This window comes from Tympanuchus pallidicinctus, unplaced genomic scaffold (genome assembly GCF_026119805.1).
Source record: "Tympanuchus pallidicinctus isolate F22 unplaced genomic scaffold, pur_lepc_1.0 scaffold30, whole genome shotgun sequence".
Taxonomy (NCBI): domain Eukaryota; kingdom Metazoa; phylum Chordata; class Aves; order Galliformes; family Phasianidae; genus Tympanuchus; species Tympanuchus pallidicinctus.
Window position 1 is genome coordinate 3,267,003 of NW_026294748.1, and position 286,910 is coordinate 3,553,912.

General features: G+C 44.9%; 4 protein-coding genes and 2 long non-coding RNA genes across 17 annotated transcripts; 3 read left to right on the forward strand and 3 right to left on the reverse strand.

Moving 5' to 3' along the window:
• The first annotated feature begins 20,478 nt into the window (after window positions 1–20,478).
• Window positions 20,479–130,685, forward strand: GRAMD1B (GRAM domain containing 1B). 12 transcript variants are annotated; one of them, XM_052697028.1, is made up of 20 exons: window positions 20,479–20,493; window positions 54,619–54,696; window positions 95,354–95,564; window positions 102,448–102,468; window positions 110,769–110,853; window positions 111,746–111,849; window positions 112,005–112,100; window positions 112,595–112,675; window positions 114,515–114,630; window positions 115,050–115,263; window positions 115,925–116,114; window positions 116,446–116,589; window positions 117,466–117,584; window positions 118,837–118,979; window positions 119,615–119,718; window positions 120,121–120,324; window positions 120,561–120,651; window positions 122,000–122,107; window positions 124,037–124,154; window positions 124,885–130,685. In XM_052697028.1, exons 3-20 carry the CDS (start codon window positions 95,451–95,453, stop codon window positions 124,972–124,974), a joined length of 2,142 nt encoding a protein of 713 aa, XP_052552988.1. In that variant the 5' UTR covers window positions 20,479–20,493; window positions 54,619–54,696; window positions 95,354–95,450; the 3' UTR covers window positions 124,975–130,685. The 12 variants fall into 12 exon arrangements, with proteins under 12 accessions (XP_052552988.1, XP_052552995.1, XP_052552994.1 ...); XM_052697023.1 differs by lacking the exon at window positions 20,479–20,493 and adding an exon at window positions 48,725–49,188; XM_052697025.1 differs by lacking the exon at window positions 20,479–20,493 and adding an exon at window positions 48,728–49,188 and having other exon boundaries at window positions 115,107–115,263.
• Window positions 130,686–130,690: 5 nt separating this feature from the next.
• SCN3B (sodium voltage-gated channel beta subunit 3) lies at window positions 130,691–191,164 on the reverse strand. Its single transcript, XM_052697036.1, has 14 exons — window positions 191,030–191,164; window positions 190,508–190,585; window positions 190,156–190,241; window positions 181,445–181,524; window positions 150,425–150,616; window positions 147,289–147,471; window positions 146,541–146,597; window positions 145,070–145,229; window positions 138,526–140,446; window positions 136,906–137,069; window positions 135,167–135,392; window positions 134,196–134,334; window positions 133,484–133,580; window positions 130,691–133,031 (listed from the first exon to the last, which is right to left on the reverse strand). Exons 9-13 carry the CDS (start codon window positions 138,602–138,604, stop codon window positions 133,517–133,519), a joined length of 672 nt encoding a protein of 223 aa, XP_052552996.1. The 5' UTR covers window positions 138,605–140,446; window positions 145,070–145,229; window positions 146,541–146,597; window positions 147,289–147,471; window positions 150,425–150,616; window positions 181,445–181,524; window positions 190,156–190,241; window positions 190,508–190,585; window positions 191,030–191,164; the 3' UTR covers window positions 130,691–133,031; window positions 133,484–133,516.
• Window positions 160,676–177,879, forward strand: ATP12A (ATPase H+/K+ transporting non-gastric alpha2 subunit). Its single transcript, XM_052697022.1, has 23 exons — window positions 160,676–160,917; window positions 162,669–162,809; window positions 164,123–164,182; window positions 164,705–164,908; window positions 165,433–165,546; window positions 165,714–165,848; window positions 166,382–166,499; window positions 167,112–167,380; window positions 168,157–168,355; window positions 168,827–168,936; window positions 169,213–169,347; window positions 169,626–169,818; window positions 170,214–170,389; window positions 170,734–170,870; window positions 171,555–171,705; window positions 173,451–173,619; window positions 174,336–174,490; window positions 174,582–174,705; window positions 174,978–175,123; window positions 175,378–175,511; window positions 176,386–176,487; window positions 177,151–177,242; window positions 177,376–177,879. The coding sequence occupies exons 1-23, from the start codon at window positions 160,909–160,911 to the stop codon at window positions 177,402–177,404; spliced, it is 3,102 nt and encodes a 1,033-aa protein (XP_052552982.1). The 5' UTR covers window positions 160,676–160,908; the 3' UTR covers window positions 177,405–177,879.
• A 4,957-nt stretch (window positions 191,165–196,121) lies between the features above and the next one.
• Window positions 196,122–246,180, reverse strand: LOC128087498 (zonadhesin-like). The gene is made up of 76 exons (XM_052697045.1): window positions 246,067–246,180; window positions 245,259–245,346; window positions 244,618–244,806; window positions 244,142–244,250; window positions 242,344–242,451; window positions 238,526–238,718; window positions 238,071–238,207; window positions 237,289–237,513; window positions 236,990–237,131; window positions 236,574–236,697; window positions 235,300–235,491; window positions 235,013–235,150; window positions 234,523–234,705; window positions 234,225–234,419; window positions 233,620–233,768; window positions 232,336–232,504; window positions 231,619–231,753; window positions 231,377–231,520; window positions 231,085–231,286; window positions 230,858–230,998; window positions 230,186–230,368; window positions 229,735–229,806; window positions 229,303–229,429; window positions 228,907–229,046; window positions 228,081–228,284; window positions 227,571–227,720; window positions 227,058–227,237; window positions 226,398–226,514; window positions 225,841–225,990; window positions 225,004–225,219; window positions 224,443–224,547; window positions 224,209–224,353; window positions 223,881–224,095; window positions 223,697–223,796; window positions 222,926–223,092; window positions 221,719–221,952; window positions 221,181–221,278; window positions 220,414–220,591; window positions 219,715–219,942; window positions 219,430–219,525; window positions 219,100–219,273; window positions 218,251–218,406; window positions 217,325–217,445; window positions 216,726–216,940; window positions 215,935–216,186; window positions 215,651–215,842; window positions 213,820–213,969; window positions 213,576–213,679; window positions 212,820–213,037; window positions 211,300–211,520; window positions 210,962–211,108; window positions 210,366–210,530; window positions 209,978–210,129; window positions 209,608–209,776; window positions 209,257–209,365; window positions 208,612–208,757; window positions 208,116–208,241; window positions 207,594–207,773; window positions 207,204–207,428; window positions 206,560–206,686; window positions 206,081–206,280; window positions 205,140–205,352; window positions 204,102–204,247; window positions 203,438–203,565; window positions 202,507–202,636; window positions 202,057–202,189; window positions 201,432–201,584; window positions 200,899–201,025; window positions 200,485–200,696; window positions 199,596–199,758; window positions 199,122–199,204; window positions 198,184–198,344; window positions 197,821–197,974; window positions 197,282–197,454; window positions 197,102–197,180; window positions 196,122–196,883 (listed from the first exon to the last, which is right to left on the reverse strand). The coding sequence occupies exons 5-76, from the start codon at window positions 242,372–242,374 to the stop codon at window positions 196,477–196,479; spliced, it is 11,616 nt and encodes a 3,871-aa protein (XP_052553005.1). The 5' UTR covers window positions 242,375–242,451; window positions 244,142–244,250; window positions 244,618–244,806; window positions 245,259–245,346; window positions 246,067–246,180; the 3' UTR covers window positions 196,122–196,476.
• Window positions 246,181–252,543: 6,363 nt separating this feature from the next.
• Window positions 252,544–280,145, reverse strand: LOC128087609 (uncharacterized). The gene is made up of 4 exons (XR_008209904.1): window positions 279,920–280,145; window positions 279,549–279,605; window positions 277,393–277,526; window positions 252,544–253,163 (listed from the first exon to the last, which is right to left on the reverse strand). It is a non-coding gene; the product is annotated as an uncharacterized LOC128087609 (long non-coding RNA).
• Window positions 280,146–280,230: 85 nt separating this feature from the next.
• On the forward strand, window positions 280,231–285,754 carry LOC128087610 (uncharacterized). Its single transcript, XR_008209905.1, has 2 exons — window positions 280,231–280,473; window positions 282,835–285,754. It is a non-coding gene; the product is annotated as an uncharacterized LOC128087610 (long non-coding RNA).
• Window positions 285,755–286,910: the final 1,156 nt, after the last annotated feature.

Below are 286,910 nucleotides of genomic sequence, written 5' to 3' on the forward strand. Positions count from 1 at the left end.
AATTAAAAACCAAATAACTAATGCTGGGTATGATTCCATTTTCCCAGAAAGCTCTGTGCAATGCAATGAAATGCACAGCAAAGACAGCAGAGCAGCAAAGTTTGAGGCTGCAGCAAGTGAATATCTAAGTAGTAAGATACTCATTTTTAATTAGGATTTGTAAAGGGCTTTTTTAAATTATTATTATGTTTTTAGAGTAAATAAATTTCTTCTGGAGCAGGGATGTGGTTTGGGCATGTGAAGTTAGTGTCAAATAAATACAGTGTAAGAAAAAAAAGACATTAGAGGAGGACTGAGGTCGAACCCCCCAAAAGCAGTTAGCAGTGGGGTAAGGTTTTTGGGCTCCAAAAGGAAACAGGAAGATTTGTTCCAAACCAGAGAAGGCGAGGAAATGTCTTATTTGTAGAAATCTCTCTCTCATTTATTAATCTCATTACTTGTAACCATGACATGTGTAAAACCGATCTGCTGGCTGCTGCTGATCACCTAACTCAATTTACAAGTGGACAAAGATTTGTGATGTGCAGCAGCTGTTTGCAGGACTGCAGGAAACAAATCTGAAAACGTCACCCAACTGCTTAATAGGTGTCCTAATCCCCATGCTGTTACAGTGACCTGTCACAGCAAGGGCAACAAGTTTGGAATTAAAATCATCAGTGGAGATTTGTGGGTTTGCTGTCTAAAAACATTTGTTTTCTTCTAGGTCAGGGTTAAAACGTCCTGCGAAGTGAAGATGAGAGGGGGGTGATGTGGTTTTGAATGGCAGCCAGTTTGCTGCAAGCGAGGGGCCAGGCAGAAGCCCTCTGTCCCTGGGGCTTTTGGTTTAGTTCTTGCTAATACAGAGTTTGCTTGCAATATGTGGAATGTTAAAAGCCTATTTATTCAAGAATAACCAACGGGAAGCAATAAACTGGAGTTGTGTTCTATTGGTATTAAGTGGCTGGATTTGAACACCCACAGTATCAGAATCTGCTCTTTTCTCTGAGAGTCAACAAGCTGCTACTTTGCTAACCATCCGAAAATGGTCTTTCTGAGATGCTTAGAAATGATTTCATACCATAAGATGAAGGCTGTTGTTTGTAGGTTGTGTGTGTTTTGGTTTGGCATGATGTGTTTCTTCCTTCTCATGTTTGCAATTGTTGCACTTGAGTTGTGTTTTCCTTTTCAGCAGTCAAATCTTCCAAATGTGATGTTTAGAATGACAGAATAATTTCATTAGGTATCCAGTGTTGCAGGAAACATTTGCAAAGCCATAAGGATAAATCCATTTATTACCAATTCCAAATGGAACATACAGTTATACAGAGTCAAGATTAGGAGATCCCAAGAATAATATGAATGCTGAAGCATGCATGCTTCTATTGAAATTGCTCAGTATTTAGTTCTAATGACTGTGTGCTGTGGTCTTGATGTCTTACTGGGTTGAGCAGCGTTTTTGCCTCTCGGAACAGCTTGAATGCATTGCTGAAATATTCTCTTTGTTGTTATTCTGCTCTTGTATCAATATAGTGCAGTGTACAACTGTTCTGACAGGCTCAAATGTGTGGAGTCAGTTATAAGGAAACAAAAAATCTAGGATGGTTTCAGGGCAGTCTGCATGCCTTATGGTCACTGTAGTTGGCATCAAATTGCTGTGCTGTGCCTATGGTGAGAGTACCACCAGGTATTTTTCTTCTGATTACATGTATGCATTGTAGCCACTGATAAATTGAACTTTAGTCTGTTGAAAAATGACTGTTTCAGTTTAAAAGTGCTGGCTTAGTGCATTCTTAATGGGTTTGGGTTGCTGCCCTGTGTCCATATGCTCTGAAAATGCTGAAGCCTGTGAAGCTGCCCAAGCACACTTACATGTGCAAACTTGTTGTACGCTCATGCATATGTGAGGTGCATAATTGCTCAGCTTTTCTCTTGCAGTTTGCTCGAGGCAAATGTCCTGTGAGGTTATGTTTAAATAATGCCATCTAAGATAATCATTTAATGTATATTACTAATTTAATGTGAGCTGTAAGGAGCGAAGGTTCCAAGACCTGTTCTTTCAGCTCCTATTAAGATGCTAGTGTGGTCATTGATGTTCTGATGCTGCCTCTGCAATGGCTAAAAGACACTTGGAAAGGCTTACTGCTCAACTGGAAACCTTTTCTGACAGTCCCAGTGGCACAAATCAAACTCGAGACCTAGATCTTGGCAATTAGAGTGAGTCACTGCATCACCTAAGACCTCATGGGCAATATTCAGATGGGAGACTTCCAATAAATTGGCATGACATAAAAGGACACAGCTTTACCTGATGTACTGATCAAATTATAGCCATGCCTGGGAACACAGTGAATGCAGGGGTCAGCAATGAGAGGGAAGGGCAACAGCTGTATTACTGAATTCAGACAGCAGCTCTTTACCTGTGGACTAAATGAATGGTGTTCCTTGGTGTCCTTGGGGTTGGTGCTTTGAAATTCATGTTGGTGATCTGGATGATAGGACAAAATGTACCATCAGTAAGCTGGCAGATTGAAATGTATGGTTGCTGTTAAGAGAACAGTGATGGGCTGAAGCAATGGAGACTCCAAAGCATAGACAGAGGCCAATTTTGTGTGTTCTTTCTTCCTTGATTTTGACCACATTTCTGCCAGTAATGATGCTGCTATTTCTTTCCTTTGCTATTTGTTTCTTTATGATGACTTCTGTTCTGTAAACTATTGTGTCGCAGCCCTTGTTTCCTTTTAGTTTTAGTGAAAGGAAAGCAGGTGGACAAGACAGGTTTGCTCAAGCTTCTTGGGAGCTGCATTACAATAGCCCAGCATCTCTAAGGAAAAAAACTTCAGGTCCCTGTAGTAAGGACAGGCGCATAACAATTTCCTTCCTGTGCACACAGAAATATTCATGAAGTTGTTGAGATTGCTAGGCTGGAGCGAGAGCACAACATCAATAAGTAAAGAGCATCAGTATCTTACGACATTAGTGAGGAAAGAATGACATCTTTACTTCCATTTCCTTCTATTTTAGAACATTCAGGTTATAATATTCAGCTCAAAATGACACTTGAAGCAAGTTTCTGAAGATGTGACTAAAAAATCTACTTTGTGTTCTACTGAAGGAATCCATTAAGCTCAGTGGGGAATGTACAGATGTGCAAGACTTCCCCAAGCATCTCCACTGGGCATTTAGGTGTCTGAGATAGCTGGATGATGAATTTGAGTGCTTGACTTCGGGCTGGAGATGGCCTGGAGGAATGTCAGGTTCCCCAGTAAGTGTATATAGGCAAGCAAGGGAGCTGCTGGATCTCAGTATTCTGTCAGGGCTGGTAACTGTAGGCAACCTACAGGCTATTACTTGAGTCTTAGTCTGAACGTATCACCTCCAAGGCAGATCCTTTTTATTTGGAGCTATCTGCATACCTTATATGCTGTCCAACAGTAGGTGATTGCCTCTCTAATACAGTATTATGTAGTTCCCATTGAAATAGGTGTAAAGGTTTGCCAGTTCTTCCATGCTGTACCCCCTACTAGGATGGAGACCTTGATCTTGGAGAATGTGGGGAGAAAAATCCGAGTGTTTCGACGTTCCATTTCTTACAGAAATACTTTCAAATCTAAGGCTCACCAACATCCATGCTAATGCTGAATACACGCAACAGACTCTGGCAAACTCTTGTAACTTCTTAATGATTGTTTCATTCCTAATTGCAGCAGAGTTGTGGAAGTGCTGATAGATTGCATAGGAGGAGGATGTTTGCTAGGTTAAGACACAGCTCAGGCTGGGAAAAGCTACAATGCATAATCCCATAACCTCTGGAACAAAACTGCACAGCTGAGATTCTCCCCTTTCCTACACATGTGGGGGCTGTTACATTTCTGAGAAGCTGAAGGTTCCCCAACTGCTGACTTGTGGCATCTCTTCTGTCCCTTGAGGTGATCAGATCTCTATCATTTTTATCATGCTTGCTCCATTCCTGCGGAGGAAAAATCTCATTCAGGTATCATTAGCTCTAGCTTCAGACAGACAATCTGAGAGGCAGCAATCCTCAGTTACAGACAGCATGCACCTCCTCTATTAAACATTGCCACTGAAAAGCAATGCTCAGCCCAAGTACATGTTGCTGTTCTGGTGCATCAGCGGGGTGGTGAAAGAGGAGGGGCTTGGCAGACACAAACTCCTGTTCTGAATGACTTTACCTGGAGGTAATCTCTTCCGCCAGGCTGAGTCTGACATTAAAAATGGAAGAAGCCAGGGACATTTTCCACCCAAAGCTCAATGGAAAGTGGCAGGTGTCAGATTTTTGCAAATTTCTCTCTAACTCACAGGCTTCTGCTGACAGGGACTTGAAGGCTCCAACCTGGAAAAGCTCCAAACTGTATTTCTGCAACAAACTTAAAATACAAAATATTTTTAAAAGATGGAGGTGAGGGAGTGGGAAGGACAACAAGGTTAAAGGTAGAAAAGGAAATTAGAAGCGATGTGGGGGAAAATCTCATTGGTGTGCTGTTAGCTGAGGATGCTCACTTGCATGCTGGTTCAGTCATTTAGAACACTGTGCCTTTGCCAGGAACACTGAACACGGAACAGGATTTTCCTTTTCTTGTCATTCAAGATGTGCAGGAAACTGTTCACTGGTTCATTCCTTTTACTGTCCCTTCTTAGGTTAGCACCTGCACCTTCTTCTGTGTTACATTCAGATGCCCTCTGTATCCTGTATGCAGGTTAACTCTCAGCACCTTGCATCACTAGTGGTTGACCATCAAGTCAGGAATAGATGCTACAGGAAAGTAATCTCAACTTTTGGTGAGTCATTTCCTGGATCTGACAGATACAGGATAAATCTGTCCTGAGTGGCACTTGTATGTTTTGTCATGGCAAGTCATTTCATGGAATTAACCAACCCTGCAGCCTGACTTGGATAGGACACGGCCTTCACTGAAGCAAGCAATGAAGATACCACCCTTCAACCACTTACTGTGTGTCAGCTGCATAGCGGTCTTTGTTCCTCCTCTTAGGCTGCTGAAGTGATGCAACTAGGTTTAGATTGTAATTGGAGACACTGGGGAAAAGCTTGGGAACCTCTGCTTTCGGAGAGCTTTGAAGTACTGTGGAAATTGGCACCTAGGAAGAGGTGCTGTTCCCTCCCCTCCTCCCACTACAGCTTTCTTAGACAAAGGAAAGCAAACCATTGAATCTCTGAGCTTGAGGCATGCAAATGGAATCCTTGCTTCCTGGGTAGGAAGAGGATTGAGTATTCATTGCTTGGAGGAAACCACTTTGCATAATAACCTGCTCAGTTTGCAAACAGAGGAATGAATCCGTGTACAATACCTTAGGAAGCTTTTGCTTGTTTGTATCTGGACAGGAACTAGATAGAGACAACTTTCAGATGTTTGAGCTTTGGATTTCTGCAACAGAAGAAGGTTTGAAGTGAGTTATTCTGGTTCAATTAGGCTGTGTGACCTGCTAAACCTTTTTGCTTTCAGTTTGTATTGGCTGAATACCAAAGCTTGAAATACCTCATGAAATACCTTTTCTGCTTCAGCTTCTAATTTTGACTACTTATGCAGGTGGAGTTTCTTAGTGTGATATATTCTTAGCAGAGGACTAGAGTTTCAGTTCAATGACCAACAGCCATGTTAGAAGCACAAGCAAGCTGCTAAAAGCCTGTGCAAAGTTGAATTTGAGGTTATTTTTTCTCTTACAGTAATATTCATAGAAACATAGAAAGGCTTGGGTTGGAAGGGACCTCAAGGACCATCAACTTCAGCCCCCCTGTTCACTGATGTCCCTTTGTCATTTTACTCATTCTAGGTATTCTGAGAGTTTAAAGTAAAAAAAATCTTTTTAAAAAAATATGGAATAAACAAGGGAAATACTTTGACTTCTGGAATAAAGACTTGTGATGTATTTCTATCCCTATATCCCTCACATCTTGTTGATGGACAGGAATTCAGTAACTGATGCTTAAGGATCCAATGAAACATTCAGGCTTCAGTAATATTGCCTCCTTTTGAAGGAAGACTGAGCAGATCTTTTGAAGGCATCTATATCATCACCTTCCTTTTCTAGCTGGAAACTGAATGTGGGGGTGTTCAGTTACTGGAATTACTAGGCAACACTGCTGTTCTGAAAACACAGGAGGGTTGAGGTTTAGGTTATTGCATCTCCTGTGTTGCGGTGCTTGGATTTTTAACTTATAATTACTTCCTCTGTCTTTGGAAACCTGAGGACAGGAAGTTTGTTAGAGGAGAGGCAGGAATGAGTTCTTTCTGTTGGAGCAATAGTTTTGGTTGCTTTCGTTGCAAATGTTTTAGTGAACTTCTAAGCAAGCTGTCACGATGTGTTACTGTGAGAATTAAGGAGAATCTCCATAAACAGGTTGTAAAGGGACAGCAATGTGAACCACGCTGTTGCTTTGACTGTGTTACAAACAAATGGTTTTAATAGCCTCCTCCAAAGAGGACAGCTGCTGAGAGCTGAAGGCAGCCAAAGCTTCAGGTGAAGAGCTACTCAGGAATCTTGTCCTGGTTGTGAAACACAAGAATATTCTCCCTGCCTTGTGGAAGATAAAATCTGAAGACAGAACAACTGAGTTTGGTCAGGGTAGAAGCCCAGCAAATGGATTTTTCAGTGTGATGCTGATTGGTAGTGAGGTGTAATGGTAGAGCACAGGAACCAGGCAAGCACGGTTGGATCTTCTCCTTTACACCACCCTAGCTTTTTTGCAAGGAGTAACTTAAAGACTCCTTGAGCCACAGGCTGTAGCTGAGAAATGACAAATTGTAAACAGCCTGAGGCTTTAATGTGGAGCTATGCTCCCAACTACACGTTGAGATAAGGTGACCTATCAGCATCCTGTATGAAGTAGGTCTGTGCATGGTGGTGACTGAAGTCCTTGAAACACCTCCTGGTTTTGTGCTTATGCCTGTGCTTAGACTCACACAATGTATGTAACAATGCACAGATTACCACGTCTGGGATTTTTCTGTTGATGGTAAGTTGTCCTTTAACCCTGGTGTATGTAAAAGGTTGAGCATTATATGTTCCTTCAGCATGGAGCTCTGAATTATTTATGACTGACCTTCAAAAGTAAAGGAAAAAAGGAAAAAAACAACAAAAAACAAAAACCAACACAACTGGGTAATGGCAATGCTCTCAAATGTAAATATTGTTTTGTAAGTACACTGTGTGTCTGTTTGGAACTGAAGACAAAATATGTCTGGAAGATAACACAAAAAGCTCTTTGGAGCCTACACTGTGGAAGCTGTGCCTGCTGTCTGAGCTGGGAGATGCTGGGTGGTCTGGCTGTTACTGGCTGGGGAAGCAAGTTCCAGCCCTTGCAGAGCAGGCAGATGGAGCTTTTCTCTTATGCTGCATCCCATCATTCATACTGAGGCAAAAGAACAATGAGATCACTTACTGAGAAGTTCATCTCTGGGCAAACCAGATGCTCCATTGCTGATGTTGCTGGGGTTATGTAAAAGGGGATATTTCTGGTTTAACAGATGCACAGAACAAGCCATCTCCTAAACTAGCTGCTTTACTGAGTAACTGTGCAGTTATCAATCTTTAGCTTTGTTCTTGTGGACATTGAGAAGGAAAGAAGTGTTGCATCAACTGTTAACGTGGGTGAGTTCCATGTTATGCAGCTGTGGGACAGAGTAGGTGGACAAAAGCTGCAGAAAAGCTGGCATATTTGCTAGCACCTGATCTAAAGTGGCGTGGCAGCATTGGGATGCGTGCTGAAGGTAGGATTTGTACCTCAACAATTGGTTTCCATGATGCTTGCTCAGCTCTTTGGGCTGCCATGCTCCTCACAAGGCTGTGTGGGCCTTTTGTGAGCTGTCTCCTGACACCTGAGTGCAGAAGGTCTGCATTTGCTATCAACCATGTCCAGGAGCCTGTTAATGTATTTCAAGCAGACGTATCAGTTGTTACAGATAAAGAGCCAGATGTTTCCAGCATGTTGTGGATTTTTTGGAGTTGAACTGCAAGAAGGAAAAAAAAGAAGAGTTGTTTCATAAATAATTCACAGCCCTTGCTCTGTTAAGATTAGTGCTTGTAACTGGGCAGATGCCCATCGACATTGCTGTATTTCCTGGAGCTTCACTGTGTTGAAACCTTTGTGGCTGTGGTGTGGTGTTAATTTCTCTCCAGCAGCACAGCATTGTCCTACAAGCAAATGGAGGAGCAAATTGCAAGAACAATGAGGATGCATTCTGTTACCAAACATCTGTTTTCTAAGCAAGCTGGATTTCTAGAGTGAGAGACATAAGAGTTGAAGCAGCTTCCTCTTCTAGAACTTATTTGCTGAACAGATCATGAATTTGAGGATTGCAGTTGCAGATGTTTGTCTCAGTAATAGCTTGCTTTTGCCATGAGTGTATAAGTGGGTGCCCCATAAGGAAGGATAATGAAATCCATAACAATTCTCAGGATTACACCCAGGAAAGAAAGGAATCTTAAAGATGCTACAAGCTTCCTGTAAATTTTCTTTCCTTCATTCATCAAGATGCTTGTGATTGCTGGTAGTTAGCAATGCAGCCTGTTCCTATTCTGTGTTTTGTACAGTGAAGTAGAAAATGTCTCCTTATTTCAGATTCTCCTCTGTCACATTGATTACAGTGATCTTAGAGAAGGATGGGATGATCTTTAGCAGCAGAAACCCACGATTTCTTGCAGATTTTGTGCTCTGCAGGAAATGCTAAAAATTGGTCATCCTGATGGTGAATTTCCAACAGAGCTGGACCTTGAGCTGAATTACATCCAGCTACAGCTCCTTAAATTTCTTAATTTCAAGAGGTGTTAGAAGCTGATATTAGGAATAGATAAAGCACTGATGGTTAGTAAATAGCATGTGCTAAGCTAGATTGTTCTTGACAAGGATCTTTCCTTCTGTTCTCAGTGCGCTGGTTTATCACTGCTATATCCAGCACTCAACCATTCCAGTCAAATTTCTTTACCTAAGGAAAGATTAAAGCTCTGCATGATTGCATGCTTAAGACAATTTCTTGCTCTGACTGATGTGGAAGCAAACCAGGGTTGGTGTTGAGGAATGCCCTTTTTTGTGCCTTCTGTGTCTTGGTGAAATCATCTACAAAGCAGGTGCTGCTTGCACCCCATTCTCAGGCAAGTGAGGTAAAATCAAGCACTGATTTGTATTTATTTTTAGCATTTTTTATTTCAGCTGTGTGTTACCTAAGAGTTTTGAAGGTGTCAGTTGATTTTAAGGTGATTCTAGACCGAATTCTGGGGCTGCTGAAAGAGTGTAACATGGGACGTCTCCATCTATTTGACTTCATTTCTACAGGAGAAGATTAATGGGTCTTGCAGCATAACTTGATGTGCTGCTTCATTCTGTGGCCTACATAGAGAATGAAGGTATCAGAGTTTGATCCCCAGCTAGAGAACTTGTAGTGGATGCAATTTTTGCCTTCTAAATATGCCTATAGTACGCAGTTTGTAGGTATAGCCATTTTTAGGAGTGTTTATTAACCTGGTAGTGTGAGAAAGGGGGAGAAAATGGCATAGCTTTTTGCTGAGGACAAGCACAGCTGTATCAATGAATTAAACAGAAACACAACATTTCTCAGCAATTGCTGGGCACAGCATTTTCAAGGGATGTCAGCAGTGCATATGGTAAGCAAGTATGTTCATCAGTCTGAGGTGAAATAGGAAAATTCAGAGTACCTTGAAATGAAAATGGAACAAGGGACCTATAAATGGAAAACAGTCTATTCTAGTCATTAAATATTGAGGCATATGTCAAAACAGATGAAACTGATGAGAGAATGCTTCTGTTGATGCTATTGTTATGAAAATTAGGAGTGGAGTGAAGATGCACAGCAAGATGAAAGCTTGGGGGTATGTCAGACATAGGTTTATTGCAATTACTGTCCAGAGCCGTTCAGATTAAAATTACCCTGACGCAGGACTGCACGTCTCTCTATCCTGTCCCTTAGATACACAGGGGGCAGTTGAATATCATGTGTTACAGCAGCATTGGAAGGCTTCGTTCAGAACTGTGCACACTGACATGAGATCCTCTACAAACACAGAACGCTGTCCCTGGCTGTCATTTCTTCCTCTCTGTTGGGCTAAAGGAAAACTTGGCAATGCTTTTCTGGAAAATGTGTTAGCAAACCACGCAGTCAAATCTCAGTCAAATCTTCCTTGGGCTATCAGTTATGAGACAGAGCCTGGAAATTCATCATTTCCTTTATTTGTTTAGTAACGATGCCACCGTGTGGGATCGCTGAGTAGCAAGGAGGGTGGCTGTGCAATGGTGGCTTGCATTGCATTCCAATTCCCAATGGTGGTGGGAGGCCTTCAGAAGAAAGACTTTCCTGTGCTATCCTCATATCCCTAACAAAGAAAAGAAGTAAACCCCAGAAAGTCATTTGGTGTGAAGAGGAATCGCTGTGCTTTTCTTTCCCTTAGTGAAGATGTGTGTTCCCAAAGGACGGGGAGTGGCTGGGGGAATACTTTGGCCTGCAGCATCAGCACTGTAATTGTGATGTGCTGTGATAGCTGGTGACAGTGATGGGCAGAAGAAAGCAAATCTGTTAATAGGGCAGAGGGAAGCTGTGTGGATTTCTTAAGTTCTCAGTTGAATATCACATCTTCCTTCCTGCTAGGATGAGGTGTTCCTCAGATTTTTCTAAGAATGAAATATTAGAAAAATGCTCTAATTTCATAAAATGACTATCTGTAAGTTTTATTTTATTGAATCCACATTTGCTTGCTGGCAGAATGCTTTACTGTTTGATTTCAAGCCCCTGGTCTCAGTGTTTCTATGCGTAATGGCTTTAAATTTGGGGGATCACAGCCATGAAAAGAACCATGTATAGTATTGTGGTTATTTTCAAAGGGATGGATTGGAAAAGGGGTTTTAGCCAACAGACTTGGGTCAACAAAGGGCCACTTGGGAACATGAGTGTGCATGACTTGTTTGGTCACTCATACTCAGCTCCTAAACTGGAGCAGATGGATGTCTTCAGCCACTAGGCTGCTGTACAGCAGCTGACACACATCAAATTGTTGCTCTTCAGCCACTGGGTGACACATCCTCAACTCTCCAAAGCCTCCTTGGTACAGAGAAGCATCAGTACTGTGAGTCCAGTAACAGACACTTCACATCTCTACCTGTATTCCTTATCTATCTTTGGTTTGTTAGGACGAGCCTCTTGTGTGCTGGGAACGTGGTATATGTGCAGAACGTTTGTAAGCTTAATCTATATGGTCCTCCTGCAGAAAGTCAGTAGCAATCTGTCATTTCTATGTGTGCTGTGTTCTTATTGCAAAAGACACTAACCAAAAGAGTTCATGGCACAAGAAGTTTTAATCTAGACACAATGCCATTTATTTTCTTGGTAACTGTATTTTTCTCACTGTTTGACTGTAGAACAGCCTGGTTCTAAATAGGAAAATACACCCTGAAATGTTGCTGTATTTTTGTTAGCTAAATTCTTACAGAATCTTGCAAAGCATCCCTTTAAATTATAGGGTTGGGAGGGAACAAATGTCTGCTCGTTATTTCATGCTGCCACTGAAATACCAGATTTCTGTCACAAGAAACAAGTGTGTGTAAAATGAGCTTGTGGGTTGCCTGCAAACCAGAAGCATCCCTTCTGTTTTCATTTCACAATAAGTATTCCTGGGGGAGACTGCCAGCAGTTCTTACATGTTAACAGTGATTATCTTGATATGTAGAACAAGCACTGCGTGACTGGGATTTGGGTCCATCAGAAAACAGACTTAGCATACAAACTACAAATGCTATGGGGATGGGTAAGTATGAAGTGGAATAGAATGAAGAAGGAAGCTGGCTGGGAGGTGGTTTATTGTGATTTGAAGCTGGAGCTCTGCTCAAACCTGGTTCATAGCTATGATTGGAAGCCACGCTTGCCTGTTTTACTTTCATTCTCGGCTCAATGCCCCAGGAAGCAAACACCATTTTGGTTTAGCAGATGGAAAGATGAAAGATGTTTCAGCAGAGCTCAGAGCCTGAACAAGTACAGAACATCCAGTCTGTCTTATCCAGCTGTCTTCAAGATTTGCAGCTGTATGAACTTGCTGAATACAAGCATCAGTGAATAAATATGGTGAGGCAGTGGCACAGGTTGCTCCATCCCCAGAGTTGGGCTGGATGGGGCTTTGAGCACCTGATGGAGCTGTGGGTGTCCCTGTTTGTTGCAAGGGCATTGGACCAGGTGGCATTTTAGGCTTGCTTTCGACCCAAACGATTCTACATAATTTTCAGAGGAGCCTGAACTGCCTGCCAGCTCCTAACCTGCTGTGTTGCAATCTCACCAGACCCCAAGGCCTGTCCTGTGTCCCAGCAGATGGAGCCCTTGCTATACAGGACAAATAGAGTTGAACAAGGGCGTTTGTTTATGAAGGTAGTCTAGACAGTGTCAGGTTAAACATTAACCAAATGCTTTGCACAGAAATGGATGTGTGCCTGCACAATGGTGTGAGCCCATACTTAAAGCATCGTGCTGTTGTGTCTTAATTGGTATGCTGCCCATTTCCCTTCTCTGTTCTGTTGCCTTTTGCATTTAGTCCTTAATTCTGACTTAATGCTTCCCAGTTAGTGGAGTCCTGCTGACATCCCTAGAGAGCAGATGCTTTACAGTAATCAGTGTTCTCAGCAGCAATCAGCCTGCCTTTCAAGGGGTTAGCAATTCAAAATTTACATTCAGAATGTTGACTGAACATATCAGACTGCAACATCTGAAATAAAGAAGCTGAAGGCTTGTTTTGAAATGAGGTGGCTTGTAGGGTTAGCATGAGAAAAACCTATCTCAGCAAGCCAGGATGTGCGAGGAAACTTACTTTCCAGGCTGGAAAATGATGGACACAAACAAGATGAAGTAGAATGCTTGTTTGGTCTGGAGTGAGGCTTGAGTGATCATCATTGCTTTGTAATCCTCCTTTTCTCAGCAAGCTTTTCTTGGTCAAGAGGAAGACACAGGGAATGAGGCCCAACATCACCAGATCTGAAAGCACAGGAGGTATTTGGAGATGTGCTGATAAGTTTGGACTATTCCATCACCTAAAAACAGCCCCAAAATTCTTGATAGAAGCACCTCAAACCTGTTGTGCACATTGGCAGCCACCTCTGAGTGCAGTGTGGCTCTGCCACCAGACAGCTGAGGATCAGCAAAGCCAGGGTAGGTGATACAGCCTACCTGTGTGGTAAGCCTGCATTGTGGTGGTGATCTCTACCTCAGTTTGCTTTTATATTAAGACCTTGGCATGCTAAGGAGAGCACCTCCCCCAAGAGCCTTTTGTTTGCAGTGCTCCTCCTGATTTGAAAAGTTCAGTGTCGTGGCACTGTGTAGCAAAACTCATGCTTTTTCCTAGTCTGTCAGCAAGCTTAAATATTGGGCATGGATTTACTGAAGGGAGCTCGAAGGGCTGAAGCCTCTGACAGAAAACTATCAGGGTAATGTATACTCTACTTCATAGCAGTTCTTCCTCCCCTGTTCTCAGCTTTCGGGCTGTCTGCTACTGCCTGCTATCAAATGAGAAATGTAGCCCCTGGGAGCACACTGCATGTGGTCGCATAATAAAGCCAAGCAAGCAAAGGCTGTGGCAGGAACATAAGTCAAGGGAAAAGATAATGATTCTTCCACAATTTGATATGAAGCCTGCAGCTATAAATAGAACGGTCTGGAATAAAATCTTCATATGAAAGTCCATAATTTGCTGTAGTACTAAAAATAATTTTGGTTGTTCCTGTCTGGCAGTCCTGCTGCTGTCGAAACCCCTTGGCAGACAGACCGTGTGCCGCTGGCCTTGGCTGCAACATCTGATCCTTCAAGGCTCAAAATTTGCTGTTTTTCTTATACCTACTGGAGACTGGCTTGAAGACTTGTCTACTTTTCAGTTCTAGGAGACGCATTATGCATATTCCTATCGATTCTGAGCATAGTTAGCCAGAAGACTGCTCAGTATCCCACAGGAACAAATGCTGCAAGAAGAATGAAATACAAATACAAGAATTCTGAGTGACCAACTCAGTTCTGTACATCTCTATAGGCAGCTCACGCTTGGTCTTTTCATTGCACTTAACCTTAGAGAACAGACTTAAACCAACAACAAACACAAACAAGAAAACAACACAGTGAACGTGACCCAAATGTATAAAAATATTAATGGAGTTTCATAAATTAAGCAGAAGGTACCTAGTGAAGTAATTTTAATTAAGTAGAGAGTAAAAAAACCAAAAGTTGCTAGGATGTCTTCTGTGGCTTTTCTCTTCTGTTGTTGCTGAATGGATTTGTTGCACTGCAGTGGAATATTGGCAAATGACGCTGCATCTTTTTCCTCCCCTAGGATATTTGCTGATAGATCTTGCACAGAGAGATTGCTATGAATATTTTACTTTGCTGTTCAACAGGCTAAAATGTGCTACCTCAGGAAACTGTGAAATATTAATGCTTTCTATTCAGCAAACGATGAGCGAATAATCCAGGTCTTGGATCAGACATGTTTCAGATGATCTGGATCTAGATTCCTAATGCAGAGGGCTTTGTTTGGCTAATATGGGAATAATGAATTTGCATGCAATTTTCTCCTACGGTGAAGTTGAAAATTCAAACTGTGTTGTCCTGGAGCCTGATGGGAATGGGCTGCCAGATTCCTCCAGCTTACACAGCAGGCAGAAAGCTTCCTTCTCCCTTCTACCAGCCAATGCAGCTGGTGTTTTTAAGACAACTCAAAGTAGATTGGAGAATCAGGAAAGCTGATGGACCACTTCCATTTGCTTCCCCCAAAATGCTCCCTCTGTGCAGGCAGGAGGGCCTCCTGTAAGATGAGGGTGAAGGATGCTCAGGGCCTCCAGGCTGAACAGTGCAAATCTCCAGACTTGTGCCGAATTGACCTTCTGGTAACTGGGTATCTTTGGTATTTGGAGTTATGACTTGGGCAATAAAAATAGACACCAAAGTCAACAAACGCAGAAAGCCATCGCTCCTTAGATATTTTAAGGTGCAAACATTTTAAATCTGCAGGTATGTGTTTGGACAGTCGTGTTTAAATAAATCCACACGGCACGGGCCACAGGAGTTGACTGAAAATATTACAATGAGTTGATTCAGGGATCCCACTGAGAGATGGGAGCAGCTGTGACTTTGTTGCTGCATTCCTCCAATTTCATTGTGGAATTCTGGACTTCTTCACACGGTGCAGAGGTTGGCATGGTTTGTACAGATGTCAGAAACCCCAGGGTTGAAGGAGAGATGCTAAAGCTTCAGACACCTGATGGTTCTTGTCTAAATGTGTCTGAGAAGTTAAGGCACAAGGGGTTTTTTGAACATGGTGGGTTGGGCTTTGGCATCTCCAATTAAACCAGGGACAGTCAGTAGTGTTCAGTGTACCCAAGGTCAGGCTGGGCCACATTTATTCTAGTTACTTTTCTCCCTGAAAGACTAGGAAAGTTTCTGCTTCAAAGGCAGATGCTCTCCCCATATGCTCCATGCCATTTCTTTTCCAGCATCAGATTGGAAGTTTTCTTATTAGAGGATTTTGAAGAAGAGCTGTTTTACAGTTTGACAGGAATGATGCCCTTGCTACACTGGTGATTTTACACTGGCTTTGTTGTTCTCTTTGCTTGCTGCTTCAAAGATTGTGAAAAATGTTGTGTGTGTATATGGTAGAAGGAGAAAATTGAAGAACTGAATTCGAGCAGTGCTTCTTTATAGGGTTTTTTCTTGGTAGGGAATGAACAGTGTGAATATTCTAAATGACCAATAAAATGGGTTCAAAATCGCTTTTTCCTGAATTTCAGCCTGTGGGGCTGAGTGTTGTATTCCTTTTACATCCATTATTAAACACCCCGTCCTTGAAAGAAGCCTCGAGGCCACAGCTTTTCCTCATGAGCTTTACTCTCTGGTATGCATTATTGCTGTCTATTGCTTGTCTGTCTGTCTCTAATGTAATCTACGTGCACTTGTCTTGGCCTTGATGGCAATGGCCATTTGGATGGGGGGAGTGGAAGGAGCGTGCTGAAGGTGCAGTAAGACCTGTGCTTAGCTTCTAGCCTTTCAAATAGAAGTCTCCAATCATGGCTTCTGCTTCTCTAGCAAAGATTTGCTCCTTTTTGGTCCATACTCTTACACTCTACTCTTGGCTGAGGGTCAGTAAATCAGCCATTTTGTCATTTCAAAGAGGACTTGATTGTCATAATATCTTGTTCACTCCTGTTAGGCCAGCGCTGGAATGGTTGATTGAGCACCTGGGTGCAGCTGCCCAGGGGGCACAGGCAAATTGTTTGCACCTGTGCTCCCCAGGTGGCCAGAACGAGTGGACCCAGAATGCAGCCCTTCTGAGCTCATATAAGGGCCAGCCACTGAAGGGAGAGCAGTTCTTGGACTTTGGCTGCTTTCTGAGGAGTGCTGTGTTGCAGATAAACCCCTTCACCAGTTGGGTGAGTTCACCTCTTCTTTCCATATGTAACTGTTGGTCTACCTGTGAATTCTTTGCCTGGGATTGCTAATGATCTGTCAGAAGCAATTTTGCTTTCTGTGAGCAGAACAACTCTCCTTATCAAACTGTTATGGATAGCAGCAGGAAAAAATAGCTGTGAAGCCCTTTGTTCTGTGGTTCTGCTAGAACTCCACCAGATACAGCCTACAGAGTCTTTGTGCTGCATGCAAGACTTAGATAATGGGATTCTTTCCTCAGGAAAGAAATCTTGAAGCTGGCATATGCTTTGCTGCTCGGTCTGTTTTGCCTAGTTCTATTATTAGGGTTTTGGAGGCTATAGCTTTTTCTTTGTTTTGTTTCATGTTGCTCATCTGCGTGTTCTCATTCCTTTTGTAAGTGGGTATTCTGAGGGAAAAATGACTTAAGTGTGGTTCACAATGGTTCGTTGTAGAAATGTAGGTCCTATGGTTGAGCGCTTCTGCCAGGGAGTATTGAACTGGAAGCTGATGGAAGAGAAATAATTGTAGTGTACGTATTTAATCTAGTCTGACTTCTGTTGCTTAAGGAGTGGCAAGTTGTGGTGTAAGTGGCTTGTAGACCAAGAAATTCTAGAAATAGTTCTAGAGGTAATGGAAGCCTCGTGCTTCAAGTCTTCTGCTGTCCGTCTGTGCTTTCTCTTCTTCAGCAATCCCAGGTACTGAGATGCCTTTTAGCTTTGGAGTTTTCTGTTGCCTATGTTTGAAACGTTTGTTCATGTGGAGCAGGGGAGATGATGAGAAGAAACGAGATGAAAACCCAGGATCTGCTTCTGTATTGAGGCAGCGTATCTCAGAAAAATAACCTATTTCCTGTGCCATGGCATGGGAATGTGGTGCCTACGTGGGTTCTTCTAAGTGTTTTGTTTCTCCTTTGTGAAGCTGTGCTTCTTCTGTAACTTATCAATATCCCTGTAAGTCTGTGAGGTCAGTGTTCTCTGAAGCACTGGATTAGCTTTGTGCTGACTGTAACCTTGCAGAAGGGGCTATGGAGGTAAAATGGCAGAGCTGCCTATAGTGGTGCAAGTTCTTTCCCCTCTGAAGGAAACAGAATGTGACTTTATACCTGAAAACTGTGTAACTACTGTAAGTGTAGGGAGTGTGTTTTTAGTGCTGTTAACTTATTTACCTTCAGAAGTCACCATCAGTCCTGTGGAAAACCCTGTGTAACTTTGCCATCCTCAGTGTATTTTAAGCCATGCATTGACAGCTCTGTTTGCAAGGATGCTTTTCTGAGACATGGGGTGATGTGTGGAGTAGTAGTAGGCTTCTGGAAGGAGTGAGCATTGCTTTTTATAGATGAGCACTCAAAACAAGGGACTAAGATAGCCTCAACATAACAAAATTGCTTGAATAATGGCTGTATCTGAATAGCAGCTGTATTTTGGCTTCTGAGAACAGAATCCTTCAAATCCAGGTAGGCTAACCCCAAACAGTGATTATAATGTTAAGTTTGCAGAATGTCTGGATGCTTCCACTGCTGGCTTTGTGCTGTCAGCCTGCAGAACTGCCTGGTTGGAGGGAACTGGGGAACTGTGCCTTCCACAGGCTTGTTTTGTTGCTGAAGAGCATTGATTTTGGGTTCTGTGTTTGCTTGAGCACAGCTGATAGGGAGTTATAGACAAAGTTTCCTTGCTTTAATGGTCCAGGGATGGCTGTGTTTGGATCATTGATACTTCATAGAACCATACAATGTACAGAGTTGCAAGGGATCAGCTAGGATTGAGTCCAACTTCAGTAAATAATATCCCAGTATTACAGTGGTTACATGTAAAATATTCCCTGTGTAGGGAGTGACCCCACATGTGAACAGTAACCTAGGCTGCAATTTTCTAGAGTCTAAAATAGAATCAGAATGAGGGTAGAGCTTTACCACTGGAGTATGGTTCCATTTAATTAACATATTTAATGTAAAAGGTCAGGAAAATACCTCCCATTTGGACACTGTATGGGAATACAAGCAGATGGGGTAATGTAGCAGGCTGGATTTGAAGACCAAGGAGGTGTAGTCAAGCTGTTCTATGAGCAAAACTTTATTTTTGTTCTAGAAAAGTGGTTAAAGTTGTTGGGAGGTGGCTGTGTAACTTGGTAGCCAGCTGCTATCTTGTATATAAGTATTTGTGCAACCCAACAATCAGTAATCAGAAGTGATGTGCCATAGCATGTCATAATGCTGCTACTCTACATCAGATCAGATCATATAAGCTGTGCCCTCTAGATGAGAAGAGGGATCTTATACTGGGCATGGGGAAAAACTGTCCCTTCTGCTTGAAGGAACTAAGAGAACTGTTTTACACTTTTGCTGTATGTCTGCTGCTGTGTATATGAGCCAAGAAGTCTGGCTGTGCAGCGTGGGGTGTGCTGCTCTCTGCTTGGATTGTCTGCTATCCAAGATAACCTGGGTTATCTGTACTGCAGTGTAGGCAAACTTCTGGTCCCTGGCTGCAGCTTTGGCTGCTGCTCTACTTGTTTATCCCAGGTAAAATAGTTCCCAAGAACACTGCTTGCCATCTGGCTGCAGTCTGCCCACATCATGTGAAATGGGATTGCTGACAGCTGTGTGCTCTCAGGTGTTAACGAGCAAACACTGGGGTTTGCCAATGGTTGATTTAAAATGGTGGTAGGAAGCTGGGGGGTTGCTTTGAGAGCAAATGGTGTGGGAGCTCAGAGCTCTGAACTGGGTTATGAGTTGAGGAGTTCACTGGGTTGATGTTGTGGGTTTTGATAATCTGTGGTCTTTCATGTGCTGGAAGCTACACATCAATTCTCTGACCATGGTCTATTTGCATTATGGTTCGAAGGGAATATTTGCTACTCTTATCCTTTCTTTTTCCTCTTTGATTATGGTGGGCTATGTTGACCTACTAAAAACAGTTCACTGGCTTTCTTTGATGCAGATCAAACAAGTCAGTCTGTCCCTGGAGACTTGTCAGGATAGGACAGAGCATTTCTGATGGAACTGGAGCTCGTGTATTGGGTGCTGTAGTGGACTGTGGTGAAAAGATGCAGACATGTGAGAGTTTCAAGCTGCACCATAGATTTTGACTTGATTGCAGTTGATGAGAACTTTGGTGCCCAAATCCCTGGGGCATGTTTTTATGGAAGGGAAATTTGTCTGTAGTCATCGAATTAAAATGATGTGCAAAAGCAAGAAATGTGATTGGAAAAGAGAATTGTATATCCGTGCTATGAGTGTTATTTCTTGTGGTGGTTGAGTGATACCTCTAATCAGAGGTGATCCTATGCTAGAACAAACCTGATTACCCATTAACCTGGTCTAGATCAGTATCTGTGTCTTGTGTATGTCAGGTATGTAATCCTTGCACTCTAACCTTTCAGATTCTGGAAACAAATACTTACTCTCCCAAAGAACTGTAGGTGTGCTGCAGGTGACTGGGAAACATACATGAAATCTGAGCATCTCTAAATCCATCTGTGAGTGGAGGAAGTACAAACATTCAGGTCCCTTTGTAGTATGATTCAAACCAGGTAACAATGAGGGATTAAACTTGTTTAGACACCCTCATGGCGCAACAAACCTTTATTATGCTGATGCCAGGTTTTCTTTGTAGTTTCCCCATCTGCAGCTGTTTAGCTGTTGTTTGTGAGGGGGATGCTGCTGGCTTTGCAGCCTCTTTATCGTCGTGCCTTTAAATCTCTTTAAGATCGTGTTGCAAAATCCCACTTGATCTGGGAGAGGAGCAGCGCCGAGCATGGATCGGAAAGCAGAGGGGAAGGAAGATCCCTTCAGAGAGGCATTCCTGCTTCCTACCCTGCAGCCAGAGGAGGGTTAACGAGGCACACCGCTCCTGTGCGAGCAGCGTATACTTGGCAGCGAGAGATGGGCTACAGCACGAGGGGAGGCACGGAGCAGCTCCCGGCTCTGCCGGCTGCCTGTCACTGACCTCACACCTCCACAGCGAAGGGTCCCCTCCTCCCCAGCCCCCATCCTGCCCTTCCGTGGGGATCGTCTGCTCACACGGACGCGTCGGGCTCCAGCACAGCGAGGCTGCCGGCTGATGAATGGGCGCCCTCTGAGCAGAGCCAGGTAAGAGCCGTGCTCCTGTTGCCTTACTCTTGTCCCCGTGTGGCTCAGGTGATGCTGGGAGTCACTGGCAGTACTGGGTTGTGATGGTCTGTGGGAAGCAGGTTCATTGCTAATGGTTTAGCATGTGTGTGTGGGGGAAATAATAATAGAGGTTTGAGGATCTCTCTCCTCTGGAGGTGTCCAGGAGGGGATCTTGTGTCATTTTGTTTGGTGTGTTTCTTCCTTGGAGCAATGGAGCAATAGTAAAGCTATTAACATGGACTGTTGAAAAAGCTGTGATGGGGGAGATCAGCTCATGTTCGGAGGGATAAGAAATTTGCTTACTTTTCATTTAATTTTTTTATGAGATTTAACTGGCTGAGATGCATCTCTGGGAGTCCCAGTCTTAAAATACTGAACACCACATAAGAATGGAAGTGGTGTCCCATTGCACAGGAAGGATGATATTTTCACACAGTATATTTAGCAACACGGTATTTTTCTGGACCTCCTGGATATTGCAAAACACTCCTGCAGATAGTGCTTCAATTTTAAAACCAAGCTCTCCACTCTCTGTTCTGATGCTTCTTATTTCTGTAGATATTATTTCCCCTCTCATTTCCTCACTTAGTTTATTTATACCCTAAAAGCTTTTAAGCATGTATTCTTAGTCTGCACATTGAGGTGTTTGCCCGAGAAGCAGTGTGCTGAATGTGAGTTTGCAGCTTGCTGGATGCAGCAGGTTAGTCCAGCCCTCTCATTTTGAGAAAAGCTCTTCCAGGAAAGGATCAGCCTTCACTGATAGCTCTTAGAATGAACTGAAACAAAGTTGTGTTTATCCTGTGTAATTCATTTTTATACACATGTATGACAGCAGGTGTTATTTAGAGCAGTAAATGAGCAGATGCCCAAATCCTTGGCTGGGGGCATGAGTAGAACTAAGCAAAGATTTGGACCGTGCTGCTTATTGAGTGAATACACTCAGCTTGTAAGACTTATGCCTTTCTCAGAAGCAGATATTAGGCCTTAAATGGTGAAAATGTTCATCTCTGTTGGTAGCTGCTTGTGGCTATCTCAATATTAGACCAATCTTTTCAAGTGGAGGAGAAGCAGAGGACACTTCAGAAACGTCAGCCCTGTGTGGTTATGTGAATAGCACCAGCCCTGTGGGTTGGGTGAATGCAGAAGTTACAAACTTCATAACCCATCACAATTGATTGAAATGTCAAACTCAAAAGCAGGCTGAGGTTTGACTTAAGGTCTAGGAGGCATTCCCTTCTTTTCTAGGTGTTTTCCAGTGGAGAACAACCTTGAAGAAAAATCTCTTAAACCTTTGGGGGCTGAATATACAGACTTCAAACATCAAACCATGCCTTATAGTTGTTTGGTTTAGTCTTTGTTTTGCTTGAATTTAATGAAGAAGAAAGAATTCTACTAAAGAACTGTTGCAGGAATGTAGTTTGTGACCTAGATGATCAGTACCAGCTGTAATGCTCACCATGGGATGCTAACTAGCAAGTGACTTCTGCAGCTAACTGCTATTTATGGAAGGACTGTGCTTGCTGCCAAAGGGCAGAGAATGCATTATTCCAATTAATTTCCATCTTGAATTCTGAATCTTGGAGGTGACCACGTCATTCCCTGAAGGCAATCTTGGCTGCATGTGAAGTGCAACCCCTCATAGTCAATACTCCTAGTGTGCATTTGGCTGCACTTCCTGAAAGGCTTCACTTACAAAAGGCAAAGGATTCGTAGTGCTGACCGTTGTCTGAAGTACTGTGCTGTTACTAGATGGTAACATGGCTGAGTTGGAAGTGAGCATCAATGAATTCCACAACTTGTTCAACATTGCTCCTTAGTATTTTCAAAGTACCTGTTGCTCATCTTTTAAAATCTGTAAACATGTCTTAAACTGGAAACTACAGGAAGCTGTATTCCTATTCTGCTAGTTTATGTATTTTTATGAAAAGGCTTCTAAAGCCAAGCTTTTCCCTTGTCAAATCTGCCAAATCCAGCCAAATCTGATAGATACCATGTGATAGAGGTACTGGAATTCTGGATTCTTGCTTAAGGAAGAATCTTAATCTCATTTGGGATTGGGTTGTGAGGGAAAACAGCAGCAGGAAAAGGTTCTGTAGGAAAGCAGGAGAAACTAAACTTAATCCTAGCTGACCTGAGGAATGTAATCCTATGCATGAGTTTTCATGGCATGTTTTTTTTTCCTTTGGATTAAAGTACATTTGTTGACTGTTTGTAATGCTGTTCTTGACAACATGCATTTATCTGGCATGCTTGTGCATTATGTTTAACAACTGTTCTTCTGTGTTACAGAGCCAGAATGCCTCCTGTTTCATATACCTTCAGGTCATGCATGCTGCCTTCCCATGAACTTGTGGGCTGTCTTTATCATCCTCCCATCCCAATACATACAAAAGCTCATTACACCACTTCACATCTGTCTCAAACTGCTTCATGCACAACATAAACATGAGTTTACTGATAAATGACACTGGAAACAGAAATGTCTCAGGTTTCAGAGCAGTGTTGCACACTGCAGTGAGTTCCTACCAAAATGAAATGCAGTATTTGAACTCTTTCTGTACTCTGGTAAGTCTTGACTGGGGGAGCAGATGCAGGGTAAAGTTGAAGCTAAATCCTGAATTTCTTCTTTATATGATGGAAGTCAGTAAGCAGACCAACCTGGGTCCTGCATGCAGTCATAACTTGGTGTATATGCTGATTTCACAGTGTTTCTTATCTTAAAATTGAGTGAAATTGATGATGATCCTGATATAATAGTCCTGTAGTCTGCAGTCCAGCTCTTTGCATGACAGCTATGGCCCAGCCTGCTGTTCTCCTGGAAACAGTGGGATCTGCATTGTAAGCCTCATTGAAAGAGGAAACAATTGGCTGGTTTAAAGAGTTAGCATAGGATTCCTGGAGGTTTGAGCTCTGTCACTGCTTTATTGCTGACTTCTGGAGTGACTAAGCACGTCACTTGAGGTCAGCCATTGTAGTAGTATGCTGATATGAATGTCTAAATACTGTGGATTGTATTAGCCTTGCTGGTCCTCGACTTCCAGCAGGCAAAGCAAGTGTGATATATCCTAGAGGGTGTTGTAATGCTAAATACAGGATGGAGAAATTCTGTAGTTGTAACAAGAGCCAGTTGAACATCTTGGGTAGTTAATAAGCTAGCTTTAATCACTTCCTGGCTAGCATTAGAGTTCATCTCTCTGTTCCAGAGTGCAAGATATAATTCTCAGGTCACCACTTCTGCTTGTGATAGTGTGATCAGGGACTGCCTTGAAGATGTCCCATGTTGTGCACCTGAGCTTGGAATGTTTTCAGACAGCTTGCAGTGCCACTACTGCTTCTGGCTGGAAGGTTTGCCTTAAACTCAAAAGGAAGAGGTAGCCCTGCTTGTTGCTGAGGCTGGGTGGACTTTGCTATGCTATAAATGCACCTTTTCCATGTGAGACAAATGGATCGTGTAGGTCTCATTGTCTCCTGTCTGTACTGTGTTGGAATGAAGAGGGATTGAAAATGCTCTTCTGAGATCATTATGACTGTGTTCAGCCCTGGTGTGATCTGAAAGAAGTTAATGTAAAAGAACAAGCTGTCCTCTCCCCCTGTGGTGCCACGCTCATCATTGTGACACATGACACAGTGGAAAGGGCAAAGCCCTGCGAGCTGTGGAACCTTGCTGCCCTTCTGGCCCCTTCAGCAAAGAGGGAACACATCCCAAGAGGAACAGTTTACCTGATCTGACAGGCCTGGTTTTCAGGCTAACTGTATAAAATGTGGAACAGAGCATGCACAGAGAGGGAAGATGTCTTCCCACGTGCCTTGCTCGTCACAAATTGAACCAACCAGGTGGCTCAGAAAGAGAAACTGCTGTTTAGAGAGATCTTAGCTTGTGGTAAGACAGAGCACAGCTGGGTGGAGAAGTGAAACCAATTCTTGTGCTGGTGTAGGCTGCAGTGCTGATTCAGTGTGAGATTTCTGCAGCTTTCTTGCATACATTTCCATTTCTAACTAGGTCACTTACAGTAACTGTGCCTAGCTAGCAGGCCTGGTGACTGCAGTATAGCCACATGTCCCCTTTCTGTGAATATGAGCTTTCCTTTCAGCATCTCCCATGCAGAAAGTCTGCAGGGGTCTCAGGTAAGTAATAAATGTTACTTGTGTGCTCACATGTGTATTAGGTTATTGGATAATAAAATCTCACTCCTGGATCTCTGTTACTCTTTCCTTACACAGCTCACCAACTCTGTATCAGGGTAAGGGGGTGAAAATACACTTAGGTAACTGAAATGATTGATTGAGGAGTGGCTCTGTGCTGGAGATTTGAGAGGAAAACCACAGCAAGTCCAGCTAATGTCTTATTAGTTGGCTGAGTTGGGTCCTAGGAGAGGGCGCTGCTGGGTTAAGGTGGGTTTTTTTTTTTCCCTTACAAATATTCATGATCTTTTCACTTGGGAATACTTGCAGGGTATTTGTGGGTGCTACAAAGACAAGGAGTTTGAACTAGAACAGGAGCTGGAGGAAGGTGGATGGGAGAGACTTGTTCTGTCTTGAGTTCCTTGGAACAGTAATTTAAATGCCTATGGTTTTTTATATGCAAGAAACAGTGACTATGGGGCTTAAAAGGACAGCAGTGTGTTTGTGGTAGAGCTTTGACAGGGCAGATAAGCTTTGTTTGTTTGTTTTGAGCTGATAAGCACCTAAACTAGGCATCAGCTCCAGCTTGAGTTTATCTCCACCTGCTAAGCACTGTGGAGTCAGTGATGTGATGAGGTGGTGCACAGGGTGTCTATGATCTTAAAAATAGGATTCTATGCCAAGTAAATATTGCTGTGAGCAGGGGAGCAAACAGGCTTTAGCCCTCAGTTGCTTGGAAGTCTGAAATCTTCTGATGCAGTTCAAAAGAGATGTGAAATATTCGCATCCAGACATGCATCAAAGCAAGGAAAACTTCCTGCACGTTCCCTCCTCCTGTGCTGAGACTTGAGTAAATCAAGTGCTTACCAGTAAACAGGATGAGAAACCTAGCCAAAGGTGTGTTTTTTACTTGACCCCCATCTTTCCTTCCTTTGCTCAGTTTTAGAATTACAGCATTCGATACTCACAAAATGAAATCAACTGTTAGCAAACACTACGCATCCACCTCCAAATAATGTCTTAAGTGCCACATCCAAATGTCCCCAAAGTACCTCTAAGGATAGTGACACCATCTCCCTTGGCAGCCAATTCCAATACCTGACCTCTCTTTCTGGGATGAAATTCTTCTTGATATCCACCTTAAACCTCTTCTTCAGTATGTCTTGTTGGCACACCATTCCTCACACTTCCAGTCTTGGTGCTGAATTTGCCTGCTATGTTAAAAGACAATGCAGTGTTGTGAGTTTGCCCTGCAAACATGCATTCTAGGGGGAGAAATGAGAGCTCTGTTAGACTTGCTCTGTTGATTTTTAGTGTTGATGTTTTGTCCTGGTGCTTCTTTCTAGCCTGTGAGCCTCAGTGCTTTTACACTTTCTCTATGCTATGTGTGAGGAAACTAGCGTAGAGAGAGGAGGAATTAGTTGAAAGGTAAGATTATAGAAATTACTTGAATTCTCTTTTTGTCGATACTTCCAGGTATTGCTTCTACATCACTTGCAGCTCCTTTTAGCTTCCCATTAGGGTGTCCAGAGCTGGGTTCTTTCTCACAAGATTATGGATTCCCCTGGAATCATTCACTATCCCTATAGTGAACTATAGAAAAAACATGTAGTGAACTTCAATTAAAAATATTAGAAAATGGGATGCTTTCACAGTCATGCCTTGACATGTGCACAACTGTTTTGTAATTCTTATCTACCTTACTGTTAGCTCTGTCATTCTGGTGAAGTGGGAATAGAATTGGGGCTTGCTGTAACCTCATCCTGAGTTTTCAGAGCATAAATGCTGCTCTACTAAAGAGCAAGAATTTAGTGGATTAGTGGAGATTGTGCTTAATGGCTTGCTAGTAATTGTGTCAGCTTTTGTACTCAAAAAGAACCCACCAATCTACCTGGGCAGGATTACCAATGGACCTGTTGTGTGGGAAGAAATTTCAGGGCTTGGTGTTTTGACCATGCCAAGTAATTTAGGGTTTAGGAAGCCTTTTGGGAAAGTGGGAGGCAGGATGGAGAAAATCAGCAACTCTACTCCTGGTGTGTGATTGTTCAGGGTGATGTTTTCCATGGTTGTGTTCAGTGTTAATGAAAAGCATGGGGGAGGCTGCTGTTTCCAGTTAGCAGTTCCACCCTTTGTGCTGGGAAATGGTTGTAGAAGAATCTGTTTATGATCACCAGGGTGAAAACTGCAACCTGGATCTAGATACAGAGTTTACAAATGACCCTGATCCTTTCATTGTGCTACAACCCACACCCCTCTTCTACCTTTCCATCCTGAAGTTCAGCTGTGTGATATCTGAAGGAAACTTCTGCTTAATTCCCTTAGTTCATTTTTGTCCCATTATTCTGTCTTTCACACTCTGGAGTCCTCTTTAAGCAGCTTGAGTTGTGTGATGTTCTACTGTGGGTCTTTGCAGTCTCTCCATAGCTGTCATCCAGCCAAGATGTTGTACACATTCAAACTTATTAATCTAGTGGAGAAATTGATGAATTGGATGATTCTTTCAGAGCATTCTTTGTTTCTCCAGGTTTCCTCTTATCTTCAGATACTTAGACTTCCCTGGCTCTGAGGATACCCAATATTTCTACCAGTATTTAATGCTCAGCTTTGACTGGTTAGTGAGATAAAAATCAGTAGGCTAGAGAAACAAATTCCTCGGCTCAAGGGAATCTGTACTGCTGAGTTACATGGTTCTGTGACGCTTTCTACTTGGCTAAGTTGCCTTGTTTCTTCAGCAGTGTGTTTGCTTATGTTGCAAAATTAGTCATCAAATCTGTGCCACCTTCTTCATTGGCTTTCATTTTAATTTCTGTATTGTACAGCATAGGAAACCAGTATGTAATATTTGTCATGAACTTCTCTCAACTGAGCATCTGCTCGTCCTCGTCTTTGCCAAAGAAAGCATTAGGGATCCAGGCTGGATAGGAAAGAAATAAAAAAAATAAAAATAAAAATCCTGTTTTGTGTTAGAACTGTCTGTCAAAAGACTTCTTTGTAGCACAAAGGATTGAGAATGAAGTGTGACCAGCATGCATGGAGGCTCTGGGCTACCTTGGTAGTCCAATGAGAGAGAAGCTCTTTGCCTTATAATGAGACTTTGTGTGACAAAGGCAGTTCTGATCTCTAATTTAGAAAAGCCAGATGAGGGCAAAATGGGATGGCAGCCCTAAAGGTTTTCTCTTGGAACTTCTGGAAGGCAGCAGTGTGCATTGGTGAGTTTCTGCCCATGCTCTGCTGGGAGACGCTCCGTCTCCTGTGGGTTTTGGCAGCTTCTCAGAGCTGTCTGTGCAGCTCAAGTCAGGAGGAGCTCTGTATTCATGTGCTGCCCATGAGCTAAGGAGCCCACAGAGGTCTGGAATGTCTGCTCTATTTCAAAGTCCACGCAGTGTTACAGCTGGAAAGAGCAGATCGGGTCAGTGCGTCCTCTGACCAATAATAGAAGGAACTGAGGCTGAACAGAGTGAGCTGGGTGGTGTGAGTGCCCAGTTGGTGTGTGGGAGATAGGGGTCATCCAGAGAAGAAATAAGTGTTCTTGTTCTGTTTTTTAGTGGCTGGCATTGCCTTTGAAAGCAAATCTCTTTAACAGATCTAGTGTTGTTCTCCAGTTAGCAGTCTCCTTTGGCTTCACTGTCAAAATGACAATTAATACCAAAGAGAAAATCTTCTTGAACTTGGACATGAAAAAGGATTGGGTGAAGATTCTACTGAAACACTGAGTATAGAACTTCAGAAACACTGAGTATAGGACTTCAGAGCGTCTGTGCATCTCAGGCAACTAAAGAAACTTTTTTATTACTAAAAAGGGGAGGAAAAGTTAACAAAAAACCTTTCACAGAAGCTGATCCCTTGAGGTACTCTGGGTCAACATCCAGCCCCTTGAAAACACTTTCCAAGGGAATGTGGCAGTTATTCTCTGTTAATTCTGAAATGTAGCATAGCTTTCATGTGATGCTGCAGTGCCTCCTTCAATCCATTAGTTTTAAGAGGCAATTGAGTTTAGCAAGTGGGTTTTAGCTTTGTTTTTTTTAGCTTCCCTTTCCTCCATTCATGAGTCTTAAGTGTAGGAATCCAAGGAACTTGACAGTGCTGTCATGTCAGCCTGTCATTCTTCTGTGATGTTTATTGATGTATTTATTTCCTGTTACATTGTGAAAGCTTAAATGAAATTATTCTGGGCTGTAATTTGAATGTCAAGTGTAATTATTGCTGAGATGATCTGCTTTCTAGTGCCCTTGACTCTCTGGATCCTTCGTCCTGAAGAGTGAACAGAAATTGAGACGAGGTTGCTTAAGGCCAACACTTGTAGTAGTTTGTGTCCACAGGAGATCATTTTGCTTCCCCTATTTACTATGTGAACAAACTTCACATAAGGGTATTTAATTTAATATTAAAGGAACTGTTAGAAGCATATCAATAACAAATGTGTGTTTTGTGGCGTAACGCTGCTGTTAGCCTCAGGGTAACCTGGGGTTTATAGCAGCAGCCTGGGGGTCAGCATCTCCAGGGTTGGTTGTTATCTTCAGATGGGCAATAGTGATTGGCTCAGTGACTGCACACTTCTCTACCAGTTCCCTGTTTAAAACAAACAAAAAGCCCAAACAAACCCCATGAGCATCAACAAGAAATGCTGAATGGCTTTCACTTTGTAAGAACATTTCAGTATCCCATGTTTGCGTGGGTCCTGTGGCTTTCTGACCACTGTGTTAGTGCCAGGGAAAAGGATTCAGCTGCAGTAGTTGACAGCTGACTGGAAAACTGCCAAAGGGTGTTTAGATCTGCTTTAAAATGGGAACTGGGCATCTGTTGCATTGGTTTGTGAGAACAAGAATGGCAAAGATGCTCCTCTTCAGCCTCTGTAGTGGATACAGAACACATGTGGGTTTGGAGTTCATAAGAAAAAAAACATTGACAAATTGGCAAAGCATCTGAGGGCCACTTGAATTACTGCTTTTTGTGATCCAGGAGTAAGAAAAGGTTCTGAAGGTATCTGTTCCTTTAAGTGTGTGGGCTACTGTTCTTCCTTTGGCTGCTTCCAGGCTGACTCCAGACTGAAAATTGAGAGGAAAACTAATCACAGCAACATAGCAAATCCATGTTAATAGTTTTACTACAAGCATGCTCAAAGATGTGTGCTGCAGATGTGTTTAAATACGAAAATGAATGGGGTAGAGCTCTGTCATGGCAAGTAAGCTGCTCTGAGTAACAGCTTGGCGTATTCAAATCCAAATGTGCTGCTTCCAAAATGTCATGAAAATGTATGTGTAGTGTTTGACTGTCTGTGTGCCATCTGTGTGTGTTCTGGTAAAGCTCTTCAATAACTTGTTAATCGTTACTGTGTTGTTCCTTTCTTTAGCACCCTCTGGTCATTAGCAGGATTCCTCAGATAATCTTATTCATAGGGGTTTCATTCAGCTAGATGATTCTCCTTGGCTGGATATCACATCTGAGGAGGAAATTAAACTGTGAGCTCTGATGCTTACATGAGTGTTTTGGTTTGAGGAGTGATCCTATTTTTTATTTTCAAGCTTTTTTTTTTAAAGGGCATTTTAAAGGGTGAGAACACAGCTTCTATATACTGAAGAGAATATGAACAAGGGAATGCATCACGTTGGGCAGTAATGAAGTGATCTGAGGAGGGAAAGCAGAAGAGAATCTAAGCTGGCAGCTTGGGAAACTGATTAAGAACTAATTGTGCCCTGACTTTGCAGAGCTTCTTGGTGTGGCAAGAAGACAACACAGCTCTGACAGAAGATGAATTCAGAAGATACCCACAATTTGTCATATAAAAATGTAATTTAGCTTCCATTATCTTTGGGAAGGAGAGAAGCATAATTGCCCCACTGCTGAGAATGTTTTAACTTCAGACTGTCCAGGTGTCTTATACATATTTATACAATCTGTGTGATTGGCAGTCCAAAATGAGCAAGGCTTGTTTGTGCTTTTGAGATGTGAAAGTGGTTATTAGAGGAGTACAGGTGTCCATGGAAGCTGTATGCAGCATCATTTTACTTGAAAAGTGTTTACTTTTTAAAATTCATCTCTTTCACTCATGTATTTGTTCCTGTTCACTTCAGCAATTCTTTGCTGATGTTGTTTGTTTGAATGGAAACCAAAGGCTGCAAAAAAGTCAAGACTTCAAATTGTGAGCTGAGGCTGGGACTGGTTCACCCTACAATGGCAGCCCAGGTCTCAGCTTTGATTCTCTTTCAAAGCATCTACTGAAAACAACAGATTTTCAGCTCTGACCTCTGGGCTCTGTTCCAGCGAACTGACATTCACCTGAGGTTTTTGATCTGTGTTTTTCAGTGGGTTGGATTTAAATCCCTGCAATGGAGAATGTCTTCTCCAGAAGAGCAGTAAATGGGCAAGCTGCAAAGCATGGGGGAGAGGATTTAGAGAGTGGGATTTACTGCAACATAGATGAGGAATGCTCTTTCTGAGCTGTAATGAGGGAGTTTAACATGAAGAGTGTGAAGTTTTGGCAAGCCCTGTGAGGAATGTGAAATGGAGCAAGGCAGGAAGAGGTCAGAGAATTGCCCCGAAGAGATGCAGAAACAAAATAGGGTCTGGAAAGCTCAGTGTAGGGCAAGACCTGCTGTGTGCCTTGGAACTCTGATCTTATTAAAAAAGGCCTTGCTGCGTGTTAATGCAATAAAAAGGAGGAAGAGCTTTTGTGCGTGCTTTGTGTGTAGTCTGTCCTGCCCTGAGCTCTTGCTGGAGGATGCCTCACCATTGCACAAGCTCAGGGTACAGCTGTGTGGATTAAAGTGAGTCTCCAAGATTGTTTGAAATCAAAAGTCCTTCTGGTTAAACATAATCAAAGGGAGTGGAAAAGGGAAACGAAACACAGGGGGGAAAAAAAAAGGGGACTGTTTTCATGTTTCTTAAATTCAGTGCCTCTCATAACTGCACAAAATGTTTCTTTTCAAATTGGGGACAAAGCAGCCAGGTGTTGGGAAAACTCTGACTTTTCTGTGGAGAATTTGAGATTATTTAATGTTTCTACAATGCCTCCTGCACTACACTTACCCTCATGAATGCTCAAGAAAGGGTTTGGGTCTTGGCTGAGATTGTGTTTTGCAGTTAGGGAATGAAGGAGCAGATAGTCAGCTGCTTGGATAGTTTCAAATAGACAGCATTAAATAATATATCTGAGTTTAGTAGACTGACATGTGCTGATTAAGGATGTTTCAGTGTGTTTGCCTTGGCTTCCATCCTAATGCTTATTTCAGCATGAGGTGGTATATTTATGGTAGGAGTAACTGCATCAGATTCAGATGCTCTTTGCAGTTGTCTTACCTGTGGAGACTTGACTACAATCCAAAAACAACATGTATTGGTGTGATTTTTCTCTCAATTTGTGAAGAAAATGGGAATTTCTGGGAAGTTTCTCCTAAACTTAGCAGTGGCACGGTGTGCTTACTGTGCCTGTGGGCAGATGTCTGTGCTCCTCCAGGACGCGTGGCAACACCTGACCTCAGGCTGTCCTAGAGCTCTGTGCTGCCAGGTTTTGGTGCCAGCTGCAAGGCAGCAGCTGTTTGGATGATGCTAACCTGGTCTGCATGGCTCCTGTTTTGCACAGATGACAGTCAGCTCAGTTCCTTCCCCCACAACCGCCTCCTTCACCTCCTCTGACAGTCAGGGCTCGTTTCCATGGAGCTGTTCCAGCCATACCTTAGGAAACCTTTTTTTCTGTTCCCCTATAGACATCATTTGAGGTTTCCATGGAAACCTTCTGAAGGAAGGCCCATGGTATCTTTAAGCAAGTTAAGAACTTGATCAACTCCATGTGTGCTCCTAACACACATGATGGCAGTGTTCACTGCCTGATTTGTTATTCTGCCTTGTGTTAAGGACGTTGAAAAAGGCCTCAGGCACTGCCTGACTTAAGCTCAAACTCTGAAAGTTAGTTTTTATTTTAAAAAAAATATCCTAGGAATTTCTGGAAATTAATGGTGTCACGTTGTGTATTTTAGATATGAAATTATATATATATTTTTTAAACTAGTGTTGGTCTTCTATAAAGGTGGGAGTGCATCCTATAGATCCATAAGAATTCTTTTTTAAGCTTTCAATATTAATTTGAGTGGGAGAAATGAGGTAACTCATTCACTGTGAGTTGTTGGGAAGCTGTCAACAGGAGGAGCAGCAGCATCGTGCAATTTAGGAGAGCCAGCAGGTGGAGGTCACTGGTGGTACAGGATGCACAGAGATGAGAAAGTGTCTGCAATTTCAGTTCCTCAGTCTCTGATCCAAGGGGCTGCGTGTGATGGGGTTGATGCAAAAGGTCTGGATGATAGAACTGGTCAGAAACAGCTGAGGAGGGGAGATGTGTGGGAAATGACCCAAGGGAGGATGTAGAGTTGGATCTTATGTGGACTGAATCAACTGTGCTGCATTCATCCCCCTGCACTCCATACTGGTCCTATGTAACCTCAATTTAGTCTGAGAAGAATTGTATATTTTTAACAGAAACTATTGATCTTGTGTTTGTGCTGCTTAGGTCAAGAGTGAGCACATCCTTTGTATCTCTGCTGTTCAGTTCATTTGCTCTTAAGTTGATTAGGTTTTGTTGGTTGTGCTGATTTTTAGATCAAATGCTGTGACCTTAGTATAGAAAGATACTTTGAAGAGTTCTAGAGATGGTAAAGATGCAAGAAAAAACAAGTGTGTGTCACTTCAGTGACTGGGAAGTGCATTTCAGTGGTGCTCACCACGAGGAGGATGGGAGGGCTCTACTCATGACTCATAAATAGAGGGAAGGCAGTGGGAAGTTTGAGTTTGGCTGAAGTGCTGTGAGTGTCTGGAGGTGGATTCTCAATTATTGCATTACAGAAATGCCTGAAGAAGAAAAATGCCTTCAATCTTCTGTTACAAACAAACAAAAAACTCAGTCTTGAAGCACTTTGTATTTTTGTCGCTTGCCTTTTCTTGAATTGAAGGTGTCTAACATGGAGTATGTCCTGGTAAGCAATCAGATGAACATTCCTGTGCCTTTTTGCTGCTTGGATTACTAACAGCTGTTGTTGCACGCTGTGGGCTTCAATTCACTTTTTGTTCCCTTGTGTTGTCACTGCAGAAGCTTGAGAATCTCTTGATCAAGTTCCCTTTATTTTGTGTGCAGTCACTTGCTATCCTGGGCTTCTAAACTTAGACCCATGAATAATTTGTAATCTTTTAAATGATCTTTGCACAGTCCTGCATGTGCTGAGTGGTCCTATGGAAAAATGCCCTGGATTTTGAAGGGAGAATCTTGCAGTTCCTTTTTATAGCTGATTGAACAGTCCCTATTAACTGGAAGAGAACCTGTGTGCTGAGTATTGTATGAAGGCAGCATCAGAGAGGGAATGGTCTGTGCCTCCCATGTCATTTCATTTCTGGACTGGAGTTTGCTCAGGTCCTATGTCAAAGGCATAAATAGAAGACCTTGGCTTTGTTGGTATCCAGATCCCATGTACAAGAGAAGCACTGCCCTGGAAGGGAAATAGAGCATTGCCTCTTTAAGAACAGCAATATCCTTTCAGAGGATTCCAGTTCAAAAGCCACCACCAAAAGCTGGTGGGTTGACAGCACAAATAAATAGTTTCCTATGGGGAGGGATTCATGCAAGTGTTGATCTTTAGTTAGATAGCATTGCATGCTCTGTCATAGTGCATATGAAAGGTTGTGCCTGCATATGGAAAGTTGCTTGTGTATGTGCTTGCACATTAATGATCCAGCTGCAGAATAGAGAGGACAGCTATATTTGCAAGTCTGTATTTCACCTGTGTGCTTATTTTATAAGCAGCACCTGTGAGTGAAGACTTGCTTAGGAGCCCAAATCCTGCAGTCCAGTAGTTACTTTTTGAGGGAGAGCAGTCAGGAATGTAACTTCTTATACATCAGCTCATACTACTGATCCTGAAAACGATGCATGAAATCCCTAGTCCTCTACAAAAGGTTGTCTTCGTATAAAAGATATTTCTTCACGTCTCTTGCTAGTGCTGCCTTCTGCCATAGAAAGGGATCTCTGCAGAGAGGTTGCTTGCAGGAGGGAGCACTGTGTGAGAGGAGAACCTTACCCAGTGGATGCTGCAGGCCCTGGTCCTGCTTTGCAGCCACTTGCTTTCCTTCCAGCCCTGTGGCAGCTGTGTAGCAGCAGTTGGTGCTTGCAGTTGCTCTCTCTGTGCTTGCTGAAATGCCAGAACAGGCTGTTAACTCACTGCAGTCGCAGACAGATTAGGGCCAGTGTTATAAATGTGAACTTTATTAGACGTAGCCTTGTCATTTGTTTCCTCTGGCTTTGAAACTGCTTTTTGGATAGTAGTGAGGGGGGAGGAATGGAGAGGAACAGGAGATCCTGTCTGAAACTCATCCTCCATTCAGCAGGATTTCCTATGATCCTACAATCCTTCCTGCTCCGTTTTCCCCCACCTCCCTCTTTCCTGGCCACATGCAAGTCTGCACACAGTGTGCCTTAACTCCACCACTGCAGCTCTGGAAGGTGCTGACATGAACCCACTGCTGTGCTTTAGAGGTTTCCCTGATGAAGATGGCCACGGAAGACTGCCTATGTTTCCTGCTGTTCATTTAACCCTGTAAGTGCTGCACCACCATATGCATTTCATACTGGCTGTTTCAAATGTGTGCTGTATTGAGCACTTAGACAATTCTAGTCCAGAAAGGATCAGCTATTAAAAAGGAGAAAACCACAAGTAGAGGATACGCAACAGTGGGTGTTACCCAGGTTTGTTTGTTGTAGTTGGGTTTTTTGGATGCTGGTCTGCATGGAGCAATAATGGCTTTGTAATTGCAAAGGAAACTGTTGGATGAGGAGTTGTTTGCTAGTGAAATTAGTGTCAAAGTGGTTTGTAGGAAAAGCATTATGATGTCACATGCCAACTTTGGATGACAAGAGTTCTTAACAAAAGTGATACTTAGGTGAGTTTATTTAAATGCTTTGGTGTGTATTTGGGATTTCAATCAGAGTTGTATTTATATGACTGTTAGATGCTCTTCAACCCTTAAAAATAAGATGAGTGATTAGAACTTGCTTGGACAGATGGAAATATTCAGGAAAGTATGACAAAGGATCTCAAGGATCTTCATATGTTTGATTGCTGCTGGAATGTTCATATCTTCTAGAGGAACTGTGGTTTGAATGAAATGGATCTGTCTCACTTTTAATTACACCTGGCTTTGAGTTTTGTTTTGTCTGAGATCCCCCAAGATCTTTGCTGGAAGGTATCCTTGTCTTTGTATAGATGTATGGAAAAGATTTGATCAAGGGTATGGGCAATACAGGGCTAGGGGTGAGTTGTTTGCTTCCAGTGGTCATGTTGACCCAAAATTAGCAGATCACATTGATGCTAAGGGAAGTGTTATGCTATCAGACATCAGGTGTTGGTGGCAGTCTTTGAAGAGCTAGGATTTCAGTTGTCATTTTTTCCTATGTCAGCTGGTCAATCTCTTGTAAGAGTATATCACATAACCAGAGGAAACTGCTCTACATGAAGGGGAGTTGTTTGGTAGCAAATAACAATTCTACTTGAACCAGAGGCTGTGCTGCTTCCAGGCTTTGCATCACTGAGGTCCGCTGTCGTAATGGAAGGGGACGAACACTGACTCAGCTTGCATTAATGTTTGAACAGCTGTGCTGCTGTCACTGGGCAGACACTGCAACACTGAGCTCTAATTTTACATCTTCATTCATTTCTTTTCTCTTGATTCCTTTCCTAAAAGCGTCATTCTAAACAAGCCCTCTGAGGTGAGTTGTGGTTTTGTTGTTGTTTCTTCATGTAGGTTCATCTGAGAATGGAGTTGTTGTAAACAGCTGCTAGGAAGTGTTCATACTGTTCCCACTTCAGTAGATACCTCACTCCTGCCTCTGCCTTAAAATACACTGATGTGGGGGGAAAAAATGACATGTCACGTAGATTCCTGCTCCTGGGGGCTGACTTCTGTGTTCAAAAGCTTGGTGCAGCTCCTCTGGAGAAAGAGCAGAGTTTCTGACTTCCAGAATCTCAGTCCTGCATGTGAATTGGTTTGTGAGATGTGAGACTGTGGGATGATGCTTGTCTTTGCGTGACAGAAACCTTCTGCATTTCTTGAGCAGATGCTGTCACTGAATCTTTGTTTCTTGATGGGGAGAGGCCCAGCCTGCCTGTCCATCTGGCTGTGCCTCACTAAGTGCTCTGTTCTTTAAACAGGGCAGATTGTTGTGATCTGAGCTGTTAGAAGTGGTTTTGTATCACGGGCAGACATCTGCATGGCTGTTTGTATACTGGATTGGACTGTCCTTTTAAGGCTGGGGGGAAAAGGAACACTAACTTCTGCACAGCATTTGATTTCTACGGAGCCTGAACACCTTGGGAAAGGTGCTTTGGGAATTCTTATCATAAAAGCTACTTGATGCAGCAGAACAAATTCCATTGAAGATTGCTGGAAGTTCTGTATTATAAAAGGATTATCTGAACAGAGGCATCTTGAACTGTGACTGCAGAAATAACATATGACTACAGACATTCCTCCCCACAGCCCCATGCCATATTTATGTTATATGAATATTGATAGAAGTGTTAATTACTTGTGCTGTACTGTAGGATTCTGATGGTAATTCTGTGTAATTTAGATAAATGCTTGATGCTCATCAGTTGCTATCCAAAGTGGTTAAACCAAGGCGTAACTTAAAACCAAAGGGATGTGACACATTTGTGTAAAGGTGAAAGATGTAACAGATGCCATCTCTTAAGTAAGGAAAGAAATCTATGGCCCTTCTCTTTGGGAAGCAGTGACAGCTATCAGGTCTATGGTCCCCTCTTCCAAAAGACAAAGATTTACTTCTTAGTACACATTTAGGATTTAAACAAAATGCTTTACTCTGAGAACTATTCAGGAGTTGTTTGGCCATTGGCAGCCATGCTACTGCTATCAGTACTCTTTAAACTGTGCCTAATTATAAAGTCCATTCGTTATTTTAGACCCAAATCAAGCACTTACATAAGCTCTGTGCCTTGGATTTAATTACTGGATGTGATTCGCATCAGACACACTGATTCATCCAAAGAAGATAATTGCCAGATCCCAGTGTATTAAAGAAAGACATTTATCTCATGCCTCGCTTCCTCTTGCTGGGCTTTCTTCTTTGCCTTTTGACGTGGGCCTCTTTCTGACACCTTTAAAAAGGTACTGTTGTACAGGTTAGCCCTAGGCATGCTGATGAGAGGCCCTGAAATAGCTTTTTTTTCTTTTCTTATCTAATGAATGTCATTGTTCACTTAAAACTTTTACAGGTTTGCTGAGAAGTGGGAGTAAAACTGAGTGCAGGCAAGAGTGAATGGCAGGTGTATTTATAACTAATGAATAGATGCTGCGAGTATTCATTCCTGCAGAGACTATTGACTCAAATGCTGACACTGGGCTGAATAATTTTCCAACTAAGAGTCAACTTTGGAAATGAAATCCAATTCATGGTCCGGAGCTTTTTTGTCTATTCCTGCTTTCAGATTCTTTTCCAAATGTGATGGCATTGTTTGCTGGAATTGTTGCTTTTGGTTTTTTTTTCATCCTACCATAGGTAGAATTCAGCCCTGAGGAACAGAAGCTGTTCTGCTTGTAACTTGTCCTTTAAAAACTACTGAATGGCTTTCTGTAGAGAAACTAAGACAGTTCTAAGAAAGGTGAAGAGTCCCAATTAGAAATATCTGGAATGACGCTTTCCCTACGCACATTCACACGTCTTGCCTGCATCCCCATCCCTCCTACTTGAAACAGACTTCTAAAATCAGCAGTGCTTAATATTTTAAATCCTGGAACAGTTTGCTCCCAGAAGAAGCTCTGGGTTTGTATGTTCAATAGACTGGGCAGAATGGGAGATGCAGGTACTGATTCACCTTGCAAAGCAGCTCAGTCAGTGGCAGATGGCAAAGTACTGATTTGCTTTCCTTTCCTTTCTCTCAGTGATTGTTCTCACATTCCACCAAAATCTTGCCTTTTAGTTCTCCTTTGCTTAGCAGAAGTATAAAGGAAAGGCCAACCTGTCCTATATAATTCAATTTTCAGGTGACAGTTGGTTTCAGCTCTTCAGAAAGTGGTGAGGAAAGGGGATGAACTCCAGAACAGTCTTTCCTGGTGTGATTTGACTTTGCTTCTTTACAGCAGGAATTAGTTTGTTTCTCAGCAAATGCTACGCACCGAGTCTTGCACACGTGGCTAGCAAAACCTTTCAGCACACAACGAGATCCTTCAGCTTCCTCTACAAATGTCTGCCCAGGAGGAGGATTTTTTTATTCCTAAGGCTGCCTCAGAATAACTCTTTAAAAAAAAAAAAAAGGAAAAAAAAAAGGAAAAAATCCCAGTTCTAGTCATGTACATTTTGCTGTTTTTATCTCCTCCTCCTCTGACAATTCGGTCCATGATCTGTTAGCACCCGCTTCTAAGATTTGTCCTTTGGAAGCAAACCTGGCATAACTGAAGAACATCTTGTACTCAGCAGCAAGACCCACGGGAAAAGCCTTAGTGTCTGTATGAGCATGAGAACTGCTGATATCAAAGAATATAAGATGAGCAACTGGAATGTGCGAGGAAAAGCAAACCTCGTAAGGGCAAGAAAATTCTTTTGTCAGTTCCCAAAGACTGAACAGTGCTAACGACCCAGCTCTTGGAGAAAGGCTGACTTTGGCAGGCATGTCTGGCTGGCTTGAAGACCTCTCTGCATCCCCTGTGCAGACCCAGCCATGTCTGTGGAGCACTGGTTATCTGTCATGCAGTGGCCAAGTGTTCCCTTATTCCATGGGATGTGGTAGCTGTCTGTGGCTGTTGGCAGAAGGAGATGTCAGTGTGTGGCTTGTAGGGGCTGGAACTTTTGGCAGCCCATAACTCGATGCTCCAAGGAATCTGCTCTTGTCCAATGAGTTGATGGACAGATTTGTTAAGGGTTGAGAGGTCTTTTGTGGATGGGACTGTGGGCTCTGGGTAAGATGTCTTTGACTAGAGGTGACAGAGTCAGGTAATTGTAGCAGCTAAGGATGTTGAACACTTGTAACGTTGCATTAATAGTATCTTCTATGTCCACACAGGATGCTGGAGGCTAGGAACAATCTTAAAGCGGGTTCTATGCAGGCTGTATCTGAAGCTAATCAGTAACCTTGCCTGCAGCTTTGTAGCCACTAGAGAGCAGCAGGGCCCTGTTGGGAGAGGTTCCCCCAGAAGCTGCGTTGTGCTGCTGCCCTATTTGAGCTAAAGAGAATCTGCTGGACTGTGGACATGGGGAGGCAGGAGGAGGAACCCAGACTTAATGTGAAAATGCATATTATTTCAGGGGCTCATGACACATCAAGAAATCTCGGGGCAAGTGAGAGGTCTGCTGCAGGTGCCTCACTACTGAGATGGTCAGAAAAACAGACTCACTGTGAGCTTAAGAGGCTGCCTCTTTAAACTGAATTAGGTGGCACATAAAGCATTTATTAGGGGAAATGAAGGAAAAGGTAGAACAGCCCCATTAGCAAGTAGCTTGTAATTTGCTGCTGTTAGATATGGCAGCTTTACTGCTTAGTTTTTTTCTTCACATTGTCAGTGCTCCATGTAATGGTACCACATGCCATTTATTTTGGCTCCTGGTTTAGAAAGGGCTTTGAATATAGGTTCATGTCCTTCCGTTTTGTAACTTGTCCTTTACAGAAGATTATATTAAATGTGTGGCAGTGGTTATGAAACTCAGTAGGAGCTGTGAATAAAGCAGAGGGGTCATATGAAAACAACCAGAGTGATGCTTAATTTGAGAATATTTTCTTCTCATTCACAGCTTCTCAGAGTTCAGATGTGGTAGGAGAAAAATCAGCATACTGTGTAATGATAAAGCTGGAGATGCTGAGATATCAACTCATTAAACAGTGCAATCTTCAGTCTGAATTTCATAATGAATAAGAAGAGGTCAGCAGGGTTTGGGAAACTTATGGGTTCTTAATTTTCACCAAATCTGATGTCCTCTGAAAGAGCAGTGGGATTTCAATACTGACATCAAGAGAGAAAGGAACTGTATCTTCTGTATCCATCTTTCAGGTGGATCCTTGATTTGGACTGCAGTCACTCCTGTGGGTGACAGACTGTAGAACCTTCAGCTCTGTTAGGTCAGGTGGGCTCAGCTCTGCACACAGGCTACACTTTGATTGTCTCAAGGATGGCCATGTGATTTACATACTTCTCTAAATTAACCTTGCTCAGTTCCAATGCATCAGACAGCCATCTTAATCTCCATTAAGGGAGGGCAATGGAGATCCAAAGTGGAATGGCTCTTTCTGAAGGACAGATGAGAGCAACAGGATTGTATCCCTGGAACACAGATAGCCAATCTCAGCAGCAGTCCTGTCCAGCCCTAAGCCTCATCTCCCTGGCATTCAGTGAGTAGGGAAAAGCTTTTTAAGTAGCACTTGGTAAGCTGAACCATTAACACTGGTGGAATGCATGTAGGATCTGTGGAAGATCTGTTTGTAGGGTTTATGTGTGGTACAAACCTTTCTTTGGCCTCTAACGTGCTGTTAGAGCAACTGATGAGCATCAATGTGTTGGGTAAGATCTCAGTTTAGAAGCGTAGGAATTCCAGTGGTTCAGCATTACTTACAAACTCAGCTCAGTATCACCTTCCTGATCCTGCTGCTGCTTCTATATTGAAAGGCAAACAAAACAGTAAGCAGACTTTTAGCTGACTGTGTTTGTTGGTGTTTGAAGCCACGCAGACAAATGAAAAAGAGCACTTTGAGGGTATTGTTAGTGTGAGCTTTGCCCCAGAGCACTCGGATCTGATCTTGATCGAGTGCTTCTGCAGAGTCTGAGTGTAGCTGCATGGTACTGGGAAGGAAAACATGAGAAGCAGATTCCTGGCAAGTGGGACATAACCTGACAGCTATAAGCTGTTTCACTGAGGGATGACCATTGGACGCTGTTGTTTGGAACCAGGTCAGCAAGAGAGTCTGTGGTACCTGCATCTTTGTATGTATCATCATTCTGCATCTGTGTATATATAAAAATGAGCTTATTTCCAGCTTGGATCAGTAGGTGTGACTGACTGCCATGGTTTGGGTTGGGATGGACTTGATTTCAGACCTCAGCTGCCTGCTGGGTTAAACCACAGCAGTAACAACCACAATTGCAACCAAGGCATTGCTGATCTTAGCAAATGAACGTGTAATGGCAAAAACACTGCTGGGAAGGTGCTGCTGCAAAAGGGTGGGTGGCATCTATCACGTCTCCAGATGATCTGCAGTGACTGTTTCCAAGGTGTATGGTATCAGCTGCATTCCTGCCAGTGGATTGTGGAGGTGTTTATCAGAGATTTCACACCTGCGCATTCATTCTCTGGTGAAACTTGTGCCTGAGGGTCATATTCAAAGCATTCTGCTTGTATGTGATAAATGTGGCATCTCCACTGTGACATTCTTTGCAGTGATGGTGCTTTTGATCTGTGTAGAACCATCCCTGTTCCTTCACTGTAAGTATTTGCTACCTGCTGGTGGTGCATGTACCATCTTACAGATGTGCTTGCAGTTACGCAAGCAAGAAACATGAGTTAATTTTGTGGTTGTAAATATACCTTGCCTCAAACAACTTCATGGCATATAACCCAAGAGGAGAGAGAATTTCTGTCAGCATTACATGCTGCTGTGGTTTGTGCTGTGTGTGTCGGGGAATGGCCTTGCTTTGTCTCTACATCAGCAGTGAAGTGCAGGATTCAAAGTGTGAGTGGCAAAGTCAGCTGGAGGAGACGTTTTTCAGCATTGTATGAAGTAGTTCCCAAATAGCTCCGTTCTGACAACTGTGAAGAGGAATGACAGCTTTCCTCAGGCATTTGTCTAATTGAGGAAATGAGCTTCTAACAGCTTTGCTGCAGAAGTTGGGGATAATTGAGGTGATGGGCAGGAATGATATTTTTAAAGCAATCTCTCTACACTAGCTGTAAAATGAGTTGACTAGCTGCAGAAAACCTTTCCTGTCCTTCCGTCATTCAGTGGCTACTAGGATTTCAGGGCTAGTTTTGGAATTTCCATTTGATTTTGTACAGAATAAGACTGAGGAAAATACTTATTTCTTTTTCTCAATATTTTGTAGGGCAAAGCAATATTCTGCTTTTTGCTCTTCCAACAGGGACGGGGGGGGGGGGGAGGGAAGGACTTAGCTGTTACATGTTAGGATTGCTTTCAGTAGCCATCAATGTAAGACAGAACAGAAATACTTAAGAACATTTCACTTCTAACCATGCTGTTGGTACAGAGGAATGAGTTGCAAGTAGCATTTAGGATCAGTTCCAACACTTCAACTTGATTTTTGTCTAATTTTTGGTGTCTAAAACCCAAGAGGGGTAAGAGTTCATATTGAATTGATCATATTAAGGCTATTTCATGATGGTGTCACAATAAAACCATGCTTTTGTTCTGAGGGTGGGTGCTTACGATGCTTAATCAAGGTGAATGCATCTGTGTAAAATGGGGAGGAAATTCAGTGCAGTCTGATGCTCAGCTCTGTGCCTTTCTGTCCACCCCTGCTGTCAGTTCTGCTTCTGTAGGCTGTGTTTGTGAGGCTTGGTTGGGTTGCTCATGTACTGACAAACCCAACTACTGCTGTGCTGAGCCCTTGCTAGGGTGTGTGTCTTGGAAATCTCAGGATTGCAGCTGGCTTGACAGAGGGAAGCAAGGATTTATTGAAATCCAGTTGGTTTTCTTGGGGGAAAATAAAACTTAGCTATGCTTATTATTTTTAAAGAGGGCTTTGAGGATTTGTGTAGGCAGTTTTATGTCTCCCCAAATGCACACTGAGAAACTTCTCCCATGTTTCTTTTTGTGTGGGTCTGGGTTAAATACAGCAAGCTGGACTGACTCGAGCTAGTGAAGCAGATATTTTAGCTGAGTAGGAAAGAATGTACTGTTCAGAGACCTTTTGTACTTACAGGCTTGTTCTGTGATTAATGGTGTGTGCTGTGAGCTGTGACACATTAGGAAAGTGCTGAGCAGGTAGTGGAAATCCAAGGAATTTGGACAGAGTCACTTATTTGTGCACTGTGCATACAATGCAAAGCAAAAATGCCAGGCTCCCTCCCATGCAGATTCATTCAAGCCATCACCTGTGCTTTGTGTGGGACCACACTTAACCTGTGCTAGAGGAGGAAAGAGCCTTTGGTGATGCTCGTGTGATAATGCAGCAGTGTAAGTAGGCAGTGCAAAATTATAATCTGCTCCAGTTGTAAATAGAAAAGAAAACTGAGGAGAAGGCCCTTGATCCTTTGCTCCATTGCCATATTCTGACAAATCACTGCAAAGTCATGACAGCAATTTCACATGTTTTGCTTGCTGGCCTTTGGCTCAGCTATCCATTTCAGTTTGGATGGAAAGTGCTAGAAAAGAGTTGTCCCACTGCTGGAAGAAATAGGTGGTGTGCTGTGCTGTTTGTGGATGGTGGTTGCTGGCGTTGTGGATGATGACTGAAGAACCTGGGGTTTGCAGCTGTGCACAAGGCTGTGTTTGAATGCTTCCAGTTGTGTGATACTGTGTTAGCAACAATTAATAGCTAGGAGTCTTTGAGAGTTACTGTTGCTGTTAGAATTGCTTCTTTTGGGAGGTGAGAGAGAAAAGGGTACAAGGTAACTTTCAGCAGAAAGCACCATGGGGATCAGACTGCTTTCAACCCCCTGCAAGCAGTATATAAAGCAATAAAATACTCCCAGAAGTTCTATAGATGTGATTCTTTTAGGGAGAGGTGGCATACAGTGCAATTAAGCCTGTTGCAACCCACGTTATTGCTCATTTCTACTGCTGCTGGTAGAAGTGGGCTGCTTCTGGCAAAGGAGGCAGTGGTGGGCATGGAACTTCAGCATCAGGTGAACCATGGGTAGTGCACCTAGTGCACATATGGGCTGTGCTTTGCGTGGGGTAGGATGATGTATGTGCCACTGTTTAATTTCTAAGGCTGTCAGTTTGCTGACTTGCAGTCCAGGTGTTTCACTTCACATTGAGGTATGTGGTGTAATGAGACAAAGCCCTGGCACAAGGTAAAGGCTTAGGAAATGTGAAGTCCAGCAGCAAATAATCCAGGCTGCAGTCATAGTGCAATATTTCTTGTGGCAGAGCTTGTCATATCAAATTGGACATGATGCCTTCTATTGCTCTGTGGCCATTGTAACAGACATTGGTTTCCCTGCCTTGGTACTGCCTGCACAATTACTGACTGAGATGAGACATGCTGAAGTCTTTGGCCACTGAAGTTCATGTAATTTATCCAAAAGTCACTGTTTTATTTTTTGCCCAGTGGAAATATGGCTGGAAACTGTTCCGTTACCTTTGGTCAAACTGTAAGTAATTCTTATTTGGCTATGTGGAATGGAAGGTGAAAAATGCAGTCCTTTCCTTTCCCAGCGTGATTTTAGGAAATGAAGAGGTGCAGAGATCTTCAACCCAAGTAATTAGGATTGGTGATCATTATACAATGTGTAGAATTGCTTTCTCACTTGTGAAAGAGATGCCTGCATGTCCTGAATGGATGTTGTAGCAGGGGTGGGAGAACTGGGGAGTGACTGGGCTACAAGATTGCTTCCATCTTGCCTTGTGATACACTGAGGTCAGCCTGCTGCTGGCATTTCTCACCCTGCAGCCTGTGAAATTTGTGGCATCTGTCTTGTAATGCAGTGCCTGGGTTTCAGAGAACAACACATGCAAGTATCTGATGTCATGTATCCAAAATAAAATTGACTGCATGTGTTCAGATGGGAGCAACTGCTGGCTGGTGTGTTGTGACTTAAAGGGACAGATTTGTAGGGCACTGAAGTCAAGAATGGTCAGCTGGTAGGTGTTCCTTGCATGTATCCACAAGTTTGGCATTTGTTAAGATGTAAAATGTCTCATTTAAACACCAAGGCCAGAGGATGTCACAGTCAGCCCTGCTGTAGGGATATGCTGTACTGTCACTAGTATGATTATTCTTGCAGAAAGCTCTTGAAATAGAAAGGTAAATGCAGATATATATTTATCTTTTTCATAGCACTGACATGCTGTATTCATCTGCTGGGGATGATGTTTTGTTTAAGACATGTGGGAAGGAGGTATTCTTCTTGCCAAAGAATACAGGCTGGCATTAGTTCGTGTTCTCAACTCAGGAAAGAGACTTTTAGTTTTCCTGGGGATGTTTTTCTTTATTCATCTTATCAGTCCTCTTCTACAGACACTGGAAACGTGTTCAGAATGCTTGTGTAGGAAATGAGCAGTAATCCACAATCTCCTTGATCAAGCTGTAGGACTGACGGCCATTTGCTGCTGTGCTCGCTCTGGGCAGAGTCCTGCTCCAGCAGCAGAGGCTCTTGTGGAAGCAGTTAAATAGTGCTGCCATTGTGATTTGCACAGAAATAGCACTTGATCCTGGGTGTTAAGTCTCACTTTGTGGGTCAGGTGCTGGAGTGGTCTCTCCTATTACATAGCTCCTGTTTTTCTCTTAGAGAACTGGACAGGTGGCCGGCATCCTCTCTGCTCAATAAGAATGTCCTGAGAATGCTTGAGAACAAATAAGTGTTGCTTACTAATCAGTGAAGCACTTGGAATTAAAGGGTACGTGTACCCTGTGCTGACCAGGATCTCTTGGCACTGCCAGAGGGGATTATTTGTGTTTGTGTGTGAGCGGAGTGGGGATGGATCCCATTTGAGGAGGTTTCCAGTGGGGTTCAGTGAGGCAGAGGGTGCAGAAACTGCTGGAATTAACAAGCAGATCAGTGTGAGGGTTCAGCCTTGCCAAAGAAGCAGTTCCAAGCAATGGTCCAAATTAATACAGTGCGAGTCTGGTTGACTAATTTGTCATTTGTAGGGGTTTTGAGGGTCAGCAACATAAGCTGTGTGAATTATTACTAAAGCAAGAAAGCATGCAAAACTGCAAACATTTTGACCCTGTTAATTGCTGAAGTAGCTGTGAATAAGTATTAAAATCTTGCTTACTGGATTAAATATTCCACTGGAAATCAAGCTCAGTGTATGGGACAAAACTTCTTTGGGATGGCCTGCAAAGGGCTGCTCATCTGCTTGCTGCATTGGAGAGGAATGGAAGTACTTCTAGAGGATGGGATGTGGGTGAGATTTAAGGGTAAAACACTTTCTGTTCTTACCATCTTTTCTTTATCTGAGGAATAAAGCAGGAAAGATTTTTTCCCCCCCCAGTTGCAGTTATTTGCTCTTGGTTAAGATTTAGCAATGATTTTGTGCTTTTGGACACAGGTGTGTGGCCATGCACTGAAAGGGGGTTTTCTGTGAGTTAACAGCTGGTTGATAATGTTCTGTATGTACAGGTGGCAGCAGGTGGCTGGAGTACTTGATTGCAGGTTGCTCCCTATTTGAGTCTCAGATTTAACTCTTTTATTCCCTGCAGATTTTTAATTTAAACGGGATGTTTGTGGAAGATGTTCTGATCGTGCTTGGCATATTGGTACCCAAGTGGCCAAAATTCTGGATGTCGATTTCAAGCTTGGCTCAAGCTAGTAACTTAAAGGAGAAGCAGAGCACAAAAAAGGCAGTGCTACAAAGTAGGATTTAGGGATTCTTCCCCCTTTTGCTCCTGACATTCTAAATCTTCCCTTTTTTGACATGTTCAGTTAGGTCTGTCCCAGATTCCACAGTTTCTGATGTTCCAGGTTCATGTGAGGTTTATTTTCAAGCAAAACTTTGAGGCAGCTCATGCAAAGCAAAATGTTTTGGTTTGGGTCAACAGAAATATTTTTTTTAACCTGAAATCAGTGTGTTTTTTAAAGGTTCCAGCTGTTGAGTGAAAATTAAAGCTGTGCCAGATTAACTGGGGTATTTTTTTTCTGACAGCATGCTTAGAATTCATGCAGCTGAATTGTAGTTGCTCTCCTTAAGTTCTATCGCTCTCACCTAAAAATCCATCTTGATGCAGTTTCATCCAGGAGCTTTTGAATAATAGGTGATCCAGGGGATCTGAATGGTGAATCACTTGTGGTGTTTGTTCTTACTGATTTGGTTTCATTAGCAGAATTTTGCAAGGCTGGTCCCAATGCTGCTGTTCCTCCCAGTGCATGATCCCTGTTTTTGCCTCCTTAGCATACTCGAATCTTCCACATAGCATGTATGTTTATCCTGGTCTGAATCTGTCCTGCACATTGTCTTTGTGGTGTCTTTGTTCCTGAACCTTGAGACCATTCATCACCCACTGTGCCATTTTGGAAGCAGCATCGCCCTACAACGGCTCCCTTTTGTCAGCTTACACCCACATGGATCTGAATTAGAAAACCAGCCAGCCTCCCAGTTCTGGTGCCACTTGCTGCCACTGCCTCTGAAGCTTCTCCTCAGTCCCTCTCCTTCGCTGCCCTTTCTGTGAGCAATCAATGGGGACAACAAATCCTCGCCTTGCAAAAAGGCTGTGCAAGCCTGAGTGTGCTTGCTCCCTCCCTGCACAGGGTGGGCTGTCCAAGCAGGAAGGTGGGACGAGGGGAAAGCCTGTCCAATTGGCTTCTACAGAAAGTTATTATTCCTTCGTACCCTTGTCATTCAGTTGATTTGCAGCAGCAGCATATTTGGTAATATAAACCCTGTCCATTGGGATTATGAGTGCGGTGATGCTTGGAGCAGCTGCCTGCACATGTCTTATCTGCTACAGAAAAAGAACATGCTGCTGCTGCTCCTCCTCCTCCTGATATTATCTAGTATCATTTCTTCCCTCCTTCTTTGTCTCTCTCTCTGACCTCCTCACAGCTCCACGTCGCTCCATGCTTTCTTCGTCTCTTAAGAAGACCACAGCTGAGTTTTCCAGCACAGCACCAGGAGAGTTTATGAACCAACTTTAGGCAAAGAGGACAGAAAGCAAAAAAGGAGGGGAGAGGGGGGGAGGAAGGGAATCTGAAAGTGAGCCAAGCTTTTGCAAGCAAGTCCTGGTGCTAAACCTGCTGCTTTCAGAGACCAGGAGGGGAAGAACCTTGTTTGGTGGAGAGGGGAAGGACAAAAGAAACTTGAAACTGGCTTTCCTTGTGGCATGTCGGTCCTGAACAACCCCCCCTCCCCACCCCCTGCTCGTTAAATGAAAGCACCTGAGGAACACGAGATTGCCTGCGTGAGAGGGAGGGCTGGTGCTGGACTGGGTGAGGGAGCAGAAAGGCGACTTGTGGCTTTGTGGTGTGGCTTTCACTGAGATCAGAGCTAGCGTGCCTTGGGGGTGGGAGCAGAAGGAGAAAGGGCACCTGATGCCAGCTGCCAATATGACAGAAACCCTGCAGCTCCCTGCCCTGCAAGTCCCAGAGCAGCAGGTGGTGGAGGGCAGCCGTGCCTGGTCCAGCTCATCCACCCCCACCCTGCGCAGGAAGCGCTTCAAGATGAGGCGGATGAAGAATGTGCAGGAGCAGAGCCTGGAGGCCGGCAGTTATCAGGATTCTCCTTCCTCCAGCAAGGAATACCTGCAGCTCCCATCCATTGAGATCACTCCCTCCAGTGATGAGGACACTCCCTGGTCCAACTGTTCCACACCCAGTGCCTCCCCGCGCCGCAAGCGCTTCCTTCTGCGGAAGTGGCTGCGTGTCAGAGAGAAGAAGGAGTGCAGTGAGAGCAGGTAGGTTGGTGGCCATCTCCATTCCCTGCTCCCCAAACAGCCCCTGGCAGTGGGTAGGGCCTGCTGAGCTTTTGGTGTGGCTCTCCAGAGCACTTTGTCCTCACCCAGTGGTTGGAATGGGTAATACGATGGGTTGGGCTTGGTGATGGTGGATCAGATGGTACCGCTGTATGTGCAAACAGTGGGGATGTTGGAAATGACATTGCAGTCCTTTGTTGTGGCCTTCCCTGTATCTTTTCTAGACAGTGCAGGTCAAGTGAAAAGAACTCATCTGAGTGGGGGAAACTGTGCTTAAGGATTGGGTGGTGGGACTGACTGCTGCGGGGTGTCCTGCAGAGACCTTCAGGAGAAAGGACAGTGAATCTCAACCTGGACAGGGAGTGGTGATGCTGAACCCTTGCTGGTGTGGGTTTTCTTGTTGTTGGGTTGTTTCTGTGATGATGGGTCAAATCTTTCCCCTGAGATTGTTTCTGGAGCTCTTCATTCACTTGCTGGCATTGGGTCAGGGAGGGGAGGATGGACACCGTGGATGTGTGTCAAGATGTCTGAATTCAACTCCTGGCTTCTTTCCAGACCTGAAAGTTACTCTGTTCTTTGGCTCAAAAGCAGGGGACAGATCATTCCAAGACTCCCAAGGGCTTGTCAATGCAGCAGAGTGGATGCCCAGTGAGTTATTGCATAGACATGAAGGAAAAGCTTTACCTTATCGAACTGTGCAGGTGTGGTTGGTGCCTGCATCATGCAGTGTCGTTCACTCTGCTTTTAGTGTCTGAGGGGAACAATGTACCTGTCATGAAGGGCCTGAAAAATACAGCGTGCTTTCTCTGTAGGAAGTTAGCACTTCATTAATCTTCATGCTAGCTTAGTGTGGGCTAACTTGTCTTTCCCTTCAGACTATGGCTTTATGCCTGAATGTGGGGACTGTTTTCCCCTCCGAGCATGCAGTAACTCTTCTTGCAGAAATTCCCTTTGGCAAGCTCTGGCTTCCAGTCATTTCTTTTTTTAAATTTCAGGGAAGTGAACTCATGCCATAAAACCTCAATAATCCCTCTCAGAAAAGCAGCCTTGGAAAACATTTCTTGGCTGAGGAATATTACTGACTTCTTTCACCTACCTGTGGTGATGTAGGGAGTGATACAGGTGATGGTGTTGGGAAGATGGGAAGGGCAATGCATGGGGTGGAAACTGAAGTGTCAGATTCACAAAATTAAGTTCTGAATTTCACCTGAGAACAGCTTTTCAGTTCCGAATTTCACTTAAGGACTTGAACTGGGGCTTAGCAATAGTGAGTGATTGAGGCAGAGGTGTGATGGGGTTCTTTGTAGATGTGTTCAGGAAATAAAAAATAATAATTAAAAAAAAAAAACAGTAATAAAGCAGTAAATCTGTGTACATGTGGTATTTGCATGGCTGTGCTGAGCGACTTCTTACTCATCTTCACAAAGGCATCTGTGCCTTAACCTTGGTTATGTTTTTGAAGTGCTGAATGGAAAAAAGCCAGCAGTTGATGGATTAGTTGGCATTAGCATACCAATGCCAGCATGGCACCTCCTTCCTTCAAATGTGGCAGGCTTCAAATCTGCCCCTTTACAATGGAAAACACATGATGTTTTCAAATGGTATTTTTCCCTTTCCAGTCCAGAGGGGAAAAACCTGACATGGTTTTGGTCACTGTGCACTGAGCCACTGGATTCCTAATAACTCAGCTCTTTCTTGCTGCTGTTTCAGAGTGTGTGGCTCTTTGCAACAGGTACTGGTTGTCACTTCACTGTTTAAAAGCAGAAGGGAATACTGTGCAGCAATTAATTATTATAATCTTGGAATCCAGCAGCCTGTACCCCATCACATGGCCGGATTTCCACAGGGCTCTCCAGAGAGAGCTGCTAGCTGAGAGCAAGCTGTGCTCCAGCTGATGTGTTGCACTGATGCACGCACTGCTTACAGCCCTGAGCCACAGCAGCAGCTCTGACCGTGAGCATCTGAGTGAATAAACTCCATTCTATAAAATATTTTAGGACACCGGGTAGTTTTTAGTAGCCTGTATAATTTTTATGGTTGTTTACTGTCTGCAAACTGGTGGTTGATAGTGAGAGTCAACCAGCAGCTGTTTGTTAAACAGAAGGGAGTGTATGTAGGAGCCCAGCACTGCCTACACCACTGAAACAGTGGGAAGAAGCTGTTTTCTGACAGGGCTTTTCCTTTGGCTGATGACATGACCTGAAAACATGATGGTCCAGACAGCAGGATTACTCCGAGAGGCCTGTATGGGTAACTGAATGATTCCTTAGGTGATGCAGGAAGCTTCTCACCAGTGCTCCCTGTCTGTTGCTTGTCATCCTGGTAGAAAGAAAATCTTGCAAGTGGTTTAAAACTGTTTTTGGTCTCAAGATTTGAATGAAGTGGGTTCTGTTCCACCAGAGCATCTGTTTCAAAGATGGTGGAAAGAAAAGAATATTTTGGACTTAAGGAAATTGTCCAGGCAGCCAAGCTTGCTTTGTGGGAAGTAAAGGAATGGTGAGATGGAGGAGCAGTGGAAGTGGGCTCTGCAGATTTAACCATTAAGAGACATGGTTCATCTTATTGCTTGAGAAGGTACTGAAGAGTTTTAGATGATGTTTGGAGCCTCAGTGTTGGTGTGGGGTTTGAGAAACAACTTTATGAATTCTAGTTGTAACATTGCAGTGCCTCGGAATGAAATGAGAAGCTGTTTGCTGATTTCCTAAGACCTTTAACCACTTCTAGTATAAAATTGCAATGTCTGTGTATAAAGCTTTCCCCTTATATTACTTCTCAATGCTGTTCAGTCTCCTCATAATCATGTTTAATATCACAGCAGCAATTTGTTGTTCCACTGTCTCGGAGGAACACTCACCTTAAAAGCAGGTCAGTTTGCAATGGACTGAAATATAATAATAATAAAACAATAGCTCTGCATTTCAGCCACTCTGTACTTCTTAGGGAATTCTATAGCTGCACTTTATAATATTCAGAATGCTTAAATGACTTTCTCTTCATGTGAAGGGCTCCCAAACTTGAATGGAAAACTTCCATGCCAAACCCTGTTGCAATGAAGTAGGTAAGAGGGGAAGGAACTGATTTTTGTTTTTTTGTTCCTCTCCCACACTGAGTTTCTTGAATTTCTTGTCTTGAGCATTGACCAGTGACAAGAGGGCAAGGTGTCACAATACCTCTATTCCATTAAACTTTAAACCTTGATCGGAGGGACTTCTTGAGCTGTGTGAATGAGCATGGAAGGGTCAAAGGTACACCTTGTATGACTGTAGTAAACCTTCAGCAGGGACTGCCAGCATTGCAGGAGTGGTAGTTGGGCTGTGCTATATTGGACTTCTCTTTCTGGTAAGTACCACTGCCTGCTTAATAGAAATGGATGTGGCAAAGGTTTGTGATAAGATTTTCATTTATGATTAAGAAGCTATGGATGTGATCCCTGCCATGAATTTAATTTCAAAAGGGTGATGATACTTCCTTGGAGTTTAGAGTGGAATTCTGTCTTCTCTTGCACTCTTTCCAATGTATGTAGTTCAGTCAGCCATAGTTAAGGTCAGAAGTACAGGGAAGAGGTTTTCTTTCTGATTTAGGATATATTGTTGTCACCCAGCTGGATGCTAAAAGACGTAAACAATTTTGTTGTTACTCAAAGAAAATAGACCCCTGGGTGCTCCATTCACCATGCAGGTGAGAGCAGAGCTGTTGGTGTGAGACAGGAGACCCAAAGAGCAACCATAGATACAGAGGGCCTAAAGAGCTGTCTGTGTATCTCAACATCCTTGCAAGAATCTTTTGAGTGACAGATAAGGGTGCAGTGTTGGACTTAATGAGTACAGAATGGGGAATTCTGTGGGAATTGTATGGATATTTGTATGTGAAATGTATATAATGAGGGCCATTGAACTCTGAGGTGTGCTTTGTGGAGAGATCCCCATGCACCCAGTGCTGTAATAACCCAGTGTTGGCTTTCTAAAAAACTACCCCTTGGTTTAGACAACACTCTTGGTTATGGTTCTTGGTAAGAAGCTGCTTCATAGCTTGAAGCCAATAAAGAGTTCTTGTTCTTGAGTTGTCCTTTCTGCTATGAGATGCACGGGAAAAGAAGAATGGAGTATGTGGGTGTGGGAACAGCAAGTGCAGTCTCTCCCCTCTTGCTGTGTGCCATAATGTTTACCTGCCTTGGCTCTGATGGAAAAACCACATTGTGTGCATTGGGGAAACGAGGAAAGTGCTCTTTGTGGGATTAAGAGGTTGTGTATAGATCTGATGCTCCCCCCACCATACAGATGGAAATGCGTGCATTTGTGTGTATGTAAGCACCCAGTTTAAACCTCCAGCCAAACATCACGAATTTGGGTAACCTTTTTATCCCAAGTCCGATCTCAAAGACCAATTTCTGCTCAAGGATTTCACAAATGATTGGTTTTTCTTGTTGTTCTTTCTACCTTAAGAATAATGATTTTTTTCACTGTATGGAAGCGGACAGATTTGAGGGGTTTCGATTCCTAAAATCAGTAGGGGGGCTCGTTGAGCCACTTATTGTACAGAATTGCTGAAGAAATGATGTCTAGTACCAGAGCATGTAGTTATAGGTGGCAGATGATGCATTTTCTAGCTCCTGGTGTCAGGGAAAAGCACCAGGTCCTGGGTGGCACTGCGCAGTTTGTGGTAGGGCTGTGCTGCCCTGGCTCACAGGTGGGTTCCCAAGCTTGGCAGAGGAAATCTAGCCCAGGGATAACTGCTCTTTGTGCTGCAGCCTGTTGTCTGAAGGCAGAATCGGACCCTCTTCAGGGCTTGGAAGGGAAGCTTTGATAAGAAACAAGCTATAGAAATGAGCAGCAGGAGCTCTGAGGCCTTGGTGCTAATGGGGGCTGCTAGTAGAGAATCAGACCAACTCCATACAGTGCTGTTACAAAAACAAACTAATAACACACACACAAAAAAAAGCAAATCCACAAAACACTACAGAACCCCCCGACCCGTTTACAGGGGAAGAGTGACATCTTGTGGGCTCAACTTGCAGTTCTCCACCAAAACGCAGCGGTCGCTGCTGCCCCCTGAGCTGGGGCTCCCTTCCACGGCTGCCTTGCTGCCCAGACACGGGCACACAGCTCACAGGGGCTGTGAACACACAGCAGGCTGGTAGTTGAACGTTAGGCTGTATGAAACCATTTTCGGGTGGTGTGATGAAACGTGCAGTGTTACTTCTGTATCTCCAAAAGTACTTAGGGAAGCTTTACTAGATGAGATGAAGAGGCTTTAAACCACTCGTGCCTGGTGTACATCAGATAGGAACTTCCTTGGTTTCTCTTTGCAACCCCAGTGAGATGAAGGATGAACCTTGCGGTGTTTTTGATCTAGCTTTAAAACTTGAAGTGTCTAATGGGGAAATCTGTCTTAATTGCTTGTCTTCTATTGCAGCAGCCAGCAGAGCAGCCAGCAGAGCAGCCACGATGACGACTCGTCCCGATTCTTGAGCCCTCACACACGTGACGACAGGTAGGGCTGGCAGCAGCTGAACTGCAGGGGATTTCTGCAACCAATCCTGATGGGCCAGGCTGGTTGAGACCTCACTTAAGTTTGTTCTTGGAGTTATCTAGCAAAAAAAAAAAAAAATTCACTTGCATTTTTAAATGTGATTTAACAGGTCTTAGCGATGTCTGAAAAGATGCATTTTCATGTAGTTAATAGCAGAACATTTGAGACAAATGCATCGCAAGCAACTCTGATCCTTGAAAATGCACAAGTGAAATTTCATATGTAATTCTTCAGCATAACATGAACGTTGGCTGTTTTATTCTACTTGTTTTGTGTTGGGACAGTTCTTGGGTATTTTTTGCAATGAGGGTGGTGAGGCACTGGCACAGGTTGCCCAGAGAGGCAGGGATGTCCCATCCCTGCAACAGCGAAGGTCAGCTCTGAGCACTGGTGGCCTTTTTGAGGGTCCCTTCCAACTCAAACAGTTCTGTGATCTGAGCTCATTTGTAGCAGCTATGATGTTCAAGAAGAAAAGTTTCTTGTGCTTAGGGTTGATTTATGACTGCTTTAAGCTGCAGCACTGGCACGGAAGCTGTTGAAAAATGAATGCTTATTTTGGTGTGTGATTTATTATTGTTACTCTGCCCAGAGCCCTATGATTAAGGGTTTTGCTGTATCTTGTAGTTCATCTTGTGAGTCTGAAAGTGCTTTGTTTCCTTCTGTGCCTGAGCCTTTCTGTCCTGGGTTGGCTCCTGCAGGTTCTTTCCCTAATAACACCCTGGTCTAGGTTTTAGATTCTACTATTTTTTATGCTGTGACTGTGTTGCATTTTTCTTTAATGTTGCCATTGTGGATCACAGCAAAACTGACTGGAGTGCATATGCTGGGAGCTGGGGAGAGGCGCCTTTCTGCTGCTGCATAGTGCTTCATGAGAAGCATCTGAATGTGGCTTGTGCTCGATGTGTGCAGTCAGAAGAGCTGTGCTCCTGCTCTGTTACTCAGTTACCCACCCAAGCTATCCTTGAGGCCAAAGGCCCTTTTTTTCTGACTGTAGGAGGGCAAACTCTTTGTGAACTGAGATTCCCCACTGATGTCAAAGACCAATGGATTGAGTAAGGACTGAGTATCAGCTAAGGAAGCATCTGAGGAATCTCTCACTTGAGAGAACATCCCAACCCTGGAGAGCTAATTAATATCCCAGCAGAATTTGACTCTGAATTAGTACTTGGTAGTCGCAGTTGACCTTCTCCTCCATATGCTTCCCTCCAATTATCAGTCTCTCTGGTGCTCTGGAGCCTGGCATAATTGACTGGTGGGGAGCAGTGTTTGCAATTGGTAAATAAAGAATCTGACAGCAAAGCAGCTGGTACTTAGATTATACCTGGGCTTTCTATATTATATTGTATGCTGCTGTACTAACTGGTCTGGGATTTCATAGGTTTAGTAGAGTTAGGCTTCCTTAACACTCAGATGGGGGTTTTCTGGGCGTGGAAAGAAGAGGCACTTCCAAATCGTTCCCAGGTTTCATATGTAGATTAAACCAGAGCCCTTAGCCTGGTGTTGAGAGCATCTTTGTGGCTGGAGGAGATGCATGTTTGATGGAGTGCTGCCAGATATCAGACCAGAGTGATGGTGAGCCTACAACGTTCTTGCAGCCTGGGTTTAATTTCAAGTCAGTTTTGCTTTCACAGAAGAATACTGATCCTAAAATGACCCATATGGCTACACTTCACAAAGTAACAGCTTCACTGCTGCTGCTTCCCTTTGGATAGCAGAGACTCTTGCTCAAGTCACTTTATAAATGATTTTGAGATAACTTTAGCGTTTCTTGTAAAATGCGAAGCTGGGTGTGAATTCAGCTAGCAAAACTATCAAGAGCTTTCTACCTATTATTCCTATTAGCAAAGTTGAAGGTTGTTTCTGAAGGACTGTGAATCTACCAGACTCTTTAAGGTGCTGGTCTTGAACACTAACAAAGGTCCTCCATCCATGAGCTTTCACGTCTTCTCTGTGTTACACTGGTGAAGGCCTACAGGCAGCTGTGTCTGCTTGTTTAATTGATGATATAGGAGCTCTAACTAAAAATACCTAAGAGGTTTCATAAGTCCTGTAAGTGTTGACAAAAGCTGAAGAGAAGGGCAGAAGAGGGAAGAACAAGAAGTCTTGTAGTGCGCACCTTCTCTTGGCGTGCTGCCTCTGGCATCACAGGCAGGTGCACTGCAAGGAGCAGAGAGAGAGCATCCACAGCATCCACAACAGTTTGCCTGGAAAAGGGCTGAAAGAAGCTACTCCAGCCAAAATGAAAGGATGCTGAGTTGCTATGTGGACTGCGGGATTTAAAATAAAAATGGAGAGAAATGCATAGGTGAAGATAACTGATATGTGGACTAGGCATAAGCAAGATCTTAGCCTGCATGCTCTTACTGTGAATTATGGTACAAGGGAATGCTGCTCGTGGAGTTAACTGCTCAGTGATGGGATTCCAAGGATCGTGCTCCAACCCCTGGGCTCTTCCAGAGAAGACTCAGTGTTTGCTCTGCTGGCAGATGCGCTCAGTGTCAGCTAATGGCTCCATTTCTTGAGTTGTGAGCGGTCTGTCAGCTGGTGAATTGTGAAGTACAGCCATGGTCCAGAACCCACACCCTGAAAAGGTGTCCTGCAGCACAGCAGTGAGGCAGGTCTGTCACCTGCATGTGTCTTCTCTGAGGAAAAAGCTTTCCTTCTGCAAAATCATGTAAGTTGTTATGTGCATCATGTCTGGTTGCTAATGCTGGGAGGGAGCCTGTACAGATTTGATTTTTATGGTAAATATGTGGGTATTTTCTGGAGTTATGGAAGGGAAAAGTGAAGCTAGGAAGACTTAGTTTTTGCCTGAGCTTGGAGCTCAACTCCCTGCTCTCTGATCCTGGGTGAGTTTGGATGAATCACTTCAGTGATGCTGCCTATGAAATAAGGAGGAAGATTTTCTTACCTCACAGGAGATGGATAAGAGATGTTGGATTAAGCTGGTGAGTTGCTGAGGTACTGAGGCACCACAACCATAGGAGTACGAAGTGGTAGAGCTGAGTTGATGTCCAAATAGTTGTTCTCACAAGCAACTTAAAGTAATTTGGAGTGGGTAGGGTTGGGATGGAGACAGCTGGAGACCTTGATGTATACATATACATATCCTTGTCTTGTGACAATGATTAGGGAACTATGTAAGTTGCCTTGAGCTCTGGATTAAGTCTAAGGTCATGAGCCTGCTTGTGCTTGAACCAAGGACTTGTTCTTCCTTGTGGCATTGAGGTGCCTATCGGTTTTAGGGCATAGAGATACTTTAATGAAGAGTTTAGGCTACTGAGCTGGGGGGCAAATCAGTCCTCAACCTTGTATGTAATCTAAGGGGACAAAATGCTAAAGTGGAGGCATAAATGTGGGAGATATGGGGATGGAGAACAATAGGGCACAGATCTGGGAGAAAAGCAGCAGTTCACTTCTTATGGGTCTTACTAATAAAAATGGAAGAAATGAGAAAAGCTACTTCTAAAATGCCCCAGATTTTTATGCCCTCCATCTTAATTAGCCCCCTACTCTGTGCAGTAACTTATTCTGGTAATTCTGGGGCTGTGGGGCTTGTTTTACCTTTGCATAATTTAATAAGAGTTTCCTCAATGGATCAAAATTGAGGACTTGCAGAAGGATTAGAGAACAGCTTAAGAATGAGACAAGCTGAAGAAATTCTGCCATTTGAGTTTGCAGGAAGTTGTGGAAAGATTGGAGGGAGGACAGACGTCTTTTGTTAGTGCCAATGTTGTATTTTAAGGGGATCTGTTTAAGAAGCTAGGAGAAATTCAGTGTTTCATAGCATACTCAGGACTTGCTTATGCTGCACCTTCCTATCCCATGTCCTTTTTCCCCTTTACGTGAGGAGAAGTTGACATCCATTAACTCTGCTGATTCAGTTGGACTTGATGTTAAATGGACTAACTTTGTAGAAGCTTAACCAGAATGGCACAAAGCTCCTTTGTCACACAGGAAAGATGGTTAACGTTTAGTCAGAGCTCCTATCCTCCCTGAACCCTCCTCCTCAACTCCTTGCTGCTGATTGCTGGGCCCAGCACTGATTCTGAGCTGCAGAAGACAAGCAGAGCAGTGTAAGAGCAGCTCTCCTCCACTTGGGCTGCCAGATTTGCTGCTGTCAGCAGAGCTATTGTGAATGGAAATAGCAGCTGCCCTGTTCCTCATGCGCCAGCATTGTTCCTTCCTTTGAAGATGGGCTGTTGTTAATTACAGTGTGCTTGAAGCTGCTCTGGTGGATAAGGCAGGCTGCTACCAAGCACATGGAATAAGATGAATTTCTTCTTTCTGTGTTTAGCTGAGAAGCTGCTTTTGCACCTGGGTGCCAGCTCAGTGGTTCTGCCCTGTAGAGGGGTAAGCAGTTTGGGAGGAAAGCTTTCATCCCTTTTCCCTGAAATCCTGGTGTTCTGTCAGTGAAGATAAGGATGTGTTTTGTTTTCCATTCTTACTGTCTTAATCTTAAGGAGACTGATCTTGAGAGCACTTTGTGGTTTTTGAAGCAAGGGGAATCCACCCTATGCTTCCTCCTTCAGGACAGAGGGATGTGGAAGCACAGGCAGCTCCTCTGCCTGCCTGGGGCCAGCAACCAGGAGGAGACCTGAGAGGATGAACTGGCTTTCTAGTGCCCACGTGCTCAGTTGATGCCACTGCTCAGCATGGCAGTATGAAGCTTCAAAGAGTTCAGAGCAATTGGCAAACTTGAGAGCAGGGTGATTTCATGCTTCCTATAGTAATGTAACACATCCTGCCTCTCTGTGTTAGCTGGTGGCTGCTGGTGAGAGGCAATTTGATTGATATCACAGCTTTTGTACAGACAGTAGGTAGAGTACAGAGTCCCATCATTCTTCTTAAAATTTGGCGCTCTGTACCAGGCTGCTGTGGCACAAAGGTATCTGCCTGTTGCCCTTTTGAAAACTCAGTCAGCTCTAAGCTTTTAGCATGAGAGCATCCATGCAGATCAGTAGTGGAACTTCACAAGGAAAGGAGTGATCTTACACCAGATGTAACAGCAGGGTGAAGCAGGATTTGGATCTCACATCTCAATTTCCTTATCAGTTCTGTCTCTACTGGACTAGTGCTTTATTGTTAGGTGAAACCCTGCTGTGCCTTGCATATCTCTGAATGCAGAGGAGTTCTGACAGACCTCATATGGCTGCGTCACCAACTCGTGATGCTCAGGAACAGGAGGAGGAGGAGAGGTTCTAATGTGTCTCTTCGCCCTTATCTGTGATGCAGGGCAGACTCCTTGCTCTGCTTTTCTGCCAGTTCCCAAGAGCAGAGGGCTCAGTTGTGAAACTGTATTTCTCTTGGAGGCCTTCAGCAATGGTCACCCTATCAGCCCTGCATCCTCTGGGAGCATTGGGATATTCAGACTATCACAGCTTGAGGGATGCAGAGGTGGGGGGCAGGCTGGAACCTTTGGCATTGCTGTAAACCATCCCATTTCACAGAGCTCCAGTTCACTAGGCTGTCAGCAGGCTTACATGCAGCATGCTTTCGGCTGCTAAGCCCCTTGCACAGATTCACCTTGCAACAGAGCACTTACTGTGCCTTAGAGCAATACTGCTATAGAAGCAGCCATCAGAGGGTTTCAGAGGACTTAACTGATTTTAGTCTCTCACAGCCAGAGCTCAGGCTTTCGAATGCAGGGGAGTGAGGCTTTTTGAGGGAGGCTGGCACTTAATTCAGGTAGTGGTTGGCCAGGTTTATACAGCGATGCCATATAACCTGAATTAGAGTTTTTTACTTCACAACTGTAGGCCAGAAGTTCTTAAGCTGTGGAACACATCTCTTTGTTGTATAGGTAGCTGCATAAGCTGGGATACATCTACATATGTATCCTTCCAATTGCATATATGCAAAGGTGAGTTATAGGAGTTGCAGCTGTACCTTTTCAACACATAAAAATGAAGTGGTGGTAGAAGTACAAGGTTTTCTCAGAGCACTGTGTAGGCACTGCTTCTGTCTCACTGTCAGAGAAACCCACCTTCCTTTGCAGAAAGTGTTTTAACTGAGATCTCATGAGAAACCTCCGTGCATTTGCAAGTCCTGTAGGGAGCTTACTTGGCACTCCTGTTGCAGAGATAAGATCTGGAAGCATGTTCTTCCTTTGTATTTTGTGGAATGATTGATGGATGAATGCAGTGCAGTAAAACAAAGGTGTTATTTTAAATAAAGGAGAGGAGGAGTGGGCAGAGAGATGATGCATTGCTCTCCAGGTCCCTTCTTCACAGCAATTCTTCCTTGTGATGAGAAAGAAGCTCAGGAAAAAGCAGTGCTTGAGGTCCCCAGTTGCAGCCAGGGCCCTGATGTGTTGTTTAGGCGTTACCTGCATGGAGCTCCAACTCTAGGTGTACATAGAGACACACAGTTGGTAGAGAGGATGGTACAGAAGAAAGGGAACAGAACCTGTCCTTTAGCTTCTTGGTGGAGAAGCTTGGAGCCAAAAAGCCCCAGATTTGAAGATGTTTCCTTCTTCAAATGCTTCCTGAGAGCTCGAAGTGAAGCTTTTATGTTTCTTAATAAAAGATGAACTTGTGCTGCCCAAAAGAAATCTCAGTGGGAGAGGTGACTGTTCTGTTAGTCAACTGTGCTACAGCTGAGCTACAACTGACTATTCAAGTAAGGAGATGGAACTGCTTCTTGTGTCTGAAGGAAGTGCATAACACCTCTTCTGCTGTCCATAGTACAGTGCTTTGTAATTAATGGCAAGGGTGAGGTGAGAAGGGTGCCTTGAGGTGTCAGTCCCTTCAGCTGCTGCAACTGAAATCTGCTTAGCTTGCTGTTAAGGTCTCAAAGCTGTCAAGCTTTTCCTGAGAGCCTTGAAGATGAGAAATATCTGCTAATTTGTAGTGACTTGTTGGGTGTGCAGTGGGCATGGAAAAGAAGATAACTACTCAAGAGAAGAGCTGGGTTAACTATTCTAGGCTAAGCAGGTTAAAACCCATCTGTTGAGCCAGTAGATGAACAGGCAGGACTGGCACGTATCAGAGGGGAGAAACTGGAAACTTCTTAAAATTTTAATGGAGTTCTTGTTGCTTTACTGTGGCCTTTTTCATGCTTTTAGTGCTGTTTATCTTTGGCATATGGAAGTATTTGCAATGTTTATCTTGGAAAATGTGTGCGTATTTGCATTTCATAGTTGGCTGCCTAAGTGGGGAAACATCAAGCACTGAAAACATATAATACAAAACAAAGGAGCAGAAACGAGATTGGGGCTGCCTGGGAGTTCTGCAGTGTTTGATTCTTGATGCATTCCATGAATGCTGGAAATAAGATACTGTTTAGAAATGCAGTGCACAAAAAATAATGTAAGGAAGAGGTGGTGAAGCATTAAGTGCTTTACAGAGAGCTGTTCTTGCAACTTTGGGTTTTAGTTGCCTCTTTTCATAGGCTTTCTCTCCACCCTGAGATTCTGTCTCCATTTAGCAAAGTGCTCAACCCAACGAGGAGCTCATCTGTGTGTCGCCCCCATAGCAGGAGCATCCGTAGCAGGTTTGAGGGATGCTGTGCCTTTAAAATTGAATCGCTTGTGATAGAAGAAATCTGAGAGCACAGAAAGGAAACCAGTGCCTCTTGCGCAGAGCAGGCTCTTTGGAGATTTCTCCATTGCTCTGCATTCTCACCAGCCTGGTCACTGCTCCTTGCCTTTGGGGCCAAACGGCAGCCACTAGGATAGCATCGATGAAAGCCATCCCAGAGCCATCTTAATGGTGACATTACATCTTTCTGCTGTGGACTCTGAGGTCACCAATCTGTGCCTCTTTTTCCCCAAAACTGCTGTGTGTGTGTGTAAGCCAGCTGGGATTCCATCTTCTGACTAAACAGCGTTTCACTCCCTCGCTGCTGAAGCAACACTTGCTCAGGTTTCTGGGGAGCACATGGCATTTGGACAGACTTCCCTATGCTGATGACTGTAACCGTGTGAGTGCTTACCGACCTCATTTCCTCCTTTCCTTCTCCTTCTTCCTTGTTTATCTTCCCATCTGTTTCTTTCTTGGCCTTTGCAGAGTATTTGTTGTGCATTTCGGTGATAAGATGGCAGCATGCGTCTCCCCACCGCGCCATGCATCGTGACAAGGTCAGCTGTTATCATGGGTACTAACCAAGGTCTGTCCTTGAGCCCCTCTGCTGGACCTCTGCTTTTCTTCGTGCTCCTGCAAGTTTCACTTTGAACTCTTCCTTAAGCCCTCTCTGCTGCTCGTTCTCCCTTCCCTCTTAAGTACCCCACTGCAATTCTTTGGTTGTAGAATGCCTTTGTGCTCTTTCCCTTACCCTTTTCTTTTTGTTTAAATAGAGGGTCGTGGGTAAGCATGGGCCTTGCTTGAGGGATGCTGGTCTGTCAGAGTTTCAGGTGTGGTAAAGTGATGGTATTTCTCTGTTGTGGATAAGGAGTAGCTTCACTTCAGGCTTAGACATGGAGGTGCTCAGATTTCCTTACCTATCCTGAGCCTAAGAGGCTGTTGCTTTCTCTGTGCAGCAACTGCCATGCATCAGTGCCTTCAAGCTCAGAATCATTCTGGGTTTCTGAATGAAGGGTGGCTTTGTGGTCTGTGACACAGTGAGATAAGTCATTCTCTGTATCATACCCCTAATTACAAGCAGTCACTCTTTGTTCCACCTTGGTGATGCCACTTCTATTGGAAGGCCCCTCTAACATGTGAGAGTGTGGTGTGCTTGGGCTGAGATGCCTCTGTCTGCAAGTTGAAGGCTTGAAGTCTGAGAGCTGTGTCTGGAGCAGCTGCTTTCTCTGATTCAGAAACAAGAGGGCTCTTTTCCTTCAAGACTTTGCAGTGATTTCTCTAGTTGCTCATTCTTGAAGTCAGCACATTGTGCACATGTTCCTGCTACAATACTTCTCACCCCTTTATCTGCAGCATCTGAAGTTATTTTTTTTTGCCTGGGAGAAGATATTGCATTAGATGCATGGGTCAGATCAGTACAGACAGCTTTGTTTCCCTGATGTGCTACCTCTGTGCCTCTATGGATTATCTTTTTAAGCCGTGCCAGCCCAAAGGCTAAAGTTCATATCTTATTTAAAGATTTAGCTTGACATAACTGAAAGCTGTCTTATTACAAAGGATCCAGGCTGTCAAGCATTTCAGAGCACTCCGATTTTGAGAGATAATTGTTGAGCATTATACACTCATCCTGTTGTCAGGCTTGGGCATGATGTATCCCATGCCTTGAGTTACTTCAAGTAACTGACAAAACTGACAAAAAGGGAGGTGATCACTCCATAGCACTTGTGCCCAAACTATGAAGCCTTACTGCCTTCCTGTTGCTTGCTGCAGTTTACTTGCAATGGATGGTAAAATTCAAACATGGCTTTTCAACTTCCTGACAAATTGAGAGCAAGGAGTCTCAAGGCATAATCCATATGTTGTGAGTCCTGAAGCTGCCTTTTGTTAGCCTGCCTCTTCCCACAGTGAATGAGCCTTGTTTGGAAGGGCTGTTGCACTGTTGTAGGCAAAGGCAAGTTTGAACTCTTAACCTTCCAAGACAGTGATGGGAAGAAGAGCCAGAAGACTGTGTGTGAAAGCACCAGGCCTCTTTTGTTACAGCATTGCTCTGAATCATCCCGGTTTCCCTACTCTGCTGATATTGATCATCTTTCTCCTTTTGAAAAATATTCTTCCCTTTCTAAATCTTTACAGGAAATTACTTTCTTTTCTTCTCTGTACAGAGAGAAGCTTCTCTTCATGTTATTTTGTGATAGCCAAAGTTCTCTCTTTCCTGCTGCAATACTCTTTAGCCTTGTTCTCCCTTCCAAGACCCTCAGACGTAGTTTTTGTGCCCTGCTAAACCACACTTAGCATAGAAAGAAGCAGCTTGGATGCACTTTCTGTTCTGCCTATGGTGTGACTACACCTCCCATGATGCCAGGAGTGCAAAATGCATATTTTATTTCTGGAAATGAAGTCTCACGTGACTTCCCAGCTGCTGCAGCAAACAGGGAACTCCCTTCTGAGGTTTTTTTTCCCTGGGAAATGGAGGTGTGTCCTAGCTTGCAGATGCTGTGATTGCGTCTGACAGCAGAGGCTGTGGGGCTGCAGAACGCTGCTGACTTTGGGAAGGAATTGGGAATTTATCCATCTGGCTTGTTTTCCTAAATGCTAAGGTGCAGAACAGTCAAACTACCTCTTCCATACGTTCAGCTGCACTTCATAGTTTTTTCTCTCTCCCCCTAATGTTCACTGTTTATTTATTCCCTACCCTTCCCCTCCACTAGCCCTGTCACTAACAGGGTTTTGTCTTGCCTGCATATTCCACGGAAGCTTTGTATCCATCATGTAGGTGCCCAAACCACTCGTGTTTTGGTTCATGGGGATCTTTGAGGCTTTGCAGGCTCACATCCCACAGTAATGCAGTGCTGTAGCTGTATCTATTCATAGAGCTTTGGATCCTTACCCAGAGCTCGGTGTGTCACACTGGGTTGTTCGCTTCCGAAAAGTGGACTTCCTCAGGAGATGTTTCCTGTTTTGCTCTTAAGTTCATGAGCTGGAATTAGCTGCTGTAATGAGAGTGCAGAGTGGGAACTGGGCTTTTTTTCTGAAAAGCAAACTGTTTTTTATGAGGAGGTGACTACGTGAAAGGCACCAGAAATACACCCTTTTTATATGCATTTAATAGAATATAGAATGTAGTACATTTAATTCAATAAAACTCAATGAGATTGCTTTATGGGGTGTGTGCACGCATGCCTCTGCACAAGAAATGAGTAGCACAGCTTTGCAGAAAATAGGTAGCTGCCCTTGAATTCATGTAAACTGTTGAGTGCATTGTAAATTACATGGCGCTGCCCCCTGGGCTTTGTGTACTGTAGTGTGCAGTGCCTGCCGTGTGCTGGAGCACCGCTTGCTGCACTGCTCTATGAATAAGCACTTTCATGCAGTGATGTTTCTAGCCCTTAGAGGCTCTTAATTTGACTGAGCTCTGCAGTGGTTTTTTTCCAGCCTTCCTCTCCCTCCCTCCCTCCCAGCCCGGATTGCTCACGTCTCTCTGCTCTGCCAGCACTGGGATGCTCTGACCACTCGCATGCAGCAGCTCCTGGCTGGCTCACCAGCTCCAGCCTGGTTTTGTGTCTGGAGCAGACTGGGAAGAGCGAGAGGGAGAGGCTGGGTGACGGTTGGGGCTGGCTGAAGTCACCCCGTGCCACCAATCACTGCCTCAGCAGCTCCGGGTGCCTTTTGACGCCAGCACAGATTCAGCTTAGAGGATGATTTGATATTTGCAGTGTCTGAGCTGACAGTGTGCACCACAGAGTTCTTAGTTTTAGGCCCAGTCATTTCTGTGTGTTATCCTGAGGTGAGTGCTCTCAGTAGGGTGCAGATGACTAACCTCCACCTTTTTTTTTTTTCTCTGCACGTGTTAATCTCTCTTTAAATGGTCTCTGCTAAGCTTATCTTCTCTTGCAGCATTGCTTCTCTGGCTGTCTTCTCTCACGCTTTCCTTTCCTCTTCCTCCTCATCTCACCTCATCCCTCCTCCTTTACCCACTGCGCTGCCCAAGCCCCACTCACCACTCTCCTTTCTCCTGATTTCTGAAGCACCCACGTTAGTGGTTTGTTGCCCCTCTCCCCTCCCATAGAGCAAGAAGGAGGAAGAGCAGCATGGCCTCTTACCCCCAGGCAGGGGTGGGTCGCTGCCTTCTCCTTGCAACAGCTCAGATTTGAAGTCAAGGGGGAGGAGGCAGGCTGATCCCCAGCATCCTACAATAATTTGGGGGGGGGGGGGGGGGGGGGCAGCAGCAGGGAGGGCTGCCAGATTTCGTGGATTTTTGTGCCAGCCTTCAGTTGGGAATCTAAATTGGGACCATCAGCTTGAGATGCTTTTCCTTTGTTTGGGGACAGCATGGTGAGCTCTTCCATGACCTCCATGACACCTGTCAAACTGTCTGTCCTCTCTTCACCCTCCTTTTCTTGACTCTCCTTTTCTCTCCCCCTTTTCCTTCAATGCCCTTGTTTACTGATAGGCCAAGCAGAAAACATGGAGACGTCTGATATGGCGACAGCAAAGGTAGGATGGAAATGCTGCCGGCCTCACTGTGCGTAAGTGGTTTCGCTTGGCAACTTCTTATTTCTCTCACCCTTTTTGCTTTCTCCAGACCCTGTTCCCTGAAGCTGGGAGTGGTTTTAGTGCTGGGATTGGCAGCAGGGTTTGCATTCCAGAAGGAAGTTGGTATTGGGGCCACGCAGTGCTTTGCATGTAAGATTTCAGATAGAATCTTCCTGCCCTAAAATATCGATGCTCCAGGCTGATGTGGGGATAGGAGAGACATGGGGGGTCTGCATTGCTGCCAGCGGCAGGGCTTCTTTTGTCCAAAGGAAAACCTGAGGAGAGAGCCGGGATGCTGGCTGCAGCCTGCACTGCTGCTGTATGAGAAGGGATCGCTAGAGGGTGCTTAAGAGGAAGGCTTCCTACCGAGTCGGTCTTGTGGAGCAGAAACGCCTTTTGGCAGCTTAATTTTCTTCTTTTTCTTTTTTTTTGGGGGGAGGAGGGGAAGGGGGGGAGGGAAGGACCTCAGGGGAGTGCTGAGTGATGCAGTAATTGGAGCTTGTAGGTGCATCCGCCCTTTTTGTGCAAGGCTTCTCTGCTGGCTTTGCCCAGGCTGTAGGTTCTGCTCTCTGTGCTGGCAGATGGGAAATGTGTGGGGATGGAGGGGGAGAGGGTGAGATGGAGGAGGGAGATGGATGCTACACATGGCTTCAGCATGCTCCTCCAGGGAGGACTGGGAAGCATTAATCCAGCTCACTATCTCACTATTAGATGGCTCTCTATCATAGCAGGGGATGTTGATGGTGTTTTCATAGCAAATGGTTGTCTTCTATCACGAGCCTGCAGCTTCACTTGGCATCGCAGCAGAAGTAATGTGCAGATTGTCTGTGGACATCTCTTGGTGTGCTGTTGTGTCAGCAGCATTTGCCACTGAGCAGGATTGAGAAGGCAGAGCTTGGAAAGATTGGGAAATGTCATTAGTGGTTATAAAGCACCTGCACTGAACTGAATGCTCAAGCCTGGCACTGTGGTGGTCCGTGCTCCAGGAGGCACCTGCTTCACATGGAGGTAGTCCTCAGTTCAAAAACCCATGGTGCTGTCCAGATTAAAGGGCTTTGTCCTATATCTTAGTTAAAATTCAAGTGAAGTAACTATTTTCCCTTTTCCCATTTACTTCTGCTGAATACTGTGTATTTTCCAGTTCACATTGCCATAATTCCCTCAAGACTGCATGATGCTTGTGAACAGCTGCCCTGTTTAGTCCCAGGACTGAGTTATAGGATTTGAGTTTGTGGCATTAGTTAATAAGTTCTATGAAATGCTTCAGAGTAAACATAATTTTATAAAGGCAAAATCATTCTCACTATCATGTTTGCGTAGACTTCAGCTGCCTGTCACTGCATACCCACAAAGAATTGGAGGAGAAGGCTTAACTGGTTTATTTCTGTCAGCCTGAGTGCTGGGAGCATCCCAGGGCTGTAGCACAGGATGTAGCTTACTTCCATTGTATTGCACCGCTGCTTCCTTTGCTGCTGGGACACCTTCCAGGGCATCTCAGGAACTGGCATTTCCTGCCATGCCAGAGAAGGGTCCCACATTGAGTGCTTCAAAAATAGAGGCATAGCTTTGAGCAACCTAAAGATTGTGGCTTTAATCTTGGGGTGATCATTCACTCATGTTATAAGGCTTTCTGGAACTGCTCTTGCAATCAAACACTGCTTGCCCTGTGCATGCTGTGGGACACTCTACAGTGGGATTGTGACACACTGTGACATCACCTCACAACTTGGCTTCTATACTGTCCCAATAAATGTAGAAGCACTGTTGTGTTTTTTTTTTTCCCTCCTGCCCCTTGCTGAGAACCAGAGGGTAACGCAGTTAACCCATTAATAAAGAAAATTGGCTTGACGTGATGCTCAAATGCTTCCCAGGAAAGCATGAATCACCTTCCAGGTAATCAGTGAGTGGAAAGGTGGAATGTAAGTCAGAGAGATGGCTTCCATTCCCCTCACAGCAGAAGGTTTCTGCTTTCTGCACTGCAAGTGTGCACACGGCAAGTCCTCAGTGCTGCTGGTGTGGTGCAGAGGTAATTAAGCACCTGATTTACGTGTTCTGTCTTGAAGGAAATCTGTTTGTCTTATGAGCTGTAGCTCGAACAATGAGTGAAGTGAGAAAAGATGCCTGTTAGCAGTACCTCAGGGCTCCTGCGTGGGGATGCTTGTTGGCTTCTATTAGATGGCTCTTGCTGAGACTGGGACTGCTGAGGGGAGTAAGGGGAGAAAGATGATGGAGTAACGCAGAATAACTGGCTGCTGTTTTTTTTTCACCCAGAGGGTGGTGAGGCACTGGAACAGGTTGCCCAAGGAGGCTGTGGATGCCCCATCCCTGCAGGCATTCAAGGCCAGGCTGGATGTGGCTCTGGGCAGCCTGGGCTGCTGGTTGATGACCTGCACACAGCAGGGGGTTGGAACTGGATGAACGTTGTGGTCTTGTCCAACCCAGGGCATTCTGTGGTTCTGTGAGTGAAGCACTGCCAAACAGTAATGGCTGGTAGGATTTTTCAATAGTGGTCTCTGTGCTTTTAGTTCAACCTGGGCCCTGACTGCAGAGGTGGCACAGTGTTGGACACAAGCACATCTGGACACAAGCATTTAGTTCTTCTTTCATCCCAGGTGGGGGTCAGAAAACAAAAAATCAGCTCAGTTTTGTGTATTACAGCCTCTTCTAAAGGGTTTGTTGTTGCAGGTCAGGAAAATACCCATTCTTTTTTCTAACCCCCTTTTCCTGCTGCTCAGAATCCCTGAGTCTGTCCTTGGTTTGGGAAAGCTGGGCATGTTTTGATGTTGTTGCTGTATTTAGCATGTGTGTGCTGTTTGACTTCCTCATCCTGACCAGTGCTCCCCAAGGGGAGGCTGTGTCCATCATATTCTTGCTCTGGATCAGAAATCTCCCAAATGCTGCTGGCTGTAGGCCAGGATCCAAATTATCTTATTGAATCCCTATTGAAGTTGATGGGAATTCTGCTTGTGGGGAGGGACAGGGGATGAGTTGGACACTGTGTCTGTTTGTTGTGGTGGTAGTTGCTGTACATAGTAGTAATTATGTACACAGTACTTTGCAATCAAAAAGATGGGATCCCTTTCCTAAACAACCAAAATTCTACTGCAGTAAGGAAATAATTTGCCTTAGTTATTTTACAATGAGAAGGAAGATGATGAGCATCTGATCTAACATCCTGTATGAAGGGCAGTCTCCAGTGCAAATACTCATCTGGCTCCATGTAAAATAGGTAGACTGCAAACAAATAGAAAGAAGAAAGAGGAGGTTGGACTGGGGCAAAATAATGCAAAATTGGAGTTGAGTGAGGGGGGGAAAAGGTGATGTGGTGATTGGTGTGTGAACGGGAGCTGAGAACAGAGCATGACACTGAACAAGATGCGGAGTTGTGATCTGGGTGCTGTGGTTAAGCATTGGAACTTTGGACCCCACTTCCTTCCTCAGCAGAAGGGCACTTCTCACTGTTTCCAATCCACTGCTGTGAGATGTGAAGGAACCAGGATTTTGTGATCATTAACACTGGCCGCATAGGTGCCCACTCTCAGAAACACTTCTGTTTTCAACCACTGCGCTCATTCTTCTGAAACATCACAACAGACAGAAGTGAAAACTCATTTATGCTGCATTCTTATTTTCAGTTACCTTTTTTTTTTTTTTGCCATTCACGTGGAAAAAGTTTTTGCCCAAAAGAAGGAGATTTTTTGAGGGCTCTTTTGCATGCAGGATGTGATTATCAAAGATGATCTACGTTCACATTGACACAACACACAGCCTGCCCTTGGAGCTTCTATATCACAACATGAGGAGCATCTCCTTGCAGTGCAGTCTCACATCAATGAGAAGGCACGCACAGCTTGCCCAGTTTCCAACCAGAGCTTTACGGCAGAGCCAGAACTGCTTTTGATCCATGAAGGCACCGATTCTCACGATGCTTTTCTGCTTTCCCATTCTCCTGCTCTGTGGGATGGATGCTCAGGATGGAGTAGGTAGATAATTTATCTGGAATTCAGCTTGCTTGTGACTTCTAAGTATTCTTAGCACTGTGGAGGTGGGCAGGGTGGCTGCAGGGAGCCTACCTCTCTTGATATGTACACGTGCTCTTTTGTTACCCTATTTAAATGTTAATATTCCTTGTTCCTCTTGAGTATCACTTGCAGATGAAGGAGAAGAAAGGAAAGGGTTTGCCCATGCAGTTCAAACTGCCACAGAGGGGGCAGCTCAAGGACTGTCCCCACCATAGGTGACATAGGGTCACCTATGAGCATGGGGTTTGCTTTGGATGGTGACCTGTGGTCCTCTCTCCCTCAGGCTGCTGCTGTGAGCATTGCAGAGAGCAGACTGCAGCTGTGATGGAGATGGCAGCGCCTGCCAGTCTGCTCATACAGATACTTCCCACTTCTAAGTGATCTATTTCCTTTGATAATTTCCTAACCATCACGTTACTCTTCTCTCTATTTTTTAAAGTAAATGACTGCTTATCTCTTAATACCTTTCTTGCCTGAGCTTTGATTTCTAAACATGTGACTGCAGCATTAGTCTGTCCCAGATTTGCCAAGCTTGCAGGTCTCCTGACCCATTTTACAGCATTGTGATTTGCTTCCCTCCTTGCAACCTGCAGGCCACAGATGTGCAGCATTTCATGGTGAGAAGCAGCTCTGGAGCTGAGCTGAGGCCAGGCAGCTCATAGAGGATGGACCAAATGAGGGCTGAGATTTGAGTGTTTCTCCCATGTTGTTTGTGACATTTGGAAATGCATGTGTAAGTTGTCAGTGGGTTTTGTCTGGAAATAAAAAGGCATGCTGCAAAGCTCATGTTCCAAGCAAACTTTTTAACTGCTTGAGAATGGAGTTTTATCTCAAACTCCTTTGCCTGGCATGGCTCTCCTGAGGCACTCACTTCTCCTCAGCCCTTCGCAGATGGGAGCAGAGGGCAGCTGTGGGCAGGATGCAGTTCCCCATTCATTGCTTCCTTCTGCAGACAGCTCAGTATTAAATGCTGAAACAGAAAGTGCAACCTGTCACAAGCCTGGGGGAAGCCATCTGGATGGGGTTAGCATCGAATTGCTTTTTCCCTTTTACAATTCAACTTCTGAGAAAGGCTTCTCAGCATCACTGGTGTGCTTTCTGAAACTTCTGCCCCCTGCTGAGAATCCAGTTTCCTTTCAGCTGTGGGTTTTGAATGCGAAAAGCTATTTCTAGCTGAAATCAGAACTAGAACTTTGCTTCTGCTTGTGCTTCGGGGGCATCATTCAGGGGGAAAAAAAAAAAAAGTCTGGTGCTGCTCTTGAGTGGGATGAGGTGGAGGTAAGGAGGAGCGTTTGGTGCTTTGTGCAGGTTGATGTGCACGATGTGTCAGTGATTCCTGGCTACTCAGGCCCAATTTCACAGAAAGCTTTTTAAACCAGAAGTGAAGAACTCGTCCTCCCTGCTGCTACCCGGGGAGCTGAATGGAGCTCATGCTGTTGCAGGTGGGGATTTTGTGTTGCAGCCATTAATAGCGGTGTCACCCCTGGACCGTGAGGTTTGTCATTCAAGGTGTCACAAAAAATCACCTCCCAAATACATCCTTCAGGCTACAACGCTTACCCCGAAGTGTAAGGAGAAGGAAAGGAGGGAGCCGGTATAGCTAACGGGTGCTTCTCCCCCTTCTGCGTCACTCGTCGCCCCGCAGCTCCGGCTCGCCCCGGCCACCACCGCCGCCCCCCATCACAGGAGCAGAGCACAGAAGCGGAGCCCAGGCCGGTGCCGGGGGCGGGCCGTGCGGTGCCGCACATGCTCAGCAGGCGGCGGGGCGGTTCGGGAGCCGGCGGTGCGGCTGCGGGCGGCCCTGCGCCTCTCGGCCGCGCTCGGGGCGGGCGCCGGGGGCGGGAGGCGGCGGGGCCGCGCCGCTGGGGGGTTCGGTGGATGGAGCGCGGCGGCCGGCTCCGCTCCAATATGTCCTGGGAGCTGCGGAGCTGGCGGTGGGCACGCGAGGACGCGGGCAGCGGCTTCTCGTGACTGTACTGATGAAAGGCTTCAAGCTCGCCTGGTAAGCGGAGCCACGGGGGCGGGGGGAGCGCTCCCGAACGCCGCTCCGCCGCAGCAGCCCTGCGGGCATCCACCGAATCCGCGGTGCTTTTCCTCCTGCTCGGGCGTCTCCGTCTCTCTGCGCCGTCCTCTGCTCCGGGCATCCGCTGCCTCCGGGCCGCCGCTTCTCCTCCTCTGAGCGCTTTCTTCGGGGCTGTGCATGAATTTGCATCCCTGGATGCGCGCACATCGCATCCGCGCACCTGAGCGCCTGGAGCGCACGTATTGAGATAGAGAAAAGAAAGCTTTTCCCCGAAGAAAGGTGGAGGATATGGCTTGCGTCCTACGTGCGTGGAATGGCTTCTGCTAGGCTTGTCCTTTAAATAGCTGCTTTCGGGGATATACGCACCTTGTCGACATCTTTCCGTAAGGACGGCTGGGAGTTGGCAGCGCCCTGCAGGTACCGCGGAGCTCCGGAACGCCGTGATGCTCCGGGGGGTTTGGGGGAGCGAGCCGGGCTGCACCGGGGGGAGCGGAAGGGATGGGTGTGGAGGTGGAAGCTGGGTGTGTATCTGAAATGTTTGCACGTAAACATTTTGATTGCGATTTTAAGGTCGGTGTTCTACGTATGTAGGGGATATACAGTGCAGTTATGCATACGGTGCGCCTAATAAAACTCGGCTAGCAGAGATCTGTATAAGATCTTGAGCATGTCAAAAGTACCCAGCTGCAGTAAATAGCCTTTGAATTACAAAGATGAGATCAATTTAATTACAACTTTATCAGATGGGAACGGTTCCATCGTGGAATGATGGAATGTGACTTTGTAATTTGGATTGAAATCACCGAGGGGATGACAGGAGCAATGAAGGCCTGTTTCTTAATCCTCTTCCTCTCTAATGGTAAAGGGAGTAATCATAGGGATAACGGCCTCTTGCTGAACTCCGCAGTTTCACATCAGTTTGAATTTAGTACTCTGAGATCCTTGCCCATAAAGTGTGAGAAAGCAGGAAAGTTATTTTTCATTTGTTATTTTATTTATTGTGGTTATTTTTATTATTATTATTTTTGCTGTGGAAGAGAAGCAGTAGGGCACAGCAGTAGGAAGCATCCTGTGCTGGGCCCCAGGGGACGGGCTGGAGCCAGGGATGACTCAATAGGGCATCTCTTCTGATTTCTGTAATTTTGCCTTTTATTTAATTGCAGCTAGAGCCTTTAGAGTTTTCCTGCGTGCATACGACCATACATAAGGCAGAGTACACAAAAAGCATAGCTGTGTGTAGCTTTTTTGTCCCCTTTTGCTGCTCTACGTGGTGTGCAGTTGGGCTGATGAGTTGCATAATAGCTGAGCGTACTACTGGGTAAAGCTGAGCATGTGTTAGAAATGCCATGATGGTGTGGATCTGCAATAACATGGCACCCTGCTGCATTCAGCTCAGCCCATCCGTGAGCAGCACCGGCCGTTCCTGTTAGTTGTGTAACTGGAGCACTTTTGCACGCTCAGTTCCATTGCAATGCTTATCATGATTAGCACGGAAGCCAATCTGTTAATTTTGTCAGTGCTGGGGAGGAGCAGGAGCTGGGTTGGGGGCATTCCAGCACTACTGAAATGGTCGTGGTGTTTTAGCAGGTGATGCTCTTTCCTCTGAGCTGTGTGTGCCCAGCACTTGTGGCCAGCTGCTGGGTGCACAGTACTGCCCTGGGGCTGTGTGGGCAGCAGGGAACTGTGCAAACGGCCTATGCTGTTCCCTGGGAACGCTTAGAGAGCGCTGCCCAAACCCCAGCACCCCCTTCATCTCCCTCAGAATCCCAAGAGAAACAGGTGAGCTGTTCTGATGGCTCACTGTGTTTAAGAAAAGCCCGCAATGTTTTGAATCTCTGCAGCAGTCGTTATGTTCCTCCTCAAGGACGTCTGTATTTGCACACAGTTTTATTTACTTTATTGTTCAGCATTATCTGGGCACCAAAGGGTGTGCTAAGGATGCTGTGTAAGTCCTGGGTCACCTATGTAGATGTGCGTGTCTCTGCTGGGCTGGTCAGTGTGGTTCCAAGAGCACAGACCTCAAGAGAGACCGCAGAGTTCTCTGCTGCTCATCAGATGTGCCTTGGATACCTCCACATGGGTCAGATGGCCTCAAATATTCATAATAAGCTTGCTTTGCAGGCTTAGCATTTGTCTCGAGTGAAAAAAAGCGCCTCAAACACGGTTTGATCCTTGCTTTAGAAGCAGGGATTCCAACTTGAGGCGGCACTGCTGGGGTTAATGCAGATTTCCGCATGGAACAGTTCTGAAAGGACACATGATTTCTTTCTGTACCAGGAAGGGCAGCAGCACGGGGACAGAGTGCTGTCAGCAGGAGCTGCCCTCCCTGACCACGAGGATGTGCACCCGCCTGCCTTCAGCCCAGCCCTTGGTTTGGTGCTCCTGCTCTGCTCAGGGTGCTGCAGGGCATTTTCTCGGAGTGTCTTTGGCCACCTCAGTGTCGCAGGGGGAGCATTGGTTTGGCACAGGACCACGTGCTGAGCCCTGAGACGATGTCATGCATTTTTTTTTTTTGCAGCCTTAATTTGGCCCAAAATGATCTCATCACCATCTGGTGTCGTGTCAGAGCTGCGTGCTGTCGAGTCACTGGGCTGTCACAGCACACTGCAGCACAGCACAGTCCTGCTGTGTAACCATCACAGCTTCGTGACATCGCAGTGTGACAGCATGGTGTCCATGCAAGGCCATGGAGTACCAGCACTGTGTCTCACTGTTGCAGTCCAGCATCCCATTATCCAAAATGATCCTGCAGTTCCCCGGTGCCTCATTACCACCCCACAACATGCATTTGTCTCATTGAGGCCCCGTGTCCTGGTTTGGTAAGTTGTCTTTGTGTCACAGTGTGCTGCTTTAATGCTGTGAGAGGACTTGTGCTTTTTCTCCTCTTCAGTCCCAGGCATTGCTGCTTGCTGCTGCTGTGCTCCCTTTCTCAGGCTTCTGGGCCGAAGCAAATGACTGAAGAAGTCTTGCAGGGACCAAAGCAAGCTGGTAGCTGAGCTCCACATCCCATAAATAGGATGCTGAGCAAAGCTCTTCTACCTCCTTGTCTTGTTCCTCTTGCATGGCTCGTTTGTTGATGGGGGTATTTCTCAGCCTCAGGACCCACTGTATGGAACTTAAGGAGAAAATAAAGGCCAAAGGCTCTGCCTAAAAATAAGCCTGCAATTCATTTTTCTCCAAGTGCCTGTGAGTGAGAAAAAAACTGTGAATGTTCCAACACCCTACTTATGTGAAGGAAGGATCTATTATATAGTTGTGGGGGTGGGATGGGAACTAGGTAGGGTTACAGAACAGCAGAGCTAAAATTAGCCCTTGTTTGATGTCAGGGAGCAGGGAAGATTAACGTGGGGTGGTTTCAGTGAGGCGTGCTGTAAGGCAGCGACTGCAAGATTCTTTTGCATGCAGAGCTGGTCAGAGGCACCTGCCCTTGCAGAGGGTCCTAACAGGGTCTCAGGGCCACAGGTATTTAGGAGAGCAGTGAGGGGTTCCACCAGCATCACACTATTCCTGTGTAACTTTATCCTTTTGGTCCAGCCTTGCAAATTCTTCCAAGCCTGAAATAATAGGGAAAGCAGAAATCATAGAATCCTGTGATTCTGTGATTCTGTGAATGCGATATAGAGGATGTGGACTTGCTGTAATGCAGTGAAGTGACACGTGTGGGTGTGTGGTGTCCAGGATTCACACTTCCTTAATTACGCAGTGAAACAGTGATGCGGCGTAAATAATTTTTAGCTTCACCTCCACGCTGCAGAGATTTAAAGAGCTGCCCTGGGCGGTGGAAATGAACTTAGTTCTGTTGCATTGCAAATGAAAGATGGATTTTAAAACTGGTCCTTGCTCGGATTTGTTGGAGGAGGGGAGCAAAAGAGTTCAGCTGAAATTACATAATTGTGCAGTTGTGCGTATTGTGTTTGACCTTCCTGTTAGGAGTTAAAGTGTTATTTGTGTCAGTGTGCCCGGTGTTAACCATGTCTTTTTGCCTCTACATCTATTTTTTTTTTATTATCCCTGTGCTTTTTGTTCAAAAGGAATAGAATAGAGCTAGACAATCTTCCCCTTACAGCCATCAAAGATGACCCACATACGTGTAAGTTCTGAATGGGGCTCTACCATTTGGAAATGAGGTACTTCCCCTCTTTACACCTCTGCACACGGATCTGGGGAGCCAGAATGTTCCCGTTTGCTGTGATGTGGTGGGAAGAGGGAACCACATTGGTGGGTCAGTCTGCATGATGTTCTGCATCCAAAATACTCTGGGTATTTGGCTGAACCTCTGACAGGTATGGGCTCTCTGCTTTCTCTCTTAACAGGGATAAATGTTACGGCGTTGTGTCAAATGGCTGAAAGAACTTGCAGTGGTGTTGCTAGATTAATTTTTGTAAATGGTTTCACGGAACGATCAAGCGATTAGCAGCAGGTTTTGTGCTAATTTCTCTGGGCTTTTAGGGAGTGGGAAGCGATAGCAAGCAGCTGGGAGCCCAGGCCAAGCATGCTGATGGGAAGGGAAAACCTCGCATGCGATTCGCATGGCCAGGCTGTGCTCAGCAGCAGTAACAGCCAGAAATAGAACCGAGATCGGCTCATTTCCAGTTTTTGTCCTGGGCCGCACTTTGAATTAATACCTTCAGTGCTAATATGGTATGCAGTACAATCAAAGGGACTTTTTTAGTTCAAAACGAACAAAAAAATACAGTGGAAGTAGACTGCGTGAAGAAAAACTGAGTCATTGTGAGCCCCGTGGTCTGAGATTTGGTTTGCTCTGGTTCTGTGTGATGGCAGACGTGCAGAACTCCCCTTTGGTTTTATTTTGTTTGCAACAGGGTTTGCTTTCGGCATCAGATTTTGACTCCAAATGAGACGAACAGCCAACGTTTTGTTCTGTAATGTACATGTGGTGATGGAGAGCTCAGTGAGCACAGCGTGACGTACACTGTGGCAGCGCAGAGCTGTGCTGCCAGCCCCAAGCATCCGTCCCCCAAATTTCTCCTTGGGCTGCAGATTATCTTGACTGATTGAATCCCAATCATTTGCGTCCTTCTAAAATTGCCTTCTCTGCTTATCGGATGGTAAAATCACCTTGCTGGCTACGTAGTCCTTCAACAGCCTCACAAATGTCAAGTGAAGGGCAAACTGCTTGGAGCCGTCCTGCAGTCCTGCAGCCACTGCTTGCTCAGAGCTGAGAGCAGTGAGGCTGCAACGTGGCTCCTCCTGAGGTTCCTCTCCTTGGGTAAAAGCATGAAAAGAGGTAAATACAATGAAGAAGTGGTTGTGGGTAAGATTTATCAGGAACTGGTTATCTCTGTCAAGGCATAAATTGGAGTGGAGGCTCTGCTTGTGCTGTTTAACTGCTGGGCACCTTCCAATGAGAAGCAAGGCCCAGGCTACAGGAGCTGGGAATTGGAAGAGATCATTTATGCCAGTTTAGTGCCAAGGTCTGTCCACATGGGCCACAATCTTGCCTCTGTGCTGCTTTCTCTGTCTGCAGAATGGGGGATGCCAGTGCTCTCTCTTCTCCCTTGTGCTCCCTCCTGCTGAAGCCATTTGGTATTTGCATGTGCAGGAAGGGGATGGAGAACATCGTTCAGCAGTGTGTGTGTGATTCACCCCACATGTATCAATGGTTCTATTGAAGTAAACAGAAACACGTTTTAACTTTTTGCTCAATCAGGGCTGTTCTGTTCAATAAGTGGGCAAGGTCAAAGCTTGAAAGAGCCAACCATTGCCATCAGAGATCTTGTGGCACATTGCACAAGAGTCAGCATCCCGGTCAAGATCTCTTTTGGTTGATCACTTTTTGCCAACTGAAAGTTCCCTTGGGAGCAGAGCTCCTCAATCCCAACTCCAAGCTCACCAGTGCATTCCTTTGCTGTGTTTAGCAGCTCTGTGCTTGTTCTTGAGTCTTCCTTTGCTTGTTGCTCATTTCAGTCCTGGTTGTAAAGTGTAGCTCAGTATCAGACTGCTGTTATGTTTATAATTGATGCTTACTATGCACAGTAACCGTTAATTTTCAGTATTTTGAGTCTGGAAAAGTAAATTATATAAATTGAGATATAATAGCAGTAATACTATCCAAGCATAAAATAAGCAAGTTCAGAAAAGGGTACTTGAGACCAAAACAAACGCTGTGCATAAGTTTGTTGCTTTTCCTTCTGCTGCTCTTTCAGAGCCACATGCTCAGTGCACAATGGTGGAATGTTCTCTAAGCTTCTCCTTTACTGGAGTTTTCCCTTTGGCCAGCTTTGGGTCTGTGCTGGTGGTTACATTTCACTTTGTGCAGTGGTTTGCTCTCCATAACCATTTCTCTTGGACAGAACGCTCTCTGTGGTTAGCCAAGGGGCCTGACAATGGATGTTCTGCTTTCTGTTTGCAAACATGGGATGTGAAGCACTGCCATCCCCCTTGGGTGGAGTCACAGCCACTCTATGCATGTGGCAAGGGAGCAGAGATGGAAGGATGTTTTTTGGTGGCAGGGTTTTGGTATTTTGGGAGATTTTAAACCACTTGGAATCTCAGGTTTGGATGAATGTGGTTTTGCCACACCTAACTGTGGAACTAGAAGGAGAAAAATGGAGAACACGAGTTGAGTGAAAATGATGTAGGAGAGAAGAAGGAGATGTGCAGTCAGGAGTAGCAAAAAATGTGATTATGTAAAAAAAAATAAATCTATACATTTACATGATATAAGGCACCAAATTAGCTGCGGGGCGAGGAGAGAAAACAACTTGTTTACCTTTGGTGTAGAGAACAGCTCTCTCTTTAACTAGATGTATTCTTTAAATGAAATACTAAGCAAACAAGCCTGGGTTTAAATGATGGCAAGAAGAGAATCCAAGGATTCCAGGGGAGTCGTTTGGAAGCTGTACACAAGTGAGGGATGGTGCATGAAGTGCTGTGAATTAAAAGGTTTGCTCTGGGGACAGGCATTTTAGAAAGCCTGGAAAGATAGGGCTGTAATTTTGGTGTCTCTCTGACCCGTTAGGAATAGAAATAAAGCAGCTATGCAGTTCTGAAAGAAGCATCCTTTGTTTGTGAGGAAATTGGGTTGTGGGTTTGCAGCCCTCGGTACTGCAGTTTATGTTTTTCAGATCTGTCAGTAATTAAGAAGCAGTGTGGTGATGTGGTGGCCTTCAATCTGATGTATGTTTTAAGAATGAGGTTTGGGAGGTGAACTGCTGCTTAGCTGTAGGCCTTGGAGGATGGTCTGCGTGTGTCTCAGCTGCAGCTCAGGGACTCTGGCCAGCATTCAGTGGCTGTTTCAAAGCAATGAAACTGCGTCATCAGTTCAGATACACGCAATATTGTTTTTTCAAGCTTTTTTCCCTTTGACTCTTGTGAGATTCTTTTTGACAACAGGTCATAGCAGGAGTGGTTTTGGAGATGGATCTGAAATTGTGTTGTGTTTTTTTTATGAGAAGGTTTTGCAAATAGCTCTTCACCATGCAAGGAGAGTTTCATGTACAAGAGCCAGTGTGAGTCCTGAGGACTTTCAGCCACTACAGGCCATGCAGGCAAAGGGTAGAGAAAATGAAATGATAATAACCTTGGTTTGCAGATGAGACAAACCAGCCTACCACATCACTGCCATTTCTCATAGCTGACATGGCTAGAGTTGCAAGCTGAACCCACATTGCCCAAAAGCAGCCTGTGTCTTCTTCACAATTAAAAACACTGTATGATTGTAAGGATATTTGTTCTTTCAAGGTTCACAATCTTAAATACGTCAGATGAAAGCTTTGCAGGTGATTCACTAACACAGAGTAACTCTAAATTGTGATGCTCAAAGATCTGTAACACTGATCCAGCTGAGCTTAAACGTTTAAGGAGACTCACAGTGCTAGTCAACAGCAGCAACCAAAAAGTTATTGGGTTGGGCTGCTGCCTGTTAGGAAAGTGATGAGAAGCAGAATGGAGAGAGAGAAAAGGACTTGATGGAATTGAGTCATTGATCTGTGCCCCTGACAGTGCCACGTGTTTCCCCGTTTTGCCCTTATTAATGGTTACCTAATGCTATTTACGAGCATGGCTGTACCACTTCTCTCATTCTCCTGACTGCAGTGATTTGCCTTCAGCCTCGTTTTTTCTCCCCTCAATTTAGTTTCATCTCATTGCTCATTGTTATAAAATCTTTTAATATAGCTGCTCTTTCTCCGTGGCATTTGCATTCCTTAAATATTTGTTGACTGCTTTGCTTTGTTTAACCTTCAAGTGTCTTTTCATAAATGAGCCTCATGAATAATGTGATGTTTTTGTTGCTTTCCTTTGAGCTTATTCCTGTACAGGAATGTGGAGCTGTGCTGATTCTTTGCTTTCTCAGTTCCTTGACTTGATGTACATGCTTTGCTGTTGCCTCTGTAATGCCTGTATGGACTAGGAATAAAATAAAGGACTGGGGGAGGATAGCTATCTTCATGCTTTGCCCGGAAGAGAAGCAATCACAGCCTGTTTATTTTTCTTATGAGACAGGCTTTCATATACATTTATTTATAGACTTTTATATGTATGTTTATATATGCTTTCAGTATGACTCACGTTGTTACCTTCTGTGTTTTATAACCTTTCTGGCCTTTCCTAGAGCTTATATTTGGAAACACCCCTATGTTGAGGGCAAGTGTTTCTCCTGCAGCTGGCTGTGCTGCCTGCTGATGTCTCAGGGAAGCAGAAAGCTTGGGCTGTGCCTGGTGGGGTAAGAGGCTGCCCAGCACCCAGGGTCTGCAAGGTGAACTCCAGCTGTCTGTGGGAGTGATGGTGTGTTCAGACAAGAACAGCTTGTGGAAGTGAAGGGAGGTGAATCTAGAGGTATTTAGGATGCTCAGATCAGTGCTGGCTGCTCCTTTGTTGTCATAGGAGTCCTCCCTGCATTTCAGAGCACTGGGATATTTGCTAAAAAGCACAGCTCACACGTGGCGTGGGATGCCAGGGATGTGCAGTGAGGAAACTGTGACATCTGCAGCTGCGGCCAGCAAAGAGAGCAAGGAGCAGGCAGGGTTAAGGAAGCCCTGCTGATGTGGGATATGAGCATTCTTAAAGAGACAGTGGGTGCGTTTCTTTTCAGTGGGCAGCAGCCAGTTGAGATGCCAGGGCTGGTGGCACGTTGCAAAGAAGGCTTTGTTTCAGCTATGCTGGGCTGCTATCAGAGCAGGGAATCTTTATGTCAACTACTTTTTGAGAACACAGAATGCATCGGAGCAGGGAGAAGCTCGCGTGCTGTAATGGTCTCTCCCTCAGCAGAACTGCTGCTGTCTGCAGTTTAAAAGGTTTCAGAATTGGAGAGCAGAGGAGCAGGGAAGACACAGTGCAGTGCCTCGGGAAAGCGATGTGATAACAGGCTATGCAAGCAGTTAGCTCTTCATTGCTCACCTCCCCAGCAGGCAGCAGGACTCTCCCAGTGGATGCAGGTTTCTGTGTGTTTGAGTGTGTGCAGAGGTCTGGCAGTTCCTTGGGAAGATGTCCTGACGCAGTGCGGGGCTGGGATGGGGCACAGGGGGTTGCCAGGAAAGTGGAAGCTGGGATGTAAGGGTGTGGGGTGTGGGGGAGAAGCTGGGCAGAGCTCTTAGAGAGCAGCATGTCCATGCTGTGCAAGAGTAAGGGCTGCACTGAGTGACTGCTCAGTGGGTTTCTGGGTGAGGCCAGCAGGATTACAGGAATCTGAGCCCATCCCGGAAGGAAAGGGTCATACAAGGTTAAGAAAGTCAATTAGTGAGAGTGGGGATGGATCCATTGTGTCTGAATGGGTGGCTGGAGAGAAGATCGCTGGTGGTTCAGGGGGGTCTGAAAGCAGTGATTGGTGGAGGCTTTCAAAGGCTGATTTTGGCTGGAATAAAGAGATTTGAGCAGCCCGGAAAAACGGAGCAGCTGCTGTAACTGCAGCTGTATGACACGATGGAGAAGCGAATGTTGCACCAGGCAGTGCTAAAGAAAAAGATGACACCCTTGTAGTGCCCTTTTCCCTTTAAACAAATGTACTCATGGGTCCGGGCTGTTCCTGTGCAGTGAAGTGTGGGGCAGGGAGCAGAGAGGACTGCAGCAGTGGGGCATGGCTGTACCAGGAGGCTGGTTGTAGCCCGCCGCTGGCACCGAGCAGCTGATGCACATTCTGCTCTCTCCAATGGCAGCTATTGAAGCTTTACCCAGATGGCAGGGAGTTCTCCCTTTGTGCTCGGCTTGCCTAAGGGCAGTGTACATAAGGGTTGCTTCCCTGCTATTTGGAGCAAGAGTGGATGTGGCTTTCTCACGTTGAGTGATGTCCAAAGGATGGGATTGGTGTGCTTTGGGTTTGAGGTGATGTTTTGCTGCTGCTTTTCTGATGTTGGTCTAAATATAACTGAAAATACAGTGGTGTGTGATGTTTGCCTCCATCCTGAAGGGGTAAGAGAAGAAACACGCAGATTACAGAGGCAGTTTTGTAATGATCCTGCAGGAGCTTGTCATTAATGGCTGATCTCCTGTTTCTGCTGCTATTTATCTGTGTGTATGAGGTTATTACTGTGGTTAACCCGTTGTTCTGCTTTTCCCTTCATCCTCTCTTAAACTTGGCACGCTTCCTGCACCCAGGATGCCCTCAGACCTTGCAGTTGAAGCTATCTCCTTGAGCACAGTGAGGTTTGGACCGAGCACAGCCTGCTGTCCCCATGCCCTTCACTGCAGGGTTGAAGGCTGGCACTGCCAGCTCCTCGAGGTGAGGGCTCTGTCTGTCTGCAAGCTGCCCAGCCCTCAGCACAGTGCTAACAGAGAAATGCAGGTGTTACATTTAGTGCTCGAGCTGTGAGACTTCTGCTGTTGTTATTGATGGGCTGGTTAATTTTCATTTCCAAGCACACCGACTGCTGTATGCATTATCTGTCAGTGCAGCATGAGTGCTTCTGGAGAAAAACATGCAACAGCTTATCATCAGTGCATGGGGCAGAGCATGCGATGGCTTCAGAGGCAAAAAGGAGATGGGCTTAATATCAAACAAAAATTGGCAAGGAACATAAATACAGAGCAATGTAGGCGAGGCTTACAGGAATGAGCTTTTTAAGAAGTGCGTTGCTTTTATACCTGCCTTCAGTTTGAAAAAGTTCAGTATTTCAAGTGTTTTGAATGGTTATCCCTTCACTGAGATGCTTCAGTCCATTCTGCAGGTGATCAGCATATACAGGAGTGTGTCAATGAAAGTTTTCATCCAAGTATTTGTGAAGTTACAGTTCTGCCTTTGATAACACACAAACCATCAGAAGTTCAGAATTTGGCATGGGAAGAGATGGTACAGTGTAATAGCTGCACAATGTAGAATATAAATATCTTCTGTCACATCAGGAATTGGTGCACTCTTGCAGATACACAGTTTGCAAATAATTTTTGGAAGATATCATTAGAAATTGAGGGCAGGCTGTGGGAGGTCAGCTCAGGCAGCCTTTTCCACTGCGTCAACCCAAACCAGTGGGTTTCAGGCTGGAGCTGTTGCCTCTGTGTGTTGAGTTGGGTATTTGCTTTCTTCTGTCTATTTGTCCTTACCAGGATGCCGTGCCAGGGAGGGATGTGATTCACAGAATCACAGAATGGCCTGGGTTGGAAGGGACCTCAAGGATCTTGAATCTCCAGCCCTCCTGCAATACGCAGGGCCACCAAACTCCACATTTAATACTAGACCAGACTGCGCAGGGCCCCATCCAACCTGGCCTTGAACACCTCCAGGGATGGGGCATCCACAGCCTCTGTTTTGGTTTCAGTGCATAGAGCAATGTTGGGCCTATGGAGAGACATGGGCTGATTTTCCTTTTGCTGTCCCCCCTCCTCATTTTCAGATACTGCACTGATTTAAAGAGGGTTACAAGTGCGTATAATAGTTTATGAAAACATCACTGCAGAGTTTTTGGGCAGTTCCACATGTGATAGCAGTAGTTGATGATAAAACTGCATGGAAAGATCCTGGGCACACTAAAGTCACTTGTCCCCTTTGAAGGAGACTCCAGCCCTCCCTCACATGCCTTACCCCTTGGTGCTGTCCCTCACTCCCCACATACTGTCATGACATCTGTCGTGATGTCATCATGTCACCTTTCCTGCTCTGAGCTCTCCGTGTGCAGTTTGGAGCATGGTGCAATCCCGACAGGTAGGACTCTGTTTCCTGGGTGAGGTAGGATCTGCTGCTGTGAATGCCTTGAATTGTGTGTGGTTCCTTTTGTGCAATTAAGGAGAGCTAATTAGCTCCTTTTAGTGCAGTCTCCTTGCAGAGGTAGCTGACCTCTTGTTAATCCTGGATTAAGTTCTTAGTAAGAACTGGCTCTTTGTGTGTCCCAGTTAAGATGTTGACACTTTGTTCTCTTTCTCCTTGTTCTCCTCCTCCCCCCTCAGCCTTCCCATGCCTTTGAGCACACGAATGCCTCTTTCCTCCCCTATGCTGGAGGAACCCATGTGCTCTTAGGAGCCATTGCATCCATAAAAACGTTGTCAGTTCTGAGTACTCCAACAAGATTTTGACTTGTTCTGGTACCCGTCTGGGAGCCCCCTTTTTTTTTTTTTTTTTTTTTTTTTAATTTTTTGCAAAAGGAGGAGGAAGAGTTCTGGAAATTCTCTTTATTGCTTAACAGAGTGAGAATATTGGAGTTTGAAGTGCAGCACCCACTTTGCATGTTGGATGTTCTATGGGCAGGAAGCAGCCAACACGACTGCACCTCCCAGTCGCAGAGTAGAGGGTGTGATGTAGAAACGCAGCTTCTGTGCTGCAACAGTGACGCGAGCAAAACTTTAATTACCATCCAAATAAGTCGGCTACCCATTAACAGTAATCTTACTTGCAGATCCTGAGGTTGTAGTGCTCTGCTGAGGATCCCCTGAGGACAAGCATTCGGAGATGCCTGCTGTGCCTTGCTGCAGCTGACAGCAGCGCTGTGGAAGTGTAACTGTCCTTGGTTCTGCTCTGAACTCAGCTGAAGATTTGACCTGTTGGGTGAAACTCGATCAGTGGCTTTCGGTTTTTCAAAAAAGGTCGTTAAAAATGAGCAAGGAATTGTTGGGGAAGGAGCAGTGAGAGATCTTACCTGTTTTCACGCGTTGCAGACAGATTTGTTTCATTCCTGTTGCTGGTGTGGATTGCACAGAGATTGCTCCCCTTGGATGCAGAGTGCGCCTCAAATCCACCCCTTCCTCTGTAGACCTTGTGTGTTCAGACTGTCTCTTGTGCATCCATTGTCAGCCTTGGGCTTTAATTACATGACCAGTGCATCATTTTCCCTCACCTGAGGTTCAGTGTGCATTAACATACTTGAATTTTGGCTGGGCAGTGCTGTCTGGTGTGCGTGCTTGGAACCAGAGCTCCTTGCTGTTGTAGGAGCTTCCACCCCACTGTGGGGCTCACTAGTGTGGTGTTGGGCAGTGGTGTGAGGCCGTGCCGTGAGAAGGTCAGCAGTCAAGGCCTCCCCATGCCGACCTCACAGGAAATCATGTGCTGATGCTTGACTTGGTTTTCTAACACCATGGCAAGAGGTGAGAGCATGATGTGCAGGCAGAACTGGTCAGCGTAAAATGTGTTCTGCAACTTGAACTGAATAGGAACTGGTAGTTTAAGAAAACTTTAAGAGCTTCCTTAAAGGGCGTGAAGATCCTTTCCCCAGTGCACTGTTACCAAAACATCTCAACAAGCTGTCTTCATAGTGACATGAATGGTGCTCCAGAGAGCCAGAAACATACCAGTATGTTTCTCCCTCTGTTGAGTTCTTGGTTGAATTTCAAAGAATCTAATTAAGTTCTTAAAGCACTTGAGTTATCATGTGATTTTTTTTGAGTTACCCATAACTTTGCCTTCTGCGCACCACCCGAGCAAAGCCAAAGAAGCTTTTCTTCAGGTAAGCCTTGCATTTTTACAACTGCTCTTATGGTGCTTTTAGAAACCAAGATGAATCTTTGGATTCGCCTTGCCTGATGTCTCTCTGAAGAATGGGAAGGTCTTAACCTCAGGTGCTGGACCTATCTTGCCACTTTATGACCTGCTTTGAGCCTTGATGTGCTCTCCATGCATGACTTTGAATGTCATACAGAAATAAACAATAAAGATTCACAGACTGAAACAGAATGGGGTCATTCAGCTGCCTGCTTTGAAGTATAAGACTTGCCCAAACTGATTTTTATTTGAGGTACAGAACAGAATTTAGAAAAGCATGGAACCTTTCTTGGTACTGTTTTTCAAAGGAGGATAATCTAGCCTTGAATTAAGTACAGTTTTTAGTGCTGTTACTTCTAAAAATGCATCTCTTTCATCTTGGCAGTTTGCTTTGCTGCAGCCAGGGCAGACTTGCAGAGTTGGAGTCTGAATTCAGACATTAATGGGTGAAGTGGCAGTTATCTCTTGTGGTGTTATGGATTATTTTTGGTGCTCTTTGTAAATCTCAGATGATTGTGAACATGTAATTATTTGAGAAACGTCACTGTCTCATTTTAGCAGAATTTTTTCTTGTAAGCAGGGATAAACCCTTGAAAACACAACCTGAATGAATGCGTACTGATGGAATTAGGGGAATAAAACCAGGTTTGCTTTCATTAAATTAGGTTTTGGGAGCCAGTAGTATGTTTGGGAGGTTGTTGTGTTTTGATGCTGGTGATGGGCAGCGTTGTAATGGGAAAACTGTAGAAGGAAGTATGTCCACAAGAAGGATGTCACAAAATTAGCATTGAGCTGATGGTTCTCTTAATGATGCACAATGCATTTGTTAGAACAATGGCTTATGCACAGGGAAGGGATGTGCACGTATGTGCATTCTTTCAGTAATGTTAAAAAATGCTGTTATTGTTCTGCTATCCTAATCTGAGTAGGTGTATGATGAGAGTGTTTTTCAATTTAAAACCATGCACAGCATTTGAATTGCACGGGGGCACGTGGGCTGGTGCAGATCATTGATTCATAGGAGCAAAGCACCTCCTGCTCCCACTGCTCTTGGTTATAGTGAGGTGCTGGATGATCAGCCTTTTTTGGAGAGACGGTCTGTTGGGACGTTAGTGCTGAAAGTGGTGACTGATTCTGAAGAGAAAATTGTCAGCCTTGTTTCAGTGGCTGGAGTGGATGAAATCAACACAAGGAAGCGGAGGACAGAGCAGTGCATATTTACATCACTTAAGGAGCAGTGGGAGCAGTGCATCTCCAAGGGGTCATTTGCAGCATCTAAATTTGGCTGCAGATGCCTTGCTTAGGTAGTCTGAATCATGCTCTGGAGTTGCCTTCCTGGCTCGATTGACACCACAGGGAACTCTTACAGCAAACATCCCTGATAGGTGATGAGAAGAAGGAATGCATTTTTAAACCACTGTGGCCAAACTGGTGCAGCATCTTTGGCCTGAAGGTGCCTGGGAGCAGGTGTGTGTCCTCCAGACACCTCACTGACGCTACAAAGTCACCATCTTCCCATGATACAACTCTTAAAAATCCCCAGGCCTGTTTATACATGGCTAGGCATGAAAAATTAAACCTCATTAGCTTTGTGGATGGAGCGAGCTAAATTGAGTTGAGGTCACCCTAATTCGGAATGTGTCCTCACGGTGTTTCATTCAGTTTAGATAATCCACTTTGCCTGTTAATTAGGGTTTAATTTTCCTGACTGTTCTTGTATTGACATGCTTGCAGGTTTTGAAACTTTCTCCTGCACATAGGACTGGATGGGTGTGTGCACAGGGAGGATGAAGGGATATATTTTTTTAACCTGCAGGATCTTCACTCACAGGCTTTGCCAAACTCGACGAAGGGCACCCAGAAATGCCAAGATTGTAATCGGGGGCCGTTGGGAAAAATCCCGGGAGCTCCCCCCTCCCCCTTCTGGTGGGCAGGGATGGATCCCCAGGCATTAAGGGGCTCGCGTTATGTAAAGCGGCAGCCCACAGGCTGCGTGCATGCGCACGCGTGTGTGCGGGTGTGAAAAAGCCGGCGGTGCGGGGAGCGGCACCCGGCATCACCAGCAGCACAAAGAGAGGAGCGGGGGGAGCGAGGGGCTGAACCATGGCAGGAGCCCGGGCAGCCTGTGGAGAGGCCAGGAGAGAGGGTTGGGGGTGTCCGTGAAGGACCCCTGCCCCTGTCCCCTCAGCACGGGCTCGGCGATGGTGCTGGAGGTGAGCTGCCTCCCCCCCAGCGCTCTGCTCCCACCACATGCGAGTGAATGAATGAATGAATTCTTAGCTGCTCCGCGCCGCGCTCCGGTCCCTAATGGCTACCAGGTTAGTGTTCCTCTCCTGTTCCGTTGCCAGTGTCTCTCTTCCTCTCTCTCTCTGCCTGTGTGTGCAGTCTGCCGGCTCCGAACGTGTGTGCCTGCGTGTGTATGTGTGCATATATGCGTGTGAAAGATGGAGCCTGAGGGCTGCATGTGCCACGCTGGGCACAGGTTTGCTGAGCAAATCTACCGTCCGAGACGTACGCTTTCCAGGCAGATTAAATCTGGAGTCCATGTTGGTTGCCATTGCTGCTGCTCCTTTCTGTTCGGGGGACTTGAAAGCAGACAGTGTGACATCATGTTGCAGAGATGCTTCTTTTCTTTCCCCTTCCCCAGCCCGATTCCTTTCTCCCTTATTCTCCCCCATATGCGTGCGCCCTACCTCTCCTGCAGCAGAATTGCCAGAGCAGCCTTTTCGATTGTTTGAAACAACGAGGATCAGATCTGATTGTTGTTTGCAGCTTTCTCTCCCCGCACCCCTCCTGCTTTTTCCGTCACGCCTGCTGCCCACCCCCACCTCCCACCCCCACCACCAAGGGACAGCTCTGCTCGCTGGGCAGTGGGAGGCCGGAGGGGCTGAGCCCACTGTCTGGCCCCACAGCAACTCACCGGAGGCAGCAGCTGCAGGAAGATGGTGTTTTTGTTTGCCCATGTGCTCCCATGCTCTTAAAAGCTCTCAGAGCATGCACGCTGCTGTCTCAGTTCTGCTTTGCATTCCTCTCAGCGTTGATGTATTTGCAGAGACAGGGATAGACAGGATTTGTTTTGTGCTGCTCCATCCTCCCAACACTATACAGGTGGCTATTTATTTATTTTTTGGCAGGGGATAGCAATAGGAAACAAGGGCTCATTGCACTGTGCAAATCTAGGGACAGTGAGAGTGTGATGAATACTTATTCCTTAAAAATACTACTTTTCTTAGATTATTGATGACTAGCATCATCCTGTCCGTTGTGGAAATTACTGATTCAGTACGGAGAATCTATACCTGTGTCTTTGCTCTGTAAGTCATGTGCATTTTCATGACAACCCCTTTTGAAGCTGGTAGGTTTACCATGGAGCTCCTGACTTTGTCTCAGTAGAGTAGAAGGAAGTTTTAAGCTAAAGTGCAATAATTCTTCATGCCCAACTGCTCATGCCACTGAACACCAGAAAGCTGGATGAAGCAAGAGAATATATCACGTGGGGACAAGGCTGAATCAGGACCTGAGGACAAAAGACTGTATGTGAGTGATGGTTTTCTGCCCTTGGCCCTCTCTATTTTTAACGTTCAGCTGGACAGTGCTGCTGCACGTTTAGAGCAAAGGAGGATGGAGGCATGGAGGATGTCGGGATGAGGGGGTGGGAGGATGTTGCATTGTTGTTTTTAGAACGGTAAAATGGTGAAGCGCTGAGGGATGAGGGAAATAAACCAATTTGGTCAGGGTTGAAGATCAGAGAATCTTTCATTAATCCCTGGAAGCTAATGGTGATGTCTGGCTGGAGTGAGTGGGAGGATGTAGAACTCCAGTTTTGTCTTCCAGTCCTGAGATGCACGGTGTTTCTGTACACCTGCACCTTGTTGCTGGCAAAGCATGACGTGAGGCTTTGTTAGATGAATAATTTGTGATTTATAAAACTCTTGCTGCATGACTGGATTGCATTCAGGAGGATTCTACCTGTGCTGGGAATAAAGGCCTCTGTCAGCTTTGCTGAGGTTATGGTGTGAGGCGGGCTGGAAGGAATAAGGTTTGTGCTCTCCTTGAGGTAACACAGGAACCATCCAAAAATCAGTCTGGGTGTTGATCATTAACTATTGAGTGCATTATTGCATTTTTTTAAACTCTGTGTTGAGAAGATGTGCAAGGCGTTGAAGGTAATGTCAGATATTGCAGTTCCTGCTGTTAATTACAGCAGAGCCATTGCAATGGGAAGGAGAGGAAACAAAGCCCCTGCCATTAACCCTTCTGGAGGTGCAGCTGGGGCTGTGGCAGGGCTGGGGGTGAAGCAGGCACACAGTGAGCTTCACAGGGATATGGAAGTCTTAGTTTGCATCATTTTGCGTTGTTCTCCCTTTACTGCTGCCCAAAATTCATCTTATTATTCATCCCACTTTGTTCCAGGTGGTTTGCCTCCCTTCAGAGCAGATGTAACTATTAATTTGTGGGTGATTAAGCGGTTTAGAATGTAATTTATAACACTTTTTTGGTTCTCTGCAGATGAATGGTCCTCTCTAGCATATGCCTGTATCAGACATCATTGTGAAGATCTCTCTTGTTCTATTTAGAAAACACGTTCTGACTTTTTCTTGGGAAATTGAGGATTGTTTCAAGCGCAGTACAGTGGGAATTTCCATATCATATGAGACCATTGGAATTGCTAGTCTGTCTCCAGTGGTAACCAGTATCAGATTCAGAGAAAGACAATGGCAATGTTAATAATGCATTTGACCAACCTCACGGTGCTGTATGTGTGCTGAAGGCGAATTCCTTCCTAACGCCTGCAGTGATTTGCTGCTCCCCTGAAGCACAGTAATTGCATTAATTTTATCTCGTCAATAGGTAAACATGCTGTTGAATTTCATAGGAGGAGGAAACTATTCTGTGAACTTTCCAAATAATCTCGGAAATGTTTGGACATGGCTAAAAAATAACTGCTTAAAAAGCATGCAGAAAGTATACTCTAAGTATTGTTTTTAAAGCAATTGTCATGCAACGCTGCTTAGTGTCTGCATAGCTCTATAGTTGTCTCTCCTAATGCTTTAATGCTTTCTTTGTATCTTTTTTGCTGGGAGATGCAATGTAAGCATAGCGTTCTGTTATTGCCTTTAGGGCAAGGGATGCATGGAGGGTTTCGTTCTCAGATGATCAATCCGTGTAGGTTGGTGATGACCAAAAGTTGCTGCCATCTGCTTGCTGCTTGGTGGGCTGCATAATGAGTTTCTGAACCTCATCTTTTTCCAGTGATGTCAGACTGTATCAGTGAAAAGCATTTTTGTGGGCGTCTAATTAACCCCCTTGCTGTCTGCTGCTGAAGAGAATTAACTCTTTTTGTCAGACAGCCAGGCTTGAGGTGCCTTCTTGACCTTGTGTTATTTCCTGCTCTTTTCGAGGCTTTACCAGCACACTTCTGTTTTGTGTGAGGATATCCTTCGTCCTTGAAAGCATGTAAGCACAGGCCTGACTTTGTTTGCAGCCTAGATTTCATTGGGCCTTTACACAGAGCTAAATGCGTGCCTAAGTTCTTTGCTTCTTCACAGATGTAGCACTCAGCACTGTGCAGAATGAAGCCTGACCATTGCAGTGCTGCCCGTTGCCCCGTTTGGGGCCCCTGTTGCATGCTGACAGGTGGGTGCCCTTGGCTGCAGGGGGGACATGCAACTTCTGCACCTCTGTTCTGGCAAAGCAAGTTCCTCTGGGAAACATGGCGATGGTGGTGGTGGAGGCTGCAATTAGCTTTCCGGATCAGGACTTTCTTCAGGAAGTCTGAGGGGGTTAGAAATATGCAGCAGGAAATGGTGTCACCAATCTGCGTCTGCCTTCTGGGAAGCCGGTGGTGGCAGGGAGCTGTGTGAGTGAAGCTGCCCCTTGTTCCCACAAGCTGCCCTCCTTCCAAATCCTTCAGTACCCTCCTAACACAGCGTTTACGACCGGCTGAGTTCTAGTTCACATTCTGCAGCTGCAAGATTGAAATGGATTTGCGTTGCGTCCTCTTAATCCCAGCTGATCGCTACCTGCGAGGAGCCCAGCACTGTGCCCACAGCTTGGCTGTACCTCATGGCTGCTGCATGAGGCAGTGGGCAGAAGCCCTTCAGCAGGTGCATGCAGCCCATGGGGGGCTGTGTTGGCTGGGGGTTGCACCCAGGAGCAACAAGGGGCTGCTTCCTGGGGGGGCTTGTTGGTGTTCCGTCCCTCGCTCGGTCTGTTGCATCCGCTGAAGGCTGCCCTGCAGCGGTGTGTGTGAGAGCCCTGAATGCTCTCTGCTCAATTAGTTCTGCAAAGCATTATGTATTAGTATTATTTTTTTATTATTATTATTGTCAAAGTGGGTCAAGTTGTTTTGGCGTTTCAGGCGCCCGATTCCTGGTTCAATTGCAGGCCTCAGTCACTATGGCAACTGCAGCAAGCGTTCGTCATGGCTGTGCCTTGGGCCGGGTTCAAACTTGGGGCTGCAGCAGCAGTGGCGGCAGAGGAGGTTTTGAGGGGCTTGGGACAGAGGGCTGCAGATTTGTGGGGCTGTGCAGAGAGCTGATTTAGTTTTTTAGGGCACACAGAAGATGCTCAGTGAGTGGAAAGCAAATTCCGAGGCCAATCTGCTCTCAGAGGTTCCTTTTGGCAGAGCTGGCACTGGCACAGGCAGGGCACGCCGAGCTGGGTGAGCAGCCATGCGCCAGCTGCTGTGGAGCTTGGTTGCTCAAGCATGGCCAAAAAAATCCACTGGAGGAGCTCTGCAAGTCCTTGAGCCTTCAGCATGAGCTGGCCGTCTCACCTACACGCTGCCTGGGCTAGGCATGCTGCAAGCAGCCTTGAAGCACACGAGAGAGAGCTGAGAATGTGTTTTTCATGTCTGTGTGAGTGTGCATAGAAATGAGTATTAATTTATTGCAGCCCACAGGAGGCAAAGTCTGTCTCATTTGTCATTTGATTACATTTTGTCAGGTTTCATCTGAGTTTCACGTGTGCACGATGCTTCTCTGCCCAGCTTTTGATCTGGTTACCCTGTGCTTTACTTTAGAAACAGACAGAATTCGGTGCTCTGCCATAATTGTAATGAGCAGAGCCTTGGCTGAATGTGACCTGGTCTTTATAGAGTTGCTTGAAGTTGAAACTCAAAGTGAAACCTATGTGTGAGCTCCCATGAGCTGAAAATGAAAAGTAGGTGGTGTGTGAGGAGCTCAAGTTCTGTTGGGCTGCAGCAGAAAATGAGGATGTCTGTTCAGAGCAATCCAGCACAGTGATACGTGATTCAGGAACGCTCGATTCAAATTCTTCTCTTGTAATTTAGGGGACTCTCGAATCAGTTTGCGTTGAGTCAAGCGTGCTGAGGCAAGATTGAAGAAATTTGCTGTAATGCCAGATAAGCAATTACACAGCGTGAACAGGAGCAATACAGCCTCAGAATCTGGAATTATTAATAAGCATAGGAATGGCAATTTGAAACCATTTCCGTCTCTGGAAGCACTTCTAATGAAGTGCAGGATGCAGGGCCCTTTGCACAGCACCTTGTGCACGTAGCTGGTGATTGTGGCTGATGGACTTAGATGCAGCTGTGTTGGGTTGTTAAAAAAAATCATAATTGGTGCTTCTTAAATTGAACAGGAAAGGTAGCAGTGTGAGGGCAGAGTGAGTGCAATGCCCATTTGACTTGGGTTATCTGAAAGTCTGGAAAGAAATCTGGTATTTTTGTATGTTTTAATAAGTCAAAAAGATGGTAGTGTTTTCACTTCATGATACACCTGAACTGCTACCGGTGCTGCAGCATAGAATAGATGTGGTGTTTGGAGGAATCTGCCAGGAAAAAAGGCATCAGACAAGGAACAGGAGGGGAATCTGAGTTTTCTTGTCTTACACTGGGATTGCTGCTCAGCTCTGTGTAGATACAGAACTGGCTTTCTGCTTTAGGTGTTGAGGCATTGGCGGAAGGCATGGGATGAGAAGTTCCACTCCCTTCAACGATTCACTGTTTCTGTGAATCTCTTTCCTTTTCTGCTTTAATTTTTTCAAGTCATGAAAGCTTTTATGTTCCTGTGAACTGTTTTCATGTTAACTCCGACTGGTGTGGGAAAAGGATGGTTTGATGCAGGAAATCATGACTGCATCATCTGTGAGTGATGGTACACCCCCTTCCGTCCCCCCACAGTGCCCCAGGGGGTTTGGTGAAGTTTAATAGAGCATTTCCTAAAAGATAAGGTTCCTTTTTTTGTGCACGCTGTTGGGAAGGAGCAGTGCTGAAATAAAAAATAGAGGGGTAGGGTGAGAGTGCTGGCATCTCCCTTATTCTTGAGCACAAGTTGAGGTTTTGTTAGCTCAGCTCATCGGTTTCAAGTCTCAGAGCCTACAGGACAAAATGAGTTCATTTTCCCCTGTCTTCTCTGTGAATAGATCAGTGGAAGAGTGGGTGGAAAAAGACACTGACAGGCAGCTGAAGTTCCAATCGTTCTCAGTGAATGACACCTGTGTGCTGCCTAACTTCACTGGGGGAGATCAGTCCCAAGTGTGTGGCAGTGGGTGCGTGGCTTTGGGCAGCTTTATCTGCTGTGATACTGGAGAAAACCTCTGGGTAAAGCTTCGCCTCAAGGGACAGTGAAGCATTTGCTTTCTCTTGGAGCAGAAAGTTGACATCTGTGCTCTGTGTTTCTGTTTGCAGTACTGCCAGTAACTCAAACCGCAGCACGCCTGCCTGCTCCCCCATCCTGCGCAAACGCTCCCGGTCCCCAACACCGCAGGACTCCCAAGGAGACACCATGGTGGAAAAAGGCTCAGACCACTCGTCAGACAAATCCCCTTCCACGCCGGAGCAGGGTGTACAGCGGAGCTGTTCCTCTCAGTCAGGCCGCAGTGGGGCCAAGAACTCCAAGGTAAGGAGCGAGCAAATAACTGCAGTCAAGATGCACACGCATCTGCTGCTCTGAGCTCTGTAATGTGGTGCACTGGCTTTGTCCAGTGCTATCTTCTTTATTTACCTCTGGCTAACCCTCCTTCTTCCCCCAGCGTGATTCTAAAAACTCTAACTGGAGGCCATCTGGGGAGGTCAGACCTACCCTCTGTCATCCTTTCATTGAACTCAGCCCATGAATTGCTGATGGCTTGGACTGTGGCTCAAAACTGGCTTTTGTAGGCTAATCATTTTGCAGTCAGGGCCCTGTTTTCTTGGCAGGCTCTGTGCTTTTGAATTAGACCTTGAAAATCAGCTGTTGCAATTGCTCTTTATCAATTAGATCACAAAGGGTCATGGAACACATGAAGATTCCTCTGTGCAGACAGCTTGTAAAAAGCCCACGCATCTCTCCAGTCCTGGCCAAGCCATGTTGAGATGAGGTTCAGACTGCACAGAATCAGTTTGCTAGTCCTCTGCACGGTGTCTCTTAATGGTACAATATTACAGGTGTCTGACAAACTCCATGGAAGTCTTGGACAGATGATACTTTTCCTCAGGAAGGGCTCTGTCTTTTGGTAGTACTGGAGCCAACATCAGCCGTGTCTTTGCTGTACTGGAAGGATGAGGGTTTCAAGTGTAGGGACTCCTGATTTTCTGTGAGCAGTGGGATTTGGTGAAGCAGATGGGTGCTGTGGGAACCAAGAGTAACCTTTGATAGTAACGCTGACGTCAGTGGTGTAGGAGCTGCCAGGAGCATTTGCATTTTACTCATTTTGCAAAGTGAAATATTTCACCTTGAACCACTCCGCAGTGTCACAGATGACTGTATGGCATAGATGTTGGCTTGTGGGAAATGAGCTGTTGGGTCCTTTGCCTAGCTTATTGCAGGATTGTGTCACGTGTATAAATAGTCTTCATGCACTCCTCTTGGTATTCACCATCAGCAGAAGAAACAGGATCCACTGGCCCACACTCCCTGGGCTGAATTGCTCTCTCACCTCTAAGGAAGGAGGGTGTGTGTTGAAAAGATGGGACGAAGGGATTTTTTGGGACGATTCATTTGAGGCTAGGTAATTCTGGGGCTGCCCTTGAGGTTAGACTTGCTTCCTGTGTGCCTGATAACCTTCAGCCACCACCCCAGGGTGGAGGAGGATGCCCATGGGCGTGATGGTGCTGTCAGGCCTGTGTGCATGGGCAGTCTGTCCCCAGAAGGAAGCCATGCAGGTGGGAGGAGGCAGGATGCTCACTGTTCATTGCCACGCTGGGGGTCAGTTTGTCAGGGCATTTGCATCCTCAGCAAAGGGTGTTCCTGAGACGAGTTGCATTGCCCTGGCTGTGATGTGCTGTGATTCAAGGTCACGGGAATGTGATCACAGAATCACAGAATTCTGATTCTTGACAACGCAGTGACTAGTGAAGCTTAATAGCATAGCTTAATAGTAATTCATGGTGCTTTTAACAAGGAAAGGAAGTGGAATTGGGAGGGATGTGATGCTGTCTGCTGGGTTTGTGGGTTTTCCTTCTCTGGAATCATGAGGTAATTTTTCTTCTTTCCTTAATTTCTCTCTTTTCATTCCTGCATGCTTTCTCTCCGATTAAGTCACACAAGCGCCTCTCCAAAGTAAGCCTTCTTTTTTCTCTCCTGTGCCCCACTGTAGAATTGTCTCATCCTGCAGAAACCCCGTGGTACTGAGCAGTGACTCCAGTAAGGCATTCTCCTGGCGTGGCTGTGAGAATGTCAGCAAGAGCTCACCCCGATGCCTGTAGCTGAGAAGCTGGTTTCACTTATATCACTGGGATCTCATTAATATTTGCTCACGTGGTGTGAAAACTGGCCTGTTCCCCACCCTCCTTCAATTACTTCCAAGTAATTTTAGGCTTTGTTTTAAGATTTGTTTTCCCTCTCCCTTACAATGAGTTGTTGTCTTTACAGGGAGAGATCCTCTGGCTTTGGTAGGCTGAACTGTACCATAATCCATCCTCTTTCCTCTCTTCTTTATGCCTTTTGGAAACAGGAGTTGATCTCCCTAACTTAACTGTTAGTTTGTTTTTTGTTTTTTTCTAATGATGAAGAGTTGATTTGAGGCCATTGATCTCAGTTTACTGACCTTGCACGTTTTTCTGTGTGATGTAAATATTAAAGATCAGTGATTTCAAATGAACCCAGCTTACACCTGGTAGAACAGATTTGTCCCAAATGAATTGTGAGAATTCATGGGCTCGCTCTGAAAGGTAATAAGTAGAAAATCCCTCTGTGGGTGCTTGGATTGGAGATAAGCTCATCTGAGATGTGATCTCAAATCTCATTGCTACCCTCAGAAGAGTGTAAAAATCAGAAACGCTGTTGGGATGCTTATTGGACAAAGTGTCAGGCTGTTGGCATTTCTACATGTGAATGCAAGTGAAGTTAAAATCAGAATGGCTTGGATGGCTTCATCATCTGCCAAATCAGTGTCTTGGCTTTTTCCCAGCTGAATACCTTGGATTCAATTCTAGGCAAGCTCCTAGTAAGCAGTGAAGTTTACAGTACTATTTTACTGTTTTTCCTTGGTCAGAATGCCCTTTTAGCCAGCCTTGTCTTGCATGATTGCTGGTGGCTGCTGGGAACTTCATGTCTTTGTTTAGACAGGTTGACTCTTGCATGGTGACTGTAGCTTGGGTGCTACTAAAGAGGACTGTGGGCCTAAGATTTGAGGTGAGATGTGACACCAGTACTATGGAAGACATGGGTGTGGAGTGGCACAGCTGCAGGGCTTGCTGGTGAGTAGAAGTATGTGGGCAGGCTGGGCTGGGCTGGAGGTGCTCAGCCAAGCAGAGGAGAGGTGGGAAGAGCCTTGGTAGGGAGTGATGTGTGCAATGTGTTTGTATTGCTGCTGTGATAAGCTTACAGAGAGAAGAAATGCTTTATAACAGCTAGAGAAACAAAAGGAAGATGGAGCCGAGGTGAGTGCTGGTACATGGAAAGCAGGTGCAGAGAAGGGGGTCCTGGGCTCCGCCAGCCTGAATCAAAGCTCCTGCCCTGACCCTCTCCCCCAGCCAGAATCTCACCCCGTGCTCCACAAAGCAGCTCTTTTTGGTAGGACAGAATCAGGTGCAGTGAGCTCCCTGTCTCTCCCCACATGACAGATAGCTGCTTAAGATGGGGAAAGGCTGGGAACAAAGAAAGGAGGGGCGCACGTGGTAAAATCTCCTTTCTCAGTCTCTTCTCTCCCCAACCCCTCTTCTGCAAGAAGAAGAGTTTAATTTTCCAACCTGTCTCTCTGATGAAATGAAACAGCTTGAGCCCATGAGTTTGATGCTGTGTTTATACAACCGCTGACAGCTCTGCTTGAAGTCCCTTGCCCTCTTTTGTCTGTTGCGCTGATCGCCGTGCTGCAGTGCTGCCATCAGAGGGAGCGCTTCACCAGGAGTTTTTAAGCACTGGATTGCATCTGTAAAAGGCCTTTCCTGGAGCTGCTTTCCCTTGCCACCCACCACCGTGGCGTGGGCCAGATGATTTGTAAGCCTGTCTCAGCCTTGGGGGAACACTGCTGCTCCTGAAACAGCTTTCTGGGCTCAAGGAATGAAGGGATTTTGCTTGCTGCCAACTGTGGGATAACGTATTTTTAACTCTCTTGCTCTTGCATAAAGAAAAAAGTGATTTCATCTCTGTTACAAAGCTTTCAATATTCTTCCTACTGCCTATACCTAGTAGCAATGTAGACTCAGAAGACTGTAGAGCCATTTAGGTGGGGAGGGGTTATCTGAAGGTCTGTGGTCCAAAATCCTGTTCAAAATGGGATTGATTTGGTTAGACTGAGTTGCCCAGAGACTTCTCTGCATTTTGGATGGAGATATCACAGCCTTGCTGGGTCCCTGCTCCAGTGCTTAACCACTCCTGCTGTGAACAGGCTTTATCCAAGTAGAATTTCCCCTACTGCAGCATATGACTGTTGCACCTTGTCCTTTTAGTGTCAGAAGAGTTTGGCTGTGTCTTCCCATTTGATCCTCCTGCTGGGTGGCACAATCCTCCTTTAGGTATTCTGCTCATTTTGAACAGAGGTGAGGAGTCTGAGAATAAAGAGCATCAGTTTATTTGAGATACAGGGATACAGAAGGGAGGTGAACAGTGTAGATCTGGAGGTATGCAGACCAGGAGGAAGGGCTGTGGAATGTATTCAGAGTTCTGTGCCCTCACCTTGTCTCTGTCCCCCTATTTCCCTGGTTATAAAATGGACGTAATGATGCATCTATAGCCCATGGCATGTCATTCACTTGGCAGAATGTTTCTGTTCCTCTGGAAGCAGAAGTATGTAGGAGGGATTGTGATCCTGCTCCCAGCAGTGCTAAAAGATGGAAACTCTGTTGGCTTCAAGCTAGCAAGCCAAACTTCATTCATGTGATCCACCGCTTCCCATCTGCACTGTAAAGCTGTAACTTTCCAAGCAAATCCAGGATTATTAACACACGAAGATTCAGGGGCAGCCTTACAGTCATTAGAAGCTCATAAATCCCCCATTTTTCTCAGCTTCTCCAAAGTTCTTCCTGGTTATAGCCACCACGTAGCTCTGCGTTCTGCTGTCTGCTCCCACAGCATCACCTCTGCAAACCAGTGACATCTTTTCCACTTTTGTGTGCAGCTCCCTTCCTCCCTTCCTGCTTTATTTCATTTTTTTTTCTGTTCTAATGCTTATGGTTTCTTTTTCCAGTATGACAGACTTAACCTGCTCAAAGTAAGAATATGTTTTTCCTTTTTCACCCCCCTCTGCTGTACTGTCTCTTGATTTTCACAGTTTGCAGCCCTCTACATTCTGACACTCAGTGATAAACCTTTTTTCTTTTTAAAGCTGAATGCAGTTGAAGTTGGATTTAAGAAGTCAGATTATCACAGAACCTTAGTTTTGCTCTTCTTTGGACTCTGTAGTCTGTTACGTGTAAAAGGTAGATGACGGGAAGAAGGAACCTCCTCACATTTAGAAAACTTGAAGCAAAAGATGAGGCTTGGGTATCCATCTAAAGGTGTGGAAGAGGGAAGATGCTGCAGAGAAGCCATCACTGGAGGGACTTTTCCTCGTCCCCCTGCAGAGAAGGACAATTTCAGCTGACAGTTCATGAATGGAGGGTATGGCCAACTGTGGGGAAGTGTAGGAAGCAAGAGAAGATTCCTGAGGTTAGTTACTGAGCCTTAGTGTGTATTCAGCTCTTCAGCTCATATCTTTTCCCCTGGGTTTAGGGAGAGGCCTTAGGAGTGCTGCTCTTTCAAGTGTCAAATTGTTGTGGTTTGTTTTGTGACATATTTCCTGTTACTGTGGGGATTTTCATTAGAGATCAGTGCAGTAAACAGGATGATTTCCCAACTGGCCAAAGTTGGGAAAAGAGGTGGCAAGCAGTCCTTGGGAAGGGTTGGCTGCCAGCTGGGTGTGGGATCCAGGTGCTGGGGAGGTTAGCTGGGTGCAGTGGTGTACAGGGAGCACAGGAAACTGTGAGCAGGGTGGAAAGCAGTGTAGGCAAAGCATGTCTTCATAGCAATCTCTGTTCCAATCTGTTCTCATTCACGCTCTGCACTTACTTTCTTATGGTAAAACATAATGAATGTCATTGCTCCTGCTGTGGGCTGTCCCAGCACAGCTCATTTCTGTGTTTCTGGCAGTAGGAACTTAGCTCTCTGAGTGCAACTTTCCCAAAGTCCCTTAAAAGTCTGAGATGAGTTTGTTTGTAGCCCGGATGGGGTATAAAACTGAAAAATACTCCCAGTCCAAAGTCAGAAGTGAGATGTGTTCAAACAAAGAAGTGCAGTGAGACACTGCTTCTGTCTTTGTCCATTAAGCAGAACTCGGCCGGGTGCCATGCAGACGTGTGGCTGTGGGTTGGAGGAAGGGACAGGCGCAGCTGTGGGGCTGCTGGCACCTGCAGTGCTGATGCTGTGCCCCATGGCTCAGCACTGCTAATGGCATAAGGCTGCGGTGCCCCATGCTTTGCTGTTCTGGGCTAAATCCGCCCCAGCTGTGGGGATGCTTCTGCTCTGTGTCCTGACATTGGAAAGCCAGCTTTGCTGGAATGGGAATGTGAGGCTCGTTTCTTCCTCCCTCTGTGCTGAAAAATTGCACCTCTGGCTGGAAATGGCCAAGAGTGACTTTCCAAGCCGAGTGAGCCTTTTCAGATGCTCCACTGTGACTTGTGGCCTGTCCTGAAACCATCTGAAATGCTGTAATAAGGGCAAAAATGTACGTGTGCAGATGACGCAAAACACTGCGTGCTAAAATTTTGCAAATAAGTCCTTTTTTTTTTCTTCTGTTCAGCTTTTCTATTGCTTTCCTTCAGCAATGTTCTTGTCTCTGTACGTGTCTCCCTTTTAAAATTTAAAATACTACTGAAAGCGTTGGCTGATGGCTGCTTTGTGAGTGAGTAAAAAGGTCTCCCTGCATTCCAAGAATTCTCCAAGGGTTGTTGTTTGCAGCGGGTCCTGTTCACATCAATGTGATATTCCCAACCTAGGCAGCAGGCCTAGAAAATAAAGCCTCGACCAGAGATGTGTGGCAGTGATTATGATGAGCTCCTCTGTTGCTAGTGGGCGCTGCTGCTCTGCAAAAGGGATTGCAGCATGTGTGCAGGTTTGTGTGCGTGTGCGTGCATGTGGACATGCACACATTAGCCTGAACTGTTTCCTATTATAGATTCTTGCTCCTGGATTTGATCTTTGTTTCTGTAACTGGAAATAGCTGTGTTAGACCGTGCTGTGAAATTCACTGAAATCTCCTGTTTAATCTCACTTTCACTTTGCTAATTATGCAAGCCAGATTGGACCTACTTTCTCTGTCCATCTTTCTTTTTGATCCTAAGATCTCTGTGCTAACTAATGCTTCTCTTTTATTTTGTCCTTACAGAAAAGCCAGAGTTGGTATAATGTAAGTACTCCTGTTTCTCTTGTCCCTGGGTGAAAGTGGGCTGGGTGCTTGGGTGGGGGGGAAGGTGCAAAGGGGCTTTGCAGTGGCAGTGGGGCATACTGACCATTTCTGAAAAGATGGAAATGGCTCAGAACTGGCAAAGGACACCTGACATCCTAAGGGAAAGGGTGCCAGAGACAAGGAGCAAAAGCTTTGTCCTTCCAGTCACTCCTCTGCTGTTCTCTACATCCTGTACCTTCCAGTTCCCTATCAAAGTTGGTCTTGATGTGGTGACAAGGAGAACTGCCACCATGCAAACCCTTTGCATCTCAGGGTGGAGCGGGGCAAGAGAGGAATTACTTTCTGTTGATCTCACAGAAAAGCGAAGATGGTTTCTCTTTTGCTTCTGCCTCAATCTTATTTGTGCTCTGCGAGCATGAGTAGCAGTGTTGTAGGCACACAGCTGGTGATCTGCACATTCCCATAGTCGAGCACCTTGCATGGTTGAACCCTACCCTCAGGCTCTTCAGGGCAGCTATCAGCAGCGCAGTGCCTTTGCAGCAAAATGCAGCAGTTACTCCACGTTCTGCAGCATCCCCACCTTTCTGCAGCATGAGACAGGAGAATCAGGGCTTTTAGCTGCTGTGATGTGCTCAGATCTGACACAGGCACGAGGGGCAGACTTCAAATAACCACCACCAGGATGTTTCACCTTCTCTGCCTTGTCTAAAAGTCCTTCGTGTGGCTGGTTAGGTACCGTGCTGTGTAGTTGTGGCATCTTGTGTCCTGGCTGGGAAGCACTATGGCAGGAGGCTGAGGTCTTGTCAGCATTAACAGCAGCTCTAGTTTGTCTGGGGTTGTGGGTCTGAGTCACTGGACAGACACATCAGAGAGGGGCTCCTGGTGGAGTGTGCTCTTTGCTACCAGCAAAGGAGAAGGTGCTTTGTTGGTTTTGTCTTCTTTTTGCACCTTACTCCTTTTGCTTCAGTAAGTGATAAGTCTGCTATGTCTTTGGGGTGAAATCCTATTTGCCGATTATTCCAAGTGTCAAATGTATCTGGTTTGATGTGGGAATTCTTTGTGCTCTTGGTAAGAAGTGGGCAGGCCTCCCTCAAAAAGAGAAGGAAATTTAGTAGGGAGGGCTGCAGTGGGGAGAGAGAGATGTGTGAACACAGAACAGCTGTCCTCTTGGCAGCAGCATCACTGCAAACTCCATTTGCTGGAAAGAAGAGCCAAGGTGGATAATCAGATTGCAAGGTAGAGAGCAGCACAGACAAGCAAGGGTTGACCTCAAAAAAACAGATAGTGGCATGGAGACAATAGCATGAAGAGAGGAGGATAAACACAGGAGAGCAGGTTGGCAGAGAACTGGCAGTCAGAGGCAGCTGGGGCACGTAGGCAGCCCAGCCAGGCACATGGAGGCCATGGCCATGGCTCAAGGTGACTTTTGCTGTTGCACAAGAGCTGAGTCAGGCTGTAGCTGCTGAGATGCACACCCTGCTGCACGATGCTTTGCTGTGGTCTGCTTCTGTGGGTCTCTCGTTTTTCTGTGTCCTCTCTATCTTATCTTGCTGTTCTCTTGTTTTTCCTCCATATATTTTCAGCATGAGAGACAGTACATCCGGAGAGTAAGCACTGGCTGCATATTTTGTGGTTCGCCCCACAATTATTTTCCTTTAGAAAACAAAACATATTCTAGTGAGTAGAGACGTTCTGGCCAGATAAAAGCAGCAATGTGGAGACGCAGATGGGCTGCAAACTCCAGGAAGGCATTAAATCCTATTGGCAGTATTAATATTAAAAATTTGCTAATGTTTCTCCTCGATAGAGTTTCTTTTCTTTGCCAGCTCCTTCCCAGCAGGATTTTTCTGGCACTTGGACCAGTCTGATTCCTCTGTTTATTTTCCATACTGAGAGCAGCTCTAGAAATGAATCTGTAGAGGCAGCCCCATTGTGAAGCCTCGACGTTTCATTTATCTCACTTGCCCTTGTTTCCATTGTACAAGAAATTCTGTGTTCTTGCAGCAAACACTCTGCTTTCCGTGTGTCGCTTTGGTGGCCCTGGGTGCCAGACCAAAGGTACAGACCCTGCCTCAAAGAGCACACGGTCCTCAGAGCCCCCCAGAGCATCAGTGGTCAGAATGCCAGCGTCAGTTTTTGCTGCTTTTAACTGGTCTTTTTGTCTCTGTAGCACCATGCCCCTGTTTGCCAATTGGAAGCTTTCCTTTTCTCTCTCCCAGATTCCTTTTTTTTCTACTTTTTCCTTAATATGTTACCAACTTTTCTGCCCTTGCGTGTTCTCCTCTTGATCCTAGCAGTGCTTTTTGGGATTGGCATCCCTACCAGACTGACAAGTGGGAGAAAGGGAGTGAACCAAGCTCATGGGTTGATGTGACAAGAGACCTGTCCTTCTGTGCTCTTGGTGCTTTCTCTTCTTTGCTTTCCAGAGATGAGTACGAGCTGGTCAGGTTCACTGTGAGATTTCAGAAAAGCAACACCAGAATGAATGCACTCAACTTCCATGGGTTTGCTTTGTGTTTGTGCCCTTATGGTGGAAAAGCAAACATCTCTGGGCTGGCTGAACCGTGGCAAGGAGACGTCACTGAGGTGTTTCTCCTGCCTTTGGTTGGGAACGTCAGACATGGAGCCCCTGGCCTGGAGGAATTGCTTTCGTGCAGACTGCAGCTCATTGGCAGTGCCTCACCCATCTGTGCTCATCCATCAGGATGCAGTTTGAGTCGTCTGCGTGCCAAATTATCATTGATTGGTTTATTACTCTTAAGAGAGTTTTTAAATTTGTTTGTAAGGAAAGAACAGAGCTTCCCAAACAAGTTTTCTCTGTAATTTTGTTTACTGAAGCAGAGATGTGACTTATTCTGCAGACCCGATGTGCTTAGCAGTGGGGAGTTCACGTCCCTCTTCCCTGGTGAAATAGAGGAGGAGGCTGTGCTGACAGTGTGGGATGCAGGAGCTCCACAAGTCACCAGAAAGAATCATTCCCTCAGTACAAGTCCTTAAAATTAGAGGCAAATTGGAGACGTTTTATTGACAGAGAAAATAGTCTCTTTGTCCTTCTCTTGCTGGGCTTTGGGGGAGGAGGAGCACTTGGGTTTCATGTCTGCCCCTCTGTAGCAAAAGTTTCTTCTGTAAGTTCCCATCTCTGCTCCCAGATTTGGGGCTGCTGTGTGCTAGGAGAGTTAGCAGAGAACATCCCCAGAAAAGAGCATGAGATGACTGTGAAAGTTAAACAGTTGACGCTGGGGAAGATGGAAGATTTATTTGTATATATATGTCCACAAGGTTTGTTCGCAGTTTAATGTTTAGAACTCAAGGACAGCCCTAGCCTGTACTCCTTTCTTTTGTGTTTATCTACTTCCAGCCCTTTCACCTGCCTATTCTTTTGCAACCAGGCTTGCGTTCTTGCTTTCTTACAGCTTCTCCCTATAACTAACCTGAGTCTCACCCTCCCCACCCATGTGCAGGACCATCCCAGGGCACTGAATGGGAAAATTACAGTGTGAAGACACTAACTGCCTTTTTTAGCTGTTCTTAAATAGTAAGTCTGAAAAGTTGTCTTTGGGAAAGCACAGTCTGTACCGAGGATTGCAACAGGCAGGGACGCAAGTGAAGGAGGCAGGAGGAATGGCAGCAGGAGAAGCAGCTGAACAGAGGGACAAGCCTCAGTGTGGTCTTGTAAAGAGCTGACCTGACTGTGCAGTCTGTCTGTGACTACGTCAGATGATCACAGGGCTGAACACAGTAAGAAATCAGCCTTTGGTGGAGTCGGTGTGCTGACTTCTTTAAAGCAGCACCCTGTTGGAGACCTTACAGATAGCAGAGTGAAGGGGAATTCTCAGCTGCTGGAAAGAAAAGTAAGCACTATTTTAGGTAAGACATTGGAAAAGGCCAGCTGGCAGGTGGAAGCCTGAGCCTGACCAGAAACAGCGAACTTATCAGCAGGATTTAGTGCAGAAATCCAGGTGTGATGGTGAGAGAGTAAGGTGCTGTCTGTCAGTGCTGTCAGCTTCTGGGTTCCATCACCGCACGTCCAGCTGTTCCTGAAGCACTGCTAACTCACTGTCCTTCAGGTGGTTTTGCAGTCCATTCCCTTCAGTCCTGATATGATGTACTGATCACTGCGCCCAGCATGGCTGCTGTGGTGTAGTGGCACTGAGTTGGAATGAATTTCTGGTGCGAGCTTATGGGGTGATAGATTCAAACTCACTTCCTGACCACGAGCTGCCAGTGGTTACTCTGAAGCTTCTCCCTGTGTTGTTCAATCACTTTTAAAAGACAAGAAGAAGAAAAAGAAGAAACAAGGCCCCAGAGAGCAAACCAGGTCGAGAAGAGAAGCTGTGGGACAGGTGGTCAGTTTCCCTGCTGGCATTCATCAGCACAGCAGCCCTGCTGTCACTGGGGTTGGAACTCTCTCCCAGGCACACTGTGTATCCTGGCCTTTCCAGTCGTGTTTCTGTTCTGTCCAGAAGCAATGTAAATCTTCCTTAAATGTTAGGTGCAAATCCATCACTCATGCAGATCAGTCAAGGTTTTCTTTCCCCTTTTCTCCCTGCCTCATGCCGTCTCTCTCCTGACCCACCTGCTTTCTGTGCTGCATGCTGTACCAAGACCATTTCTTTCTCAGTTCTTGCACTGTCAAACTCCCCTGTGCTGTCCCATCCCCCAGCAGTGGCTGCTTTAGATTTCCCATGCATTTCTCAGTGTATTATCAGCAAGATGTGACCCTGGGCGCCCCGTTCTCCCCTTTCCTCCTTTGAGTCTCCTCTCCACCCTTCGCAGTGCCATCCTGTCCCGTCTCTTTCTGTTTGCAGAAGAGTTAATGTTTGCTGTCCCCACCTCCGGGTTAGCTCATCTGATCACTGGTGCCATTCAGATCTGGCACAGGGATGGTGGGTGTGTAATCTGAGGGGTTTGCTAGAAGTAATCCCGTGAGTCATTTGCAGCAAGGAGGGACATCCGGTGCAACAAAGCAGATAGCTCGTGGCTGTCTGCAGTGCTGGTACATCATCCTCTTTAGGCTGCAGAAATCGCTTTGCTCTCTCTGTGTCTTGGGGTGACTGATGGATGTGCCCTTCTAATGGCGACAGGCCCCAGCAGTGCTTCTGCAGTGCACCCGAGCAGCTTGGTGCTTCTCCCTGTCCGTGGGCAGCCTGCACTTGCTGGCCCTGCAGTGAAACTGTGGCTTTCCAGTGGTTTGTTAGTTTGCTTGGAGACAGCTGTGTGCACAGGTTATTTGGAAGAATGAGGCTGTTTCTTCCTTATTCTTGTCTCTTGTTTGCACAGACAGCATTGCAGTTGAGCAGTGCTGGTGTGGACGTTTCCTTTGTGTTTCTGTGCCTGAGTAAAGAGATGGACAGGATGGAGGTGAGGGGCAGAGGGATACAGGGAGCTGTGCTCCAGCAGTCCTTCTCTGGAGATGTTCAAGACCTGCCTGGATGCCTACCTGTGCGACCTGGTGTAGGGAACCTGCTTTGGCAGGGGGGTTGGACTTGATGATCTCTGGAGGTCCCTTCCAACCCCTACAATTCTGTGATTCTGAGACCTGCACGGAGTTCATTGCTGGTGCCCGAAGGAGCTCTTGCTCTTCGTTCCCAAAGTGACCCAACTGATGAGGTGACACCGAACCCAGACCCATTTTGGAGGGGCTCAGTAATGCATACAGGAGCAGCTGAGCCCTGAAGTCCTAACTGTGTGCATCTCAGATGGCTGATTTCATCATGACTATGTTCTGCAGGCTGGTCTTTCCTTACCCCGGCCCCCCTCACCCCCCCACGCCTCCCCCAGCACGCTCTGTCCAGCAACTTTCCATTACAGGAAACATCTGCTGGGAGGCAGGGCCCAGCCTGGGTTACTGCAGGGCATTGGCCCACAGAATTACCCAGCCACAGTAACTTAAAGCATGTGCGAGTGGTTTCGGTATCTCCACACCCGCTCCTTCCTACAGAAACAGAGACTGAAACTGCTTTTCAGAGCCGAGAGGGACAGGAGAGGAGAGCCTGCGGTGGGCACTGAGGAATAACTGCTTTTCTGCTTTCAAAGGGGAAAAAAAAAGCAAACAACCAGCTGAAGTCTCTGAGCTGCTGACCGTCCTGGAACTGCAGCTAGATCTGTGAATACTGCTGGGCTGGCAGGGTGCTGGCAATTGGAACTATTTTAGTTAGCAGCTCTGGCAGTGCTGGCCGTCGGGGCTGCAGACAAGGCATTGCACAGAGCTGCTTGGGCTGTCAGCATATTTACAGCCCTTCTTCAGAGGATACCCTCAGCAACAAGTTGGGAAGACTGGAAGAGAGGAGCTCAATCATTACCACGCTTATCCTCATGAGCCTCTTTATTGAAGTCTTCTGGAGGAGGAGTCCTCTTTCAGTTCTGCAGAGGCCGCTGGGGCAGATGACCTGAATGTGAGCAGAGAAGCAGGGGAAGGCACGTAAACTCCTGCCAAACTGCTGAATCTCTTTCGACATTGAATCTAAACAAGAAGTGGTGACAGCAGGAACAGGAAAAGCAGAGTTTGACTGAGAACACGGGGAGCTGTGCAAGTGCTGAGGGAGCACCATGGATTCCTTGCTGGAGTGCGGGGTTCTCTGGCATCCCATACTGGATCAAGAACTCCCCTATCTGCAGTGGGACCTGGAGGGGCTTGCTGACCTACTCCAAGAGGTTCTCTGCAATGGATCAGATGGAATTCCAGCTGTGAGTGTCTCTAAACTGAAGTGTTTGTACCAGAAGTTCTGCTAAGCAGAAGTGTCTACAGGCTTTGGACAGGTCAGAACATCCCAGACAGTGGGAGAGGGATTGGAGCACTCCTCCATATGGAGACCATACTGCTAAGTCTGGTTGCTGTAATGCAATGAACCCAAAGCTCAGGGCTGATTATAGTCTTATTCGCACCTCCTTTGCACATCCTCTCTGCTGGTCCCAAGAAATCTTGGGTTTAAGGTCTTGGTGGAGCCCATCTCTGTCCAAGGTCTTTTCCAGATATTCAGGCTAGAAGTTTGGTGAGTGAAATCGTATTTCTGTCAATCGCTGGTTTGTAGGTTTTATTTATTCAAAAGTAAGTGCCTTTGGGCCCACAGGGCTGGAGCATGTATTTGAAGTACTAAAATAATGTTGAAACAGTGCTGTTTCTGATTCATTGTATTGGTGTGTGGAAGAAGGAATATTTATGAGTGGGATTCTGTGCTTCTGTCTTGGCTTTGACACCATTTGATGGTTTTGAGAGGGTAGTGCTAAGCAATCTTTGTATTTTCCCCACCACTATATGTGCCCTCTTTCCCCCTTTTCTCAAACAGAATCTTCTATAATCAGACTAATTTGGGGGAGCCCTCAGATGTGTGCCCACCATTCTGCATTGGGAGAGTTGTATTTTGCAGCTGGAGGAGGTAGGAAAGGATTGTTGAGAGGAAAGGGAGGGTTCCCCAGGTTGCTCTGCCATTCCTTTGTGGGGATGAAGCATGAGAGATTTGATGAGATACTCAGTCTTCCTGAAATTGCACCTGCCTTTATTTAAATCAACTCTGCCTGCAGAAGATGTTCTGGCTGTTCTGAGCTGCTGTCAGCATGTGCATGGCATTAGGAGGTGATCTTTGGCTGGAATTGTAGGCCCAGGGACAGACTTGCATTAAGCTCAGTAAAGACCAGAGAGAAGCCATCTCCTGATTTCCCCACAGCCAGCAGCACGGCCTCCTCTGGTGCCTTCCATGAGGTCTGCAGAATAAGTGAAAAACGTGGTTGAGCCCCCACACAAACCTCTTCTGCAACCACGTTCCCCCTCTGCCAGCAGGTAGCAGTGGGTTCACTGGCTGCCAGGTGAAGCACTTGATGAGGAGGGGAAAGGGAATGGCTGCGTTACTGTGGAGCTGTTGGTGACATTGATCACTCAAGCTCCTGTGTCAGGGCTGCAGCTGTACTTAAGCTCCTATTGTCTGGGGTTGCTCTGCTGTTCATGGCATTGGTAGCTAACTGATGCATTAGAACTGAGCATGTATCATACCTTGGACAGTGTATGATGGCAGGAAAGGAGATTTTCTCTGCAGTCACAGCTCCCATGCAGTTCTGCATTACAAAAGTATAGACCTTCTCTGCTGTACTTATTCTTCCAAGTCAGGTTCTCCTCTTCCTCTCACTTAATGCAATGATTCCCACATCCTCCCATCTGTGTGTCTGCTGTGATGGGAGCTCCTGGCCTCATGCTTTGTAAGTGCATCTGATCCCCCTTCTCCTTATCAAGGTGTTCCTGTTTTCCCACTCCATTTCTCCACACTCATGCCTGCCCCTCTCTTTAACAGGCTCTCTGTTATTTGCAGGTATTGAGTCCGACCTACAAACAACGGAATGAAGATTTCAGGAAACTCTTCAAACATCTTCCTGACACGGAGCGCCTCATCGTAGGTAAGGACAGTCCCTTTGTGCAGTGCTCTTTTTTTGTGCAGGCCTGTGGTTTTAGGATTAAAGCAGCACATGTATATGCAGCATGTCCCTCTCCTAAGAGGCTGCCACCAGGAAGCAAGCCTGTTGTCTCCTGTCCACAGGCAGTTCCCTCTCCTCACTCTTTCCAATGGATGTCATTTGTTTGGCTCACGGAAAGCAAAGCTGGTTGGTATCGGCGGTGTGTTGTCTCCTGATGGTTTGAGGAGCATGTTCTCCTCCACATCTCCCCAGATCTTACTGTTAGTGTCTGAGCTCTTTCCTCCATTGGTCAGGGTTGCGTGTCTCAATGTGCACACTGCTGAACTTCCCTTTTTTTGAACTCTTTTGTACATCTCCAGTGCTCCCTACTCACACACCACTGCCTTCCCTAAATACATTTAGGCTTTGGTCCTGCAGTTGATTAGTGACTGCCTGCTGCATTGCATCTGTTCTTTTATCTTATGTAACTGATGATCTCATACCATGTCTCATACTGCTCAAGTATGCACTGTACTAGCAGAGGACTAGAAATTGTTTAGGAGGAGGCTTAAACTGGGAGAGAAACAAGCAACAACACTAGAAGGTGAGAAGGAAAACCCAGGTTAAAGTCTAGAAGTACTTCATAAAATGCTACCACATGGCCAGCTAATGGGGCAAGGCAGTGTGTCACTAAGAGAGATGGTCTGCAGCACGCTGCAATTGCAACCCAGTGGACAGAGCAGCAGCTGTGGTCCAGCTCCTTCTGGCTTTGCACTGACTTTCTGCAGAATTACGTTGAGTAACTTCCCTTGGTGCTGCTGCTTAGCCTCACATTTAGGCTGTCCTGCCTCCTCATCTCGATGCTCCTTAATTACCATCTGTTGTTCACCTGCAGATTACTCATGTGCGCTACAAAGAGACATTCTCCTGCAGGGCCGCCTCTACCTCTCTGAAAACTGGATCTGCTTTTACAGCAACATCTTCCGCTGGGAGACGCTGGTAAGGCTCTCTGACTGGCACACTGAGCATGTGTTTTACGTCAGTGTATTTGCTGACAACTTTAAAAGCACTCTTTCCGTCGTCCTTCTCACCAGTGTCTCTCATTACCTGCTTTCTTTTTCTGCCTTCCCCTTTCTGCATGGCTCTGACTGTAGCTGACAGTTCGCTTGAAGGATATCTGCTCGATGACCAAGGAAAAAACAGCACGGCTCATTCCTAATGCCATCCAAGTTTGCACTGACACTGAAAAGGTACCTCCTGGAAGCCTCCACCTCTGGGGCCACAATTTCTGGGTGTCACGGGCAGGGGAATGGAGTTAGCACCACCTCCATGGGAGTTTTCTGAATGGAAAGGACTGCTGGTGGTTCATGGGGCATGGGAGAAAGCACGAATGGAAAAGGGCTGGGTGCAGAGCTTCTGCAGACCGTGGGCTTCAGCTGAGTCTGGAATTCATGTATGTAGCTCCTATACGGAGTGTTGTGGAAGTAGAGCTGGGTTATACAGTATTCCTTAGCTGATGGAGTCTTTCTGTGCTCAGACCAGCTCTGTTGGTCGAGAGGCACTCAGCCACGCCATGCAGGCTCTGTGGACTTGTATCTGTGCCCAAGAACCAAGTGGCAGTGCTGTACGGCTTGCTCAGCCCTTCTGTGCACTGTCTCTGAAAAGTGATCCAAAGAGGTGTTTATCTTCATCTCTTTGAGGGCCTTTTCTGAACTGATTTTTCTTTCCATCTCTTCCCATTCAGCACTTTTTTACTTCCTTTGGGGCTCGAGACAGGACGTACATGATGATGTTCAGACTCTGGCAGAACGCTCTCCTTGACAAGGTATTGAGGCCAGCACCTCAGCATTTGGGTGGAATGAAAGGCAGCTGGGGTATTTATGCAGAAGCACAATTCCTGGGACTAATTGTGTACATAAAAGATGTAATGGCAACAAGCACGTGTGTTTAGATGAAGCAGGGACATTGCTGTGGGTGCAAATATCTCTTTTTGCATGGAATTCTGTCTACCTACAGGCATGTCTTGCACATGCAGTGGGTGTCTCTCTGACTCTGCTGAGGTGTGGAAGCCTCGGAGAGGTTTTTCAGCTCTGTAATCAAATTACAGCCCAGAAGAAAGCAGTTCAAACAGTAACACAGACAACTCAGCACACAGACAGTGTTCTTAGTATGTCTGTGCTTCAGAAGTGTAAAGGGCATCCCCAGTTAGAATGAGAATGGTGCGGGGTGCATTGAGTAAAGGCTCAGTGGGTTGGATTTTAAAATAAAGTGGGAAAATGCACCTGCTGTGCTAGAATCACTGTATACACTATATTTGGTCTGAGTATCTGTTCCACTGTCCATTGAGTATTTCTGGCTTTGCTGCATGAGTGAGACTTATGAGCTGATCGTACAGGGCTGCCAGCGTTTGGAGATGTTTGGGCTTAAGTTCACACTATACTGAAGGCTGAAGTTGTCGTGTACCAGAATGCCCTGTCCTGAGGTTGGGGTAGTATCTAGTGTGCAGAGGGATCACTTTGCAATAGGCAGCTTCTGTTGCTACCATATGCTGTAATTTAATCAGCCTTTGGAAGTTCATAACAAAATTTAGTGCCCTTGGTTTCAAAGTCATAGCGAATGGGAACTGAGATACGGAGCGATCAAGGCAGGAAACACTTAGAGAGTGCTTTGTCCCTGTGTGGGATCAGTGCCTAGCAGGAGAGGGAGTGACAGAGCCGAGTGTGGTTTTCTTGACAGGAATTCAGTGTGAATTATAGAGAGTGTATGTGAAAAGAAGGTCAAACAGAATGAGAAATTGATTCTGGATAAATATTTCTCATTTGAGTCTTTTTTCTCATTTTTGATGGCCACTTTTAGGAACTAGTTTAAAAATTTCCTGCCTTACCACGTACAGTGACTGTGCGAACAAGTTCAAGCCAGCAATTCTGAAAAAGTCCCCTAGGGTTATTTTCCATCATTACCAAGAAATCTTTGTCATTGGTCATACATTTCTCACATGTGAAAATCTGTTTTCTTTCATTCATGTCCCACGTACTTAAATCACGAGTTCTGCCCCTTTTCTTGAGCTGCAGAATGCAGTCATATGGCAGTCAGCTGACCTGCATCCCTGAAAAGTTGGGCTTTTGTGAATGGTCTCGTTAACTCATTTTCTGTTTTTAACTTGAGATACATATAGGCTTTTCCCAGTAACTTCTCTTGATTTTAAACTGCAGCAGAAAATGTTTCTCTAGATAGTTTTCCTGGTTTCTGTAGTTTTCAGGGGGCTTCCATTTAAGCAGATTTGGAGGGAAAGAAATCTCCTAATGCACTGGGCTTTGGCATGGCAGGAGACATTATTTGGAGCAGAAAAGGTAGGAGGTAGGAAGAATGCATGTGGAGGAAAGCAATGTTTTACTGCTTGCATGGTTGCATGCACAGCATTGTAGTAGTAGGAAAACACATTTCTTGTGCTGTTCTGGGTGTAGCTTCATGCTGGGGAAAAAGGGCATCCTAATCTTCAGTGCTGCTCACTGCCATTACCTGCAACAGGAGTCAAACATGAAAATTGTTTAGACAGTGCTAAATTAGCACTTGGCAGTGTGAGTCCCAGTGTAAGCGTGGTGTATTCAGTATGGTTTAGTTGTTTGGGTTGAAAGTGTACCCTAATCTCTGTTCTCTCTTCTAGCCTCTCTGCCCAAAGGAGCTCTGGCACTTTGTCCACCAGTGTTATGGGAATGAGCTGGGTCTGACCAGCGATGATGAAGATTATGTGCCTCCAGATGATGATTTCAACACAATGGGGTGAGTGAGGGAATGGTGTCTGTTTGTGATGAAGAAAAGATGGCTTCAGGAGAGCGAAAGTCCTTCAGTATTTCATGTCGAACTGCTGTTTGTCCCTGCTGAGAGGTTTTGGGTTCTGGCCAAATATTTCTGTGGCAGTAGGTGTGTAATGGCTAAAAAGCTGGAAGTGCACCAGTTCCTCCTAGAAACTGGTAGGAGCTGAAATAGTTGCTTCTCCATTTGCTGAGTTAGATGAGTGATCCTGTAAATGTGCCAAAGTGTCCCATTCACTGGGCTAGTCAGCATGTTGCGTGGTCAGAAAGTGCTGATGCTTGTCAGTCTGTGTATAAACACTTGAATAATTTGGGCTTGATCTCCCCTGCTCTTCCAATCAGACTAGAGACTGCACAGAAATATTCTTACTTGCTCTGTGTGTCCAGTTGTAGCTGTACAGAGAGGTGTAAACATAAAAACCTGTGTTCTCTGTGGCGTCTCAGCTACTGTGAAGAAATTCCCGTGGAAGAGAATGAAGTCAATGACAGCTCCTCAAAAAGCAGCATGGAGGCCAAGCCAGAAGCTAGCCCTCAGCTGCCAAAGAAATCAGTAACTGCCAGCACTCTGACATCCACAGGGAGCAGTGAAGCACCAGCCTCAGTAAGTGTCTTCCTCCACTGCAGTGGCATCACTAGTCCTTTTTTCTGGGATTTCACTGGCAACCACAATCCGTGTGAGATCCTTTTGGAGCTTGTGACATTTGCCTGAGGGGATGAAAGCAAGCTATGCCTGACCTAAAAGCTATACATCGCACTCCCAACAGCAAGGCTGTTTCCCCACTTACATTTTAAGGTTGAAAAGAAATGGAGAATTGGAGATAAAGGAATTACAGTTCTTCCTCTGCCTGCAGCGTGGTGGAACTGGTGGGCAACTTTGTTAGCAGTGCGGCAGGGTGCACCTTGTTTGACTCTAACCTGAACTCAGATTTTCCTAGCTGGTGTAGTACTTGTCTGGAGCACAAAAACTCTTGTTTGTGCACTTGTCTGAACAAATGAAAAGCCATGTGTATATCCCAAGCTTGAATTATGTGTGTTTTTTTTTTTGAGAGGATGTGATCTAATGCACCCATGTGCTTTATGCAAGTACCACGTGGTAACTTTTCACCTCTCCATTATTTAATTTCCAGACATGGAGAGGCCAAATGTTGAAAGGTGTGATAGTACATGAATATGAACAATATGCAGATATGAATAGTTGTCAGAAATAATCCCCACTTTCTAGTTGCTGGTGGTGCCCTCACTGTGCTCTGTCCTCGCTGCAGTTTGATGGGGTGCTACCAGAAGAGGAGGAGGCGGTAGCAGAGAGTCCTGTGGAAAAAGACCTTGGCATTGCAAATATCATGGGAGAGAAGATAGAGATCATTGCCCCTGTGAACTCCCCTTCCCTGGACTTCAATGACAATGAAGACATTCCCACTGAGCTCAGCGACTCGTCTGAGACCCATGATGAAGGTATGCAGGGCAGGCCATAAGTGCTCTCCTTTGTCTCTTCCAGGGAGGGACTGGGACAGCAAATACTGAATTTGTTTTCTGGACCTTAAATTCCAGATGCAAAGAATTCTTGGTCTAGACTGCAGGAAGTGAATATGGGGGGGTGGGTATTTGGAAAATGTCCCTAAAAATTGCCATTACCCCTCCTGATGTCCCTGCTGTTGTCCTGGGATCAGTGGAGAAAAAGGGATAAAAGCAATTTCCATTCTGTGAAGCACTGTCCTGTAAAAGCACAGCTTGTGATGCTGGTACAGAGGATCAAGGTGGGGCTGGTGGGCCTGTTTTCCTACAGGTGAAGTCCAGGCATTTTATGAGGACTTGAACGGCCGTCAATATGTGAATGAAGTGTTCAACTTCAGCGTGGACAAACTGTATGACTTGCTTTTCACGGACTCCCAGTTCCAGAGGGACTTCATGGAACAGCGCCGGTTCTCTGGTAAGCTGCTGCTGGCAAAGCCCAGCTGCTGATGGGGGCTGTGCTCCCTGTGAGTTGCAGACATCTGCACAGAAGCAGGGTCTTAGTGTGAGCTCTAGAGCACATCCCTTGGAAGCACAGTGTGGCTGATGATAGAGGCACTGGGTAATGCTGCTGAGGGACTGCTGTAATTTGTACTGATGGCAGTCAAAAGCAAGCAGAACCTGCCTTGTTTGGCCCTGTGGGTTTATTGTCTAAGAGCCATGTGTAAGTTTATGGTTGAATCACATTCTTTATCTGTGTTTTTTTTGCTGTCAGCTAAAGTCTGATCCTATGTTCAAGGCCTAATAATCAACAAAATAGCTAGCTCTACACCAGACACTGGCACACAGGCTGATGATGCACAGAGTGCATTCCTTGGCATACTGCTGTCCTCCTTTCCCTATAACTCTAGGATGCAAAAGGAGCAACAACTCCAGCCTACCTCTTCTCCCTGCACTGCAGGAGGGGAAAGTATTCCTCACACTTGTGGTTCCTTGTGGGTGTCTAAATCTGAAGCCGTGCTGCAGTGAGGCTCTTTCTGCAGCTGCTCTGCTTAGCCCTCAGATTAGCAGACTTGCAGGACTCTGCAAGCTCAGGGCAGAGCTGCTTGAAAGCAGCTCCAGGCAGAAATATTCCCATCTAATCTTGGGAGAGGATGCACCTTGTCCCTGCAGTGATCACATTTAGTACAGGAGACCTCTCCTACATACTTACTTGAACTGTAGTGCTTCTGCAACTGAGCTCTGCAGGGGGAAGGAAATACTCTCCTGAGCTTGGTTATTATTTGGATATGCCTTTTTTCTGACTTGACATCCCTTTCAATTACTTTGATGGAATATTGTTTTCTCCTCTCAGATATTATCTTTCACCCCTGGAAGAAGGAAGAAAATGGCAATCAAACCAGAGTGATCTTGTATACCATTACCCTCACCAACCCTCTGGCTCCCAAAACTGCCACTGTCACTGAGACACAGGTATGTGAAAGTGCAGCATTGGTGTAATGCTTTGTACAAACAGACCTGTGATTTTCTTTCTTGCCTCAGGCATGCTGCTTTGCACGTTTGCATCCTCCCTATCCATTTTCCTTTACACATTTTTCTTGTATTAACTTGCTACCCAGTATCACTGCAAATGTGAAGAGCTGATCTTAAGCTCTCACTGGTTTGTGCTTCAAGGAAAGGACTGTTGTATTTCCAGCAAAAGCAGATCTGTTAGTCACCAAGCAGCAGGTTCTAACATCTGTCTGTTGTGGTGGTTTTTGTGCTGCCCAGCACAGGACAGTCACGTACTGTCAGCTCATCTGTGTCACAGCTCTGCACAGAGCTATCAGGATTTTTAGTGGTGAGGACAGTTAGATGGCTGCTGTAAAAGGTAAAAAATAAAATAAAATAAAAAATGAGAGCATCTGCATTGTGTTAGAAGAGCTGGGCTACCTATATCCAGTAGGTGCTACAGAGATCAAAAGCCTCCACCCATGTCCAGAGATGTGTTCAAGTGACCAAGGATAAGAGCTGTAAGTTAGCTTGAGAGAATATTAAGGGGAATCAAGAAAAGATGGGGGTGGCTCAGCAGTGTGCTTCAGGGAAGGAGAATCCCACCTTGCAAAGGTGGGAAGAAGTGTGCTGTGCAGAAGCAAGGACTGTGTGCAGGGAAGGTAAGAAAAAGGATAGGATAGGGTGATGGGCAGAGGGCACACTTACAGGCAAGCAAGGACATGGGGTATTTTATTCTGAATGTGGTGCCAACCACAGAGGTGCACTTTACTGTGTCCTCACCACAGAGGTAAGTGGGAAGAGTCTGTAAGAAAAGCCACAGTTTTATTATGGGTCTTCAGTTACTGTGTCTGTTCCCCCTTGAGGTCTTTTTGGAGACAAATGAAGAAGCAGATCAGAAACAGTTAAACAAACTGATTGATGTGTCCTTACAGTGTTCAGATTTGAAGGACCTCTGTTCAAAGCAGGGTCAGCTCTCCTTTTAGATCAGGTTGCTAAATGGAAAGCTAGATATTAGTTCAGTGAGAAGAGATAACACCCGCAAAGGTCCCTCAGAATTGGTCCTCATGTGGCAGAGAACTGTCTCTGATGCAAAATGCTGGATGGGGCTTGGGCATGGGCATGGTCTATTTGTCACGGGGCTGCGTTTGTGAAGTGCTAGTAAAGGTGCCTATCTATCAAAGCCATGTTCTAACCAGACTAATAGTTGCCTTGCATGCTGTCTTTTATGCAGACAATGTACAAAGCCAGCCAAGAAAGCGAGTGCTATGTCATAGATGCAGAGGTGCTAACTCACGACGTCCCCTACCATGATTATTTCTACACCATTAACCGCTACACACTGACTCGTGTTGCCAGAAACAAAAGCCGACTCAGGTACACTTCTGGTGGGATGAACAGCTTTACTGACAACCAAAAGTCACCTTTGGGTGGGAGTGCTTCCCTTGGTCTGTTAGGAGGGATGGGGAGAACTGAGCCTTGTGTCCTTGTTGCCAGAAAACTCCTGTCGCAGAGAATTAGCATGGAGCAGCTGCCTGTTGTGGCAGCACTGAGGAAACAGTACAGTTGTTGCAAAGGACTTGTGGTTGGGCCAGGGAGAAGATCTGCAGATTGAATTCTTTGAAGCAGTTGTTTGCAGGAGCAGCTGCCATACGCAGCAAACAGAATGCACTAAGCAGCAGGACGTACTTGCAGGCTGTGCCTCTGTGAAGCACCAGGAATTTGGTATTAGGAAAAACTGTAGGGCTTGTGTTTCACTCTGCTGAGTAATCTATATGCCTGCCTGCACATGGCCAGGGGTGTTGGGAATCCTCTCAGGTGAAGCTCTCTTGAAGCCTTCCTGCTTTTGGAAGGACTTTTCATGTGGTGTTTCTGATGTGGAAACACAAAGGAAAGAAACCATTCCAGAGATAAGCGTGGGCATGATGGATTTTCATGTACACATTGACAAAGGACTGGGAATTGATGTAACCTCTGGAAGGAAAATGGAGAGTGACTTCTCCTTCTTGCAGGGTTTCCACAGAGTTACGTTACAGGAAACAGCCTTGGGGGCTGGTAAAATCTTTCATTGAGAAGAATTTCTGGAGCGGCCTGGAAGATTATTTCCGTCATTTAGGTAAGGGTGGCAGTGACCAGAGCTGCTGCAACGACAGCAGCACTCTCAGTAGCTTATGCATGTCTCCTATAAGCAGGCAGTGTAACGGTGTGGTAGCTGCTGCTGGCCTGCTGGGGATTAGACTTCAGAGAGGATTTTAAATGGGGTCAGCCAAAGTTACTGCCCAGCATCTGGCAGCACCTGCTGATCATCAGCTCCTCTCTAACACATGTGTGGGATAAGGGTTTGGCTGAAGGTGTGGGGGATCTGTAGTGTGTACTGTGGCACAGTCATCTCATACCCCGGCAGTCAATACCTGAACTCCATCCAGCTGCTGTGCCAGTAGAGAGCTCAGAGTTTGTATCATTGCAATGCTATGTTTATGCTTCTATTAAATGCTTTCTCTCCTCATTGTCACTGCAGAAAGTGAACTGACCAAAACAGAGAGCACCTACCTGGCTGAGGTCCACAGACAATCCCCCAAAGAGAAAGTGAGCAAGCAATCAACAGTCCGCCGGAGGAAACGGGCCCATGCCCATCTGCGGGTGCCGCACTTGGAGGAGGTGCTGAGCCCTGTCACCACCCCCACAGATGAGGAGGTTGCTCACCGAATCAAACATGTGGCAGGTAAGGAACCACAGAACCCTCACACTCAGGGATGGAGAGCTGGACAAGCCCTGGAGACAAGCTGGAAGTTTGCTCATGGAGAGTTAAAGGAGAGAAAAGCCTGGGCTTTCCAGAGCAGTGAATCCCTGAGTATTGTTTTGAATAAGGTAGAGGATCATGTAGTAGGAAAACGTAGGAAAAACATTGCCCTCTCCATGGGACAGCATTTCATAGCCTACACACACCTGTCTCCTCAGGTTCCACACAGACACGGCACATCCCCGAGGAGAGCCCCAGTGGCTTCCACCTGCAGAGTGTTTCCAAGCTGCTCCTTGTCATCAGTTTTGTGTAAGTGATGTTTTTTATTTTAACTCTGCCTTCACAGTCAGCCGTTAACTTTTTCCTCTCATGTTTCTGGTGTTCTCTGCTCCTGTCAGTGTTCTCACTAGATCAGCAACAAGAACCATATTCAGTCTGTCTTGGGCTTATATTCCCATGACTCAGTCTTCATGTGGAAAGGGCAGGAGTGGTTATTGCTTCTCTGCCTCCTGGCCTGCCTGTAGCTTTCATGTGCTAGTGCTGCAGCTGTAGCTGGGCAGGGCTGAGAAGCAGTACAAATTAAAGCAGCAGTCCAGGTACAGCAGGTGTTTTTATTGCTAAGGAAGCTGAAGGCATAATATTAAAACTGTGGAGGAACAGCAGAACTTGTGGTCACTCTTTTCATAGGATCCACTCACCCTTTAGTGAGGAGGCTGAGATTGGCAGACTGGGGTTAGTTAGTTTTTCTGCTTTTTTTTCCCTAGGGGGAGGAAGGCTGCAGAAGTTTACAGCTACAACTCAGAGCTGTTGGAGAAATATGTGCCTTTGTGACAGTTTTGGGCAGGCACCTGGTGCTGCCTTCTGTGGTTAGACAGGTGAATGGCAAGGCACAAAAACTTTCTCTTGCAAGCTGCTAGCTTAGCTTAGAGCCCTCCATGTGCTAACCCTGTGTGCTGAAAGCAGTGGTTTGCACAGCCTGTGGTGGCATTCCCACTTCAGCACAAAGCAAGAGTGAGGAGTGCTGGCTGCAGTGTGCCTTTACGTGGCAGTGCCCTGCATGAATGCTCTTTATAGGTGCCTGTAAGAGCCCCACAGCTTGTCTTTTTTTTGTGGTTGAATTTCACCAGTAATTGCAAGCCCACAGTTTGTTCTTTCCCTCTTGAGTCTCTTCCCACTGTTCCTTCCTGCCCTCCTCCCTGCTATTTATCTTCTGTACTGTCTGTGAGCCTTCTCTGCTCAGCCCAGTTTCTCCTATTCTGTGTCAGTCTGTTTCTAACCTGCAGCTACTCCGTCTTTTCTCTTCCCTGCTCCCATTAGGATCTGTTTCAGGTACTGTCTTTCTCTCTCTCTCTCTTTTTCTTTTCTTTTAAACCTCCTTATTCTCCTGTATCCCTCCCTTTCTCCACATTCAGCACGTCCACTCATTCAGTCTGATGCATCAGTCATTGCTATCTGTCCTCCTTATACATCTCTCTCATGTGATGAAATTTTGGGTTCTGCTTTCTTGGCCTTTACCCAGAGTAAATCCTCACTGACACACAGCATGGACCTGGGTCCCAGGAACCTTGAGAAAGCCCTGGGTGTTTTCCCAGGTTTGACAGGCAGGCAGTGGAGTAGCAGCACTCACACAGTAAATGACTGCTTTCTTCATTTGCAGCCTGGTGTTGCTGGTCATTCTCAATATGATGCTGTTCTACAAACTGTGGATGTTGGAATATACCACCCAGACACTCACAGCATGGCAGGGCTTGCGGCTACAGGAAAGGTACTGTCACACCACCTTTGTTTTTACTTCTTCTTGCATGTTTCCTGCTGGTGTTAGAGATATCAAAGCTCAGGGCTACGTGGTAGATTGTTTCTCTTTTGTATGTAATAGATGAAACATGTAATAGGTTGAAGCAGATAATTAGCTCCAGCTACTTGTTGGGGAAAAGCCCCTCCCTCTTCCTCTCCTTTCCTCTTTCTTTCCTTCCCTCCCCACCTTCTGTCTCTCTTCCTCTCCCTCCTCTCTCTCCTCCCCTTCTCTCTTTCTTCTTCCCCCCCTCTTTCCCTCCATAGTTAAGTATAGCATTTAACTTACATGCTGTTTAATATTACATCTAGCTCTGTGCCCCTGTACACACAACTTTGTTGTGTTTTAACTGCAGTTGCTGTGACCTACACCAAACCCACCTGCTGGGTCAGAAATAGTCTATGCTCACCCTGAGGCTCCCCTGCCCATTCCTTTGTATCCGTGTGACTTACAGTTGGCAGGGACAGTGAGTGATCCCACATACAAGTATAATCAATGCTCTTCCTTTAGACAAAGAAAGCAACAGTTGTTAGAAGTAGACAGCTATTTATTAGAGATTGAGAGTGCATCCATTTTTAAATTGCAGTAGCTTTTTGTTGTAATGCTTGAAATGTCATTGCTTTATATCCATGTTTGGAGCTGCTTGAGCAGGACAGTTGCAAGCACTCAAGCTCCTGGGAAGCTTGAGATTCTGGAAAGATCACCAGGACAGGTTGCTACTCACAACCAAGTGGCTGCAGCAAACCAGGCAAGTAGGTGAAGCACAACTGGCTCAAGGTGAGGATAAATCTCTGCAAAACAAGGAGCATCCCTGAAGCAGTCAGCAATAGCAAATGAGCAGTGGGTGCTAAGTTAAGAGAAGAACCTCTGTTAAATTATAGCACTAGGAGAAAAAACAAACATATCTGAGAGGTTATAGCCATAGGAAGGCTATCCACTCAGTTTCCAGGGAGGACATATGAAAATCTCCACTACATCCTGTAAAGCTTAAGAGGTATAAGACAGGCAATAGCTAAGCAGGGAGGGATTCTAAGAGGTAAGTTGAAGGACAAAGCAATGATTTAGTTGTTTTACAGACAAGCAAAGCCCAAGAGAATAAAGAAGAGACACCCAGCAGAAGACAAAAGTTTATCTACAAGCTTACCTACCTTTAGAAACCAGTGAGGCCCAAGACAAAGCAATGGAGTTAGATGAGGGCATACAACGTACCTCTCCAGGGAGAAGTGTGCAAAAAGGGCCCTGATATGCCCTGAAGTCTTCCTGCAACTGTCTTGACTCTGCTCCTCCTCGCATCTTTATGCTCCATGGAGCACATCCTCACCTTAGCCCAGGCAAACTCCACCTGCTATTCAGGCACACTGCTTGCACCTGTTTGAGCCCCTGAATTGCAGCTCAGGGCAGCCAGTCCTGGGGATCTTCTCATCAGTAGCTTGACTGCTTGCATCTGGAGGATTGATTAGGCCTGAAAAGAGGAGACAGTAATTAAGAGATAAAGAATATCTGACATTAAGACTGACACAGCAGGAAAAAAAACCACCCCCCAAAATATGGAAACTGTACAGGATTACCTGTCCAGCTGTGTTACATTGCATTCCCCATCAGTGTCATGGTGCTACGTCCTGCTGTATTCATCTCCCAGGCAGTGACAACACACTGCTCCCCTGACACATAGGCATTTGGTTCCAACACACTACAGCTCTTCTGCAAAAGACACCTTTGCTCCTAATTACCACAGTTAAGGTAACAGTGATAGGCAAATGTTAAGAGAATTTGCTTCTTTCAGGTGTGAGGATTTAACAGACACTGATGCTATCTACCACCCCCTCACCTGCTGGTCCACTTTGCTCATCCTTGCCTAAGTAGTTTCCCCAGATTCACTCCTGCTCCTATTCTGCTTGGCAGGTTACCCCAGTCACAGACAGAATGGGCCCAGTTACTAGAATCTCAGCAGAAGTATCATGATTCAGAGCTACAAAAATGGCGTGAGATCATCAAATCCTCTGTGATGCTTCTAGACCAGGTGAGACCACACATCCCAGCAGCACTGTGAGCAGACAGTCACCGTGTCCTCCCAGCCCATCACCTGCAATCCCTCAGCCTTACATGGACCAGTGCAGCCCATCAGGTGCATTGCCTCTGTCCCATCTCCCTTTAAGTCAGTCTTCTGACACTGGGTTGGGCAGGAGGTCCCAAGGGCTATACAGATGGGTTCTCTATCATCTCACAGGCATCCAGACAAGTCAAGGAGAAAATCCTGCAAGCCCAAAGCCTTATATTAGACAACACAGCTTGTATCTAGTCTCTGGCATCTGAGAGGGTGCTATAAAGACCTTGGCACACTGTTTGCAATGCAGAATTTTTCTCCTTGACTCTGGGGTCGTATGTAGCTTACAGGGACAAAGGCACAGGCCCTACACAGCACAGATGCAGCCGTTTTAGAACCCATTCCCTCAAGAACAGCTAAGACACCAGGCAGCTTGGAATGGTATTCATAAATGAAAGAAGCTGCTGTTCCCTAAGGTGAGTGCTTGTTACCCTGTGCATCACTCTGCTCGACCCTTATTTGTTAGCTCACTGGCTCCCATCTCCTGATTGCCCTATTGGTTGCCCAGCCCTGCTACACAAGTCCCAAAAAACAGATGTTTATGGTATCAATACTTACATGGATGGAGGAGGCACCGATGAGGAAGGAAATCCCAAAGTGCTGCCACCTTCAGGGTAGCACATTGGAGACGTTTCTTGTCTTGCAGATGAAGGATTCACTAATAAATCTCCAGAATGGCATCGGGTCCCGGGACTTCGGGTCAGATCCAGAGGAGAAACGGAAACGTTTCCACTAACAGGCAGGAATGCAGGAGGCCAGAGGACGGTGTGCAATATGTGTAAATAGGATATATAAATATATATATATATAAATATATATACAGAATATAAATATATATATTATATACAGATTTTAAGAGGAAAAAAAAAAAAAAAAAAGCCTACGTACCGAGAGGAAGGACTGACCTCCAACACTGGCTGAAATGGAGAGTCTCAGTGGTAGTGTGGGGTGTGTGTGTGCGTGTGTGTGTGTGTATGGGAGGGCTGTGCTCTCCTGGCACTGAGGTGCACTTAGGGATGCACCCAAGTGTGCTACCCTGGGCCTGTTTGCACCACTGTTCTGTAATATTCCTGGCTGTTTGTCTGTCTGTTTCGTTTCTGTCGTTTCAAAGGGAAGCATCAGAGTGAATGCCCCTCCCCTCCCTGTGCATGAAGGTCCCTGACTGACGATCTGTATCTACACATATAAAGGGAACACTGTCAACTTTCTTACCTTGCTGGCTTCAGGGCAGAGAGGTTTTGGCAATCACCGTCGATCCCTTACAAAATGATCCCCCATTTGGAGAGGAGGCCTCCAGAGGAATTGCTGTAGGTCTGTGGAGAGCGGGTCTCCCTGGCAATCATCTTCTACGTCTCTTGGAGCAGAAATGCAATTTGCTGCCATGCTGGCCAGCCTGGTTCAGAGAGCAAAGCACAGAATGTAAATGAGCTTGAAATGCTTTCTCCAAACACTTAGTTTGCCTCCTCCTGTATTTGATAGTGCATTAACAGCCAAGGAGAGGGCAGGGAGCAGGAGTATCTGCCCACATGGTGCTTGGAGGAAGGAGAGCCACACTGCAGAAAGCACACTTCCATTTCTTTTGACAGTGTCCCCTTTACTTTTGCTGTGGTTCTCTGCTTTCTGTGTGCTTGGGCCCCTGCCATTAAGCCATTCCTGTGCTGAAGATCTACATTGGTGCTGATAAGGGCTGCCTGTGGGACTTCTCACAATGGGGAGAGTGCCCCAACTCCAAAAGAAAACCAAAATGAGTATTTATATGTGAGCACTCCTTCCTGCCAAGCTGTGTGCTATCAGCACAACGTGGAGTGGGAGAGCTAAGGAAGCAGCAGAACTGTTCTTGCTGTCCTGCTTGGTAGATTTACCTCTCATCCCTGGTCTGCGAGATCCTTTTGCTCGTACCTCTTAGCTCTCATCTTTACTTCTGAGCTACAAAGGAAACTAATTCTTTTACTTCAGCAGTGACAGCAAAAAGGATATCTTTGCTTTTGATACTTACATGCCTGCATCTACAGGGCCTCCATCAGCCTAGGAGAGATAAGGAAGGGCCCCAGGGAATAAAAAAGACAGAAAAAGTACAGCCAAGGAGTGTGGGATAGACCTGGGTGTTACCCACGGTGTAAGGCAGTGACTGGGATCTCTCCTAAGCTAGACAGCACTGCGTTGGCTCTCTAAGCAAGTCAGGTGGCAGACCTGCATTAAAAAAATAGTATGCATTTTTACTTCTCCTAAGGCATTTCTCCAGATTCCTATTAGCAGCCACGTGAGGGGACAGGGACTGTGCTCTGGGTAGGATGGGGGCTGCAGGAGTAAGCAATTAATAAATGCTTTCTCATCTTACCCAACCCAGTAGGTTAGGTGATCAAGTCACTGGTGCTCAAGTCTCCATCTTTGTCCAGAACCTTTGTTCAGAACCAGGCCACGTCCACCTCCTAGATGGCAGGGAGGAGTCAGCTGTGTGTTCCCCACAAGAAATGGTGCAGGTCTCATGTGTCCATTGGTCTCTAGCTCTAATTGGCACTGAAAGAGCAGGGGACAAAGGTGAGTGTTTTTTGCATCTTCGTATAGCAGGAATACAAATCCACACAGCTGGGGAAAACCCTCACAAGCTTCAGCATATGGAGTCCAACCAATGGCAAGGTACCTCTGTTAGAAGTAACCTGCTGATTTCTCCCAGCCTGCCTAATAATTTAATGACCAAACACTAGACACAGTATGAGCTAGAGAAGAAGACTGACAAACAGGTTATTGAATGCACTTAAAAGGCTGTGAAAGCAAGGTACAATTGGCAATGCCTCGAGAACTAGGGAGTAACTTGCATTTATGACTGTTTCATTTCATGCTGCTGACTGCTGTGATGCTCCCTGACTTTTTCCAGGGATGCTGCTGAAATGGCTGCTATACAATGAATCTGAGCTGCTAGAGCCTGAGAAGGGCATCCTGCTGCTCTTCACCTTGGAACCAGGGCGCCCCAGTTCCCTGCTGCTGCCTTGCCACTCTGGCTGAGATGCTCCTTCACCAGTTGCTAAAGCACAGAAAAATGCTTTGCAGCCCATCTTGCCCTCTTTTAGTATTTAATTCCATAGGGTAGGAAAAAATAAAGAGAGAGGAAGGCCTGTGTTTGCTGCCTAGCCAGAAAAGGAAAAGCAAGAGAAAGAAACCTGGAATGGGGGTCTTGGCAGCATGGCCAGCAAACTTCTGTACATACACAAACATAACCCAGCAGAGAACAGAAAGGGTCCAAAATAAATGCCAGTAGCTAGAGCTGCCTGCTTACCAAATCTGACATTCTCTTGCTAGTTATGGAGGCAAGAAATCCCTTTGCTCATTGGTGCATCCTCCTTTCTCTGCAGCATCTCTGCAGACTGTGGTGATTCTGGCTGTTCCCACTGGTACAGCTTCCTTGGGCTTGAAGACAAATTAATGTTATACACAGGCAGCTGTTCATTAGCACTACTGTTCATTTTACCTGCAGATTAAACTGAGTTTAACATGTTTGACATAAATGATCTGTCCAGCAAGTGGAGCTGGTTTGGATGTGCTGAATTTTGGCAGCTACAAAAGAGACTGTCAAAGAAACATGGCTCCAGCCAAATGTGAGCATTCATGCCAACAGAGTGGCCTGATTTGTGCCAAGTAAGATGCTACCTATCAGCAGGAGGGAGATGACGAAGCTCTGCTTGCCAGTTTGTCTATGTCACCTGCTTCTGTAGGAGAAGAATACATCATTAATTCTGCTTGATAGGATTTTAATAAACACATACCTTTTAATGATTACCTAAAAGGAAATGTTTGGATTATGGCATCTGGGATGAGCTCAAGGTGAATTTGAGCACTTTCCCCTTCAGACAGACTGTTTGTTTCAGGAGCTCACCTGGATGTAGGTGGGGACAGACTTCAGCCTGCTCATCCCCTCAGCACAAAACTATGTAGCCTACCCATATATGCTTTTCCCCACCTTCATAGGAGCCAGTAGAAAGTTCACAACTGGGAACATAGTGCCAGTACTTAAGATGAGACCTTTTGGATATGCTCTGCAATGATTTCTGTGACAGGTAGGCATGCAGTACACCAAAGCTGAGTAAAAGAAACATCTGCAAGCCTCATATTTTGGCTGCATGTAAGAAGTGCTACTCAGAAGTGCATATGTGCAGGCTGTGCTGAGTGCAGCCCTTCCTTGTCACATGGCCTTTATCCCTCTTCCTTTCCTGCTAGCTTTGCCTTCTCAGATCTGTATAGAGGAGACAGAGCAGCCTGCAGCTTGTACCCCCCCCAGCACCAGGAAAGAGCTCCAGGCTGAGGTGGTTCTCTCCATACTACTCAAGAGTGGGAAAACTTTTGAGACTCTTCTTCCTCTTGGGTTCATTTACACAGAGTTGATTTACATCAAGTTAGAATGCGAGTTCACACGTATACAAACCCCTCTGTGAATGCTGGTCTCCAGGTCTATTGCAGTGACCTGGGAAGAGGCTCTGACCCCAGTAGGTATTCCTTCTTACCATCTGGCTAACTAACATGCTGAGTCCTACTCTGCTACCACTGCGAAGAGGCCATGCTCTTCTTCTCTGTAAGAACATCCCTAGTTGCATTCCCATGCTTGCTCCCAGGTGAGGTATGTACCAAACTAACCATTTTCCAGCATACAACCAGGCAGCTCTAAGTTTCCTTTTCCTAACCAGAACAGCAGGTTGACGACTTTCTAATTTAAAAGCTAGAAATTTCTGGTTCCACAGAATGCTGAAAGTGGCACAGAACTGAAGCTGCAGTGCTTGGTGCTCGCAGCACTGCTGGCTCGGGGCAGGAGAGGCAATTCTGTCATGTTTCTCAGGGCAGCTGGCAGAACTGTGCTGGCAAAACTTTGAGGTATGTGCTCACAGGGTCTGCTGCCATTGAGAGGTTTTGTGGTGGGGTCATGTAGATTCTGGCTTGGTCTTTTCAGTCTCAGCACTAGTTTAAATATCCAGTAGGGGCTTGCTTAAGAACAATACTCAAAACAGAGACTCTTAAACCAAAGCACCCGAGGTAAGTAGCTTGCAAAACATTCGTGTCAGCGTAGTTGCTGAGGTGTAACTGTGCTGCCTATTTGGCCTGTTCCCTCTGCCTGGCATGCTCTGATCTCTGTGCTTTGCACCCTCCCCTGCACGAGTCTCTTTGTGCCATAATACCTTTCTTTTTTAGATGTGCACACTGGCCAAATAATATCCTCATGTCTTTACTGACTGCCGACTGAGATTATTCCCTGACCTAGCCAGACAGCATGGGCTTCAACCTCTGCATGGATCCTGGTGTGCCATGCTTCCCTCTCCCACACCTTTCGCAGCACTTGCTATGGCTTTCCCCTCTCCCACACACCTCTGCTGCCAGACAATCATTCCCTTTGTCGTGGATGGACTGACCTGGTGCTGTCCCTGCTTGCCTTCCCTTGATGCTGTCTGTTTGCCCTTTAAGCGAATGTGTTTTGTTTGTTTCCTTATTTTATTTTTCAGTAGGGAAAAGACTTCCTTCTGTGGAAGGAGTGATATTTGCACATGGCTCAGGGAGGAAACCTCCTCTGGCCGTTTCTGTTACCTCACTCATGTAGGCCAATTCCATTGCTAACGTTAAATGGCCACCCTTCCCCAACCCAAACTCCAAGAATCGGTAGGGAATAAAACAAATGTGCAGCTCAGGTTCTACAGCTGCTTGGTCGTGTCTCAGTCTCGGCCCAAACTGCCCCAGCAGCATTAGGAGGTGGGAGAACGGCTGTTGCAAAACAGCTCTACCCAGCAAAGAGGTGGAGCCTGCGCCACACACGTGCATTCCAGTCTTTGCAAGCCCACCTCCCTTGAAATAGCACTTAGCAGAGCAGATACAGCAGCACTAACCTGGCTCTTGGCCCGACGAGCTCAGAGCAGAGGGAGGAGCAGCAGAACCATCGCAGCGTACATCTCTGACCACCAGGACTGGCACTGTGTGGCTGTGGCACCTCTGGGACGTCGTCACTCTCACAGCAGTTCATCTCATCACACGCTCCAGGGCTGGGTAAAGCTGCTAAACACCCTGGAGTGTGTTCTGCCCACCTGAGCCCCAGATCCTGCAACCCCCAATTGCTGCCCTAATGGCAGATGAATGAGGATCTCCTCTTGTCAGCGAGGCGAGGGAACGGTCACACCGACACCCATGGGTGTGGGCTTCCCTTCTGGATATCAGCACCCGGGAAGCAGAGGCTGTTGGCCACAGCCTGCAGCAGTGATGTGAACTTCAGGGTGGGCCGGGGGAGGACCCGTGGTTTTGTTTTAGGAGTTGTTTAACTGTCATCAGGTTTGCGCTGTGCGCAAAACGCGACAAAATGATGATGAAACTTACCTGCTAGAACCTAGGAACTGTAAAGGCTATGCAGCCAAAACTCCATGTAAGTAGCTAGAACAATGGAAGTACGGTATAAATTAAACAAAAAAGTCTATCAAACCACAGTGTGACTTGTGAGTGCTTTGTTCTTTTTATTGTCCTGCCTGCTTCTAGGCTTTTCTATCATTTCCAGATACACAGAGAAGGTCTCTTCAGATCCCAACCAGGACCGTCTCTCCCAGGACATAACCTGCCTTTAATGCTGCCCTTGAAATAAACCAACCTTTTTTTTTTCCCCGTTGGAATCCTGAGCAAAATTTAGACACCATTTTCCCATCTAGGACAACACAGGGCAATAGTCAGATGCAGGAACTGGAAAAGTGAAAGATGTGTCCAAAAAAGCATCTAAAGAAGATGTGTGTAAAATAGCACAAGGTGCAGGACTACAGGACAGCCCTCCCTTACCACCCGAGGTCGCTCTCAAGAAACAGTTTACACCTTTTTTTGGTTTTCTTTTGGCTCAACGTTGTACCATCAGAAGGTTATCAGCACTTCACAAGGGCTGGGAGGAACACGGCTGAAGTGGGAGAGGGGTTTAATGGCCTTACCTAAAAATCACCCTGGGTGTTAGTGCCATGATCAGCGACGGAAACTGCAGGGCCAGCTCCTCTGTTTCTGTGGATCTAGAGTTAGAATTATGCCCCCAAATGCCCTGAGGCCAGGCAAGATGGCCTAGGGAAAATGAAGACACCCAGCAGAATGAGAAGAGGAGGCATTTGGGGGGTATTAGAGTTTAAGGTGCCCAGACTACAAGCGTGATTCAGCTGCAAAACGTGCTCAGGTTGCCAGACTCAGCTCTGTGAACTGCATTGTAACAGCTGGCTAAAGTTGAAACTTGCTCCTAAAAAGGGAATTTTGAACAACGGCCAGTTAGAAATCCGGCCTGGACCTGACTTACAAATGGAGACATTTCTATGGTTTTTAGCAACACAAACTGCAGCAGAACATAAGCAGGGGAAATCCCGTATGTACAGAGCATGCCTTGAGATTCACAAGCACTTCAGAGTACTTAGAAGCAGTCGGTGTAGCAAAATTTGTCAGCTCTTGCAAGCAACAAAGGCTCCATTGCAGCAGGGATGTAACAACATCTCCCATATGAAAAAAACCCCCTCAATCTTTCCCCACTTCATCCTAAAGTACAACTTTACCCTGGCCAATATTTCTGCCTGTTTTTTCCCTCATAATCCTGGTGGTTGTGCTCAACTGATCTACACTCAAAGCCAGCAAACTAATTGCACTCTGCTTAAGCCACTAAGATTTAGAAGGTAAATTTGCATAGGTGCCATTGAATTTACAAGGTATTTCCTGTGCAGAAATGTGTCATTTACAATGAATACTGACTATTCAAATCGGTGACTAATCACAAAACAGAATTACTGCAGACTAGGGAAAAACAAGCATTTTCTTTCTATTCCTCTGGGTGGTGCTGCAATACAGTATAAGACGACCATCACAACTGCAAGGATTATTTTACAAAGCCGTGTCCCACTCAGAGGGCTATGCATCCTAGTTACTTTCCTTGCCTGTTCTTCCTTTCAGAGCATCCCCCAGAAATATGTTAAAGGCGTACCTTGTCTTACTGGCTCCCCTGTGGTTGCTGAACACGGCTCCACAGGTTATTCCTATCACTGTCTCTGTATGCTGGAGGAGTAAACCTGCTGCACAAGGCAAATGGAAGGAACTAAGAATTTCAACTCTTGCTAAGTGGAAGGGATGGGACAGGGGATTCTTATACTTACGTTATGCAGCCTCCCAAATTAGGAGTACTTCAGGATTTATATTCTCAGCTCCCTCCTTCAGAAGCAGGTGTGACCATAGCACAGGGACTCATCTTTCTGCTACACATTTTTATCTGTTTGAATGCATTTATAGTTCTCATGCTACTCTGCATCTACCCTAGCAGCCCAAAGTCCAAAGGAACTTACTGAGCAACAACTACACTAATTAAACTCTTCCTGTTTAACACCTATAGTCACATCCTGGGCTGTGGTGGAACATCATCACCTTAAGATGAAGATATTCCCAGTCCTGCAGGTCAGAGTAACAATACACATACCCTTTATGTCTGCAATGGAGAACTAGCATATTTTGCAAATAAAGGTGGTGGTGATAGCAGCTAAGAAATGACATTAACTGTTACAAAGCCATTAACGTGATGATGGAACTGAAACTTGGGAAGGAGCCGTGCTGCCCACACCCCCTGTGCCCTTTGCTCAGCATGCTTCAAAAGGAGAGTCCTGTAACAAATGGGCTGGCAGCTCAGAATGGAGTCATGAGGCCAAAGTCAAGGCTGTACAGAGTCCAAGGCAAATGGAAGAGAATTTACACTTCCCCGTATTTCCTCCTGATGGCGTAGAGCTCCCCCTCAAACCTGGCTGGCATGACGTGATCCTTCTGTCTTCAGAGCCCCTGCAAGTGAGAGAATTCCCCATGGAGTGCAAGTCACTGGAATGTACTCAAGTAAGGGTCATGCCACAATCAGCACAATGCCTGAAGGGACACGAACAAGACTTCCAGGGATCTAGATTCCAGTCTTCTGCACACAAAGCCCTCCCACAGCAGCTGTTTCCTCTGGAGATAGTGTCATTCCTCCTGCACAGCTCCCTGTCTGCAGGGGACAGTCACTATTTCCAACTCCAGAGGATTAGGTAAAGGAGCAGTAATTAAATCACGGCCCGAATGCCACCATTCAGTGATACCTAAATTGCTTCTGAGGTCACTATGGAAGCTCCAGACATGGGGCAAAACCTCCAGAAATCTCCTGTGCCATCTCTCCAGCACCACGCAAATCCTAACCCACAGCAGCAAAGCTGAAGAGTGGACAGGCACAAGCAGCAATTCACTGCTCCCTCATCACTTACCTTGGTGCTGTGCACTCTGCAGATACCTCTCTGTTATTCCTCTACAGGCACGGCACAGTTTTCCTTGTTTTCTGATGGAATTGCAAGGTAGTCTGTCCTGCAGTTGGAAAAAAAGACGAAAGCATAACCTGAAGTGTGTAGCTCAAGTCCTTTCACTCTTTCAGAGATGCTGAATTCCTCAAAGTATCTCTAAGGTAACAAATATCATTCATAGAAGATCCTTGGCATAACCAGAAGCAGATGCTGAGCTTTACCTGCTGTAAAACCCTATGCATACAGCTTTCCCATCACTGTTACTTAAGCTGAGAACGTAAAAAAGATTGGAATGGGCCAGCATAAAAACTGGAACATTGCTGCTCTGTCAACTGCCAGAATTACCCTCTTCTACTGCTTTATCACAGTATAGGCTACAGACTTGTGAGTCAGATCTCTAGAAGTGGGCCTTCCAGGAGAGCATTTCCATGTGGTTCAAATTGGGCCACCTTGGAATCCTGCCCACCTTGGCCACCCTCCCTACCATGTGCATCATCCCTCCCTTGCCAGTGCACTGTCTCTTCGGGTACTCCCGTCCAGTGCAATGATTTCACACACAGCAAACCTCAGCTAGAAATGTGCAACAGCAAAGTTCAGCCTTCTTGCAATCTGACCTGGGCTGAGACATCTGAAGGACCCCTCGTAGAACAGCTGACATCTGGAGAGATTTCACACTTACGCATTTTCCTGGGCAGCCTCCTCTGCCTTAGAGACTTTCCTGTAGCAATAGACCATTTCTATCAGTAGCCACAAGGTGAGGAAGACCAGCAGAATGTACATCATGATTTCAGAGATGACTGAGGTGAAGTCTTCTCCAGCTGTTAAGAAAATGAAATCGTCTCTGGTCATTTACATTCAGCTGTTGGAGCACAGCAGCTCCATTCAGACCTTCCCACCCTCGTCTCCTCTTTCCTAACCTACTTTATCACACAGTCCCAACTGCCACTACTCTGTGAGGGGTCAAAAGACAAGAAACAGGTAAGGCTGCCAATAAAACACGCCAGCAGCAATTTCAGGGCATGTTTCCACTGGTATCAAAGATGCATAGGCTTGCCTGTGTCTTGTGTTCTCTGCAACCTACACATTCATACAGACTGCTCACCATGAGCCTATCTCAGCTGCACATACCCTTTCCTTCACGTGTCTGACTTGCTGCAGTTGCTTGAGAGTGCTGTGCCACCACTGATTTGGAGAGAGATCAAAACAGGCAGGGAAGAAAGGAAGGGAAGGCACAAAATAAAAAGATGGGGGTAAAACCTGTCCCACTCTGGAGTGGACAGCAGGATTTCTACAGCCAGGATCTCAGCACAGAACTGGGCAAAAACAGGAATAACAGTAAGATAGAAGAGCAGTACAAAGGAAAGGAGGATGCGAGAGACTGAAATCAAAATGGAGAATGAGTTCAGAGAGGGAGGGGGAGGAAGTGAGGAGGGAGCAGCTGTGGGCAGCCAGGCAAAATCTGTGCTGTAGCATCCCTGAGCCACCAGGGGAGAGGTGAGGGTTCCGACCAGATAAAGTGGAAACCTCTGCTTGACACGACTGTCTGGCAGCTCAGTCATCTCCCTCCTACAATGCAATAGAAATCCTGTCCCTGTGTAAAACACCCACGGCCAGTTAGGACACGACACAGTTTCTGCCAGTCCTTCATACCCTCCTCCACCACGGTGAGGTGGATCAATCTGGAGCTTGTGAAGAGAGGCCGGTGAATCTCAAACTCAAACTCCCGGGTGATATTACAGGTGTAGATACCCGAATCATTCAAGGTGACATTTAACACAGTGATGGATACATCCTGCATGTCTTTACTGCCATTCCATTGTATCCGACCACTGAAGCGGCTTGGAAACTCGTGATTCATTTTCCTGTGCTCGTAGATCTGTGAAGGAACACGAAGGGATATTCTGATTAACAGCTGACTTCAATTTCACACAACAACACAGCATATCCAAGCAACTCTGCTCTCCTCTGGCTGCATACTTCATACTTCATACTTCTGGGATATGGCCTTCCTGGCATCAACATAACACTTTGTTATCCCTTACCTCACAATCTCAGCCTGCTTTACCAATAAGAGAAAACTGAATTATTTCCATCATGGAAGCAAAAAAAACAGAGGCAGAGAACAGTAGAGAGACATATGGACAATGACACACACAAAAAAATCAGCAACTGAACTAAAATTAGGATGCTGTAGCCTTAGTGACTGGCCTGTCAGTCACTGGGTCATCTTCAGAAGGCACCACAGAAAACAATACAGCCAAGACAAAAAGTCCTTTTCTGTAAGCCCTGAGATATCCAGCTAACATGGAGGTGTTGTAAAAGAAGGACAACAGTGTGAGAACAGCATCAGAAGCACGGACCTTGGGTGGCTTTCACAAGGCTGGGCACTGGCAAGTTTCTGGCTGAACACAGCCATCACACTGCCTGCCCAGCTCACCCTCATGGCCAACCTTTGGGCTGCTGCTAGCAGGTCTCACCCATCTCATTCCCTTGTGCGGTTCCTTTCGTTCTCAGAGTAGGAGATTATTTGCTGTCTTGCCTGGCCTTACTTAATCGTGATGAAATGAAGGCACAGATCTAATTCTTCACGCTTGGATAAAATAGCTGCTGAAACCTTATTCTCAGATTAACCATTCTTGTAAGGCTCCCATTTTAATTCACCCTGAAAACTAATTTTACCTTTTCCTGACAGGAATCCAAAAGCAACTCGCACAGATCCTCCCACAGTCAGCACACCATTGGCTTCTTTGTGGCAAAAAAGAATTAAGTTCTGTCCTACAGATTTAGCAGAGCCTGATTTAACCTCCAAAGAACTGTTTCAGAATTCAGAAGCATCCCAAGAAATAAGAGTTGGCCAATATGGCTGGTGTCATTCCATGCTTCTGTGTTTCTTTCTCAATTCCCTTGTATACTGGATGATAGACATTCAAAGAAAGAAACTAGAAATTGACATTCATGTACATGCAACCCAAAATGTCTGAACTCACCAACAGACTCCAGCTTTTCCTGCCATGGGTACCTGCTGTGTGCTAATCAGCTCAGCTCATCAGCTCAGCAAGGAAAAGATGCTTTAGTTACTGCTCAGCAGCAGTGTTATAGAACCTTTAGGTAAAAATACCATACAAACTGAAGATCTAAGGTTTGCAGCTGAATTTAGCTACCAGCTCATTTCTCCTCCATGATATTAAAGCAGCCTGTTGGGCATTCCTACAGACTTTGAATGAAAACATGGCATAAACCTTGTCTTCATGTCTGGGTCTCTTCATCAAGGATCTGTGGCAAGACAAACTCACACTCTTCATATTAAATCTTTTGGCTTCTCCCATGAGTTCTCTGGACCAACAACATGGCCAACCAAAGCAAGGGCTCAGCTACCCAAACATACATACGGGTTCATCTTTGCCACCCTCCGGCCTGTAGAACCATTCCACCACTGTGCTGGCTGTGACCTCTTCCCTCTTCATGCAGGAGATGCAGAGCAGCTTCATGTCCGTGCCCTGGACTGCCTCTGTCTCTGATGGAACTTCAACACATACTGCAGAACAAAAACCAGCTAGGAAAAAAGCAGTGGAAGAAAAGTGAGCAAAGATATGGGAGAGAAACACAGAGACAGCAGTTATCCATGCACATAGTGGAAAACCCTTTGATTCATTACTAGCACCCTCTGCTTCTCTTCCTTCTCTGAGATATAAACAGAGCTTCAGAATTAACAGAAGGTGATCAATTCATGCAGATTCACCTGTCCAGCATCTGCTTTGTTACAACTTTTAATTTTTCCTGTAGTAATTGATGCTGTTTTGAAGGCATGGCTCATTCTTTCTCCCACATGCTGAGCATGCTCCCGTTCCAGCAGCAATTAGAGGCTGGGATGAGAGAAAGCCCAGAATTCAAGCATGGAGGCACAGCTCGCTCTTTGTGCGAGTTGAAAGGTGGATGTTTTCATCTGGCAGCCAGCTCAAAATAAAGGGTTAAGATTCTCCATGCTTCCTGTTTCTAGGTTTCGTAAGCAGTCCTGGAAATCAAGGGCTTGGACCTGAGTGCATTTGGCAGCTGGGGGAGTTATTGATTTTACGTGCACTCCGCTTTAGAACGCTTCCAATCAGATTTGTGCAAACATGGGCAGCTATAAAATACAGTTCTCTCAAACGAGACAAAAATCAGAGTCTGTGAAGGCAAATGCTTTGATATGAAACCCAATGCTCCAGCGCGACATCTCAAGACTAAATCTCTGCTGACATTTGTCCCCTGGGCTAAACAATGCTGGGTTCCGTCTGTCCCACCCTGTCTCTGAGTGCAGCTCAGTGGAGATGCTGACTTTGCTGCTGCTCCCTCCTCCCCAAGCCTCTGAGATTGCATTAACCCTCACTCTCATGCCCTGTATTTTCCTGGGACCTATCCTGGAAACGGTTCCTTTTCTCCCACATCGCCTCTATGGATAGCAACAGTTTTCAGGGAGAAATAAAGAAACGACTACTGGCTCGTGCTCTACTGCACTTACATTAAACACACACATGCAAACAGAGCTGTAGGTATCCATGCACATTAAACCGAGCTGTGTTAGCAAAACTAACGGCGTATCTTCCGACTGCAGATAAAATGGCAATAAAACCCAAACGTTTCCTTCAGGTTACGCTGCCCCGCACAGAAAAGCAGCGCTGCATATGGGTTCATGTGGCCTCTCTGTGGAAACTGCACGTTAAATTACACTGCAAATTTTACAACAAAAGCAAACAGGAAACAGTGAGGAACTTGCAGGCGTGTGCAAGCGCACGCTTTCTGCCAGAAGTCCGCTCAGCAATATTACATTTCTCTGCTCATATTAACTCCACTAGGTTGCTATTAACTCCATACCGATGTTATTTCCTTCTCTTCTCACAAACAAAACAAAAAGCCGCTCCAAAGCTTTTGTGACAGCCTGAAAGGAACCCCGTGAGAAAAGAGCATCCTACCAGCAAGCAGCATGGGGAGAAAGAACCCTCCTGAACACAACAGGCAATGGAAGCACTTACCCCAAACGACCAAAGCGGCCGAAGAAGCGCAGAGCAGCCTCGGCAGCGCAGCCATTGTTCCGAGCGAGGAGCTCATCATCCCTCGGGCTCAGCTCCTCCCGTACAACGCAACAGGATGCTCCGAGGATCCGCGCTCCGGCGGCAGCACCACGGACAGGGCCGGGGCGAGGCGGGGCGGCTCCGGGAGCAGCAGGTGGCTGCGGGAGAGAGCGAGCCGCGCTCCGCCGGCTCTCGGCAACCCCACGGCCGGCAACGGCTGCGCGGAGCTCAGCCTCGCCCGGGCGGGGGGCCCGGCTCACGGCAGGCATGCGCGGGCCCTCCCTCACCGCCGGCCCCAACCCCAACGCGGGGCTCCTCCCGGTTGTGGAGATGCAGCTCGAGGTTTCCTTGCTGGGTTCTGTTGGAGTCAGGGGAGGGGGCCGTGCTCTTTTTCCCTTTTGGCTGGAGAGGGGTTATTAGCATCGTTTATCTGTCTCGGAAATAAAGCCAGATAAAGAGCAGGGGGAGAGCTATCTGTGCGAGGTCACCGGGAGGGCTTCGCCTGTAATGAGTTTAATACTAGCATTTGTACAGCTCTGAAGGTCACGTCTGGAAATACTGGGAAATCCTCTCCTCGTGTTCCAGTCCGACTCCCAGGAGCTCAGTGCCAGCAGCAGGCTGGGCTTTCTCTGCTTGGACTGGAGCCACAGCACCCAGAAAGGCTCCAACTCTGAAGGTCACAGTGGGCAGAGAGGGAGAAACGAAGCGCTCGTTAAATGGGCTCCCTCTTCACAAAGCATCTGTGCTGATGGCAGCTCAATGCACAGCGCAATCTATTGAATGAAACCTGGCCAATTCCATCAGACAATGACATGGGAGCAACTCCCTGTGCCAAAACCCAGACGTACGTGTTGGACAGATGAGAACCACCCAACAGAAAACAGCAGCCATCTGAAAGCATCGGATTCAGCCCTCTGGCTGGACGTGGGCTCCCCAGCAGGGCACTACACTGCTGAGTCTGGACCTTCCCAGCACTGCAGCTTGGTCCTGAGGGCACACACATGCAATCTGGTCCCTACACTGCATAAGCAAAGCAGGCATAGAACAAAGACAGTGAATGCCCTTCCTAAAAATCATCCAACTGTTTGTAGCAGAGGCTGTGACCCCTGAAACCTTTGCAGCCCTGAAATATTGCAGCAGTGGCTGACCAAAGCCATGGCAGCTTCTATCTCCTCTGCCCGTGGGGTTCTCCAGCTTTATCCACCATGCTACCATCAAATTTCCCAAAGAAAACACCTATGTATCTCCAGGAGCCAGGAGCAGAGACCAGATGTCAGCAACACCTTTCCACTTTCTCCCTTAAAAGCCATCCGTCGTGAATGTCTGAATCAGAATATTTAACTTTTCCCTGAAGGAAGCAAAAATAGCACCCCCAATACCCAGAGATGATAATACATAAAGCCACATGCTCACCTCCCATTGCCCCTCTCTGTTTCCACAACTCAACAAAAGGAAAGGCAGGCTTAGCTACAGGATTTGCTCCTAGCTTTTCCGGAACAATCCAGCCTGAGTGCTGGTGAAGGGTATTTTTATAGCCACAGGAAGCACTGAACAATGTTCACAGCCATCTCATTTGACAAGCACCTGTTTCATGAAGTGCAGTGGAAATCACATCTGTTCCCGGGCAGCCAGGTGCACTGCCAGGAGCTGCAGGACACGGATCAGCAGAGCTGCACTGTGCTGTGCTGCTCTACTTACATCTATTCCGGAGAGCACTGCCAGGATTGGCAGAGAGGGTCCAAGTCTATAGGATTACAAGGATGCAGCAGCTCTATGATTTGCTCAACAGCCACTAATTGACCCTTCATCCTCATCACAGTCTCGCTCAGGTGTCTTGGTGCTCTTCCTCTTCTCCTTTAACCCCAGGCACTCCAGAAGTCATCTGACAACCAACTGAAATGACAGTAACAAACAAACATCCTTCAGCAGTAATGAGTTTTCCCTCAGGATCATTTATGTGCCAACCTGAAGCACTGCACACAGTACTCATCCTGGTCAGACTGGAGTTCTAATTATTATTTAAAAATGGGAAATGTGGCCCAGGGGTGAAGAAAATGGCTGGTGAAACCGGGCTTGGGTTTTGGTGGACTGTAACATGATAAGGCACAGGGCAGAGAAGCAAGCAGACATCACATCCTCTCCCCCTCTAGAGCACACTTCGACATGCACTACAGACAAAGCATTTTCACAGAATGGCCTGGGATGAAAAGCAGCACAATGCTCATCCAGTTTCAACCCCCTGCTACGTGCAGGGTCACCAACCACCAGACCAGGCTGCCCAGAGCCACATCCAGCCTGGCCTTGAATGCCTGCAGAGATGGGGCAAAGATGATTTGCAGTGCATGCTCTTGGTCTGGAACGTGTTCCCTGACTATTTGGGTATGCTGTGTGTTTTCAGAATGAAAGGGTGAGATCCTTTAATTCTTGCTCTGAGCTGGGCTTGGCTGGGAACCACTCCAACATCTCCACGTGCCTGTTTTGAACAGATGATAAATGCTGCCCAGACCCCTTCAGAAAACCTTGCAAATAAACGAGACATCATACCGAAAGCTTCTTTGCTGTGTGAGAGATGGAGAGCACATATTCTTCATAACCCACCCACTCTAAGGATGCACAGCCTCTCCTCCTTGCTCTGATGCCTGCAGGGAGCAGGCTGGAGCAGAGGCACAGCCCATAGGGCGAAGGATGTTCAGTGCCACAAAGCCCTCGGCCATTTTAGCACTTCAGGGGACGTGGTGAAGGGGAATGAATGTTGAGAAATCTTGAGAGCTGCAAGAAGCAGCCCAACTTATCATGCAGGGGTTGCTATGGCAACCCACCCAGTTAATGCTTCACCAGCAAAAAGAAAAGAAAAAAGGGGGGAAAAAAAGGCTGGTACTTCTGCACAGGCACAACAGGACGAGGAGATAAAAAATAAATTCAGCACCCCCACCCCCATTAATCCCTCAATCTTCTGGTCTCTGAGCCACGCTATGGGAGAGGGAGCACAGAACCTGCACCTCTGGCTTCATCTCAGCCCCATCTCAGCAGTTCCTCTGTCATTGCAATAATCATGCCAGCTCACTTCAGCACAACTGTCCTCTTCGCTGTGCAGCTAAACATCAGCAAAGCTTGTTCCTTGCCCCTTTCCTGTCCATCAGGAGCCAACACAGACCCACTGCTGGCACCAATTTCACCTTGCCATCCCAGACTCAAGGCAGCCAAAGCAGTGCAACAACAGACTGTGCATGTTCTCACTTTACTACTGCTCCCAGAGCTTCAACTAGCTCTGCTCGTGCCTGAAGAAGAGACCTCCAAGGCCCCTGGATGGGCGATATTCTGACCTCTTAACTCCAACTGCTCTCCCTTTCTGTTTTCAATGACAACACACAAAGCATCCCTATGCCATCCTTATCTCCCAGAGAAAACAGTCTGCTCAATATGCCTCCTTAGTTCTTAGAATTCTTTTCCTTTCAGATCTACAAAGAGGGAGATCTGAACAAGAGGGCTCAGGCCAGCCATCTGTGAGCCCTCAGTGCCTTTCATAGCAGTGCTCTCTCAGATAAATACTTCCTCCAACACAGAAGAGCACTAAATAAGCCCAGGCCTGTGCACACACACAGCCTGTGTACTTAGATCCCTTTAAGCAGCAGGTGTGCTGTGAAGGCTGGGTTAAAAACTGCCCCATGTTTGAGAAATTGGCACTGAGATTCATTCCTCCACATTGCTACCATTTTGTGGTCAGTTAAGCCCTGGTGCCACTGCAGGTCCTTTTGAGATACTGTTTTCTGAGCCTCAGCACCAAGAAGATCAAGCAGTGTATAAGCATGTAGGCAAGCCTTTGCGTGCTGTAACTGAAGTGCTGTTTTACCAATCTGCAATTTAACAAGGTGGCACTTTCACAGATTTGCTTTTAGGCCTCTCCTCAGCCCATTCATTTCAGCAGTGGATAGAAATCCATTAGCAGCGGATTGCCACACGCAGTCATTCACATTTGCTCATTTAATTTCTCGTACTCTTAAAACTCTTACTGCTACTGAAATACACCGCTGCATCAATTATTTTAGCACCTTGCAATGACTCTTCTTCTGCAAAATAAAACCCTGGTGCACCAAGTGTTACCATCTTACCTTGGCTGAATTGAATTGAAAACCACTGCAGTTTTCTTCCTTAAAGGGTAAGGCTGAACCTCCCCACAGCCAGCATTAAACAAGGAAAACACATCATTAACTCCTTTTCAAGTCCCCTAGAATGCTGCTTCTCAAATGTGATTTGTTCTGTTGACCAAGGAATACAAAGGATTCAGGAACACAGCACATGTGTGGCTGCATATATTCACTATCTTGCACTGCTGTGTCTCCCAGTCTGAAAAAGAAACTTTCTCAGTTTTTGGCCTTGTCCTGTACCTTCCATCTGCGTGTTTCCAGCTCTCCCTTCCAGTAGCACAACTGTCATCATCTTTCAGATAAAAGAACAAGCACATTTGCAGTATATCAGACATCACATGTAAAAAAAGGAAAAAGAGTTTTCCCAGCTTCAATAAGACAAATCTGAAAGGGCTTTTGACAGTGAGAAACGCCTTCTCGGTCCAATTCAAAGTTGCTGGGTAAAGTGATGCAAGTTTCACAGAGCTCTGAATCTGTAAAGTCTCTTTTGCTTTCAAAGCTATCTTTTTCAAAGGGAACTTCAACACCCAAGCAAGCACCTTCTCCTGGCTAGGTATTCTGCTACAGCTCGCTGCGTTTTAGTCGTTCTATTAACTTTGTACAAAGAAACAAGCATTAAAAAAGAAAAAGAGAGAGAGCAGTCACTGGTTTCTATCCAAATTCTGTGTAGGAAAGGAGAGGTTACGCGCAGCCCGGCGGGGTTTGCAGTGCCGCCGACGGCCGCCAGAGGGCGCTGTTCTCTCTGCGTTACGGAGCGCTCAGGCAGAGCCCGGCTCCTCCCTGCACAGGGCGGCAATGCGCTTCTTAAGAGCTGGAGACTTATTGCCTTCATGGGCTCCCGTGCTCTGCTCTGATGTGTTTGCTGTTAACTGTTCACCTCAGTGAGTCCCCATCACTTTGCACACACGACACTTTGCTCAGCGGACGAGCCTTTCTGGCTTTCTGTCCTCACGGCTGTCCAGGGTCCCAGCTGGTCAATAATTAAAAATCTACAGAGAACAAAACTTACTGTAGAAGAGCCATGAGTTGTACAAAAAGAATGGACCCCATAAACCTGTGATGTTCCATTTCTGGCGTGAATTCTTCTTAGTATTCTACCAACAAGCTGGGCAATCCCGCACTATCTCACCTCTGCAAACTTCCTTTAGCTTATCTACAAATAGAGTACATGTAGAGACCCTGGCTTACGCCCTTCACTAGTTAGTGAGAAGTTCTTCAGAAGTACTTCACTTCTCTGAGATGAAAAATAAACCTACGTCAAAGCTGCATGTGGTGGCTGTCAGGCAGAATGCAATACTTAACCTTTTGTGTGCGAGGCTGACCAGGGCCCTTTCACCCCAAAGACCTGAAGTTCCTGATACAGCAAAACCATAAAATCCCTACAAATAGATCAGCTTTGTTCAGTGCCTGCCAAGGCTAAAAGCATTTGGCCATAAAGGACATAAGTGATGCTTAATGAAGACATCAGATTTCTGTGATGCAGTAAAAGCAAGAGGGATGCAGAAAGTCCTCCCTAGACCTAAGCCTGGAATGCAGCACCACCAACTCCATGCACACACTCACCTTGCCCTCACTCCTCCTGTTTCACCTCTTGCTGTCCTCTTTGCCCTGCCAACCCCTGCGCCTCCTACACGTCCCTCAATTTGCTCTGTCATTCTGCCCTGCCTGCAGCTCACCTGCAGCCCTGTCTGCCCTCAGCCCCTCTCACTGCTCAGCAGATGGGCAGTTGCTCCCTCCTCCATGGTGCCTCCACAGATCACGTGCTTTGCATTGAACAGAGAGGGCACTACACAGAAATAGACTCTATTGCATGCAGTGACCAATTACAGTGAGTCACTACTTTTATCAAGAAGATACAGACTGTATAAAAACACTGGCGTTGGCTATAATTAATAAACAAGATGCTCTAAGAAGAATGAATCAGTAACTGCTGATACCATACACAGATATCTGTGCACTCCAGCCAGATATCAGCCACTTGAGCTAAATAAAGTGATTTAAAAAACTAAAGATACCTGGGGAATCAGACAGGCTGGCAGGAACAGGGAATAATGCAATTCCAGCAGCAGTCCTTGAACAGAGCAGAACAAAAGCACCCCTATATCATGTTCCATGGATGGCCAGCTACCTGAGTCAGATAATTAATTGCTTGGAGGTCAGTGTGGTTGCATCTTTCAAGGTCAGCTTAAACTAGGTCATCAGCTCAAGTCTGTGTTTTGGCCAAGGCTAAAAATCAGGGTCAACTGCTAGCACCATGTCGAGGATGAAACCAAGAGTGTTCTTGGTCCTAAAGGTGCCATTATTATTTGTCCACCCTCAATACTAATGAAACCAAACCCAGTTTTTTGGATGGTACTTACTTTGGAAAGAGAGACAGCTTCCTTCCAGCACTAGAGGTGAGGCCCTCCAACTCAAGAACATGGGATGCTGTTGGTGGATGCTCCCCAATCACACTCACACAGCAGAAATCCAGCATTCCAGCATCGTGCTTCCAGAAGGCCATTGCTATTGGAAGAACTCCTTATTAAAAGAAAAGGGTGTTCATTATTACTCATAAATGAGAGAGAAGCTTGCTGTTATAAGAGAATCAAGTTTTATCTTATGTATTCCAATACATTTTCCTTGCTATTACTATGTGTACTTTTGAATAATCAAAACAAGAAACCACTTGCTGTGCCTTCTGTCTCCTTCTTTCCTATCTGTACAGATTCAGCCCCACAGGATCCCTGTCCAGATAACAATCACCCAATGAAAACAACAGGCTGTGCATAAGGAGCCATGCAGATCGCATCAGGGAGAGAACACCATACTCATGTATGCCACTCTAAGAGGCAACTGTATGTGTCCCTCTGTATAAAAGTTGGGGTACTGGAAGCCATCCATAGTGTCACAAAAGCCCTGTAGGAATGAGGTGAAAGGGTACCCAGGTGACCCAGTGAGGAGTGGTTTGATCATTCCCATTCCAATGGCACTACACAGCTGCTAACAGTACCCGAGTTCCTCAATTCTGATCATTCAAGCACCCAGGATGCTCACAGTACATCTCCAACAGCTACTTATTACCTCCAGTGTAAACAACCTCCAATCTAAAAACATTTTTGGAAGAACAGTTTTCATTCTAAAGCCAAGATCTTTTATTTTCAAGACCTTCGATGGGCTTTTATGGGTAGGATCAGCAGAACGAGGGACGCAGAGGTCACCACCTTCATGCACCTGAATGAATACCACAGACATCATGGGATGCTCATGATTTTTCAGAAGGCTCTGAACAAAACCACTGAGGGAAAAAAAAATATATATATATTTTCTATAAAAACACACAAGTTTTATGCCAGAAATTTCATTACATTAAAACCAGGCTGTGCATTCCAAAGCACAACCATGACAGATGTTCCCAGTTGGCATCATTTAAACATCCCCCTCCTTTGCCTGGTAGGGATTATATTCCCATCTCCAGTGCATAACTGCTCTCCCTGCACAGCTCTGGGTGCCAGAGAGAAAGGTGCTCAGTGGGTTTGGGCTGCACACTGCAGAGGGCAACTCCCACTGCTTTTACCACAGTCCTTCCTCCTCCTACACCCATCCTGACATAAACCAGATGACATATTCTAACAAAGGAGCTGTTTGTTCTATAAATAGGTTTTTTTCCCTCACATACCACAGGCATGAGAGCCCTTTCCCAGCATCTAAGAACAACAACGCACAACCAGTATCAACACGGGTTGTTTCTCCAAGAGATGACACACTTCAGTGCAGCACACACGAGCACGGAGCTATTTCTGAAGGAGAAATAAGGATTTCACACATCCTCAGTGAATGTTGGAAGCTTACTTTGATTTAGAAAGAAACGTGCTTTCTGTGATGTGTCAGGGCAGCTTCTTTCATTCTCTGAAAGCAAGAAAGAAAACTGCATTTTTAGAGGAACTGTAATCTAAAATCACTTTAAAAATGAACAGCAAACTATCAGCAAGTATCTAGAACACAACAGCTAATTTGAGTTGACCCAAAATACCACAAAATGTACCAATTTTCCACCCCAATTATTTTAGGGTCCATAGAAGGAGAATTTGGAAGACCATGTAGATACATGGGGTAAACTCCATACACAACTGATGCTGGGTTTTCAGTATCCCTTCACTATCACCTCCTGATTTCTGGAGGTGCTGCCAATGAATCAGTCCTTCAACCACTGCAGCCCATGAGGACCAACCCCAACAGGAGGCACAGGGGCTGACCGAGGCCAAGCACTTTGCTGAAGGCCACAGATTAAAGCCAGGCTGAGGCGAGGGCCCCTGCCTTCCTATTTCCTGTTGCCATGACCAGGTTACACAGCCTCCGCCCCACCACTGACCCCTTCATTGCATTCATACCTTCATTGCTGCCCCATGATCATGCACAGGTCTGTTGATCAAACCTGGACACAGCTTGCTCAGCAAAACCTTCTCACTCGTTTCCCTTTCCAGGCAAAGCTTTACAGTCCCTTCTTTTCCCCATCTTGCTCGTGGAACACATGGATGCCCACATGCTAACATTTCAGTACCAGCAGCTGCTCCTGCTGAAGATGGCAGCATCTCCTTACCTTAATCCATTTCACACAACAGCACAGACCTGAACACAACCCTGGGAATCCACTGCACGACTGTGAGGACAGGCTACGACTGACAGGTAGGAATGTTTCCTGCAGCAGATAGATTTTCCTGAGTGCTGTTCCAGCCTCAAAGCCAAAAAATGGGCTTGATAGGCTGAAGTCTTCTGACTACACCTGGAAAATACAACACAAACACCCTGCTGTGAGTAGCAGCTATCTCCCAGATATATACTTTATACACTATCTCAGGAAGTGTTTCAACATTCCTGGCCACCAAACTGCAAATTCCTTTCAGCTCATAATGTAATAAGATGGGAGTTCTCATGGGGTACAGTGATGCTGAACAGTATCAGAGGGTTGAGCAGCATCAGGAGTCCTTCAGGGAGAAAGAGGAGAGCACAGGGCTTCACTACAGCAGGTTGGTGCAGCAGAGAGCACAGCTACTGGATCAGGAGAACTGCCTGCCTTGCACAGCAGACCCCAGTACTCATTCAAGGAATCTCAGAAAAGGAAATGTTTTCCCACCCGTGTCTTGCTCTATTGAGGCCAACCCAATTTTGGCTTCAGCTGGAATTTCCTTCTTCAACCTGAGCAAAACTCCCCAGCCCTTCCCTGGAGCAGTCTAGAATGCAGTTCATGTGTGATAGAGGTTCTCAATGTGTGACAGAGGTTGTCAATCTTTGGTGCAGTGCTCGGAAGTGGGAAGGAAGCAGCATTCCCACACTCATTCCCATTGCCAGCTGGTTGCCTCTAAGCAGTTAATCACCCACCTCTCACGTGGCCTGTAACAGTTTCTGCAAGGAGGCTGGCAAGAACAAGCTGGCTACCAATACAGAAATAGGGCATGCAGCACTGATGAGCATGAAGATGAAGATAGGAGTTCTGCCCTTGGGTCTTTCCAGACATACACAGGATATGAGGCTGAGTTTTGCTGTTCATCAACACACAATGCCAGAACAGAAAGTAGGTCAGCAAGTGGGGTATCTCAAAACTGCAGGAAGCTACCTGCCAATGTCTGTCCCAAGGGTGGGCTGGATGTGTGTAGGCACCAGCAGAGCTGATTTTTAGACAGAAAAAACAGAAACTGCTTGATCCCAAGTGTGTAGTGGGCTCCCAAACACTACGTGAAGCAGCAGAGCAAGAGAGCCAGTGCTCAGGAGAGGGAGATGTTCACATTGAGGTGCTGGGGCCCTGGGCAGAGGCATGCTGCCAGCCCTGGGTGCTATCTCTGCACCAAAAAGTGAGCCCAATGCACAGCAAAGCAGGGATTACAACATCAGACTCAGCACAGGCACACACAGCTTTAAGCTATTCTTCCTGAGTGTCCTACATAACAAACCCAAACAAATTAAGGAATGAGTAATGGAAAGGTAGGAGGTGGCAAGGCTTGTTTTGGTTCAGGAAAGGATTCCCACCCCTTGCCTGGAATCTAAATTAGATTCAATTTAGATTACAATGAGGCAAGGCCAAACCCCCTTGATGAATGAGTTGCTGAAGTAGATCACTTGTATTTTGCAGCTGTTCTTTAATAAATTCATTTATTTGTCCCCTGCTTCTGCTTTTGTTTCTGATGTTATCAGCCTCGTGCCATGTCCTCCCCTGTCCCTCTAGTTTAGGATAGCCCTTACAATCTCTCTCAGTGAGGACAGAAGCAATTTGTTTTCTGGTGGAGAGAGAATGTGTGCTTGGGCTGATAAGTGGATTATCTCCATAAACACCCTTTATAATGCTATGACACCCCACCCTCACAAAACCAAAGGAATTAATCACAGCCAGCAATGTGACATCCAAAGGAGAAAGCTCCCTCTCCTGCCTACTATGCTGGTATTGCAGCCAGGCTCTCCTCTTCAGGGAAAAGCAAGGAAAAATGCACATAAAATAAGAAGATCCATGTTCATGCTCACCATGTGTCTGCAGGAAAATGTGCCCAGCGAATACAGATCACAGCAGCTGTGAGGTTACAGCGCTGTGTGCCCCAGCTGGGCGTTCAGTTGCAAGAAACACGATGCACACAGCCAGCACCTCTCTGGTTTTCAACATCAGATCACGTGGTGGACAGTTCTGAAGATTCAAAACTTGCTTTTACACCCTAAATAACTGCTGACAGCCCAGCCCATATTGCACTGCACGGACAGAACGATTTACAGAGCAAAACCTCCAGCTGAAATGCATTTAACAGCTTAGAAACATACAGAGAGAAACGGTGCCAGGAAGCGCAGTGCCGAGAGCACCTCAAATGGATGCAAAGAATGAACAAAGGAACTTTAGGGATGGTTTGAAGGAAACAAAAGAATGTTTTACACAAAAGGGATGGGGACAGTGCTGGCTGCAGGACAGAGTCCAGCTACTTCGGGGATGCTCAGGCACTGTCTGGTTGGCTTGCTGCAGTAGAGGCGTTCATTTTGTTCTCCTGGTACTCCCCATCCCAAAAGTACTGCAGGAGGGATCACAGCCCCTGTTATCTCCCTCTCAAGAGAAATCAAGAACATGCAGCTACTTAAAGCAGATGCTCAGTTCCTCAATGGACTGAAACTCTTTTATCTCTGACTCATCTCCATAAGGAAGTGAAGCACACGCAAATCACATATGGGTCCAGAGCAGTGTACCTGGCAGATCTTTACATGCTCTGGAAGGTTTCCTTTAACAGCAGGCATTCATTCATTTCATACTTCTCAAGCACTAATTTACAGCTTGCTCTTGCTGAGTAATGGGGTTGGTGTAAATCAAAAGCAAAATCTGTCAGTGGCAGCTGGTAACAAAGAAGGGATGTGTCTGAAGGCAGACAGGACAGAATGCTGACCAGCAGCACCCAGCAGTAGCAGCAGGCATGCTCTTCACTTCCAGCAACTGCCCACCATGAGGGTCAAACACACTCTATTGCTTTACCCCAGTTTCATGAAGTCCAACCACAGAATTGCTCAGGTTCGAAAGACCTTCAAGATCATCGAGTTCAGTAGGAAAGAACAGAACCCTGCAACCCAGCCTGAAACCCACAGCAGGAAGCTGAATGCAGTGGGTCAAAGCCCTGCTTGGAGGGAAAGCCCACAGTGCTTGGGTTTAACTTCACAGCTCAGTGACTCAGGAGCAGAGGTGGATTTGGGGGAAAGGGCGTAAGTGAGGATCTTACCTGAGGATGACACAGCTCTGTGACGTGATGCCAGTTTCCTCTGATGGATCAAAACCAAAGTGCTGTCATTCCAATGCAAGTGTGCTCATTTTTGTCTCTTCCTTAGAGAACCCAACTTCACAACGGGTCACAAACAGAAACACTGAGCTTTTAGTTTCTGTCACCTTTGGCAGGTTCAGTCCACTCATCATTCTGGTGAGGAGAAATCACAACATTACTTTGCAGAGTACAAAACAACTCACCCAGGACCAGCACTGCATTACGACCACCTCTCCTTACGATGCTATTTTCCCTTTCCCATTTTCTGAGGCCTTCTCAATTGTTTCGCTGTTGTATTTTAGTCTTCTTTTCCTATTATGTAGCACATAATTCTTCCTTCCCTTTAGCTTTGCATGCATTTTAATATAAAATGATACTCATTTTGTAGTATCACTTCAGCAGCTGAATAATACACTTCAGGATGATCTGCAAGACAGGAATATTTGAACGCACTTCTGATTTTATGTACCAACCCAATAAACACAGTTCTTTGCCCAAAGAGCTTTCCTAAATGGATGTTCAGTTATTAATCTTCAAATACATTACATTAAAAAGTAATTTATTTTCAAACGATGCAGCAGCATCCATTTCTACATGCTATGATTACAAAGCCTCATTTTTCCAACAAGAGGAAATTTTCAGGGCCCTGAAACAGCTGTAAGTGAGGTATTATTATATCCACATCAGCTATCAAAGTACCACATTTCACTTCCATGGAAGCAAATACTAACTCATGTATTTCAATTTGCCACGATTACATTTTCCTTAGGAGAGAGGAATAATATACATTTTGGAACTTTTTGAGCCACCATTATCTGTCTCTATTGTCCTGGCTGCCCAAACTGCACTACAATTTAAAAGAATTACAGAGCAGACAAAGACCAAGTTTACTATTGCCAGCTAAAAAGCACGTGGAGAGTGGCCAACGAAACCCCAACTCAGTAACTAAGTTATGCACGTTTCCAAATATAAAATCCCATCATCATCAAGAAGAATGAGAACTTCTAAAGTAAAATTACCACGCTGGTGCTAAGCATTGTAAATCTCATCACCAAGCAGCTCTCACATTGAGATGACTTTTAAAATGCCCCCTGGAATGGAGATGGCAAAATGCTGCACGTTCCTCTACCAACAGATCTCTAAACCCAGTCGGTTTCACAGCTCATCAATACACTTGAGAAGGAATAAGGCTGTCTAGTCACAACCAAGCTGAAAAAAAAAAAAGCTGTCTGACTCAATCTTTTATTTTACATTCATGCCAATCTCCTAACTGCTTAATTAGCTGTGAGGATGAGCTATGCAGAGGCTCTGGAAGCCAACCTATTTATCATTTCAGCAATTTCTCCATCTTTGCAAAGCGATATGCAAACACCAATTACTGCTGTGATGCAGCTCATGCTGGTGGGCACAGTGCTGATGTGGCTGTGCAGTTCCAGCTCTGCAGCTGGCTCCTATGCCAGCAGTGGCTGCCCTGCTGCAAGGTGCAGCTGTGCTCTGACCCTCTCTGCCCTGGGAGGTGCCTGGAAGTGGGGTACCATGGAACATCAGTGCTGATTTCCAAAAGGAGATGAGCTGGAGCACTGTGCTTGCTGCATTGCTTGTGCAGACAGGTTGCACAGCAGCAAGGAGGAGCGCTTGGGGCAGAGCCACAACCAAGACAACTCAATTTGTTCTCCCTCTCATCAAAAGCGGAGATCTTGCCAAGCTATTTCAGCTTGTTTGCTTGCTTATATTACCACGATTCTTATTTGCATGTAACTCATGACTGACCTCAACCACCACCCCGCTGACTTGCAGGGCTCTGCATACTGAGCACGGCATTGGCCACATAGGCACCTCTCCTTCCCACTTAGTTTGTTCACAAATCCACTCAGCCCAGATGCATTCAGGATAATTGACTCTTGAAGCAGAACTTGATGGGACTTGTCAGAACCTTTCTTGGTAAAAATCAGCAATAGCAGCAAATCCTTCCCCATGGATGTGACAGACGGAAGATCAATTCCTGCCTAAATGTGCTCATTGGAAGCCCAAGGACAACATGTGCCCACATCTGCGGCTCCTTCTGACAGGTCTGAACACAAAAGCCAAATCAAAACATGCCATATCCTTCAAAAATGCTTGTTTTGGCATTTAAAACATGTCACCTGGGCTCATCTGTAGGCATTTATTCCTCAGGACAGGACTCACCTCCCCTAAAAGCCAGGGATTTCATCCAAATTATTCTTCCAGGCTTCTCCTCTGTTCAGGCAGAGAGCAGCATGCCTCCACAGTGTAATCATTATCTCATATATGCTTAACACAAACGAGATGAATTGCTGTCTGGATGTGCTTCTTTCTTCCCTTTGGCTATAAAGACAAACTGAGTGACTAGCACAGCCTCAGAGTTAAATTAGATGAGCTGTATCTCATCCTAAGCAATTTTATACTAGGGGATCCCATTATGTTTCTCAGCCATCAAGCAAATTATACGGCAAAGGGACGCAAATGAAGCAAGCAGAAAGCTCAGGTCTCACTACTACCTCACTACTGCCATTCATTTCATTGTGGGAGCACTCAGGTTGTGGGGCAGCCAGCTGTGCAAACCCTGGAGCAGACTGACAGCCCCACAGAGCAGCACATCACAGAGCTGTGACACTGTGACCACGATGCCTGCAGATTTCCTGGTTCTTCTGCAGGTTGCTGCCCCTCTGTGACTCAGTTTCTCCATCCATAAAGAGGCAATGATGCTCCTGACCTCTTTTGATCCACTGGTGGAAAAACAACCCTGGCACATAGTGGAAATGCTCAAGCTGCCCAGGGCTGAGCCTTGAAGGGTTGTACTAAAAAGGTCTACCCTATGGGGCCTTTCTGGGGCTGAGCACAGTAAATAACGAAGTACTGCAGAAATGATGTTCAAAAGGAAAAGATCTACAGGGAAAAAGCTAAACTCAATGGACGTTTTCTACTGAATACAATATTTTGGAACTGTTCAATACAAACATTTCACCAGAACAAAACTACAAAACGCCTGAGTACATGTCACACCTAACAAGACTTGGTAGCCTTTGTGAAATGCCTTTTCCAACATTAACCATGCTGCCTTGAGCAGATCCCAAAGCTGCATGGACCACAATGGGACACGAATTCAAAGATGCTGTCAACATCATGTCCAAGTTTCCAGCCCATCAGGCACAGAATCCATCTTCTCTCCCAACAGTGACTCAAACTTCTACTAACTCAAGTGTTGCAGAGTGCAGAAACAGACTTTATATAGAAGCCAGGGTGACAGCAAAAGCATGAGGCATTATTAAATATCAACTAATTATTCCTAATCAGAATAACTTCTGTCCATCCAATTTGTAATTATTTTAGAGGTGAGAAAGAATGAAAAAAAATGCCTTAAGAAAAAGCCTGGCTGTTACTAATGTCACTAAGTCAGAAAGCAGAATGTAGCAGCTATGGCCCAACTCAAAACAATGTTCAAATGTGAGCTTCTTTAAAATTGATTAATATTGTGCTGAACGAGGATCTGTCTCTTCCTGTAAGAGTCAGTGGGTCACTGAGCATGGCTGCTGTCATTCCGGGGCCATACAGTCCTCTGGAAAACATTTTGGTTCACTTTTACCTCTGGAAAACACGTGGCTGTGTGGCCCTGCCAGCCAAGCCCCATCTGTCTAACTGTAATTCTTAGGGAACTGACTTTGCACCCATCTGCATCCAATGGGTGGTTGGACTGGTTCTGAGCAGCAGCCAAACGATACCCAGTGTCAATCCAAGCTGAGGGCATTTTCCCAAGAGGAAAGCAGGTGAAAGGTCCGACAGCCCCAGGATGGAGCACGGGGATGCACTCAGCCCATGGGGAGCTCAGAAGGAGCACAGCCTCCTCCTCCCCTACCCCCAGTTGCTCCCCTCAAGGCCATCACTGCACGTGAAGCTGGATGGAGCCAAAGGCAGGGAAACCAGTGTGAGACCACAGCAAGCCGAGCCCCTTCACGTGCCTTCGACAAATATGAAACGAGTTTTTCCTGACCCTAAGCATTTTCAGTGCAAGGTCTACAAGGGTGACGTTTCACATTGCCCTGGGCTGCATATGAACCCACGTGGTTTTTAAATTCCACAGACAAAATGCTGCTTTCAACTTCACATTGCAGCTCGAACATCTCCGCTGTGTCACCCCCACAACCACTTCAAAGACCATTTTCTCTCACTCTGAAAGCCTCTGTTTTAGTCCAGCACATAAACCTGACTGCTATTGGAAGATGGCAGAATCTCAGAAGGAAATACAATAAAAATGAAATACACACAGGTTCTCTGAAATATCTCTAAAGGTATAATTGAGAAGAGAAAGCTCTCTTTCGATCCACACCATTTAAAGCAGCCTGCTGAATTCCACTGCAATGATACCACATATAAGTGGGGAGAAAATAAAGGGAAGAAAAGGACACAACACACTCTATTAAATGCTTCAATTGATTCCTACCACTGCTTTTACAACCTATCCAGTTTTCTGGGAATGCAGATGCAAAGGCAAAATGAAAAAATAATTTTAAAAACAGCCATTTTAAAACATGCTCCACTCTCCTCTTCGCTGCTGAAGCCCACCTTTCTCAATGTCCACTCCAACCACTGGCAAATGTAAACTTTGCTCCCTGCCTGCAAATCTGCAAGCACAGTCCCCGGTGGGAACCCCAAGCAGAGGTCAACCTGCATCCATGCAATGGTCACTGGCTGTCAGGTCTTGTAAACCATGAGCCATCACTTCGTCAGTCCCAGCCTTTGGCCTTGCAGACTGTGACTAAAGATCCAGACTTGCTCTGCCAGCAGCTGTTGCAAGCCGTGAGCCAGCATGTTGGCATTCTCAGCTGACACACTCACCCCTTCTGTGCTCACAAACCGTCATTTTCTCTTAGCAGAGCTCTTGGGTGATGTGACATAAATGCAGGGCCATCACGGGGTAGAAAGATAAATAAAAAAATCCATCTGTTTGAACAACCCACATTCAACCAACTGATTCATTTTTAATCACTTTCCAATAGAGGTCACCCAGCCAGTAAACATCTGGCTGTGGCACCTCAATAGCCTTATGATGTGAATTATCTCACAGTCAACATCTTGTCCTGCTGTATCGGTTCTCAATTACTTGTACAGTCACGTTAGTCCAATGACCTGCTTTCCATTATAAAAATAGCAAGAGCCACAAGGCCAAAGAGCTCTTGCAAGAACTTCAAGCCTAATAGTGGAAAGCATCCTTCCAGTGGCTGCGTATGGAAACCTTTGCTAACCATAGAATGCTGTCACTTTACATCACGGTTTAGAAACAAGCTCTGCACACACCAAATATTTTACAAGTGGAACTCTGCACCAAAGATTCCTTTCCTATGTTTGCAGAGGTGCTTTAGGGTAAACATAACTTTGTATTACCGTCCATTTTCTCTTCCCACGTGCCCAACTTCAGCTGCACATGGGTCTATATTCACATCTTTCTCTTAACTGTTTATTTTCACCCCGTTGCACAGTTGCCTTTTCTCTGTCACTTGATGGGCTGTGACGTCTCTCAGGAATGAGGTTGGATATGTTGTTGTAGAGGACTGAATGTAGACTGCAAACTACAAGTCAGCTGTGAAAGCTCCACATGTACTGGTTTGGAATACCTGACTGGCACATTACAGAGCATTTTTGAAGGAAAAATGTATCAAAACATAACAAAAGATCGGAATTATTTAATTCCTATAATTTACATATAATCTCAAATGAAACACTGAAAACATCAGAATGTTAAAGAAGAAAAACTTTCAGCCCTAAACAAACCTCCGGGCAGCACCAGACAGTCGTAAGGAGGAGGAAGTTCCATTTTCCTAATTCTTTTAATACCACGTTCAGTGAGGTCTGAGTAATGGTTCGTATCACTAGTGCTAAGAAGCAGGAAGAATAAGAAAATCCAAGATCTTGTGCCTCACCTGTGGCTTCTATTTTTTTCCCCCCCCTCAGAAATGTAACGTTTCAACAGATTGCTCGCTTCGTATTTGTCAAAGGCACGTGAAGGGGCTTGGCTGAGCCCTGCACCCCACCCCGACCCACAAAAAATGTGCAAGTTTTACTTCTCTTTTTGAACTTCCTTAAGGCAGGGAGCAGCGAGTTCAGCAGCCAGCAGCACGCTGTGAAAGGCAGAGCTCTGCAGCTCCCTGCTTCACACAACCCACAGGCACTTTGGGTGCAGCGCAGACAGTCGGGGCTTCTTCACGATCCACCTGAAAAGGTCTCAAATGAGCAATTCTCCACATTAGAAAGCAGCTCAATATCTACGACTGCATCGTTGTAGAATTTAAGTAGAAACTCTGTAAGCAAGGAGTAGAGATAACAAGACCAGTCGCTTCTTCCGCGCCTGCCTCCTCTTCGAATAGAGTGAAGAAATAAATGATGTATTGAAATATATGCATGAAACGATCCATTTTATCTGTGCTATCGCTTGTGGATACACAAGAATCAGCTCAACAATGCATGAGCTCCAAAATCCATTGAGGTGCAGCAATTCTTTTGATAGAACAGAGATAAAACTTTCACTCAGGCTACGCCAGCAGTGACTGTGCCATGTCTTTAGGGATAGAAGGTCGACACAGTACTGCTATTGAGGCAGACTACTGTTCCGTTAAAGTGCCATCTTAAAAGCTGAGCACCTCATAATTCCACACTCCTCTCTGATAAACAAGATAGCAGATTATGAAAGAGCACAGAAATATACCTTTCCATGAACCCCATGCAGTGCTACATGAAACAGAACACAATTTCTTGAGCACTGAAGCATTCAGACACAGAGCACGGTATAGGCAATATCAATACAAGTATAATGTTCATCACATGCAGCCTATGAATTGCAGTTTAACATCTTTGATTTCAGAATAAGAAGATTTAACAACAGCTTTTCCCTCTGCTCAGGGCTTTTCCTCTCCCTGAGTAAGGAAGAGGGGAATCCTCCCAGCTTTCTGCCTTTGCTAATGGAGGAAGGCAGAAGGTGTTCTCAGCCCAACAGCCTCTGGAGGAAGCTGGCTGCACAACCCAACCCCACAGCACATCCACGTACCTGCCAGCAATGCCTAACCCCTCTGTAGTCCCATCCTGACTCTGAAAGATGATTTTAGCACAATGAAACACTCGCCTGAACTGATTTTACCTTTACAGTGCAAGATAAAAAGCAACACAACACATTTCCCTACAACCAGAGACAGGCACGTAGTAAGGCAACAAGACGTGCACACTGTACCCCAAAACCATATTTTTGCTGCTGCGAAAGCAGTGCATGAAGAAGGAAAGCACTGAGCACAGAGGCCGCTGTGCTCCCTCTGCTGCTCTCCCAGAGGAAAGGCAACAAGTCTTGGGAAAGCAAACGAGCACACATCTACCACCACCCAAACCTGCATCTCTGGCTGCTTCTAAAGCTGCACAGTGCCCATTTTGCAAATACAGGCACAGGAGACATGTAAATACAACTAATATTTCCAAAGGTAAACATCTGCAGGAAGAAAAAGGCAGGCAAATCCATTCTACTGCTTCTTTACTCCGAAAGCTTTTACAACCATCTTCCCCTTCTCTGCATAAGCAGAACAAATACAAGACCCTGGGTCTTGTACCAGCAAGCCTGCAGCCTTCACACAGTACAAGAGACATCTCAGCACGATAAACAGCCAAACATGCTCGTTTGTCCTTGTGCAGCACTTGTTAGCAGACATGACCTTAGAACAGGATCAAAACAAGACAATATTTCAGAAAGGACACTTGCTATTTTCCTAGACCAATATTTAGCAATCAGAACAACATGCATTTATTTTACCTTCAAACCAGGGCTCAGCTCTGAGTGTTGAGACATGCTGGGAACTCACGTGATGATTACAGCTCTCTGGCACAGACACAGGCTTTATCCCACTCGATGCATGTCACATCTTGCCAAACCAAGGGAAAAACACTTCACTGCCAGAATTCTATGGTCTATATGCACTTGTCCAGAACTGCAGCCTGGCTTCTCACCTGGGCTTTATTTCTGATTTACTTCTGCAGCAGGGCTAAACAATAAAAAACAAGACCAGTGCTCCCAACAGAAGGATATTACACTGCCCAACGTTGGTTCATAACGTGGGATTTGCCTTTTATAGCACTTCTCATTAGCACTTCATAATTTACAAGGGAACCAACCATTCCAAAAGTTAATAACAACCCCTGCCACTGAGCTTTTTAACCAGCAGTTTCTTATTTTTAGCTTGGCAAATCATAACAGACCATTTGTTAGCAAGGCAATCCCTGGTCAACACCTTGTATGCTGTTACGCTCTGGCACTGTCATAGGGCTTTCCCAGTTTAATTAATTTTCTACAAGAACTTCCTTTAGTAAGAGATAGTTCAGTGTAAATGCTGCAGCTAGACCAAAGCATACAGCCTGCTTTGTTGCCAAACACTTCTCTAACTGCATTTCTAACATTTGTCCTCAGGCAAAAGTCATCGTGACTTTGACAAGAGAAATGCAAAACCTGGCCAAAATGACCCAGATGACATCCTAAATCATGAATTATTACTTATTTCCACAAGTCAATTAACAGCAGGATACTATATACGTTCCTGTATTCCACCCACCAGTTATTCCTCAGTGATGGATTGTGAATCCAAGTTCCCAGTTAAAAATTGCCAGTGAAGAAGTCAAGTATGCCACCCTGTTTCCACATTCTCCAGCCTGCAGACTTTGCTAATAAATCTGATGGACAACACAACGACATGTCTGGATGGCACTTCTCTATTTCCAAGTATGTGTTTGCTTTTGAAAGCCCCTCATTTCCAGTATCAGCAGTGAGTTTGGTGCCAAATCTGCTCACCATACTTCTTGATCCTCGTGGCTCCAGTGCCTTGGTAATGGGCACCACCGGCTGCAATCAGTGTGTTCTTGTATATGGCACATATTATGAAATCTCAAATACTTGTACATGTATGAAAAGGTTTCTATTCAAGCTCCAGGATACAATCCAATTCTCAATAAAATAAACAGGAGAAACTGAATGTGAAACCTTTCCAGGTGTACTTCTGTATCTTGCATAACGTCTTAAGATTGAGAATGCCATGGGAAAAGGCCAACAGACATAAACTGAAAAGTAGAAACAGCTTTACTTATAAATATGATAATCATTTAAGGAGGATAAGTACAACACTACTTATTGGAGCCCATCCATAATTTGAACGTGGATTTGTTTATGCTGTTTAAGCAGTAAGGGATGCTTCTTGCTTGTCTTCCCTACCAACTGCTTATTCATCTGGCTTGAAATGGTCACTGTTACTTACTTCTAACACATCATATCACTTACCACAATTTCAGTCACCTGCTAAGGACTGTGGTACCTCGCAGCATCTCAGACGATGCAGTTTTAAGCCTATGAATCACGCAGTGCAGAACATCAACTGCTGCAACCTTATGCTGTGCTGTGAGACCAGTTCTGCCAGGCAGATGAAAGACACTCTTCCTCAAAGTAATGTTAAAGCATAGAGAATATTTCCACGTGTATAACTTCGTTTTAATTCAGTAAAATTGCAGGGATGTAGAAAAGGTTAATGTTACTTCTGACTGATGAGATACAGTAGGCATCAAGTGTGTCGTAAGTCTCTATGACTCCCATATGGAAGCTTGTAATTGGTACAAGAGCATTTCCATGCAGTATTTGGCTAAGTGCTCTTACTGAAAACACACTTGGAAGTTATTTCTTTCAGTTATGCATGGAAGTTAAAAACACAACAAATGCAATCCACAAATAAAGAGTGAACTCCAAGTTAAGAAACTTGATGGACCATTGCTCTGCAAAACCCCCAGTACATACAGGGCAGGGATCTGGCTTCCAGGGACCCTAGGCAGCACACAGAGCATCACGCCAGTTGCCAGGAGGCACAACACGTGCACAGACTTCCTTTTCTCCAGCAGACGTTGCTGTAACAGCTGGATATGCAAAGGGGAGTCCAGTGCTGGAAAGCCTGTGAAGGAAACTCTTTGCTTCTAGCAAGATGAATAATACACCTGTTCCCTAGTCATGAGCAAACACTACAAAGGAATAATTAGAAACTATCTGACCTGAAACCCACATGCCCATTACTGTGGTATTTTTCCACCTACTACAGGTGAAACAGAAGATGGGCTGGACCTGGAAGGGGAGGGGTGGAGTGGCAGCACAAGATGCTGATTTATAAAGCACCAGCAAACAGTGCTCTTTCTCCACAGGCTCTGGACAACGAACTCGTCCTGCCTGAAGGATGCCAAAACGCAAGCAGGATTCCAGCTAACATCTGCTTGTCAACTGAGAGGGAACTACCACCCCTGTGAGCTTTTGCACTGCAACAGGCAGAAGTGCTCTGAGTTCCACTTTTCTCCTGTTGGGCTTTTGCTTTTCATCTGGAGCCTTTGGCTTGGCTGTTTCATTGCATCTGGAAAGGAATAAGCTCACCAAGATGGTAAAGGTGAGTACACTGTTCACCAAAACTGCTGCTACTATGTGAGTTTCTTCCTACTAACAAGCTCTAATTTAATCTATGTGTATCAGAAATACGAGCAAAGCAAAAAATGGAATTGATACTAGAAACTATTGGGCATTCAGTCTTAATGACTAAGGTTGTCAGTCTAGGTAAGTATGCACTTCCAATCCTAAAATGCGAAGAGATTGGATAGAAAACACTTCCAGGAATGGCTAGTATTGTAATCACGATTTTCATGAACAGTAACTCTTTTGCAAATGCCCAAATCTGAGATTTTATGAAAATCTGGAGGTTAGAAGTTATATGTACATCATCCACAGCAACCAACAGAATTTCCTAACTTCACTAATTTTCTTTTCTTTTCTCTTCCTGCTAGGTTGTCATGATAGACAGTTGCTTTCTCTATCTTGGTCTCTGTGCAGATTTGAAAAGCCAAACAGATCTTTGAGTTGGATAGTTGGAGAGAAGAGTAGGAGTGCAAAGGAAGAATCCCAGTAGATAAACCAGATTGTGTGTCTTTGGTGTGATTCAAAATTTAGAACGTCCTGTAATAGAGATGTTCTGTATCTGGGATATTTGTCAAACAAACTGAAGTGCTTGAGAAAGACTTCAGGCTTGTAATTGCCTGAACCATTCACCAGCTCTTAGCTTTTCCCTTCCTCAAGATAAAATGTTAATATTTCAACATTCCTTTAATTAAAGGGCATCTGAGGACAGGAGGTCAGTTTGTAGTTCAGAATAATAGTAAGCAATGGGATGTCCAAACCTATTCTTTCCTTGTTGTTTCCATCACTTAAGCTGACTTAGGCATTATACAGGACATCCACTTTCACTCACCTGAAATATTCCCTTTGTAGCAACCTAAATGACAAACATCCTACAAAACATGTGTGTACCTATCAGCAGCACACCAGCACATCCATCCCACCAGTAAAGCACACCATCAGATAAGACCCAGCATGACTCTCATGAGACTCCGATGGCTAATCTCTAAGGAAGCCTCTGAAATGGGGTCAACCAATAGTTCTTCCAAGGAATGTAATTTACAAGATAATTAGGATCTGGAACGTTATGATTATAGAAGCTGGCAAATGGGCAACACAGGAAGTCTGCCCTTCAGAGCGCAGTGTTAACGTAAAGTTAGGAGGATGCAACCCTCCTGAAGTTACATTATCCATAAAGCAGAATGTCAGAGGTTTGGCAGCATCCCTGGGTTACATACCTGTTACTAGATTGGCCAATATGGGTAAACAAGAAAGAAGTAACAGGCTTGGTTCTCCCTGGCAGCCCAATAAGCTGTTTGCCTCTATTTTATGTCATCTGGTGTAAACGTGTGAATGGTAATTTTAAGTGAAAATAACAGTGAAGTCATGTATCTAAAAAGCTGTAGGAGCAGCCAAAGAAAAAAACTTCTCAATTTCTTTTTCTTCTTTCTCCTTTTTCCACTCCATGTTAATTTTGCTGAGGTCCTGGGCAGCATTCCCACTTTGTGTTAGATCATAAAACACTGGAAGCGTTGTGCTCTCTAAAGGAATCACTGTAATTGACAGATGCTGAAGACCTGATTGTGAGTGCTGCAGTGCTTGCTGTGGGGATATAAGGACAGGGATAGCACTCAAATTTGCTGGGAGAAAGAAACAGCAGCAATTCCAACTTAGCAAAGAAACAGAAGGACTTGCCAGAGTCTGATTTGTGCAGGTGCATGGAACAAAGCTAAAACCTTCCTTCTTCCACAGAAAAAGTCTGATGTTTACTCAATTGAGATCAATGGGCTAAAAGATCTGGAAAAAACAAAGACTGGAGAGGAAGAAAAGTGCAAAGACCTGAAGGGCAACAAGAAAAAAAAGAACGAAGAACTGAAGAAAGAACTGGACCTGGTGAGTATTGCTAACTCCACGTCAGCTGGCAGGACAGCCTCAACCACTGTTTGAATGAATGCTGGTGAAGGGAAGTGCCAATGCTGAAAATCCAGCAGGGAGAAATAAGCTTCCTTACACCCCTGTATTACGTCTGAAAAAAAGCTGTGCAGAATTAGTATCTGTAATGGAAGGATGATTCTGACTTGATGAAGCCACCGTTGGTACAGGGCAGTGCATCCCTACCGAGGTCTGTACTTTCTCAGATGGAATTAATATATAATATCAAGCTGCCTTCTCTCAGCTGCCATTTGCACAGCCAGCCAGGAAGCAGAAGGAAGAGAGGAGCAAAACGTCTTGCTCCAAAGATTGCTAGTAGATCTAGAAGCACGGCTCAGCTTTACAGTTTTCTCCCTGCAAGGTACTTCAAGGAGAGAGCAATAAGCTCAAGCAACCTGCGTTTCCTTCTGGCTTGCCAGGGACCCGCTGGCTGGGTTTGGAAAACTCACTTCCTCCATGCATGCTTCAGTTTCCCAATCTGAAACATGAAGTTAATTATTCTGACCTCTTTTCGGAACTGCCTTAAGAACAGCTCACAGCAAAGGCAATGCATGGGTTAGGCAGTATTTCAAAGGTAAGGAAATCCCCAAACGAGCCATCAATTTCTCCATCATCTTTCTGAGCTCTGTTCAGTCCCAGCTAAATAATTCTCAATGTATCTCATCTTTGCCACCGGGGATGTAACAGTACTCTCATGTTTCTAAAGAAAAATCAAAGCACAGACAAGTTAATTGACTCATCCCAGCAGCAATGAATCATGCTGTGAAAACAATGGTGAGAACTCACAAATTCTTGGCTTCTAAACCTCTGTTCACCACAAGATGTAATTGGGTCAGCAATAGCACAGCGTTGTCACTGCAGGGAAAGGAGGAGAGCTTTCTGATTTCCCTCTCCCATGCCTCTTTCTTAACTGTGCTTAGAACCTGCTGCCTCTTTCCATGTGACCACAGCAAATCATTTCACTCCCTCGTCACTTTATCAGTTAAGCTTCTTGACTCCACGTAACACTGACATTTATGGTGAAACCCATTTCCGTCCAGCAGAAAAGTGTTGTAAATGCTTTGCAAATAGCAAAATAGGAGCAAATGTGTGTGTGTATGTAAGAGGTGCTTTTTCTGATAAATTATACTGTTTGTTTGTGGAAGTGGGATGTCATGCTAGCAACTGGATCCATAGCTCCAGATCCAGGCACTCTGAACCACCTCCAGATCCTGATACAAAATTTACAAGTCTGCTGGTCTGCTTACTGTCATTTTCTTTCTTTTGGAATCCAGGATGACCACAAACTCAGCACTTCACAACTGGAGGAAAAGTACGGTACAAGCATCGACAAAGTAAGTCCATAGGGCATCATTAAAACTTCCTGATTCAGATGCCTTCCTTTACCTCTGGCTAATCCAAAGCTGCTTAGAGGCAGTGGGAAAGCATTCAAATTGGCAAACTGACAAAGCTCACTCATGGATGCGTGCATGCATAATCATGGAGCACCAGCTCCCAGTAAAGCCTCAAACAAACAGCATCTCAGTGCACGGCACTGTCCTGGTTTTAAACTGGAGTTTCTCCATAGTCTGAAGGATTCTTCTGTTTTGTAATCAAAATCCCCATGCAAAACTGGACCACCACGTTCTCATCAGGACCACAGCTTTTCTGAAGGTATTCAAAGTTTGCCACAGGTCATTTTTCCCTAGCAGTGTCACTATCCTGAAATCACTACCTTTGGAAATCAAAGGTGCAGGTTACCAATCCGTAACACTAACAACGTTTAAGAAACAAGCAGCATACACTTCTTTTTCCTGAGCTGAGCTGAAAAGCTGTTTTCTGTGACCCCATGATAAACGTGGCATTTACTTTTGCAGGGTCTCTCCAGCGCAAGAGCAGCAGAGATTCTGGCTCGTGATGGTCCCAACTCACTCACTCCTCCCAAAGCCACTCCTGAAATTGTAAAGTTCCTCAAGCAGATGGTGGGAGGTTTTTCCATCCTCTTATGGATAGGAGCTGTCTTCTCCTGGATTTCGTTTGGCATTCAGTTGGCTCAGGGAGCTGAATCAGCCTTTGACAACGTAAGTGTTTGAATAAGTACAAAGTGAGTATGCGACCCTTTGACAATCTAAGTAACTTGAATACTACTTCATAGTTACTCAGTAACAACCAGGAGGTCTTTTGTTCTTCAGGACTCTCCCTTTACGACTGAACATTTCTGCTAAATACCTGACATACCACTTCTAAGAGTGCCTGTCCAAAGGTTTTAATAACTACTGCCTGTAATCACAATACTTGAGTATGCTGGAATCTTTGACTTTGATTCTCTGCTAGGAATATAACTGATTCAGGTTCATGCCAGGTTTGATTTAGAGAAGATTTTTAGAGACACAGGATGTTTACCACTATAACTTTTTTTATACCCCAGCTTTACTTGATCGGTAGCAAGGCAAAACTTGAAAGCTCTTTTCTTAATTTGTCTTTTAGTCTGCCTCAATACTTCACTTCAAGTCTCTTGAAACCTTACAGAATGATGATTTACTCCATCAGAGGAACTACTTAGCATATACTTTCAACTAACTGGATTATTTCTTTCACTGATTAGCTCTACCTTGGTGTAGTCCTTGCAGTGGTCGTCATCCTCACTGGTATCTTCGCTTACTATCAGGAAGCAAAAAGCACAAACATCATGGCTAGCTTCAGTAAAATGATTCCACAGGTAAGAATAACAAGCATTTCTTCCCTGATAACTCCTCAAAATGACTGAAGTGGAACTTTATATATAAGCACCTTACATATAAGCAATAAGCATAACTTGAATCTACCTCTCGGTTGGGTGTTTAGAGGTAGCACCATGCTCATGTCAGTCATACTTCTGTCCTTCAGCAAGCTCTCGTCATAAGAGATGCAGAAAAGAAGGAAATGTCAGCAGACCAGCTGGTAGTGGGAGACATTGTGGAGATAAAGGGAGGAGACAGGATCCCAGCAGACATTCGTCTGATCACTACTCAGGGGTGCAAGGTAAGCAATGCTTTGTAGAGCACAGTGTAAGAGTGCTTCAGAGGCATTCATGACATGAACTACTTCTGCACACTTAATATGAGTTATTAGAGCTTTAAAATTTGACCACATATAAGTCACAGAATGCAGAAGCTCTGCTGGGATGCCCAGCTCATGCCATACTAACATACTAACCCCCTTCCTGAACACCAGAACAAGCCATTGTGGCCATAGTATGTTCTAGCAATACTCCTTGCCAGGGCAGCAGCAGATGTAGCAACACTGCATTATGTGCCTCCAGAGACCTGCAGTGAGGTCTCTGCCTTTCCTTTCAGGCTGCCACTGAAAACCCCACCAACAAACACATAGCAAGGGCCGAACCAATTTCCTGATGAAATATGTTCCTACAGTGACAGTGGCAATCATCTCATAGAACAGCACTGAGACATGATGGCCCTGTCACCTGTTATTAAATGTGCTGCAGCCTTCCTTCTGGGCTGTATGTAACTGCAAGTTACTGACTTTAACATGGGCATATCTCCGTTTCATTAAAGGTGGACAATTCTTCACTCACAGGGGAATCAGAGCCACAGTCCCGCTCCTGTGACTTCACCCATGAGAACCCCTTGGAAACCAGGAATATTGCATTCTACTCCACCACCTGTGTGGAAGGTGTGTAGCAACAAAGACCTCCAGAAATGGCACCTGTAGAGAGTGCCAAATAATATTTTTAACTCATTTTGAACTATTCTGCCTCAAGGAATTCCAAAAAGGTTGCTATAAGAAATGGTTTCCAAAGGACACCAAAATAAAGCCTGCAGCACTGAACTGGTCATTCACCACATCAACCAGTGAGACCTTTGTTTTAACACCTAGACTGGTTATGGGTGCAACCAGCATTAACTGCAGTTCTGTTGTGGTCTTTCAATCATCACCTTTAGAAATGACAAGTTGCAGAAGCCTTTATGTACTTGTGAATGCTTCTGTGAAAGGGCTCTGTACACTTGAAGGTGTTGTTCCTGTTCTCAGAACTAAAAGGCATGCATTGTACCTAACAGACTATCTGCTAGGAAACTGCACTATGCCTTGGGTAATGCTGCATTCCTACTGCAACACCATCAGCAAAGGCTAAGGAAAATGGATTTTGTCCTCCTTTCCCTTTCTAAAGGAAAATAAATAATTCTGGGGTGAGGTCTCAGCCACGTAAAGGCTGAAAGGGGTCTTTGTTAATCAATACTGTGTAGAGAAGACAGGCTTGAAACTGATGGACTTATTTCTTTACAGGCGCTGCTACTGGCATTGTAATCAACACTGGGGACCGCACGATCATTGGGCGGATTGCTTCTCTTGCATCAGGAGTAGGAAACGAGAAAACACCCATTGCTATTGAGATAGAACACTTTGTCTACCTGGTGGCAGGAGTGGCCATTTCCATCGGTGTCCTCTTCTTCATTATTTCTGTATCAATGCGGTACAAGATTCTGGACTCCATCATTTTTCTCATTGGCATCATCGTGGCAAACGTGCCAGAGGGACTGCTAGCCACAGTGACAGTGAGTCTGAGCTGCCACTCATCGTGCTTCAGTCACTACCACAATTCATCTCCCTTAACTTCAATACAGCATAACACTAAAGAACAGATTACCTCACTTGAGATGAGGTGGGGTGATTCTTTTTCCATGAAACTGATAGGACAAATATTTAGGAATTCTGGCACAACTGAGCTATTAATCTGAGCTTCAGCACAAGAATTCAGCTCTGAACAATGGTTTTGAAATACTGTTTTGCCTCAACTGCTAACAGTATGATGATGTGAGTCATTTCTCCACAACCTGTTCCTATTTGGAACAGAAGACATTGTACCCTAAAAGTTGCATGAAAATTCCATTTACTAATACATAAAAATGGTCTTTACAATCCCCAGCTAAGAAGCAGCAGAACTGTTAAGCATTGTTAGCCCTAAAGCACACTAACAATGAACTGCAGTACGAAGAGCTTCACTTCAGGATTCATTAGGTTGGGAATTCCCCCAACATTGCAGCTTCTTCCATCTTAGACAGCCTCTTAACTGATACAGCACTCATCACTATCAGCAGGCAACCAGGCTGCTCTCATTAACACCTGCACTTTTTCTTAGTTTCAGCTGCACATCTGAGCTAAATAATGCTGTTGCAATGCAAAATTGCAGCCACCAAAAGATGACTTTGAAGAAAAAGCTCTCTTTCAGAAAAGCAACAACGTTAAAAGTAGCAGTCTGTAGGTTGCTTACATCATTCTTTAATGGTATCTCACTGGCAGCAAGCTGAACTTCTTGCTTTACCTCTACCAGGTGAGCCTGTCTCTGACAGCCAAACGGATGGCAAAGAAGAACTGCTTGGTGAAGAACTTGGAAGCTGTGGAAACGCTTGGCTCTACTTCCATCATCTGCTCTGACAAGACAGGGACCCTCACGCAGAACAGGATGACTGTTGCCCACCTCTGGTTTGATAATCAAATCTACTCAGCTGATACCAGTGAAGATCAAACAAGTAAATATGGCAGTGGGGGGGATCTAGAAAAGGGTGGCTATGTGGGATGTTTCCCACTTACAGTCTGTCCAACTGATGTCAATGAGGATATCTTTTCAGAGATGAAACATATACCTCCCTGCCACACAGAAGTGCAGCGTGCAATAGGAAAATCCCTTCTTTGCCACACAGAGATGAGAACAGAATAATTCCCATCACCAGAAAATAAGCCTGGAGGAGGTTCTAATTCCAAGTGCACTCACTGACAGTGATTTAGGAGGGAAATAAACACACAAACTTTATCTAAGTAACTTGGCCAGAACTGCTAGCTGAATGCCATAAGGTTCCTGTTGAAGTGTTTTTCTGTAACAAAACCTATCAAAGGAACAACCTTATTCTGCAAACAATTCAATCGTGTTGTTCCAAACTTGAGCTTTTACTTCCACCACATACTATGCTAATGGATGCTGTACTCCTTTTGCTTCTTTTCAGCCCAGCCTTTTGACCAAAGCTCTCCATCATGGACAGCACTATCAAAAATTGTAACTCTATGCAACCGAGCAGAATTCAGACCAGGACAGGAGAATCTCCCAATAATGAAGGTACTGCTTCACATCAACTTCTTTCTCTTCCTTTGGAAGAGCAATACGTACAAGCTGTTCTATTTAGCTTCAGTCTTCTCTTACATTTAATATTCCAGCCTTCTAACTCACTGTTGGCTATAAACTCAAAAAAATCTAAGGCACATTTTTAGCACAAGGCTTTTTTGGGGACAACTACTGCTTTATCACTGCTGCTCAAGCACACGACTTCTTATAGAAGCACGTAAGATGTCTTGAAAGAGGTGCTATCAACTGTCCCTTCTCTCACCCATACAGAGAGTTGTGGTGGGTGATGCCTCCGAAACAGCTCTGCTGAAATTTGCAGAAGTTGTTCTGGGTGACGTCATGAATATTCGAGCACGGAACAAGAAAGTGGCTGAAATTCCCTTCAACTCTACCAACAAATTCCAGGTGTGTTTCAGTTTTTTGGAAACAGGCCAAACTGTTTCCAGCTTTCAGTGTTTCTGTCAGCATACTGAATGCCAACAGTTGGTGACCTGGAAGTTTTAATGGGTGAATTCAACGACAGGGAAGATTTAATCTCCAATAATTGCAGTTCATTCCATTTGATGGAAAGAATGATACGTGCAAAAGGACAATAATTACTATTTCTGTGCAAAGTAACCAAAAATGGAAACAAGTAACGGTCGTATATGCTTCTTCAAATGACTTTGTATTGTGGCACACAGCTCTCCATTCATGAGACTGACGATCCCAATGACAAACGCTTTCTGCTGGTGATGAAAGGTGCCCCAGAGAGGATCCTAGAGAGATGCAGCACTATCATGATCAATGGGAAAGAAGAACCACTGGACAGTGAAAAGGCAGAAGCTTTCCAAACAGCATACATGGAGCTGGGAGGCCTGGGAGAAAGAGTGCTTGGTGAGTCCTAAATAGAGGGACTGTAAGAGAAATGCAGAGCGAAATGGGGAGTTTAAATCCTGGTATGAGCACAGTGTGTCTGGACTTCATTCCCCCTGCAGTGAAGGGTAAAAAACGAAGCGTGCTGCCTTCTGTGCAGACTGCTAAATCTCACTGCCATGCTGCCAGCTCCCTGTGGCAGGGATGCTCTTACTGCTATATACTGATGTCAATCTGAAACACCGTGCAGCCAAAACAAAGTTACAAGGGCAGGTTAAATAACCCTCTAAAGAAAGCAAATGGTTAAATGCACCAGAATTTTATAGGCAAGAGAAAATCTGACGCTAAGCTTTAGCAAGCTCTCCTCTTTCTTTCATTATTTCCTGTATATTCTGTCAACCTACATCTCCTTCTAGGTTTCTGTCACCTGTACCTGCCTGAAAATGAGTTTCCAGACACCTACACATTTGACACAGATTCCATGAATTTCCCCACATCCAATCTATGCTTTGTTGGGCTCCTATCTATGATTGACCCACCTCGTTCCACAGTGCCAGATGCTGTCTCAAAGTGCCGCAGCGCCGGGATCAAGGTAGGGATCTCACAATATTCTTACAGACTGTAACCTCAGTGTATGTAACATGAATTCTCATAGAAAAAGATTTCTCTATTCTGCATTGCTCCAACCTTACTGCTCATGACAAAGCTTTTTTCGCAGCTCTGATAAAATGGTGCCAATAACAAGAGGTAGAGAACTGAAATCAATACAGAGCTAATTAATTGCCACTACCTGTCTTTGTTAAGTAAACAGCGTAGCTTTCCAAGTTCAGATTCTAAACTGTTTCCTGGTCTAGAACAATAGACATTTCACCTAATCTCTCTGCATCTACAGCATGTACGTTTGTCACTCACTCCTAGCACTTGTCCCTTCCTCAGGTTATCATGGTCACTGGTGATCACCCAATCACTGCCAAGGCCATTGCCAAAAGTGTGGGCATCATTTCAGCCACCAGTGAGACGGTGGAAGACATTGCGAAGCGCCTCAACATTCCTGTTGAGCAAGTCAATAGACAGTAAGAGCAGCAGAGCATCTGGGATACCTTCTGCCTTCATTTTCTGAAAGCTATGCCTTCTTCTTCTACAGTGCTTTTAGCCAAACTCTACATCACAGCCACCAAGCCCACCCAACGTGCCTCTCTACCTGAATAATTCTGTGCCTAGGCCAGGGCTCCCACCTGCACTCACCATTGGCAAATAACACTTTGCAGATCTTTGCTGTCACTGCACAACCAACTGAACATGCACACTGAAAACCACAATTCAGTACCTTGTGTGGTGCTGGAGGATGACCTGACCACCACTCCAAGTTCCTCTTTCACCACTGTAAAAAAAAAACACAAAAACAACAAATACCCCCTCCCTGAAAACAAAAAACCAGAAGAAAAGCATTAAAGATTTTTAGAGTCTTCCTCTCCCACTCTCACCCCCCCAACCTTCAGAGTACTCTTTAAAATGCATTTTCTGTTGCTAACTCTACTCTGGAGGAAGCTCTGATTACTTCCCTCTGTCTCTAGGTAACTAATTCAGTCTGGATTTCTGCAGTGGCTTTCATTCAACACCTGCTGATTAACAACTAACGCTTCTGAAATTAACTCAATTTGCTGCCTTTCCTCACTGTTAAACTGCATTCATTCTACAAGTGCACTGTTCTCTATCTAAGCCTTTTGATTTGGAGACATACACACGGCTATTCACAGGGAGGCTACAGCAGCAGTAGTGAATGGGATGGAGCTGAAGGACATGAGCTTGCAGGAGCTGGATGAAATTTTGTGCAACCATTCAGAGATCGTTTTTGCACGGACATCGCCCCAACAGAAACTGATCATAGTGGAAGGCTGCCAAAGACAGGTAAGAGGTGTACAAGCTTCTGCACAGACACTGCTCTGGTGTATTTCCACAGGTATCACCCCCCAGGTGACAGTGGAAGGCAATTTCCAGTGCACTCTCAGCTCTGCCCACACCGCTCTCCCTGTGCGAGAGCAGCATCCCACAGACTGCCACAAGCACTGTCTTCTCTGGACAGAACCCAAGTTCTTTGAATTGCTGCTACAGACTCTGAACTCCTACTGACAAAATGAGCTTATCCAAAGCATGAATGCCTTAGAGCCGTGCTGAGGGGACTGACAGGCTTGTTGTAATTCAGAGGAGCTGCTGCTGGGATGCACAGCAAGCGTCCTGGGTAGAGACCTGCACGAACACTCTTTGGGAAGGAGCCTTCCCCCAGGAATTCTTTAAACCCAGATCAAAGCTACATATTACCACATCTTCTCGTCTTATCTCTTGTGGCCATTTAGACCCATGTACTTCCCTCCCACAGGAATGTTTAGACAAGAAGATAGATATGAATCCCACAAAATGTCATAGCATGATTTATCTGTGACCATGCCTTATCTATATAACTTTCAAAGACTGCACAAGAACCCTCAGTAAGCATGAATCTGAGACAGGATTTAAAGAGGGACTGTCCCACTCACAGGCAGCGTTATGTAAGGGAGCATGGAGTGCAGCCAGCACAGGAGGCACAAGGAAAGAAATTACATATGTAGCGAAGAATATATATGTTCCGAACAAGATGCAGATTGTCATTCAATGGTTCTCCCCTCTGATGCATCTTCCAAATAGATGCTGCAAATCAAAAACAACGCTACCACAAGGCCTGATCTTCACGGGGATGGAGATCCAGCACAAGCCATTATTTCATTTTTGTAATTATGCCAGCACTAAGCTTTCCAATCAGCATTAACAGCTCTTCAAGTGTAAGCCTGAATTGCTGTCAGAGAAGAGAGAGAGAAAAAAAAAAAAGGGATAAAAATCTTCCCGTTAAATCTCATTTTTAATTTAAAGTTTTTTTAATGCCCTTTGGCAGACAGAGGGTAAATGTGTTCTGTACTGCTTGGACACCCACACCCTCAGTGGATGGAGAAGGATGCAGAGGAACGCCCTTCCCCCTCTTGAGCCATTCAGTCTACACGCTGCCTTTAGCACTGAGAGCCTCTAAGCTCTTCTGCCCATGGCAGTATTTATCAGTAGTGACACTGTGCTAAATCCCCAAAGGGACAGGACGTTCGGTATTTGCTTTAATCAGTTTGTCAGGCTTTTTCCCACTCAGAACATTGTGTTGCTACCCAGCTGTGAGCTTTTGCAACAAGCAGGACAGGACCCTTTTCTGCAGTAGATGGTTTCATTGGAAGATAACAAAGAAGCTGAACTGAATAATCAGTTTTCCATCTTTTGGATTCCTAACGTGGCATATCAATGGTCAGAGTTGTTGGGACAGCATGCAAAGGGTCTCTAGTGATCAGTGACATGACTTACAATTAAGATTAAAACCAAGTGAGTCTGTAAGCACTGCACAAAAGTAAAGGACGGATCATGTGGGGTCCTTGAATTTCCCATTTATCTCTGCTGACTATGGAGGCAACCAAGACAACACACAGACATCTAATTTAGCCATCTGCTGCACACAGTCTGAGCCTACCATATTAATTCTAGAGTCTTAGAGACTGGAAGCGTGCTGAGAGCTGAATGTCCTCAGGGGAAGAAGGCACCGCATCCTCTACAACCCCACATTATGACCCTTCTGTGTGTTGCAGGGTGCAGTCGTCGCCGTGACTGGAGATGGAGTCAATGACTCCCCTGCTCTTAAAAAAGCAGATATTGGAATTGCTATGGGCATTGCTGGTTCTGATGCAGCTAAAAACGCAGCTGATATGGTACTGCTGGATGATAACTTTGCTTCTATAGTCACAGGAGTGGAAGAAGGTAAAAATAATGTTGCGACCTCTTTTCTTAGCTGAAAGCAGCTGACAGCCACACAGCACTGGCTGGTCAGTCCTCCTGATCCTGCCCTCCTGCACCCCGTTCATCTCATATCTCCCTTATTGTCATCCTGGATTTGGTTTTTGGTATTTGGAAAAAAAAAATGGGAACTGCTTCCATCCAAAGACACTACAAAGACAATAAGGAAATCATTCCTCTCTTGCACATACTTGCTAAGCAGGGCAATGGTTTGCTATCTCTGCTTGTTCAAACTCCAAACAAAAGCATTCTCATCTTGCTCCTATGCAGTCTTTATCATCATAAAGAGACAAGCTGTTTTCTTTACATTTTAACCTTAATGCTTGCTCACACAGAGTCCTCACTGTGCTACATCCAAACATACTCTGCTTCTCCAGCTGCAAAGTGCTTGTGGTTTGCATTAAGACCACAGCCTGCTGAGCAACGGGAGTTTTCCTCCATCTTTCTCAGTGAAAGAGACTTTTTAATTTAATTAGAATTTTCAGGAGGGTCAAAGGGAAGGTAGGTTAACATTTTGGGGGAAAAAAAAGCAGTTTAAAATGTATGAGGAAGTACATGAGGAGAACACACACAAGCCATTACTGCTTTCACTTAAGTTAGTTAAAGAAGTAAGGTTTTGGGTTGTTTTTCTGAAAACTGTTGGCAATCAGCTGTTATAGAAGTGTTTCCTTTTCTTCCAGGCCGCCTGATCTTTGACAACCTAAAGAAAACAATTGCCTACACGCTGACTAAGAACATTGCTGAGCTCTGTCCCTTTCTTATCTACATTATTGCCAGCATTCCAATGCCCATCGGCACCATCACCATCCTATTCATTGACCTGGGAACAGACATTGTAAGCTGCTGCCTCAGAGCTGAATAGAGAAATATCCTCACAAGACAGAAGCTGGGTGTACAGGCACCCTGATGGTTTGTTTCTGTTACAGATCCCTTCTGTTGCATTAGCCTATGAAAAAGCTGAAAGCGATATTATGAACAGGAGACCTCGAAACAAGAAGAAAGACAGGCTGGTGAACGAGCAGCTGGCTGTATACTCCTATCTGCAGATTGGTAGGTTGGCCTATTCTCCATAACACCACCTTGCATCAGTAGAATGAGATAAAAACAAGTTCTTTCACTTTTTAGAAAAGGGAAACATGAAATTAAACCAGTACTCCTATGTTTTGCTTCTTCCCTATTTCTCTGGTCTAGTATGAGATACGGAGGTTGGTGGCCCAGCCTGCAGCAAGGGGGTTGGAGCTTGATGATCCTTGAGGTCCCTTCCAACCCAAGCCATTCTATGATTCTCTGATGTAACTGATTCTCCCTCTCTGATTTTACAGGTATCATGCAGTCAGTGGGAGCCTTCGTGACATATTTTACAGTATATGCAGAACAAGGCTTCCTCCCTTCCACACTGCTTGGCGTTCGAGTCGACTGGGAAAATAATGCTATTAATGACTTTGAGGACTCTTATGGACAGGAATGGGTAAAGATGCACCAGAACATCTTCACTCTGTCTCTTTAAAATTCAATGCCCTCCTCTGAAATACAAGATTAAGAAAACAAAAGGGAGGCTTAAATGTAAACATTGGCCCAAATCCGACCACTGCACACCTTAATCTGAAATAACTGAGTTTATCCCTTTGCAACGGAAATCTTCCTGCCAAGGTTTACAGTTGCTTCCACGAGACAAGAGTGTTGGATACAACACAACTGTTTGTTTTTGCCTTTGCTTTGCAGACTAAATACCAGAGGACGTACCTGCAGTGGACTGGCTACACTGCCTTTTTTGTCAGCATCACCATTCAGCAAGTTGCAGATTTGATTATCAGGAAAACAAGAAGAAATTCCATTTTCCAGCAGGGTCTTTTCCGGTATGTTTTGCTGGTCCTTTACCTGACAGGTGGAAGGATTTATTAGCCCAGCGCTAATTAGCTCAGTGATTTGCCCCCTCACATTCAGTCACTGAACAAAGACTAAATGTGGATTCAAGCCATAAACATCTTCTCACACTTCGCCACCCCCTCTTCTATCTCATGATAGGAGTTTTCCTTAAGTAAAGGCTTTCTTCTGTTTAATCTGAAAACACACCAGCCTAAAAACTCTGTTCGTTAAAATGTTTACAATGAAGAAGTTTCCTCCCCAGATTATTTTCTTAATTCTTATCTAATTATCAGTACTTAGGTCACTTGAACTTCAAGCTAACTTCAGCCTGCCAGGTAAGGAGACACCAGCTGGTCCAACAGTGCTGGCTGCCCTTTGCAAAGGGCTCTGTGCCTGTAAATCCCATGAAAGCCAGGGAATGAAAAACATCTAGCAGGATGGAGGCTGCACATGAAAGCTGGCATTTAGACAGAGTATTTCTGATAGGAAAGCAAACAGGTTTTCTTTCTCTATCTGCAGATACAGAGCCTACACCTATGTATTTTTCCTTCTTCCATTTGCATTTGAGTCACAATGAGCACATTCACACTGCAAGTAGGAGACATGAGTAACGCAGGCAGCAGGCCTGCCTAAAGCTAGCTCTGCTCTACGTAGGTCAGGAATGGGAGCAGGAAAGACATGGGAATACGAGATGCATGGCGATGCTACAGAGCCCACCAGCTCCCTCACACCACACTGATCCCCATTTATCCCCATCTATCTCACGCAGGCCGTCCAAGCCAGTGATCAGAGCCTCACGAAGGCACAGCCTTTGCAGTGTGTTGTGGAATCAGCTTTAACTACTTCTCTGTGATTGTCTTACAGGAACAAAGTCATCTGGGTGGGTATATTTTCCCAGATAGGAATTGCTCTGATTCTCACCTACGGTCTTGGACACGTTACAGCCCTGAACTTCACACCTCTGAGGTGAGTTCTGATGCTGGCACGCTTCCCTTTCCTTCACGTACTAACAGACAAGGACTTACCGTTCTGCCTGAACCCACAAATGGGAGAAAGATGTCCAGCAGGACAGTTTTAGGATAAATATTTATGAATATTCATTTCAAAGAACAGGATGGGCAATTTCTTGACCAAAAAGGGAATTATTTTCACAGCTTCTATAAAGAATACATTACTTTTTTTTCTACTGAATTTACTGTAGAGAATGCAGAAACCTTCTCGTGTAGAACAAACCCCCACATTTTGTCCAGCATCACCAACATTTTGGTGAGATTATATAACATTCTACTTAACTTTATGCAAGCAACTTCTATTTTAAACATATCACTGTCAAAAATGTTCCATTTTTCTGACATCTTCAGAGACTGTAATGCCAGCAGGCAACATTTCCTTCTGAATAGTATCCGGAATTCATTAATTAATTCAGTTAACTACTTGCACTTGGGCAGCTTGCAGGGACCTAATCTTATTTCTAATCATTTAAGTGCTTAAGTTACAGGGGGAAAAAAAAACGAGCAACGGAACACCACGAAACCCAGATTTCCTTTTAGTGAAATCAGACAGTGTAGAGAGAGGCCTCAGAAAGGTGGTTAGATGCTTCTGAATGAGAATCTCTTCTCCCACTCCCAGGTTTCAGTACTGGTTTGTGGCTGTACCGTTTGCTGTCTTGATATGGGTCTATGATGAGGTCCGTAAGCTGTTTATCAGGAGATACCCAGGAAGTAAGTAGGATTTCCTGCATTTAGCTGTCATTTCCTCCACTGCCCCTCACTCACCTGACTGACAGACAATTCAAAATGGACCATTTGCCCCCAGAGCTCCAAACATCACTTTTTTCATCCTCTCCTCTTGCAGGTTGGTGGGATAAGAACATGTATTACTGAATCTGTCCTCATCACTGGACTTCTTCCTCCTCATGGAGAGCTGCTCCTCCACCTCACACAGCCTCTGCTGCTTCAATGTCCTGTCTGTGCAATACCAAGTATACACTGGGCTCGCCCCATGAAGAAATTTCATGAATTTCATGAAGAATTAAGGACTTAAGAGGCTGGCAAGTAACCTCCTGCTGTACTGTAAAGACGATGCTTGTCTGAAATTGAAGTGCCATCTATTTTTGTAAAAAGAATGACTTTCCCTCATCCAAGGATGAACCTGGAGAGCACTCAGAGAGGAAAACACAAAGAAAGAAAAACACAACAGAAAAACTTAATGTAAGGCATTAATTTGCACTAGAGGGGTTGTTTGCTTGTTTTCTTTTTGTTTTGTTTGTGCAACTGAATTCTAAGCAAGTGCATACGTAGATCTGTATTACCTTGCTGAGAGTAATAACACTACATAGGAAAAATTTGATAATAAAAGTATTTTCCAGAAGACAGTTCTCCACCTTATTTTCTGATAAAGACTAAGAGAGTGAAATGGAAAGGGACGCATTGAGAAATGCATCTGGAAGGCCAAGGCACAGCCAGTCCATTTAAACACCTTGTGATTCTGTAAGTGTAGAATGCTCAACACTCATTTTCTAAGGGACATCATCTCCACGGCAAAGTGGACCTTCATATGCATAATGTAGGTACTGTTAGAGGGCTGCCTGAGACCAGGTCTTCAATATGGGCACTTTTATTAGAGAAGAAATGGGGACTGCAGGAGACCTTTTGCAGGAAAAGCAGAGAGGGATTACAAATGAGAAACCAGAACTGAGGGAGTGGAAAACGGGGAGGACTTGCCAGCTTAAAGCATGTCTATTCCCTAATTTCCACTTTCATAACATGCTAGAAACTACTTTACAGTGTGTGAGCTCCCCTCCTCAGAGCTCCTCCCCATAAGAGCCAGATGGGTATTACAGTGGGTGTCAGAGTGGGTGCCACTGTTTTTCAAACGCTGATTCAAAGAAGAGGAAATACAAATGAAGAAGGAAGAGCGACAAAAAATAAGCATGCAAACTATGAATTATGAGGGTGAGCCTGGATTCCAGATACGTGCCCTTGTGTGCTGCTTATCAGTTGGTGATGCAACCCTGCAACACACCAGCAAGAAGTATGTGAGGTGCCAAGCAGCCTCATTTCAACACCTTGTCATCTGCCAGCTGCCAGGAAGGATTTGTTTTCTCTTCTGCTTACAAGACAGGAAAAAAATGAAGAGAGATGACACGGGGAGCAACAGAACCCTCTTGTCACCACCCATAGATTTGCTGTACTCAGTCAAAACAACACTTTCAAATTCAAACAGGAAGAGAAAAAAAAACAAACAAAAGGAGGTCTTAGAGGAAAGCTTGGAAGATGAATCTGATATGTGTGTTGTATCTGTTTTTAGGATTGGCATATGCTCCTGACAGAGAAGTGAAAGAATTCTGTCATAGTAATATCTGTAAAACGAGCAACTTATGTCTTTACATCCCCTTGGTACAAAAGGGAGTGGGGAGGAATAAGGGCACGTTTCCCACACGAGGAGAAGGGTAAAAAGCCACCCTCTAGAAGATCATCAATAGGAGAAAAAAAAAAAAAAAGCAGCTTAATGTCTATAGCAAAATCTACAAAGCCAGCAAATAATTCTGAAACAGTCTGCTCTCATAGCTGTAGGGTCATTTCTACATTTAACAAGTACTCTTCTGCATTGCAAACCTTGCTTTAGATCAAAACCCTCTTCAGAAGCTACAAGCAGCACAACACCAAACATACCCTCCATGCTTTGGCTGCTTGTAACTCCATCACACCAATATTTTCTCTGAGAGGACAAGGTGCACTCAGCATTTATTTGTCTTAGTGCATCAATGCCTGAACAGAGCAGCCCATGAAGGAGGTTAGCCAAGACAACGAGCATCCCAAAACAGATGGCAGGAAAGGCAAAACCTGCTGTTTATAAATCTGAGAGACTTTCCAGTATTATGTAAGATACATTCAGGCAAAATGGACAAACAGCCCCAAGGTGTGGAAAGAGTCAGTCCTACATTCACTGACTGGCATACGTAACATCTGTTAGAGCTTGTAAGTCTGGGAATTTCTGCATTGGACAACATGGGTCATTGCATAAAGTAAACAGCAGGTAGGACCTCTCAGTCCAGTATAACCATCCTCCATTGACACACAAGCCATGAGGTTACTGTATCTGATGCAACTGAACATGGAATTGTCCACAAAGGTCTCGTTTAATTAAGTCCAGTGAATGCTGCTTTACCCAAGAGTGTCTATTCACAAGAACAAGTACAAAGAAGGATGCAAACCATTTGCAAACTGATATTAATTCAATAAGCACAGAGGTATCCTCCCTTCAGTCCCATAATAGGTTTTTAAACAGCAACATTTTGGTCACACATTGATTTTTACACTTTCTGGTTCATCATTTATTGTGTCATCCTTCTTTATACTTTTTCAAGATACACACACTGTAATTCAGAATATGAAAACCAGAACTGGATTGCTCTCTGTATTAGAGTTGGTAAGAAAATAAGCTGCTTTCCTGGTCAGGTCTATGCACTGCTTCTTCATTTAGTCTTGCAGAGCCTTTCTTTACAAGGAAACTTCAGCCTTGTGTAGGTTACTACCACATACAAACTACCCTTATGATTCTCATGTGATGGCTGGAGACATATAGGAACCAGAGCCATGGACCACAATTAATACTTCCATGTTAAATATTGAAAAAAAGAAAGGAAACAATTTCTACACTCAATTCTTACTTAAAAAAAAAAAAATACCAACAAAATCCAAACCTTTAAAATTCCATCAGCCAGCTCTGTAGCTTCAACAGGAATAAACATCACCCTCCCACAGTCAAGGAAGTAGCAATAACTCAAAAGATATGCAAAGCAGAGGAGCAGATTTTGAACTGCAAGTTAATACACCTACAAGAAGGCTGCTTCTTTTCTGGCTTCATCTATGTTGCAAGCATGCAAGAGTTAAGTTACTGGCTCATAAAAATGAGAAATCTTTCTTGAACACAGAACTGTGCTTTCTTGCTCCAGCCTCAGCCAGACTAGACAGGTCAGATGCCCCCACTGATTGCACTGAACTTCACAGCTTTCCTTTACCTCCCCCTCTTAGCAATATCTCCTCTGCAGTTTTCTCTAGTTTAAACTAGCTCTCACCACCCCCACCTCCCATCTCCAAAAAAGCCTTGACAACTTTCCCCTTCTACGTGCTATGCCACCAGACAATTCCTGCACTCTGGTCAAGCAGCAGCCAGCTGAAAGCAGAGAGCTGGCTTCAGGTGAAGTGTTACTCCTCAACAAATGACAGAGAATGTAAGGATGACAGCAAGCACTGTGCAATGAAGTATGTAACAGGTACACAGCTGGGCTAATTGTGCTCATTCCTCTGCTGTGAGGCCTGTATCTTGGCCCTGTTAGTATGCTGCTGAAGATTTACTCATAAGAATACTTCATATTGTAGTATCATACTTCCAAGCATGTGGCTTTTGAATCATGTAGCCACGAGTACTTTGCCTTGGAATTGGTCAAGCTTCAAGATGGTAACAAATAATACTTATACCCTCTGCTTTAAATGAGTGAGAGCTGAAGTTCTCAGGCGTAGCATGTCTGAATTTTCCTCAAATGCAAAAGTGCTTTTTGGCAGTAGTAGCCAAGAGAAACACACTATCTGTAGTATGCAGTCTTGTTAGTGACTCCTGTACGCTCATCTCCTTCCCTGTAAATCCATTTCCCAGTCCCCACCTAGGATACTCGTCCCCTCTCAAGGCTATTAATCACTATGAATCCTCAGTGGTACATTTTTAACCACATAATGCAATCTGACAAGTTGTTTGAGAGAGCTTGTGATGCTGAGATTTCATTGAAGAATGGAAGGAGACAGTGAAGATTTGTATTTCTACAGGGTGGAAAATGCCTTTGCTGCCACTAAAGCATAGGCAGGGTTCACATTTCTAAACAAAAGATGCTGCCAAATTATACAGTGGAAATTGTTGTTGTTACCTTTCCTGGTGGCACCACCTCTAAAGCAAGGAATCCTTTCCAGCAAACACCACAACACTGCTGGCCCATGTCAATCTCTGCTACAAGGGGAAGGAAAATACAGAAATTAATCTCCTTCCTGCAAACATTTGCAGACAACTGCTGTTCTCACTCCGTGTCAACGCTTACTGAAAATAGAAATGATCTCAATGAATGCTGGATGCACACACACCCTGCTCTCTGTCCATTTTATTTCAAAGCTGAGGAGATTATTGCTGGTGCACAACCACAGAAAGAACTCAGGACTGGCTGCCCAGAAGGGTAAGAAATTCCCAAGGGTCTTACTGCTGATCTGAGATGCAAAGTAAATGAATGCAAACACATGTAAGCCTTGAGAAGAGAGGCAACGCTGCACTCCATTGGGTACAACTGCAGTGCCATTCTTGGGCCTTGAGAGCATCTCAGTTACGTCTTCAGCACTGAAGTCTTGATTTGCACAGGCTCCAACAGTACGTCTCAACCCCATCCTCTGCCACACGCACCCAGCATGGTGCTGCCTGTGCTCATTTCTTCTGATGCCAGAGGTTTTCACAGAGGAAAAACCACCATCTCTTCAGTCATGCCTTACTATACCTGCTCTAACCAGATCAGTTCATGAACTTTTTCTCAATCATTACTTTGCAGTGAATGAAAACTAGTCCAGACCCACCAGCACGAGAGACCCCCCAGGAGCAGATATTTTCTGGCAGCTTTGCACACCCCATAATCACTCAACCCATCTAGCTTCCAGGTAGCAGCACCAGCAAACACAGTGCAATTTGCATTCATAATGACACGCAATTCCTCGCTCAGACAGTAAGCAAGTTTGCTTCAACTTCACACTGTGAGGTTTATTTCTAAGCTGACAGAAGAGCTTTAATCTGCAAGTGCAGAAGTTGAGGCTGTAAATGAAAAATAAACACAGAAGTGTAGTTGCAATGGTATTTATCCCCAACACTCACTGCCTAACAGACTCACTGATGAACCATAATCACGACAGCAATGTGAGCTCCAGTTCAGCAACACGAGCTACCATTTGTTACCTATGAGATGCTATCTTAAAAGCTCATTGGGCATCATTTAAATGCTCCCATTACTAATTGTGCTATTTGGGAAACAAAGTTAAATGGAATCAACTGTAACTAGTTTGGTGCAGCTGAATTCTTGAGGAACTTCCAGCAGAATGCCCAGCAGCTCTTTCACAGCAGCCCAGTATTTTAAGATTGAATGTGAATGTTTCTAGCAGAGCTGCATAGCAAAGCAGCAAAAAAACTACCAAAATCTGGAACCCTCTCTTTTCTCTAACAACCTACACTGAACCTCCACTGTGTTTTGTTTCTAACGCCACCTTAGCAGCAAAATGAATCAGCAGGGAATGACTCTGGAAAGACTAAAAGACAGCTTCCCTCTGACCTGACAGATTTTTGGAAGTGGCTTGATGTTTTGAATACAACATGCCATGGAACACTTGGAATGATAAAGAATATTTGAATATTCATGCTCTTATAGCCCCTTTTTAACACAGAGAAACTGGTACAAAGCTCTTCATTCAAAACTGTTGCAGTTTTGAATGCACAGCCTCTGCATTTTTGTGATAAGAGATTATTTTTTAATGCCTGAAAGCAGACTCAACTTGAAGACCACAGTTCCTGTTTCAGATAAGGATTATTTCCTAAAACCTTAAGAACTTTCCTTTAACAGAAAAGCAGTTGCCAGGTGATCCCCAAATAAAGCAAATCCACTGATGCTGAACTCTGTCAGTGATACTCATGCAGTGACTCCATATGGCTCTGTCCAGTTGATCAATCCCTGAAAGCTTATTGCCTAGGAAGGATGAAACGTGGTCTAAACATGCACCAGTTCTGCTACAGAGAGGGGTTTTTACACATCAGAGATATGAATCAGGGTCCCACAGGGACTGTTACTTCATTTGACTTCAAAAAGTGCAGGTCATGTCTTTGCCAATGAGGTAAACCTAAAGATCAGGTCTACTTCCTAACTCTACATTACTGCTTACTTTGCAAGCTCACCTCTCCGCAAACTTAAGAATTATGTTACCATAAGGGCCAAAGTCCTCAGGACCTTAGAAAGTCACTTTGGAAAAAAAAAACACCACACTAATTGCTGCCTTTTTTAGTCAGCCAATTTGGTCCAAAGCCATTGCTGTTAACTCTGAAAATATAGCATTCATTGGACAGGTACAATTAACACGGTAAAGTTCAATGTTCGTTAGCATCCTGGGTAGCCAGAGGGCATGTAGAAGGCACTCAGCTGAGAAACAATTGAAAGAAAAGCCTCATTTTTAGCAAGCAAGGCTGGAAGCATGCCCTACCTCAGGAAAGCATATGTCAGGTGAAATAATTAAAGTCCATCCTGCCTAATTTAAAGCCCCTTTGCAAGCACAAAACCAGAGTTGGTGCACTGGCAAGTCTTGACAAGCATGAAGTAGAAGCTTTTTTCTGCTGTCAATAGCTTGTAAGATGAACACCATAGATGTTTGTCATGACAAGAAACACACAGAATAGGGTGTAGAAGAGGCAGAAGAGATGAAAAACAGCTAAACTGACAGCAGATCTCTGCTGAATGAGGTTGGTTTGAGTGCTGTGAAATCTCTCACCTGCAAGTCAGCTAACTCACGTGCTGCCATGCTGCCACAGCTCAGTTCTGACTTAACAGATTCTCTATGCAGAAAAATTGATATTAAATACAATGCAAACAGTATGTTCTTGAACCTTCTCACAAAACATAACTACTGCTAAGGCTCCTCCAAATATCAGCCCAGGAAAGAGTCTTTCCCTTGCCCTTTTGGTACACTGCAGTAGAACTCCACTATTAGATTCGTAAGATTCAGCCCAAGCTCTTTCCAATCTCAATACAAAAAACAAATGGTACTTTATCAGTCCCCTATTGTCAGGGGTCAGGATGGGCCCCAACCTGAAAAATCATCAGGCAATAAAAACATTGCAAATAATTGCACTATTTATTTTTCCAGCCTATGAATTTTTCAGCCATACAGCACTTTTGTTTTGTCCCACCATTCCAGCCCTGCATAGTCTCCATACTTCTCCAGCCACTACTCTTGTAAAACTGGAAAACAGACAGCTTTTTAGGCTGTGCAACTGAGAAGCTACAAGAAAAACCACATTGTTCTGCACGGGCCTATCCTCTTAGGCAGAAATTCCTATACTGTCAGTTTGCCAGGTCTGAAGGCCTGCAGAACTGCTTTACTGTCCTGCACAGGGCTTTTCAATGGGGCAGCTGATGCTTACACATGTTGCTCCCTATGCTGCAATAATCTCTGCTGCTGGCCTTGTTCAGACCTGCACCTCAGTTTGCATTACATACTCAGAAACTACTGCAATTTTCTTCCACAGGTAGCATTAATACCCTTTCAGGGCTGCATTCCTCTGGAATTCTCTGCTCTGCCTCACACAAAGCATCAGTGTATGCTATCCTATTTGTTTGCCTTCATACAGCTTGTTGGAGCTAGGAGATTCAACAGAAAAACACTGTATACTGTAGTACAGAATAGTATAGAAGAACTGCTACAGCCAACAGACACTCGATAAGGTAATTCCAATCAAAAGCTGAAAACCAGAACTGAAGTAGGAAAATACAGAAGAAAAAAGAGAAACAGCAAGCCATGGAAAGTGATGTGAACCGAGGTCTGCAAATAAGGAGCATGCATTTAAGCAGGAACAGTCCTGATCCATGAATCCTAAAAGTAAGGCCTTGGAAGAAAGAGGGACAGAAGGAGAGATGGAAAAATGTGCAGAATGGATGAACTGTGTTCAGTGGATCAGCAGCGCATCAGAAGTTCTGCACAAATAAATCTGAAACAGCCTACCAGGTAAGAGAGCAGATGAGATCCATATGACAAAGCACAGGGAATTCTCCTAAATCCAAAAGCCCCATAGCCTAAAGAAGCTACCTTTACTTCTTCTGGGAAGGAGGAGGGTTAAAGTTCAGGTACCACTCACAGCAGTGCCTTGCAATCATTTATTTTGAGCTTGGTTCTGCTACTTGCCTGCCGGGAGGGCTGGGAGGAGGAAGCAGACACAAAGATGCACTGAAGTTATGTGACAGAAAGAGGTAGAAAAAGAACATACAGCTATTTTTAAAGATGCCCAGGGTGCTAATCCTCTGCAGCTTTCTGCATTTGTAACAAAAAAAGAAAGAAGTCTCGTTTGTGAGAGGAGAATTTGACTTCTAAGTACTGCTTTATGAAGACAAGTGATGTAAGGAGACCTGAGGAAGGGCAACAGCCAAAGAAATGGCAAACTAGCCCAAGAAGTACACAGCAATACATCACAATGATCATAATAAAACCCTTGAGAATAACACTAGTTAGACCTGAACAAAACCAGAACCAGGTGGTGACATCCATTGTCATGCCTGAGCTGAGAGCTCCTGCACCATATCAAGCCATGAGATGGAAGAGGTAACCAACACTGACACGTTTCTTGCTAGCACACCACACTTCAACAAAGCAAAGGCACAGGTTGGGTGGTAAGACTCGTAAAAAAAGGACACACTTGAGTTATCACAATGTCCTTGATCTCAGATTTTCACTTAGTTCCTCTCTGAAATAAATTGAGATCAGTAGAACACGTTCCATTGCAGAACGTCACTATTCTGCTGTAGGCTTCATACTCATTTTGCAGGAAATGACTTGGAGACCACAAAAGCTTTTGCTAAATTCCTCAACGTACTGTCACACAAAGAACTACTCAATGGATGTGCCAATGTGGAGACTGCTAACACATGACAATGCTCTGCACTTGGCCTTTTGCCTAAGGAGGCCCAAGCTCTTTCTAGAATCAGAGCCTGAATTCTTTCAAGACTTAGAAAAGAAGCCTACTATAACGCTGTCACTACAAAACAATGCAGAGAAGGACAGCACAGACCTACTCGTGATTTTAGTTTACACAACCTCAGGTTCCTAAAGCACAAACATTAACAGATTTCACCCAAATCTCAGTTACCAGCAGAACTGGAGGAAGAAGCCACTCCTGGCACCCTCCCTGTCAAAATACGGAAGTCTTCAGGTCAGAAACACAATGCTGCACTCCTACATTTGCATTTCAGGTATCCAGGTCAGTCACTCTGGGAAATGTATAGAGCTTCCCCCATTCTGACTTTCTGCCCTATTTTGCCATGTTGGGAGCAACACAGCCCTGGCCAGAACCGGTTTCTTCTCTTTACTGTGGATGAATTGAATCTTGTTTATAGTTCTCAGTGGGTTCGAGTCAACTGTGCTAGACTAGACTTGAATCGTTCTACACTTTTGTCAGGAATAGCCAAATATGAGCCATTTTGGAGGAAAGTTCATTACATCCTGAACAGACAGAATGTTCCCAAGACGAATCTCCTCCCAGCTCCCAGCTGGCCAGCTTGAACTGAACTTTCTTTACAGGGTGCACACCAGGGCAGGTCAACTGGGGTGTAGGAGAACTGCCCCCCCACATCAGCACCACCCAATGAAGTATGAATAGCAACTGGAAGGGTAAGGAGCCGCTTGGCTGCACAGCCTCCTGTTCAGACTGCATCTGGATCCAGCTTGCTCGTTGCTGAGATTAGCTTTTCCCACAAGGTGAATTTCTCCTTGAGTCCAGGATCTGCACAGCCAAGTCTGAAGACTGGTCCCTCCCAGTCCAGAAGGTGAATGTGGCCAGAAGAAAAAAGTCACGAAAGAATAAAACCCAACAGGAGTAACTGCTGCATGAATACTTCCTTTTTGAGCTTGGCTAGGAGTTTTGAAACTGCAGTTTGCTAACAGAGGGTGGAGAAGCCAAGGTAAGCAAAGGATTTATAACACCACAAAAGTCTTCCTCATTCTTAGTTACTGCTGACCTACAAAACACAGGCAAATGCACTACAAAGAAACTGTTTAGGGTAGTAAATCATTGATTGGGGACAATTGCTGAGGGACTTAATATGGATTAAATTGTATTGACATCTAAAATTTATTTATCCAGGAAAGAGTTCAGACTGCTCACCCAGTGTAGCACACTGCTTCTGCAGAAAAAATTAGCTTGCTTCTCTGATGAGACAAAGAAACAAAACAGGTCCTGACCTCATTTACTGCAAATAAACACACTGACATTTCAGCAGGTGGAATAAATGCAATTGCATAGGAGCATTAAGAGAGGACTCTGTCTTCTTACTGCTCCCATTTCTAACTTCTTCAGAAGTATCATAATATAAATTTCAACCACAAATACCCACTCTTTCTTCTGATCTCCCCCCTGGCATTATTTGTAAGCACATTCGTTATCTGGCACTTTTCTACAAAGCTCTTCAGCCCAGGATCTGCACTCAGGACTCTGCTAATTCTCACCTCCTGCCTTCTGACATTGCAGTAAAGCTCAGCCTGTGGATCCCAACAAGCTGGGTGCTTCAGACAAACTGCTCTGGAAAAATGCTGTTTCTTACACCTACTGAAAAGTGCACGACCTCAATATCCAGCATTACAAGAGGCTTCTGATTTGGACAGCACATAGACTCAGGTTTTTTTCAGCATAACCCAGGGATCAGCTGGCATCTCCTTTGGCACCACTCACACAGGGCAACCTATCAGCCCTACATGCAACGGTCCTTCAGTGCAACTTCGTAAGAGCTGGGCACCTGGCAACTAACAGCTTTCAAAATGCAACCTTCTTTATTTTATCTGTGTTTGGTTTGGCACATTTTCTCCAAGAAACGGGCCTATTAGCACCTTTTCTCCTAATCTTGTGGTATTTTTCCAAGAACACTACAGGTGTACACCTGGTACAGCTTTAGAACTAGGAAATATGAAGTTGTTTGCTTAGTTGCTCATAGGTGATGGGCTGCAGCAGATTTCTCATAGAGAACAGCATATCTTCTCTGCTATTTTGAGGCTTTCATTTCTCAGAACTTAACTGACTGACAGATGGGTGAGAAGGAAGATAGGGAATTGATGTCTGTTGCTTTTGGTAGATAGGAGTGTATTTTTTAATGGTTTCTCCTCTATACTGCCAGTAAGGAACAGACAAAAAGGGAAACCAAGCACCTCCTCCCTCAAGAAGGAGCTCTTCCCCAGGAAGCAGCTACCTTGATCTGATTTCCATTTCTCCAGAGTTTTCTTAAGAATGAATTCTGTACATTCAAGAGAAAACAGGGAAATTTCACCCCAAAGTAACTGCTGTTTGTGGTGCTACCACACAGAAATGCTGTTTTCCAACAAACTTTAGTCCACAAATCCAGAGCAGGTACTACTTCTGTACCTTCCTAGTACCAGCAGAACATGCTTTTGCAGCTCCATCACTTCATACCTTTGGTAACTGCCATCAACAGTGCAGCAAGTCAGCAATGTGACCTGCAGTGATCCTTCCTGTATCATCACAGCACACCTTGGAACTTCTGCACATCTTATAGAAAAGAAATGCTACCCACTGGGCACGAAGTATGCATTAACCTAAGTCAGAACGAATAACACATGGGGGGTTGAAACCAGATGACACTGTGTGACCATAACCACAGATTTCCTCTTCGATTTTAAAGGAAAAGAGTTGTTGCTTTTTCTTTCAAAGCCAGGAACAGGTGTAGGAATTGCTGGGTGAACATCAGTGCCTTGTTGCAGGACACCAACTATTAAATACACCCAAGACCATCGCACAGAGCTCACATAAACACTAGTGATTTTCAGCATACAGTCATCAACATGTAAGGAATCTTACTGGTACATCCCAGCATCTCTTTTTTCTTGTGGGGGCCACCATTAGAAAAATACATTTTGGAGATCATTTAATCTGAAATATTTTCAGCAACAAAATAATGAACACAAAAAGCAAGCGTTGCAATTCTGAAATTGTTTGTGAACTTATTCTGAGATCAATGTATCACTGGGTGTTTTACAGAGGAAAGTTATGCTCTCAGTGATTAGCTTTTATAGCTGCTCTTTAAAGAGGAACCTTGAATAAGAAAAGTTCATCTCTTACTTTTGCAAGTTTATCTTAAATATTATATGCAGTTTCAATATGTTTCTAATTTTGCAGTGTATAAACAAGCACTCAGCACAGATCATCAGCAGGATTACTAGAACCTTACAGATGGGACAAGGTCCATCCCATGCAGCTATAACCCACTGACAAGTGATAAAGTTATTTACCAGGGAGGACAGGTAAAAGTTGAATTGAGGGCACTAAGGACACGTTTACTTCAACAGCTTTAGAGAACAGCTAAGTTAAAGATGAATTCATTACAAGACTGGTCCTGAAAGCAGCAGGGGTGCAGTCTGTCCTTCTGCCAGTTGCTGCAGTTCAGCATACAGCTGTGTCTGCAAGGATCAAGGCTTCATTGGGCAAAGCTATAAGCATGTATCTGGCTTCCAATGGACTGACTGATGAGCCAGCTTAGCGAGACCACTCTTTTCTCATAAAAATGAGTCATTTACTATGTCAGGCTTCTGGGAACACCCCAACAAATGAGATACTTCATCAAGAAATAAGCCAACAAATATACAGACATCCTCCAAAACCTCAGTGCCAAGCAACAGCTTCCATTTGACTCTATTATAGTTACCTAGTTTGTTTGGAAGGGGAACCCCCACTTCTATTCCTGTTGTCCTGAAGTGAATGACTCCATTTATGTGCAACAGAAACACAACGTGCTCATGGAGAGAATTGGGGGCACTGCCAAAGTATTAGACCTCATTCAGGTCAGAGGCTCACCTGCTGTGGATGGAACCTCCAAAAGCAAGGTTGCTTGTTTGCTGTATTTGGTGACATTTCTCAATCTTCCCACATTCCCAATTTAGCTGCAGAGAGCAGAGAAAACAAAGCTGATAAGAAAAGATCAAGTGACATTCTGGTACTGCCAGGGTACACTCCATCTAAGCTGTTACTCCAGAACTTCAAAATGAATTTTCATTTTTTTCTTTTTTCTTTTTAGTTTTAGAAAGAAAGACTTCCTATTCTAACTATAAATTAAGAACTTTTCAGGATTTTATTCCTTCTGGAAGAACAAAACCAGCACAAAACTCTCTCGGGCTTGGGAACAAGGTTATAGAAACACTCACCTCACATATCAGCCCAGGAACTCTGGAGTGATTATGGTCTTCCAGCAGTGGCATGAGCACAGCCACATGGGGACCTTCAGGTCCTGGAAGAGATAAAAGCATGTCATAAACTCAGTAACTTTTGAAAGAACGTTTTTTTTGAGGTTGGAACTGAGGTGGCTAGGAAATTTCCTTTCTGTACAGAGGGAATCCTAGCTTCAATTTGACCATTTCCAAAAGCAACTTGAATTTCAGGTGCCCAATGAAATTCTCAGTGGACATTTTCATTAGATGTTTTTGTTGGACCTTTCATTTCATCAGTATTTCAAAGTTTCTGGCTCTATATGAGTGAGAAACAAGTGTTAACTACATGAGCACAGCCAAGCAGGGCTTCAGTCACTGCAACAAGCACCACCATTAATATTGTCTGGCTTCGTTAACTGAGAAACTAGCTTTACATACTACCCAGATTGACAAGGCCTTATTTCAGAACTTAGAGCCACACAAAGCCATTAATTGAAGAGATCTTTTTAGGAATCTCACCATACCTTCTCTTTCAAGGTAAAAGATCCTAGACTCCATCAGCCTTATCAGCAGTCCCACGGTAACAGCAGCCTTCCAAACCCGAGGGTGACTTCACAGCTACTCCAGAAAGTGCTTGACTTCCAGACTTCAGAGAGGGCTGGAAAAAGAGCTACCAGCAGTAAATACTTCAAAGAAAGAATGAAATACATGCTTGCACCACTCCTCTTTGTATTTCGCTGAATCACAGAATGGCTTGGGTTGGAGGGGACCAGTTCCAATGCCCAGGCAGGGCTGGTTGCCCCCACCAGCTCTGGCTGCCCAAGGCCCCATCCCACCCTTGAGTGCCTCCAGGGATGGGGCACCCACAGCTCTCTGGGCAGCAGTGCCTCACTGCCCTCTAAGGAAAAGATTTCTTCCTAACACCTAACCTAAATCTCCCCTCTTTTACTTCAGAGCCTCTTCCTATCACTGTCAGACTGTGTAAAAAAAGTTGGTCCCTCTCCTGCTTAAAGCTCCCTTCACCTAATGGAAGACTGCAATGAGGTCTACCTGGAGCCTTCTCTTCTCCAAGCTGAACAAGCCCAACTACCTCAACCTTTCTGGAGCTCCCAGAGATGTTCCAGACTCTGATGATCTTCAAGGCCCTTTCCAGGACCTGCTCCAGAAGCACCACAACCCTCCTGTACAGGGGCCCCAGACCTGAACACAGCACTGCAGATAAGGACAACCCTTCTATGGGTACCAGAGCACCCCTACTGGGCTGCAGGCAGGCACTGCTGCCTCATGTCCCGCTTTTATCCATCAGGACCCAAAGCTCCTTCTTTGCAGGGCTGCTCTCAAGGAGTTCTCCCAGTCTGTAATCCTACCTGGGACGAGCTTGACCCAAGTGCAGCATCTTGCACTCAGCCTTGTCCAATTTCATTTGTTTCTTCTTTTCCTCTAGTAACTACCAACAGAACATGAAAGGTAACATCATGTGGAACTCTGGACTTTTCATTAACACTTTTTCATTTTGCGGGGGAAAAAAACCAACACATTCTGAAGCCTAAAGCAGTTTACTTATAGCTGAAGTGCATTTGTTAAGAAAGCCACAATGGGGAAAAGAGAGAACTGCCAGCAGAATTCTACACACGTGCATTTGCTTCAATCCAAAGCAGAAAGTTACTTCCATGAGAAAACTGTTGCAATGAAAAACTGACACATTTTATTTGCTAATGCCTCCCAGTCTGCCTTTTAAAAATATAACACACAGAGCACGCAGAGGTAACTTTACCACCTATCTAGATGTTTTCCTGTGGATATTACAGAGACAGCAGTGTACTGTTATAAAAGTATCTGCTGATAACCTAAAAGAAGAAAGCAATAAGGAGAGCAATGGCAGCCTTTTCACTGCTGTAATCTAGGAAAGAAAATCCCACTGTTTCATAGTGTTTGCCAATAGGTATATTTGACTTCCATAAATCCTCTCATTTCCTTAAAGGCCCTTCAAAGTGTCAGCAAATAACTGAATTTTCCCAAGGTGAGGTTGCAAAGGAACCAAAACAAACCTTCTGCTTCTGAGAGCAAGCTCAGAAAACTTGTAAACAGCAAAATGAGAAGGTGAGAGAAAAAGAACATGAAGTTCCTCTGGATCCACCAGAGACACCAGTAAGCGAGACCAGAGTCGAGGGCTTCTGTCTGGGCTCCTTGGCATTGAAGTCTCACCCTCTAATTAATACACTCTGCTAAGGGAGAATGAGTAAGGACAGATTTGTGTTTAGGAACCAGGAAAGAGCAGGTACACAAGTTTCTTCACGCATAAGCAATTCAGTAAATACTGCAGAATGAAAAGAGAACTGGCTTTGTTGTTGGAAATAGCTGGCTGAAGCCTACCTGTGTGGTTTGCCCAGGCATTGTACTGGCTCACAGTCAAGCAATTTTATGTTGTTCTACTTCACCTGGAACTAAGGAAAGCTGTGCAGAAAGAGATGGAGCAGGAAGCTATACCAGAAGCTACACAAATTGCTGCAGTCATCACTACAGGGAATAATTTAAGTGTACTCACACCTCATTGAGATCAGTAAGATTACAATGAAAACATGCATAGCAGTGTGGAGTTGCTGGGCAAGGCTTAGAAGTAAGGTTCTAAACTGTACCTAAAAGATCCTCAAAAATACCTTTGATGTCAGATGTCAGAGCCTATACAGAACACATTAAGTAGGGGCCATTAGTGGCTTCACATCATTTCTGTTTTACTGACTTAAAACAGAAACTCTAAAATTAGTGAAAAATGTTAAGAACCTCAGCTTATCCCTCACGCCTACACATTATTGATAGCTGAGCATTAGTATACTTCAATCAACTAAAAAACCCAACAAATATGAATTGTCCACAAGATAATTGATCATGTGCCTCTCTAATTACATACACATCAATGCTGTAGCCATTGCCTTTTAAATTAGGTTCCTCAAGGAAGTGAACTGCTGGCTTCTGTACTTTGAAGATGCAATAGCTGGGCTTCTATCTCTTCGATCCTCTGAGCAATGCAGTTCCTCTCTACTTCCAGCAGCAAGGCTTCATCCCTCTTTGTGGCCCAAGAATCTAACATTTCAGAATACCGCTGAGCTCCCCACGCTTCTTTCTTGCTTGCAGTCTATTACACAAAATCAAAGCAAAAGCAGGGTGTAAATTCATTGGACAGCATCAAGCGATACCTACGCCACCAAGGAGCAAAAATCTGGGACAGAATCAACTGCTGCCAGCACTATGCACTGCCTATACAGGAGCATGGGACGAGCTGCACTGTGCATTGCTGACAGCACCCTTAGGCCTTTGCAAAGCCCACAGTATCAATTTCAAAATAATGCAACCCTCCTCTAATTAAATCAAATCCTTTGCTTTCCACCACATTGCTGCAGACAGTTGGACTGCATGATCCTGTAGGTCTTTTCCAACCTTGGTGATTCTAGGACTCTTCATATGTCTCAATGAATCTGCTTATTATTGTAGCTTACACAGTGTATTTTAAAAAAATAAGTGGAGAGACTAATGAACAAAAAATTTACCACAATTATCCAGTGTCACACATGGAGATGAGGCCAGGGGAGTCCTGGCTCCCAAGTTCTGCCTATGAAGCGCATCATTTAATTCAAGCTGTTTGTTCCTTTTTGTTACCCTTTATGCTAAAGGGAAAAAATCTGCCTCCTCCAACTGAAGATATTGGAACTCGTGGGGCTTTGGGTGTGCATGTAACCAATCAACACAAACAACTCTCCTGTGTACCCTTTTCACCTCTACGGTATCGCTAAGCTGAATCACACAGGCATACACCTACATGAAGGTGAGGAGCTGTGGCCATTTCCCTGGGGCTGGGGGAAGATGACCCAGTAGAAGACAACTCATACCACAAGTGACTCCTCCTGTGTTCTCAGCTCTTTCTCCAACAGATCCCCATCTTCTTGCAGACTCATGGCCTGCACTGTCAATTCAACAAACGCCTCATTTAGTTCATCCAGCCTCTCCTCCAGTTGTGTAACCTCCAACTAGAGAACACAAAACAGGAAAACAGCAAACATTCTACAACAGCAGCATCCCCTAGCAGGGCTCACTCCTAGGGGTAGGCAGATAGGCATGCCAACTCTGAGGAGAGGTCATGTCATAACAGCAAGTCATGGAGATGTCTCACTGAAAGCAAATCCTTAGCAGTGCCTTAACAGAGAGAGATGCAGAGGTGATGCTCCTTTCCAAACATGGGCCAATCAATGAAATGTGCCTGTCAGATTTAGGTTGAATAAGACTGTCAAAAATTAGTTTGAAGTTCAGGTGTTCATCTCGAGAGCATAAGAACTTCATACTTTCTGAATTAGGACTCTCTGAATATATTTAGAGACATGCACATCATTTGGGATATTTGATGACTATTGCCAATTTGTATAGGGCGAGAATTGAAAGACAACAGACATTACTGACTTCCTAAAACATTAGACTGTTTGTTTTCCCCTGTGCACTCAAAACATCTGGTATAGTTCTAAAGCTGTTGATGGACAACTGTTAGAAAAGAAACAAAAATACAAATGACTGACCTTAGCAGAAGAGGAGTCTGCATTCCTGCTGTAGTCACTTCTCTGTGAATTTCCCATCCTGTCTAGGGTCCCCTGTTGCAGATGAAGGCACTGGTACTTTTGCAGTCCAGACACCCTAATGGGAAGAGAAACAACACGAATTTCAGGAAGAAATTTCTGGAAATAAGAAAGGGAGCATTTCACAGAAGTACACCCCATACATTATCGCTTACTTTTCTGAAAAGAAAAATGTACAGGATGGCATTGTGAATGGTCTCATCCTGTATCTCCACGTAATTCTGAGTCTGTGAAAGACTTTTTACCAAGGTCTGATGAAGAGGGGGCTGTTGCAGCCTGCATCCTTGCAAACTTTGAGAGAAACAACGTGTTGTCACCCAAAACAGAACAGTAACACATCACCATCCAAAGTACATTGTACATGAAGTGGATGTTTTTATTTCACTAGCAGTAATGTGTTGATCCACTGTACCTTTCACCCAGGGCTTTTCCCTTCACACGGGGATGTGGTGCTACTCTGATGCTCAGAAGTTCTTTGAGCACTTTCTGAGTGTCAAAGCAATCAGATGAGCCTGAGGGGTCCTGAAGTTGGAGCCAAAAAAACACATGAAACCCAACACATTCAAACAGTGCACAGAGAGAGCATCACAATCCCCAAACATCATCTGCTAAGTTTTGCAGGCAAATTAACAAGTAAAACTGACAAAATCTGGCTCCTTTCTAGTGAACAGTTTCTGGTCATCAACTATCCTAGGAAGCCAGACTTAGCTGTAGATCTTAAATCCTTTACTGTTTAAGATGCCAGTGCACAAGCAGTGCAGATGAATCCCTTCTCAAGGAGGCATTACTCAAACTCTGTACACCTGAAGAGTTTCCCCATTTCTGCTTCATATTACGTCTATCTAATCTTAACACCTCTAATTGCACTAGTGATGTAGAAGTAGGAAAAAAAAAAAGTAGTAGAAATCCACCTTATAAACTGGAGAATCTATTTCTGCCCAGTAACATCTCAAGGAGCAGTCACTGCCATTAGAGGAAAACACCCTACATACCTTGTCTGCTATCCCCAATGAAACCTGGAAGAAGGCATTGGCGAGAGCCACAATAGCTCTGTTGAGCTCCATCATAAAGCAGGAATGAGCAGTGCAAGCTGAGGGACAACCTAAAGCAAAGCAAAAGGAATAAGTCACATTTGTTGACAGCAAAACTGTTTTAAGTCAGAACACTGAAGGAACAGTTCTCTTGTGCTTGCAGAATAACAGATTCTAGTATAACCCTTATCCAAGGCACAAATTTCCTGCTACAAAGAGGAAATCCTGCTCACAGGATTCATAAAATCCTGCCTGCTTTTGTGAACAGGACCCTGGAAAAAAGAAAAGCAGATATTTAATTGGGTATCTCAATACAAGAGCTCATTTCTCACATGCATAGCAGTGAAGGCCAAACAGTGCTGCTCCCATGGGATAAACACTCCTCATCACAGCCCTACCTGCTGCAATCCAGGCCACAGTGTTCAGCAGGACAGCAATAAGCTCCCCAGCATCCTCCAGCCTTGCTGCATGCACATACAGGTTCTTATCAATGGCATCGTAGTAGGAGTCTCCAAAGCCTGGGAGAAGAGCTTGATCTGGACTTTGGGCAGGAATGGACTGAGCCAGCATGAGCACCAAAGCAGGACATGAGCAGGCCTTGGTTAACAGGTGCACCAGTGCACAGCCAAAGCGGTACACCACAAACTGGTGAGGTGACAAAGTGGCTGGATCCATGGGGATGAGGGTACTCCTCATATCCTCTGAGGAATTGCCTCTTAAGCATTTCTCTGAAAAGGAAAAAGGCAGCTATTGAGGTAAGTGATGCAGCTGGATGCTCCATCTTGCTCTCTTGCACTGGACAGCTGCCTGTCACCTCTAATTTACTCCTTGACACTCAATCTCTTCCTTCCAAGTGGTTGCTTAAGAATGAAGTGTAAGGGAGTCTGTAGGCTTCAAGGAGGCAGTCTTCTACCATCATCTTTGAAGAGTACCATGGCACACTTACCGCATTCTTCATGCACAGGGAAGCTGAAGACATCACCCCTCCTATGGAAGAGCTCTTCTTGCTCAGGCAGCTTATAACCCTGAACAAAGAAGGCCTAAGAGTTAAAGAAATGGGCAGGTGGGGGAAAAAAAAGAAGCATAAAGGTGAGGGATGGCCCGACAGCAAACACCTGCAGCTCACCTGCCCTTCCACTACTTTTACTTTACTTTCACTGTGCAGTGAGGGTAAAACTGCCACCATGTCCTGTCCATGGACCTGCTGCTCCATCTCTTGTTTCGTGTTCTTAGGCTGAGCTCTCCCAAGCAGGATTTCCAATGCTTTCATCAATTCCACTGCCTCTTGCTGCAGTGCACCTAATGGAACCCAACAAGTGATTCAAATGGATTGCTACAGGAACACACAAAAAACTGTTATCACCACCAGAGCAAATCTAAAAACAGACATCTTTCTTTGGAAATCCCATAAGAAGGTTCCAAAACGCCTCCTGGGAAGGTGATCAGATAGCACTGCATTCATTATGCTTTGCTGTAATTTTGGGAGGGTGCTGTAACTCTCTGCTCACCCATTCCTAAGCTGGCAGGCTTGTATCCTCACTGAACTCATGTGAAGACAGGCTGTCAGCTCTTACTGAATGAAGGCACAATCTCATTGATATGAGCTGTTTTTAAACATTCCCTCACACTCCACTTCTCTTTTGTTCCATGTGGTGCTTCTCTTACCTGCCTGCCCTGCTGCATGGAAGCTGCTGCTGCAGTGCTCCTCACATTGCTCCATGCCCACTGCTGCCCAGCTGCTGTCTGCAGATTTATGCCCACAAACCCTTTGCCTGGTAAGGATTTTCAGGCCCTTAGCATCCAGTGCTCGCACCATGTCCTGTTTATAACAAAGCAGTAATTATTCTTTAAAAGCCTCAAAATCCATCCATTTCACTTTCTGTCTCTCACACCAAACTAGAGATCAGCATAAACTATTTTATACCAAAACAGGGGACAGCAGGGAGCAAGACCTATCATTCACTAAACTGCCACTTGCAAGCTTCAGTTTCAAGACCCGCTTTCCCACAGTTCTTTCTTTACACTGACCATGAGACCTTGAAGCTGCTGGCTGATTCCATTGTAAAACACCAACACATCCCTCCTGTGCTTTGCCAGCTGAGCTGCCAGGTGCAAATTCTGATCTTCCAATTTATCGTACAGAGTGCGAACACTGAAATCCTCCAGGTCTTTCACTGCACGACATCCTTCTGAAACACAAGGTAAGCCTCATGATTGACCACTGGCCACAGATCTATTCTAAGGTATTTCCCTAGGGGCAATGACTGTCCATAGGAGGACACAGTTTTTTTTGTGTACTGTGAAGAAGCACAAACACAACACAATTGAGGCATGCTGTGTAAGAGAAGGTCTCACTCCTTAGTAAGGGGAGGATGACACAGCGTTACTATCAACCTCTAACTTGCCCAGCAAGCTGTCAGGGTGCTACTTCTGTACTGCATTTACAGCTTTGAGTGGTACTTTATCCACCAGATGCTCTCAGCACCAATACATAGTGCCATCTGCTGGGCTCTGGGTGTGCTCTGCTCTGTGAACATCCAGAAATCCCAAAGATGAAGTCATGCCTTGAAGGCTAAAAAGGCCCACGAGTCACATGTGTTCAGAAAATAGAATAAGCAACAGAATAACCCAGGGAATTGTTTTAAAGATTTCAATTATTTTCACTAGTCATCTGAACACACTGGTGTTCTAAATGATTTTTCAGGGCTGGTCACTTGCCCTCCTACCATCGAGAGAAGAAAACACTGATCCATCCCCACAACAGGAGCTTACAGACCTCAGATGAAGAGATTAAATGAATCTAAAATAGAAATATGTGCTTGTGTGTATGTAGATGCCTGCATACTAGTGCACAGCAGTTAAAGTGACCACTTATGTGCACGTTTCTGGGGAAGGAGGAATCAAAATTATTATACCAGTGTAACAAAAGCCAAAGGGAGAAGCCTGGAACTGGTACAACACCTCACCTTCATTACGCACAGCTCCTTTTTCTCCAAAGGCAGCATCTCCTCCAGAACCACAAGGACCAAGCATCTGATAGTACAGAAGGCTAGAGGCAATGAAAGAAGATGGTGAAGAGCATTTCTGTATCTGACACAGAGATTCACCTCACTAAAACCAGGCACTGCAGGACTGCTATCCCAGTTCAACCAGAAGGTGCCACTTGTCTAGATTCAAAACACAGAGAACAAGAGCATGCCAGGTAATTCTTAGAGCAGTATCCTTTGCAGAAGACACAACAGAGCTGTCATACACCATGCTGGAAGAAAGCTGGAATACTATTGGGAAACACTGTGAATTTTCCATACAGTTAGAAACTGAATCTGTGCAGTGCTTGCAAGGAGTTCAGCACTGGGTATATCACACAGTAACTGCAAGAGGACACGACTGTACTGTCAAGGTCCAAGCTCCTGATTATCCACCATGCTAAGGCAGCTCACCTTTCTTTAAGAAGGATGTACTCTGGTGGGATGTGCGGCTCACCCAGGCTCCTCCATCGTGGCTTCCAGCTCCTCAGAGGACTGAGGACAGGAACAGTGGGCTGCAGCACAATAGCCAGGGTTGTCAGCAGCACAATTAGGAAGCCCAGAATGAAGAGCACCGCTGGGAAAACCAAGATGGATGGCAAGAAGTGAAAAACACAGGAAGCAGCGTGCATCAACAGCGCAGTCTCCCCTTACGCTTTTACTCAGTGCTCTCCTTCCCACAGAAACCAGACATTTAACAACTTTCATCTTCATGACACGGGCTTCTGCTCCTTCCCTCCTTGATCTGTGTTGCATGTGAGCAAGGAGACAAAGCAGTTTCAGTGCATGCATCTGAAGGTGACAGAACCAAAGCTCATGCCTGCAAACCATGACATCAATTCTACTGTTTTGCTGTCCTCTGAATGAAGGACAAGAGACTGGCATGGGCAGAGCACTTACACAGAGATAGGGCTTTGGGAAAGACCTTAACTGCCCTTGTGGTTAGCCTTCAGTGAACTTTTCAGTGATGCATTTAATTCCAGTTTAGTTTATCACGGAAACATACACTTTCTGCTTTCATGCCAAGGGAAACAAAGTTCTCAATTACTTGAATTCTTCAAGCAGGGTGTGGGTAGAAATGTAACTGCTCCTTCTCTCCCCCTTTGGCTCCTACACAAGCAGGTTCTTGGCTAGAGAGCAGCAACCTTTGGGAAGGGAAACTCCACAGAGGAAATGGATTAAAAATGACAGTGTGGACAGATGGTATTTCTAAATAAATGCTGGTTTAAACACACCCAAGAAGGTACAATAAAGGCTACAGCTAAGCATCAGAGTTCAACATATCACAGCATTTTGGCTGTACCTATAATGGAAGCCCAGTTAGGAGCTAAGTTCAGTTCCTGCTGCTTCAAAATCCCATGTCTGGACAGCTGGAACAGAGAAGAGGGCTGGAAGGACACATCTCTGGGGTCACAGCCCACATTTGCTTTGTTCACAGTCACAATCAAAAAGTGCTCCTGAACGGTCTTATCCCTGAATACAAATGTCCCAGACTCCAGGAAAACATGGGCAAACCTAGAAGGGAGAAGGAAGGCACCAACTGATCCAATTGTCCTTCAGCTTACAGCAGGGATGACAGCTGAATACATGGACTTAAACACACCATACTTCTACATTTCCACATGCTATCCACTGCCAAGGTCCCAGTGCTTCTGTGGAAGACTTGCTCCCAAGTTCTACACCTAGCACACACACTATCAGTCACACCAGATATTACCAGGAGATGTTGAGGTGAGTCTCCTGGATGAGGTGGTCCAGCCTTCGGAAGGCTCCATAATCCCAGCTAGGGTTGCTGTTATACAGATGCTGCTTCTGATAAACAGGGTAGTGGCTGGATGCACGATCTGGGAAGTGTTGGCACAATGTCAGCAACTCTGACTCACTTCAGTTAGGACAGCTGATGCTGGCTTCAAATTGGATTTATTTTACAGAGCCCTACAGTGTCAACTCATTTATTTGAAGGGTGCATTACTCCCCAGCAAGCACACTGCTCTTCTGACAGAGGAACTGTATTATCTGTAGTCTACAGAAATCCAGCCAAAATGTAAAAAACGTCAGATGAGTCACTGGCAGAGCCAGACTAAAGATCATGAATCCCTTGAAGGCAAGGGTGACTGGGAGGTGAAGGAATGTGCTCGTACATGCAGTACTACCAAATGCACAGTCACTGCTGCAAACACGTCTGGACACATATATCTATCAGCAAAAAGCATTTTATATTTGTTATATATTTACCCACACAACACTCACTGTGAGAATTGATGCTAAGCTGAAAAAGGATTGTGTCTCCTGCTTCCAAACATACCACTGGGTTAGGGACAAGGGGCAAAGCATGGATATCTTTGAAGAGAGCCCTCTGGACTCTATGACCTTTCTGCTCCAACTGATCTGATGAAAAATCTCCTGCCACAGGCAACAGAAAAAAAACAGTAAGTAAAGGAGCAGCATATGAAAGCTCCTAACCCCTGGCAATGCAAAACTTTTTATTTTGTATCTGTAAGTGATTTGAGCTCACAAGGCCGAGTTCTATTTCTAAATGACATTACCATGCACTGGGAGCAATTGGAATCAAGAGCCAGTACATGCAAACTGACAGATGAGCCACTGAAGGGAGTTTTCTTTTAGCTCCTTGGGAGGCCAACATCATTTTAATTTGACCTTTTTCCCAGAGAGCTAACTATATAGCAGTGAGGGCTCCTGTTGTTTAGTCCCAGAAAGAAAGAGATCCCTCTCCACTTTGTAAATAGTTTGGGCTGTCTGACACTGAATTCCCTTTGTGCCAAACTGCTGCCCACTTGTTGTGATGACCTGAAAGGAAGTTGACAGCTTAGCCTGCTGGGAATTAGGCTCATCTCAAGGTGCTCTCAAGTCTTACCTGAGAGAAATGCATCCAAGATATCCATGCTGGAGACAATGAAACCTAGCACTCCACTGGGATTAAACAGAACCAAATGCACCCTCTGGCTCTTCTGCACGTGTTCATCTGGGCCCAGAACATTTGTCACTTCCTATTAAAAGCAGGAGGGAACACTGATCACTGGTACATGCAACCCTGGACTCAAACCCTGCTTTGTAATCAACATTACCATCAGCTGTGCAACACTGCTCTAGCGAGGCTTTATGCCACAACATCATTTCTCATTAACGTGCCCATCTCTTGCCTAGTCCCTACTCTGGGTTATGAGATGTGGTAAGACTCTGTTCTTTCTCTCTGCTCACAGCTTTGTAACATCAGTTCCCAGGGTCCCTTTATCTAAATGCAATCTATAAATGTTCTTTACAGGCTCACAGAGAGGTGACAGAGCAGTACCTCATCCACACTTACCCTGACTCCATCGTCCACCCTCAGAAGCAGCTCTCTTTTGATGCCAAATCCCAAGGAGATCCGTGGGGCTCTCAGCAAACACATTTGGTCACAGAGCTCCTCAGCAGAGATGTACTGTTTGCAGTGACATCTGCACAGCAAAAAGATTCTCATTACTTACAGTCCACAAGTATACAGCTACAATATGTTGAGGGTCCAGCTAGCCTCAATCTCACTTACAATCCATACAGTGAATGGGCTACTCTATATTCATGGTAAATAAGGTGGACCAAACTCACAGTTCAGCTCATCCAGTACTGTAGTTGCTTTTCAATGCTTTTTCCTTAATCTAAGGACCACACAATGTGATACACCACTCTCCTACACAGCTTCTGTTGTCCTCTAATAGAGGTCAGTGTCAGTACTGGAGCAGAGTTATGTATTCTTCCCAGAGTTCTGTTTTCAAAAACTGGTAGAAAGTGACAATATGATTTTAATCCACTAGATTTCTGGGCTATCCATGTCAGGAAGAGGATAAAAAAGAGGAAAAAGAGTATGACAAACATTAGTTTCAATGCTTCTGTCAGCACTAAAAGGTGGGATTAGGACTCATTTCTGCTTTAAAACTCGAGGGGGGCTCAACCTGAGGTATGCAGGAAAGGTCTCCTTCAGGGAACTTTGTCCAGCCCTACCTTATCACTCTGTGTCCATTCTGTTGTCTCCACCCAAACACACAAAAACCTCCAGGTAATTTTCAAAACACAGGTTGAGGAATGAGGCCAACGAACGAGGTCTGAAGGCCAGTATTTCCACACAGAGCAGCTCCAGCAATGGAAAGTTTCTCAAAAGCACCTCCCAAAGTCCTACCCTGAAATGACCTCATGGGATCAGTAACGTAGTCAGTCAGAACTCATTGTGAAGCATTCCTTAATGAGTGGCTGCTGAGACTTACATGCCCAGCTCTGCATTGACCTCTCCACCCGCAGGCCCACAAGATGGAGAGCAGTCATATTGCTCAGGAGAAACACAACGGCGTGTAGATGCTAAACGGATCTCTCCAGGAGCACAGAGCTCGTCCACCTGGAAAACCAGCACATCCAATCCGTGTCACATAAGCTCAAGTGTTTCAGCAGAGAAGCAGCACCCTTAAAATTCTCCATTTGTCACTAACACACAACCTAACGGCAATGCAACAAGGGGCATTAAGGGGGCAACTTGAAAAGCACTGAAAAAGACCAGGGGAAGTTCACTTCCCATCCAAACTCCTCAACCAGCCCTAATGGAGAATTCCATATTGAAACCATGGAGGCTTAAATTCCTGCATCAGTCATCTGAGATGCTTTAGCTGCTCCCCATTGTCTTTGCATAGAAAGATCTTTTGCCTCTGGCTCTTACTGAATTTAGCCTTGCAAGATTCCATGAAAGGAGACAAGTGACATTATATCACAAGGAAGGGTCATGCCTACCAAACAAAGCAGCCAAAGCACTTTCTTGTGTCTGCAGCAGTTCAGTGATCTGAGCTGCAATTGCTCACAGATGCTGAGGCAGTGCCCAAAGCACTGAACTACTCTCACTCACATGTCACGCAACAACTTCATTTTGGAGCCAAGGTTTACCTGAGGTTGGCAGTCCTGATCACTGTTGCTGTCAGAGTTTTCCTTGCCTCGCTCATCATAGTAAATGTAACCTGCCTGGCAGATACAGGAGGCATCTGAGTGCTGGAAAGCCCGGTTCAGCCCATGGCAGGTACAGCTGGTAGCACCTGAGAGGAAGATGGATTTGGAGTGGAAATCAAGGTAGGGAATACAGCTGGCAAAATCTGTGCCCACAGTAAAGGAGCAGTTCCAGTGCTGAGTGCTCTGACCAAATCACACTGCTTGTAGTGGCACACCTGGAGTTTGCTTGCCCACCATCACAGCAGAACTGAGCCAATCTACCTTTTGCTCTACCACCAAAACCGTTACACCATTTTCAAAGTATTCATTTAGAAAGAAGGGCAGAAAGACCCATCCAGGAATTTGCAGCAGTGGCATTTTGACAAACACTCCGCCAATTTATATGTTAAGCCACTAGATAGGATAAGGACTCAGTCAGTCAAGGCTGCTGAGCCCCTCTTAGCAGTGGCTTTGTGCCTTAACACTATTAAATCCACTTCACTTGAAATGCTGGTAGAGTACTACACTCTCTACTGTATACTTAGCTTCTCACCCTCTCCTTTTCCAGTCTTTTCCTGCTTTATCAGTCTCAGCTGGACATGGTTACACTGCCCAGTTTTGTCTTAAAATCACAGCTGCACGTACAGCAAGTTCTGCAACTCAAGGCAAAAGCACTCCACTGCTTTCAAGGCAATGATAGAGCAAGAATTAGTGGGGTTGCTCATCTCTTCCTTCCTTTGAAAGAATTGAGATCAAAACTCCTTGGCTGACAGAGTACAGGAGAACAAAATATAACTTAGAAAATGGAATCTTCCATCCTCTAAGCAGGGCAGAAGAAGAGCAGGTGGGCACTGTTAGCACACACAGCATCATGAGGATCCCACAACTCGCAGTCCATTGGGGAAGCATGTGAAAAAAAAAAATCACATTTGTAGGTAATTTTCTTGTTAGGCTCTCTCTTAACTGCAGGCAAAGCTTCGCTCAAAAACAGCAACTCACCTGACTGTGATGAAGAGGAGCTGCCACAGGGAAAGCAGGCAGCCTGAGCAGGAAGGTGATTGAAGGTGCCAGCAGGACAGGCCTGACAATCCTCTACATGCTTGGCCAAGTTGTTGCTCCCATGGGTCCCCGGGGGACAGGGAAGAGGGGCAGATGCCAGGGGAGGGCAGTAATAGCCAACGGGACAAGGCTTCTTGTGGTAAGTCTCACTGCCTAGAGAAGGTGGTGGGGCTGTCTCAGACACAGACACTGCATATGGAACTGAGCAAGTGTTAGGACAGGCAGAAAGTCACTCATCTGTTCCAATTATACACGCACCTTTATAGATGTACATGCAGACACATATAAACACATACACATGGATATGTAAAATCATCCAACGTTCGATACGTTCCAAATTAACCTATTCATATATAAACATCCAAATCCACTTCTCCCAGTGATTTGACTGGACAAATCCAGAGGCTCAAGTGGACAGGCACAATCTTCCCCCATGCTTTACAGCACCAGATCACACACAACTACATTTTACTGAGGAGCTCAATGAGTGGAGTCCTTCAAATGCTTGTACACAGATTCCTCCTATCTCCTAACCCAGCAGGATTCATGCAACACTGGCTGTCTCACAGCAAGGTTTGAACACCTACAATCACACTCCATCATATTAACTCCTGGCCTTGCAGCTGAGTCACAAAATTAGAGAAAATAGTGCTTGCGGGGGCCAAAGTCATCCTGAGAGAAAGAACAACAAGATCCAAACCATCTTTGATGTATTTCTCTCACTTCTAACAACCTACCAAAAGAAATACTCCACCAACCAACACGACAACCCACATCAGGGATTTAAAACCGTAGAGGATTGAGAGCTTTGCCCACGCAGAGCTTTCTGGTTACCACTGAAGTTATTTCTTGCACAACTTCTCCATAGCAGCCACATTTACCTTGTGGGCAGATGAAGCCTGCTGGGCAGGGCTGACAGGGAGCAGAGATGAAAGAGTCATTACGATAGCTGCCTGCATCACAGATTCTGCAGAACTTCTCAAAGGAATCCCTTGGCCCAGGCGAGCTGAGAGCCATGTATCCTCCTTCACAGGGCAGTGGGTGGGCACTGCCTGGGGGACAGTAATAGGGAAACACACATCTGGAAGGCAGAAAAGGGAAGAAAAATCTCTGAAAACGTTCTGACTTCTGCAATCAACCACCAGTGCAAAATTAAAAACGATTCTCATCTGGCTCCAGGCTCAGGCTAACTGATACAACTCATAACCCATCCTCCAGCAGCCTTAGCAGTCACCAGATCCATAGGTGTGATTATGAAGATACCCTTTACTTCTGTACAACCCACGCAGCCTGTGTTTAAAACAAGTCCCTCAAAGAGTTTAAAACAAAGCTGGCTCCACCAGCCATGCTAAGTACTCACAGCTGCTCAGGGCTATTGTATGTTGATGAGCCTTCAGGACAGTAATATCCAGCAGGGCACAGGGAGGGCACGGCTGTGCGAGCACTGCAGTATGAGCCAGGCCTGCAAGGCTTTGGATTGACTGAACCTGGTGAAAAAAGAAGAATCAGTGATTGATTTATGTGGCATTTTCAGAACAGGAGAGAACGTGTTGGGGAGAGAGTGATCAAGAAGGCTTTGTTAAATATTACTGTCCATAAAAACTCCACTTTTCCTACTGCTCACAAAAAGACACACAGAACCAATTTGCTGTTAAGCAAGAAATGCTAACACAACTGAATATCTAAGGCCTGGATAACAAAACATATCTGCTCCTTTTCTAGGCCCAGATCACCTCCTTCTGGAATCCCAGCTAGCTGAGAACAAGAAGGGAGGCCAGAGAAAGAGGAGATGGGAATTCAAAGGCCAAAAGCCAGGAAAAGGCTTCAGGTTACTAAATCCACTTCTAAAGCCACTCCATCAGGAGCCATTTCCACCAAGGGCTGCTGCAAGGATGAGGCTCTGATCATTATGCCATCTATATGCCATGGCTCTGCCTGCTGTGCACTCTTCACTCGTTTGGGCTTAAACAGCTAGAAATAAAACAGAACAACATATTATGTCACCTGCTGGGCATTCATAGCCAGGTTCACAAGGTACTCCTTGGGTGTTAGGCAGCCCTGTCTGTGCTGGGTCTGGACAGTAGTAGCCAGCTGAGCAGGGATCACATTCTTCCAGTGATTTTGCACCAGGGTGTACCCTGGAAGTGCCAGGTGGACAAAAGAAAGCATCCCCTTTACCAGGACACCAGTATCCCAGAGGGCATGGATAATCCTCAAAACTGGTTAGACCTGTTAGGAAGAGAAGAAATGAAGGGAGGCTGAAAGGCCAGGAGGGGGTTTAGAGAAGAGCTGTAAGCACACTATGAGTGTTACCCCTCCCTTTCTATATCATCTCAGGGAGTTTTGTAATCAACTCCAGTGGTGGGAAAGCATTTGATTTCACCTGCTGCTTACCTGACAGAGGGCAGTGATAGCCTGGAGGACATGGTTGGCAATCTGTCAGGCTCTGAGCTCCTGGTAGCTTGCGGTAAGTATGTGGAGGGCATTTCTGAGGTGCCAACAGACTGTCTTGGTCACTGCCATTACTTCCAAAGCAATAGTGTCCTGAAGGACATGGAGAAGCCTCTGAGTCTCCTAACAAACAGAAAATTCAGCTTTAAGGAGCCACCTCTTCACTGTGGTTGCAACACCTATTTTTCTTCTGAATCCTACCAGGGTCCTTCCTAAATCACTGTATGTAACAGTATGATCTACAGTCACAATTCAAGAAACAAAAGACAGTTCAAATCCCTCTTCTGGCAGGTGGAACACAGAGCTATTTGAAGACTAGCTTTGACTCCAGAATCACAGACACCACGTCCCATGGCAAGTACTGATCCAAAGCGCAGTGTCTGATACCAAAGTTAGTCTGAACAGTCAGGGATACACACAAAGAAAATCTCATTCCCTCCCCTCACTATTATCCCAGACTCCAACCTGCTTTGCACCAGTGGCCTGGTGGACAGGGCAGGCAGTCTTCCTTCTGCCCAGCCCCTGGAACATCCCTAATAGTATTGGCAGGACATGGTATAGGTAACTCAGAGCCCTCCAGGCAGTAGAAACCTGCAGAAATAGACGGGGAAGGGATGAAAGTAAAATAGAAAAGCCTTCTACTGGGAAAAAAAATGATTCAGCAAGCATCTCCTGTCATAGGATTAACATCTATGCAGCTATTGGGATTCTGTGCCTACTGACAGCCAAATCAACAGCCTTCAGAAATCTCTGGACCAGCAATCTGGCACCACAGATTTAAGGTGGCATCTTTCATTGAGCAAACTTCTTTGGTTGAAAGATGTAAAAGCAGACGAGCTTTTACATGAGCATGACAACCTCAAAGTGGGTATCACCATATATTATGCAAGACCACAGATGTTTTCTACTTAGTTAGAAGCAACTCTCTACATACACTTATGACACTTCCAAAGATTCTCACCTGCAGGACACAGCCCAGCACATGCCTGACCCCATTGGCATCCAGACAGAAAGCGCCAGGAAAAGCCAGGGCCCTGTGGAGTGGGCTGAGAGCTCCCAGCAAGGCAGAAGTATCCAGCAGCACATTTCCCCACTAGCTGTCCACGCCTGGAGCAGAGAGAACCAGAAGAATTTACATAAGACCTGCTGATAAAAATTTGGTGCAGAAGCAGAGCAGTGGTTACACTGATAAGAGAGATAAAAATAGACCCATTTTTTCCACTTAGAAAACCACAGATGACTGAAGCAAACCAAACAATTTTAAGTTCAAATTCCATGAACGTGAGGGCAAATTGCTTTACATAAAGTTGCAAACAACTTTCCACTGGGCTGAACCTTCTGGCTTACGTCCATGTTTTCACAACCATTGCCTACCTATCTCCTTTAGGTGCTCCTTTATAATGCTATGACAGCGTCAGACTGCTTTGCAATAGCTCTCTAAGTTCACAGCTCTGTATGCAAAAGCTGTGTCTGAGTTATGCTTATGTTCTCTGAGACACAGATGGTAGATAAGCTGGGAAGAATTTAGTGTTGACTGATCAGCAAGGATGCTGAGCGGCTTAGGAGGTAGTAGAAAAAGTGCCAGATAGAAATGAATGGTCATTACCTGCAGTAGTGACCAGGTAAGCAAGGCAGGCATTGCTTCTCATTCCAGAGGCCAGTCGTATTTGGAGGAGTAAAGGTGCCTTCAGGACACGTCTGAGGGAACTGTGTGCCTGACACAGAAAATAAAACATCCTAGGAAGACCTTATGATCTGATATGACCCTACAACCATATCAGAGTAATAAATGCCTCCCAGGAAGCAAGGCAGCACAACACAATGTTTGCTGCCAGTTATGCCAGTTCCTCATTCCCTGGCCTATAAAGATGACACTGGGTCTGTACAACTCTGGCACAACAATGAGGCACACGAGGTTTGAGTCCTTGGCATAGCTGGTGTGCCAGTTTCAGCATACCTGTAGGACAGTAAGTATGTGGTGGGCAGCTCTTGGGGTCTCCAGCCACCAGTTCCTGGCAGTAGAATCCTCTCTGGCATGGAATGCAGGACGCAGAGCCCCTGGCTGGCTGGTACTCCCCAGCAGGGCATGGTGTTGGGTGAGCTGCTCCTAACTGGCAGAAGTGACCCTGGCAATGATAAAGGATTCCACGGATACTGCAATAAACTTAGGTTCTGTGTAAAGGGTGAACCCCAGCATTACCAAAGCAATATTCCCTGTGGATATAATCACCATTTCAATTAGGCCTGTAGGAGGCTTTACCACAGAGGAAAACACCTGCCCAGAGCTGACCCACCTCTTCCACTGCCCTGATGTCACTGAGCAGTACCTTTGGGCAGAGAAATGCTGTGGGGCTGAAGGAGCTGAAGTTTGCTGGGCAGTAAAATCCCTCAGTACAAGGTCCTGTTGGAGAACTCAAACCAATGCTAGCGCAGAAAGACCCAGGATAGCACGGCACACAGCTCTCTGGAGAGGTACCACCTAAAAACAAAAACAGAACTGCAGCTCAGTGACAGAAAACATGGAAGCATCCCTACAGCATCCTTAGATCAGTCACAGCGGTGTAAGCATCTATTTGCACTGATAACATATAGACATGGCTCAGCCTTCACTGAGTGTATAATTATCTTTCAGGGACCAAGGGAAAATCTTGGCCACCAGCAACAAAGCCCCCCACTGCTGTGGACTAGAAGAGAAACCTGTTAGTGAAGTCACACCTGTGCTGTTGTTCAGGGTCCCAACTGGGCAGGCAACTGGGAAAGGAGTGCCTTCAGGACAATAGTGTCCAAGTGGACAGGGCCCACTGAGAGGGAATTCTGGCGTCCCACGTGGAACTGCATCAGTGGCTCCTCCTTCACAATAGTACCCAGCTGAACACAGACCTGCCACGGGAGAGCAGAGAGGGTAATGAAATGGTCACTGGAAAGGACGGAAGCATCTCCTTAAAACCTCAGAAATAGGAGAGAAGCTGAATCCCATCCTGGGCTCATTTTACAGCTCTACTGATATCCTGCACTGTTCAACTTCGGTCTGCTTCTCCTCCTCCTCTGTCATCTGAGGCCTTCATCACCTCCCTTCTTTACACGCACTGACCTCATCTGGTATTTTTATTTATTTTTCTTAAACTATTCCTACGACTCAAACTTGTTCATAGATTCTGTGGATAAACTTCTTTCCATGGAAACAGTTCCGCTTTTCCTCTGCTCATATAACCTAACCTTTGCATTTTAGTTGAGCAACAGCCACAAACATAAGAAATAGGGCCAGGGAGGTATTTAAATGGACAGAAAGAAGAGCTCTGAATCAAACTCACCATCAGGTTCCCAGTTAGCATCTCCTCTGCAGTACCTCCCCACTGGACACAGCTTGCAAGCAGTGGGGGCCAATGCCCCCTCCATGGTATTTAGTGTCCCTTCAGGGCACGGCAGGGGAGCAGCAGTCCTAGCTGGACAATAATGACCTGTACAGTGAGAGGTGAATGAGGCACTGCCCAGAAAATAAAGAAAGAATAAGCAGGAATGCTGGTCTTGCTTCTCCCAACTGCAAATCTCCCATTCCCATACTGCTATGGTCAGACAGAAAGAGGTGTGCAGGCACCCATCACACTTCTGATTGCATGCCAGTGGTTTTGTGGCACATAATATTGCTTACCTCTGGGGCAGCTGAGTGGCTCTGCAGTGGCTGCATGGCTGCAGGCCATACCAGCTGGGCAAGGGAGGCAAGTACTTGCCCCAGGCATAGGGCTGAAGGTGCCAGGCTCACAGGGCAGTTCTAGTCCAGTGCCAGCAGGACAGTAGAAGCCACTAGGACATCTGTATCCATAAACCCCATCAGTAGGGCAGGGAGCAAAGCTTCCTTCCAGACAAACATACCTATAAGAAGAAAATTCTGTGCTGGAACCAAGGGCCCCCAACCCTGTTCAGAAAAAGACAGATGTGGGGAATACTAACCAAAGGTCACCAAGTTAAGAAACACTCCTTAAAGATGTGTTTTATTTCAGTTGGGCTCCTCCCGTGCCCTAACCTACCAATTTAATATCCATGTGTAAATCCTTGTAGAATCCTCTTTTTTTTTCTTCTTCCCCACCCCTCACTAAGCTGTCTGGAAGGTATTCCCATCATTCTGGTAAAAGTCTTTGAAAAATTAAGTTTTTAGACTATTTCAAAGCACAAAGCCCAAGTGTTCAGCGCCTGCTGTTTCTGCTTAGTTTCCCTTCAATATTCTCATTGGCCTCTGCATTAATGTCACCTACTTCTATGCTACGTCTCCCTTTACCACTCCCCTCAAGAAGGATGAGGAAATACAAAAAAATCATCATTTCTGAAAACTGAGCAGGAAGGAACTGAAAGCCATGATCTCACTGCATCCCGTGGATGCAGCTTCTAGAGAAGAAGCAATTCATAGTCCTTGAGGCAATGACTGCTAAAAGGAGCAGCATCAAGCAAAAGGACAGCAAAGCTGCCTGTCAGCAGTTGTTCACTCAGAATCAAGGCCTGCTATACTGAGCAGCAGTTGTGATTTTCTCCAGAAAAGAGAACAGATTCAAGAGCTGTTAGTTATCAGAAATCTTTTCCTGTTACATCAAATCAAATCCTGTTACATGCACTGTATTGAGGTCACCTCTGAGATTTTCTTTCACAGATTAAAGGAACTGAGCTTCCGTGGCCTTTTGCTACAACGCACACTCATGAGATGGGCAAATACTGCTGATAGCACTTTGCTGTTTGGCTGATGCCAGCACTGCTTCCTTGTTGCTGCTTATTGCACCACCTGGTGGGAGCAGAGAGAAAACAGAGGGGAAAAAGGATGCAAATTCACAGCAAGCATGTTTTAAGGTAAATAAAGGGCTTGTCATTAATTAAGCCTACAGTAAAAACAGTAAAAGGCTGTGTAGAAGGCTGGGGCAGAACGTGAGGCACACAAATAGGGAGAACTGGCTCTGAAGCACATGCCAGGGCCACCAAGCAGATGCTGTACAGCAGCATGTAACCTAGAGAGCTCAGAGCAAACGCTTTGCAGGTTAGTTATTTTTCACTGTAAATATTTGCACACAAGGGACTGGGCAAGATATATTCAGGCCCAGTGTTTAGTTTGGATGCCCCTCTGCTCCAGCCTACACAGCAATCCTGCCAGCTGTATTTTCCCACTAGCAAGTAACAGTCTCACCGCACCCCGCGTTACACAGCGACGTCTGAGCCAGATCAAACAATCCTGCCCTGCTGCAATATCGGCCAGCAGGGCAGGGCTGGCACTGCTCTTCTGCCTGCAGGCCCCTGACAGCAGAGAAGGACCCAGGAGGGCAAGGCATGGGATTCTCAGTTCCATTGGGGCAGAAATGCCCTGCAGGACAGATATCATTACCAGGCAACACAGAGCCAGCAAATTCCACCTGCGTGAGGAAAGAGAAACAAACAAACAGAAACAGAGGGAAAAAAAAAAATGTTATCGAAACAAGATTTGCCCAAAGTACTACAAAGACAGGTTCTGGAAAGGGTACATATGGGCTGAATTCTTCAAGTTTTCTGCCACTGAAACTAAATGCAGACCACAGCTGGCACAAAAAGGGCACTGGAAGTGCTGGCTGCTGAGCCACAGCTACCCAGTCACTGCTCTCATTGTGTGGAAGAGACCTGAGACAGGCACACTACAGTGATACCTACAGAAATGGATGTCTGGCCATTACTTGTTAGTAGGCTGATGTCTGGCCATTACTTGTTAACAGGCTGCAAGATATTCCAGCAGACATTAAGAGCAGCATGTCAGTCCATCTGAGCAGCTACCAAGGGCAGCAGCAGTGGGAAAGAGCAACCCTGTGCAAAGCAGTAAGACTTGGAAAATGTAACACCAGAAGCCACGACATTGTGAGGGTCCCAGTCCTTGTCCTCACGACGCAAGGTTAACTGTGCTGTTTGCCAGTGCTCACTCACCCTGTTTTTGAAAGGGGTTGGGCTGATGGCTCCCTTGGCACAATGGTAACCTGAGTAGCAAAATCCAGAGGGCTGTGAAAGACCTGGTGCTGAGCAATACATGCCTAAAATAAACAGGAAAGTGATCTCACTGAAATGGCCAGCACAGAAGATAAGTGAAGGAGTCAATAACCTGAAGGAAGCCATATTTTTATTCAACCTTTCCATTTATGCCCTCCATGTTTTGTGCCGAGTCCCTGCTTACCTGCTGGGCAGGGCTCACAGTCAGAGCTGCTGGTGGCACCAGTCCTGGGGCCAAAGGTACCTTTTGGACATGGATGCTCTGTACTGAAGTTGGTACCTGGCAGACAGAAGTACCCAGCAGGGCACAGCTCAGGAGTGTGGGCTCCAGAACCTAGGATACAAAAAGCAGCATCTTGCTCAGGAAACATTATAAGACACGACAAGCAATGTCATTCTCCATCAACGTATTCAAGCTAAACCCAGGACGTGGGCTCCATTGTGTGTACTTCTGATGCAGTTGTTCAGAATCGTGTTGCAGTAACTGGAGAGAAACAGCACTTCTAGAGGAACCGCACTTCAAGTGCAATTCATCTCATCCTAAGGCAGACAAGTAAAATAAGAGAGACAAATTGCAGCCCTGAAGTGCCTCTTGCCACAACTACAGGAGTACAAAAAACCAGCTCAGGTACAGATGTCTACAAAGGAGCTGTCTGAAGTTTTATTCGAGTGATCCCACCTAGGGAACAGAATCACGTCTGTGCAGCTGTATTTCTTGTGGGTTTGTTTTTTTTTTGTAGCATGCATGAGCTGCTAGACAGGAAAAGCTCCTTTGTATTTTCCTGGGCATTAAGTTTCTTTGCCCTGAAGAGGAGAAAGATTTGGCTTCTCCTTACTCTTTCAACAACTTCTTACTCTTAGAAGACTGTTTTGGCTTCCACTCTTGGCAAATACCGATGCTTCTGTTTGTCTAGTCCCATCCAACACTGACTCAGTAGAACCTTAACAGAAAGAAGGAAGCAATTCAAAATCCTTTTTGTCCTGCTAAGTCTCAGTGAGACTCAGCTCTCAGTGACACAAAATCAATTTTTATCACAATACACAGCCCTACTTTGCTAGACTCCCTAAATCCCTCTCCTCCCATGACTGATAGGTCCCATTCTCACAGGGCACAGGAAAGGCAGATCCCTTGGGACAGTAGCAGCCTCATGGGCAGCAATAGGGAGTGGGAGTAGCTGAAGCCTGGCCAGGCAGGCAGCAGTACCTGCAGAACATGCTCCCTTGGAAGTGATTTTGCCCAGTCCTGCAACTTTGAAAGCACAGCCTTTTCCTTTCCTTTCTCAGATCAAAGACAAAAGAAAACCCTTATCTCCTGAAAGCACAACCCCCTTCATCATTCACCTGTCACCAATATCAGAAAGAATGTGTTCCCCAAATTTCAGCCTCAGACAAAGAACATCTTAGTACAAAGGAAAGGCAATTTTTGAATTATATGCATGTAGGAAACGTGGGCTTCCACGTGCAATTGTACTTCTGGAAAGCTCGCCTGTGGTTCCAGCTCTGCTACAAACCCATGCGAGTTAAGCTTTCCCTTCTCTCCTATTCCAGTTTCCCACCTGAGAAAGGGGAAAAGCTTCTTTGTCTTATGGAAGGGGCAGATGAATCTGTTACCACCAGTGTGACCTCAAATACTTCAGTGTCGTGGGGGGGAGTAAATACACATATTGTGCAAACAGACTGTGAGAACTTCTGAGCAGCTGCCTCAGAGCAGAGACCCTGGCTGAGAGCTGCACCAAATACCTGTCTGCCAGGCTGTTCTGTTTTCCAGAGAGGCTGAACTCCTTTAAGATGCATCAACAAAAAATGTCAGAGCCAAGGAACAAAGACGACATAGAATAGCAAGTGGTGTTCTGGGTGCTATGAAAAACCCCACAGAAATACTGGAAGTGAAATAATACAGGGTGTTTATACTTGGTGAATGTTATATGAGCTGTACAGAATAAAGCTGTAGATGTACCTACTTTGCCCCACTTTACACTGTGCAAATCCCAGCTCTCAAACACATCAGCACTCACCACTGCAGAAATACCCAGCTGGGCAGAGCTGACAGTCTGCTGGCTGCCACTTTCCTCTCTCAGAGTTGAAGTGACCAGGGCTGCAAGGAACTGGGGATTCAGAGCCTTCAGGACAGTAAAAGCCCGGGGGACACTGCTTATGGTCTGGCCGTGTGGATTCACCATCACAAAAATAGCCAGCAGAACACGATCCTGCAAGAAAGAAAAGCCGCTGTGTTAGGGATGAGCACCCAGAAAGCATTAAAATACCCACATTAAAGATGTTCAATCCAGTCAATACACACCAGAAATGCTCATCAAGCCGTCCCCTTGGCAGAACTTCCCTCCTGGGCAGGGCAGACAGGCATTATGGTAAGCCATCCCAGACTGAGGCAAAAACATGCCAGAGGGACAGGGCTTTGGCTCGCTGCTGCCTGCTGGGCAGTAATGGCCTGCTGGGCAAAGGCCACCAGTGGCATCATTGGCAGGATTGGGTACCTGTGCCTTTAAAGTGCAGTAATATCCAGGCAAACAAGAACCACTCGGGGAAACAAGTCCTAAAGAGAAGGAATATGAAGTCAAATAAGCTACTGTGTTACATAATTCACAGCTTCTGGACTAAACAAAGCAGACAAGCCTTGTCAGCACAATGAATTCAGAGCCTACTGGCTTGCGGTTACATTTGTTATCTAAAAGCTGCATCTACAGCCTCCACGTTTTCTCACACTACCAGATAGCTAAGGGCCTAAACAGTCTAGATCACCTTACAGAAGATGCTGACCAAGACCGTGCACCCATTTCTCCACCAAGAGAAAACCAAATGAATCCTAGAGCCTAAGCAGCTTGGCTTTTGTTTCAATAATCTTTTCCAAAAAATCCACCTTAATCCACCTCTTTAAACTTGCAAAAGAAAGATTTGCAGACATCTTTGCAATGACCATAAACAATGACTACTCAACAGGTCCCAGAGATGATTGCAAACACTCCTTAGAAGTCATACGGACCGCATACAGATGAAAACTTCATCTATTAGTGGAACTTAAATTTAGATCTAACACAGCCAAGGAAATGTATTTAACCCACATCTGGTCCTTACCTGCACTGGCACAAAACATGCCTCCAGGACAAGGCAAGCATTCCCTAGGGTTTCTCAGTCCAGTTTTGTTACTGTAAGTCCCTGCTGGGCATGGGTACTGATTGCCAGCTTTTGTGCCCAGGAGGCAGTAATGTCCTGCTAAACAGACCATTGGTTTGATCACTCCACTTGAGCTGTTATGGAGACTGGATGGATGGCCTTCAAGGGCACAGAACCTAAAAAAGAAATCCAAGTACTGCCTCAGTCCACGCTCTCCCTTTGTTCTAAGGGACTAAGAAACACTTTCTATGCAATAGTGATAGTTTGAGATGACAAGAAAAGGAAAGCAAATTACTTGAAATGGTACACAGAGCTGAGATGAACCTGCCAGGAACGTTCTGTCTTTCCCAGCAGATTCACCTAGTAGGATGGATCTTCTGTAACACAGGTTGCAGTACAGAAAACGCCATAATAAAGGGAAAGGTAATACAAAAACAGGAAGAAAAAACCCAGCCATGTGTATCAAAAGAAATGACACAGTGCAGCTGCCTAAGGCAGATGGAAATACACACACGAATTCACAAGGAAAGCATCAAAATGAAGCAGCAGATTTCACTTACATTCCTGCTGGGCACATTTCACACTGGCTTTTACCAGCCTGGTCCTGGTATTTTCCAGAGGGGCAGGGTATGGGCTCAGGGCTGCCAGTGGGGCAATAGTGACCCACAGGACATAAATAATCTAGAGGAAAATAAGGAAGGAATACTTATATAATTGCTCTGCTCACAACCAGTGTCATCGGAAGAACCATCACCACAAACCTAGAACTGGAAGATTTAAGATAAAGACTTTGCATGCATGCAGGTGGAACTGCCAGTGTTTTATGCACAGAATTGTAAGGGTTGGAAGGGAGCTGTGCCTGTTGCCTTGCTGGGCACCACTGAAAAGGGCATGGAAAAAAAGACTTACAAAGATCAACTGCTTGCCCTGTGTTAAAAGCTTTGCTAAATGCAGATCTGAGCAGTGGAAGCAGTGCACTCTGAACACCACCATCACATATCACCAAAGCAGGCTTTTAACCAAACAGCTCTGCAGACTTGTTGCCCCCCAAAGCTTTTAGAAAGCTCAATTGGTTGCAACCTCACTGTTGCTTTTCACAGAGCTGTCTGAATGCTCCTGAAACAGCAGGGTTTGAGTTAGCATGTATCCTCATATCACCCTTACCTAATGGAGAACAGACATCCTCACATCATGTTCTCACTTACCAGCTCTTTCTAGCAAAGCTGAAAACACAACAAGGAATAAACACCTCTTGAGGTATTTATTCAGCTTGTTTTTTGTAACAAGTAAACAAGGTCCATCTTCCTCTTATAGTTACCCACTACTTCAACTGCATTACTAGATGGAATTTTTGGAAAACATTTTCTAGAAATCTGAATAGCCAGAAATTTATAGAAGTAACTTCCAGCCCTATGGGGCGCAGATTTTAAGTCCATCTTCCTATTGCAGCTCCTGTAGATAAAGAAGGACCTCCAAGATTTCCTACCTGAATGCTGCCCAGACACAGAGCCCTCGGGGCAGAACCACCCTTCCTCACACGGACCTTCTGGGGAGCTCTGACCACACTCAGAACAGAACCACCCTGGGAAGCAGGCCTGGCAGTCCTGTGCTGACTGGCCACCACGATGAGCCAGAAAGGAGCCTGAAAGACATTGAAAGCACATGCTCCCATCACCCTCAACACTGTTGGAAGTGGATATGGAGAGAAATACAAAGTCTTTGCAGAGTAACTGGTGCACTGGTTAGTGGATGGCAGTACTCCTGTGAGGGAGGTCTGTGGGAGGCTGCTTATGAATGCTGGCTGAGGTGAATTCCTATTTCTTCCTGGTCTAGACTGAGCAGTACAATCACTTGCTCAACATATCTGTAGATTTTATCCAGGAAAGAAACGATCATCTAAAAGCCTTTCTCATTCAGCTTAATTGGTAGAATCATTAATGGCGATGTTAAAGGACGGCTCTGACTGCAGAGAGGGCAGCAGAGACTCTTACATGTGCACAGCTCACCACTGCTGTGTGACCTTTCTTTCAGGAATGCTCAGCAAAGAGCATCCCCCCGACAGCTGCACAGCAGCATCTATACCACAGACTGAGGCTCCAGAGGCAGCTGTGCAATTACTGTCTGAATTTAGGACTGATGCTTCTAATACAACAGCAGCAGATTAGCAGCTAAGATTTCATGCTGACAGCAGCTGCCCCTTGGGGAGCATAAAGGCACGCTTCAGTGCAAAATAACAAGGGGCTGCAAAACAATGGCACAGACTCGGATGAGCTCAGCAGCTCACTTGGCACTGCTAAGAGAAATGATGGCATGCAGCAGCTGCTGTCAAACCTACCTCGGGGACAAGGAGATGGAGAAGAACTCCCTGCAGGACAGAAGTGGCCCTGAGGACAAATGTTCCCCACTGCTCCATCCGTGGGGTTTGGCAGCACGGAGCCCCCTGTGCAGTAGAAGCCAGCCTCACAGGGACCTGATGGAGCTGATAGCTCAGCAGTTGCACAGTACATACCTGATGCAGGGGACAGAAGCAAAGACCTCCATGTGAGAGACATGAGAATGCAAATACAAACAGCACAAGACTGGGATTGCCTAGTGATCATGGCAGAACTGAAGACAGTACTACAAAATAAAGCAATTTGTGCAGGGAGAAAGATGCTTTTCCTACCTGGAGTGCACGGAATAGGAAGAAATGAACCGACAGGACAAAAGGTTCCTGCTTGGCACTGCCCAAAAGATCCAGAAGCTGGAGCTGCCATGTCCACTGATGGAAAGAACAGAGGCTGAGCTGAAGCAGAAAAATTGCAAGGGGTCTATCTTACCTAAAGAGCTAAGAACAGAACTGGAGCACTCAATTAAAGAAAGCAGCATGGGAAAGCAAGCCATCTGAGTCCTCTAGGTGACTCCACACCACCACTGCTACAATAATAATCATTTGTACACTTCATTATACCTGAGTGATTTCCAGGAAACATTGGCTTGCTTGACATGGATCCAGGTGGACAAAACCATCCAGGCATGCACAGTCCATCTGGTCTTGCTAGGCCTGGCTTGGAACAGACCCTTCCAGGAGGACACAGCTGGCACTTGGAAGCATCCCAGATATTTAAAGCATCACTGTACGTTCCAGGAGGACAAGGATACTGAGTGGCAAATTTGGTATTCCTGGGGCAGTAGTGACCTAGGAGAGAAGAGGCAGGTTTCAAAAAGGTCAGTGCATGCAGGTAAGAGCCTGAGAAGAACCTCCCAACCTGTGCACACAGAATTCTCTTCATCTGTTTCTGAGGAAGATTGGAGCCAAGCTACGACAGTGGGCCCATCTTGCAATCTGTCACCACTGGTTGACATCTTTGTCACATCAGCAGCATTAAAATGAAGTTGATCATAGCTGAGGATTAGGAATACTTTTAACAGCAACCGTTTTTTTAATAAGACCTCAAAGTACGTTATAAAAGTCTCTGTAGTCTCTGTCTACTCAGGCAGGGGAAATGAATCACAAAGAGGTTAAGTGCTTTGACCAAGGTCCAGGAGAAGAGAGTTCTGATTCATGCAACAGAGTCCAATGTTGAATCCACTTCAGACAGCTTTAAGAGCATCTGCTAATCCTTGTAAGATTACTCCAGAACAAGTAAGTAGGTACCATCAGACCCACCTGCAGGGCAATCCGTGTAGTTTGTAGAAGCAGCCTCACAGTAAAAACCTTCTGGGCACTCCAAACACTGCACTGTGCTCCAGGATGGGCTGTAACTCCCTGCAGGGCAAGGCTGGGCTCTGCTGCTCCCTGCTACACAGTAGTGTCCAGGTGGACACGGTCCTCCACTGACTGTTATCTTTAGAGAACAACACCACTGTTTCAGAAAAGTCTTTCTACACAGTTCACAAACAGAGGGCAGCCTCACAAGAAGGATGGTCAGATTCTTATGATGATGAGCACTAGACACACAGCATGGAAGACTGCATTCATCACTTAGTCATCTTGCAGGCTGCACACATCCTTTTCCAAGCTAACAGATCAGAACCCTGCACGTAACAAGTCCTACTGTGTGGAAGCTGGCATCACCTTTTCCTCCTCACCTGTGGTCTCAGAGAGCTGCTGCATAAACCCACTGTCTCATTATGATCTGCAAGAGTTCTATGTATTCTGCCTAGGAGGAGGGCTGGCAGATGCAATTCTATTCTAACCCATGCACTAATGACCTCTGTAATTTTTATGTGATACGGCATTCTGCTCTGCTTTGCAGCACCAACATGCAAAGATAGAGATGTTTTTGGTGAGGTGTATTTAGCCATTCCTAGCCCTTCTCACTATCAATAAACCAGTAACTTAGAGTTTAAGCTGGGGCAAAAGAAATACAGTAACCTAATGGTGTTCAGTTCAGATACCACGTTTGCCATATTTACATCACAAGAACAACTTACCCTGGGAGGTTTAGGAGAAATGGCTCCTCCACTGCAGTAGAATCCACCTTCACATAATCCAGTTGGAGATAAAAGTCCAGTCCCACTGCAGAAATACCCTGAAGGAGGGACCACAATGGCACCATAAGGACATTGGTCAAACAAGACAGATGGGAAAATATAAATGGGAAAATAAAAAATCACTCAACCATCATGTTTGATATCACCCACATCTATTCTCCTGAAAATGTTTTTACTGGGAACAGCTGCAGCACAGAGCTTACATGTCTGAACAAACAGCACTATGCAGTATCTCAAAGCGTGAAAACTTTGAGAGGAAAGGTGGAAAGTGAAGATCATAGCACAGAAATAAGCACCTCACTGTTAGCACGCTCTTATAGGGCTAAGTGGCAGATTTCATCTATGCTTTACTTCATACCTCTCTCCAGGAAAACAGATGTGCATGATCACCTGCTCCAGAACCACAATGTTTCTAAGGAGCTCTACAAGTGCTGGTGTTTGGCTGGAATCTCTTTAGTCCTTTCTCTCAGTACTGTACCTGCATCACACAGAAGGCAGTCCTCAATCCCAGTATTCCCAGTTGAGTTGCTATAATGACCAGGAGGACACGGCTGTGGAAAGGCAGTGCCCATAGGGCAGTAAGTTCCCTTTGGGCACACGTCCCCCAGAAGACCATCTGTGGGTGTTGGATTAGAAGAGCCTCCACTGCAGTAGAACCCAGCCAGACAGGGCCCTGTAACGCGTGCCTGCCCTGCAAGTGCACAGTAGTGCCCTGAGAAAGCAATGCAGAGCCATTAGTCCTGGGAGAAAACAGTGTAAAGATACATCAGAGGACAGGCTGCAAACATGTAAATACGTGCAATGAAGTGCAAAAAGATTTCCCTTGATTTGGGCAAACAACCAGCACACAATGCCTAGTGACAGCAGGCTTAATAAGTTAAATTATTGTTCTAAGTCATTAATCTAGGCTCATGATGTGATTCATACCATCATCAGATACCTACACTAGAAGAATAATCTAACTTCTCTCTCCCCCCCTGACAAGACAGCCTAGCTGAGGGGCTTTGCTGAACTTGCCAACCTAAAGGTGGCACAAACCTCATGCCAACATCATGTTTGCATTTGAACAATGCAGTGCTGCATACAAATACTGGCTCAAGATCTGGAGACAGCATAATCAATTCAAATAATCTTTAATTTAAGCTAATTCTCAACATGACACAATGTTATAGCTATGCTGCTTCTGATTCTCATCTGAGTACCGGTGCTCAATGTGAAACGTTGCCTACTAAGTTTCTTTCATAAAGATGCCTTTATTTTTCAAGTTTATGAAGCACTCCATAAGGTATCTATGACAGATGTGTGACAGCATGGAGATGACAATCTTCCAGACTAATATCATCTTCCACATTTTTCCATATCACATCTCTTAATGTACATTTCAGAGCCAAGAAGTAACACTTTCTCTGAAGTGCTCGAGTCCAATCAAAGAGCCTTGCCTACTGCTTACAAGTCTTGTTCAGAATACAGCTTTAGAAGCCCTTAGATCAACAATAATACAATACTGAATAGCTGCCTGTCTTCACTTCCATATGACATACTGGGCTCTGGACATATGAGATTCTGCAGCCTGTTATTCATCTACTGAAACGTGCAAAAGCTACTGCTGAACCTCAAGAACATTCAAAATGTATTTTCACAGACTGCCCAGTCACCATCCTGAGATACTCCCATTTGCCATTTACCTCGCTCACAGGGGATACAGTGAGAGACCAGGCTGCTCCCATTTTGTGGGTTGTAAGTGCCCTTGGGACATGGAAACTGAGTGGCAGAAGCTGTGCTGGTAGGGCAGTAGTGGCCAGCTGAACATTCATTCTCCAAAAAGGAAGAGGAATTTTTGAGACAGAAGAAGCTGGTTGAAAGACAGAAGAAAAGGGACAGTGAGGGGAAGAAATCCAGCAATGTTCTATCCACAAATACCCCAATAATGACTTAATGGTGGTAACAGCCAATCTAATGTGGCTGCTGCACTGTGCTGTACTGACCACAAAAAAAAACTCATGCACATTACCACATTCTTACTTGTTTCCTCATACACCAAATTGACGGCATAATTGCAAAAGCCACAGAGACATAATTTTCTTAACTTGAGTCATAACACATCCAGGCTGTGAATCATCAGCTTGTAACAGTTAATCAAGGTCAAATCCAGTTAGTAATTGGAGATGAATCCCCTAAGGACATGCCAGTCTCAGCATCAGGTTGATACACAAGACTCTCTTTCCCTACATCAGGACTATGCCTGCCTGTTGCCAAGGGAACAGCTGCCATCTCTTACTGCAAGACATGAAAGAAGTTAATGGTTTCTTTGCTTTTAACAGATCTCTCATCTAATTCCCTTCCAGAGCAGTCATACATGGATTTAGGACTTTGCTTGGTCTCACACTGGATAAACCATTACTTCCAACAGTTCTTTATTCCTACATACAACACTAATGTCACATTCTCACTCTTACCCTTGGGGACAGGGAAGACAGCTGGCTTGCCTTTGCGAGGGGTTATACGATCCTGCTGGACAAGCCCTTGGAAGAGCTGTGCCCTTGGGACAGAAATGCCCTGGGAAAAAAAAGAATTGATCAGAATTGGCAATCTCTGAAAAAACTACAGAAAATCAAGCCCAACAGGGAAACCCTAACTTACCCTGGGGACATGGCTCTGGTTGCTCACCAGGGACACAGTATTCACCCTCTGGGCAAGCATGGCACTTTTCTCCATGGGTCTGTGGCATGTAAGAGCCAGCAGGACATGGTTCTGGACTCCTGGATCCAAGAGGGCAAAAATGACCCAGGGGACACGGAGCTCCTGAGAGTCCATCAGTGGGCACTGGGGTCTGGGCCTTACTGACACAGTAATACCTGGCAGCAGCAAATACAGGAACACAATCTCATTGTTTCAGGAGGGTTAAGAAGACCTTTTGTAGAACATCTCTCCTTCCAGACTACACAAATGTGTTCAATCTTCTACTTACCCTGGGCTGCAGGGTCCTGTGGGGGCTCTCTGTCCAGAGCTGTTGCAATAGTGCCCTCCAGGACAAGGCTGGCAGTCCTGCAAACTCCTCCTGCCTTCACTGCCAGACCAGGTGCCAGGAGGACACTTTAAAGGATGTGGTGCACCTGGCAAAATAAGTTACACCAGAGAGAGGAAATGTCACCTCATATTTTATGTAGAAAATGAAAAGCTATGCTTCAGTGAAGCACATTACCTTCTGGACAGTAATGACCAGGAGGACAAGGAAATCCTGACTCTCCATCTTGAGGATTTCTTACCCGGGCACCAATTCTGCACCAAAATCCCTCAGCACAGTCTCCTAAAAAACAGAATAATACACAAAAAGCACTCAATAGGTGCATAAATATAAATTTCTGAATACAGATTGGAATACAGGCCATGACAAGGTGCTTCATCACTGCATACTCCACAAATTAACGATGAAATGGCCAATTAGGGGAGAAGCTGCTTCTAACTGCATGGAGTGCAGAACTGTGAACAGATGACAAACTGACAGCTCCTAAACAGAAGCACTGAGCTCACACCAAGCACTGTGTTTGGGCAAGTACTTCAGCACACATTTTGAGCTCTGCAGTCCAACTCTCCATTCTTGCATAGAAAAAGAGATGTTTTTTCTTTTCAGAATGTTCTCAACAAGTAATAGATCATCTTAGCAGAGAAAAGAACCTTACTTCCTTACTTCAATCTCTGGCAGCAGCCAACAGACGTCAGCAGGACTCCAGTTGTTGTGAACATATGCAGAACAGCACTGTACCTGTGGGGGCAGCAAGTCCAGAGAATTCACAGTATTTTCCTGGTGGGCAGCTCTGACATTCTTTGACAGCTTTCAGTTTTTGCCTTGGGCCAAACGTTCCCACTGGACAGCTGTACTGAGTGCTCCTCTTTGTCCCTGGGGGGCAGTAAAAGCCTTCAGGGCAGGGGTAAAGGGTAAAATCAGTAACTGGCCTTTGCTGGTTGTCGCAGTAATAGCCTGCAGAGAAGACAGAGGGGAAAGACAAATTAGTCACTGAGATGTACTAGGCACGAGCTGCTGCTCTTTGGAAGTGAAAGCTCCTAGCAGGTTCTCCCAGGTCACCAAGCACCTCACTGGCCACTCCATAGAAAAATAAATCTATTGCTGACCTTAACTTCCTATTGATCAGAACTACACCTGTGCTGGGATGAATCCACATCAAAGCATTCCCAGTTGTGGTGCTCATAAGAAGGAAATTTAACATCTGGTGATCTTCAATACACAGGATAAAAGCTATGGGTGGTGTGGGGAAACACGTAGGGATGCAGCACTGAGCTCTGCTTCCTTCCAGTTACTGAAACTTGTCAAGGATTACTTTCCCACTGGCTGTGAGAGTTTTCCCTTGGTGGCATTTCAGTTGTTCAGACAAAATACAGAGAAGTCACCGCTTCTGCTTTTATGTCAGAGTTGCCTGAACCTCTAACAGTCTTTTCACACAGAGCCACAAATTATTCTCTGGTCAAGAGAACAAAACCAGGCAGTGAGTTCCAAACTTTCACCCATAAAAAAGCTCAAGAGCCAGAAACAGGCAGGCAGCTCCTGTACAAAGGGTGCAGAGCACTCAGTGAATTCCCTCACCTTCCCAGCACTCTCCAGTAGGGGCACTGAGACCAGGACCCTCACAGTAGAAGCCAGAGGGACAAGGCTGGCACTCAGAAAGTGTTCTCCTCCCTGGCAGGCTGGAGAAGGTGCCAGCTGGGCACAGCTTGGGTTCTGCTGACCCTGCAGCTGTGAGAAGAGAAACAAGGCAGAAAGAAATGAATAGTGAAAGAATAAATATTGTTGCATTTGGGGGCTGAACGAGTGCAGTGCAGCATGGAAAGGGCAGCAGTGGAATCTTATTTTCTCTCAGAAGTCAAGTAGTACTGCATGGAAGAGGACAGATATTAACTTTATTTTGTAGTTGGTAATGGATGTGAAGCTAAACACATCCTGAAGACAGACAGCTTCAAGCAATGAGACAAATATGTCCCTACTTTCAGAGTATGGGTAAGCAACCAGGAGAAGAATCTGGGACTCAGAGCACCCTGATCAGAGCCCAGCAAGTTGGCTATCACACTCCCAGAACCACCCATCAGGATTCCAGATATTAAATGCCAAGGAATTGCTGTCCCTGACTGATGCTGGATACTTACTGCAGTAAGTCCCTGCAGGGCAGATATTCCCAGTCACATCATCTGTTGGATTAGGGAGAACTGCTCCACCTTTACAGTAAAACCCAGCAGTACATTCCCCACTAGGCACAGACAGACCTGGAAGAAAGAGAGGGTAATGGCAACCCAAGCATGAGAACAAAGGAAGAAAAGCAGGAGAAAAACCAACTTGGAGCTTCCCTCAGGGTGAACATGACAAGCTAACACCTGAGCCCTGTTCTGTGCCAGTCCAGAGAGACACCGAAGACATCTTGCAAACACCTCTGCAGCTCTATGAATGTATCAGGATAAAAAACAGATCACATTTAACACACCAAAAGAATACTGAAAGGACAGAAAAGAAACAGAAGAAAATGAATCAGCAGTCTGCATCCCAATATCTGCAGGCTCTGCAGATTCAGAGAATATAGAGGAATCTGACAGAGGACCTTGATGCCCTGTATCTACAAATCTATAAAGATGCATTTGCACTGTTCCTCTGAGGAGGGGAATGTGGCCACAGAAGCTTAAGGATACACAGAAAATTCTGGGCAAAGTTGAGTTTATCACCTGCAATCAGGATTTAACTTTAGGTCTTCTACTGAGTTCCTAAGTAACAAATATGTCTGCATTTCAGCTCCCTTTTCAAAAACAGACACCAACCTGAAGCATTGCAGTAAAAACCAGGACGGCAGGGCAGAGGCTCTGGGCTTCCTCTAGGGCAGTAGAAACCAGCGATGCACTTCCCTCCAGTAGCAGTAGCTGGGCAGAGGCAGTTGGCACTGGTGTAGTTATCCAGATCAAAAGGCTGTGAGGTCCAAGCAGCAGAGATGCAAAACCAACCTGAAAACAAGTGCATATAGTGATCCTTTTGTGAGGCACCATATCAGCCAAGATGGTCTCACAACCTTGAGTTCAGTACCACTGCTATGTGGCAGGGGGCTGAATTCTCCTGCCAGAACAGGCTGTGAATTGCAGACAGATTACTGTTCATGGCTACCAGATACATCCTACATGAATTCTGCGCCCATTTGAAAGCCAAGTGGATTCCCAGGGTGCCTTCAGTGGTGCTACACACCTACAGCCAAGTGAATCAAGCAAACGGAGAGGCTGATGGATGCATCCTAAGACATCTACGTGCTGTGCACTACAGCAGCCAAACAGATCCAGACTCACCTGCATCACACTTGCCTGATGGAGCTGTCAAGTTCTCCTTCCCACAGTAGTGCCCAGGTGGGCAGGGCAAGCAGCTGTCCAAGCTCTGTGTCATGGAATCAGGGTTAAAGTAGCCACGGGGACAGGGAAACTCAGTAGCAAACCTGGTTCCTTTGAAATAAGAGAGAATCTTTCACAGACTGTAATATCTTGGCCATTAATCCCACAGCATTACCTCATGTGTCTAAGGATTTTACATTCTATGTCATACTGTTGCCAATTTATCTCAGTGCTGACTTTCACAATGCACAGCTTGGCCTTTGCAGCTGTGACAACCTCTGTGCACTGCTTAATATACCAAGGAGGGGCTTAAATGACAGCCCTGCCTACGGTGTAAGAGCTTGGGTGCTTCTACACAGAAGAACCAGATTGACCCCTGAAGCTTTATTTTACAGGGACCACTTCCTACCTTTAAAAAGAAGATGTTTCAGCCTGGTCAATGGACAACCTCATCCCCTGTGCCCATCTCACCTTTAGGGCAGTAAAAGCCAGCTGGGCAAGGATTCACACTGTAGCTGGTAGTATTTTCTGGGCAGTAGTACCCTGCAGCACAAGGGAAGCACGCAGCTTGTCTGGTGAGGTTGTTGTAAGTCCCTGCAAGGCAGGCTAAGGGAAAGCTGGCTCCTTCTGGGCAGAAATGGCTCACAGGACAGGGGCCTCCTGCCTCCCACACACCTAGAACACAAGAGTACAAGACAAAGCAAAAAAAGGGAACCCCTGAGCAAGGGACAACGCCGACAGATGAAGCTAACTGATGAGGATCTCCTCAGTTATGTCTTTTGGGATCTGACAGATCAAAAGGGGCCACGACACAGACTACAGTATCTCAGCTCTAGAGTTATTCAGTGCTGTGTCACCTTGTGCTTTTCCTCCTTGCTTCAAAGGAAAAGCCACAGTGAACTGTATTTTTGCACATCAGCTTTCTAGCATTTAGCTGAATTCTGGAGAATATTTAGCTGTCCATTAAGGACCTGGAACTCTTCTCTAAGAAACTGTTATTTCTTATGCACAATAAAGTGGTAAGTGGGAATCAGACCACTTGCATTGTATGCTGGTAGCCAGAACTCTCCCAGTGTTCAATGGAAGTGTCTCATTCAGTAACAGACTGGTGGACTGACTACTTTTTCATCCTTGGAGTGTATGCACTCCAAAACAAAACTAATTCATTTGCCTAAATGACTAAGAAGCAGCAGATGCAGGAGTACTGTTGCAAAAGGAGGCTTTTTTAAAGCTGTCTTGTTGCTAATTATTGGACACAAGCAGGTGAAGACACTGATGTTCACACAGTACAACTCACCAGGTGGTGATGGAGAGGAAGCTCTAGCCAGGCAGTAGAACCCAGCTGAGCAGTGCCCTGAGGGTGCTGTGAGGGCAGCAGAGCTGCAGTAATGGCCAGATGGGCATGCCATGCAGCTGGATTCCTGCCACATGTATGGCCTGTAGAGAGACATAAGCAGGCTTTTTGTTGGCAAGGGTACAAGTTCAGCAGGAAGACCCTCGATGCTTATACCCTTGGCCAAGTGAAAACAACCATGAGCCTCTCATAATCAGCACAAGGATGTGTTTAATGAGCATTACTGAGTTGTACCTTAATGGGGTAAAGGACTCCGTAGGCAAGTAAGGCAGGCACCAGATAGTCAGCAATAGGGACAGAAGGATAAAACAAAAAGGAAAGGCAAATACAGAAGCTCACCTGTCTGAGTAAGTGCCCACAGGGCACTGCTGTGGGATACTTGTGCCAGCTGGGCAGAAGTGTCCAGGTGGGCATGGGCCACCAGTGCTGGTGTTCGTGGCTCCATCAGGGTTTGGGACACTTGCTCCTACATCAAGAAGATAGACATAAGGTTTCCTGAATGATATGGGCTGCTATCTGTAGGCCAGTTTGCCCCACACGCCTAAAGAATAATTCCTATAGCTGGAAGAGAATAACTGCTTCTTTTCCCAAGTCCTTCTACTGGCCTCAGAAAGCAGGTTTTTGATTTGACATTCCTTGCGGCTATCCTGGCACACTCTGCAGGAAAAGCCAGGGAGAGATTGCACAGAGAATATCTAAAACTGTTCCTGAAGTCAACAGCTTTCTACTTTTTCACTTCTCCTTGGCCCTTGTGAGCATTGCATTTGATACCTGCTGTGCAGAAGAACCCTGGCCAGCAGGGTCCACTTGGAGAGGAGAGTCCCCAGTCTCCACAGAACATTCCTGGAAGACCACAAAGGGAAAAGGAGGATCAGTACAAAACAGGAGGGCTGGTGTGCTGCATATACTGATTGGAAGACAAAGAGGAAGGCTTGGAGGGAGCTGATCCCTCAACATCAGCATTCCAGCTCAAATCACACTCCTCTGGGAAACCCCAAGAGTAAAACCAAACCATTCTCCTACCTACAAAGGATAAAAAAAAGCCACCAAATTTGGCTTACTGGGGGACAATACCAGAGCTACAAGGAATCTACTTTGGGAATTATTATGCTTGCCTTTCCAAGTGGAAAAATATCTCAGTGGATCAGGGGAAGACATACACAGAGATCAGCCTCTGATGCTGCTCCATGTAGACAACAAGTGTACTCAGCCATCTCCTCACCTGCAGGGCACTTCTGGCACCTCTCAGCCTGGCTGAGTCCATAAGAGGGGTTGAAAGTCCCAGGGGGACAAGGATAAAAACTGATTCCTGTTCTCTGAGGGCAATAGAAGCCAGGAGGGCAGCGGCGTCGCAGTCCTTTAGGACAGTGGAACCCAGCAGGACATGGAAAACATTTGTCTTGACCTACAGAGGAAATAAGTCGTGAACTGGAAGAAGATGCCACACAGACAACTTTCTTCTACCAAGCTGTGCACTTAAAGCAGCAGTGGATGCAACAGTTATTATGCAAGCCCTCTGGGAATGACTGGTGACTTCCATCCAGCAAGTTTCTCAGATCCACTCCAGCCTGAGTCCCAGTAACCTCACATCACACCAGTAGGTGGCAGGCAGAACAGTGAGGAAATTGGGTTAATAGCTCACTTAGTCTCACTGCTACAACTGCATTTGACCTGCGTGCTATGGGGGTGAATTGCATTCTCCACATGACATCAGAGGAATAAAAGGAAGGAAAAAAAAACAACCAACCAAGAATCCCTTCCTCTGCCCCAAGAAAAATACTGACTGCTTGTAACAGTTAGCAGTATCAACTGCTATTCTTGGATGCAGACAAAAACAGGATTAGCTTCTAGCTTTCCCAAGCCACACTGAGACTGCAATGATCCACTTCCTGACCTGTTGCATTGCTGTATTCACCACTGGGGCAGGGAGAAGGAGCTGCTGAACCTGCAGGGCAGAAATGTCCTCGAGGACAGATATCTCCTGTGACACCATCCTCTGGCTTTGCAGTCTTTGCCCCTCCTGTGCAGTAGTAGCCTTGAAGAAAGCATACAAGTCTTCTCTGTGGTGCAGAAAATCCCCCTGAATTTCTGAGTAGCTAAAAAGTTCTGGTTTTGTCTCACCTTGTGCACAAAGTCCTACGGGAGCATCTTGACCAGACATACTGCAGAAGAACCCAGGGGCACAAGGAAGACACCAAGTGGCATCCTGGGCTCCTCTCTGGCCATTCCAGGTGCCAGCAGGACATGCCATCTCCTTTGGGTGTGTAGTGCCAGCAGGGCAGTAATACCCTGGTTGACAAAGATCTCCAAACGAAAGGCCAACCTGAAGCAAAGGAAATGAGATTGATGCAGCCCATGAAATCTTTTGTAGTGCCTAATGCTCTGCAGCAACACAAGGTATTGAGTTACTCACAGGTGAGGAGCTGCTGGATCCTTGGCTGCAGTAATATCCAGGCTGGCAAAGTCCTTCTGGCTCAGTCAGACCTGCCATGCTGCAGTACCTGCCTGCTGGGCAGGGCTTACATGAACCTGCCCCAAGCACATCTGTATACATTCCCTGCACAGAAACAGAGAACTAATGAATACCCTCCTCCAAAGCACTGGAAACCTTCTGAAAACTACTATTTAAAGAACACAGTGATATTGGATTCTTACCACTGGACAAGGAAGAGGCAAGGAACTTCCAGACAAGCAAAAATGCCCTTTTGGACAAGGCTGGGTTTCAGCCAGGCCTATCTCATTGCAGAATGCTCCCTCTGGACAGCCCCTGCAATGAGACTGACCACGTTCCTAAAAAGGGGATGTAAGAAAGAACATTGTGGGTGAGCAGTGATATTGCTCACAATGTGAACGAAGCAGCTTCGCACATTCTACCAGCTCCCAGACACCCCCTGCTGCAAAATAAACAACCTGAATCATTAGAACAGCAGTCCAAAAAACAAAAGATTTGTGGCATCTGAAAAGCACCCTGTGTCAGTAAAGCAGCAGTAGACACAGCCCATTTCTAACATGGCAGTAAAGGGCTGCACAACTATGCACATGGCAATTCACCTGTGCTAGAGTAAAGCTTCCTCAGCTCACTGCTGAATTAGCACTACACAAAACTTAGGAACTTAGCCTGATTAGCTTCAAGGAACCAGGCTGAACTGGTGGATCTGGTGTTCCACCCCCAATCTTTCTAGCTCTGCACAGTTCTGCTGCTGCAAGGCAGAAGCAAGGATGGGAATGACTGCCCAGCTTACCAGAAAACCCAAGTCCCTCTTTTTTTAAGCTATCTACTTATGAACACTTCACAAATGATTATTCACACCCTTGTACAATGCTCTGAAGACCACACAAGCATCTTAGAGTGCACAGTACTTTAATACTTACAGGCTGGAAGCTGCCAAGAGGACATGGCTCTGGCTTGAAAGCTCCTGCTGAGGAATAATGCCCTTCCATGACCACATGCTGAAGAGCACTTTTGGCACCTCCTGTACAGTAGTATCCAGGCTCACATGGTCCCGAGGGAGCTCGGGTATTGGTCCCATCACAATAAAGGCTTTGTGTGGTGGGGAGAAAAATAAAGATCTTGGGTGGCAACAGTTTATCACTAGTTAGTACAGTGCCCATGCAAAAAATCCCTCTCAGTCTACCTGGGATCTCAGAGACCCCATTCCTGATCACTTACAGGTCTTGAAAGGAAGTTACAGAGCATATACATCACTTCTCACGCATCCTTTTTAGAGACCAGGTACAGCAGCTTTAACCTGGAAAGGATTTCCCCTTGTACAATCACAAAGCTGCATACGCATATTTGTTGTCATCTGAATAAAGATCACACAAACACCCAAATGTTGGTTTTCTTCAAGTCTTTGCATCTCTGGACTAGAAATATACAGGTGTTAATAGAAAAGCAGGAACTCTGAGGGCATTCCCTTCAGCTTTTAGGCAGAATATGAATTCCAGAGCTGTCCCATGCTACGTTTTTCTTGCCTACATCTCCAGGGAAAAGAAGGAGTGAAAAAGAAGAAAAAAAGACAGGAAAATGTGGATTCTCTCAGCTCATCATACTTCATCCCATGGAGACCTATAACTCCATCCCAGGAAAGCACAAAAATTACAGCTCTTTTGCTGCCCAGCCCCAGATGATCTTGCATGCTCTGTCACAGCAGCATGAAGATAAAGCCATCTGAAAGGCAGACTGCTCATCACTAACAATCTGCATGCATTTCATGGAGAGGTGAAAGCCAATGCTAAATCCACACCTCTTCTTCCAGAATCAGATGTGTAATCCTGGCATCATTAAGAGGAATGTAATATAGTGGTGAGTTATCTAATCTGGTAATACAAAAAGGACTATCCAAACAGTACTAATGAGAATGTTTAAGCAAGAGTTGCTAGGTCAGGCCATCCAGCACTACAGACATAATGAGTTTTGATAGATGCTAGTGAACAGCAAATGCTGGGGGGCAACTCAGTTCAAGTTCTTTATTGTAAGCCATCTAATACAGGTATGTAGCACTGGAGAGTGCTGGCAGCACATTTGCTGGGAACAGAAGGAACTGCAAAAGGGCTGGAGGTAAGGCTGTGCTGCTTGGGCAACAAATGTAAGGTTTAAACAGTTCTTTTGCAGTGAGACAGAACTGAGCCATGATCAGCAAACAGTGCACTCACCCAGGTGGGCAGTCCAAGCACTGACCAAGGCTTCTCAGCCCACTCACATTGCTGTAGGTTCCTGGAGGACAGGGGATGGGTAAAGGGGACCCAGGTGGGCAGTATGCCCCTGCAGGGCACACATCTCCTGTCACACCATCTGTAGGCAACTGCAATTGAAAAAGTCATCATGTAAGTAAGGAGAAAACTGGGTTAAAATAGTGAAGGCATCATACTGATTTGGGCTAAAAGCAACACCAAGGAGAAAAAAACAGAGACTTTCACTGCTGTACAGTGAACAGATAACGCTTCTTTAAGGGAAATGTAGTAAACACACAGAAAGAAGAAATAAGGATGACCTTCTTCACACTGGCAATCCCACTGTGATTCACTCCACTGAACTTTTCACCTGGATATTCAACCTAGCCACATTTTTAGTTAAGGTGATGGCAGTGTTTAGAGGGGAAAGCTCTAAAATGGTTATGCTCCCTTGGAGGGCAGCAGCGTGGCCCTCCTGCTAAAAACTCGGATGAACGCAGTGCAAAACTGCAGCTCTTGAAGTCACTGGGTCAAAAACACCCCACCACAACGTAACAGAAATAGGTAAGGAGAAAAGCTTGACTTACTGCAGTAAGGGCCCTGCCCTGGCAGTAGAACCCAGCCTTGCAGGGACCACTTGGCCCAGTTTGCCCTGGAGCAGCACAGTAGAAACCACGGCCACATGGGCTGCATTCTGATGGTCCAGACAGTCCCTTTTTGTTACTGTAAGTTCCCTCTGGGCAGGGCTCAGGTTTAGAGCTGCCTTCACCACAGTAAAAGCCCTGCAAGACAAAGTCAGCTTAATACAGCATTCAGGAATCTTCTACTTAACAGATCCCCCACATACAGCTTCTTCTACTAGATAACCACTGAAAAACAACTCACTACTGGGCAAGCTTTGGGCTCTGTCATGGCAGGAGAGTCACAATAGTACCCAGCTGGACACGGTTTGCACCTGTCTTCATCCTCTGCACTGGAATTAACCCAGAAGAATCCAGGGGTGCAGGGGAAGGAGAAAGGGAATCCAGTTCCTGGAGGGCAGTTGAAGCCAAGTGGACAATCTCCAGTCTAGAAAGCAAAAAAGACAGCGAGTGTGGCTTTGTCCTTCTTCTCTGGTAGGGAAGTGAGATATGCTAAGGTTCAGCAAAGAAAGATCCGAACTTCATCACCAATTTCAATAACCTGAAAGTCTTATTGCAAGAAAATGGTGCAGAAAAAGAGGGGAAAAAAGGGAATTCATAATCTCATTAGTAAAGCTGATAGATAGAAGGTGCTGACAGACAAAAGGTAAAGGAAAGACAGAAAATATGCATTAAGTAGGCTGCATTCACAGCCGCAGCCTCTGGAAAAAAAAGTTGGGAGAAGCTGTGCTTACAGGATGGGGAATTCCTGAAGGCTCAGCCCCAGCTCTGTAGCAGTACTTCCCTGCAGGGCACAGTGAGCATTCCTCAGCACTGCTGAGTCCCTTCTGTTTACCATAGGTCCCATTGGGGCAAGGCTTTGCATCTGAGCCCTTGGAACAAAATAGAAAAACAGGTCTGACACGAACTGCCACATCCCATAAGGCCCACGTGCAACAGATGAAGCTACAAGAATACTCCTTTCCAATTAGTGGGAATGTACACAGAAAAGCAGCCCAAAGGCTAAAACAGATGCACTCACAGTATCTCCCTGGGGACAGTAGAAGCCCCTTGGGCAGGAGTTTGCATTGGCCTCTGGAGCAACAGCCTGTCCTTCTGGGCATCGGAGACCAGCTGGGCAAACCATGGCCAGCAGCATCATCTCCCGGCTGGTGTGCTCACTAGCACAGTAATGTCCAACAGAGCACGGCAAGCAGGAGGCAGAACCTGGGTCCTACAACACGGAATGATGTCCCTTTAAAAACTCCATCTAATCTAACCTATAAACAACAATCCGCAGGTAATTCAGTGTATTTATTCACCCTGCAGGCAAGAGTGCTTGGCACTATGAAGCAGGCCCTGTCCTTCCTGCAGGTTATCCATGTGAAAGGCTCTGAGCCTCAAAACAGTCAGTCCAACACCTTTTGCCAGCAGTAACAGAGAAAAACAAACACGTTCCCTTGACACTCAACTGCAAAGTGCAAATGAGAGATAACCAAGGTCCATTTGACATAGGTAAGCAAATCCCCATTCATCATTTATCTTCCAATCTTAATGAATGGTTCTAGTGGTAACCACAAAATTTGTGCTGTGATAAAAAAAAATAGCATGGACAGAAACTGACATATTCCCTTCAATAGTGAAAGCTAACAATTGTCATTAAAATTACTCATAACAGTCCAGGGACAGAGAAATGAAGTCTCAGCTCCACTTTGTGAGAAGCAGTTGTGCCATCCACCATTCCCTTCTGGGGCTCCATCTCACTGTTTTACCTTCTACAGCCAAATGACTGCTTAACTGCACTGCAATCCAATACTTCCTTCAGAGCATGAACTAAATATGGGTGTTTGCTCTGCCATTCTCCTGCAATGCTTACACCAACAATGAAAACTAAAACAAATCACCCAAATCCAAAGCATCTATCCAACAGCACACTGGCAGGTGAGTGATGAATGAAGGGGATAGACTGCTACTGCAAGCTCCAGCAGTGGGAGTGACTGCAAGAAGAACATTGCATGTGATGCACTTCCAGCATCATGTCTGGAGCAGTGCCAAGCCTGATCATTCAGAAACAAGAGGAACATTCCCAGTGCATTTCCTAGACTAGCACTTGCATTACTTAAAGGCTCAAGCACAGGTGGACAACATTGTTTAAAGCACCGTATGCAATCTCCTCAAATACCCAGACTCCTAATGCAAGAAGACTGCCTTGTTCCAATGCCTCCTTTGAGGGGTACATCCTTTAGCTCCCCTTTTTACCAAAATTATCCACTTTTTACATTGGACAGATGGTAAGATAAAATTATTGCTGCTTACTGAGAAGTTGCCAGCACCACATGTTTGAGGTGTAACAGTGCCAAGGTTGGGGCAGTAGTACCCTCCAGGGCAAGGGACACAGTCTGCAGCCACTCCTGCACCATGTTCCACACGGTAAGTTCCTCTACAGGAGAAAAGACAACAGTAGAAAGAGTCACCAATGGTAGCAAAGTGACAAACGAAAGGACAACGTGTTTCTGGTTTGCATTTTTAGCCTCTCACATGGAGGATTTTTACCATTTCTGGAGGGAAGAAACTGTGTGATTCAGAGAAAACCTTCCTGGACTGCCCAGCAAGAAGCAAGGTGAAATGAGTTTGTAAACATTTCTGGTGCAGAATGATACTACTTATAAGAAGTGTGCTGAAACACTCACATGGATCACCCACAGCTATGTCAGCACATGCAGTGCACTTACTTTGGGCAAAGAACTGGCTTGGAGGTCCCACTGGGGCAGAACGCCCCGGCAGGGCAGGCAGTACAATCTTCCACTCTGCTGCTTCCCAGCCTGGTGCCATAAGTTCCTGCAGGGCAGGGGTGCTGTGTGCCTCTCCACGTACCTTCCCCCAAAAAAAGAGCAAACAACCATCTTAATTCTTATTAAAGCTTTGATGCAAATAAACTAATAAAGCCACGTGCTGCCTTTATCAGAGTCCACAGCATTTGTAAGGACAGAAATAATGGACATTTCTTTCATTTCTGGCTACAACTGCCTACCTTGAGGGCAGTAGTGCCCTGAGCTGCACATGCCAGAAGGGACATGAGATCCTCCTACACAAAACCAGCCTGCAGGGCACAGCAAGCATTCCTCTGCTGATTTCAGCCTTGTCCTGTTGCTCCAGGTGCCAGGGGCACACTTGTGCTGCACTGCATGCTTTGTGCCTGGTGGACAGTAGTGCCCAACTGGACATGGAGCAGGAGGCTTCTGTCTTCCCCCTGTTCCTGTAAACATAAAGAGATGAAACGTAGTCTACTATGCAGCATACTGGCTTCAGACAATCTAATTCCCTTGGTCTGTTTTCAGCTCTGGAAGATGCTGCAACAAGTCTTTTCCTTTTGCACCTTTCCTCCATTCAAAATGAGATAATTACTTCCTCTGTTGACAAGAAGTTGTCACAGAACTGGCTACTAAAGCAATTATTTCCAGCCTTGAGAACCCTGCAGGGTGCCTGTGTCCAAACCTGACAGACATTAAATTGAAGAGACCATCAACGTGCAAAGTATTTGGATACTGTAAAAAACGGCTGCTTCCATTTCATAAAGTGAAAGCAGTAATATCAATAATATGAACAACAGTTATCACCAAAGGAAAACCTCAGACCAGAATTAAACTCAATCTGTTCAGAAGGTACAGCAATCTCTGCAGTAACGCCAAACCCTACAACTGACACCTTATTCCCCATTTCCATCACTGATAACTCAGTGATCTCTCAGTTACTGGGGGATGCATGGCACAAGGTACCAAAGAACACCATTCATTTTGCCATAAAACCACGTACCTCTGACACAGAAATACCCAGCAGGACACGTCTCACACTGGGACTTATCAAAGAGGTCAAAGCCATTGCCAACTGTTCCTGGAGGACAGGCATTGCTGGGAAGATGTGGGCTGGACGATCCTACTGGGCACACGTACCTGAAATAACACAGCAGGTTGGTCAGGGCCAATGGTTCAATGCAAGAGGGAGGCAAACTCTGAGCCCAGCCAATATAACGTGATAAACAGTGCAGCTGGAAAAAAAGGCAGCCACATCTGCTGTACTTCAGAAAATTCCTCTACCAACGCATCCCATGTCAGAGGGATTTACCAGAAACTGTAATAAAAACTCAACATTCCAGAGGAATCTCTATGCAAAAAAAAAAACAAAACAACCCAAAGAACCAATGACACCACAATGGAGATAAACTACACATACAGACACATAGGAATGCACAGAAAACAACCAAGGCTTACCCTGGTAAGCACTCAGAATCAGGCTGAGTTAATCCAGCCTGGGTGCAAGCTCTTCCTGCTGGGCAGGCTCTGCAGTCAGAGGCTTCATCCTGTCCTTGGAGAGGATTGTATGTACCTGGCTGGCACGGTGCTGGGTGACTTGCTCCCTCAGGACAGAAATACCCAGCAGGACACTTCAAACACAATCCATTTCCTAAAGAGAAAGAAGGTATTTAGAGTCCCAAAGGGAGCACGACTTGCTGACAAAATGGAGTCCTACAAAATGTGATGCCTTTACCATCACCTACAGCAAGAAAGCATAATGGAAGTTTATTCATAACAGCAATGAAGTTAGTGCAAAGCCAGAAGGTGGTGGTATTGGATTAGCTGATTATTACTGTGACTGAGTGGCTCCTGGAAGCAGTAGAACCATATGGACTATGTTGGTAATAAGAGAAGTAAGACACATTGAAAAGCAAACACATCAGCCTGAAAACACACTCTGATGGAGATAGATTCAATAACCTCAGTCACAGAGGAGCCTGGGGTTTCCACGAAAGCTGGGCTGTTTCCATGTTTGTACTCTGAATACTGAAAGAATTGAATGAGTTTCACAGACTGGAGATGGACTCAATAAAAATGAACGGATGCCTCTGGGAATGGCAGCCACCTGAGCATCTCTAAAATCCCATGTGCTAAGACATCCTGAACTGCAACTTAAAGGGAACACTGGCAAGACCAATAGGTAGTGAAACAATGCTTCCTTACTGGTTTTGTCACATGCACAAAGTGCATTTCATGACAGGATGTCCCCAGATGTTTCACTTAGTGAAAAGGAAACACATTTAGCACAGGAATATCTACTATCCACTGAGTCAAAGCTGCCAAGTGCACAAAGCAAATACAGTGATACTGACTGTGAAGGGCTCAGTGTTACTGAGGCTCCCAAGAACACTTCCAGGTTGAACTCCAATGGAAGGTAAGTGCATCCCACTGACTGTGCTGTACTGCAGTAAGGGAACACAAACTGAGACCACCATATGACTCGAAATACCTTCCAGCATGTCAGAGTTAATTTTTATGCCCCCTGTTCGTTTTGTAGACAGCACTGTGTCATTTCTGCCAAGTTTTCCTTAGGAGAGTTGACAACATCGTTATAGAATGTACTACAGGCATAGGATATCAGCTTACATTATTGAACTGGAAGTGTTTCTGAACTCGTATCTCCTTTACGTCTTCCACAGTGTTTGCTCAGGTGCCATTGGCCCTGTCTCTAGAATTTAGCTGTCTTGATGAGATGCCAGGTTTGTTCCTCGCTGCTCCACGTAAATGCAATCCTGCTTTTAATTTCAGAAGTGGGTGGAAAGCAGCAATTTCCTAACCTTAGCTGGTGAGCAAAAAACTCATTCAGCAGTCAAGATGCTTTAGCAGCTGAGTCATTCGCTAGAAAAGAAACGATCAAATAGAAAAATGTAGGGGCTTGAATTGAAAGAGATAATTATTTCCTCAGCACACGTACCTCTCTGAGGCACAGGGCACAGCAAATGTGAAGTGAGATCGAGCAACCACACTCCAGGTTTCCACTCCTGGCAGTGCACCTGGTGATCTGTGCCCCCGGACAAAACATTCTGGACTTGGGCCAAAGCTTGTTTTAGTAATGGAGTTCATCCTCCCAGTCTCTGTAACACTATTTTCCCATTTGTACAGCAGCATTAAGAACAGAGCAGCACTTTTATACTGTTGAAAGAGACCCTGAGGTACTCCAGAATGTTCAAAATCAGAGCTGGCCTAAGAAACATGTGAGAATTGCAGGGGAAGCCTTGTGCCCATGTCCTTGCAAACACATCAGAACGTCATCTGTGGCTCCTACAACTTCTGAAAGTTTAAACTGCAGTGTTTATTTATTGTTAAAAGAAAAAAAAAATTCTGACTAACCTGTAGTGCAATTTCACCGTGCTGCAAAAATGAGCTGACATTATTTTGATTGATTCGTATGCATACAAATGGAGCATCTGTTTCAAAAATGGAAGACATTCTGTTGACTTTACCACATTACTCTGTAACAGACCTGCTGGATGACACTGAACACGTAATTTCAGATTGCTTCTTAATTATTTCTATTGCAAGTACAATTACCACCTCTTTCTTTGCTGAAGCTTCTTAGAAATCTCTGCTCAGGGTAGACATGTAAGTGCTATGGTCCACATCCACACAAGGAGTTCAATGAGGTGGACAGTAAACGTCTGTGGATGCAGCAGCTCTGTAGACCTACTCCAAGCGTTAGTTCTGCTAATAACAGGACCTTTGAAGGTCATATTTAATATGGGATGGATTTCTATTTAAGAAAAGTCCATCTGGTTCCTGGTTCTGCCAGCTGTGTCTCTTACAGAAAGTAAAGCTGCACGATATCCTTCAAGTTTGGCACCAAAAGGCAGAAAGGATCAGACCCTAAAAATCCCCATTCCAGCTCTGTCAGCTTGAAACTTTTTACCTAGACAGCAAAAAACTTTCACCAATGCTTTATAAATTGCCAACCAACAACAGTTTCCTGGATTGGGCCCCCAGTCCTCATGCTGCACACACATTCATGAAGGTGTCCTCTCTTTCACAGGCAGCTGTTCATGCAGTCCATTCCATTAAAAACAGAAAGATTTCTTTCACTTAGAGGTGTCATTCATTAGGACAACTGTCATGACAGAGGCTGCTGGCTGCATCACTGATCTCCTGTTCTAACAGATGCCACTGGTGAATAAAATAAGCCTGCTTATTAATGGAGGGTCACTGCAGGAGTGACCTCAGTGCAAGAATACTGCAGAAATATGGAAGCACCAGATATCCAGTGGGATCCAGCCAGGTGAGTGACAGCTGTGGACCCCTCCTTACGTTCACACACCAAGAAAAAGAAACTCCTGTGACCTGCTTGCTGGAGGGCTTAGCTTTGACACTGCAGATTGAATCAAGCTAACCCATTTTCCATGCAACACTGCACACACAATGACTCGTGCACAGTGTTGGGTGTGATCTTGCATGCTGACAAGACACATATGCTGTCTCTTCTCCCCTTTAAATAAACTATTTTAAAAGGAGCTCTATGCCAAACGCTCTGTTTTTTGCAAGCCCCCTGCACCAGCAAATTCTTCCATAGTGGCCCAACTACAACATGAGTGTCTGGAAAGAAAGGTTATATTTACCATGCCATTTTTTTCCACCCTTCTGTCTCCAACTGTACGCCTTCTGTCTCACCTCGATTCCTTCAGTGGCACATTTCTCTCCAGAACCTCTCTAAACAGACAGACTCTGAAACCCTCTCAGTCTCTATGCTAGAAAAGATGCTGCAAACCTGGCTGTCGCTGTCCTACATGTGAAAGGTTAACTTTACAGCTTGGATACCTCTAGATAAACTGTCTTTAGCTTTGATAAATGCAGTAGCCCCAGGGATTTGCTCACCCTACTGAGTAGATGAGGGCACTGGTTGCACAGTGCCAGCTGAGCAATAAAAAGACAGCACTACTGACAATAAATAAAGCTCTCCCACATGCAGGACACAGTTTATTTGCAGCCTCTCTCAACAGACTTTTGTTTTTCATGGTTAATCTCTTCCCAAGAAATTACAACCCAAACATATTGTATTTTGTAAAATGCTAATAACTAATTGATGCTACACTGCCAGTCTGGTGATTTGTAGGAGATTCCATGTTCCTTCCATCCAGCTCTAGCACAGCCTCAAAGAGAACCAAGCAAATGAGCATTGTAGCCATCATCCCTTCATAAACATGTACTTCACACTGTGATTTAGAGCAAGAATTATTACTCCCACTGCAAAATATTATGACACACACCAGGTAAGAACGAGGAGCTGCTGCTGGGCATGAGAATCTCCTCTTTGGGTTTGTAGTTCCCTGCTGGGCATGGAGGAGTGTCTGTAAGGCTGCCTGCACAGAAGTGACCTACAGAAAAGAACAAAGCATGTAGTTTACAAACAATGTTCTAGAACAACTCACTTAAAACCCTTCTGCCAGTTGTACACTCGGTGATGAAATGCTCGTGCTCAGCTAGAATGAATTATTTTTTCCCAAGTAAGATTTTGTAAGACTTGATATCAAATGCTTTACTAAACTCCAGATGGATCATCTGAAGAGCGTTAAAAAAAAAAGGATTTAACTGTGCAATAAAACTGCCACTGCTATGTTGAAATATACTGCCATGTATCAGCACAGCAATGACTCTTCACTCACACGCACGCAACACTTAAGTACACAGATTATATATAATTAAAGTCAGTCAAACCGTGCAAAAGAACGCTGAGAATCCTCAAGCCTCTCTGGCTTGTGATGGCACTGAAGCTCCTTACCAAATTTGCAAGTAGTCTGGATCATTTACTTTGATTTACAAGAGCTGATGGAAAACATGCCCATTAGAACACAGGACTAATTTTAACACCAAAACATTGAATTTCAGCATTGGATACACAGCATCTATTTACCTCATCGATCATCTACTGAGAGATTTTCACTTGCTCTCTCCAGGTTCTGCTGGTGATACACTTCAGCTGAAATCTGACCTCAGCCTTTGGTTGATCTTGTGTCGTAAACAATAATACAGCAGCAAATCTGTCACTGTGAAATCCATGCACTGACATGCCCACAGCTCTTATTCTGTAAGCATGGTCTATAAATGGTTCCTTAAGTCAAAAGAACACAGCATTTCCTGGATGACTGTTATTTTTAATGGAGTCAGGATAAGTTCCCTGACTCTCTATGGGACACCATAAAAATAATTAAGTATTATATGATTAAAAAGACATCATCACTTCCCTCAACAAGCTGATGTACAGCTTGTGTACAATAGCTTACTTATCTGCTACATTTTCATACACTATCTCATACACTGGAAATACAGCAAACTCCTCTATTTTGTCATGTGTATTATTATAGCTGGATGTAATAAATTACTGAGGTTTTGGTCTGGCATGATCTCTGTAGCTATTCTATTTCTCCATCTACTAGGAGGCAAGGTATCCAAAAGTACAGGAACTCTTCATTATTTAATAAAAAGGATTCTAATTACAGATGTAAGAATCAAGTTACTAGGTTCAGTGACTCTGCAGGAGGAGCTGCTCATTAAACACTTCATCTTCACATGCAAGACAGGGCTTAGAGGGGAGGAGATGGCTTGGTAGGACTGCAGATTGTGAACAGCATCCCTGCAGTGACATTAAATATTCCTTTGCAAAATCACAGCTACATCAGGCTGGTCCTGTCAGCCCATATTTCTTGGGTTCTGTTGGGTAGAAAATGTGAATTAAAACCTGATTTCCGTGCAGGGAATTATCAGTAATAGCACCACTACCTGCAGCACTAAATATTTCCTATTACCAAGCACTGCAAAAAAGGAACGGAATAGAATTTGTGTGGAGGCCCTTGAGGGTGTACCAAAGCCCCATGCTTTTCACAGGAAAAGATCCCAACAGAAAGCTAACCTTAGGCTAGGAAATCCTCAGCAGGCTTGTATTCACTCTCTAGAACGTATAAAGGACATGACAGATTTTAATGTTGAAGAGAACTCTTCCTGGTAACAGGGAGTCTCCTTCGATTTCTGTCTTAATGACTAAAGATGATGCTCATGAGATGCACTCACCTGCTGGACAGGGCTGGCATATCAGCGTGTCTTCAGCTGAGACAGAACCACGAGCATAGGTAACACAGTGAGTGTGGCTTGGATCTGGCTCCTGCCCGGCCAAACAGCGCTAAGGGGAAGAAACAGAAGCACACATCAATGGCCTCAATGGGCCCCTGATGCCCAAAGCTATGTCCAAAGGAGACCCGAGTCAGGACATGAACAAGTACTGCATTCTTTCTTGTGCTTCCTCCTTCTCTGCCTTCTCCTCCTTGCCAGCACTCTCTCAGATCTGTCCTTCAGGGTTAATTTCTAGAAACAAACTCACTCCAAGCTCCTTTGGGTCCTCAGCTGAGGGTTTTAACGGAAAGCAGAAGATCTGAACACTTACAATCTCCAATTTCAGATAAAAAACGTGCATCCTGACAAGACATTCATGTTCAGGCCCCACCTCTCAGAAAAGTCGACCTTGAAAACCAACATGCTTGTTTTTGTACCTGCCTGCTCCTTCCATCTGGGCAGACATGGTTCTCTGGACATCCCAGGCACTCTGACTCTCCCTCTGGAGAATACTGGCCAGGACTGCAGCTCCTCTGCACACCACTACGTGGATCACACGAATAGCCATCTGGGCATGCACGACATCCAGCTCCATTCTCTAGGCTGAGATAGCCTTCAGGACAGACCTGCAGTGTAACCACAAGCAGCATCAGATCCAGACAAACGTATTCTTTTCGTGAACACGTGCAGCTCAAACGTTAGAAAGAAAGGATCTTGGATCATTTTCAACATCTGGCCTCCGCACCTTGAAGAGTTCACAGATTCACAGAATGCTTCACAGAACTCTTCTACAAACCCTTCAGTTTACAGCATTCCCAGAGAGCTCTTAACTTTTCATCATCAGTACTGTAAAGAAGGAATCAAGGCAGTGCTGCACACTGTCCATGTGGATGGACACGTGGCTTGCTCTGAGCAGAACAAAGCCAAATATCATTTCTATCCCCAAAAATCTCAAGCCAAATTGAAAAATCTGATTTGAAGCTCGAAATGAGATGATTCAAAATATGTGGCAGCAAATGTAGAGATGTGGAAAATACTACTTCCACCTGCCTGCTTTCTTTCCCTCTCATCTGCTTACCTGGCAGGCTGTGATGTCCACTTGAGCTGGAAGTTCATTGGCTGTTCCCAGTGGGCATTTCCTTGGAGCTTTTTGACCCCCAGGGCAACTGGAACAAAAATAACGAGAGCTTTAAAACCAACCTCTTCCACCTCCTAAAAGCCAACATATGCAGCTACAAGACCACCCCCATCTACTCAAACAGAGAATGATGAATTCAAATCAGATCATTCCAGAATCTCAAAGGGAGCCGATACACTTTTAGTCTTCCAGGAGATAAGATGCAATGCTTGGACTGCACATCTACAGGCAGAATTTGCAGCAGGAGACCTAGCAACCTAAACTTAGGGTTCAAGTCAACCTGTCTTTTGCAATCTTGGCCTGAGATTTACCTGACAATTCTGAGGTGGCCACCACCACCTGCATTTGAATGAGCCAGGTGTGGCAGAGAATGCAGCCTTCATGTTTTTCTCCTGAGGAAGGTGGAGTGCATTCCACCACAAGTCAATGACACAGTGTAGTTTAGGATGGCTTTCCAACTGGAACTTGGTTTTGTCAAGCTGACGCTTCCCAGGAAGAACAATCACTGATTACAAGGGGAGCTGTGAATGCTCCAATCACTGCAGAAAGCCCCAGAAAGCACCTCTGCTCCAAAGACAGTGGTCTTCATGGTCAGCTGATTATTTCTATGAGAAACTAGCACTACACTTTATACATTACAAGACAGCTCTCCGAATTTTTTCAGCCTAACAGAATGCTGCAAATGCCCCAAAGTTTAACTTGCTTATTTGCAAGAAGCACTGAGAGAAGGGGAAGGAAGGAGACTTACTAGAAGCCTGTAGGACATTCCAAACAGTTGCCAGCTGTGTAGTAATGTCCCTGCTTGCAGTCTATGAGACACTGGGTCTGGCAGTCTACATTGCTTTCTGGTGAGGGGGAAGAGGTCCCTATAAGAAAGCAGAAGAAAATATATCTAATTTATTCTATTTTTATTTATTCATTTCTTTCTCAGAGTAAGCTGTCTGTTCTGCACTCAAATGAGCATCTTTGTGTTGTTACCTGAAAACTGTCACATTTGATTCCTTCCTGTGTTTTAAGAATTAGCTCTTCTTGGTGAAAGCCTCCCCCCTTCTCTGCCTGTTTCCTCCCATGAATTAATTAAAAACAAAACACAAAAAAAAAACACTCATGTTTTTGAAAGAACTGCAGCCAGACCCAAGAGTTTATAACCACAGCAAGCTAAACAACTGTCATCTCTAATGCCTTACAGCCTTCAGAAGGTAACAGTGTCAGCACTAATACAACAACAAGTCTGTCTGAATAAGAAAGTTATCCACTCACCTGTCAGGAAGGTCCTAAGGCTACAGAACAAGATCAGCCAACTCAAAGCATCAGCCATGGGGCTGGTAAACAACTGTTAAAGAAATGCTCAGATGTTATGCTGAAAACATTTCTTGAACATCTGGTGTTGCCTCTGCTGATGCCCAATGTAACCAAATCCCCCCCACGTAATCACTTTCCAATAGAGCCTGGAGTGAAATGAACACCAGACAGCAGAGAGATGGCTCGAGAGGTACAACAGTGGAAAATACCCTACAGTGCTAGTGCTAAAAAGAGAAAACTCATTTAAACAAGAGATAATGTATACCTTCCAAGCATCACGTGGGCAGGGAGATTGAAAGTCTCTTTGTCATCATCTTGCACGTCTGTCTGGCTGCTCAGAAAGATAACCCCACAGGGTCACAGAGTTGTTCTTCAGTGTCTACATGAAATATTTCCTTCTTGCAAACTGTTTGTTCTGCAATGTCAGGTTCTTCCTGGAATTTGAAAAAGCCAAGTGAATTCTTCCTGAAACCCCGTTCTCCCTTGTAACACACACTGTCTTCTAGCTAAGTTTTCCTGTTCCAAGAAATACCCTTTGATGAAACACAAAACTAAACTTTGTGAAAGCACTGGCAGTGCTGGGGAGCAAAGAGAACTTGTAGCTCTGCAGCAAGAGCAAAACAAGCAGAACATATCCCGAAGCCATTTCATGCACACTCTACTTCAGAGCAGCCTTGTTTTTAAAAAGTGTTCTCCTACTTTTAAAAGTAACATAAAAAATTCAAGATTCAGCACCTGCTCCAGTGGAAACTGCAAAGAGATCCTTTTTCTCCCTATAAATCACCATATCCTCTCTTTGCTTCGAGAACCTACAGAAGCCCAATACTACTGAGGGCTTTGGAAACAGATCAATTACTGGCAAAAGAAGGAAAAATACTCTTCTGTCTTCCAAGTTTCATTGCTGATGCAATTCCACTAGCAGGCAAGAGCCAGAATGAGGCTGCCTGGAGGCTCACATGGAATTATTGGGGAGCCCTTTTGTCAAAAAAACCTTGAAAGATGGTAATAAACTAAGCCCTAACCATGGTGGGAGAACATCCACAAACAGGGCTCACGCCTGTCTTTCTAACTAGCAAAGCACCATCTGTTGCACTTTATAAAGTCTTTAATTAAGCTCCTCCAGTACAACTCAGATATGTCTGTTTCTTCCTATTCTACAAACAATTCCTGGAAATCTCTGCAATTATCTTATATTACAGGCAAGAATTGCCAATTAAAACCTAATCAACACAGTGTAAAGGCAGGCACCAGGCCAAGTGCTTCTAATTTTCTTCCCATTTTCGACCTGCTTGCCCCCTGTACTTCAGAAAGTTCAGAGAAGACAGAAGATGCAATGGAAGGCAGAAAAGGAGAGAAAATTGGGAAGACTCAGGCATTTTCACTTCTGCTTCATTTTCACTTCCCTAATTAACTGTGGAATTCTTGGATCCGTGCACAGGTAACTCACAGGCCACAACCATGCAAGACAAAGGAAAAGAATGCATCTGCTGCATGGCTGATGGTTCATGTGGGGGATGGAACACAAACCTGGTGCTCAGATGTGGTCGGTGCTCCCTGTGACCTGCTGAAACAGAGCTTGCAGGGGTCAGTACCTCACTGTGCGTCACTCACTGCTACAGCACAAAGTCCTACCTCGTCATCCAGGCTCCCCAGCTCTCAACTCCAAACCTCTCAGCCCAAATTCTGACATCTGCTGGGTCTGCATCGATTTTCAATCAGCCCACTTCATCTGTCTCTGCCACAGCCACTTCTGGCATCAGCAAGAAGACAAATCTGGCTTGATGCACTCCTTTCCTGGGCTGCTACAGAAACAAACAGCAGCACAACCTGAGACTCACTCCAGGACACCAGGATTTACTTTCACAGAGCAGCAGCATCATTCATCTGAAGCACCACGAAACCCTGCACAGTTTATACCAGAGGGTAAGCTGCAGCTATCTATTCCTGGCTAGAAAGAAAACAGAGCATTGCTATTACTTTATCTTCTGTCAAGAAGCAAATAAATGCAGACTGAATTATAAACCTGAGCTGTTGGAAGCAACGTGCAAATACCTGAAGGAGTCTCCAGCAAGGAAAATAAATAGGTGTGCCCTTTTCTCAGCTGCATGCATTTAGGATTAGCAAGCATTGGCACAGCCATTCCTTTGGGATACACACTAATGCAGCTTCCAGCACCGATGTATTCATCCTCTCCAGACCAACAACTTCCTATTGCTTCAGCAGACATGACTGCATTTTGAACAAGTTCCAAACTTTCTTGAGCTGTGGGGTCAAACCTAAAACAGCCACTCAGCTTAGAGGTGTCTTCACAAAGCAGAAAGGCCCTGATTCTCTTGACTGGAACACCAAAAATCAGTTCTGCTCAGCTCACTGCCAATAGTAATTGACTGCTCGATGTGTAAGAAGCATCAGTACCTACCTATAGCAGGAAAGGTGTGTGTGCCTACCTGTTCTTCATCTAAAGTATCAGGGAAGACATCTCACCTTGCTGAAAAGTGCAATCAGTTACACCGGAATTAGTTACCATTTCACACAGGCAATCTCCCCCAGCCATCAAACCTCATAAAATGTCCACTTTCTAAATGAAAAATAAGCAAATATCCAAAGTTGCAAATCTCATTTCACACCACGTCTTCTTGGGGAGGGGGGGAAGGGAGAGGAGAAGGGAGACACAAAGGGCTCAGAACAGTGGGGAGAGGCAAGAAGCAGGAATCACATGGAGAATGGTTTCATTACTTGCATTTGCATACACACACACAAAAAAAGACTTCTTCAACAGCTTCAGGAGATTTCTCAGTAATGCAAAAGGAAAAGATCTGCAAGTTTAAATCAAAAAGTGCCTTTTGTTGCTATACACAAACAAGCAGTTTTCTACTTCAAGCCACCACTTGTCTCACAAAATGACAGGAATGACATGGATTGCTCAGGGTGGAGCTCCCTCCCATCCACTTCCTTTTTCCTTATTATTATTATACAGATAGTTCTACTTAAATGCCTGAGGATTAATACATTAATATTTCCCCTTTAGAGCCACAAAGCTGGGCCACAGCTTTCATACATCAATTCATGCACATATTTATACACACACTATTAAAACAAAACCTCAAACTCTGCAAATCCTTCCTAGTGATGCCAGTAAACACCGTCCATAACTCACATCAGCTTACAGGTGGCTGCAATACCCCACTGTACCTGAATCCCAAACACCTGCTAACACAGGGCAGAACATCACAAGGCACTAATGCTCCTCAGCACAGAGCTGCAGATGCTCTCAGAGGTGCTGCAGTGACACAGAGCCTATTTTCTTATTATTATTAGTGCTGAAGGACAAGCTGTGAGGTTTAAACAAGGGACCACAAAATTTGTGCATGCACCACTGCAGTCAGGTGCCAGCATGTGCGTAACGTTCAGCCATCCTTCGTGGATAAATGAAAGACTCTCCTCTTCTGGGAGGAAACAACAGCAGTGAAACAGCAGCGTAAAATTGCACCGCTGCTTTATCTTGCATGCTGTTTTGCATGCTAAGCTTTATCCCTACCAAACTAACAAAATTAAATGGTGAATTTACAAAGGCAATAAACTTCCGAGAGAGAGAAGAGAAATTAAACGCTTATAACACAGAATAACAGAAAGATCTCCAGGCAAATTTAGATTAAGACGCAGCACCGCTTCCCCACACAGCCTCCAATGGCCCCAATGAAAGCAACCAATGGATATGGGCAGCATAGAGCAGAGCAGGGAAAAGCAGAGAGGAAGAAAGCGAGGGAAGAACCCCAGCTCTAGAGAAATCAATAGCAAAACATTCTGGATTTTCTACAGATTTTCCTACCCTAAACCCAACTAAGAACACGCTGCACCGTGCCAGAGCATTTTTCCCCACTACTGTGCCCATGACAAGGGCTGGGTCAGAACAGACCAACCCTTCCCTTGCATCACTCTCACGTGGCTTCCCATTTTCTCTGGCATACAGACAGTTATGAAACAGTCCAGTTCTGCTCCTGGACATCATCACAGGGCTTCCAGAATTTCATAAAGCCTGCTTCATCACCAGATGTGAAGCCGTCTGGGCCTTCTTAGATAGCTGCACTCTGAGAGACTTCAGGCATCGTTTGTTAAATTACATAATTGCATCACAATTGACAGAAATTTCATTCTGGTGAGGCAGTGCTCCAAACCTCATATTTGGTTGCACTGCCCTTAGCAAGAGAGGGCTAGGAAGGCTAAAAGCCTCTTTAATCCCACTGCCCACAACCCTTCAATTCCCACAGTGCCCTTGCTGCCTTCCACCTCCAGAGGCAGATTAGCATCACTGCAGATTTGGTACCAAAAAGGAGATTCAAAACCACCTTGAAAAGCTGATGTCACCTTCTGAAGTTTTCACTACTGCAGTATTAAACAGGGTCTGGGAAGCATATGGGGGGCATGGGTTAACAGATATGTTTTGATCATTGCTATGACAATAAAAGTGTAATCACTGATGTTGACCTGCTGCTACTGCTTTGTTAGCTCAGCCAATCAAACCCAACTTCAGAAAAATAAAAGCAGAGACCAGAAATTGCTACCCACCAACCTACTGCTGAAATTGGCCAGAGGAAGAACTGCAAACGTGGAGAGAGCTTGTCAAAGAGAGAAAATAATGTGCACGCAGTAACGAAGGCAGGGTTGGCTGCAGCTCCACTGTGGACTAAAGCAATGCCTACAGGCAGCACAGAAAGCGTTCTGGAAAAGCAGTACAGGAAGATCCTACTATTTCTCCATAAAGAAGGCAAAATTGTTTGCACACTGTGCTCTGAAAGAATTGCTTGGCTTCTCCCTGAGAAAGTTTCAAGGGCCCCAGTCCTCCACAATCTCTTGTTTAAGAGAAGAATCACAGTAAGCATTTCCTGCCAGCATGCATCAGAGTTTTAACAGCCAGACAACTGCAGCCAAGCGTTAGCATAGGATCAGCCAGTGGAACAAAACAAACACTGCTGATAAGTTGGGACAGGATCAGGAGAATGCTGAACATCAGACTAACCAATGGATCAGGTGTGAATCCCAACAGCACAGCTCACTTTCAGCTCTGGTGTAATCAGACCAGAATAATAAGAGATTTGACCTTGTTCGAGTCATGCTTGTGTGTTTGTCCCAGCAGATCTTTTTCCACTTTGATTTTTTCCTAATAAAACTGTGTCTGCTGTTAATAAAACAAACAGGCATGTCACTTTCCCAGTGGGTGCAGCCTCGTTAATTTTATATTCCTTCACTTAAAACAGAGGAATGTTTTCTGACCCCGTGAATAGCAACCTTCCCCCAAAGCAATTACTGATCTGTTGGCAAACCTGGGGGAATCAATTCAGCTTGAACTTCCTAAAAATACTGCAAATTTGCATGGGAAACAGTGGCAAAAGAATAAATGATGCAGGCTCCAAAACCATCCCTGAGGAAGCTCTTCAGAATGAGTTACTTCTAGGAGGACAAGCAAGATAGGACTAATAAACACCTCCATTCAACTCCTAGTAGGAGGAGGAGGTGAGCTGCATGGTGCTCAATGTTCAAATCAGGGTTCATTCAGTAGATGAGTTAATGATGGGTTATGTAAATATGAGCAAAGTACACCTGGGGTGTAACAGCACAGCTGTAGCTCTGTTGCAGAGGTGAATAAATAGTTTCTTGGAATAAATAAAAGGTGTCACCACTGTAAGAAAAACTGCAGCACTGCCACTCCGGAATGCTGCTGTCAACCACCCAGCTGCAACAGGGCTTGTGTGTTCCTGTAGATAAGCTTTTCTTTATGTGTAAAACTGGAGCAGAAGACCCGTACACAGTCTGACACATACAGGAAAATGTGGTCACTTAATGCCAGTCTGCAGAGAGTAGAGATCCAAGCAGCTGTTGAGTGCAGCTGATGTTCCCCCCACTTCTTTACATGCATGTGCATAAGATGCTGTAACAGTGCAGAATGACGCCCAGTAAATACAGTTATGACAAGGTAACAAATTCAAAAGCATGCAGCAAACCACAGAGGAACAAAGGACACGAGTCTAGAAAGCCCAAACTTCTATTTCTGTAGGATACAGAGAGCAAAATGCAGTGCAGAGCAAGCCTTAGCTTCAAGTGCTCCTCTCAGCACCAGAGCTGCTTTGGAAAGGATGTTCTAGGTTTTACAAGGGAAATAAAGGCTGCCATGAGAAAAGCAGCATCAGCTGCTGCTAAAGTAGTTCAGTTTTATTAGAAAACACCCCATACTGCATCCTTCTCATATCCTTCCACTTCAGTTCTTAATTAGTACAATCATCACTCATCTTGGGGTAAGTACTGGAATGCCATGACACAGTTAGAGACTTGCACAAAGAAATGTGGCACCTGTCACTTTCCCTTCAGGAAACCACAAAGCCTCTTGAAGCCTCTTGCATCCTCTTGAAACCCAGGCTGAACCTGCAACACGAGAGCAGCAGCAGTGCCTTTCAAACCCTGCCAAGGCCCTGCAAACAGGTCTCTGCTCAGGAAATTGGGCTGTGTCAGAAGTCTCCAAGGCCAAAGTAGCAGCACAAGTGTCAAAGCCTAGGAAAAAAAAATACTGCAGTGAGCGCCAGCAGCAGAATATAGAGTGAAAAGACATTTGGAAGGAAAAAAAACCCAGCCTTTCAAAAACATCAGGCTGGTAATCTATCAAAGGCTGTAAAGCGCTATATTAAGGGACCTCATATGACCCATCAGAGGCACTCAGCAAGTTTGCTGCTCTTCATTGTGAAGTACTGGCAAAATCTGATGATTCTAATGGAATCCTCAGATTCAGATATTAAAGTGATGAATGGCTTCTAACAGGACAGACGAAGCCACCGTGCCTGTTCAGCCAGCAGCAGAGACTTCACACTAGTGATACCCCACCAGGAATTCAACTGAAAGGCAAAAAAAACCCATTAAATATTAAACAGACAGTGTAGTTACCTGAGTGCAGAGACAGAACAGCCCTGCAGGCAGCACAAGGTTTGCTGAGGATGCTCACAGTACCAACACAACACACCTGTGTGCCAGACTGTTCCTTCACACACCAAATCCAGCAATTCTAAGTGCTGCATATTTAATCTGCTCTTCCACAGCATTCAGAAGAGAATCTGGCTTTCCAGGACACATGTATTGACAGGTGGATGTGGCAAGAGCAGTCTGAAGACAGTTACCAAGGCAGAGTATGAGCTCTAGCAACTTTTGCTACTGTTAGCTTCTTCCTGCATTTGTGCCCTATTGTACTACTTGCCTCAGACCAGGAGAAACAGCCATTTATGCTTCATTATATCCATCTCCAGAAATACTGCCATTAGCCTCTTTAAACGAGTCAAAACAACAACATGATCTTGGTTTCAGGGACCTTTCAGTCTTATTTTGCCAGTCAGAGATGGTTGGGTGCCTATTTATTCCTGGAAGTTACGTACAGCCTGTATTGTGCAACAATATTGTGCAAGTTGGAGCTGAAGAGATGCCCTGCAGCAGAAGTATTCTCTAAGAGCAGGAAAATAATGCTAGTTCTACATACAATACTGATGCACCCTCCAGAATAATGACTCTGAAATAGTTCAGAACCATTATTTCTGATAGGCTTAAATGCCTCAATAGCAACTTCATCTTTTCTGCTGTTACTTCCCAGAGGTGCCACAACTTTACCTATAAAGAAGAAAGTGCTTGAAGATTTTAAGATGTGTGCAGTTGTGCAGATTTCCTTTCTTCCAAGTGTTGAAATATCAGCCCTCCTCTCCTTTGCAATGACATCGACCAGCTTTTGCCATTGCCTTTCTGAATCTCAACCACATTACTAAGGAGAATATAGCAGTTTCTGGGGCTATATCCCATCTGGCTATAATGAACAGAAGAGATTAAACTTCACTTGCCTGAGCTTTAAAGTTATTGTTAAAATAACCTATTCTTTTCAACTACAGGTACATGGCACATAATAGCATCTCTTCTGTTCTGCCTCATTCAGGAGATAGCACAGCTAAGTGCATCTACTTTTTTTTTTTCCCCCTGAAAGATCCAGCCTTTCAAAAGGAAATACAAACACCGAACACAGCTCTAAGTGGAGGCACATCTAATAGAGGAACTAGTTGCCTGATGTACTCTCCCACATTAATGACACAAGGAAGGACAGCAAATACGTTCTTGAGATGCTGAGGTACTCTTTAAATATTAAGAGGAAGCTTTAAGGACCATCCTGTTGTGCTAGCCAAGGTGTGCACCTAACCATTCATCCGTTTAAAACATGCTATTATAGCCTGATAGTTTCCTCCCCACCAAAAAGATTTCCTACTTGTGCAGAGGACTTGCCTTGAAGTGCAGAATGACAGCCTGGAGTTGCACAGCTCCTGCTTCACAACATGGCCATAAACCTTCCACAAGCAGCAGCTGTTGCATTGGGTCCTATAACACTGTCACAGATCTCTTTTAGTGCTGAGCTCCCTAACTTCAAGACCTCCTTCTGCCTCAGCAAGAGCCAAACAGATCTGCACAGTATCAGCTTCGGTCGCTGAGTGCACAAGATTCATACAGCAGCCTAATCCAAAAAAATAAGCTGTACAGATTCAGCAAGCATCAAAATAGTCCCAAAGTCAGTACTGTGTGAACTTCTGATCCATCGAACTGATGTATTTTAAGAAGTTTCTTCCATCTGCGCTCCTCCAAATAACCGAGGATATTATCAAGAACATCTGTCACAGACTGAAGTGCTCTGCAAAGCCCTTGGGATGCAAGCAGATAAACTAAGTATTTTGGAGATACATTCAGCCTTGTGCTGCATCCTACATCTGCAAGGTGCCAATATATCCCCTCATTCACTCCCTCTTGGTACTTGATTACCCCTCCTTCCCCACAGCTCCAGTTGCACACTTACACAGAACTGCTGCACGAAGTGCTTCATGGAATTATGATCAGCAGGCAACTATTGATTTACAGACCAGACACGTGCTCATAACTTGAGTTAACCATCTTTTCTTCCTATTTGTTGTTCCTGACAATCAAAGCTTGGGTTGTGAACTAGCCCTGTTTAAATTCCTGTCTAGCCTAGCGTGAAATTGTTTCCCAGGTAGCGATTAATTCTGTTGCAACATTTCCCCTTCATTGGGCAATGTGCTCTTTGGGAAGCCCATGCTAAACCACAGCTTCCCTATTATCAGCAGTGTCATTAGTCGTGTCAAACACGAAGCCTTGAGCATCTCCCATCAGTTTTGGCACCTCTTACTAGTCCCTGCGTTGTCTTGAGGTCAGTTGGCTTATCCCAAACAAAATGGGCAGACTGGCATACAACATGACAGAATGACTGATGGCTCACCATTAGGAAGAAAACATTCTATTGCAAAAGCTTCTTTTATACCTACAGGGATTAAAATCTGACTGGATCAGAATAGGGAAAAAAGACTGCAGAATTAAAATCTCTTTTTTCCTCTGGATTTTTATATATCATTTACATTTGAAAAGTGGGTTTTGAAATTCCACCCAAACCACCCTGTGTTTTGGATGGCCAGTTTTCCTTTAGAAATCCACAGTATTTACAAAACATTCTGTGAAAAGATGGCTTTCATTTTCATTTTCTCCTTTTCCCATCCCCCCCTCAAATTCAGCAGAAAATACCATTCCAAAGCCAGCTCCGACCAATTTGGATTCAGAACAGTTATTGCTTTAATTATTGTTTGTACATGATATTTCCAAGAGCAGCCCTCTTAGGGGACATCTGCAGCTCGCTGGCTGAGCAGCTGGCAGAGAGATGGCTCATGGTCCTCTCCCTCTTCCTCAGTACCAGATCCCATCTGATGCTCAAGCAAAACCTGAAATACAGGCCTGAAGTTGCCACCTAGAATACTATGGGCATGTCTATCCCACACCATGAAGAGCTCTGATAGTCCCTACAAGCTAGCAGACATGCAAGGAGCGTGACATAGTGCAGATACAGCCCAAGTCTCAGGAGCAGAACAACAGTATGGATACTTCATCTAGCTGACCTGGGTGACGGAGCACTGGAACAGGCTGCCCAGGGAGGTGGTGGAGTCTCCTTCTCTGGAGATGTTCAAGACCTGCCTGGATGCCGACCTGTGCGACCTGCTGCAGGGAACCTGCTTTGGCAGGGGGTTGGACTCGATGATCTCTGGAGGTCCCTTCCAACCCCTACAATTCTGTGATTCTGTGACCTGAATAACACCAGTTTGCTCACTTAGCAGCAGCTGAAGCCCTTTGCTTTACATTCACTGCTCTATGCAGAGGCAACAGTGTCAACAAAAGCCTGCCACCTCACCTCCCAGCTTCAGGTTCCCTTCTCATTCAAGAGGACAACACCACACGCGTGATCTTTCAGGTCTTTGATTCTACAATCAACATGAGTCATGCACTATTCTGCTCTTTCTTTCAATTTAATTGGCCTTCACAAGTTGCAACAGATTTATAAAAGCTGTATTAGATCCTCCTGTAGGCTTTCAACAAACATTTCATTGTCAAAACCACAAAGAAAATTGATTTTTCCTTTAAATTAGATTTTGTGCCCCTGAAATTAGCCCACCCCAGATATACTTAAAGCTTTCCTATATGCTATTCGCAAGGAAATGCAACAAGAACTTGATTTCCAAGTTGCTTCTGATAGACCTACAAAAACAAGGTTATACTTTGGGAGCAATAAGTCATCACTCCTTTGAAAAATTAAGAATCCATACATGTGAAAAGCTCTCTGAAGAGGTTGCATAAGACCAGAGGTCATTAAGAAGGCAATTTTACAGCTAACATGATATACCTTATTCTCATGTCACAGCACCAGAGCATATGACATTAATAAGTTATTACATCCCCAGGTTAGAAAACCATTATCATCTCCCTTTCCCACCCTGGGGACAGACACAAGTAATTAAACAGCTCAGCCAAAATCATACAGAATATCTGCAATGCAGCAAGGACATCGATTTTCAGACTTCCAGGCAATGGTGGAAGTCATCCCACTTCCCTCTTTATGGATAGGAACTTGGAGAAAATCAGTTTGTTGATATTGGAGGAATAGATTAAAAAAAATAAGGGCAGTGTGAGTTACCCAACTGACAAGAAGTCAATTCATGCAGGTACTTGCTGCTCTCTAGAAATGCACTGCTGTGCCATTACCAATGCTACAGACACCTGTAAAATGTTAAGACATTGAAACAAATGGAAATACCATTCCTTCCTCTGTTTGCAAAACCTCAAAGCTAGATGGCCAGGGCTGTCATGGCAATTTTTGCTGCCAATGGCTTGTTTCCATACTCTGATTTCCTCTTGACTCTACAGTCATCAGAAGGTTGGAAGAGCAACCCTTCACAAAATTGAACTGCAGGCAAATTGATGGCACAAGAAGTTCTATGCTGAGACAAACAGCAAGGACAGGTTTGAGAATGAAGCCCATGCAATCTTAGCAAGGGAAGGACCAAGAGAAATACATATTTAATGAGAAGTACAAGAGACTCATCTATGAAGCAGGGTTTTTTTCTTTAGTTTACTTCTGAGCACTGAGATGCAGTAACAGCTCTGCTGATATCAGTCACTAGAAGGAGAAAATTATATTCCAAGCTCTCTAAACTAAGTGACAGGGATAGAATTTCTGAAAATGCCCCATTTTCTGACTGCAGTAGCACGTGTGGAAACACATTAAGGCAATAAACAGTAATTAATCAAAAACGGGGGAGAAAGAGCACTAAGGGGCACAAGACTGAATTAAGAAGTTAAATTTCCTCGAGGAACTCCACAGCAGCAACAATTCAACTACTGGATTTGTCAACTAGTTTGATATTGAACAGGTGGTTTAAGCACATCTCAATGGCTGTAGGGCAAGGGAGACAGAGAAGGACTCACCTTAAAAGAAATCTGCATTCCAATACTGCTAAAGAACTGAAGAGTCACCTGTAGACCAAGAGTTTTGTATTACAGCAATATGCAAACAGATAAATGAGAAAAAAGGCAGACAAGGAAAATTGCAAAGAACAGAATGCAAGAACTAGCAAAGTCAACTGCAAAAAAGCTGGTAACCAGTGAAGAGGCAACTAAAGGAAGCTGAATATTATTTTCTTCTTGCAGTCAGACACAGGACTGAATTTGGAACAGCGTTAGCAAATTAGAGCAATTCTGAGAACAAAACATTACAATAATCAATTCCTGTAGTACTAAAAGCCTGAGCTAAGCATTCTGCTTCAGTACCATTCACTCTGTCCATAATGACAGCACATGAAAAGGAGACCTTACTTTTGTTATTCACCTGCAGCTTTGTCCTCAGTACAAGCACTTATTTGTAAGATTCTACACAAATAAGAATGGATTAGAAAAAAAGTCAAGAAAAAAGTTTTCCAAACACAAGCAATGGATTCTCAGGTTAAGTTAGAATGGAAAATAAAACAAAATATATTTCTTAAAGCAACATTTGCCTTTGTTAATCCTTTCCAAGCAACTGGGTTCACAGACAAATCAAGAACCGTTCCCTGAAATGAGGAATTCCTGCTCAATTGCTGCACCAGACAACTTCACATCCACTTTCACTACAAAAGAACTCTATGACATTTCATGATAAAAGTGTGAGCCTCAACTGCATTCTCTTCCCAGGCACCGGGGGTCTGTTTCATTCAAATTCATCTGAAATTTCACTGTGCAATTTGATGGGAACAGAGCAGGACTTGGGGGAAGACACGTACTTAGCCTCCACAGATGCATACAAAGAAATCAGGATTTCTGCACTGTGCCTAGAAGTGAGGAGTAAAATAACTGATGTAAATGGTTTGCTTTAGATAGCCAAGACTTCCAAGCATCCAACAAAGCTGCTACAAATCAAGCAGTTTTGCTTGCTCACTGTCAGAATCAATCCCTCTTAAGCCAACTGACAGTACAAAAAAAATCAAAGCAACTCAGTATCTAAACAACCAGTGGCCTTAGAGAAATGTTTATGTTTTATTAATACAGCCTAAAGACAAGCACAACACTTGTTAACAACTTGCTGTGAGAGTAACAAATAACCAGACCGCCTTGCCAGCAGTGGCTCCTGTGAAGAGGGCACTGTGGCTGGGGATGAAGGCTCCCCAGCTGCTCTCACCTCTGGATTTATTCCTCTGTAGCAGAGGAACACAGTACAGTGCCAGCTCCCTACAAGATGAGATAACACCGCACACTAAGCTGAAAAATCAACGTTACAGAATGCTCTGCTAATCCTTACCCACTGAGTTAATCTAGACATCAGCAGACAGCATTTTGTTATCGGCCCAGGCAGGCGCAGCTCACAAGCCAGGTAACTGCTTTAACTCAGTTTAAGAGACATCTGCATGCCACCATCCCCTCACAGCCTATTTCTCATCCCCAAGAACTGAAAAGCCAACAAAAAGCCTCCAACTGAGCCTGCTTCCTTCTAACAGGAAATAAAATTCCAGTAACGTTAAGCCTTACAACGAGGCATGAAATAATGCCATTTCCACATGGCTCCACACAGCACCAGAACTGTACAGCTCTACCCTCCAATCCCAAACATTTCAACCCTTTATCCCAGAGGTGTTGAAGGCTCCGATTCAGCAGCTTGGAGTCCGGTCATCTCCTTGCTGCTCTGTAATGACATCAGTTGCATTAGGTGGGCTCTCTCCTGCCTTAATTCCTAAATTGAGAACATAACAGAACTACACACCCAGCTGAACACATCGGACAGAACTGTCCCCTTCACACCCAGCTCCACCTGGATGCTTCCATCTCACTTTATACCCAAGAGCTTCATTAACGTTCTGCTTCACACAACCTGGTCTTACAGAGCAGCCATCAACTCTGCCACAAATTTAACAAAACTAACAGCAGGGAACACAGCACTCCTCCGTCCCCACTCCTCTGACACACATCCTCAACAGCCTCACCTCCACCATAACCATTTATGCAGCTGCATACAGCTGATATACATCCATCTCAGCAACCACGCTGCCTTCCCCAGGTACCTCCATGGCAGATATTCACCCTTCTGCTGCTGTCTAACCCTCATCCCAAACAAACCCACAAACCATTATCTCCTCTTGTCCACTCTGGCAAATGCAAACAAGGAGCAATAACGCTGCTACAAATGGTCCCTGCTAATGGGTTTCTTTTGTTGCAATCTGTAATTTAATAACCACCAATAAAAAAGGCTGGTTCAGGAGCAGAGCTTATTTAATGCTTTAATTGGTACTTATTTCGAACAGTTCATTAGGATGGCAGCATTTACTGCTTGATTTTACAGCCTACCTGACCTGACAAGCAGAAGGCCAGCCACTCTGATCAAGCAGGGACACTAATTAACAAGCCCCAGGTCAGTGCTCTCTTTTCAAACACATTAGGTGCTACATAAGGTCACAAGGGAACCAGCAACAGCACACCAAATGGTGAAAGCCTTTTGTTTCCTTGTTCCAACTCCAGCAAAGGGCCCACGGATGGATTACACAGGACAATAACAGACATTTCAGCAAAGGGATTTGGATTACAGCAATATCTCAAAGTCCTGCAGGACATCCTGTGTTGCTACTACACCATCTACATCGCGCAGGTGCAGCCCTATACCTGATAGAGCACATTTCATGTATGTATAAGGGTGGAAACTTGTTGCAACCAGGCTGAATTTCAGCCTGCAGAGCCTGAATCTGCCCAGCTCCTCAGTTACTTCCAGCAGTGACACAGAGCACTTCTGCTGACTCTCTCGGGGGGGAAAGGAGGGGGTCAGACTGCACCCTCACCCAACTTCATCACACCAGAATTGCAGCAGGACCAATTTCATGCAGACTAACAATAGCAAGCTGGAAGTAATTCCAAGCATGATAGCTTCATTACTGGGTATCTCGCCACATGCATCTGTTGGAGCACACCATTTGCGAGTGATAAATAGGAAAATGCTGCCTTATGAATAATGCAAGTTTATCACAACAATGATGGCTTGGAAATAAATCCAAGTCCTCGAGCATTTCAGTAAACACCTTTGTGCCTTGAGAAGAAAGGAAGGAAAGCAATATAAAGAACAGACGACGCAGGAAGCTCCTGAGCTGCCACTGGTACTGCTGTATGAAAAATAAAAACCTCCTCAGCTGGGTTGATGAAGATCAGAGCTGTCAAACAACTTGAAGTTATGTACTCAATTATAACACCTAACAGTGAATATTTTATATTTCACTTAGGAACCGTCCTGACGACTCAGCCGTCCTTTGAAGGATGACTACAGCAGTTCCTCCCATATACCATACCATCTTTCTTCCCAGCACAGCGTCTCTTCATTTCATTTTCGTGCTTATACCAACTTATTCAGCCTGTATGGTAATTTCAGGAACTCTCCCCCAGTTAATTACATGCAGATTTATACAGCTCTGTTTTGCATACCTAATTTTCCCCAGTTTGCCTGCTTTACTGCAATTCCTCTGATGTTTACTTTGTCTTAATGTTCTTGCAAAGTTAAAAGGAACTATCACTTAAACATCCATTATTAATTTCTCCTAAGCATCTCCAATTAACTCTTTGAATAGATTAGTTATTGATTGTTTGGAAGCAAACTTCCCATTAGTACAGCAGCTCCAAACTCTACTTTGAATATCTTTCTGCTATGCAAGGTTATCTTGAAGCAGCATCCCTTTAGAGTCCCAACTGAAGCCCAAATGGCTACAACAGCCCATAAATCCCCTCTTTGCAACTGTGCATCTCAATTGACACACACAAATCATAAGTTGGCAAAGCTAGCTCAGGTCTGTAACACAGCAAGAAGATCCCAATGTACGTCTCTGTAACACTGCATTGTGGCTCTACCAAATGTAAATCAGAACTGTGAGCACACCATGAAACTTGCATAACTCTTAATGAGACAAAGCTATAGAGCTGAGGCAATTTTCTGTCCAACAATCACTGGACCCAAGTGAGCAAGAGCTAAAAATTGCTTCCTAAGAGCAGGCATCTCTGATTTTAGCACTGCATTTCATTTTACTCTATCATGAGACTAATATAAGAACTCTAGAGGAGCACTAGGCAGGGAAGCAGCATCACATCAGAGCAGAAATCAGAGCAGAAATGGGAAGAGAAGCATTTTGAAGAACATTACAAAACCGAAGAGCCACAAGAATAGGTGAAAACAAGGGTCACATTCAGTAGTAATGCAATCCAGGACCAGGAGCCTGATGTTATCAAAATGCAAGGTGTCATTACACAACAAAGCAATCCTGGAAGCTGAACTTCAGTTGTACGCCCTTGAGATAACCTTCAGTGAGACCCTTCAGCTCAGAGACAACAGGGTCAGGTCTAGCAGCACTCACAGGTCAGAGCTGATGGTCCTCAGCCCACGATCTGCAAGGAATTGCGGCCCTAAACCTGCACCTCCCCTGGGAAACAAGTATTGGCAATCAATTTTGCACACAGGCTTTCTTCAGCAGATGCAATGCAGTTTCCTACACCTGCTGCTATTTCCTTGCAGACCCAGACAAGTTTTCTATTTCAGGGTGGATTTTTTTTATTTTTGTGCATGTTTTTTCTTTTTTAAAGCAGCAGACCTGACACCAAGCAGTTCATTATGGTAAAAGCATTCTACAGAAACTCATTCCACAAGGGCAGCGGCTGTGCTCCTCTGACTCTGCCCCATTGAGCACTCAAAGCATCTCTAAGCCAGAACCCATTTTCAGAGGTCTGACAGGCGAGTTCTACCAACACCACTCAGCCTGCAAGCTTTAAATCACAGCAGCATCACCGCACAAAGTGCAGTGCACTCACTCCTACCTTTCCCATCTCCTGCCTGGAAATCTTCTGAACTACCTTTGTGTTCTCTCCCTATAAACCTCAGGAAAAAAAAAAATAAATAAAAAAATCAAATATTTGGATTTGGAGAGATTCTTGAAAGCTATCTCATTTTCTTGCTCAAGTTTCAATTGCAGCAGCAAGAAAGTGGCCTAGAAAACTTTAAAAGGCCTCGGGTCTGTACAACACTCTGGCAGAAATGCATTGCTAAGCAACACAGCCAAGCTGTGTCTGGGCTGTAAGGATGTTCAGGCCAACGATACAAAACAGGGTTCATCAGAATTACAATTCTAAAGAGTGTGCCTTGCTACTGCCAGACAATAATATCCCCAAAGGGGACGCAGGGTCAGTATTGATGTCAGCTGGATTTCATTCTGAGGCAGATGGATGTTATCTATCGGCTCGCCTGAGTGGCCCAATCTTATCTCAAGAAGTTTCTGAGCCTGATAATGGCTTTCTAAGTGTTTGAGACAGTACAGTGAATGCAAACAGGGACAGGACTCATGTAAGGGGAAGGTTGTGCAGGAGGTTATCACTGGAGAAGGCAAGACAGACAAGCCTTCAACAGCAGCTCATCCCTCTTACACTGAAATGAGGGAGATGTGCAGTAATTTTCACTTAGCGTTCGAAATTAATTGGCAGCTAAACCAATGTGACCCATTTACTAACTGAAGCTCACATACAGAACCCAGAACTGAAGCTAGCTTTATTGCACCCATTTTTAAAAAGCACTGCTTATTAGGTTCACACTGCTGCCTGTGCTGAACAGCAACCCAAACCTTGGTCTCATTGTAACAGTGGTACAACTGTTTGGTTCCAACCCAAACTCCTCTGGCCTCATCAATAAATACTTCTTAAAGACAGGAGAATAAAGCATAACAGCCCTTACTCTCAATGAGTAAATAAGTCATTCAGCAGCTAAAAGCTGTGAGGTTTTCTTCAGTCGTCTTTGGTTCTTCCTTTAATCACAGCACCAAGCAATGCATGACTTCTTAAAAGCATCCTTTACCCAGGAAATGGTGCGACTGGCACCAAAGGAAAGAAAGTACAAACTGAACAGAAAAAAAAGCAATGTGGGAACCCACTCAATTTTATTGAAAAATAATTCATTTAGCGGAAATTGTTTAGAGAAATAGATGTCAAAGTCAAACAGTAAATAAACTTTGCCCAATTTGAGAACGTAGCTGCCTAAAAACATTCTTCTCAGTAATGTGCAGTTTAAGCACTTAGGAAAATTGCCAAGAGGTGTCAAAATAATGAAGCCTGAAAATAAAATCACACACAAGTAAACCCTTCTCAGTTCTTCCTCAGATCTCAGGCCCAATAACTACAACAAAACTACACGCAAAACAGAGCTGCTCTCCATCCCACAAGAACAGTCAGATTCTCCCTTTCCCCACACTGGAACAAGCCACCAGCAAGGTCCACCTCATTCGGATGCTTCTTACTCCAGTTTGGAGATCCACAAAGCAGCAATAACTGAGGAGCCATGGGTTCTGCGAGCTCTATTGAAGTTAATGCTCATCTCAGATCTGTAATTTTCACTAACAGGCATTATTCCAGAAAAGAGTTTCTCAATTCAAATAGCAGACCAACAAAATAGATTACAGCAGAATAGTTGGCCTAGAAAAAAGGAAACTATGCAGCAGAGAAAAGTTGGAACACTCTCATTCTCTTGTGCTCTTTCTGCTGCTGACTAAACCCTAATTTAGTGTTGGTATTGCTTTCTCTCTCATCTTTTTCCTTTTTCTAAGTGTGTTTAATCTGCTGTAAAATTGTTTTCATGGCTGCAGTGAATGTTATTGTAACTGTTTTACAATGTGCATTATTGGCACTGTGTAAAGGCTTTTGCCTTCTGTATGCAAATCTCTACCCTGCCTGCTGGCTCTCAAGGTGCGTGCCCTAACACAGCTACACTCAGCTACGTTCCACATCACTGAAGAGCACAAACGGTCTTTCCTGAAAGAGAAATTAATAATCACTTTGGTTCTAACGCTACAGAGGTGTAGGCAGTTCCTTAGATTCCTGCACTTTAGGCTCACTGTCTTTTGCCATCACCAACCCACATTACATCCTTTTGTTCTGCATCTCAGCTTCAAAAGAAAGCAGTATTAAAACTTCACCTGCTCTGCTGGAACACTACATTTACCTCCTTTCCTCTCACTATTCCCATCCCCAAAATATACCCCAGCATACAGTTTCCAGCTGGTTTTCTGTGTGCAGCCTGTTTGTAACTCAATACCATAAAACGCAGCCACTTCCCAAAACAAATTCCATTTTTAAGCCAGTAAGCAACCTCATTACTCATTAATAACCAAAACCAATCTAGGAATATGAAAATGCAGGCTGCCTAGCTACTTACACAGATTTATGCCATGCCAGTTGACATCTGCAAATGTTTCTAGCCACTCTAATCTCCCCTTGTACACATACAGCTTTCACTTTCAAAGTGGAACTATTTCATAATGGAATTTCACTCAGTTACATGGTTCCCTCTTGGCTTGAATATTTCAGGGTTCCTGATGGCATACCAATTGACAGGAGGTAAGTCTATTGACTTGTCATATATATAACAAGGATGCAAAACCAGTATGAGAACTTCAGACACGTCTTTTAGTCCACTATTTTTTATTTGCCAACCTAACAGGTCTCAACTTTTAAACACCAGGTTGTGAGCCAAAGGGCCAAACAGCAAACTCCTCTGAAGGAAAAGCGGTGAGATCCATGGGGAGCCTCCTAGCTGGAGAAGCAGCAGCTCAAAATCACTTCTGAGACACCAGCTGGACCTTCTGCCACCAGCTGGCTGATTAGGACATCAATTGTCTGCTTAGATTGGCTCCCCAGTTACCCTTCTTGGCAACATCCACAGCTTTGTAACTCTTCATTTGCTTAGATCTACAGTTTGGTGACCAGCAGCAACTGCTTAAGGAGCAAGCCAGTCCCACTCCTCAAAGACTGAGACAAAAATCATCTCACCTGCACAGAGATGGCACGCCAACATTTAAAAGACAAGCTCACAGGAAATCCCAGGCTGTCCCCAATGCAATGCAGCCTGCAAAAAACCTTTTCTTGCTTCATATACATCTACACAGCTATCTTACCCAGCACAGGAACTCATCTAGCACTGATTCAGCATCTACTACACCTTGAACTCACCAATTTGCCTTAAAAGGAACCAGCATCCGACAGCTCAACAAAGAGTATTCCTCAATCTGTCAACACAAGGCCAGGTGATGAACCAAAGAAATCAATGGGGGGGAGGGGGGAAAGAAAGAAAAGCCTACAAACCCAATCCTCAGTCACTTCATCACAAGCACTCACACTGTCAGCACCTGAAGCATCATTGCCATGGCAACCATGGCACCTTCAGCCCAGCTGCCAGGAGAGCAGGGAAGGAGACACTTGTCTCCAGTTTGTTAGCTGGGTAATTGGTCCTGCTGTGCAGGGTCACTTGTCACCAAGATGACAGCAGGCAATGGCTGCCTGCTTAGATACCAGGGCCACCTTATCCTTGGAATGGATCTCTGGGATTTATTAAACACTCAAGAGGTTAGTGAGCTGTGAAAATCCTATTCACCACCACTGCAGTCTGCTGACTAGAAGCTTCCTCCTGTGCTTCAGCTTTCCTTTATCTTATTCTCTCTTTTTAAGGGTGGATGGGAGCTTCAGGGATTTAGAATGCTTCAATTTTCAGACAAGGGAAGCCTTCCCACCCCATCACCCCTCTGGCTGCCACCTTTTCAAGAGAGAAAATTGGCTGCAGCTGGCTCTTATATTTAACCCCTCAGGTAGCACACAGGACAGAACAAGTCTTGTCACAGATTATTTCACTTAACTGTTCCACAGCTTGCCAGCAACTACATAACCCAGTCCCTACAGTTTTGTTCCCTCTGCTCATTATTTGTGTTCATCAGCTACAGATTTGTGTTGAGGCAAAGAAAAAACCCACCTTGTTCTTTATCTGACCCAAATTGGATCTCTTTGGATCAGAAGAATGGATTTGCTTAATTTCTGCACCAGCTCTCCATTATTCATTAAATTTATTTCACACTATTCTACGCAGGCTGCTGAAGTCCTGTAAGCTGCCACCAATTCCAAAGGGAGAAACACTTCACCTTGCAAATCTGTAGATTAAGCTTTGAAAAAAATATTTCTCTATCTATAGTTCTTGTGTTCTGCAGGTCAAAGCAAAAGCACTATCCAAGTGCTCAGAAGCTGAGCCTCATTTCTCACACCAGCAGCTCAAACACAGCTCCAGCTGAAGCACCTGGAGCAGAGCTAGCAAAGCTGCCACTCAACACCCCTCCTGCAACGACAGCTCCCTGCCTCTATTACCCAGCCACCTACAATAAAACACAAGGGCTATTTCCCCCCCAGCCTCTGCAATGCTCACCCTACTCACCCCACATCAGTCCTCTGCCCAGGGATTTGCAGTCTACATTGCATCTCACCATCCAGTTGACCTGCAAGGATGACATCACAATAAAATATAATTAATATTAAACACGCTGTAAATACCCACTCATTTCCATTTTGGCATGCATATTATTATAATGACTGCACCTTTCTCAAACTTTAAAGTCCTGTTTTACAAGCCTTCATTTCAGCATAATGTCCTCATAAAACAAAACAGCAGTGCAGTGTGGAGAAGACTAAATTAAAAATTAATGGGCCCTGCCAGTACAGGGCTTTCTCAGAGCCCATAGGAAGAGTAAAGAGTTTCTCCTCCACACAAAAACCCAAGTTACGTAAAGGCAGCAAACATACCCTTCTCTGACCCAGGTTTAATAGCCACTGCAGCACATCTATTTACAGCTGTGTGAAGGACCAACACCACTGCACAGTGAAGTCAGGGGATGCAGGGGGCAAGACCTGTCTGCTAATAGCACCAAGCCTGCAACTCGTGCAAGATATTTACAGGCAATAGGAAGGACCTGGGCTGAACACTCATGTTCTGTTGGATAACCTCAGCTCCCAGCATTTAAGCACTTGACCAAAAGCTCTCTTTGCTGAAATCCCACACAGCAGCTACGTGGTTTAACTGTGTCATCTTATAGCCTTTTATAGAAGGCTCCTCAGAGCCCTAGAAAAGCAGCCAATATGGAATTCAATAGGATTGCACAGTGATTAAAGCAATACCTTTTAATGGAAACTGATCCTCTGTATGCATTTTGTGATTCTTTCTATGCATTTTAAAGCACAACCACAATTTAAGATACTTGTACTCCCACTCAATTCTGAAAGCAATTTACTTTTAGTAACACATTTTATCTCTATAAATATCTTGTTTTTTCCCCCCCAAAGGATACTCTAATCTCCTGCAACTCTCATTCCAGCTCCTTATCTCTGCAATAACTCAAAAACATACCACTGAACATACCTAGAACATCAGTTTTATCTATTGTTTTTAGCAGAAATCTCTTTTTATCAGGAGCTGGTGCACCATCTTCCTTAGAGATAGTTTCCACATTTCATCCTGGCATCAGAGCTAAGTATTCCAGCATGCACTGTTTATACAGACTGCTTCAAAACACTGGGTAATCTGGCAACATGTCATAGTCATTCCTCATTTTTATTGCTAGGTTCTTATCACACCAGGAGAGCCTCAGTTCTCGATTAGCAGCACGTGCTGCATTTTGGCATTTCCTTGCAGGCAGAGCAACAGCACAGAACCCTCTGCTACTCCCCCAAAAGAAAACTACCCTGATCAAGCTGCCCTCAGGCACTTCAACTGGAGAAAAGACATGCTCACATCAATTGATGAAGGCTCCGAGGCCTCCCAGACAAATACCAGCCTTCTGTGAAGCACATGGCCTTCAGCTCTGCTTCTCTCATCTCACACTGCCCAGCCATCCACTTAGGATTTATCAGCCTCAGACCAACATGTTCCCATTTATAACAAAGTCCCAGACAGGCACCTATGGTCCAAAGACTTAAGCTGCTACTCCACCATCAGCAATAAGATACAGAAAGCACTGCTTAAGCATTGCTAACACACCTATTCCTGTCCCCAGCATGGAAAATGCCATCACCTAGGAAACCATTTGGGAGATCTACTGGTGTCCAGGCATAAGGTTCAGAAGTGTCTAATGCAACAATTACTCAGAGGCACCCACAGCTTGCACCCACTGAAAACCTACAGGAAAGCTAACAGTTTCCATAGAAACAATATGGAAGAGCTTACAGCAAGCTTCCTCCCAGCTGTTCCACTTCCAAGTGCAAACAAAAAGGCCCAGCTATAAGCAAAAAAGGCAACTCTTAAGTGCAACAGCTGGCCTTGCTGCTTATTGTCCTGGAGTGCAAAACAGATTTTCACATTCCTAAAGGTTAGCCCTAGGGAGTAAGCAACAAGGTTACCTCTTACAGCAGCCTATTTTGATAGCTACCTGCTTATTTGTTGACAGCTACTACCTTTAAAAGCCTTTTCACTAGCTCAGAAATAAATTAGCCCTGCAGAGATCTCCAAGTGCTCATAGTAGCTGCACAGCACAAATGCCTGTATAAACACTCCAGTTGTCATCCCAGCTGAGATACTTAAAACTCAGTTTTCCTTCCCTGCTCAGACAAGTTTTGAGCGATGCTCTCAGCAGCAAAAAGAGTCTGACAGCAGAAGAGGTATTTGTACAATGTAGTCCTGTGGCCACATGGAATGAAGCCCTTTCTAACTCAGTTTTGAGCTATCACTGAATTATTACTCAGCACAGAACACCCCAAACAAATGCACACCCACCCCATCTCAGAGACAAGGAGCTTCTGGATTCCACTGCTTGCACTTCTCACGTCAGATGAGTTCTCCAGCAAGCTTCATGCTGATAGATGGATGGGTGAACAACCACATGGCTGCCAAACAAGCACTACCATCCCACTTCATGCCTGTTACACAACATACACTCAAACCTAAAGCAAACCTCACCCTCAGAAGCTGAAAGTTTTACTCCTCCAGATTCTCTCACGCTTCCTGAACTTTCTCCTCCATAGTCAGGTAGTGCTGTCTCAGATCTCTGAACAAGACAAGCTTTTTGTTTTGTTCATATTTCCATGGTAAAGCATACAAGCTGTCACATCTCAAAGCCCACTACGAAGTTACCATATTCTTTGAGAAAGTATTAGAATTTCATAGGCTAGAGAGGTCACTGAAATCCAACACTTTCCAAATACTTCAAGATAATTTATTCACTTTTCAAAATCAGAAGCCAACCAGAAACAACACAGCTCCTATTGCAGCCTTCCTATTATTTCTGCAGGAAAAGACTTCTTTGCTTTCCAGGGATACAAGTGGGAAACGGCCGACCTCTGGGGTTTCACAGCTCCTGGCTTCAGCAACAGAACCATTCCTCAACGCTGCTGCCAACCTCACCATTTCCAAAGAACAGTGAGAAACGTTGGCCAGTCCTAAAAATAAGTCATCTCCCACTCTCTGTCCAAGCCTAATGCCTGCTGGTGCCATTATCCATCAGTCCAGCCTGCAGAATGATGATACTCAAGCACACGTGTAGGACTGCAGGCTCTGCCACAACAAAACAGTGCTGTTTTAAGCTGTCAGCTGCATTTACGACCCAGTAAACAAGTGACTAAGAGACCTATCTATATTAGGTGCAGCTATCTTCTTATTGTCAGTCCTTAATTAGGAAAAAAATCATCTTAGCCATACACAAAAGAGCAAAATTTACAACTCAGCAACAGCTAATCATTTGCAAGGAACAACAGATGCACTTACAATGAAGATATATTTCACCGATCTCACGAAGCACTTCTTTCTGACTGAATAATGCATTATAATGATCATTTGGATAGCTCAAAATACAGTTTTAAAAAATTTATGGAGCACTTTGATCACCATCCACTTCTGCAGAAGTATTCCTTAATTTGTGCCATACTCGAAGGCTAGGCGGGTGCTGGCAATACATGCATTGATTCATACCTTAAGCCAAAAGAAGAAAGTGAACAACCTAAGCAGAAGTGTCACAGCGGGAGTCAACACTTCAGTACTTTCTGGATGGCCACTTTTCCTGCCCTATTATTTCTCAGAAGCTTGACAGCAGGTTGCAGCTGAACTAAGGTTATTACTGAGATAAACCTCTGTCTGTAGTCTGAACTATTAATCCACAGCTTCCTGTAGATTTAGAAGGAATGAGAACAAAATAAGTGTTGGGTTTGGCTTTCTTCCCCCAAGTAATTTTTATTGAGGTTAACTGTAACTCAAATCAGAGCAGGAGGAAAACTTACACTCAGCAAGTTAAACCGTGGAAAACACAGTCTGATAGAACAGGCCTACTGAGCTCTTCATTTCCCATGTGGAGTACATGAACTTTGCTCACCAGTAACCAATTGTCCAAAACAAAGCTTCAAGAGCCTCAGCATCTAAGCAATCCCAGGTCTATAAAGCTCTCTACCTGAGGCAGGTAAGAAAGTACAAAACAATGCTGAATCTGAGACTGCACTTACTCGATATCCTCTAAGCAGGTTAAGAAGATTTCTAAGCATCTCCATTTATAATCCTCTTACCCTGCAAGAGATGTACGTGTTTACACATTCCGTGCTTTTCACATGTAACCTTAACACAAAACAGGAGGAAAAACAGAAGTTGTCCATCTCTGAAGGAAACAGACTGGTAAGACGCTGCTTATCTACTCATCTGTGGGCCAGCAATCCCCTCCAACCTGCTGATAACAGAACTGTCCACATAACAACCAACTCATTTCCTCAAAATCATTTCTTCACTTAGCCCAAATAAAATCAAACTCATTCTGCTGCCGTTCCCCTTCCAGCCACCCATATATTTTAAGCCATTCTCTACTAAAATGCACAAATAACACAGATCAGAATACGAGTAAGATGCGAATCATTCAAGGAGAAATGAAAGCAAGAGATGGGCAATTTAGATCTTAGATTCCTAAACAGAAGCCTTCAAGTGGAGAGAGTTTATGCCAATTCTCACCTAAACCATGATTTTCCTAATTCCTTCACTGCTCTGAGCAGCATTGGGCACATGGAAAGTAGAACACCAGGCTTAAGTGTTCTGAGACAAACATGCCAGTCCTTAACCTCACTCCATACCTAGTGCTATTATCAGTACTTTCACTGATAACATGGTATGTTACATCTAGCTCCTCAGCCAGCTCTAAATCAGTATTACAAATTCGCCTTCAGATAATGTTTTATGATCCTTGGATCACGATCAGCACTTTTAAGTGCTCACATTAATTTTTACTCATATTGAACAACTCTTCCCCCTGAGTAGAAAAAAACAAGCCACAAGTCATCCTTCAGCCTTGTTTTTTGGAACAGGGCTTCACCATTTCTGCAGCTCTGGTCTCAAGCAGCAGGCTTCTCCATTGGCACTGGGAGAATGAGGACAGGATCATCATCCATTCTGCCTGAAGCACTGGGTAACTACTGCATCCTAGCAAGAACGCTCTGAGAAAGGCTGTCCCTCTGATATGTGAGGCAGGGACACCAATGTATCTTGAGCTGTTTTTCATCAGCATCCCCATGAGAATTCCTCTATGAATTTAAAGCATGTCTTGCATTTGTACTCATATCTTGTATCTGTCATGGAGCAAATCCTTCAAGGTCCAATGAGCACATCAGCCAGCTCTGCTGAAAACTAAAAACCTCACTAATAAGAGAGCAAGGGAACAGGAGCCACCATGCCATCTATTAATAGAAACTTCAGCAGAGCATAAAGAATAGAGGACTGGGATGACTGTGCCTTCTTTCTAGGATGCTGCTGTCCTGCTTACCAGACCATTATGTGCTGAGCAGAAGGAAGGACAGGTATGGGTGAATAATAATGCAGGTGTAGCTTCTGCAGTTTTTCATTTGTGTCTGGAAAATGCATGCAGTCACTTGACCTAGCTAACAACCAGAATGGCTTTTCTGATATTGCAACACTTTATGAGCATTTCAACAGTCAATGCTACCAATCTCTGCAAAACCACTCCTTGCCCTCTAATAAAAAGCTCATTAATTCTTCCAGATCTAAATGAACACATACAAGGCTTCAATGAAGAATCTCGGCTTAAGTCAGCTCTGCTCCAGAAAATAAGCAACTCAAAACCAAGTCCTTACCTTCCTCCTCTTTTGATTCTGACTCTCCCAAAGGCAATAAGAAGTTTCCACACATCTGAAGGGACACAGAAAGCACCCAACAGAACACCTCACTCACAGCTTGTTTTAAGTGGAATGAAAATTGAAGCCAGCAAGAATAAATCAAGTATCAGCTGGAGCATGCAGTGAGCAACAAGTCTGAGCAAAACAGCATCCCAGTTAACAGGTATCACAAAGAGTCAAAAGCATCTATTGCTCCAGAAAGGCTTTGATAGCAGCACGAAGTATTTCATACACAGAAGCAAGGAAGACAAGGTATGAATACCCACAGCAAGTTGAACTTATCTCATGTAGCATTCTCCCCAGCTGCCAGCAAAGATTAACCAGCACCTCCTGGCACAGACTACTTGGATCTTGGATAAATCTTGTCACTGTTTGCATTTGTAAGTCCAGTGTCACAATGTCAGCAGCTGAATCAGTTCTGACCCATCTTAAGACTTCCATCCATATGTATTCATAGCTGTACAAAGCAGATGATGGAACAGGGTTACTTTAACCTACACAGCCACTCTACACATATTGCAGCCCAAGCTAAAAGATAAATTCTTTCTGCACAGCATTACAGCAATGTTTTATTCATTTTAGCAGACCTTCCACATTCCCTTCACCTTTTCCCACAGAGACAAGTGCTTGCCACACCAGGCACATTAACATGCATCATAACATGCAGCAGGATCAGTAATGCAAGTTACCTGGCAGGGTGTCAGGGCTGGCAAGCAGCCATTAATACCACCAGAGCAGAGAACAAATTGCAGAAGTACACTGTACAAACTTGCTAATTTTTGACTGGGTTACTAGCTAAAACCAGGCAACAGAAACAGGTGAAGTGACCGAGATCTTTCCCTCACCCTCTACAGCAGCTTGCTGTGAATGTAAGATGAGACAGTTGCCCTCTCCTACCTTCAGCTGCTTGCTTTCCTACTACTAGGAAAATTGAAAGGATGACAATGATGTAAATTTGTTATGAGTGACAAGCAGCTGTGAAAAATGATGAATAAAGTCACTAAGCTGCTAGAGGATTTGCACACATGACTGCATCACTGCCTATCTGCTGAGGAGACAGAACACCTTGGCCATCTGTAAGCTTGAGCTTGCTCTCCCCCCTTTCAATGAGAGCAACAGCATGAAATAGTATTGAGAAAGTGGCCTCTCTTTCTAAGAATTTAGTGACTCCAACATGAAACAGCCTCTCGGTTCAAGCACAGTTTTGAAAGAAACAGTGGCAGAATTCCTCAGGCATCTTTCCTGATATTAGGAGGCTGCAGTGGACCTGAACAGAGCTTTCTCAAAGGAGAGCTCCGAGATGCCAGCCACCACAATTATATCTTCAGCCTCATGCCATCAGCAAAGGTGGATTCCTCCAGGTAAAACAAACTCTGCAGACACAAGTTAATGTAAGTGCACATGGACAAGCAGCCCTGACTCAAGCACACAATCCTCCATCATTATGATACATCCATACAAGCCTTTCAAGCAGCCCCTTGCCAGACCAGGCACCTCTTCCTACCTCTGCCTGTATTCACTAATTGTATTAAATTGCTACAGCAACTTGCAGTCGCTGCCTAATGAGAGAAGTTACATCTCTAGATTATGATGCTGCTGGATCAATATATTTTATAAACAAGGATTGTACAGCTATAAAAGCTGCTGTGTTTTAAGGGTGGGAAGACTACCAAGTCACTTTGTGCTCATACAGCACGTTCCCCCAGGACACCCAGATGTACTCATGTCAGCTTTATGACAACAATAACACTACTTTGCTTTCCAGTAGTATCTTTTACACAGAATCCTGGCATGCCTTACAAATGGTGAAGCAGACGCTGGGAGTTTCTCAGCATACCTCTGGGAGCATTCACAGAGGCTAACGTCAGCTAAGGAGGCCCATTGCTGGGATCTCTGCTGTCACAGACAGAAGCCATGTCAGCACTGCTACAAATCATTTTCTGTAAGACTCGTGGGAAGTCTGCAGCTGTAAATAACCTCTCTCCCCCCCAGTTTTAAATGAAACTTGGAGTACTTGGAACCACCCCGGGCCGGAGCTGAGTTCATCAATGTTTTAAGGGACAATTAACATGTACATCATCTCAATGGTAATAACAGAAGGGTCAGCAGGATAACATCCATCACTCTTCAGTTCAAGAGAAAACAGTCATCTTGTCTCTATTTCTCTCTAAAAAGGCACCACTCTTCCCAAAGGCTCTTCTTACACCGTTCATCAATGTCTACAGATATGTTTCACAATCAGCTTTTCACATTTAGTGCTCAGCTTTTAGCAGTGCAACACAGACAAGCTCAGACAGAACAATTCCTTTCCTGCACCAATACAACACAACCTTCCTCTTGCTTTGAGGCTCCAATCTCAGCCATGCTACAGATGACAAAGCCTATTGAGGAACTAGAGGCCCTTCAAACCATATAGCAGGTAGAACTCATCCTGTTCTAAAGCAAACCAGAGTACAGAGAACAGGAAAAAAAGTAGGAAAAGCAGAAGTCTCGCCTCAAAAACAAAATATAGGGCAAAACAGTCCAAGGACAAATGTTATTCCACCTATTGAAAGGGAGATTGACTTCAAAAACTGAAGCATTGAAGCACATACACACGTCAGCCTCTGTCTTGAAGGAAAAAAGGAAAGATCTGATCTCTGATGTGGTAACAGAAAACCTCCTGTTCTATTGTTCCTGCACTACCCCAGGAGGATTTACCCCAGATTTAATTTATCTTCTCTATTTCAGATGAAAGAACAGGCTCAGAATTTTAAACGGCTTTTTATACCCCTTTCCCCCCCAACTTCCTTCATGTCAGGCTTGATCTGAAGGAAACACCACCTTGCACAATACCAACCTCTTAATTCTTATTCCTTGCAAGACCATTTCCCCTGCTATCATGTAAATGAGCCTCCTTGGAGCTCTCCAGCATTATTGTACATCATGGTTGTTTTATTACTCAACACTGTAAAAGCAGTACAAGCCTCAATTACTACTCACAGATGAATAAACTATACAGTGCACTTAGTGAAGCAATGATTGCTTAAGGTATATGGCCTCCATATTTGCACACATTTAGGTTTGAAGTACCTTGAAGGAGAATGTAGGTCTGTACAGGAATGTCCTTCAACAGCCAAGCAATAAATGCCATATTTTTATGCAACGTTCATTTCAATGAATCAGTTCCATTCACAGCTGCAATTCTGCCATATGAGCCCTGTTCTTTACTGTTGCTTAGAGGACTTGAATTTAGAGCTCTGAATTCTAATTGAAGCACTGAAATTCTGACTCACACAGGACACCTGAAAGGCAAATTACTAATAGTCTGAAGCATTTTGTTTGGAAGCTTCTGAAAGCACTGTTACCAGTTGGATTACATCTCTGATAAGGAGTTCCCCCACAGTCATATACTGAGACAAAGCATTAGGTGCTTTTAGCATGGCTGAGAGCATCTCAGGTATTTTCAACTGTATCCATACAAAATGCAATCAATTGCTTCCCGATCCCCAAAACCTTTGCACAAGACATCATCTTTCTAAAAAATAACCTGCTCTCTGTACTTCCTAGAAACAATGCTGCTACACTATGCAACCTAAGTGCATAGTTTTAGTGCACTACAAGGGTGCTAGAGTACAGCCTGTAACAATCTCAGAAGTCAGCAGGTGTAAGTAGGAATTGACATTTTTGAAAGCACATCATGCAAATACATTACAGCAACAGCCTTATCCTTGTTAAATTTACAAAGAAACAACTCCACAATTCAGAAGAGTAGAAAGGGAGAATATGAGGCAAGCTGAAGGTATGCCTACTACCTTGAATTGGCAGTCTGCATGATAAAAGCCTCCATCAAGTTAAACTTGGCAGCCCTTCATTACCACAGACAGTAGTGCTTCACTGTACCCCCACATGCAGCTGAAACACAGCTCTTAAGGACTGTAGGATTGTTGCCTACCTTCCTCTGTAGCACAGCATCCATAAACGAAGCTTCTGCCATTGAGGGGAGAGTTGCAGCAAACAGAGCTCTGCACTCCTGGCACACAGGCTTGAAACACCTCACCAGGTTTCTCAGCAGACCAGCTCCTGTCCCTGCAAGCATGAAAGAGTAGGTATTAAGACAATGTTTCTACATAGTTGTAACTGCTCTCCAGTGCATACTTCACCCAGTAATTGCTCTATTATGTTATCATCAGTGGTAAGATAAACATAAAATCATTTCTACAACGGCTCAGCAGCTCTAGGAGTATTTAGCACCAGATACGCAGTTTTGTGGTCAGTCACCTCCCAGTCCTACACTTAAACCTTGAGCAAACAGTGATTTTGGTACTGCTGTTCTGCTCCAGCTTGGGGCACAGAATAAGAGTTGTCCTAGGAAAAGGCTGCAGCTCTTCAGCAAGCGTCAAGGATCCTGTCAGCCCCACAGCCACTAACCTGTGAAAAAACCAAAACACCCCCACTGCATGAAAGCAGTCCAGAGGAAAGGGCTGTTCTGAGTGTGCAAAGACCTCCATACTACTTGAGCTGCATCCAAAGATTCAGCTGTCAGAAGTTTAATATTCAGTGCAGTTGTAGACAACATGTAACCCACTGCACCCATCTACTGCTCTCACACAGCAGCTGATTTGCTCCTTAGCACACTTGAGAAGACATTCCTACCCATGTCCTGAGAAATAATGTGCTTCCTGGACTGTGTGCAAAGAGCAACTGACACCTCAGTAACAACACCTTGTTCTGAACTCCAGTTGCCAGTGCAATTAGGAGCTGAACACTTACAGCTGATGTCTTCCATTAGCAATAGGACCTCCCCCTGTGCTCCCTTCTCCTTGTAAGAAAAAGCAACTGGGGGTGCACTGAAAAGCTTTTTTTCTATGTACTTGCATACATTACAGCATACCCTTTGCATTCAGCTAGTTTAGTTTTGCTGTACATCAGAACAAAATGCCTTTAATAAAGCACCTCACAACCCATTTCTTACCCATACAGACACCCATCCTTGCAATCCCCAGCACCTCACATACCCCATTCAGTAGCCAGCCATCCCTCACTACCCTTTCTCCTATAGCTCCACCAGCAGCTCCTCAGTTTTAATCCATTCACACCTGTTAGTAGCTCATTTCCCAAAGCCTTACAGCTGGAAGCTGATGGAATCAGGTTCTGCACAGTAGGAGCTGTAGGTTTGCTACATTTACTTACATTAGTCTAGGAACACACCATCAACAGCTTTAAGATGAAGCCCAGTTTTTCTTGCTAGCTTAAGCACAGGACAGTACTGGCATCTTATCCTGCAGGCTGTATTGATTTCTCAAGTTGATGTATGGCTTGGCCAGCATATGTTAATTAAATGCAAGGTCTCTTTTGGATACATCAATCGCTTCTTTTTAAGAGAGCAACTGCTTACACTGCATGAAGCTCTGTCTGCACACTGTAGTGCTAAGCACAAACACCTGAGGCTCACAGAAGCATTAAGTTTCACATGGGCATACATTTTAATGGTTGTTTCAAAGTCAGAACAGAAAGGGGCTTTCAGCTTCCACTAAATAAACCTCAGTTATGGACTACATGCAGAGCAGGGAGTGTTATGATGGAAAAACCTCTAATCCCAGATCCTAACTCATCTGGGTAATCACATCATACAAACATATATATGGCAAATTTGCTTTATGAGCCGTTTTAGACAGCTACTCCATGGTACTGAGACCACATGAACCTAGAGAAGCCATGTTCAAAGCACCACACCTCAACCTTCTTACAAGTAGAGACCAAAGCCAAGCTTTTTGAAGCACATAAACACCAGGAATGGCAAAAAAAAAGGCCGAACTGTAAAAAGTCACTGTCTCAGATAATGCTGATAGCAAACTATTCCCCCCAGCACCTATCAATTTTAAGGTATCAAAACTCATGTCTCAGATACATTCAGCCTTCCATTCTCTCAACATGAACTGCACTACATCAGATTCTCACAAACAAGGCAGTAGGTCACTGACCTTCCCCTGTTTCACAAGATTTTGTCCCATAAAGCCTCTTCTCTTTCTCCAGACTCCTCTCCTAGGTTTTCATACAACTCTACCACCAACAGCTCTAAGCAAAAGTAGAAATCTTTAAAATACTTACAGTTCTTTGTTAGGGTTTTATACTTTGCCTTCATGTAAAGTTCTTCCTACAGTTGCACTGAAATGAAAGAAAACAAAATCAATAGGAACATAACCAGAATTATGACTCATACAGCTGAAAAAGGAGATCACTTCTATTACCTGGACAATACACTTTCATGCACAAGCTTCCTTGCTGATTCCTAATGAATTCCTTTTCTCATTTTAGCTACCAGTTACCTTCAGACATACACTTTTTTCTTTCAAAAGCACAGATCTATTCAGTCTCTCTCTTCATAGAGCACCAGGAGTTCTCCTAGTTAAAACAAATAAGCTACAAGTGTGCTGCCAGCTTTATTTTGGGATACGTAAGTAATTGCCTTACCCACTTACCTGCTCATTCAGTTAGTGAGATCCTGAGCCACCTTCAAGCAAGCAGAAACTTTTACATGTACTCCCAATCCAAAATGCAAATAAAGAGCGCAGGGATAGCCCACAAAGCTGAACAACAAAAGCATGAGCAACCATAATTCAGAAGCATGTTCTACCAGCTCAAAAGCCTTCCATTCCTCTGCTCTCAGTACCAGAAAGCAAAAAACAATACTGCAAATTAAAATAAGAAAAAAAAAGTATAAAAGCCCAGCCACAAACAGCCCCCCTTCCACAAAAGCACCCCAACCAACTCCTCACCCCACAACCACCTGCAAACACTGCTCCAGAGAGGGCACTATAAATACCCACCCCCTGCATGGCTATAAATAAGGGAAGCAGCAGCACCCCTCTGTGCCACCTGTGCTTTGTGGGGTTGATGCTGAGTGGCAGCACCTGTGGGGCTGCTCTGCTTTTTGAGGCACAGCTGTGGCCCTTTCAGTCACTGAAATCAGCACCTGGAGTGCAGGAGGCGCAATCAGTGCTGCAGCAGGAGACCCTGAGCTTTGGGTTTTCTGGTATGTTCTATCAGCAAATTCACGATGCTGCCTTGTAAATGTTGGTCTTGCTGCAGTGATGTTTCTGGCACTTTTATTTTTTGCATTTGATTCACATTAGTAATGCTTTCTGATTCCTTTTTTGCTGCTTTTCTCACAGTAATGAAAGGGCCTTTATTTGGGTTTTGAAGAGCTTAACAACTTTTTTTTCCTCAGCTCTAGCAATATAGCTTCAGGAATGCATGCTGTGCGATGTTTGGGCCTTGATGAGTTTTGATGGTGCCTTTAATTAAACTCAGAGTCCAGTTAAGTGAGCTTCTTACTTACTGATGCAGCATGAGGCAGCTGTAGCACAAAGAACCATTACAAATTATGCATTTTTCAGCATAATTGTAGATGAAGAGTAACCAGGTCAGGACTCAAGCAATTCAAAGGTCTTGGTGTTTGCAGGCACTCTTTGTTGTTTATTTTATATTTGCTGGTGCAATTCAGTTTGTTCCATAGAGGTCTCTTTAGCCATCAATCACTGATGAAGTGCTGCGTGCTGCAATTTGAGAGTAATAATTGTAGTCAGGGAAAAGCAAAGCAAACAAAATCTGCTCGTGCTGTTCTTGTGACTTGATTGGATTAGGGGCTACCTGGGATGATGGTTGTGTTGCTGCAAATGTTACTTGCTCGTATAAATGCAATCTTGAGATGTGTAGCTGCTCTCCAGAGGACTTTCTGTAGCTTTTGTAAGTAGCTGCTACCATGATGTAGGTATGGAGAACTCTTCAGCAAGTTCTCTCTTTTGGATGAAAGGGACAAAGAGAAGGGAGGTTCTGACCCTGCATGAGGTGTAGGGTCTTAAACTTAATGCATTTGAGCACTAATGCTTGAGTCCTAAATCTGCTCACGTTTTAAAATCTAATAGGTGGGTGCTGTGATTTTCATGCTGAGACGCACTGCTGGTGCTGGAGTGCAGAGTGCTTGTGTGATCACTGGATTTCTAGGGTTTCTCCTCTATTGCTATCTCAATTTGGAATACAGTGGTTCAGTGAAAGACTGTCTCTCAATAATCTGAGTAAAGGGAGATGTGCTTAGGGACACGTCTATGTCATCTTGTGGAAAAGAGAGATGTAATGGAAGGTGTAGCTCATGTGCTTGCCAGTACTCATGGCATGCAGAGGCTGACTCTCAGCCCAGAAATGAAAGCAATAAGGTGATAGGTGAGCTCATATGGCATTGTCAGCTGATGCTCATGATGTTTGTGACAACTGGAGGTCAAGACAGCGCTTGTTTTCTTCCCAAGAAGTCTGCAGCTTTTCACCCCAAATCTAGAACTGTCAGCAGTTATTTCCCAATGCCACTTTAATCACGTTAATCCTGGTCTGAGGCTTGTTATCTTGTAACGACCTCCCTTTCTATTAGCTACTCAAAGCAGCTTAATTGATGGAAAACACTTCTCTGCAGCCCTACTGGTTCTGCTATGTGCACAAGTGAGGCTTCACAGCTGTTAAGGGGAGAACAGTCTGAACTTTGGGGCCACGCTTGGTATTGTGGCAGTCTTCAGCCTCTGTGCCCTTCTAGAAGTGCTCTGCCACAAAAGCCCTTTTGTCCCTGAGGATGTACCTCAATTATCTTCGGGTCACAGCATGGTGCCTGGAAGTTCCATAATGATATGGAGTGGTGAATACAAAGGAGCTAAGCTCAAATTATAGCCAGGATATATCACTTACTGGCCTTGCATTCATGTGGCAGTTGGCCTGGGATGCTGAACAGCACTACAGGCTTTATCTCCTAAATTAACAGCCTGCTGTGATGTTCTGCTTGATTACAGATGTGATTTTATTGGGTTTGGAAACTAAGGGCAAACTTGAGAGCTGTAAGACTAACTAACAGATATAACCATTCACATTATGCTAGGAAACCTATACAAAGTGAGCTCTGTAACACACAGGGGTACTTTGCAGCCTGACTTGGCATCATGAAATGCTGCAGTGAATGAACAACTGCTGATGGGCAACCATCAGTAAGGCATGTGTAACTGGGGGGGAGACAATAACACAGCCCAACTGCACTTTGCAGTTCTGTTATTGTCAGCAGTAGGATGTATACTCTCCTAACAGATTGAGAAGCTGCAGTGATGAGTTGTGGTCTGTGTTGCTGCCAACATCACTCACTTCTATTAGGATGATCTTGATAGGTATTTACAATTGTCCTCCAGAGGTGGCTTTTCTTCTCAATTATGGGGCTATCCTGGCTATACTGAGTCAGCTATATGCAATATAATCATTAGGATAATATAGGATCTCCGAGCAGTTAGTGAGTGAAAACTGTTGTCCACTGTGCCCCAAGGATAAATACATCTAATGTGATTTTGAACTCCCCCTTTTTATACAGGCCTGTTGGCTGCTCCTGAGGCAGCAAGCTCACTGCTGCTGAGCAGGAGACGTGCACTGCTTCCCTGCAGGGACACCTGTGAACATGGGAATGCAACTCAGTAAGGAGCCCTTCATTGTGGTTTACAAAAAAACATCCAAGCGGGTGGAGAAAGAAGCTCCAGAGACTGCTGCACATCCTCCAAAGTCTGGGGACTTCCAGGATGCTGCCAAAGAGATGCCTAAAGGAACCTGTCAGCACCGCCAGGCTTCTCCAGATGCAAGCAAAAGACTGTAAGAGTGACCCAAGAGCAAGTCCTCTGTGCTGGAGGTGGGGGAGGAAACGGCTCATAAAAATTGTCCTTCTGTACACTGCATCATGGACTAGTTAATGGACAACAGCAGATATTCATGTATTTAACATAGGAAATAGCCTTACTTGGGAATGGACATCTTTTCCCTGTGCTGGATGATCTCCTGTGGCTTGAGATAACTACTCCTAGCAGGTGCATATCTTAACCATACTGACTCTGGCCCATGTATATATGAAATATAAACCAGATACAACACTCTTTTAGGAAACTGTTACCCTGCTAGAAGCTGTCTGTTATGATCTAGTGACATACTGAGCTTAAAATGAGTTCTTCATGTGCAGTATTACATAGCATCAATGAGGTTGCTGAATGCATTGAGCACTGTACTACCAAGACTTGCTCAAGACGCAGATAATTCTACAGTCTTGCAACTTGAACACAAATGAAGTTATTTGAGAGATGCAGGTAGTCTCAGTAAAATGAAGGCAAATGCAGGAACTGAAGAAACCTGAGCTTTGTAATGGGTGTTCTGTAACCTGAGTGTTTATAACCTGGATGCCATCCACTTATCACTGAAGTAATTTTTTGGTAATGCTCTACCTAGACTTGAGGGATCTCTTTGGATTAAGAGTTGTGCTGGGCAAAAAGACCTCAGCCTATAAACAGAGGTAGCGCAGCTCTCCTGCAGTTACTGTGCTCTGAGGCTGCAGTAACAGAACAAAGTCCTTGGCCATGACTGTCATAAGGTGGAAATGCCTTGCTCTCTAATTGAGGTTCAGACTGTTTTGAAATTCACACTTGAAAAGAAAACTGAGATGTTTGCAACATGACTCTTCAAAGCATTTCTAAACCTGTGCTCTCTCCCCTCTGAAGTTTCACTTGAGTTGAAAGCAGCTTCATTATTTTTTCATCTGCTTTCACTTATGATGCTGTTGTCTCAAGCTGTTTGATCTATCTTTTTGCTAACCCCATTTTTACTCAGTCCAGTACAGATTAAGGTGGGGAACGTGATTTAAGGTATCTGAAGCAAAAAGCATCTTTTTCACATCATGTCTATGATCTAAAGACACGGTCACCTTTCACCACTGCCTTTTTCCTTCAGTCAATGTAGGCTTCCAAGCATCTGGTGCTCAATGTGAGTTATAGACACACTCAGCTGTCCTGCATGCCTGTACAAAATGCTTCTCTTCTAGAGTGTATTGCTATAATGAGGAATAGGGATAGCATAAGGCATTTCTCTAGATGCTAGGATTTATTACCTGCTAGCTCAGTCTTAAGTGAGCTAAATTTGCTTACCTGTGTTGATATAAACTATATTTGATATAAAATCCAGAATCCTGTTCCCTATTAGCATGAATAGACAGCTCAAGTGCTAGGCTCATGATGGGCAGACAGGTCAAACCAAGGCTAGCAGTGGGATGTGATGAGCAGCTACAAGGAAAGAAATAGCTCCTTTTTTTTTTTTTTTTTTTTTTTTTGGCAGGCTCTGGGATGTTACAGTATTCAATTCAGTACACACGTACACATAGAATGAAGAGGCTGGGAAATGGTTTGGGCACTGGGAGCTGATAAATACACTGCATCCTCCTCACAGTGCCCACAGGCAACCTGGTGCATTGCCACACTGGGGGATTCAGCTGCAGTTCACTGGTAGGTGACTGGGACCTGCTTGGGAATCACAAATCCATCTGCACCTGTAAGATGCTATTGTAACAGATTTGCTTCCAGGCAGCAGTGAGCTTGTATTGTACCAGGTCTTGACAGCGGGCAAAGCAGAGGATGAGTACTTGTCAGTAACCTGGGCTGTGCACCTCTTGTTCCCTATGGCCAGCTGCAGAACAACTTGGTTTCTGTAGCTGTATGAACAGAGTGGGGCTATGAGTGCTCTGACAAGTGTATGCATGCCTTTAAAGTTGGTCTGTCAGGTCAAATAAGTAAGCTTTTGCAAGAGAAGTGTAACAGCCTTTCTGATAGTAGGTCTGTGTGCTCTTTTCTAATGCTGTAAATGCAAAAGTATCCACATGAAATAAGGCTTCTCATCTGTTTCTTTCCCTTTTCCTGTTCTAATGTGCTTTGTCAAGAGTCATAAACCAATGTTATTCAAATAAAATGTTACAGGCACCGATCTAAGAATATTTTAAGTGATGTTAAATAGCATTTTGTGTGATACAAAAGAGAATGGTGTGAGGAGGAACTGAGTAATGGAACTAATATTCATGGACACGTGAAGAAGCACCGTGTGAAGCCTTGGGGATGGGGCTGGTAGCTTGTCTTGATGTATGCTGAAGTATTGGAACGGTAATACTTAAATGCTTTGCCCTGTGCTTATCTTCTACTGGAGGATGTGGTGGAGCTGTTCTCCCTGATGCGAGTGGTTTATGTTTCTGTACCACCTGCTAATAAAAAAATGAAGGGGCAATGTAAACACCTATTGATATATTGCTGTGATTAAGTACCTATCAGAAAGCTCTCAAAGCCTGCTAAAGCAATTTTGATTCAAGCTTACAGGAGGTGAATTCACATGCTGTTATTTACCCTACAAAGGGAAAGTCCATGCTTTGTCTCAGAAACTTTTGCTCTATTCTTGTGTAACAAAACATAAATAAACACATAATCCTTCATATTAAATCTTCCTTCTCCCTTTCAAAATCAATGTCTTGACTGTAACAATATAAAAATCAGAGATGAGCTGACTGGCTGAAGAGGAGACTACAGAAGTCCAGGATGCTGCAGGGTGCAAGGAAGTGGGAAAATGAGCACCAGGGGCCTCGTGATAGGCTGCCCTGCATGAGGAAGAGAGTGATGAAGGTGTGCTGCAAGACCAAAAACAGCACTCAGAAGCCTTAAACCTTGTTCTTGATGCTGGAACAAAAATATGGCAGTTTATCAAAAAAAACAACCACGTCTAAATGTGCTTTGGTGTCTGTGTACACATACGTATGCTCCACATATCCAGAATTCAATAAGGAAGTAAAATACTGTCACAAAACTGGCAGCTATGTATCTTTGTCTGCTTACACACGTGCTTGTAAGACAATGACCATTTAGATGTTACTAAATATGTAACCAGACCTGGTACATACACACTTGGCTATCTTTCAATTAAACGGGATACATATCCTCTTGATGCCTCTACTCACAAGTAACCTTCATTTGCCCTCATTTCCAAGTGAAATACGACTTAAGTGCTTCAGTTACTCGCCCTAGCTTTGCCATAACCTAACGCTTTAGATCAGGTCTTGTTTTTGAGTACAAAGTATTACCTAGCTTTTGTCATCTACATCCATCCTCTGGCAGCTCTGCAGTATTCTTTTCCAGGTACATCCAACTCAAACCTGCTCTCCTCGCTGGCAATGCTATCAGCTTGTACACTGAGAATGGGATGCCCTCACCAAAGGACAGGATCTTCCAATCCTGTAACTTCAGAGCTTCGTCCTGCTGTTTTAAACACCATATTTACATCGCTGCTCAATTTCAATCGAAGCTGTCCTATTAGAAAAGCACTGCATAAAAGAGTTTTGTATCTATTTTGTATTTACTTAGATATGCAAACTACATATCAAACATGCAGCCTCTAGCACAGCTTTGAATGTCAAGTGGGGCAAGATGTAAGCTACCCCTACCAGGCGAATGCTGTGATCAATGATGCATGTACTTGCAGGACTGATGTTTCCCCTCTAAAGTCAACCAGAGATGGAGAACAGGAGAACAGCTGTAAAACAGGCAACTTTGATCTTCTTAAGCTTAGCAGCTTGTTCATCCAGTTTTGACTCAATCTTTTTCT

Excerpts from the sequence above, each read along its gene's own strand:
- GRAMD1B (XM_052697023.1), top strand. The coding sequence starts at position 48,827 with ATGCCAGCTGCCAATATGACAGAAACCCTGCAGCTCCCTGCCCTGCAA. Across the intron at positions 116,115-116,445 it reads GTCTGAGACCCATGATGAAG|GTGAAGTCCAGGCATTTTAT; the intron begins GTATGCAGGGCA and ends GTTTTCCTACAG. Across the intron at positions 124,155-124,884 it reads CTGTGATGCTTCTAGACCAG|ATGAAGGATTCACTAATAAA; the intron begins GTGAGACCACAC and ends CTTGTCTTGCAG.
- LOC128087498 (XM_052697045.1), bottom strand. The coding sequence starts at position 242,374 with ATGCCCAGCAGCAGCTCCTCGTTCTTACCTG. Across the intron at positions 223,797-223,880 it reads ACCAGAGCCATGTCCCCAGG|GGCATTTCTGTCCCAAGGGC; the intron begins GTAAGTTAGGGT and ends TTTTTTTCCCAG. Across the intron at positions 208,242-208,611 it reads TGCTGGGCTGTGTCCTGCAG|GTTTCTACTGCCTGGAGGGC; the intron begins GTGAGAATCTTT and ends CTATTTCTGCAG.
- SCN3B (XM_052697036.1), bottom strand. The coding sequence starts at position 138,604 with ATGATGAGCTCCTCGCTCGGAACAATGGCTGCGCTGCCGAGGCTGCTC. Across the intron at positions 137,070-138,525 it reads GGCCGCTTTGGTCGTTTGGG|CTGGTTTTTGTTCTGCAGTA; the intron begins GTAAGTGCTTCC and ends CTTTTTTCCTAG. Across the intron at positions 133,581-134,195 it reads GAGGCTGCCCAGGAAAATGC|GACAGACTACCTTGCAATTC; the intron begins GTAAGTGTGAAA and ends TTCCAACTGCAG.
- ATP12A (XM_052697022.1), top strand. Across the intron at positions 168,356-168,826 it reads TACCAGTGAAGATCAAACAA|CCCAGCCTTTTGACCAAAGC; the intron begins GTAAATATGGCA and ends GCTTCTTTTCAG. Across the intron at positions 168,937-169,212 it reads AGAATCTCCCAATAATGAAG|AGAGTTGTGGTGGGTGATGC; the intron begins GTACTGCTTCAC and ends TCACCCATACAG.